General features: G+C 37.5%; 1 protein-coding gene across 1 annotated transcript; it reads left to right on the top strand.

Annotated features, from left to right (window-relative positions):
* The first annotated feature begins 105486 nt into the window (after window positions 1-105486).
* STXBP6 (syntaxin binding protein 6) lies at window positions 105487-227441 on the top strand. The gene is made up of 6 exons (XM_037395239.1): window positions 105487-105611; window positions 140948-141133; window positions 192377-192507; window positions 194287-194452; window positions 219455-219612; window positions 224299-227441. Exons 2-6 carry the CDS (start codon window positions 140980-140982, stop codon window positions 224320-224322), a joined length of 633 nt encoding a protein of 210 aa, XP_037251136.1. The 5' UTR covers window positions 105487-105611; window positions 140948-140979; the 3' UTR covers window positions 224323-227441.
* The last annotated feature ends 60917 nt before the right edge of the window (window positions 227442-288358 follow it).

The following is a 288358-nucleotide window of genomic DNA, read 5'->3' as shown; positions in this document are numbered from 1 at the left end:
GTAGCCCACAGTTCCTGAGCCCACCTATGAGGGTGTTACAGGAGACAGTGTCAAAAGCCTTGCTGAGGTCAAGGTAGACAACATCCACTGCACTCCCTTCATCCACCCAGCCAGCCATTCCATCACAGAAGGCTATTAGATTGGTCAGGCATGATTTCCCCTTGGGAGATCCATGTTGACTGTCCCTGATGACACATCTCATGGAGTTATAATCACCCATTCTCTCTCTCTCTGTGCTATTGTCTCATTATTCACTTGAAATTTGAGCTCGTCTTGTTGAAGGTATCCTCCTGAACTTGGATTAGATTTTGATGCAACCAGAGATGGGTTTATGTGTCTGAACCACACCAGCCTGTAGTTCTGGCTATATTTTTCTTTGGTCTTGTTTTAATCCAAAATATGATTTACAATTTTCCTCTAAACAAGAGAAATCTGAGAACTCAAATACTGTAGCTCTTATGTCATGTGCCTATAACTTCTAGTATCATTACAGAGGAGTAATGCCAATATACTAAGTATTTATAACTGTGTACAGTATTTAAACAGAACTTGATTAGATGGGATTAAGAATGCATGCTTCCAAATTGATATGGTCCAGTTGCAAGGACAGGGAGCACTTCCTGGCCTCTATCGTGTTTCTTGTTCATTGCAGCTAACAGTTTGGCCTTCTGCCGCTGTGCTGTATCTTAATCCATGCTGGAACTTCACTTCTTGTTGTACATACGTAATTCACTTTCTTTAGCAACCTTCTGTAAGAAAGTCTTTACCAAAGTCTTATTTTAAAAGCCAACTAATAAAATCCAATTTGCCTTTACAAGCTTCAATTTGTCCATATGCTCTAAACTTTTTCTTAAAATGCAGAAGCTTCAGGTATTTTTTTGTTGTTTTCTCTATCATGCTCTATGTACTTACATCTGCAATACTCTTCAGTTATTGTTTTAAGCAATTCTGTTTTACTGCAAGGTTTACTGAACTGTTCTGCTGAGGATCTAGCATTTCCCTTAATCTAAATTATGTACTCACCACCTTCCAGTTTTCCTGTATAAATTAGGAATATACAGAAATATAGAACATTACAGCATTTTGCAACCTGTTAACCAATTTTATTGTTTCATTTATTAAGAAAGCTTCAATATATGCGGCTGGGTACTGGTACTATCTCCCTCTCTGTCTTTCTGAAATGTCCTTTTAAGCCCTTATCTTGGAATAAAGAGGCAATAAGTTCCTTGAGCATCTCTGGAATTACCATGAGTTCTCTTTTACTCAATGGTAAACCAACAGGTACTGGAATACATGGTGAACAGACTTGCTCCTAAAAGACCTAATTAATCATCAAATTAATTATCAATCATCTACAGGACATGTTTGTTTTAAAGTAAGATGACAATTTTGTAGATTGCATTTGAGAAAAATTACAGCAGTTGATTGAACAAGGGTGGGCACTGTCATGAAGAACAAAATGCTCTTGTATGTGGGCAGGAAATGAACTAGATTGAAAAAATGGTGTTATTATGCTTCTTAGTGATTCATATCCTTCTTTATAATAAGAAATAAATAAAGTAGAAGATAGCATAATATGATCAACAGGCAAATAAAAATAAAAACTTTAATAAATGCTCCTACCCTTTTTTGCTTCACCACAAGCTTGTGATGACTAAGTACATGTACTTTTTTTTATTTCTCCATAAACTTGTTATGATCTAAACCCCACCATTTCCATAAATATGAGCACATACTTGCAAACTGCCTTGCTAGTTTCCAAAAATCATCGTTTTGAGACAGCAGTTTTTCACTTACAAATAACGGAGGCACAATTGTGTGTTGCTGTAATTTATTGTTTTCCAAGTGAGCCCAAGGATTTGGTATTTAGTCCAGGGGGTCACACATACTCACAGACAGCTCAAAGCCCTTTCTTAGTTTGATATGTTGCAGGAGTCCTAAAGTCAATTACAATTTTATTTTCTGTCTGCCCACTAGCTTTTATAATTATTGTTTGTGGGTTTAGTGCATATTGTTTCAGTGGTTCTCTACTATGATATAAAGCATATAGTTAAGCAGCTTTATGGACTCTGATGTCCCAAATAAAAATATAGATGCAGTGCCCCATGCCAACTAAAAAGCAGTAAAGTGTTTTCTAAGTTCTAAAATCTAAAATTGCATACACAACTTAGAGAAAAAATTTTAAATATGCACCACTTGTCATGTATCCATATGACATTTTCTATTAAAGATGCCACTTCCGCTATTTTTTATTTTAACTGAGTGGTGATCTTCAGTTCAAGTACCCTGTCTCTGATTATAATGGATGGTATTACTTTAAGTGAAAATTTGCTCCTGTCATACAGAAATCTACTATTATTACATTGAATTGAAATAATTTATTAACATCAAATATATTAAATGAAGACACAGTGGGTATGGGAAACCTTTTTTTTATTAGAGTAATTTTTTTTTTTCTCTCGTTATTCAGAAGTGTCACTACTATGCTGGAAAACAGTTTGCTGCTCAAAGCTTCCATAAAAACCCAAAAAGAAACTATTTTATATCTATGTGAATGCTTCACTAAGGCTTCTTTCAAATTTGTTTTATTTTGGATTGCTATTGACTTCTTAGAAATGAAAATTAGATGTTCCAAATTGTTAACAAACTGAGCACTCCCTAGACACTAAAACTACCGACAAATCAGCAAAGATTTACAGTGCAATAGTTTAGTAAACAATTTTCTATGCATTATGTTAGACAAACCATACGGTACAAGTTCATTGGTTTCACATTAGGATTCTCCTAATGGAAGTAAATTCTGCATAAATCCAGCCTCCTGCTCAGTCTCATCCTCAGATGTTTTGGCAAGCTGCTCAGGTCCATCCCAAGCCACTTTTCCAGCTAAGCAAGCCCAGTTTCCTCAGCCTCTCCTCACAGGGTAAGTGTTTCAGAGCCCAATGACATTGGTGGTCCTCTGGAGCTTAGGAGTTTACCAGTGTTTTTTTCCTGTAAACAGTAGCCAAATTTTCTTGTAAACTGAGACCCAAACTGCACACAGTACCCAAGTGTGGGCTAAGGAATGCTATGGATAGGGGGATAATAACTTTTTCCAACTCACTAGCTCTGCTCCAGTGAATAGTCTCAGATGCTGATGACCTCTGTTGCCAGGAAACACTGTTGGCTTGTGTTCAGGTCACTTGCCTTCCTAAAGGCCCCAAGATCTTTGCCACAGAGCTGTGCCCCAACTAGTCAGTTCCTTGTCTCTGTTATTTCAAGGGGATCTTCTTTCCTAAGTACAGGACTCTACATTTGCCCTCATTAAATTTCATAAGTTTGCTGTCAGCCCATTAGTCCACCCTGAGGTCCCTCTGAACAGCAGCCCTGCACTGGTCCCTGTCCCCCCACAAGCCTGGTGTCACTTGCAGACTTAATACATTAACTTCATGACACTCCAAATGTAGATGGGTTATAACCCATAAAAAAAAGTTTCATTCCTCTTCTAAATAGTATGGAGTTTTCCTATGTGAGCAAAGCATGTATTGTGGATTATGGATGCATTAGCCTATCCTGAGGATGTTCCATAAGCTCTGCTCCCAGCATTTATGTTCTTTTGTTCATCTTGTAGCTTTTATAGTCCCATATCATTTGAGGAAGCAAGTACAATTTTGTTTTTTGACATTTCCACACAGAAGCGGAGCCTTTGGTTGTTAAACTAAGCTCTTCCAGAAAAATTTGCTACTGATTGAAAACAGCCAAGTAAAAAGAAAAGTTACTGACACCTTTATTTAAGAACTAAAGCATTCATCAGAATTCAACCACTCCAGGAGAATGGCTCATACAAGAATCTGCTCCAGAATGAACAGTCATGGGAGCCTATAAAGAACTTTGATTTTCTACTTGAAAATTCAGAAGACAAAATATAACAAATTTCAGATCAATATTTACAGTTAATTTCTATGCTATCCTTGCTGAATTGTGCAAGGAAAATGAATGTGACTAAGTATCATTTCTATTAATGTAAATTAGAAGTAACTCCACAGAAATCTAGTTATGACAATGTTGAAAAAGTGCTCCTGAGTCTAATTCCTCACAGTTATAAGTTTTCACAGCTGATGTGTTACGTTCAGAATTCAGTGTAAAGCAGAGCTAAGCAGTGTACCTAATAACATTTAGCAGTAATAACAAACAGATCTCTTATAAAATATTTATGGATTTTAATAATTACTATGTATCAAACTATAATGTTGATTTCAAAGTAGAGAAAGAAATGTAATAAACGATCTTGAAGTAAAATCATATCAAATGAGAAACTGTTAGTTCTTCATATCAAGTTACACAGCAGAGGAGGAAAAAAAATCTCATTACGCAGCCACTGTTAAACAAAACATATTTCTTGTCTCAGACTATATCTACATGAAAAATCATTATCCTCATAGTGCCCTGCAGAAATAAGAACTTGAAAAAAGTAAAATCGCTACCAATAAAAAATTTGTCCTTCAGCAGTCAATTTGAAAATTCCAGGAGGACTAAACTGAGTTTACATAATAACCTAATGAAACTTCCCTGTATTTTTAAACAAAAAAAACAGGGTTTTTTTCTGTAGGCAAGCTCTGGTATCATAGTCAATTTCTTAAACTTCATTTTTTAAGCAGGGGTGGGAGGAAGGAGAAACTGGTGACATTACGATATTTAAAAATATATATAAATTTCTACTGCTCTGTAAGAAGCAGGAAATAAAAATCTGTATTCACTGTATGCAATATTTTTCATTCGTTTCTCTTAAACTGGGCTCATTTTTTATCATGAATAAAAGAAAAACATAACAATTAGAGTAGAACATCTGCTCTCAGGAATTAGGAAAGATACCAGACAGAGGAATCTTGAATCCTTAAAAGAAAGACTTTTGACTGAGACACCAAATAAAATCAAATGGAAGTTTTCAAATCAGTCATCCTCATTCTTTCCCAGTTCCTAATAACCTCTTCAGCTTACAGGTTTGTAACACCACAACCAATCTTCCAGTGTCTTACATTTTCTCAGCAAGAAACAAAAATACTGTTTTCTGCCTTTTTTAAAAAACAAACTTGATAGCTGAAACCAATCTAATATCACAATAAACTTCCAGCTGGGGAGAGCACAACACCTGAGCTGGGATGTTTTCAAAGTATCCTTTCATTGTGTTTTTCTTTCCAAAATCCCAGGACCATAGTTTCATTTCAACTAACAGAGATGTATGTATGATATTGATTAAAAAATACTTCTCTGGTACATGTTCAGCTTCATCCTAAATCAGGACTTGCGGACATGTATAATGCCATATCTATCAACCAGCAGATAGTTTTGAGATTAAATACTGTGGATTTTTTTTTTTTTTTTCCTTTTTCCTCACTGCTAATTGAAGTCCTTTTTTGTTGGGAAGTCTGTTTCTTAACTATAGCATCGGTGAAAAAGAAGGTTCCCTAGAATCTCACTAGTGACAAAAGTTTTTGTGATACAACCACATACTGCAAAGTTATGCAGACAGGCTGAATATCTTACAAGAGGTTGCAAAGGACAATTAAAAAGCATGACATTCCATGAGTTTAATGATTATTAACAATAAACCCTAGAGGCCTGCATATCACATCTGAGTTCCAGGTCAACAGCATGATATGGACCAATATCAATAACAATAAAGTTACATTAGTCAGATTTTTTTTGGCTACTCTAATAACATTCTTTTGTTCCTCTTCTATTTCATTCTAAATTTTGACCTTCCATATTAAAAAAAATTCAAATGTACAGTGCTAGACAATTCTCCAAAATAAGACATGAAAGTTTTGTTGTTATTGATACAAATGGTTTCATTCCAAATTTAATGGAACACCAAATTAATCAGAGATGAACAAAAGATGGGCAAGGTATGATGGCGTTGTTTTAATTTAAGTTGGGGTGATGGGAAAAATGTTTCTTTAATTATATGTGTACAATTTTTAATCTTTTACACATAGCTAGTTTGTTCCTTTTTCCACACAAGTCCTTGGGGAAAAAAAACAAAACACAACACAACTTGACAGGGAAGACCAGATTAGATACTGGGTTTTGTTACTCTTGTTGGGAAAAGTACTCAGAATTTTGAGTGTGAAAGGAAATGTCAGCTAATTTCACCTAAAATTACCTCTATTTTCTACAGGCTAATGAAAAAATAAATTTGTCTCCCTAAGGCTGGAATTTTTTGCAGTACTGTGGTCAATAAAATAAGTATATTATTCCCCAAACTCATTTGCCACAGATTACTGATTTGCAGCATCAAGCTTTTTTTGAGGTTGATAATGAACTATATTAGAAGAAAGGTATGAACTGAAAGTGCTCAGCAAAGTTCCTCCCATAATCTTTGCCACAGGAATTCTCTTGAGAAAAAAGAAAATCACCCAGAAAGTAAACACTGGATAATGTAAAATACTAAACAGCAGCATCATTTGGCAATTACATGACCAAACTTCTAATTCCTCCTCTGTTTGAGTCTGACAATGCATGCAGTTATGTTGTATTTTTCACAACAGAGGTAAACTAGTTGACTTGAACCCAGTCAGGATAGTTCCTATGTCAACCACTTTGCATTATGGGGATAGCATTGACCATTGCAACTAGGGAAATGAAGGGAAATTCTTTTTGTTTAGGTAACTCAACTAGCTCACAGCTCCTTTAATCAGATTTCAAGTTAAGGTTTGCATCCTTTACTGCAATGCAGTGTGGAGCTAGATACCACTGACACTGAAAATGTGCCAGCTTGAGTGCTGGAGCAATTTAGCTGCTGTACACTCCACAGCATTTAATTGACCCTTCTGAAAAGCAAAATGTCTCATCCGAAGCTTCACTACACTGCAGTTATACTGTTCCTAGCACTTAGAGCCAGTCATTCAGGATCAATTCAGAGATTTCTCCTCAATCTCTGCATTCAGCAGAGACACACAGTGCCCAGATTTACAGTAGTTCAAGGGCTTCCTGAAAATCTACTCTTTGATATTTTCCAATATATTCATTAATAGCAAGAATATGTAAGAATGAGAAATAATCTGCCTTATGTACCCCACATAAGCTTTTTTGGGGAAAAAGACAGAAAAAAGCCTTTAAAAACACAGACTGCACTGGTACAAACAAACAAGAGACCTCTACAGTTTAAAGCAATTTTTTAAACTGGCTTCTAGAATTTTATTGTTTTGATTTTTTTATTTCTACATCCTACTCAGTATTAATCAAGACCTTTTCCCCTTTCATGAAGTGCAGATACATAATTCATCTGCTATGTATATTACTCTTCAATATCAAACAGACTTACCTAAGCAAGTGAGAAAGTGGAGTGAAGCAATGGCACCTTATCTTCTCGTAATGGAATGGAGATTGCTTGGAGTATCCTCATTACTTTGCCTATCCTGTTTCCACATCAGGATGCAGCCACTTAAATCCTCAATAGATAAGATCCTGGATTCTGTTCATTTTATCAAAAATAGGTTTCAGTATTAGGTGAGAAATAATAGATGCCACATGGTTTAATTTCACTAGATAGAGCAATATTAAAAAAACATATAGTAAGCACACTGTCAACATAGGCATTTCCTGGTGGTGGTCCAGTTCAGCAGGCCTTGATTGTTACAACAGAAGACATTCAAATTAAAACTGAATTAAGTATTCAAAGCTTTTCATTTTAATATATTATGATACCTTGTAACTTCATAGTCCTTTCTCATTTTCTTCATTAATATTATCCTATTTACTATTTCAGTTTGTCAATTCATCTTATCTCATAATAGTGATCTGAATTCCTGTGTAAAAATTAGTATACTTGAGTTATTGTGAGAGTTCATCCCACTCCTCAGATACATTAGTCTACATTGCCACTTGCCTTTTGTCATCTGCTACTGCATTTGACATAACATGCATGAGATCCACAGTGCAGTGTGCTTGTGCCTTCAAAGCCAAGAGCAGGTTCTCAGACTACACCAGTATGTCAAAGAGATTATCAGAAGCTTATTTAGGCAGGACTGGACAGGAGTAGAAGATGAAACATCTTAAACTTTTTCTCCTTCCATCTTGCTTTCTCTATTAATTTGCAATAATTGAAAAGAGCATGTTTTTTTAAAACTTATTTTAGAAATGATTAAAACTGCTAGAATGCTTTGCAATATTCAAAAGCTGATTGCCTCAGTTCTTCACTTTATGAAGAAGGTGCTGCTGACTCCCTCATATCACATATTAAGTTCAGATTAACTGAAAGTAGATCATGTTTTATGCTGAAATGGTGCATCAAGCCCTAGCAGCTAGCACACAGCTATGTGAATTCCTTTTTGTTTGCTTAGGACTTCAAGCTGAAGCAAGTGAACTTAATTCATACACAAAAATGAAAATCACTGTTTTCTGAGACACTGAATCATATCTATGGTATTGTACAATAGTAGAGAAAAAACCCAACAAGTTCTCTCAGCAGCAGGAATATTATTTTTACCAAGTAACAGAAGTTAGTCCTATTGTGTAGTAATTTCCTGGAAGATACTAAGTCCAATATTGCTAAGTGTAAAAAAACCTAATCTGAATAGAAAATTCATGTAAAAACTTGTCACAGCACTCTCAAAACTAGCCAGCTACAACAAGGTCTTTTTCCATCACATGCAAAGTTAACTTCAATAAGTAGTTAGCACACCTTGCCCCAGCACAGCCACCAATCCCCCACAAGGCCTTAAGGTCCATCTGTTTTTCATGTCATTTCTTCATACTCTTCTGGCCAGTCCCTCTGCTGTCTTTTCCTTGTCTCTCCTCATCCAGTACACTCACTCTCTCTTTCCCAATCTCCCTTCATTGGTTGCTCCTCTTCTATACCACTTAGAGCTATTTAACCACTTAGCAGGAACCAGCCACACCTGCACCTTATCTACATCAGCCAACCCAAGGCCCCTGAAGTCAGCCCACAGCTGTATATTGTCAATGATAATTAACCTGCCTTCATGCCTGTACAAAAGCTCATACTTCATTGACTTGTAAAGAAAGCTCTTTTCTGGGCCCATCTTTCATGGTATAATAAGGTTTCACCAAGAAGGACTGGACTGTAATATCATTTTGCTTTTCCTATCAAAATTCCTGGATAATCTGTTTAGGAAGGACTAGTTGAAGCTAATTGTAGCCCTGAAGGATTTGGAGTGTTAGTAGTCAGCTCTAATATTGATATCAATGATTTAAAATGAGATTGAATGATTCACTCTACTTCTTTATCTGACCTAGATAAAAACACTCCGAAAACTCCTATAGAGACACCAGTCCCGCTTCCAGCAGACTGACTCAAGTAAATGGTAAGACATTATAAAGAGCATACTGTCTTTCCTTTCAGTTAGCTCAGGCTTTTTGAAGGATAAACTTGTTCTGCAAACAGAATGGAAATTTTGGTAAGTGGTGTCAATATCTTGTCAGATTCACAGATTGGTGAAAGTGATAATGTGTTGGTCATCTTCAGGTATTTAGCAAGCCATATCTTCTTATGAATATGTTTAGTAATAAACATATTTTAAAACTCAGAAAAAAACTGGATGAGTTTAAGACATTGTCATGGGATGGTTGTAGCTTCTTGTTGAAAAAAACATACAAGCAGAGATGCCAAACACCTAATGAAAGTAAATGCTGAAGCTGAAACGTTGCTCCAAAGAGTGTTCTACTGCTGGGATTTCATTTCTGTTGCATCAAATAACGCATGTAGATTTAATAGTTTTCTCTAATGGATCTTTGTTCGGTAGAAATGAATTGCTTATTGTAACAGCGTTAAAAAACCAGCATTCAGTTTTGTTAAGGAAACAATCTTCTTGTATTGTCCAATCAATTGGATTGTATCGTCCAACCAATCGGAGAATAAGCTCATAGGAAAGGATATGTCATTGCTGATCAAAGAAATACTGTTATCAATAAGTAAAATGCAGTTCCTGTTGAGTCAATACCTGATTTAAATTTAATTCTTATCTGCTTTTAATCTGAACAGCTCTCATCACACAAGGCTCACGCTGAAATTTCATTTCTGCATCAGTGCCTCATAGATGCTGTCTTGATACTTCACATGTGTAGTTGTCCAAGGCATATAAGACTCCAGACCACAAAAGAAGTCATGTTCAATCCACCAGTCATTAAAACTATGTTAAACTCAAACTATCAGCTATAAAGACTTCTGAATTTACAGTTTAGACCTTTTTTTCTTTTTATTCCATACCCATTTTAACCTATTTTTTAAAATAATTGCATGCAAACTCCTGTAGAAAGTTTATATGTAACCTAGGTATTAAAATATGAAATCAAACCAGTCTGGGCCAACCATGTTCTGCCAGTTGGTTGGTTGATTGTTGAATTTTACTTGATTTAAAAATTACATAAATAACGCAGGTAAAATGCGTTACTTCCATTTAAAAAAAAAAGACACATGGAACAAAAGGAAATTCACTTTTCAAAAGATTCAGTAAGTTGTTTACAATTTGTATTGGGGTTTTTTTGTTTGTTTGTTTACTTTTAATTGCCTAAACATGTTTTAATCTTGGCTTTGATAACACTTTAGTATGTGTACTCTTCTATCCTTCTACCAAGGAGTAGAGAGCTGTTGAGGTAGATTAAATGAGCACAGACCATAAAGAAACTTCTTTTTAGTATTGACAATTACTTACTGAAAAAGCAGGTCCTTTGTTCTGATACGGATAAGAAAGATCATTACTGAAAGGGAATGGGGAAGGAAAAGTCTCCTGCGTACTTTTGGTTGAAAGTTTGACAGCATGATGACTATGGTCATTTTCATGTTTCAAAGTATAAGTGGCTAGAGCCTGAGCCGAGACTAGAAATTATATTTTGATAGTGAAAGGGCAGGGGTGAATTAGAAATAGAAAAATTATGTCTATTTGCATCAGTTATTTAAATGAGAGCAGAAAATCACAAAATAAAAATCACTAAGCCCCAGCATAAGATTTGATTTTTCCCTTGGAATAAGGCTTTATCATTCCTGCTAAAGCTGAATGAACTCGTCAAAGACCTCAGTGAACTAACAGAAAAACCTTTTACATTCTCCTGGAATACGGTGGGTACTTCTTTTGGATTTTTTGGAAGACTAGGTAACCACACTTTCCCTAGCTGACCTGTAGATCCCTATAGCACTTTACACCTGCTGACAGAACAAGAAATCAGAGAATTCTAATATGCTTCTCTTACAGATATGAAAGGCCATGTGTCTGGATCAATGAGCCTTCTATGCAGTGTCAGACCTTGATAGAATGAAGACATGGGTAGGAGCAAAGGAACTCTACCTTCATCACCCTGCCACCAAGAGCACAGAGATGCTATTTTAAAGCTGGGAAACCAAGACACCGATTTGGCCTAAAGGACGGGGGAGAGGTTAGAGAGAAAAAGGCCTGGAGGACTCCTCATTTCTTTCTACATTTTATATCACTATTGTCATTATCCCTTTTCCCCACATTTCTTAACAAACCCCTTTCATCCTATGCTTCCTCAGTCTCTCCGTGCTGCAGCTGTAAGGATTCACACCACCACCCAACCTCTGCACATCATCTAGTCAGCTTGTACCCATCACATCTGTGCTTCAGGTATTTCCCACATTTCTCCCAAGACAGTAGCTCTGTTCACCAGCTCTTGAGGCCCTTTACAGACACCATGGGGAAAGACCTCATGGAAGAAAAGTAGATTTTCTTCACAGCATTTTTCAGTTCTTCAGAAAGCTTGTGAAAAGTAACTCATGAAGCTGCATAAAACTCAGGCTACAACTAAACATTAACACCTAAAGCATGCAGAATTATACAGGCAATAACAATAACTGACAGTAACAGCAGCATACAAATATTTTAGGTAATTAATGTGATTAACAAGAATTATACAAACTGCAAATAACAACTGAGTATTCCATTACAGTATCTGTGCACATACAGATTTCCCTTATATATTTCACACGTGAAAAGGAGAGTATTTTGTTTTAGTTCTTTCTCTTTCTGTTCTTTCTTCCTTTATTTTTTCCTTTCTTCTTTTCTTCCTATCTCTCTTTCTAGAGACTTCTGAAACTAGCAAGATTTTATGACTGCACCTGAGCTTTGCACAGTACAGTATCATAAATCAGTTTATGTGTGCTCTCCATCATAGATAGCAGGGGGTTTCGTTGCATTTACAACTTACTGCAGTGATTATTACGGTGAAAGAAAAAAAGGAAAGAAGAAAAATATTACATCCGTGACTAGAGCAGGTCTAACAACGGATATCTCATCATTTATTTAATGTGTTTTGCAATACCTTTCAAAATATAATCTGATATATATCTTTGCCATTTTTTACTGAGATCTCAATATTTGAGAACTGTTGGAGAACTAACAATTACTTCAGTTTCTGGAGAAGTTGTGGAACAAACTCAGCCCAGCAAATAATTCTAGCCAAATATATCGACACCTGGGAGTGAAAAAGGAAGCAAATATGATAGTGACAGACTTCACTGCAGGAAGCAACAGTAACAGTGATTCTGGCTCAAGCCAGAGGTGTTTTACTGTAATTGCTGCTAGATCATCTAACATACACTCTTTTTCTATAATACAGCCTTGGGTAAAGCCCGGCTACCAGCTGGTTGGCTTTAACACCTGAATGCCAAAAAGTGCAATTTCAGAAGTGACATTGCTGATCTATTTGCAGAACACATCACCTGCCACTTGCAACATTGCTTGGGAGGGGGATCTATTAGAAAAAGAAGCTTCAGAACAGACATAAGAAGCTTTTCTTTCTGCTCGCTGGCCTCTTTTCATCTTCTCTTCTTATGTTTCAGTAGGTATTTTTCCCACTTCTAGGCTTTACGCTGTGGCAGTGGTGCTGAATGCTGATGAGGCTCTGCTTAATGCAACTTCGGGCAATGCGGTACTCCTGATAGCAGCCTAAGCCCTCTATTGTCAGAGAGTATTCACCACAGCTTTGAAAGAACCTCCAATTAGCGAGCATCTAGACGTAAAAGATAATGGAAGAAAATAGTTAATAAGCACTTAAAAAGAGACCTGATGAGGGTAACAAGGCAAAAATACTAACAAAGAATGATCATTCATATATTTGAGGCATATGTACAGTCTGAAAACTGTCTCTAATGCTAATGTTTATTTTCCTTCAATTACAAAATCTGTTTCAATATCACTAACCTTACCTTTCTTCTCTCTAAACAATTGTGCCTCATCTATCCTGTGTTTACCTGGAACCTGTTACAGTAAGTCTGTATATTTTAGATGGAAGAATTCAAATTGAATTACCTACTTATCTGGCAGTCCCAAAGCAAATTGTGTGTTCCAATGCTATATAGCTCTAAAAACAATTATAGCATCATGCAGACCTTGACAAGCACAAGTGATATTTCAATTATGGATGGGCAGAGCAGGCTGAAGTAAAAATCAAACCTGCTTGAAAAGTCATTTATTAAATATATATCATATTGTCAGGATCACCATTTTGGAAGTTCTTTCTTTCTTAAACATTTATAAATATTGATTACTGCACACAGTACACTTCCAAAATACAGAATTGATTCTTTGCACTATAAATAATATGGAACCAAAATCCAAATGACCTCTGAAATCTTTCAAATTGAAACGATCCAAAGCAACCAAATATTTTCACATTGGAATACAAATACAGAGATAAATTTTAAAACTCAGGTTCAGGCATCTTCAGAATGAAATATATCTCTTCGTAAGTAAAGAAGTTTTTAGGGAGAACTGTTATCAATCCAATAAAGAAGTAAAGTTTGGCCTATATAAGACAAATTGAACACAGATCAGAAGGTCACATGCACAGTATTATGTACATAATTTTCTAAATTATACTCAGAAATAAATGAAAACTAAAAATGGGACTGTTCAACCAGTGTTTCCAAATAAACTTGAACTATAAACTTTTCTCTCTATTCAAATCCAGGCTTCCCCAAACCCAAAATGGGAAAAATCCTTCCTCAGTGGTATCTATAGGTATCGTTTGAAGAAGAATCAGAATTTCAGATTTTTCACCCCCAGTGGTCTCCGTGTAATTACAGCCCTACATGAAGACCCCCCAGATGATGCCATTATAGCAGGTGAATCTTCTTTTGATTGAATAGGTCAAAGCTACATACTTCTTGCAGAGACTGTAATCAAGTTTCATTCCCATCTGTTTTAGTATGAAGTAATGCAGACGAGGAATAATGCACTGTTCAGGGTTCTGGGCCTTAGCCACACTTGTCCTCTCTGACAATCAGAACGGTGCTTGGATTCGGAAAAATTGTTAAAACTAATCTAGGATTACAAAACTCATTTCAATAGGATTAAAGAAAGATTTAGAAATTAGATCTCAAGGGAAATTTATTTATTCAGCCCTGATTGTCTGAAGACTTGTACAGATGCTTGTTTTTACTTGTGCAAATAAACCAGCTGTAATCAACAAAATATTTTACAAAAACAATATTTTAAACATACACACCACAGTTGTCAGGACAAAAACTTCTGTAAAATAGTGCCAGACAATTCACTTGTTGCATAGTTATTACTGCAGGGGAAAAGACATTCTATTCAACTGAATAGATTATTTATGAAAAAAATGAGGTGATGGATAGCTGAGTACTCTGCCTGAATCTATTTCATAGAATAAATCTTACCTGACTTGTTAATGTGGTGACAGCTATGAATCTCATTATTTTAAGTTCTGTCTGCTGGACACAAGTTTTATCGCAATGACTGCCATGAGAAACATAGTACTAAAATCAGAAACCCCTACCTTGAGGCAAGCAGTCCTATCCGTTCTTGGTAGAGTTGCTGCCAATAGCTACTGTGGGTTTAGAGCACCTCTTTGTGGTATATTAGTGAGATGTTACTTATAAAAAGAAATCATAGGAAAATTTATTTCTCGCGTAATTGCAGATAGCAATCTAAAAAAGGGAAAGAAAGAAGAAAAATAGCTAGAAAAAATATTAGTATTAATTGTGTTATAAGTGATAGATGAGTAGTAATATGCAGAAAAAAGGGACAGCTCTTCCATCCTTCCTGCATTCTTCTTCTGTAGTTTCTTTTGGCACTCTGTAGAGTTATACTAGCGCACGAAAATTAATGTACAATATGTATTTAATATCTCTTTTAAGTATAAAATAATTGCAATAACATTTTAGATATAATAATAATAATGATAAAGGATATTACCAGCTCAAGAGTATTTACTAAAAACTGTCTCAAAAGCTATGGCAAATTACATATGCTCTGACCAGGATGAAACTTTGTCTAAACATTATTGCATTAAAATTTTCCTAAATGCAACTCAATATGCAAGTATGGCAACGTAAAATCCACATTTGCTTAAGTTCATTTCTATCACCGACTCAGTGATACTTACTCTCAGAGAAAGGCAAAGGCAAGTAAGGATGGTGCTGGGAGGAGGGAGTACACACCTTGCTTACTCACAGGGATCATGAATTTCCCAGAGCTTCTCAGCTGACTTCAGGTCAGCTTCAAGGCAGCAGAATACTGGGATTTAGGGGGAAGATGTTAAGGTAGAGATGTCTGTTTGGAGAATACCTCAAGGAGCTGTATTTGCTTGCACTGTATAAAAGCAGCAGTTCTTTATGAAACAGTGACACATATATTCTGTCATGGAAATTAGCATGGGAATCAGATGAAGTTCAACTGAACTTTTATAATCGATATTTTAAGAGTGTGGTTGTCTAAAGGAGAAATTTCCTAACCTGAATCACTTTCAAATGTTTCCTTGCGAATTAATTATATATTATCTTAGAAAAATAAAATTCTATTTTAAAGTATTAGTGTTTATATGTGGAATCAAATCTAATTCAGGTAATAGGAAGAAAAAAAGGCTAGAGTTTAATCACAGTTTGTAAGCCATCACACCTATAGCCAAACTATAATCAGTATGAAATATCTCCCTAGTACTGCATTCAGACAATTGCCACTGGCTATTTCTCCGACAAGACAAAATTTGGAAGGAGAATCAACCTGTCCAGAGTTATGCACCCATCAATTATAGGTTTTACCATAAAACCAGTATCTAATATAAAAAACACTACAAAAATATTTTTGGACACAGGAACTGTGTCCTTGCCCTTGCCCTGGTAGTACCCGGGGGGACTTTCTTCTTCACATATGCTAGAGAATAAATCAGTCCTCAGAAGTAGGACTTTTATGTGTCATGAAACATTCCCAGTGGAAATTCATGTACATTTTAATATAAATGAGCGTTTATCATTTCTAAAGCTTAAAAACCCCATAATTGTTCCCTAACCAGCATTTATGTATAATGCCTTTGTTAGTCTGTCAAGCCAATCTTAAGAATTTTTTTCCTATTATTGCGGGGGACACTCTTGCAAGGATTATAACACATGACAAATATGGAAAGATAAGAGATTCTGGTATTTACTCTAAAGCTTAACTCAGCTTTCCTGCTCTTTGAAGCATAAGCCTCTTTTTGAATTGTATCCAAATAGCCAGACATCTTGTATGAAAAATGTCTTACTATGCAAAGGTCTGTGAGATGACCATGGAATTCAAAGGGGATTCTGTCCATTGGGAACATTTAAAAAGAAAAGGGGTCTTCAGCTTAGTGTGGTTGTTTGAAATTGGTCAGTAAGCCTTTTGCTAATTTCACTGAAAGTAATTTCATTTAGAACAATACGGCAGTCATGATAGACCTTTTTAACCCGACTAGCAAACTGAAGCTGCTGAAAGACAGTCTGCTACAGTGAGATGAGACAGTGGGCTAGATCCTGAACTTTCTGTCATACAGACCAGATCATTGTCTTGTTTCCTTGCCAGTGTAGGTAAAGAAGACACAGAAAAGTTAAGCAATTATCTTCACACCATGCCAAGGACCACTGTTTTTTGTGCTGTATTAAATCCTCCAGCAGTGTAGGATATGAATGTTCAATGCAACCATTGCTAAAGATACCTCCCGAATACTGGATGCAGTCTTTACTGTAGATGTAGATGTATCTGAATGTTGCATAATAGCACTCAATAACAGATTTCAGATGTGTTAGAAAGAGGGGAAAGTAATCATAACAAATTGGTTCACTGATTTGTTTCGGTTCTTTTTCCATTCAGGAATTATATGTGATTTGACTGCAATTTTCTAGAATTTATCATTATCTGTGGAATAAGGTTTGTGAATTATTCTTGATCTGTAACTCATTCACGAGCAATTAGCTGGAAGAATTATACATTTAAATTCCTTGGTTAAAGATGTGTCTGCTCCCTATGTGGGTGAGAAAATTGCTAAAATTCAAATAGAGCCAAGAGATTCTCAAACGGACTCCAGACCAGTTGTATAGCAACACATACAGCAGAAGACTTACATTTGACTCTGAAGTGTCTGTGCATGTATACGTGTGGCTTGAGAGTCTGTAAGTTTTTTGCAGTACATACACAAATCTTGATGTTTCAATGTATTCTTGCTAGTAAAATGATTTCTAGGAAAAAAAATGTAAAAAAGAATAGAAAGAACAGAAAGAAATGCAAGTGCATGCAAAAAAAAAAATATTATCTGAGGAATAAAATAACTATTTCTTCTCAGTATTTTTCCAACCTCACTTAGTCCAAAACATTCAGTATCTGCTGCCTGGTAAGACTAAAGCAGATAAGCCTGAGGTTTGCACTGTCAACAGATGTCTTTTCAGAATGATTCAAAATGAAAAAAGAAACCCACAGCACGGAAAACCATATAAAATTGTCTATTCCATGTCTTATCACTGAATTAACTGTTCTCTGGAGTACCCGAAATGATGACCAAGAATGGGGATATCATCTATCATATGCCAGGAAAAAAAATCTGTATTATTTTAGGAGTGGTATATGCAAACCTGACCTGTTCAGCATCACCTTGACATCTTTGAAAGCACATTAAGTCAAATGGGACTGCACAATGTGCTGACAATCCTTTCAGAAAAGGTGAGACATGACAGAAAGGAGAAACATGGGTACCTAGTGTCAGCAGAGACAAGGCATTGATGTCTTACGCATTAACTTAGAAGCAGGAGAAGTTCTCTGGCAGTCATCATCCAAGCTAGACTATGTACGCTCTTACAAGCAGTCATATAAAAGCTGAAGGACAAGTAAAAGCTCTAGCTTTCATAAAAGGCAGAAGTTTCAGTGAGCTCTGTAACCTTGGATGAGGAACCAGGAGACTGCCCGGGCCAAACAAATGCTCAAAATGAGAGCAAAACAAACGCTTTCAAAATTGTGGCCAAATTCCAAATGCCATCACAATGACTTTAGTATTGGGTCTAGAGAGAATGTGTCTCTAAGGAAGATAAGTTTTCAAGCTTTATTCACTCCATTTTGTATAGTGCCTTCAGCAGTCCATAGAACTGCAATTAATGTGAACAGATAGGCACAGAAACATTTAATTAAAAAAAAAAAAAAATACAGCCATATAGGATTCTAGCTCCAGGCAGATTCCAGCACCTTTACTCTCTCCCGTTGAGCAGTACCAGTCAATTTTTAAACCTACAGAAGCATCTTCATTTTCATGCTCCTTTTTCATTACTGTTTGTGCTACTGAGAATCACATTCCCATCTAAAATGCATGCTATGTAGCTAATTTATCATCATTGTGATGCTGTCTTTACCTTTTGATTGTCCTAACACAGATTATGAGCAAATTATTCATATGACCTTTTCATTATGTATGTTAAAACTCTTTGGTAATTACAAATTCATTGTCAAGACATTTATAACAATATTGTTCAACATTGAAAGCTAAAGATATTTATGGTTCAGCTGATGATTTTGAATGCTAACAGTTGGTAGGAGCAGAGTCATGGGGATTTGATTGCTACCCTGCTTTTAAAAAGTGATTTCTGCCAACACCTACTGGAAAACTAACTTTGCTAATATTTGGGCAGCAGTTAGGAGGTTTTGTTTGGATTGTTATTACCTGGTAAGATAAATGCAGAAGGTAATCAGAATTTTTTCCATAATTTTTTATCTTCATAATTAATTAAATTTGTCTCAGCTATACATGGCTTGGCATTCAGATGGTTCTCAAAATTGTTAGTTCTGTTTATTCCCTGATAATTCTGGTTAGGTCTCAACCCAGAAAAGTTATCTTTTGTGAGTGAAGTATAAAAAGGGTCAAAGGGAAGAACAGTAACACAACAATAATGAATCTCAGGTGGCATCGGAATCTGTAACTCTCTGTAAACACCACCTCTCACACAAAGAGGGGTCTTGAATACATGTTATTTTGCAGCCTGTTTTTTCCAGATACTTGTTATGTATCCAACCAGTTGTACCAAGGCTGTTAATACAAACACGGCCTCAGAGGATGGAAAAGGGCAATGGAGTCTTTGCATGCTAACAGCTTTCCATAGGTACAGCTGTCATTAACTTTTGTGTTACTCTACAGAACTGCTGGCTATTCCCAGTGAGAGTCAGCACTCTCTTTGGCTCTCACCATTTTGATTCATGACGTTTCACAATTTAAGAAAGCTCATCTTTTTGGAGCTTTTATAACTTCTTAGAGATCTGCACAGCTGGATAAAATAATTGCCTTTATAGGGGAATGCTTAAAACAATTCCGACCCATTTCTGCAACACAAAAAGCAGATACACAATACATGATATATCCTGGGAAATGGCATAGATAAGAAAATTATGTCAAATATGCAATTATTTGTTGATACGTTCCCAAGACATGTGAAGAAGGAAGTTTCTCAAACACCACCACAGTACTTCTTAAAACTTCTAAGGAAATAATACCTTTATTTCTTTAATTTCTCCATGAATACTGCTAAAATTTAAATAATGTTTACAGCTCCGTAGGTACATTTTTTGTCCATTTGAAATCAATTTCAGTTTGGTAGACTTGAATATTTCATACCAGTAAGGCAATAGTCAAGTATAATCTGCTTATTTCAAGGAGTATGTTTTACAACCTCAAAATGGTATTTTCGAGTCCTACCTAATGGAATGACTGACAATGACATATTTTTGGCACTGTGTAATTACATTCTGAGAAAAATTTTGGCTTTTCCAATATAAGCTTTTTCTATATTGCCTGAGAACTTTAATTTTCCCTTTAGACAAGTCTCTATTTATGGTATGCATGTGCTGTCTGCTGCCTGTCTGTGGAGGGAAATCAATTTTTGAACGTTCTGAAACTACTTAGGGTGCCATATCCTGCTTTGTCTGCATATTTTAATTTCATTGAAAGAAGTAATTACAAGTGTGTTTCTAGATCTAAATATCTAAAAATAAAGGCATAGTTTTAATTCTGCGCTCAAGAAAAAAATTCAAAATAAATCAATATTGTTCTTCATTTTTGTAAGAAGAACAATAAAGAACATAAAAAGAACAGCTCATAAAGAACATTGCTAAAGTTTCAGTAGTAATTTTATTTAACAACAAATTGTCAAGAGGGATTGTACAGGTGTGTGTATGTTGAAAGATTGCTTTATCAAAACTATACTCTTAATTTTGGGGAAGAATAGAAGTCCTTTAAAATTATATTTCAAATCAGAATGTATATGTAAATTCATAGCCATTTTCTTTTGAATGCTCCTCTTTTTAGTTTTTTAGTGGAAGGGAAAAGTAGTCATACACCTATGTTTGTATTTTGTCATCAAAATGAAAACTCTTTTCCTTATATTTATTGTAATTAAGTATAATGAGTTATATATTTATGTTGATATGCAGCATGCTTTGGGAGACCCTTACTATGCACCGTATAGTTATTTTGAATGGTCTTTCATGTGCATGTTTTTTTTCCTGTGGTTGAGATCTTTGATTGTTTTGGGGAATCTAGTCATTTTGATTGAATAGTCTTTGATGACTTCAGTTAATTTTAGTTGTATTGGTGTATACACATTTATTAATGGGCTAATGGGAAAGTATGATCTATCTGTATAACTTAGCTGTCAGCTAAATTTCAAACACTTCTATGAGTGCACAAACATTTCTCCCTCATCTTTTCTCTCTACATGCCTTTGCTATACTCCCTCAAGGTCACGATACTCTCTATTTACATCCCTTGCTGTATTTATTGTTCAGATGGCCACTCCACTGCACTTGTTATGATCCTTCGAGGAGCAAGATAGCTGCAGCTGTAATCAGTGTATTTTTTTTTTGTCAGGTTACTGCCTGCAGCCTTGTTTATCGCTTTTTTTTTTTTTCCTCTCCCCTCCGCTTCATCCCCCTCCCTTGTCCCCAACCCCCTCCTGTGCACGCCTGTAATCATTCCTGACAGGGGTTTGTCCTTATAAAAGGCAAGTTTCCATAAATGTAATTACAAGGTTAAAACTGAGGCAATAAGAGAGCTCTCATAGTAGTAAGGAGTAAGAATTACTATCCCTTCAACATCCATGAAAATCATAACCTGTAGCCCACTGCTTTCCCCTATAGGCACTAGATGGCAGCGTCTGTCAGTACTGCATTGTATCAGGCGCACACCGTGTTGGGAGTAAAACCACACTGAGACTTTCAGTGAAGATTTTAATTGAGAAGAAAAAAATCTTCGTTATGGATTAACACTTCCATTAAATCTAGTTTCAAAACTTTCATTGTCTTTACAGAGAAAGGATAACCCCCAACTCTGAATATCAAGCCCACTCCGCCACTGAGACAATCACATCTATAATGCTATGCCACCTTAAAACTAGATAGGTACTTTTTTTTTCTTCCATGACTGCTCATGAAAGGTTATTCCATACTGTCTCTTGTATGTCCCTAATGTCTCTTGTATGTGATGAACTTGTATCTGAAAAAATCACTTAAATGCTTTTTTATTGCTAATTGAATGAAAATTATAGTCACAATGAACAAATGTCATAATGAACAAAGTGCCTCAAGGACAGGGAACAGTAAGGTACAGAGACAAACATGGGCAATACATAGAAGTGGAATGATCTAGAGGTGAGTTATCTGTCTGGTCAGATTCTTTTCTGTACCATTTCAGTGTTCTTATTTAGAACAGACAACAAACAGTGTTGGAAGCTGCTCTCTTGTACCAAAGACACTTCCTTTGCTTCAAGGGATTATTCCTGCATGTGTTCATGTTCAGAAATGAAAATCGGTTCTCACAAGGGAAGACTGCAGGAGAAGGTAGCAGATGATTCTGTTATAACATGTAGAATCATGCAGGGACATGACACGTTTCATTTCATCCAAGAGAAAACACATCTCAGACATAAGAAACACAGAATAATTTAGCTTGGAAGGAGTGTCTGGAGGTCATCAAGTCCAGCTCTGTTCAAAGCAGGACTAACTTTGATATGAGACTAGTTTGCTCAGAGCCTCGTCAAGATAAGGTCTGAAAACCTTCAGAATAGTTATTCCACAGTCTCTGTGTGAAGAAGAAGATGGCAGATGAAGATAAGAAATAGAGAATGAGGGAAATGTATCTCAGACTGGCAAGCTGCAAGTCTTATTGACAGTGGGTACATGTGTGCATGTGTGCGCACACCTGAGTATGGAGCTAGGTGGGCATCGGGGAGGATCTACAGTCATCCAACATCATTGTCTCTCTGGAGAACTCTCTCCAAAAAAAGAAAACTCACAACAGGGTACCTCTCTTCCCTTGCAGAGTTAGAAAGGGCATGTCTTTTATCTCTTCCTGTAGAAGAAACCTGGTTTCACAGAAAACAAACTTCTGCTTCCTGAAAAACTTCAGAACAAAACTCAGCTTTTTTCCATATTTTTCTCCCTCCACTAGATCTTCCTATGAAAAAGATCAGTCCCAAGACCTTCACCCACTAGTAATGGTCTCCCTTTCTGTGCTACAAGGCTCTAAGGTGGCCACACTCCTCAACTTCTCTGTTGCTTTCTTCATCTGACCTATGAACAACTGTACTAAAAAGATCTCTAATATATTAGTCAAAGTGTTATTTCTTTTTCAGCCTCCAAATATTAGCTGGATGAGAACTTCTGGTCCTAGGTAGGTAATTAAGAAAACAGAATAAATGAAGGGGAACTACACTCATTTGAAAAAAAAGAACAAATACAAAAATTGCTTAATAATCAGCAAGGTGGAAAAAAAGATACTAAAAGATAAGTCTCTGCTATGTAAGTCTCTGTCCTTTCCCTGATATTGCAATGAGTAACAGCTCTCTGAAATGTTAAATGCAAGATAAACTACATTTTTAGTGGTTGAAAATGAATATTTTTTTAGTTTCCCAACAGGGACATTGCTTTCTTCTTGATAAGTTCCAAAACTTTCACCACCAATTTAAAAAAGAGCTCATATCTTAAAATAAATTATCTCAGCTTTGAAAAAGTGAGTACAATGATCCCACTGTACTTAGCAGAAACCCTGCCACTGAATTTAAGTAATCAGCTGATAAAACACATAAAAGACCTTGGCTGGTACAAATCAACACAACTAACAGATTTAACTACAGCTAAGCAAGCATATATTAAATACAATGCAAGGTAAAAGTTTCTGTCCTTTAACTGCTTAAACGCCATTGTAAATGGAGTGCAATTCATTAATACAGTGAAATGAAATGGAAATCTGGTATTTTTCAGGAATAATTTTATTAATGACAGTTTTTGACAGTTTGCTTTACTGCTATACCATGCAGAAACTATTTCAACCTCACAAGCACAGCTGATCTCCAGTTTTGATTCCAAAACATATTTGTTTCATTTAAAACATAGTTTAAATGTAGATGAGTGCTGAGATGTTATGGCAGGTATGAGAATGAAAGCAAAGAATTTGCCAGAGAAATATGGTGCAAGCTATTTGATTTTTCTTCTTTAAATTACTTAAAGAATTTAGAAGAGGAATCAGTACAGTGAAGCCAAGTGTCTCTGAAAGGAATAGAAAAAATATTGAGATAAATGTGATTGTTTTACTAAATAAGAATTGCATGTGTGTATATTTATTGAGAGAGAACAGGATCATTCTGAAGAACTGACAGACCTTAGCTGATAGAATTAGGATTCAGACAGAGGAATGTGAGTTTCAAATAGATATAAATCCAGGATAATTTAAAAACGTGATGAGTCTGAAAAGCAGCTTCCAGAATTTGTGTTTTAAAGGTACACTAGGGCAATGTATAGGTGAAAACACTCTAGGGAATATGGCAGGACTGTGACAACTGCTGAATGCTGCTACTGAGCTGAAATAATAGCAGGTAAAATGTTGAACAACATCAGAATGTAAAAAAAGTCATGAATTCCTGAAACTCTGCAAGAGTAACTCTAGCCTTACAAGGCTTTGCAAAGTAACAAAGAGAACAGAAGATTGTAAGAAGGGTGGAAAAGCTTGAAAAGTCTGGGTAAAATCCCACTCTGCTGGTCCTGAGCGTGCTCCCTGTGAGCCAGGTCCTTTGGAAACCCAGGGCAGGGATGACCAGGGGAGTGCCGTATGGCTGGGAGTGCAATGGGCACTCTTTCTAAGCAACAGCCCCGACCAGAGCAACTTTGTGAGTGCTCACAATTCATACTGAAGGCAACACTGAGCAAATTACCATTGCTTTTCAGTGGCTAAATCCCTTCTCAGTCAAAATATCCTCTCAACCTATATGCACTTGAGACCTAGATTTTGAAGCTTTAGATGTTCTGCTAGTATTTTTACCTACAGTATAAGTGAGAAATCTATAGACATTCTAGAGTGGCTGTTGGTGGCTGAAGTAAAATGTTAAGTCCTGTAATGTTAAATGTCTTAATCCTGTAGCAGAAAATTGTGTGAGATGGATGTTCTTGAAAGCTGGAAAGTAATTAGTTTCTCAAGTGAAATGTACACAAACTATTGTATATGAAAAAGCTTTCTCTTTTGTTTTCTTAAATTTAGGCTACGTCGGACCATGCTTTTAAACTGAAATAATCCAAAAATTCATAAAATCCCAACATCTAGAATTCATAGACCTATTATTCTGCATATTCTCACAAATCCTTGTTTTCATTTGGGTATGCTTATAAAATTAGCATCAGAAATGTGCAAATGTTAATTGGTAGGGAAACAAGTATTTCAAGAACTGTCATTTCAAGGAGACTGAAAACATCAGCTAATAATTTTACTTTCTCTGATGCCCAGTGACGTACATTGGATCAGCAGTATTGGACAGTAACAGCATGCTTTTGTATACATAGCAATCTAAGTCCTTTATGGTAACTTTTTGAGACACAGTCAATCTGCTGCCTGTATTTTCCCTCTCTCAAAGCATGCTATAATCTTTTGGTGTCTATCTAATTTACGAGGAGGAGACAGCCATTCTGTCAGCACCCTTGTAGTGAGATAAAGCAAATGAGTTCTGCTGTTTCTGACACACTTTTTGCTAAGATGGTTCTTTAACAGCATGCAACAGATAAAATACGGAGACAAGAGCAGGGTCAAACCAAAGGTTCTTCTTGTCCTGCATCTTTTTTCAGCACTGTTCAGTAACAGATGCTTTAGGAAAAAACATATAGGAAACCAGGAATATACAGATCTTCCTAGTATACCCTCCCAGACTCTTGCAAACAGTGCTGTAGATGTTTCTTGACCTGGAGGCTGAATTTGGACCATCCTGTTTAATAAATACTGACTGAGAAATGATTCCATTTCAAAATAAGGAAATAAATCTGTTTTCTAACTCAGCAATATTTTTGAGTTCATCCACTAGCAATCAGTGTGTTTTATATACATATATACATTATATATATAATTAAAGTATAAATAGTGTAAACTTTTACTAATATGTGATAAATCCATTTATTCTGTTCAGTAGGATGACCTCTACTTCTTGTAAAGCAAGAGATAGGTAATAACCTTTTACATCTTCTCTGTGCCATTCTTAAGACATACCCGTGTAATCCATTGGACTGCAGAAGGCCACGTCTTCATTACAGAAAAAAATTACGAACAGTCTGCATGTGTTACAAAAGATATTCAGTTATTTATTGCAAACAGTATAACCTACATTATACCATGTCTCACAGCAATAGGACAGGTTGCAATTCACATTCCCCTCTCTGACATTGGCTGGATTGTCATTCAAATCAATTTTCCCAGCTGGAAACCAGTCCATTGAGGAGTGATTATTGGTTCACAATTCAATTGCTCAGGATCCTGGCATAGAAAATACTACAATAATGTTTTCTTGGATGTCCTTCAGGATGCTTACCAAGGGGGGAAAATACAACATATTTGAAGACTGCTAGGTAAGGAAAGAATATTTTTCCCTAAAATTTTCCAATTCACCTTGTTTGCAAATGAAACTTTTTGCATTCTTCTTATTTTTACATCCTATTTGTTTTTATGTCTCAAAGATTTATTTATTTGAATAACTTAGAAGCTCTGCCAAAAAACAAAATGCCAAGGAATACAACAGATTTGTTTGGCTGCATTTACTGTTTGGGGAAAACAGAATTACAGGCAAGAGACCAGAAAGCAATGATTTTGGGTAAACTGCAGTGGCTGATAACAGCTTTGAGATACTGAATAATCATAATGCATAATCATATGGGTAGCTGTCAGAATACAATGAAAGTAAATATCATACCTTCAGATATACACAAATTATCTACCTGTGTGGAAGACTTTGGAGTAGTTCTGTAATATTGCTGTCATATAAGGTAACTCCAAACAATAACAGTGGGCAAGAGTGCTTGAAATTACTGGTTTAAAGTTGTAATTTTCAGTTATGCAACATTTTACCTATTTCTTCTATTTGTCTAGTAACCTCCAGAGGGAATCCCTGTTCCGTTCTTGGAAACAGTATCATGGCTCTTCAAAATCTTTTTTTTATTTTATTTTTTATTTTTTTTTAATATATGTAACTAATCTAAACCAAAAATAGTATAATATTGTCTTCAGGCCCATATAGATATTCAAGGGAGGCAGAGTTTCACTGTTAATACTACATGCAAAGTTTCTCTCAAAAATTTAAAGGAAGGAGAGACATCAAAAATCATTGATATAGCTGTAGACTTGGTTTGGATTAATTACTACACATTTAACTAAAGATGTAGTAACTTTGTGAAAGCTTAGAAAATGTGAGAGGGGTTAAAAATGTGCCTAGAGTTACAAATAAATTTGATTTTTAGAAGACATTCTAAAGTGAAAGAAGAACAGAAATGAAACAAGAAATTGGATCTTTTCTTAAGACTACACATTTGGAGTTTATGGATTTTTTTTGTTTTCACTTAGTTTCACTTGGTTCGATAGTAAAACAGCACCACCATTGCAAGCATGACTACAGTAATCAGTTTCCCTGGCTGGAATCACTTTCACCTCTCTGCATGACAAATGTTTGAAAACATTTCATTCTTTGTGGAGAAATTCAATGAAAATGATAAAAGTAGTTTTCATCTCAGGTGTCAATGAAAAGTATAGACCTTGGCTGATAAACATACAGCTGAAAAGGTTTTTTACTGGAAAATTCTGTAGTTCAGGGTCGTATCTCTCCAGATCTTGTCAGTAGGAACCTTCTGTGTCACACAGTACTGCGCAGCGTCTCCACTTTAGCAAGTCCTTGACAATAAGAAACAGAGAAAAATGTGATCCTAAGACCACTATGGGCCTACAGCAACACCTTTTAAATATGCTAGGGGCTGGACACTTCAGGCTTTCTAGAAACCCCAAAATCTTCCACAGAAAAAGAGCTAACTTCAAAATAGTCAACATTTCAGTCTTCTTCAGAAATATAACTTCAGATGAAAAATTGGAGGTATCTGTAACTTATATGCAAAATATCATGTGCAACCAAAAAAGCACAGAGGAGAGTAACAGCACAGGATCACTGTACGGATCACAGTGGGTTCTTATCTGGGTTGATAAGAGCTTCATTTAACACCTGAATGTTTGGGTTTTGCTGTTTTGGAAAGATGGGGCCTTGTGGTTTTTTAATCTGGGTTTTGGTTTTATTTCTTTACACTCCGTGTTTGTTTTCAGTCAGTTTTTTCTAAGTTTCAAAATACAGTTATTTACAGTTATACCGTGTCTCCTGCTATAATTATCTTAAAATCATCAAATCTATAATGGCATTAAAGAACAATAATTCTTCAAAATTTTGGTCTGGGACAGATACCAAATGTGAAGCTGATGTCCTCATGTGATTTACGTGAGACATTGACTCTTGCCAGCAAAGTGCAAGAGGCCAAACATGCACATCCGGACAATTTCACTCCAAAATTTGTCAATATTTGTCAGTGATATGATATTATATCAGGATTAATTTTCACACTGATTCAAATTTAAAGGTGAATGGGAAAAGTACACCAGTATGTTTTACAGAAAACTGACTATGGAGACTTGCAGAAAAAACTTGTGATGCTGAGTATACCTATGATAAAATGGCGGGTGGAGTTCGATTTATATGTGTTATGCATGGGGAAAAAAATGACCTATTTGTATACTTGCAAAGATGAGCGCTGAACAAATTCTTGTCAGTCGGATAAGAGACCTTAGAATTATTATGGCTCTACAAGAACATCAGTTCAGTTCTCAGTGACAAGTCAAAAAAGCCATCTGAATATTAAGAAGATGAGAACAAAGCAGAAAATGTAATTATAGACTGATTGTGTAAGTCAGTACTGTGCCTATCAAGAGCTACTAAACATAAAGACACAATATATGTCTCAGTAAAGCACTAAACTGCAGATCAAGAGATGGTTTCAGTAGCCCTATTCTCTCAGTTCTTTCCTACTTATTTCCTATGAGCCAGTTGTAGACTTCAAAGAACTTTTTCCCAGACCATGACTGTCCTTAAGTTCTAAATCACAGCCTTACAACCAGGTTTGCATGGATGGACTATTGTGTCCAATAACATCAATTAGGTTCTGTATAAATTCTGTCTTGTGAAATGGAGCAGCTGCCATCCAGCAAATGACTAGATGGGCAAAAGCAGTTGTCTTTCACAGCTGGAGTCATAACTCTCAAAGAACATATTGGCAATGGTATCATTCAAACAACCCAAACACACTAGTTTTCTTGAGGATTCAGGGAATTTAAAAAAACAAAACCACTATTATTTAAGCTTTCTTCAGTAAAATGTTCTTGTTATGTGGAGTAAAAGCAGAGTAAGCAATAATATTTCTAGTATGCTTAACCGGAATATGTTTATTCTCTCTCTGGTTATTCTCTCTCAGAGTAAGGGGGGGTTTATACTGTCACAATTCTTCCCTAATCATGAAATGCTTGTTTATGAAAATAAATTGTGGATTTCCTATATTTAGATGAAGAGTAGTACTTTTTACTTTTTAATAATTCAAATACATAAAAATATTTCAAATTACCTGCTCAGCTTTGCTTACAGGTTTTTGTGGGTTTAGGAGTTTTGTTTATTTTTTGTGGAATTTCTTAGGAGAAATCCAGCAATGCTTTAGCAGCTTTACACTTTGCCCACTACAGGCAGTTTGTGGGAGCCTTTCTGCAGCTGGGGGTGAATGACACAGAAAATGCCTGATATGTTCTTCTGGATGTGGTTTTCTCTTTCCAGGATGTAGTTATGGAAATGAAGTTTACAAGTGTAGGAATACATAAAGAGGTGAATAACAATTTAAAAAAGTATCTAATCAATAGCTGTGCTTCCTAAGTGCTGGTCTTGCCAAAATAAATTAAGAAACCAGGTCTATGCACATTTATAGACACCATTTAACTCTGCAATTTCATTTACCTCACTTAATACTGCTAAGTATTTGCCTAAGTATTTTTTCTAGTATTGGGTTGGAAAAATGAAAAAGAAAAAAAAGCTGAAAGTCAATAGGGAAAAGAGACTTATGACACTTTGGAAATCTTATTCTATATGCGACAGAATGTATAGGTTGTTGCTAATATGTAATGGGAATGCATGTTTATGAAGGGGAAGTGTATTCATGCATGTACATACATCAAATTACTCCATGTTTACTATAAGCAAATATATTTTTTGACACACAATATGTTTGCAAACTGAAAATAAAAACCGAAATCCTCATCTTGTTACTGCTCTATCACATAATCCTTATCAGTCCTCCTTTGTAGTCTTGACTGGGCTACATTTCCTTTTCTGCTCTGCTTATGAAATGTCTCAGGTTCAATGGGGTTTTGCATGGGTATGTCTCAGAGGAACTTTTCTAATTGTGCAATATATAGTTCCATTGAAGTAAGACTCTGTATCTGTAATGTTAGCAATATAATTGGAATAATGAGACATCATAAGTAAAGTATGGAAAATAGAGATTAGCAGTTGAATGCTAAGTGTGGTAAGAAACTGAACCAAGAGAAATCAGAATAGATGATGCTATAAAGAAAGAGTCAATCACAGGGAAGTTATTTGTTTTGAAACAGATCTCAATACCTTTCTAAATTTGAATGAATTATGAGTTTTATTTGTGATAGTTTAGAAATGGGGACAAAAGGACAGAAATTTGCAGTGTGAACTGAAATACAAGGCTGTGTACTTGGGGATTAATAACAAAAAACCTTCCATAACCTTGAAACTTAGAAGAAGCATTATAAAGGAGAAAAGTCTGACTGCGCCAGCTGATCTCAGAACGGTGTGAGCTGTCAAGATGAAACCAGCATTACAAAGGCAAATATAATTTGCCAATCATGTCAGTCATATTATTTACAAAAGAACAGCAATGCACTTTATATGGATCCAGCAAAACTAAATTTAGCATAGAGTGCGTAAGTCTAATTGCTGATATATTGAATAGATTCACTGAACCTGAAAGAAACACAAAGAAAGGACCTCTGTAACGATCAACAAAATTATGACTTTAGCATGAAAAAAGAGGCTAAAAGAGATTTCAGCTCTCAAATTACTGAGCAGGGGTGTATTTCTTTAAATACACAAAAGAGAAAACATTCAGGTTAGGAGCTATTTAGGTTGATATATTTAACATAGGACCGTCCGTTGGACTGTGTTCTACATTGTGCTTTTTAATGAAATGTTCACTGCAGTTCAACTGAGTTTTGCAAGACTACGTGTCAGAGAAACATGACTAATTATGCAATGCAATCTATTAAAATTGGGCTCCTCCCAAAGTAATCTGTGATATTTCCAGTTAATATTCTTTAACTGTAAAATATGAAGTCCAGAACACTGTTTTTCAGTGTTTGAAATCCTTGCTACCTTATTATGTCAGATGTTTGTCAGACAGAGCACCACAAGCTGGATTTCCAAACACCTATCCAAAAAAGTGAACTTTTTAAAGGTCCTCTTAAATTGCTATGTCCTTGTTGGAATGAGCTGGCAATGGATTTTTTTGGCTTTGTTGATTTGGGCCAGACAAACTGCACTACATATTTAGGTGGACTCCTGTGAATCTTATATTAAATGCCATTACAATAAATGGTGCTACACAATGTATTTTAATGCAATAGTCTTTTTCATTAAAATAAATTTTATTTATTATAATTGACAGAAATGCCTTCAACTTCAGTTCCACCTAATCAGTAGATATTTTACTAAACAGAAAATAAACATCCTAATTATTTTAATAAAACATCATTCCCATTCATTTTTAATTTTTCAAACCATCTTTTCTAAAACCAGTCTTCTTTTCAAAAAAGCTCCGAAAGGATAATTACCACTGGTGGTCCCACCAGCTCTAGGCAGTCTGCAGCACAGCAGGATCTTTTTAAGGAAAGGACTGAAAAGAACACGACTGAAAAGCATTCCTGCTCATACACACAAGCAGAGATCAAGCATTAAATTAGCGTTAGTTGGTTATATATAACAATTGCTGACATACAGTCTTGTCAAACTATACTATGGGGTTTTTTTAATCTTTTTTTATAGATACTCCATTGACATCTGTGTAGTTTGGTATAATGTATACACCTTCAGTAACCTTCATCATATTAAAAGGTTGGAGAAACAAAGGCATTTTTCCACAAGAGGGGGCTAATACTCCTTACTAGGTCCTGAGTAGTAAGTTTTCTTCATCAGAAGTCTGAAGTTCAGGCATATGAAACTCCACGTTAAACTTTCTCATTTAACAATATTTTCTCGTTTAGCTGGTCCCTTTACAAGATACGAGAGAAATAGGAAGTCAGAGAAGTGACCAGCTCCTCCTCAGGTGAAAGCAGTGGGACATGACAGCATTGTGACTGAGAGTGCTTATCCAATTCAGTATATTCTTAATATTTTTTTTTTTTTAATGAGGACCTCTGGGCCTATCCTCATGTAATTGCCACATAATTTTAAAACACCCAGTACCAAAAATCTGCTAAGAAAACCTTACTTAACTCCTCTGAGCTTACACGGCTGTTGAGCACACGGCAAGGGGTGAAAACCCCAGCTGTTACCAAAAGCAGGTTTTATTCCCTCAAAAAATGAAGAAATTTCAAATCTTCTTTCAGAATTTCTGATCTTAATTAACCAAATAGCAAATAAATCAAAAATTCCCACAGAATTGTCTTTTTTTTTTTTTTTAATGTTTCATCAAGGTAAAAATGAATGTAAGCAATGTTTTATCAGTGTAAAAATTAAAGCACAACACTTCAACTCTTTCAGAGATGACCTGTATAAAAAGGGACTAGAGACACATGTTCCCCTGACTGTGATACAGAATTAGAAATTGTTAGACATGATAAATTCCTTCCATTATTATTTTAGTGTTTCTTTTATTACTACTCATGTTATTTTTTCACTGAAGTGTTATGTATTCTTTCTACTAAGTCAGTAATATACTGGTGTGAAAGCCCTTTGATCTCACTAAAACTGAAATTCATACCATTTTATACTTGAAGCTGTTGGCAGGGTCCTTATCATCAACCAATTTAAGGACACTAGGGTGTCTGAGTTAACGTGCATTCAGAAAAAAATGCTAAATAAGCACTTATTACCGAAGATTCTAGTTCTTGAAAAGTTAGCGAATACTCAAATCAATGTATGCTTCCCCCGCCCCCCAACAGATAGACAGATGGACAGGTGGTCATCTGTAACTTAACAATCAGTCAACAGACTTTGCCTTATAGGTATTACCAAATAAAGGTAAATTATATAGAAAACTTTTTCTTAAATAAATGACACATAAAATATAAGTATACAACCCTTAGAGCTACAGCGTTCCATGGTGCAGAGAGATATTAGAATGCGAGTGGTAAAAGGAAATTTCTGATGACTGCTGGTTAGAAAAAAACTGAAGTGCTTTAGAAGGATGAGAATGAAAGCTCAGAGTTCAGGGGGCGCTGAAGAAGGCAAAGCAGAATAGAGTGACAAGTTACTGCAACACTGCAATTAGCAGAAGCTGAGGCCTTGGAAAATAATACAAAATTTTAGAACAGAATAAATACTTACAAAATATATCTGCAATCTTTCTAAGTACACCCGTGGTTTTAAGTTAAACAACTGCTGAAAAGTTCTGGCAAGGTACCAGCTAAATTCATGTACCTAGGTAAATATTTGCATTAAAAGTTACAACAGAGCTGCTCATTCTCCATGTTACCTTGCACAGGCTGTACTTGCATATGATTGTTTTTCCACTGAACAGTTACCATTACAAACTGTGCTAATAACATGCAAATTGGTAGTATTAATGAAATGGTGGTAAAACGCCAGGTTCATCCTCAAAATCCTATTGTGCTAGTTTTCATTGCATGGTTAAATATAGAATGGCATGCTAGACGGTCGTGACTCATTTCTTCCCATACTTGTATAAATACTGACTTTGGCCTTGAACTTCATAATCCGTTAAGAATTCTCCAACAGTTTTATTTTTAACATAAATCATCATTTTTACTTTTTTAATATTGAAAACTACTGAATATTAGAAGGAAATGGGTTTTGGCTGGTTTTACTGAATATTGTAATACAATGTCAAGACTTCCCTATTGTCAGCCATTCAGGTAATGGCTTTTATTTATAATATATACATTATATTTTATATGTATATATATATGAGATAGATATATATATTATATATATATATAAATACATGCCTGCATTATGGCTAAATTTTTCAGAATGCTTTTAATATGAAGCAGCCTCAGCCAGCAGGTCGAGGAAGGTGATTCTGCCCCTCTACTCAGCTCTGGTGAGACCCCACGTGGAGTGCTGTGCTCAGCTCTGGAGTTCTCAGCACAGGGAAGACATGGACCTGTTGGAGTAGATCTAGAGGAGGCCACAAAAATGATCACAGATGGAGCACCTCTCCTATGAGGAAAGGCTGAGAGAGTTGGGATCATTTGGTCTGGAGAAGAGAAGGCTCTGGAAAGACCTCATTGCAGCCTTTTAAATACTTAAAGGAGGGTTATAAGGAAGATGAGGATGGACTTTTTACTAGGACCTTTACCAATAGGACAAGGGGTAATGTTTTAAACTAAAAGAGGGTAGATTTAGACTAGATATAAGGAAGAAATTTTTTACAGTGAGGGTGGTGAAACACTGGAACAGGTTGCCCAGAGAGGTGGTAGACGCCGCATCCCTGGAAAAATTCAGGGTCAGGTTGGACGGGGCTCTGATCAATCTGATCTAGTTGAAGATGTCCCTGCTCATTGAACGGGAGGGGGTTGGACTAGATGACCTTTAAATGTTCATTCCAACCCAGACTATTCTATGATTCTATGATCCCCAACTTCGACAGACTTCAGGTCTGATAATTACTTCTATAAGGGACACTGCAGGAACCAAGTCATTTGTAATATCTGTATATTAAAACTACATTCAATGGGCTCTTAACAACCTATGGTATCTGCATTTTCACATAGCTAAGGATATACAGCAGCAAAGCTCACTGTGCTCAGAATCCTGCTTTCTGCACAATAGCTTTGTTTTCAGTTTCCACTGTCTAATCTACACTTTATCTCTGAAGTAACTCAAGACTATTGCGGTTTGGTCATGCCCCAAGCCTGTCAGTGTTTAAGAGGCATTTGGACAATGCCCTTAATAACACGCTTTAACTTTTGGTCAGCCTTGAAATTGTCAGGCAGATGGACTACATGATCATTGTAGGTCCCTTCCAACTGAAATGATTCCTATTCTAGTCTAGTCTAGTCTAGTCTAGTCTAGTCTAGTCTAGTCTGTTCTACTCTATTCTAGTCTATTCTAGTCTATTCTAGTCTACTCATATGCTCAAAGATTTTTACATGACTAACTTCCACTGACACCCTATGGGCCTTTGACAATCTAAGCTTGAATGTCTGGGAGTAATTATGTTAATTGTGCAGGAATTAGAATGTGTTCTTTGTGCAGTTAAGCCAAAAAATAAAAATCTAGCAAGAAATCATTGACTCTTCTGAAACTATATTAATCTGCTTACTCAAAAATAACCTCCAGCCTGGTCTAATCAGTGTTCAATAGTTTTCTGTTGCAAGGTTATAGAAAGCTGATTTATAAAACTAGTTCCACCATGTAATAAATTCACTTTCATGATGTGACCTTGTGTTTTAAGTCTGTTGCACATTTTTATGACCAGGTATAAACACTTGAATGTGGTGATTTCTAATGGAAATGCTGAGAAACAGTTAGTTACGGTTTGTAAATGGCTCCCCATAATGTTCAGGTGAAGTTACCATAAAATTGAACGCCTCCTGATTATTTATCCAACATCATTTTATTATCCTGCAAATAGTGTTCTGTGAACATACTTTTAAAGCAGGTGTTGCACCTCACATACTTAACCTTGGCCTAGCTCTGCATAATTCAGTACAAGTTCTGTTATAAAAAACACTGCAGAATGGCAAAGTACAGACATTGAATACAGTTATCTACAGCAAAAAACTAGGAAGCTTGAAAAGGTACCACACCTACTGATCCACGCCTAATGTGTTGTTAAAAACTTCGGTTTATATAGTCATTGAGGCTTGGCAAAAAAATTAGTTTATCCAAGACTTGTTACTGCTTTGTACTGAATTTCTTGCTTCCATGTGCACATGAAATCACTGAACAAAGAAGAGTTGCTAAAAACTAACAAATATTGGTCAACAGCACATTTAAGCAAACACTTGCCCTTGGATAAGATGGTCTTAACTAAATACAAAGTGAGATAACACACCTCCCTCAAAAGACTATCTGTTTGCAAGGCACTAAAAATATGATTATTGTGCTGTCAGTCTAATGAAGCACTGGACAATACAGAGCTGACTGAACCTGCTCAGAACCGCTCCTTGAGTACAAAGCAAATACCAGCAAAATGCACAGTAATGGAAGAGATGTGACTCCTCTGAAACAATTTCTGTGGAAGGGAAGAAAGGAAGAGCAGCTCCTGATGCTTTGATACAAGATTCTTTCATTATTGGCACCAAGGTCTGCATGGCCCAAACTACATTATTTTGATTTACCCTGAACATTCTTTGCTCCAAGGAATTTTGACTTATTTCTCACAACAACATCATAATGCACACAGCCATATTTATTACGAAGGAAGCTACCCCCGAAAAGACGACAAATAATCTAGAGCCCTGGTACCTTAAAAACTCATGCCTTATTTAAACATTGGATATTATAGTTAAACTCTTATGGTATGAGAATTATATGTACATCATTTCTATGCAGCATAAACTTGCATCAAAATATTAAATACTCTGATTACCTGGAAAAAAGGTGGAAGGAAAGCAGGAAGATGGCAAGGCAGGAAGGCAGGCAAGAAAGAACAAAAGAACAAAGGAAGGAAGGAAGGGAGGAAGGGAGGAAGGAAAGAGGGAGAGAGGGAAGGAAGGAGGGAAGGAAGGAATTTGAGGGGATTAGAGTTATATTTCTATTATGAAATTCCTGGGCAATCCATCTGTCACAGCTGAGGAGTGTTATTTTAACCTTGAAGAGGTTCTAGTCAATGCCAGATCAACAAAATTTTGTTGGCAGTGAGTCTCTCTTAAAGCAAAGACTACATGGATATGGTCCATATTATGATTTTTCTGCCAAGGAACTCAAATTACTGAGTTATAGTCTGAAATGAGTGAATAACTAGCCAAAGCTATTACTAGGAGCAGGGAGTAAAGAGCTGATGACAAAAAAAGAGCTGATCAGTCCTTGCTCACTTTCAGAGCCAGTAAGAAGTTTCTTAACCACAGTCCCATCTGAAACTGGTGGTAAAGCGCTCAGACTTGATTTATCTAAACACCCAGAAAAAAGAAAGTATCATTTATAAAACCAAAATTTATACAATATAGAGCAAGAAGGTAGAAACCAAGTTAAATAAGCAGAAACACATAGAAAAAGGACTCCAAATATTAGTAATATACTTTAGCAAAGGTGGAGAAGGAATAATAGGGAATTGAATATTTTCAGTTCTTTGTCTTGTATAGTTCTTCCCATTAGGTAAAATCTTCATTTATTTGCAAACTATTGGGAAATTTTCTTTTAATTTTTCCTCTTTTGTTTTGAAAAATGGAAATATCTGTTTGTCTCATGTACAACACATAAATACCACCACAGATGTCATTGAGAAGTGTGTAAAGAACAATACACTACAGAAACACAGTGATGTGGTACATACCTGATTTTTTCATTAGAGTATGTGAACACTTGAAATTAATAAAACATTGTAAAGAAGTAATAAAAACACCACAAAAGCAAGCAATTTTAGCAGTTTCCAGAGATGTTTTCATCTGCATCCATGAAAAAAACTACTTGATTTTTTTATTGCTATTCATTTTAAACTAACATAAGAAGAAACATGTCCAGTGAATTATACTGCAGCAGCTCTTTGTACTAGTTGAAATACAGCAATGCACTGTTTAGCGGGACAGAAGGAAGTGCTGCTTCTTTCACACCCAGGAGACAAGTGCCTGAAGGAATCTGTCTGTGGAGGACAGAGACAGGCAGAAGATGAACAGAGTTATTCAGAAAGCTCATTTAAAGGCAATTGCCACTCCTTTTTAAATTATGTAAGGACATTCTTTGCCAACATCAGCTGTGAGGAAAGAAAAAGAAAAGCCAGGGTATTTTTATTCAGTACTGAACAAAGGAAACACTAGAGTAAGAAAGACACTTGTAAAGTTTTTTTTAATGGTTGTGTATCACTTAAGGAAGGCTAAACCCCTCAAGGCAGTTGTTGCCTATATGAATACAGAAATTTTCATTTTAAAAAGTGTCTCTAGCTTCTGCAGCTGCCAAAATAAGCTAGAATACATGACCTCAGTAAACCTGAAAGTTTCCCAGGCAGGGGGCTAATTAAAATTCCATCCACTTCTACAAACTGCTTGTCTGTATCTAATTATTTTATACCTTCTCATGATTTTTATGCAGCCTTAGTCATGACTCTTGAATGCTTAAGATGAGCAGTACCAGAGCAATTCTATTCCTAGTGCTACATAACTTCCCTGCACCACTGCCCAGCTCCTGCTGAGAGCCTTCCCCAGCTTCCAGAGTTACTTCTGGCAAAAAATGATGCCACCTACTTATGGCTGTAGTGAGGCATGAAGTACATCTATCCCCACTCTTGTTACTGTAATGCAAATTTGGAATAGGATGAACGATGACCTTATGCCCATTCCCTGATGCATGCTCTGACTGAAATGTTATACTAACACGTATAATGGGTCCACCAGAATGGAGTCACATGTGTCGCTCTTGCGTTCCTAGAATACATTCTTTCAGTGTAACAGATTTGTCAGCTTTCTGGTTTGAAGCGCTTGCTATTAGTGTAAGCCTGGCCAACGGTGAGGGTTCGCACAGATTTTCTCCATGATAATTTTTTCTCATTTATTTTTATAGTAATCACTCTCTTTACAAGTTCTGACACAGGAACCTCTCAAGCTACTGCCTAAGAGTGCTGCTACACTCTCTCTATTGGCTAAAGAAGCTGTTAACACAAACTTTAATGTTTAACTTATCTGAAGCTAATTGGATTGCTTCTCTGTCTTCCATTTGCAATCAGTGATTGCTTGATGACTCTGTGCAGTTACAGCTCATTCATACAGTCCATCACTCATGTCATTGATTGCAGAAGAGTCAATTTCCAGAACACAAGATTTCTGTGTTGTTTTAATAGGAGTTGGATAGATGGAAAAGATATCTTTTGTGTCATAGTGCAATATTCTGAGCTGAAATTTCCCAGGGGAACTTTACATTGTGTGAAATTATGAACTCAATCGGATACTGCAATTTTCAGATCCTTCATTTGTTTTAAGAGGTTCTTTTTTTTTTTCTTTCTTCAGCTGATGAGATGCATTGATTAAGGCTTATGATGAAAAGCAGATCTGCTAACAATCACAAATTTTCAAGAGATTGAAACAAATGTGGAATGTTGCTCATGGAAATCAGCTATTGTGAAATAGTCAAATCTTCAGAAAGTAAGTTAGACAAAAGTATTTCATTGACTTTGAAGGACAGCAGTCCTTTTCACAACAACGTGAAACAGTCCAAACGTGAATCTTAGTTGCAAGAGGAAATAATTCAACCATGTTTAGATATGCATTTCAGAGCAATGTAAACTCACTAACTAACCAACCAGTTAGTTAAATCGATTAACAGTTCCAATTTTTAAGTTTGGAAAAGACAACTTCAATAGTCCATGAGGTGTAATACCTCATTTTTGGAATTAGCCAGTCCCTGTTCCTGGTTACAAATCAAAACAAAAAGTATGTAGTAAAAAATGCACCAATAACCAGAAACATGAATGGAGTTTTTTGTACCCAAAGACCTACCTTTGCAAAATATAGTTTATTTTAGCAGTCAAAATCTCTTATATTTCCTGAACTCTTACATACCTCAATAATTTTCTTTGTTGATGTCAAATGTTAAAATTATCTGATTTTTCAGGCAGATTAAAGCACAATTATAGTAATTAACTTGAATAAAATATAACAACTCATATTCATCATATTTTTTCCTTCAGTCTAAAGTTCCAAAACTATCCTTTTATTAGACCAAAATGAACTTTGTCAACACTGTTATTTCAAAGCATTTGGTAATGAACTCTTGATTTAGTGGTAAAACTTGGCAAAAGGCTTGCTTTACTCCGTTCTGCCTTACAATCTGGCAATTTTATCATGAATAAGTTTCTCACATTGAACAAGAAGACCATCCTATTTTCTTCTTTTTGTTTTTTTGTTTGTTTTTTTGTTTGTTTGTTTGTTTGTTTTAAATGCTAGACACAAGAACTCAGGGACAAAACTTCAGTTTTAGAAATAGATCTGATATACTTACACTTCTACATATATACACATCTACAGATGCTGCAGTAGATATTGGCTTTGGATCAAGTTGGGAATATGGCTCAGGAGTCCATTAAAATTTCATGTCCTGATCTTAGCCAAAACCACAGTTCAGAGGAATAGTAATCGCTTTTTTTTATTTTTTACTTTTTTTTTTTTATTTTAAGAAAAGTACAGCAGCCTTCATTTATTTTCAAGGGTCTGATTTGAACAATATCCAAAGTGCAAGTAAGCACCAATTTTTATCTTATCTGTATCTACTCACCTACATATCCACTTATCTACATCAGAAGACTTAAAAGCTAATTCTGTCATGTTGTTGCTCTTCTATACAAGCTGGGTGGTATTTAAATCTGAAGAAGAGCAGAAAATATCTTTAGTATAGAGCTGATACGCAAGAAGTCTACCACACATTGCTCAGATCCTCTCAGATACAGGAAAAGCCAAATACATGGAGCTGGAAGATGAAGACAAAAGACATAGAAGAAGAACATATCACAGTGGTTGGTCTCTGTTCACTGTGATTCAAAGTAAACATGTCATATTAAAGCCAGATCAGGACCTGTTTTAATTTCTCTCTTAGGCTGTATAATATTCCCAGAGACTGAGGGGCCAATTTCATGAGCCTTAACAGAAACAAAAGAAAAAAAAATCATTGAACATTAAAAGATTATTAGGTTCCATGGCTTTTTCCTTTCTAAACTGAATCCAGATAGAGGATACATAGCCAGCACATCATCTGCTATTGTTGGAGTTTCTGCTGCAGTTCTTAGTTCTTCCCCTTTTTAAAGCTGCATTATTACTGACAGCTCCTCTCTCTTTACCCAGGATGGGGCTTATAGCTAAGAAGCTAAAATGGGATGAAAGGGAATGGAATAAGCTCCTGTAAATGAATAGGCAGGAGACAAGTTTTTCATCCTCCTTGTTCCAAAAGGTTTTCAGTCTGAACTAAATACATGAGAGAAGGAAATTAAATACTGTAACTATACTGTCATGTTCCTCAAAGACACCGTTCTCTGGTAATTCTCCTGTACGGATAAAGCCTTCCTGTCCCACCACAGAGCAGGATGCCATTTTAGAGCCTGGCCAACAATGGCGTATTATTGATTGCAATGAAAGCCTGTTGAGGTCTATTGTTTGAAGGGTCACTTGCAGTAGGTTATGAAGAAGAGAGACCATGAGGTGAGCACAGGAAGGTGAACAGGGGGTTCGTTTCAATTCTTACACCATGACCTTTGTGCAGTGTTGCAACAGTGCTTGCAGGAGGTCAAACGGCCTTGCATCTCACAGTAGATCTATTTGATGTGTCTCAAAGGCTCTCACTATTTTCAGCAAGAGGTGCACCAAGATGCACGTAGATACAGGAACTCAGTAGCTAAAGAGGATCTCCTTTGGCTCTGGAATCCTTCATGTTTATCTTCCTTTGAACACTATCCCTTCACTACTTCTTTCTCTGTGTCCATAGGATGTGGTGACCCCTCGGTATACTTGACCTTTCAGAGCAAGAAATAGGGCAGGGGGATCACTCCTTAGAAGATTCAGCTCTCTGATTCTAGACCTGGCACTGTCGTTTCCATATGCCATTTTATTCACTACCACCTGCAGACTTTATTGGTTAAACATAACATAAAACATAACACTGTTTATAGTGATTAGATGTTTATGGTCATTAGACTATGAGCACCTGAGCTGTTTCCATCCATCCCCCTTTTCAGAATAAATCTGGTTAGCTCTTACCCTTTCAAATAAGTAGCTATATTCAATACTATAATTTTATAACAGGTCCCCTTCTCTACCAACAAGACAAATACCCATGCCTTGCCTCCAAGGAAGTTCAATATAAAAACCTTCTTGATAGTCATTAAGAAAAAAAGAGTTCATCAACATGAAGATTACATATAGAATTTAGGAAAAACAGCTAAAGAATGTACATATTGATTACAGAAAAATAAAAGTGTGAGATTCAAACATTTCAACCCAATGTAGAAGCAAAATATTTCAAAAGGAAAGCCAGTCTAATGGAATGACTTATTATAAGAGTGTTCAGAATTGTATTATACATTATAATCTTTATTCCAAATTAAATATATAAGCTTAAGTTTTTTTAAGTAAATCATTTGAACTTGAAAACCATAGGCTGGTAATAATTTGCTTTCAAAACATTTTGGTGGGGTTATATTTTTGTTTTTAGAAAAAAAAAATTAACAAGAGCTTTATGAAACACGGGAAAAACCTGTCAGGTAATCTCAGGTCTTTGGGTAACAGCAACTTGATTGGCAAGTATCTTTCAAAATGTACAATGATAGTTCTTACAAAAGTAGAATTTCCTGATGCAACACTGTCTATAAAAGCTATTGAAAATATGAATGAGGAGGAAGAAATGGTTTGATGCCGAATGCTTTGGGATTCATTTTCTTTTGAGATGTTAAAAAAAATTCCAAATATTTTTAAAACAAGGCTACCACCTTTACTTAAACAAACAGACAAAATGATAATATAAGTTTCAGCTGAAAAGCAAAATAAGTCCTTGGAAGCTGCAAAGACACAGTTCTAATTATCTATGTAATTTTGAATCAGAAATTCCTTTCTTGCGCGGTGCACTTGAGCATAAGTGATGATTGTGATTCTGCATGTGAGTAAACATAGGAAAGAGACATCCATGCTTCTGAAGGCTAATGATTTTTAAAATCTCCTTTCAAATTAGGAGGGTTTTTTGGTGTAATTAAATCTCACAAGGTATACACAAGAACTTCTAGTGCATTTTTCAAGTCCTGCAACCGAAATTACATTAATTCTAAAATTAATTTCTCCATCATTTAAAACATGTCAATATTCCATCTCAACTTCCTCTGACAGTACAGAAATAAATAATTCATAGAGGCTTTTTACTTAAGGGTCAATCCTTTGTGAAAAAAGCCCAAAATTAATAGACATACAGATTGTGCGCAACTAATGCCTTGAAACATTTTTGGCAACACAAATGATTTATTGGCTGAGAGTACCACCTTTCTCTTCAAAAATTCTGGTAAAAAATTCACAGCAGCTGTGGGGGATAAAGGCAGAGGCATTGCAGCAGAAAGCACATACACATAGGGGCACTAAGGTGATGAGGGGACTGGAGCAGCTGTCATATAAGGAGAGGCTGAAAGAACTGAGATTTTTTTAACTTTGTGAGAAGACACCTCAGGGAAGGGAGAGGCACTTATCAATGTGTGTAAGTACCTGAAGGGACGGAGAAAAAAATGATGCAGCCAGATTCTTATCAGTGGTACACAGTGAAAGGACAAGAGGTAATGGGTACAAACTGAAACACAGGAAATTCCATTTAAAAATAAGAAAAAGTACTGTAAGGGTTGCCAAACACTGGAACAGGTTACCCAGAGAGGCTGTGGACTCTCCATCCTTGGACTTGTTCAATACTCAGCTGGATACAATCCTGGGCGTAGCTGACACTAGTTGAGCTGACTGGGTTGGACTACAGGATCTCCAGGTGCTCCTTTCACTCTCAGCCATTCTGTGATTATACGTGGAAACTACTGGGAATAAATATCTTGTCTTAGTTAACACACAGTTTGTCAAGAACTTATTTCTGCTCTCCAGACTTAAAGGTTGAAGAAATGTAGTCATATCTGTCCTGTATTGACCACTGAAACACGCCAGAAACTTCCTTGTATCAATCATAAAAAGGGGGCTTCGGAGCCTTGGCAAAGGTTATGCGCTTGGAGTCTTGCAGCTGAGAGAAATAAAATTTGCTTGTTCTTAATTGATGCTTATAACAGCTGTACAGAAAAACTTGGCTAGTAAACAAGTTACCAAGTCCCTGATTGAAATAAATGAGGCAGTTCACATTTCTAAATTGAACTGTTTAAGTGTCTTCAGAGCGTGCCAGTTGATGTTCATAATATCAAGTCTAATTTCACAATATAAGATGTAAAATCAAAGAAGTACAGTCCAGGAGTCAAGCACATAGCTGGCATTAAGTTGTACGTTGGTGTTACAGTCTGTTTCACTGTTCAGTTGACAGTAGCAGCCATCACTGGAAGCAGTCTGACACTTTTCTCTGATTGGCACCAGTCAATCAGGCTGTCTGCGGTGCTGCCAAAGCATTCGATATTCCCTCCACTAGAGTGCACAAGAGTTTCAAAAGTAGGAGTCAGGAGTCTAAGCACTGCACGTAGAAAATTTACTTCCTTATTTCTAGAAGGAAATCTAGTTTTAATTAAAGCCAGCAAGTAATGAAAAACGTGTCTGTGCCAGTGATTAATTACCCTCACTGGCTTACAGACACTAACAATTCTGAAAACAAATCATAAATTATTTAATATAATGGTGACTGCAGTGCTAAAATACATCATACCAGTTGGGGGGGGGGGGGGGGGGGCAGTGATGGTGGTATCACTAGCAACTTATTTATTACTAAGACAACTTGAATTGCTGAGGAAAAATTATGCCAATATCTTGGATATAGGCACTCCAAAGTGTACCTACACAACAGTTGATTAGCAGAAGGAAGGTGCTATACGTAGAGTATACTTTGAAAACTACCTACTTTCTACCTTTTTGAGTATTAGTCTTTCATGTATACGGAGCCCCATTTACTCCAAAAAAAGTAGCCTCCATCCATGCCTGGGACTATTCTTATAGATTTATCATCTATAGGGCATGTGATCCTGATGACTGCCTTAGTGAAGCCCTTAAGCTGCAGTGCAGATGTACCCACTTTCTCCTATTAATTTAGGCACTTACTTGTCATCATATCCAGAATAAAGGGTTATATCCTATAGAACATAGCTAGTATGAAGACCGCAGACACTGAACCTGAACACAGCCATGATGGTGAATGTGTACATCCCTGCTCTTTCCAAGATCTCAGAGCTATGACCCACAACAATAAAGTGCTCTTAAGTAGCAATTTATTCCTTGTTTTCACCCTATCATGTGAAAACAATGTGACTCCTAATCAAGCTACAGCTGTTGTCATACTCTTCTACTTAATGCACCTTCACTAGGAAGAATAAAACTCTGGCTGGTTCCCATTCTCATAGAGCAAGTTTTGGTTCCCAATGGACAGATCCTTCAAGACAAGTTTTTTTAGCAACAACTTCTTTCTTTTCTGCTAGTCCTTTATGACTGGGTTTTGGGTGGGGTTTTTTCTTTGTTTTCATCAGGGTCCATTACAACCACCACCTGATTTAGGAATTATGATGATAATAAATGAATTTAGGGTAAATACCCAGACAAATATTGCCATACTTTGAATGAAGTCCATAATAAACAGGGATATAAAATGATAATGGTTGATCCTGCAGTATTTGGAGAGGATTTTGGATCCTTTGTGCCATGTGGTACAACTCATATAGCTTCCAAGTATTCACCCTGTGTCAGTTACCTGCTGGTTTTGATGAATATGTTTTGCATTTGTTCTGTGCCTGAACACAATGACAACATTGGTATGTTAAGAAGCATGCAGTCCTTTTTACAGGTTGTATTTCAAGGGCATATTCTTACATACAACTAATGGTACAGCAAAACAATGAAATATTGCTCCTTAAGATGGCTTTTGGCTGAAATACTATTAGTAATGATATATTTCTATTTTCAGTATATTATTAAAATAATATGACCTCTCTTTTCTCATGTCATAATTATCCTCTTCAGAATGCCATTATTTAATAGTGCCTTTTTTATTACACGGTTTCTCTTCTCTTCTGAAAAACTCTGCTCAGTTATTCTTTTCATCCTATGTGCTGATTATTACAGTCCCAATATTCAGAAGCTGAAAAGCATATATTGAGGTGGAATTATCAAAGCTTTTGCATCAGAAGAACGGACTTTCCACTCTGCTTTAAGATCTTTGATGAAGTAAGCCACTATTTCTTTTGCATTAGGTGAATTTATTCATTTCCTAAGCAAACTTGTACCACCAAACCAATAGGTTGTTTTAAACCACAGAAAGCAAAGAAACTGAGTGAAGTTTTGTTTCCTGTATCAGTGAACACATATAATAGCCTCCAAGGGCATAATTAATATGATATGTTTCAATAACTACATAGGCACTGTTACTGTTCTTATGAGGAAGAACAAAAAGGAGAGATCCCAAAGTACACTAGTGGGCACTTAATAAAAATTATTTGCATTTGAAGCCTGTGAAAGGAAGCACATGGTGGGTGACCACAGGAATAGTTGCAGGTACAGCCATGAGCCTCTTAAAAAGCATAGCGGGACCTGGAAAATTATCTACTGATTTTCCCTTATTTGTGCAAAGCACTACTGGGCTCCTACTTGACCAGATGAGGTAACTCGACAAGGTGGATAAAATGTCCCATGGAGAAGAATGATTTTCATTTGATGCCTTCTTTCCCTAAAGAAAAAAAAAAATAATTAAAAAACATTTAATGATTTTGAAGATTAGCATGAAGAATAAGATCAAAGGTTAATGCTTTGAGAAAGCTTTATGGAGTGATTTGGGAAATGAACAAGTAAAAGGACCTCATCATTATGGATATTGTCACCAGGATTAATTGGAAATTTACCACCTGGGTTCATACTTTGAATAGAAGTTGACACAACTGATAGCAATAAATCTGGAAAAGGGGAGGAAGAGATATTTCTATAATTTCCACACTGGTTTTAAGAAAATTAAAACACGCAGATCTAGTGAGGAGCAAATAGGTATAAAGACAACATAATAAGTAGGGTTGTTGAGAGAAGCAATAAGGTAGAAAACTGACCGAGTGGGTCAGGTTAGAATGTCAGGTGAGGCCCAGGGAAATAGCTGAAAGGTTTGTATGCTCATGCAAGGCTATTGGTAGCAGGATGAAAGTAGCAGATATACTGCTGAAAATGTGAAACCAGGCAGAATCAACAAATAATACAGAAAAATAGAAATCATGTTTAAAGTACAGTTTCTGTTGGATGTGTGATTTTGGAAAAAGAGCAATGAATGTACAGGTGTGAAGATAGCAGTATACATCAAGGGTCCAACCTCAGCAGTCCCTTAGGCTCAGCTCTGGATTTTACATTTCCATTATCCTCAGAAGTTCCCCCTGTATTTCTGCATCATCTTTGCCCCTGTGTAAGCTGAAAATAACTTTCTCCTCCTTATTAGGTGTGTACAACTACAATGTTTTATGCAGTGTAGGAGATGAATGCTCCATTATTAATTATATATTATCTGATTTTATCCCCTGTAAAAGAAAAAAAAAAATAATCATTGAATCCACCATTACACTTGTAATTAAACTTAAGTGAGACTGAGTTTCCATTTGTGGGAAACATTCATATTCTGAAATAGCTTGCTTCCAAATTTGTGTCCAACATGATAACTTCTGAAAAAATATTTTGACCTGTTCTGTGACATCTGCCCTTCATCTTTTGAAATAAGTGGACACAAAAGAAACTGCAATATTTAACTTCTTTTATGTTGTTATCACATGATCTATCATAAGGTATAATGTGACATGATATTTACTATAGGCATTTGCAACTAAGATGTCATAAAAAAACCAGGAAAATAGTAATGTAAAATAACAAAACACCTATTCAAAGAATATAATTTTCAAGTAGAGGTTTTCTTTTCTCTGGAGCAAAAGTTTCCTAGAGGGGTTTCTAGATATCCTTTGCAGTAGACTTATTACAAAGATTACATCTTTTTTAAAATAAGTTTTGCCAGAAATAATAATGGATCGATGAAAATTCTGCAGACTTTTCCACTTCTTAAATTACTTTAATGGTTGCTCCTAATGCTTGCTACTCAATAGACTGATAATCTCTGCATGGCCAGTATGCAGCTGAAAGCTGTTTGCACTAAAATGAGAAGACAGTGATAAACTGGTCAAATCCAATAAACACTGAATGCAAAAATACATAGAATCTCATTTCAGCAGAAAAGAGACTGAATACTAAGTATTAAGACTACTGAGAAAATATATGCTGACTATTAAGAATATGTATTTCCTCCAGTGGAAAGGAATGTGTGTATTTTACAAAATGACTCTTCAAAAACACAAAACTCCAGATCGGGCTTATTTAGAGATAACATCGATTTCAGAACCATTTTAGTGAAATACTTGATATTGAGAATTAAAAGCTTGGTTGAAAAGAAACACAATCTCTCTTCCAATACTCTTTTTCTTTTTTTTTTTTTTCACTTAGTAAACTGATATGAAGCAAAACAAAAAAAAAAAATCAAACCCAAAATATACAAAGAAACAAAATACCTTCATTTTAGCACTTTCATTATATGAATAGGACACATTTCTGGGGAAAATACATAAGTTTGTTAGCTGCAATATCTAGTCCAAACAATGGAAATATACTGTTACATTGTCATTTTTTTATAGCTTTTAAGTGTGTCAAGCTAGACTAACTAAAGCATGATGAGGTAACCTGGCATTCTACTCCCAAGTCAGGTAATGTCCTTTAGATCCCATCAGAGTAAAATCTCACAGACATCAACAATGATCAATACAGATTTTGGTAGAAAGCATGCCTAGAAGCATTTCATCAATTTATTTCTGTCCTTTTAAATCTTCTTTGGGTTTTTTTTTTCAGTCTTTCATCAGCATAATTTAATTCAACATGCTTTACATGAAAGAAATGCAAAAGTTTACGTTCATTTCTTTCTGTTACTTGTTTGAGATAATTGCCTTTACTATTTGTGACAAAGCAATCTATTAATTACATTCATAGCAAAAGAACACTTTTATATTACTACATCAGACTGAAATTCTCCTCCTCGACTTTTTGTAACAATCAGGAATTTTGAAGTATAGCATTATGATACAATAACAGCAGCCAAAATTTGGAAGAACTTTCTATACTCTACGTATGTTAAATTTTCCCCCTTAGAGCCCCAGTCCTCTGAAAAGTCCCAATTAAAATATCATGGGAAAAGAATGAGGTCAGATTTTCTCCTCAAGCTAAAAAATTATTTCTGAATCCTGAAATCCTCAAGTACTTGCATCACCTGTTTAATCTTACTAAAGAAACTGTTATTCCTCCTAAAGATGGAGTGAGATGTTCTCCTTCAGTGTTCTGTGAAAGAATTTGAATTCTAGACTGTAGTTCCTCAGGTTTTTACCTGTTTCATCAGAAAAGTTTGGGATTTTTTTTCTGTGGGGCATTTGTGCTTATAAACAAAGCATTAATTGAAATATTAATTCTATGAAGCTTGTACAAGCTGAAACACTGCTATTTTTCAATTAAATTTAAATCTAAGCCTTTTCTAACAGGACTCATCAAAGCTCTTTTGCTTTATTTAGAATGTCCAGGAAAGTCAATATTTAAAGTTAAATATTTTTTTCCAATCTATCTAGGTACTTAGATGCATTTTTAAAAAATTATTAAATACTTTTTTCCAAGATAGGTGCCAGAATATTTTTTTTCTCATGTTTATACCACAACCTGATTTTCCATACCACAGCCTTGTTTTATACTGTTCTCTTTGGTATTACATTCTTGGATCTCTATAATCAAATTATTTTTCTTATTCTTTTCCATAAGTGAAGTACCTGTAACTTTCTCAGGGTCTTTTGGAATTTCTTCAAGAGGAAGGAGGGTGCTGCCTGAATCTATTCTATGTTCTACAGAATTACTAGATTTTTAAACTTCCTAAATATCTGAGGTCTAACCATGTTGTCATTTTAAGTGAAATGTAGTGAGGAAAAGATTTGGACTATATCATGGTGTTACAGTTTTTGATCTACTAGGAAAGGGATGAAGTAGATTGTATATTTTTTATAGACAAGTTTCAAAGTCAAAACATGCAGTGCTTCTCCAAACACCAGTAACCTACCAAAGTGTCTGTCTTCACACACAAGATTTAGAGCACTAATATGTTATATAAAAGTTTATTGCATATCTTCATAACTGTAGAGAGCTTATTACTCAATTTGTGGCTAGCATATATTTAAATAATTCTACAAAGTCAACCACATAATAACTAATAACCAACTTTGTGGAATTCAGAGCAAGCCTAAGAACAGTCAGAGAAAAGGTACAAATTTGACCGATCATGTTTCTCTCTTCTTTTTGTCATGGAAGAAGACACTCATGTAACCATTCTACAATGAGCTTCCTGATTCACAGCTTTTTCCCTGTATAACTCCACATATATATAATATAATGTATAACAACAAGACACGCCACCATAGTGAGTCTGGAAACCACAGCTTTATTTAAGCATCATTGCTAAGGTTAACTCTCTTTTATTTAGATAAGTATAGATACTGGGAACCATACATAGGGGGAGGGCAGGTGGGACATTTGATTTTTAATTGTAAATCATTGCAGCAGAACAATAATAATACCAAAAGCAACTATTTGATACTTAATGTTCTCTGCAAGCATAAGTAATGGTTTATTAATATTAATTCAACAAAAACAATGCCCTAAAATTATCATTAATGGAAATCTGTGTCATAACCATGTCAACCATTATTAGTGCTCAAATTGCATTTCTAAATACAGTAATGAAAACTGTATTCAGATGTATTTACTCTCCTAGTCTACAGCTGAAATTTATTTAATTAGACTTTTGTTCCAGCTGCCAGCCAAAGCAGCATAGCCAGGGGTGTCCGAGTCTTTTTCAGACTATTGCTAAGGTTTAAAACAAGCTGAAGCCTGATGTATATTCTAAACTAATTCCTTGTGATAGATGTACACTGTAGAGTTAAAGAACCAAACAGTGTTCTATATATGTATACACGTTTCTTGAAGAAGGTTGAAATGTACACTAACTTAGCAGAGTGCGGTGTCATCTAAAGACACTGCAAATGCCACTGAATGAGCCAGTCTGTGTAACATACTTGGAATTATTAGTATATTATCAGTCAATACCCATGGCTTTTAATATTTGTAAAACTTTCTACTTTTATACTTAGATGTTTTATAGTCTGCTACAGTTTTCTATAATGTGCTTAATAGATCTCAGTCATTCAGTACTCTTTTATTCATAAACCTTCAATAAGACACATTTTGTCAGATGTTTTCCTATCACTTGAACAGCAAATGGTGTTGATAAACAAAAATCTTTCCAATGGAGTCAAGGGTGACAATAATAGATTAACCAGCAATGCTACCGGGCAAAATCATTTATGGAGCAGCATGCCGTAAGTGAAAAATAGATTTAATCTGCAGAAAAACAATGTAACCTCCAGTATTTTATTTAGAAATGTGCACACAGCATATGGGTAGGTGTCTTGTGCATTACTCACTACCTCCTGAAAGCACTCATTTGAGATAACATGTCACAGAATCCCTTCCTGCTTCTTCATTTTGCCAATCCTTTTACAGCAAATCTCATTTTCAATTGCCTAGGAAAGAAAGTCTTCCAAAGGTCCCAGAAGGTCATGAGATGTGATCAGAAATAATCCTTTATATAGCAACTTGGATGAATAAAACTTTTTTTAATTCTGTAAACGTGAATTTGACATAAAATATTATTTTCTACCTGACAAATGGTTATTTTCTTTGACAGAGGAGAATATTACAGCTTGGAGCTGTAGGAAAATAGTACTTACAGAAATTATTGAAAGTGTCTACCACATCATACAACAATTTCATACACAGTTTTTAATTTTCTGGAACATATTTTTCATTAAAAGTCAAAACACATGTAAACTTGCTTTTGATTTAAATACAGAGTATGTTTTACCCCATACAAACAATTTTTAGTCTATAGTTCCAGAACTTTACAGAAGAAGATAAAATGTTAGTATTACTAAGCAGAAGTGTAGAAAAAAAATGCAATTCTTTCACAAAGATAAAATGACAGGGATAAAAATAAGCTATTCGGTGAAAAGTTGTCTAGAACTTTGTCAAAGCGCTCCCAAAGACTCATTTTTAGGTAGTCAATCATTGTAGTATTTCAGTTCCATCCAATGGACTTCATCTGCTCTCAGCTTTCCTGCCTTTCACAAAGCCCAGCCTCCGCTGTGCTCTGACTTTCTTGGCCTATGATGCCAGAAGATCCTTTCTAACACTGTTGGCTGTGAGCTATCCGTGTCAAGCAGGTATAGGGCCTTTGGTTTGCACATCAGACTCACCTAGCCATTCTCAAGTCTGCACGTGTTTACTTAATTGAGTGCTAGTCTAGATAGCCAATATTTTAAAGTTCTACAAGTGGAGGCCAAAATCGTAATATGAAAGTATGGTTGGAGTGTTCTTTCTTACAAGTACACGATACAGATGTAGGTGAAGCCAACAATAATATATGTACAAATTCTTGAGTGTTTTCTAAGAGACTGTCAGTCTTTTATGACTGCAAAACACCTGATCATCAGCTCAACATAAGACCATGTCACACAAAGTACAGAGAGGATCTTTTCTACAGCCCTTGACCCTCAATCTCATCTAAGATATCAAAAGATTTTTCTTTTTCTTCTTCAAAACCCTTTCCTTTTTCATTCTTTCCTATGTCAAGATTCATTTGTCTGCCCTACCAGCCTTCTTTGTTCAAGAGTGTTGTGATATCACCTGATTTCCAATGCCTTCAGGAAATATGTTTCTAAGATTCTGCTCCACCTCTGGTCTGTTAGAGCACCAGTTATCTGGGTTCCAAAAATCTCATTGACTCACCTTTAAAGCAGATACCAGATTTCACCTTTTACAGTTTTCAAAACTTATTTAGGACAAAACTGAAATATAAAACACAAGGATGAAGACTGATAGTACATTTTACTACAGATTTCAACCAAAATCTTCATAATACTGTTGTTCATACGCAGTCAGTAACACAATTAAACTTCAAGGATTGTCAGAAGTTTCACTTTGATAAATTCATTAGTAACTGACATGAAGTCTTTAAGCCTGGTTATCGGAATTAGCATCAATGTAGTCATTTCTTCTTTAGAGTTCACAGAAGGCTCAAGTTCCAAAATAATTGTGTTACCTATTGCTTTCTTCATGCAACATAAAGACAAAAAAAAGCTTGATAGATTACAGATGTCCTTGCATTTCATTAGCATTCTGCTTTTTAAAAAAATAAATAAATAAATCTTTTTTTAGGGTATGTCACAGAGGATTTTTCAATTCAGTGAAGATGATGTGGCAATTTTCTGGTTAAAATGGCCAACAATGAGGAATGAGACTTTAGTCCTTTGTTACTGTCAAGTTGTGTCGTCAATGAGCAGTTGGCAGAAAGAAACTCTCCAGGTGGTATAAAGCTGTCATAGTAGCCAGTCCATAAAATAGCTCTGACCTAGCTGTTCACCCACACATGAGCATCAGCAGTATTGCCAGCTCTAAATGTCCAGAAATACCAAGTCAATTTTCAAGGAGTTTTTGGTCTTCTGTTTTTCAGTGTTTCTCATAGGATCCCATATTGTTCAGTTAAGCTTAACTTTTCTAAAGCCATGAGAACTGAGAAAATATTTTTTTTAAATAAAGGAAATTTGAGAGTCTGTTAAATGAATACAGGGGTGTTTTAAGACTCACAAGACAGGTAATAATAATATGAGTTAACAATACAAGGTCAGAAGTGAAGAGTTGTGTTGCAGTCAAATCCTATGACAGAATATTTCTGCTATAAGGTTGCAGAAGTGTGGGGGCATTTTTACAGAAAAGCTGGTTTAATAAATCCTGATTTCCTCTGTTTTCCTGGAACCATTTGTAACTCCTCAGGGTAAACAAAAGGAAAATTTTCTATTATTTTTTTCCTTACCAGTTTTTTTTTCCAAACAGAAAAGTTCCCTGATCTTTCCCCATGCAGATGTAAAAACTGGTGTGTCAGCACAATGAAATGGGTGATGCAAGTAACGCTTGGCAGGAGCTTAATCAGTTCTGCTTTGAATATGTAGCTGGTCTAAATCATTATAGGCCAGTTTAAAATTTTATGAGTCTATTACTTATGCAACAATTTAATGCTGTAATCTCTTTAATAGTCAGTGATGAACTTTGGTCTCACTATTTCTACCTCCATTTAGTAAGTAACTGTACGTTTAAACACTGCAGAACTGTATAGAACTATTAACTGCTAAATTGTATAGCAGCTTTACATAACACAGATTGCTTTACAGGGCATACATTAAACCAAGCTGAATAACACATTTCAAACCTCTTGTCTTTCTGCTCCACTTTTTCTCTTTTCTTGTTTATATTCTCTACAACTTCATACCATCTGTAATGTATGTTTTACCTGCCAGCAGTAAACTTTTTAAAAAACAAGAGAGGACAAACACTGGATTCTGGCTGCATAGAGAATTTTCAATGTTAACTAATGTTTTGGCTCAAGAACATTACGGTTCTTGTTTAGATCTCTAAAACTTAGCATCAGAAACCAGAGTGGGAGGTAACTTTCAGTCAAAAATTTTTGCTGTCAAATTTAAAGAAAAATTGATGCCAAAAAATCAAAACCTATTAAAAAGTTATCTTTACTGAAGAGCAGAGCTTTTTCACAGTTTCATTAATGTGAGTTTATAGATCTATTTAATGGGGACCAATAACAGTTGAAATAGTATTAAGAAAAGAAGTATTCCTTTCAATGGGAAATTAAAAAAAAAAATGGTAGGACACTTCTGGAATAATCAGTGGGAAAATAGAAATCCTCTAAACAGTTTCACTACCCACATTTAGTATATGCTGTCTGATGTTAAGAAAAGCCACCTGCAATAGTGAAATGAGCTCAGGCCACTATAAAAATAAAATAATGCATAATTTATGAAAGGTTGTTATTGACATTAGAACTAACCAGAAATCAAAACAAGTTACCAACAGACAATCAGCTTAATATACTTCTGACTTTATCTGAACTGACATGTTCCCTTAAGATGTTACTGTTTAATAAATCAGCAATTTCTAATGAAAACCTTTCCAATGTAACGTTTTCAGCCAGCTCTCACCAGCATTGTGTGGGTTTTGTTTATTTTTGTGACATCATAATTCTACATTATTTTAATTAGATTATAGATACTGTTAATGAAGAAAAAAAATGTAAGAAAAGAAAGATAAGAAACGTCTAGATCACAATCTGCTTTCTAGAATATGGAACAGAAATTGCAGTACAGTACTTCTAGCTGGGTAGGGCACACATCTAGACACATATTTACTAAAAATACAGAAGTTCATTTTGTGATGTTCAAGCTGAAGCTAGCAGTGATGCAATGGCTTCGAGTTTCATACTGCAAAAGCCTGGTCCAGTGGCTGTTCCCTGGGTGCCCTTGGTAGTTCCCTGGGAAGCGTGCTCACTGCCACATACCTGGTGGGGTTCCTTTGTGGTCTTAGCTGCCAGTTCAAGCAAAGACATAAGTAAAGCAGTGACTTCATATTTTTACCAGTTTAACTGTTAACTTCCTGATATAATTTGAACGTAAGCAGGGGACATGAGCATGCATGGCCTTGTTTTTATTTTTAAATGGCCTTGTTTTTACTTAGAAGTGCAGTAAGAGGTCCTCATGCAAATATCCTTTATGAATAGAATTGGTTTCTTGCGTGGAAATGGTATAACAGCTTAAATGACCAAAAAGGAGGAGCCTCTCTTCGTGGAGAGGTTCTGTACAGCCTGTTGCAGGAAAGCCATCCAGGATCCATCTGATGCTACATGAACACAGGTTTCCCAGCAAGGTAAGATTTACTCGCTATCTGTATTTGCATTCTTATTAAAACAGTTGGTTTATTACACCATTTGTTGTTGAATGTTTCTTCTTGAGTTAAAGAGAGAACCCTGCATCGTCTCTTTCTCCCTTTCTCACCCCGCACCGCAGTACGGAGCACATGGATTAACTTTGTATCTTCCAAACTTTTAAATCTCTTCCTGTGCTTTGGATGTTGTGGTAACACATAAAAATATGAGGAAGGGCACATTTTCTTCATCCTTCAAGTGGCCAAAACTTGCAAGTAGGAGTAGTTATCAATTAATAATTATTTCTTTTTGCTAATACAGCCTCATGTATTGAACAGCCCAAGATTTTCCTCAGCTTGGCATGTTAACAGAGTTGTGGAGGAATTTCTTATAATGGGGAAAATACTGCAATGTAAATCACTCTAGAAAACTGAAAGAAATATGATTCACCATAATTAGGGAGAAATTACATGTATTCTGTTTGGCGTCAGTCCAGTTTCTTCAACCAAAGGCAGTTGAACCACACAAAAAAAATATTTACTGTAGACTTGCTTAAAATATTTGAAACTATTTGCATTAATTCCTACACAAACAGCACCCCTGGAGTTAGACAGCAAATGATGTCTCTGGCAATAGATAACCAGTAATTACTTTTTTCCTGAAACCACATTAATGTTCTAAATAATGCAGCCACTTCTGTGTTAAAATTTCATGAGCTTGACTGTAATTATTCTGCAGTTTGTGGTAGTCTCGGCTCTATAGTATACTCTGTAAGGCCGCTCCAGATCTAAAAATAACATCAGCTGTGCCTGCTTTGTCCTTTTTTGACACTAGAAGAGTGTAAATATGGATGGAAAATCCACTTAGCATGTTATTAAAAGGTTGCCAGCTATGCACAATAACCACATTTGATTTAAAGATGTTCTCTACTTATTTTTTCCCTCAAATGTACTAAGTGAACAAGTGAACAAAACCCCCTAGACAGTCTGTTAATAAGAAAAGACAACCTTTAAGAATTACCTGGGGGCAGGGGAGGACAAGTATTGGCCTCAGCACAGTATTACAAGTTCACAGCAGAACCCCATGGGGAATAGGCATGTCATTACTTTATTGCCAGCTGGAGAAGGAACTGATTTCTAGTCCTTCATGTAACTGGTACAAGTGTGGAAGCCCAGGCTGTCCCTTCCTGTGGCATTTGTCACAGTTTCCTTGACTAGAAAAGTTACAGTAGGCTGTAAGAATCTCTGCTGGCTGAGTTAGCTTCTTACAAGAACAGCCCAAACCCTGGAGATTCCTTGGTATTTCACAGTACTTACGCAGGAAGACATGAAATACAGCCAGGTCTTATCACATAGCTTTCTCCTTGCATTTGTGGAGATACACCTTACACATTTGAGTAACTCATGTGTCTTGAGGCTTGAATCAATTAGTATTTCTATAGGAGTCGTCTGGGATCTCTTTTTTCCTTACTGTCTTACTACTTTTTAGAAGTAAGCACTTTTTTGATAAGATTTTTAATCTCTCTCCTAACTTTCCCCTTAAGTGATTTCTTGAAAGTTGGTAGACTCTAACTATGTTTATCTTTAAAATAATTGTTTCTTGTTTAATCCTCCAAGGTAATTTGGGAAAAAGAGCAAATAGAATTATTGTCTTACAGGGTATTCTGCAACAGGTGCTGGTCCACGACTGTACCCATAAACAACGCACTCAGATTCTGTAAGATATCATTTTAAATGCCATTTGTCAGAGCTACAATCATAAGAGAATAGCACAGATAATCTTACACCCCCTTAGCTGCTTGAAACCCATGTGCAGCTTGCAATGCAGACCCTGTCCATAGAAGAGATTCTCTTCTTCTGGTCATTTGTGCTATTGTTGGATTTTCTTACAAGGAAATGACTCAATCTATCATCTCTACAATCAAACAGAAGTGATGTTCACATGAGAACTCCTTGCTGCACTTTCAGATAAAGGCAAGGCCATGCAGGCAGTGTCACCAGCACCCGGTGCGAGCTGGCTGAGGTCCTGCTGCCGCCAGGGGATTTGTGCCGCACCACAGTCCTGACGGACGTGCTGGATGTGCAGCACAGCACAGGCCTGGACATTCCCAGGGTAACTTTTCTGTGGATCACTAACTTCTCAATATGCAATGGTCTTCCAGTCAGGACCAATACACAGGGCAAGATGGAGCATCTGCTGAAAAGCCAAAGCCAATGATAGAAGTAGGAATACAGAAGAATGTCTAAAATGCTGGAAAAGGAAGTTTCCTGAGCATCTATCCGGGGGAACAATGGATACTTAATTTTCAAAATATCACTTTTACAGATACTCTTTTGCAAAATAGGAACAATATCAAACTTCTTTTAACTTGCACAGCTTTTGAATTGCGGACTTTTCATTTTATTCCCAGACTATTGAATCGAAACTGCCACACTACAGAAAATCAAGCTATTTCACATGGAACAATCTCCCTTTAATTTCCCTTAAGGCTGATATAACCATCAGGTTCAATTCAACAAAAGTTTAAGTATGTGTCTACCTTTAAATACAGGTCAAATAATCTACTAAACATTTCCACTGCTGGCTTTCTGCATTTATTTCACCTGATACACAGCTAAGTCAATTGACATGTCGTTCCAATCACTGAAACTTCAAATGCATTTTGCTAGTCATACAGGTAAGAACTTTGTTGACTGGGAGATCAGGTGTGGGAGATACTGTAAAGGAACAAGTGAAGGTAATGATTTCAAATCCAGGAAGGTCAGTGTTAAAAGACAGAAGAGTAGTCCATGCTAAGCAACTTTGGACCTGTAAATCCGTTCTAAGCACAAAGAGCTTCTCTATATATGCTCAAAATAAGTTAAATATTCCCTTATCTTTCAATGCATTGGCCAGAGCTTATCCTCTGTGCTATTACTAATGTAGCTGTACAGGTTTAAATGATCTGATATTACTATTGTTTTTGAAGATTTTGACAAAACATTACACCTTATTTTGCTGTATGCATAGAATAAGGGTGAAGAAACAGCTCAGACCAAGAGGAGTTTGACAGGACAGTGCCCGTCAGAAAGAACAAGCAATAAAAACTATTGGTCATCTTTCAAAATCTCAGTAATTCAGAAGTCAGAATATTTCTTCAGCTATTGAAGGACAACATCATAAAAGCAGATAATTTGCTGAACTGCAATATCTGCAATGCCTTACAGATTATTAAAGTCACAGGATGTAGGCATACCAACCATTGGTTATTTTGCCCTTGTGAGTAGAACACTGAAGAAGAAATTACTCTAGTTGTCTGAAGAATTAATCAACTCCATCAAAATTTCATTCAAAAATAAATTACATTCATAGCCTATTACAAAACTTTAATATGTGTCCAAAGTGTGTGGATGTACTTTAGATTATTTTTAAAAAGTCAGGTCATTTGTTAAAATGTTTGACTGGAAAAGCAAAAAAGCTAATACAATCTTTTTCAAACTAGCAAAAGGCTGGTTCAACTTCTCTTACTGTTCTATAGTGAGCACCTGGTGAGAAAAAATCAGCATTTTTAAGTAGCTTGTCTTACAGAAATTGTTGAGTTTACACTACAATTTAACACAGAAAGGTAGTTTTTTCAGGGTAGCACAACACGTTCTGTTTGCTCAGAGCTAAAAATAGTGCCACTCTGCAGAGAACACTGTATTACCTGGATTTTTAATCTCTTGTCCATAGCACAAAAATCACAATGCACCCACTGTACATATATAGAATATACTGCACAAGCAGAGCACTTAGGAGTTCATTGTGATAGCCTTCCTGATACTGAATATTTTTCATTATGAGTAGTCCTGTTGAAGGCAATTTATGAAGTCAGGAAATTAAAATCCAGCTCTGTATTAATTCCTTACACCAGTAATTTATAACAGCTAATTCCCTTAAGCAGTCATCTTTCTCAAGTTTAATGTACTACGAATTACAGGGGAAAAAGACAATCTCACAAGGATCTTGGTAATATTCTGAGGCTTCAGAAAAGTGAAGTACTTAAGTTGACATAATAACATGAAGATAACTGTTTTCCATGTTTTCTCAAATTTCAATTCAAATGAGAATTTAGAAACAATTGTTAGCTACATAATAAAAATCTCAGTGATTTGTGAAATCACTCAAAAAAATCTGCATTCAAGAAACAAATAATGCTGCTGTCCTCCCAATGTCATTATATCTCATGTTTTATAACACTTTCCTTTATAAGTGTTCCCAAATGACTTGAAACAGTCAAGTTTTATAAAACAAGCTCTGTTTTGAAAAAAAAAAAAGGTGGCAGAAGTACCAATTGCACCTTTCTCCTCTTACATGAGATATGTGTTTGTTGCATTTTGTAGCCTTCATTAAAATTTGATGTCTGGAATGAACTGGAATTCAGTGTTTACACTGAGTGTTTTTGATCCACGCTGCAATCAGCCAGAATGTGTAGTGCAGTTACCTGTGTAACTACAGAACAAGCGAACATTAACAAAGGACTGTGCTGTTAATGAGAGCAAAAAGGAACAGAGTGAAGCTGCTGAAGCAAATTACATCCACTATCTTCCTAATCAAAAAAGCAGGCATGATTGTGATCTGCAGGATGCACTGGATTATAAGACGACACATGTCTGTGAGTATCATTATTTACATGAATAATTTTATTTATAATGAATAATTTAAAACAATTCACATGTGCTTGGATGCAGAAATAAGATTTTCCTGCACTGCCCATGAAGGTCCATGGAAGCTGCTCTGGTAGGAGTGTAGGGCAGTGCCCAGAGCCAGGTCCATAAGAGTGTTGGGGCATTCCCTATATGTGACTACAACAGCTCTGGAAGCAAGCTCTAGCAGCATTCCTGGAGGACAGAAGTGAACAAAGTCATCTTCCTTGGCTTGTGAAAGACTAGATGAGAAATATTGAAGAGAATTTGTGGTTTCTCTCCCTTAAACCTCCTGCCATAATTTCCCTGTGCATATACATACGATTTATCCCACTCTTACCAGACCCATTTTGACTGGTACTATTATATAAATAGTATATTTATATTATTATATAAATAGTGGTTTTGACTGACGTTATTATATAAAAGTTCTTCCTCATCTAAATTAGAATATAAAGGAGCATAGGAAAGCACAAAAGGTTTTCACGGCATTCTGTCATGGTAGATATAAGAAATTTTTAAATATGCATTAGAATGTTCCTATATTTGGAGGGAATAAAGATAAAAACCCTACAGCTGGAGATAAGATTTGTGTTCATATCTGAACAGTCTTATAAGTGCTGATGTTTTTTACGTTGCTAAATTGATTTTAAGTGTGACATACATTCACTACTTCCAAATAGGCACCATGTTAGAAGACAACTCAAGCTTGATATTTGTGATTCCATCTCTTGAAAAACAGACTGTGTGAGACTAAAATCTCCCTTGCTGCCCTTTGGCACTTTTTTGGTTTAAACTAGGAGTACTAGGAAAAATTCCATTTTGCTACACTGTTTTATGTGCTGTCACATTGTGAGAACAAAATCCATAGTCGCAAGCTAGCTGTGAATTGAAAGATAGGATTTTGAATTTACCTCTTTCTGTGTGTTTTACAAAAACTTATTAGGCCCCAGGATGGGTCTCTGAGGTAAGAACTATTACTAGGTCTGCCTTTTAGAGCTCTGATAAAACAATAGCAAGGAAAACTTTTCTTTCACTTCTTAGAAGGTCAGGGTTAAGCTTCACAAGGCAAAATTATCCTGCTGTTAAATTGCTAGAGCAAGACAAGCTGTTGGAAGCATGGATGTCAGTAATTAAGTGAGGTCAGCAAAAGAATTCCTGCTTGCAGATGAGCCTGCCTATATTCTTATGAACATAGCCATATGTCTTACATCATATAGCCATTGAGTTGTCTGTTAAGACAAGCCCTGACTGTACCACCCTTTCTAACACACAGCTTTCTACAGACCATCCTGTTACTGCCCTTATAGTTTTTTCCAAATCTAAGCTGCTTATTTCTGCCAGCTGAGTATCTTCCCACCTAGGGTCCTACATTTCCTTCCACTTCTAAATAATTCGAACGCATTCTCCATTATTATTTTCATGTTCATACCTCTGCATTACGTTAAAGAATAACAACTACAAAGATATAAATTGCCTAACTATACTGTATTATTTTGGATTTCTCCTTGCAACTTTGTCTCATTGTTCTCTTTCACGATTTTTATCTTTGCTTAAATTGAAAGATTTGAGTATTCAATAGCTTTTAAAGGCATAAAGGGTACTTTTAATTACTTAATCTGATCTGAAAAATACAGGCTATCAAATTTTACCCCAGTGACTTCTCCACCTTGCTCAACAGTTCTTTTTAAGTTGAAGCTTCTATTTTAGGAAGAGGTAGACTGGTGATTGAGTTCAAATTATACACCTTTTACAGCAGCCTTGTCAATTGTGTTCTGTTAATAATTCTAATTTTCTTTCTAGTTCAGCTTTCAGGAATTTAACTTTCAGCCATTAGATCTGTAAATGTTTCCAACCAGTACAAAAAAGCTTTATAAGACTAGATACTTTCTACTTTCAAAGTAATTATAAACTAATTAAGTCACCTTGACCTTGCCTTTGAGCTAAATAAGCTGATTTTTTTTTTTTTTACTGTGTAATTAAAAATTGAGAGCTAGATCACAGACCAAACTTCTGGTTCTGCAATGTAAAGAGAAAAGTCTCTTACTGTATACAAATAATATAAACCTTTTTTTTTTTCCTAACATAACAGTTGAATACTTTGTGTTGCTTAAGACTGCACATCAGATAACTGGAACTGAATCCTGACTACAAACAAAAATACAAAGTGATCATTAAATCACTAATCCTTAAGAAACAGTTATTTTAGGCACACTACAGAGATTGAACAAAATGCCAATATCTATTAATGTTAAATGTCTTCTCATTCTTCTCAGTTCACAGACATACAATCTAATATATATGGACTTGATAAACACATGAAATCATTACCTTTGGCAATGGTTGTCATCTGATCTTTCTGCCAATTACTAGCACTGCTACCAGATTCTTAAAAGACCTGTGTTATGTGTTTCTATTCTCACAATCTTAATTTGAGAAGTGTAGATTTTAAAAGTAGGAATTGAATGCTAAGACTATCTCAATGTTCATTTCAAGCATGTTAATTACAGTGCATTTTACAAAAATCTATATTCATAAAAATAACTGCAGGAATCCTTTTTTTCTCAGGCAGTGAACTTTCAATGAGTTAAGTAGATACTTTCTGCAGAAACCCAATATCTGGCATCATGGCTTGCTTCCTTGGCATCAAGGTGCTTTGAGTCATCTCTGTAGATCCAGTTTTGGGAAAACCTGTGGGATCCATTTCTTTAGCACCTGGCCTGGGGTCTCTGTAGACACCCTCAATTGCATTGGGACATTTTAAGCAAAAGCTGATTTTTGCATTTTTTTAACATCTTCATAAGTTGGGAACTCGACTTCAGTCACACAGGGCCCGAGCAGTCTTCAGGGGAAACTATGAAGGGGTAAATGAAAGTCTTGGAGTTTATACAGCAATGTACAATGAGATGAGTTGCGGCAGTGTAGGTGGCGTTTTCCTTGAAGCGATTGCTGCAGTTCTTTCACCTTTAACTCATTAGCACTCAATCCACTGAAATGAAAATTCAGTGCCAGTTTACCCCATGGTAATTCTACAGATCTGTCAGCATGTACTTATCTCAAAGCTACACCATGGTGCATAAAGGTGTTACAGAATTCCAGTATGTTTGGGGTTTGGGTCTTGTCCATTGACGAACACATAAAGATAGTTTTGTTGTTTCACCATTAATTTCGGACACTAGTCCAAATGCAGATAAGCTATCTTCACACTTACACACCTGGATGAATCACAGCTGACAGGAGATGATGAATTGTCTGATAACTTCTTCAATAATACTTTAACCACAATTGTTAATTACAGCCATGTTTCTTGAAATTTAAAGGTTAGTCGATCTGACCTAAATTAAAAAGGAAACATTTTATATGAGAGGTTTCAGAGTGAAAGCAAATGGTTTACTACTATCCTTTACAATGGCAAAATAGCCTAAAAGCTGTAATGCCATTTATGAAACGTTGAATAATACACGGCAGCATGTGCATTATTAATAACTGCCTATCTATGAATAGAAACTCAGATAGCCTTCCCCAAAGGTATACTTCAAGGACTGTTTCTTAATGTTACATCTGAGGAACTAGTTTGTGAAGATTAACGTGACATTTATTATTCATTTAAGCACTGACTGTAGGGAAAGACTTATGCTTTTTAAATATAATTACCCTTGTGTAAAGGGTAGTATAGATCCTTCAAAATCTGAAAGACTGTCCTTGTGACCAAAGCCCTCAGATAGCAAGCTGCCCTGACAATTTCAGTTACATCAGCTGTAGAAGTTATGTTTAAGTTCTTGTACTCTGAGGAATTGCCTCAGGAGTTCAAAGGAACAATGTCTTCTGTGTAGCTCAACATATTCACAAAGTATTTGGAAATAGTGAAGTGATATTTTTTGCTGTTGATATTAAATTATTTGAGCTAATCAGTTGTAAGTTGACAGTGAAGCGTTGTACAGATAACACTTAAAAACTGACAATAAAATGACAGGTAAGATGATATGATGTCAAATACAAAGGCCTACTGCTTCCCAGTGGTGCAGACATTATATGTAGAGAGTCATTTGATCAAATGTAGAAACTTCCATGCAAACTTCCTAATTTAGTTTCCTGTTCCCCATCAAAGGTGTTACCCATGTTATCCTAAAGCAGCTCTGAAAACTCACATTTTTCTCTGTTTAAAACAAAAAGAAATTAGGGTAAAAGTGTGCACCCCAAGACTTCTTCAGAAAACACTGCCTGCATTAACAAAATTTTCTAGCATCCCCCTGGGCCAGAGATAATGGAGATTACTGATGTATATAGCTACACTGCAGTGCAAACACATTACACCATAAACACTTAAAACTCATACTGACTAAAACATGCTTTTTACTGAATATTTTAATCTTTAATTTTCATAAAAAGGATTGTATTTGCCTGAAGACTTTCTCCACTGCAATACTAAGTATTGCTAAGGAAGGTGCCAAACACTTTTCAGCATCTATTAAAGCATTAAAGAAGTTTACTTTGATCCAGAAATTGCTATAGATCAGTAAAGTGTTTCTTTAGGAAACAAAGGACTACAGATTCGCATCATCATTTTCTTTTCTTCTTTTATTTTTGTTTTTGTAAGAGCCCAGTGAGTGTTCTTTACCTATGTAATGCCCTTGCTAATGAAAACTGACTGTAGGTCTAACAGACCAATCATGATGAATGTTTTTCCAGATTCAGAGACTTCTCATAGGTCTTGAATTTCTGTAGCCACCCATATCAGGTTGTTGTCTGGCTGGTTTCTTCAAAATATGAGGAAAATCCAGGACAATGAAGAATATTGGGCCACTCAGTTGCCATTAACAGGACTCAGGACAAGTCTCCTCTCAGCTCTTAGGCAGCTGTCTGCCTATCAGCCAGGTACTGTTCTCAAAAGCTGGTAAAATCTCTGGCTACAAAGAAGGACATCTCTGCAGATATGGAAAAGAAATCAGTAATGACTGGATTGGCAGCACAAATCTCCAGTGCATGCAGTTCTGACCCATGTTATTTCTGTGGATTGATTGAATTTTTCTACTCTTCCAGGCAAGAAGATAGATATTTTCAATATTATAAAGCACTATATATATGTTAATTATTAGAGAGGTGAAACTGGTAACAGCAACTGGCTGGGAGGAAAAGAAAGTAAAAAGAACAAAAGGAAATGTAAGTATGAGTCAAAGATGAATGCTGAAAAGGACAAGGGAAAAAAATGCATCATGAAGTACAAAGAAGGGAAAATGAAAAGGAAAGAATGAAAGAATTGTGATGAACCATATATAGCACAGAAACAATGGGAGAGGAAAGAAATGCACAAGACTGTAAAAGAAGGTAAGAGATTAAAAAGATGGAATTTCTAAATGAGTGAACTTGTTGCATTTACTTATCAGGCATGACTGATACATGAAGTTTAGCAAAGACACTGTCTCAGCCCCTTAAAGCTAATACTGCTGCTAGTTTCTAGGTTATCTATATATTATAGACAACAATGTCCAAAATAGTTTGTGAGGATTTTGTAATTTTATATTGTTTTCTCACAGCTCACTCTTTGTTCCTCTAAAGAAAAAATGTTCCCTGATCTTTCCCCTGCTCCATAAATCCCTGGTGCTCCATACGAATTTTTCATTTCCATTAAGTTTTCTGAAACAGGAAGAGATTTTTACACTTGTTGAGCAGGGACTAGCACATTCTGCTAGTGCTGGCCTGCAATATGAAAAGATGTTGGCAACATGGACTTGTTTGGACCCTTCTTGTTAGTCTCTCTGCCTGTTTAGCCTCTGTCTTCACTGATAAGAGTTTTCAGAGGTATCACTTCATTGATTATCAAAGTAAATTTCGAGTCCATTTAAGCAGGTCTGAAGGAGAACTTTTTGTTCAAGATGTAAAGACTAATTTGTTTTTACAGATCCCAACTAATAGCCTGGGAGTCCCTTACTTTGACAACCTGGGTCAGTTTTGATTTTGTATGTAACCAGGGAAAATTCCTAATTCCCCTTCCTTTATCAACGTATTGCTTACTGCCAATTTAAGAAGGTATATGACATTTACAAAAAGAGTGCACCAGGGGTCTTTAAAGGGCAACTATGGGAACACTCCAAGCAAATGAAAGGAAGTGGTTCTTCATACAATATGTAATTAAGTTGCCACAAGCAACTGGAGATGCTAAAAGTTTACAAAAGGCAACAAAGCCAAAGGCTGCATTCATGGAAGAAAAAATAATTTTAATGACTACTAAATATAAAGGATCTGCTTCTGACTTTGAAATGTCTTAGCTGTAAAACGGAGAAATGCCGGAGAATTTTCTGGGGAGCTGTTACTCGCAATTACTGTGTTCTTACCCTTTCTCTATGCTTTTCAGGCTATGCACTAAGCAAGTAAGCAATGAAACCACTGTCATCATTCCTGACAACTAATTAATCCTAAAGATGACAGAAATAGCTGAACATTCTTAATAGTACTGGAGTTCAGCTGGTAATCAACAGCAAAACTGGAAGGTGATTATAAAATGTTTTGATCGCTAAGATGTACAAAATTGTATAGGAAATCAGTTTATAGGCTTTGACACAAGTTCTGTAATGCAGCTGGTTAAAATACTTCATATAAAGATTTTTCAATTTTTCCATTGTAAACTGTTCAGTTAACAATATCTAAATCTTCCAGGTGGAAATAACTGCTTTTGTGAACATACTAGTACATTTATCAAAATTATTCTGTTTAGCCAGTTTGAAATCCACTGCGACTATATTGTTCAACATTTATGTAATTTTTGCTCAGTGAACAAAAATGGTTGGACTTCATCATAGGTAGAATTAACATGAAGCAAAGAAGTTACAATAGAAATAACATTAATAACTCATGACCTTCACTCTGTGGCATTGTATCATCATCTGACCTGACATTATACTTACTAGTAGTCAACCCATACATGAAACTCAGTTGTCACATAATATCAAGTTATAAACTCATTCTGGCAGCATCTTTGGATTTTGTTTTACTATAACCAAATAGATGGTGTTTTTTTCTCCTGAAAAAAGCTTCTGTTTCTTTTTGGGGTGGGGCAGGGGGGAAAGTGTATCTGCACGCCTGTTGTGTGTGGCTATATGGAAAGGAACAATGCTGGGAATAAAAAAAGTGGATTCCCCAAACCAGGGAACCAGCTGCAGCTCTGAAAATCCCAGGAGCCAGCTGCTTTATTCTGTAGTCACGCCCAAGAGCCTATCCTTCCATAATTACCCCTTCAGTTCAAATGCAAGCTTAAATTAATAAGCATAGAATAAGGAGAACTTTATGCATTATTTGAATATCCAAGACAGAAATTTGAGCCCATATTTTTTGTGTTTACTTTTCAGCAGTGCAGAGCAGAACAAAATCATAGCTTCATAAGTTATCTGCTAAGAGGAATACTTCGTTGTAGCTCATGTTGAACTCTCATCTTGAAATTCTTGTCCCACTGAAAAGTAACATCACATCCACCTGAATAATGTTACACACCACATTTTATTCAATATCACCTCTGAGAGCAAATAAGACACACAGCATTCTGCAAACTTGTTCATTGGAAGAATAAACTGGAAAAATGGAAAAAGAAATCCACCTGAAACTCAACAAACTGAGATTCCCATATTTAAACAGAAGAGGGAAGTAGAGGGCCAATGTCAGCACAACTTCAACCATCAGGCCTCAGCCGAATTACTTTCAGATTACACTGATTCAAAATATCTGGAAATTAATGTTGGGTTTTGTGCAGCAAAGGTGGTCCAAGCAAGACTGAAATGAACTTGAGTTAGCTAGGTGACAGGGGAGAACAGAACAAATGCTTTAAAAGACCATAGTGGTATCCCCTGCTTGTCCAGCAGGTACCTGAGAGAACAGTCCAGAATGATTGCTTGTTTAAAGCAACGCTGTGGTTGCCATCAACCAGCTGTAAGGCATTCAGCAAGTGTTAATGTAGCACTTAGGTTACATACTATCTAGGATATGATGGAGGTCTTAAGACAGCATCTGTAGGGGTTTTAAGAAAGACCAATATCTGAGAATTCATCACCTCATAACCAACGTAGAGGACAAATCACTTGGTGTCATCATCACATCATCATGTCAATACAGAGTGTGCCAGGTACTGCACAACTATGTAATCAACAGTGGTTCCTTCCAGATCGTGTTTTCAATCTTGAGTATAAGATGAGGCAAATGGGAACAGCAAGAGTGAGAATGACAATTGCCATGTCAGCATGATGGGCGTTACTTTAAGCTGGCTAATAGTTGTCAAGTTTTGAAAAGTGTCTATGAGCTATTTACAGGCTACCAATTTATGTGGTACTCTGAGTGCTGTACACTGGCTACAGAAATATCAATGAGAGCCTGTCTTTGAAAATGAGAACAGCAGATCGATGCTCATGGTAACACAGTTCCTAGGTTGATTCTTTCAGAGACGATAGTAGAAATCACAGGGAATGATGTACCTTTCCCTCTTGTTAGGGATCTCCAAGCCACAGAGCAGCGTTTCAAAGGGGAAAGCAGAGAGCAGTTCATTAAAGTGTTTTAAGGTCTTTTTTTTTTTTAGTTACTGCCAGAAGTCTTGCTTTGTTATTAAAGGTGATTAAATGGCAAAAATTATTTTTACAGATTTTTGTAGAGTCTTCTGTGTTTGTCTTTCTGTTTACTTGTCATCAGTGACTTTTCTGGAGTGTGGAAATAGAACTGACATTCCATTTTGTTCCTGTTTTTAAGACCAAATACTTACAGATAACTATTGACCCATTGCACGGGCAGTACAATTTTGGACCATTTTACCGAGCTTCTCAGCATGGAAAGATGTAGACTGTGGAAACTGAGCTGTCAGCCTAATTTGAGAAACAGCAACAGCAGCAGAAAAATAACAAGAGACAGCCAGCCCTTTAGTCAAAGGAGCTAAACTCTAGTGGCCGCCAATGCAGACCCTGCTGTGAGGGAAGCATTCTTGTCTAGAGTTTTCTTGACTTTCTTTTCTGGAACTGATTTGTTATACAGTGATTTTTTTTCCCTATTTCATTTACAAAGAAAATAAAGTCAATAAAACTGAACCAGGAGCCTAAAATTATATCACTAGGTTTCCTTATTTTTTAAAAAAACACCTTATTTAATCACTTCTCCATACCCACGCTGACTATCTGACTTAACATGCAGGTTTGGGAATTTCAGCCTTGAGTTTATTCCTGCTTCTTTTGAAATTATCCTTCTGATTTCTGGACCACAATAACTCCTAATGAAGTGCCACTGCCAGTATAAAATTGAGGGAGGGAATAATAAATTTCATTATCCTGAGAATGTAAAGACCAATCAATCTCCCATTCCTGAATATGGAAGTGCAAAACACTGCCCTTTCTCACTCACAGAAAGTGATCACTACTTATGTGATACTGAATCAAATAAATATCTTGCCTGTTGGTCCTTGTATACTTCTAATGTCTCTAATACTTCTGCATACATCTATCCATAAGCCTTTGAAGCAGAAAACAATTGAGCTGAAATAAAGGTTGATTGCATCTTATCTGTTCTTTCCAGGGATTCTTTGAGGTCCTTTATAGAGTCTTCACTTTAATTCTTTGAAAGGAACAGTAGTCACTCTAAAAGTAACATTTCATATGAAGACAACTGGACCTTCTCAATTCATAAAATACATGATAGCAGTACATCTCTTGCTATTACTGGTGAAAATAAAACTGCTTTTCTTTCCATACCTCTGTTTAATCTTTCTACAGCACCACAGAATTATTTTCCCATGAAGTACCATAAATTCATCATGATAGCTCAATACTCTTAGATCTTTTGGGCAAGGGGGTTGAGTGACCCAAACCCATGTAATCTCAGGGGAACCAGGTTCACAGGAGTCCAGGAGTGTCCCGTTGTTCTGCACAGCACATCATAGAGTCATAGAATCACAGAATGGTTTGGGTTGGAAGGGAACTTAAAGATCATCCAGTTCCAAGCCCCCTGCCATGGGCAGGGACACCTTCCACTAGACCAGGTTGTTCAGAGCCCCATCCAGCCTGGCCTTGAGCACTTCCAGGGATGAGGCATCCACAGCTGCTCTGGGCAACCTGTGCCAGTGCCTCACCAGCTTCACGGTGAAGATGTTGCTCACCAACATTTGTTTTGCTTTACTGTGAACACAGGCACCTGCCCTCATGGCAGGGGCACCTCCTGCTCTGGAGAGTGGAGGCCATCCACACTGGAACTCCCTTAATCTTTCCTTGTGAGCTCAGTGACCAGCAGTGAATACAACGCAATGGAAGTAGCAGGTAATAACATATTATGTAACAAGTGTGATTCCTGTTTTTTAAACTGACTCTTCAATTCCTTACAGGGTTACTGCACACACATGCACTTGCTCAGTACCCCTCAGAGGGGATTTTGCTGGGTCTTCCTAAACATGTGGAAAACAACATGTGGTGTTTTCATGCTCAGACTGAGCATGAAACAAGATCTGCAGGAGATTGTTAAAAGGTCCTTCACAAAATAATGGCTAGTGGTGTTTGCTTTGTTTTGTTTTCTAATTGATAGCAGCTATATATTATCTTGTTACTGTTTACTTTGATGATGAATAACCCGTACTGTTCTTGTTTTGTATATTCTTCTCTTAAACCCCTGTTGCATAATACACACAAATATGAATACATGCATCTGCCACAAAATTTTCTGTTGAGCTCACCATCAGCAAAAAAAAAGCTGTAGAGCCACCAGTGTTGAACTGTGGTAATAATACTGCTGTCACAAGGAGTACAGGATCTATACCCTTTAAAGAGCCTGAGTCTGTAAAGAGAAGAATATATTTTATCAAATCAACTATCAAAAATGGGAAACACCAGACATTTCTGGATGCATAAACCTCCTACAGGTCCCTGCAAAACTCCCTAAAGAGGGCTTGTCTTCCCCAAACTATTTTTGTTTTCCAAAATTATACATTACAGACTAATTACCTTTTCCACATCCCTTGTCTGACTTAACAGTCTTAACTTGCATCATCACAGGCACAGCAACATTGCTATCCTTATGACAAGTTAAGTAAGCAGACTGCTGTACTGTTCAGAATTCAGCCTATTTATAGCAGTATAAATACCTATTTATACCAGTTGTTAATTTGCTGTAGTATCTTACTTGCCTTTCTGTAAATGTGATCAGAAAGCTGTCTGGGGAAACTTTGATGGGGATTCCCAATGCATCAAGGTAAGACACCGCGGTGAGAGAGCTTTCCTGTTCTAGTCAAATGGTGGGAGGAAACTGTGGGAGGACATTGGATGATTATCAACAATTAAGTAAGAAAACCTGTGTCTTCACTGTAAAGATGATCTGTTAATGTGAGCAAACAAGAACACTAAGGTCAAACATACACTTCCAGGCTTGTCAGCTAGGCTGAATGAGCAGCCAGACAGAGCGCCCTTTTCTCTGAACCTGAGCGAGGACTGAAGCAACACTTCATCTAACAGCCGCAGAAACAGACTGAACAAAACACAGAATCCCATAGCAGATTAATCCTTCTTTAAGTAAAATGCTATCGTATTAATGAGTCTGAAATTCTATTTGCTCGTCTCTGTAGGAAACTTCACATGAAATAGGTGACACTGATGGGACTGATAATTGATGTGCTGACTAAAGAGTGGGTCATGAGAAAGCCAAAGTCAAGGGCAGAACATTTGGGAAATGTTCTTTTTTTACATATACTTGTATTACTCTCCATCTGCACATGTTCCTCTTGCGCTGTTTTTTCCAAGAACACAAGATAGCCATTGGGATTAAGAAACTATTCTCAAACTGAGTAGTGGTTTTGCTGCTGATATGCTAATAATTACTTCCTTGAAGCTGTTCAGTGAATTGTAATTTCTGCTGTGTGCCACTGCAAGAGTATGTACCTTTAATGCTATTTTATTATTTGCTACTACTTTATTTCTTTACGCTTCAGGAGACTTCAAACAACATCAAGCTGTATCTTAACTAGGTACCACCTGGGAAAGTGATACTGGGCTTTCATGTAATGATGAGACTTAATCACCCTGAACTGACACTATCTCCCTATATTTGCAAGTATTTAATTGCTTTTGAAAGAATTAATTTCTCTAACTGATCAGCAAAACAATACACAATTAAGTAATTTCTCAACTTTCATTCTAATAATGAAGGAGTAGCAGTTTTGGACAAGCTTTCTACCCCTACACCTAATGTATATCTTTTCATATGCAAAATCTAGACCAGTGTTCAAGCTACTGTTCTGATCCATGAGCAAGACTTTTCCGCTTCAGAATGGTAGGGAATTTGCCTGCCAAATCCTCTGTTTATCAGGAAGAATCTGAATCAGGAAAGTGTGATTTCCCAGCTATTGAGGCCCAAGAGATTCAAAATTTTATCTAAATATTAAATAGTAATTACAATTTTTTATTTTCACTGAAGTCAAAGAATATGTTTTGCAACCTATTTGAAAGGGGGAAAGTTCAGGCTCAAGAAAAGATGAATTTGTAAAAAAATTAATCTTAAGCTTTATTATAAAATTGTATTTTCTTATGTAATTTAAATTCATTTATTTGATTATGTATTCCCATTAAGTATGAAAGAACATCTCTGCAGGTTAGTGAGGATTTTAATCCTTACATTCCTAGAGTTTTTTTAAGACAATGCAAGAGTCCATTTTGGTCAACTTTTGGGTTCTGACAAACTTTCTTAGTTGTGAACTCGTACAATTGATTTGAGTTTCAATTGTTTTGTAATAAGAAAACCTGAAATAAAGCAATGAGAAAACTTATCAGAATCCCAGCTAATAATCCAGACTATAATTTATGTCACATGCCATGTGAAGGGGTGTATCAGAAAATGTCAGCAACGTGCCATATATTTTTCTGTTCCAATTAACAGAAAATACCTTACCATTCTGCAATCACTACAGTGAAATTTATTACAATTCAAAGGCACACATGATTCTCCACACCACTTAAATTTTCTTGCACCAGTGTTATATAGGGTAAAATATGTCTCCCTCCTCCTAAATATAAAAGTATGTGCAAACACTTTTAAGATCAGAGGTGTAAATTCATAGTTCTGGAGATCATTCATTCAATGTCATTACTATTTTTAAATATGACCAAAAGAATGTATATCCTTAAATAATTCAGAAACAAAGCCCACAATTTTTGCAGACCTTGGGCAGGCACTGCAGCGTGCCTATAAACTGCAATCTTACCACATCTGACATGAAAAACACTTCTGGGTTTTTTTGGGTTTTGGGTTTTTTGGTAACATGGCAGCACATTGTCAAGCATAACAGGAACATGTGGACAGTCAGACCTTATGAAAGCACTAATGCTACAAATGTTGTTAAACATCTGTTTCAATTTAAACCTTTACACATGTGGATTCACTGGATGTTTCTTCTCCACAGTTAATGTTCGTACCAGGCAGCAATCTTACTGTTTCTGAGAAGGCACTTTGTACTCATGTGAGCAAAACACTAAGGGAGGATAAAGAAAACAGAAGTAGGTAATATTTATCAGCTGTCTGAATGTTTTTTTCAAGCTAGTAGGCATATCATGTTCGTTCAAACACTTATGCAGTATTTGTACTACCTTAACTTGAACATGCTTCAAGAAAAAACTTGCTTCTTTTCAATTTTCAAAAGTCTAACTCACTGAAATATAAGCCAAGGTTGACTCAAAACCTGGTCAATCTTTGTTTCCAGAATGGCCATATCCTGAAAATTTGATTTTCTGTATTTCTATACTCTGGAAAGTATATTCTGCAAATTATATTTGGTTCTAAGGCTAAGAGAACTACTTGTACCTGTTCCATGTAAATTTGCAGTAGAAAGATTTGTAGCTTCATATATTTTTGTTATTTAAAAGGTCTGTGTAACACTCCTCCTTAAAATCAGCATTGCATCCTGCAAGTGCTTAAATATCCAATTCAGTTTCGTAGGTGTACCATTATTCCTCAGTAAAATCAGAGTAGTAAAAGCTTTGAACTCCTTAAACTTCTTGATAATTGCTAGACCTAATTTCAAATAATTAACAGGATCGCTTTGCTAAAGTTTTACACAAGAGTTGAAAAAAAAAAAGCCATTCTGTTAGATAAAAAATAATGACAAGTAAACTTCAGGGTGAGGGACAGTGAGGAAAATATGAGGGACTGGTGATTTTGCAGGTGTCTGGAGTTATAATTTGGTGTAAATAAGTGGAGAAAAATTTCTGTGAGTCAGCTGTATATAAGAGCCACAAGGTTTTTGCTTTGCTGTGAGTCTTTCTCAGCTCCAAGGTAAGTAGAGGCATTTTTTTCTTTTATTCTGAAGTGTTTTGTAGTGAAAAACTTATCCTTGGCGTCTGTGGACAATTACATGTATGATAGGAGCTTGGATGGTTAAACAGTTAAACTTTTAAATGTCACCTTAGATACATTCTGAGCATTGGCTTATTATTTACTTCTTAGAAACCCCAGAGAGAAGCCACCGCCCTATTTTGCTGGCAATGTATGTAAACCTGCCACAATGACAGTCCTCACTTTGGAAATCTACTGTCCTCAGCGTGACCTGATTGCTTGTCAAGTTCTCAGTCATACATGTTTAAGGACCAGATCGCTATCTGATTAAATCAACTTAGTGCTTTGGAAATAAATATGTTATTTTCATTTATATCAGAAGAAAGGATTTCTGAGGACAAAGGGAACTAGAGAAGGGTGGGAGAAAAGAGTCTAATTTAAGGAATTGCAAATGTGGTTACAGTTGCAGATTTCTTTGCAATGTTTCTCAAGGATTTGAAAGGCATCTGTGAATATTACATTTTGGAAAAATGAGAGAGGCAATCAACTGGAAACACAAAGCATAACTTCACACTATTCTTAGTCAGAAAAATATAGACTTGATCTCTTTCTGAAGATCTTGTATTGAGAAGCTGCAGCATTAGCAAAAGTCCCATGCTCAGCAGTAGCAATTGTAAGTAGCAATTTGGACAACAGATTTTCTTTCCATTCCTTGGACATTTCAAGTAGAGTTTTATCTAAAAGCCGCTTTTGGACATTGCCCAGGAGCACAATTATACAGGCTTCCTAATTTCCATTTGAAAAATAGTATCAATAACTTCAGTATGCATCTCGTATTTTAAACACATTCAGCATTCCCCAAATATTAACAGTGATTAGTGGAACTAACGATCACAAATGGATTTCCTTCACTTGATTGCAGAAGCTGTTAATATTAGAGGTTGAGAACATTAGTCTCTTACTTCAACAAGCATTTAAAATTGTGGAACATAATGACTTTTCTGTGCATTGCTTTATATTGCTAAATATTAAAAAATATTTTTATTGGATAATAACATGTCTCTGCTACCAAGAAAAGTCACCCAGAGTGGAGATGTTTTTTTTATCTGACAGAATAGATTTTCCACAGTAAGACTTTCTTCAAAAGTAATCACCAAAGGAGTGGTATTTCTCATACCAGACTATTTCCAGCATATTACTGAACCAGACCTGCAGGAAATGAAGCATAAGTCTCTTCTAGGTAAATAAGCAGGACTAACTGGTACAGATTAAATTGTTTCTTTTAGAGACCTACCCTGTGGACAAGAATAATTTAAGTTACATTTTAAATTACTCTAACTTCCTTGAGCTGTTTCCTAATCAGTTACTGAAACTACAGTTAGAACTCACATCAAGGAACCACCCAGTTTGGCATTAGCCTTTACATCTACTTTTAACAGACAAGAATGCAGCAATATTTTAAAATTTAAAGTGCTGCAGCTGGGCCCCAGAGAAGGATACCTGTATACTTACACAGTTCATGCAGAATTCTGTGAGTTTCTCATTTTCATAAGGTCTAAGAACCAATAGCATTAATTAAATCAAGATGATCTAAGCAGCAGGATAAATATTTTAGAGGACCTAAAGAAGTCTTTGGACTTTGGTGAAACCTTTATCATCTTAATGCTTTCTATTACTTGGAGCTGCTACAGCTGTGTCACCAGATTCTCATGTAGCAATTTCCCTCATGTGTGCTAGCTTGTGATTACACTTCAGCTGTAATTATGTGTGTAAAATGTGATCAGCAGCTTCCAGGCCTTGTGTCCTGTCACTAATTCCCCCCTGTATCCAGTTTGTGTGAAGCAGTAGCTGTAAAGGTGAAGGGCTGAACGGAACTGTCCCCAGAGCCCATAATTAATAGCTGAAGGACCCCACTGCAATGTGTGCATAAGGTATCCCAGTGCCTGGAATTGCTGTTGCAAATCTCTAAGCGCTGCATCTGGTTTTAAGCGCTGCATCTGGTTTTCCTTTGATCTTTTTACTCACCAGCTAATTTATTGGTTCATTGTTAGGTAATTGCTCTGGACAATTAAACAGTCAGATATCTCACCCTAAGTAGGAGACTTGGATAAGGAGAATTGATCACTCAGTATAATTTCCATCATGCTGAAGAAAAGTTTTCCTTGATGTATTGATTTTTCTAGGTATCTCCCTTGCCTTGTTTAAATAATGTAAATAAACAGGAATTTTGTTCAAGAACAAGATAGCTCTTTAATTTCAGTATCACCTGTCACTAATACCTTTTATGTGAAAATTAAATTGTGTAAGTTTTTAATAACAGCAACTAGTTCATATAAGTGTTTTTGGAAATAAATGTCAAAATGCCTTTTATCCCACTACGTAGTTGAGCACAGACAGGCAGGGTGACTTGGCCAGTGTCATGCAACAGATATACCTAGTGCTACCTTATGTAATATGCTTTCCTGTGCCAAGTAAAAAAGAAAGAGAAATCCAACTACTTCTATTTCTAGATAAATGAATTTTCTCTATAAATTTAAATACCATTTCTCTTCTTCACTTCTCATTCTAAAACAAAACTCAGTTCTTCCGTTACTGGTCATAGATATCTGTATATAATAAATTGCTTTTTTAAAAGGCAGGACCTTTTAACTGATAACTGATTCCAAGTACAACCTTATTTTGTTTACATGAACAAACCAGACTTTCAACCTATGTGATCAAGCAGTAAATAAACAATCATTTTCCTCTGATATCTCAAATCAGCTTCAATGTTCAATATCCACAGAAAAATTCTTTCTTAAGAATTGTCTGTGCTCAGAAACCAAAGCAGAATATAAGCCTTCTTTCACTCAGCTTCCTCTTCAAGCAGTTTCTGCACAGCCCTGAACATATTTCTCTAAAGTAAAACGTTTTTTTGTGTATGCAGGAGAAATGCATTAAAAGTATGTGCAGTAATATTGCATGTGGATTCTCACCATATATCAATCAGCATTAGCTCAATGCATAAACCTAGCTCTCCATTGTCTCTACAACAGAAATTCTCTAAGGAAGGATACAGTGAGGAAAAATTTATTATATCAATCTTTGGATCTTTATTTCTAGTTGTAACTGCAGTTTATTAATCAACATGTTTAGTATGCCAATAAATACTCCAGGGAAAATTGTAATGAAGCTGTGCAACAACCTGGAGTTTTATTTCTAATGCTCTGATACATTTGTTCAAAAGTTTTTTAAGGAATTGTGATGAGCCAGATGGTCTGCACAAGCAGAATTGTTAGAAAAGTTGAAAACTGTATGTTTAATTGGGTTTACTGTGGTGGGTCTTGGCTAAGGGTCAGACTTCCACTTAGCTGCTCGTTCGCTGTCCCTACTGAGTAGGACCAGGGGAGAAAAATAGTGTAAGAAAGATTGTGATTTAAGATAAAGACAGGGACATCACTTATCAATGACCGACTTGGGGGAAAATAATTTATTTATTAATTTATTGTCCACTAAAACAGATCTAGGTAGCAAGAAACAAACACAAATATTAAAACAACACCTTTCCTCACACTTTCCCATGTTCAACTTTACTCTTTCACTCTTGAATATGAGCTGTGGAAAATTTAAAGCAGCTCAGTTCAATGAAAGAATCCTCCTTCTGTTATGCTAATAACTCATCTTGTGTTTCTTACGTATCTTCCAGTGATTTGTTCCCTATTACATGACCTTCATCTTAGGAATACTTTTATTTTTCCCCATTCCAGGATGGTATATTTCCACACTTGATCAAACTTTAAGGAGTTTCAGAAATTAAAGTGAACTTTGAAATTCAAGTGTATAACTGTAACTTGCAGTAAATGGACACTGTTTGCAGCACTGTAAATAGAGTTACTGAGAGAGCAGAACTGTTAAGCTACAGACCAGATGATATCTGAAATTCCATGTTCATTGTGCTGGTTACCAGCACTTTTATAGTGTTTTTCCAGATACAATGATAGAAACATATTAGTAAAATTATAGCTTTGTGATTTACCTTGACACCTACATTATCTAGCAGGCTTTGGGGTTTTTAAAACTCTCTAGGACTTAGCATCTATGTTAACTTGGAACCTCAGGTTTGATGGCTTAAAAACTAGGATTATTGTTCTCGTTACTTCAGTGAAAAACTTCAGAGCTCAACCCCATAAAAGTTAAATAAAAAAAGAAAGATAAAACCCCATGAGAAAACAAAACTAATTTGTAAGCCGAGTAAATTTAGAAAGCTTTGAGATTGGCAATACTAGATTCAAGCTTCCACAGTACAGCTGTTGTTCTGCCTTTTTTTTTCTTGCTTTTTTTGAGGGACAAGTTATGACTTTGCCTGAATTAAGACGTGTTACACAGAAAAGAGCACTTCTGAAACTTAAATAGCCATCCACAGCTTCAGGTGAAATAATGGTGCTGACAGCAGTAATTGAGAAGGGTGAATGCTTGAAAAGATGAGCAAGAGATGTATCTCTGGAACGGTTATTCTCTGAGGAGGTTCAGCAGGTAACATCAGGTAGAAAAGTAAGATATATTTTTTTTCAAAGAAGAGAACAAAAGCCCTAGAAGTAGGAAGAAATTGGTTGCTATTGGAAAATAGGGCAAATTATAGGTCATGTATTTTCTCTGAATTCAACTGTATATTAAAATATATGCTGTACATTTAGTTACAGTATATCAGGAATATTTAATCAATTTGATAACTTTTATAACTTGTAAGTCTTTTGACCAAAATATCCCTGAAAATAAGCACGAAGTCAAAGCACTAATTTTAGATCAAACTTATTAGTCAGCTAGGTTGTTGATCTGGCACTTTCAGTAAGCATAAACTGGCACAGATACTGGAGAAAGCATTCCTGGTCACCACTAAAGACATGCTCCTGCCTTTGTTCCTCCCATCCCTTATAGCAGCACAAATGATTGTCTGTGTTTATATGGTGAACTGGGTCAGAGAGCTGAGCAGATGAAAATGGAAGGCAGGTATCATTTTCTGTCAGAGCAGATCCTGCATCTGATTCACTGCTTTGACACATGAACAATTTTCTGACACAACTGAGCCTTGCGAGCGGGCAGCACACAGGTGAGGAGCGAGCAGGGCTTCTGTAGGGGGAAGCGGGGACCCGTAGCTGCCGAAACGGATGCTGAGGAATTCCCATCTGAGAAGCGCCAGATTCAGACTGTGATATGAGCTTATTCTGCTGGTTCACATATTTTCGAGAATAATTGTCAGGTTAGTTTTTTATCAGGAGTATTTATTTGTAGCAGGATTCTCTCAGCAAGTAAAACAGACAGGCATCCAGTAAGGATCAGAAAGGATAAGCTACAATAAACCTATTTCTGTCTCACTGTTAGATTTTTTTTCTGCTATATTACATGTTTCTCTCTTGCACTTTAGCCTGAATTGTACCATTTTTCACCTATTTAGTGAAACTTTAGTATTTAAGATCTTCTTTTAACCTCCTCAGCTATATGCAGGTTACCCAGCCCTGGTCAGCTGACAAACCCAGGCATCCTGTTGGTCATGACATTTATTTACCTTGTATATCCATTCAGCATCCAGTGTTGTGAGTAATGAGCTACAGTGAAACTTCTTCCACAGAAATGTATGAAATGAAAACTGATGTTTGTTCTCTAGTAACATCTCCTAGAATGTAGACCAGGAAACCATCTATGTCAATTTTTTGGCTTGACTTATTTGTGGCAGTTGAAGAAGGCAGAAACGCGTATCAGAAGGCCAATTTGCACTCTGTGTAGCTGCCAAATGCAGGTCGCTGTTTCTGTCTAGGGAGAAATAGCTTGTGTTTTCCTTTTCCTCTGTTCTTTCATTATAATGGTTTCTGTAGGAGATTCTTCTGTCAGTGCCAGCTCCAACAGCAAAATACAATTCCTACAGCCCAATGCACAATCTATAAAAGTATTTAACTGAAACTTTCATTTTTTTTTTCCTCTGCTACTTTAGTGTGGCATAGAATTTCCTTTAGGAAGGGAAATATTTTCTCTTCAGACAACAATTTCATACTGTTGATAGTCTCCTTTATTGACTAAAACTTTGTATGAAGAAATGAAACCAAGTGTATCTTGATTCTTATGTGCCAGTAACTGATCACAATAAAACATAACCTATTACAAATATCTGCTTAGATTTTCTGTGGCATTGAAGAGGCAGAAAGATACTGTTGAGCTTCACCATAGCTGGATCTTGTCTTTTCTACATGAAAACAGAACTGGTAACTGGATACTTCATTCCACACTAAAACTGGTTTGGGATCCTTGCTGCTGTGTGGGCTGGAAAACGAGGTACAGAGTAGAACTTCACAGGCCAGAAAATGGCATATGAACATTTGGTACACATCACAGTTCTCCAAATATCATCACATTTATTTTTGGAAAAGTGGGAAAAATACGCAATGGAGCATGTCAGGTCTCCTCTGCAGTCTTTTGCCCTCTGCCACACATAATTATAAGACAGTTTGATTCTGTGGGGCCTCTGTGGTCCCAGGTTAGGGACCTGATCATACAGAGAAAAGCAGTAAGTGAAGTGTTATCTTAGGCCTCCTGTACTGGGATGTGGGTCAGCCGAGGCTAAGCACATTACAGTTCATTCTGCTACATGAAGAATGCTGCCATTTGCTGTGGGGCTTCCTGGAGCTGAAGTGCTGCTTTAAGTCTGGTTTTCCTACTTATAGAATAGCTGTGGCTCTTCAGGAGATTTTAAAAGGGGATTTCAAATAAAAACTTAGTTTCAGTTTCCTGTTCTTAAGAAGTCACACAGGACATACTATTCTGCTGTTTAAAGAAGCTGTGCTTTTAGAGTGTGTTTTGACAGAAATGAAACTATTTTCAAAATACTTCAAAATATTAAACAGTGCTTCCATACTGTTGGAGCCTCTTTTCAACATCTTTCAGGCTTAGGCTAAAAATCAAAATATCTTCTAACTGAACTAAGTACAAGGCCTCCCCATATAAAATAATGGCCATGCACATATTAAGAGGAAAATAACCTAGCATAGTCCTTTATAATGAGCAGCGTGCTCCTCCCTGTACAGCTTGTTCTCTGGTAATGTATGAAGCTGAGAGAAAGAATGGTATCTGCTCTCTGGCAGTAGAGCACAATGTTTTAACACTCGTCTTTCAAGTCTATAATGCCTGAGACTGAGTCTGCATAGTATGAAGGTCTGCAAGTACATAGTGTTTTTTGTGTCCTTTGCTGTTCTCCGTTAACATCTATACAAGGACAGCTGTAGCCTGGCTCCCCAGGACTCCTGGAGATTAAATATCTGCTGGTCTTACAGGCAGCCATATCATCTGCAGCATAGATTTTACTGGTTTGAAGCTTAAATAGAGAATAAAAGTGCTGGGATATACTGTGGTAAAGCAGAGCCGGAGTAATTTTCAACATAGGATACAGACAATTTGGTGTTTGCAATTAAAAAAAACAAACACACACACACCCCAAAAAAAACCCAAAAAACAAACAACAGGTACAAGTATCTAAAGCTTGCAAAAAAAAAAATATTCCAGTCTATCACAGGAGTTGTCTTTCATATTGTGAAAAATTAAAACCTTGATAATTTCTCATTGATCGCATTTTATTAGAAAGAAATAATTATAACTTCATAAAAGTGTCTGATTCATACATATTTTAGTTCTTCCAGGGCTTATAAATGCTTATACTTACTATGAGCAGTGGGTAGCTGCTGGAATAGGCAGTGACTCTCTGGTACCAGAACAACTGACCTGATCATCCAGATGTTTCCTTGCCAGCCAGGGAAGCACCCCTTCACCCTGTTCTGACTGCTGTCATTTGGCCATTTCTCACATTGAATCACAGAATAATTTAGGTTGAAAAGCACTTCCGTTAGCATCTATCCCAACCCCCTGCTCAGAGCAGGTCTAACTTTACCAAGTTTCCCCAAGCCAAGTGCAGTCAAGCCCTGAACACCTTGAAGGCTTGGGAGTCCACAGCCTCTGGGACCCACCTGCTCCTCTTGGTAGAAAGGTTTCTTCATATCTGATTGGAGTTCTCCTTGTTCCACTCTGTGCATGTCACCTCTTATCCCATTGCTATGTACCTCCAAGAAGAGCCTGACTATATCTTCTCTCCATACTCCCATCAGGGATTTGTAGGCAGCAGTACGGTCTCCCTGGAGGCTTTCTCTTCTCCAGGCTGAACTAACACAGTTCTTCCCATTCCTCCTAGTGGATTGTATCCTGCAGCCACCCAGCCAGCCCCTTGAGAGCCAGTCTTTACCGCACGTCTTGCCAGCAGTGCCTGTCCTGCATCTGACTTGATCAGATGAAAAGGTGGTTGAATGCATAGGAAGGAGAGCAAGCTGAGTATATGGCCCTTTGCTAATTCACCCTGCTTTCACAAAAAAAAAAAAAAAAACAAACCCCAAACAAACAAAAAAAAAACAAAACCCACAATTGTTTTGAAATTTTATATCAAAACTGGCATTTATTTTTGGTTGAGAACAATGAAAACTTGTTCCCTTAGCAGTTAGGCAAAACTAAATGAAATTACAGCATTCCCTGAAGTAACTAAAACTAAAATTTTTCTGATTAAAGAAAAAAAAAGTAGGGCCAGAATGGAACAATTGTGCATATTTTAAGCTTTGCTGAATTCTAAGCATTTGTCCAAGGATTTTGCTAAATACAGATAAATTTGGGTTGAATTTACATTGATAGATGAGCTGCAACTAGAGAAAATAAGGCTTGACTTTTTTTAATAATAATAAAAAAAACCTGTATAGGAAAGCTATTTTAAAATTAAGAATTTTGAATGAGATTTATATTACACTTGAAGCAGGGCATTTCTGTATATACAGGAAAGGAAGATTAGTTATGAAACTATTTTTAATATTGTGCAGACTACATTTAAATTTATAATGTCTCTTGGAATGGAAGTATAAATATTTATGAATTAATATTATTAATTTCTGTAGCAAATTGGATTTTTATTTAAATCTTTATGAAGTAAAGCTATTTCCTTGGACAATAGAATCTAAATGATTAAATAAATAATAATAATTTATAATAAATATCTAATATGATAGTTCACAGATAGTTGTTTCTTCTGCTTTTTGTCTTTTGCTATCCCCTGTCCTAATAAGATGTGAGCTGAAAAAAGTAATTTGTAGTATGACGAAGCTGTTCAACTGATGAACTAAACCTTTTAAATTATACGGAATATTCAAATAATTTCTTGTCTGAATAAACCAAGTTTGATCCCCCAAGGAGGCTGGCTTTAGAACATGATTTAGTGTATTAGTCTATTGTTGCCTTCCACAAGTGTTAATTGCCATGGGACCAAAAAAGGGAGTAGCACTTCTACTGAAACTAATGGCAAATAAGTTCTTAAAATGTCCTTTTTAGGAATTATTTTTTCTGTGTAATAGGCTATATGCTATGGAAGAAATCTTCAGAGAAGTAACAGCAGGTATCAGCAATTTACAACTGATTAATTACTAGATTACTAGTTAATGATTATTAGAAGTTGGCTAATATATTAATCCTTGTTCATGGAAGATAATACTGAAATTTGTATAACTGAAAGATGTTTATATCCACTGTTACAGGAATTTCATACAATACTAGCAGATAACATGCAATAGGAGTCTTGCCAGTTCACATACCTGTGATGCATACATTATGTATTATTGACAAAGTTAAACATATAAAGCAGCAGTTTTAGACACTAGCCAAAGCTTCCAAATTTTCTGTTTCAGGTCTCTCCTCTCCTGTAAACAAAATAGGCTTAAAAATCAAACTTTACAGGCAATATTTTTGTAGGGGTTTTTTAATAAATAAAAAAAAAGCATGCAAGGTTGTCAATATACACATATACAGAAGTGTTCCCCAGAAGAAAGAGGAATAAAAAAATAGATAATGAAAAAATCTTCCAGTACTGGAAAAGAATATGTTGAGAATTAAATTTTTTCTATTTTACCTGGGGTTTTTTGTTTGTTTGGTGTTTTTTGCCCATTTTCCTAAGGCGGAAAAACCTTGTTCTCTGTATGAATAATTTTTATTAGGAATGTTTATATTTAGCAACTTGAAGTAGAAAATCTTCCATTTTACACCCAAATCTAGTAATTTAGATGGCAGACCATGAAAAAGAATGACATTCCTTTTTTTTTTCTTTTTTTTTTTTTCTTTTTTAAGAAAACACCCAATATGAGAGGAGACACAGGCTCTGAAAGAGAGCATGGGGGTTCAGAAGGTGGCACTGTTCCCCCTGTTGAATTTAAATGTTGGTGTGGTGTACAGGGACAGAGCACAGCTGTCACTTAATGATGTTGTATAAATTCCTTCCACATCCATTAATACGTATGACAAAGAAATGGAAAAATAAAACGTGTGTTAATGCTTTGGTTATTACTTACTGATATAAGTCAAGTAATACCCTATTACAATTCCAGTTATGTCTCTTACTTTTTTCTCTGGACTCATAGTATGTAAAATCACTTCTGTTCACATTATGGAAATATAGGCTATAGAATTTCATTATTAATATCTTTTTATTATTATTATTGTGGTCTTTGTCGTGGTCAGACATTTGTGATATGGTCCATTACATTCATTCTGCCCACAAATACAGACCAAACACAGTAAAGAGACTATCTCCTAATTACCTCTTATCTCACCTCTGTAATCTATTTTGCTATTGTTTTCTCTAATGAGTAAAAGAATATTTACAGTTTTCAGTAGTTTTCAGAAAGGAAAAATAATCCACTTGCTAGCTGTAATGCATTAAATGAAAAACTTTAAAATAACAGATGTCAGTGCAGATTGGATTTATTTTTCCAATATGCTTTTAAATGAATGAAAGTGAAACTGTTAGTACTTGTTGTAGCTCACAAAGTTGGTTATATTTACATGATTTTAATGTCTGTTTTTTAATGTTAGAACTGCAGTCATGTATGTGGGAGGTAACTGATGTTTGGCAGTTTCCCAAAAGAGCCTAGCTGCTATGAGCTTGTCATTTAGGATGACAGCCATCTTTTCTTTACGATTTATTTTGTGATTTCATAAATCAGATCTTTTTCTCACAGTTGAATACTGAATGTAGTATTGCTACTTACGGTAGAGCTCAATAGTCAGATAAATGTTCCAACAATGCTAATGGACACATGAAGAAGGGTATTTTTCCTGGAAGACATTCTGGTCTCCTAAAGCAGTCTTGTGTTGTTGAAGCTGTACATTTTCTTCTTCACACAGATAAAGAAATACATGCTGGTTCATTACCTGTAGGCATCTTGAAAATCTGATAAAATGAGATCCACTAATAAACCAGCCTGCAGAGGTTATGGTCAGGAAAGTAACACTGTAAAGAGTGATGTCCTATCGCTCTGATTCTACATCCTTGAATGCTGTGGAGTCACATATATTTACTTTAATGCCAAAGACTTTTTTTTTTTCTGCTCCTGTGTTACAGTATCAATACAGTAAATGGAAGAATGAGCTGGACTGCAGCTTTTCTTCTACATCATCCAAATTGTCAGCTTAGCTCTGCCTGCAGAGTCCTCATTAGAAATGGGAGTGGAAGGAATGAACAGCTTGCTTTTTTCAGATTCCAGATGGAGTTTGTAAATCTGACAGGTGGGGAAGAGAAATAAGTGGGAAAGAAAATTTTTCCTACTTGTGAAATGACAAAAATCTGTCTTAAGAAAATGAATATTGGACAAACCAGGGTTGTATATTATATCTTTTCTGAGTATAACAGCATTTGAGGGGTTAATAATGCAAAAATAGTTGTAACTAACACCCAGATAATCTGTAATTGGAAATACATTAGATGAATGCCAGCTGAGAACCTTGACCATGAATAGATTACTTTGCATAAAGACTTGTGCTATTAGGTGTTTCATTTGAACCTCATTCTCCTGTATCCTCTGTGTATGGAATGCTTCTCCGCTATAGAGATATGAATCCTACAGATACAGCTTGCTGGCTTGTTTTTAAAATTCAATCATCTAACTGTCTTCAGGTATCAAATAACTGTACAAGGGCCATACTGAACACACATTTTACTTTGCTTCACATAAATTTTTAAGACTTCACATAACTTTTAGTATGCTGGAGTGGGTTTTTTTTCTGTTTGCAAGCATGAGGCTGTGACTTTCCAGATACGGGTATTAAACTGCACTGCACAGATGTCTAACTAGGTAGCTCTCTAGCTTCAGGTCAATACTTATCTGCTTGCTTGCTTCACACCTGACTGTACCACAAACCTGAAATGCACCAGACTTAAATACAGCAGTTAGTTTATATAGATCATGCTTTCTATTTTGCACATTTGCAGATACTGGAGACGATGGAAAGGAAGACAGGCTGAAAGCTAAGAAGCTAAGCTTTATACTACAAGGCACTGAGTTTCTTATTTCCTAAATGTATTTGAAAAGCAAAAGGTAAGGCAAGAGCACAGGAAAAATAATTGATTGTGTGATAAAGAAATATATAAGACTGAAAACTGAATTTCCTTTAACAGTTTGTGAATGCATATGGGGATATATCTGATTGCTCTCTGCAGTCCAAGCTAAGCAGCTATGCAGCACTATTGGCAGCAGCAGGTAAAGATGAGGTGTATGGAAGCATATGGGATTTTTTTTGGAGCAGGTTTGTGGAGCAGTCGCAGAGCTCTGAACTAAAATTTTGCTGCCTGGCTGGCTATCACTGTAGGAAGATGAACTAGGCTACATGCATGGTTCCTTTTAGTCCTGTTTGGGAACAATTGAAATGAAATCCCTGACCATGCTGAGGTATTTCCATTTGTTTGAATATACCTGGATTTAATTTTAATTTACTTTAATTTTCTAGGCAGTCTGTTGTGTTCCCATCTCTGAATTTGCCTATATATTTATATACACATATATGCACACTGTATCTATAAATATAATATACACTGTATATAGATATATATATACTATATGCACAGATATATTTACTATATGCACAAATATATATACTTGCAGATTACAGTGTGTCATGATACAGCCTTTAGCTGGCTTGTAAGCTTCTCCAGAGCATTAAATAGGTAAAAAAAAAATAGCTGTATGTCACTGTGTTGAGCTCTTCAGTACTTTATGACATTTGAAGATTCACAGTACAAGTAACTGTGAACAAGTAAATAAAAAGAAATTATTTCATATCACTTATGATCCAGACCCTGACCTTCATAAGAAGTGGCATACAAAAAATATTTTAATTTGATCAGAAGGAAATGAAATAAGATTGTCTTGAAACTAAACACACTAATCCTGCACAAGAATATATGCTTTTACAAAATTGTTTCAAAATATTAAGAAAGAAAACACACTGTAAGCCTGTTGCTTTTGTATTACACCATTAAAATGGAATTAGAAAAAATAAAAAAAATCTATTTTCCTTTTCAATTTTTTCATCATTTTTCCAGTTTTGTATACCATTCATGTGGAAAAAAACTTATTAGATTTATCTTTTCTTATTGTGCGTTTCACTTTTTACGCAGGAGCTGAAAATTCAAATATAAGAAATGTTACATAGGGTCAGTGCTAAAGTCTGTCTAATCCTTGCAGTGGCTGATAGTGCATGCATAGGAGTACGAGAATCAGGGTATTTATACAATCCTTCCCCTTCTGGATTGTGGCAGATCAGTTAAGCTGGAGGTTTAAAAGAAAAAAATTATGTTTAATAGCTATCAGTGGAACCATCTTCCAAAAATTAACATCTATTATTTTTCAATATATGAAAAAGATTTGTGTTTGTTTGGTTGTTTTTTTTTTACTTACTGTGCTTTACCCTTAAGCCTTTATATTAGAGACTGAATCAAGATGACTGTATTTTTCCCTAAAAGAAGGGTCCCAGAAGCTGTGAATCTATCAAATGATGTCAAAGCACCAGAAAAACTGATACATAAAAAGCTATTTCTATAGTCCGAAATGGGCTCTTGGCAAGGCTTCAAAATCCAGATATAAATTTCTTCGGACCTCAGAAGGCCTGCTGCAGGTTCACAGAAGAGCAGGTGCTTTCAAGGAATACCAGATCCATGATTTTGCTCTCAGTGGAGTGTGAACTGCTAAAGGCTGTACACCTGCAGCCTGTATTCAGGAAGAACTCTGGCTCCTTAGTATTCACAGAGGAATATCAAACTCCTAGATATCCTTTGGGGGGAAAAAAAAATATAAAGGCACTGTCTATGCTGCGGGAAAGTGTTACACTGATGTTTTCAGAAATTGTGGAAGGATATTTGTGACTGCTATTCTGTGTTGTACACCATAAATTCTTCAGGTTTTTGTTACAAGATGTTACTTTTACTTCAGTTGGATTTATAAAGAAAAATACCTTTTAAGCTAGTGTTTCACAACTCAGTATCTGCAAAGTGTGCAAAAGGAAAAAGATTGCTTACCGGCTGACTTAAAGAATTCTAATTTCTCTCCACATTTTGCATCTTTATGACTCAATTTAAGCTCTTTAGGTAACAGCTATGCTATTTATTCTCACAGAGGCTCTAGGTAGAGATGTATTAGCAACATGCTTCTGAATTTTTCAGATTAATATACGACTAAAATGCAAAGTGCCCTTACTGATTGTAGAAATTGCAGCCTATATAGCCAAGATAAAGCATTTTTCATAAACTAGAAACAAGTGCCACTGCATTAGCATCCAGAGTTTGTATTAGAGGTAGGTAGTAAGAACTGCCAGAATTTAATTATTATTTTTTTTGCAACCAAAAAAACGTGTATTCTAAAAATATATTTAAAATATTACTTGGGCAGCCTGTAAGAGTGCTCAGTTTCGAATTAGTCATCAAGTACTGAGGGATAATTATAGCACCGTAGCAGAGTGTCTGTGAGGAATTGTGGTTCTCCTTGCTGAAGCGGAGACAATCGCTGTGAACAGGCTCTCCATCCCTGCCGTTCTGCAAACACCCAGCTTGGGAGAGTGGTGAAGAGACTGCTTTGCAGAATCACGTCCATGCGTTGTTAGTCTGGAACATTAAGAGGAAATAAATTTATTTTAGTCAAATTAGTGGTAACTTTGCTGTCTTCCTCAACAGCCATGTATTACTCTACCACACTATCAGAGGTCCCAATGTGCTTATCAGCCTGTTTCCCTGGTGTCAGTAGCACCCATCCAACAGCAATACCTGCTTTCTGCAGAAGTACCCCCAAAGCCTCATTACCTCCTCGTGACCCTCCCCGCTCTTTCCATTTTGGTCCCAGCTACCCTTACACGCACCAAAATAGCCACACAGGAGCAGGATGAAAAACCACCCTCTCCTGTCTGAGGCAAAACCTGTGTTTCAGGTATCCAGCAACTGATTGATATGCACTGCTCTTTTTTACTTGGCCTATGAATGCCTGCATCATGCACCTATATGGGAATATCTGGCATATAAAAATTTCTAAGGCAATCCCCACAGATGCCTTGATCACCACCATACTTCCCAGCTTTCACCAAAACCTGAACTGTACAGAGCAGCAATCTGCTGTATGCAGAGACTGCAGATAGAAAATGCCATCCAAGGACTCCAATGTTTGATGAAGAAGTTGTATATGCTGGTGCCAGAACACGCTCTAGAGAACTTGGTTTTGTTTCTCTGTCCCCTTGTCAATCCCACATGCCTTTTCACGTTTTTCTCCAAATGTCTCTTTTCTCTGTCCCGCTTCCAGAATGGCCAAGACACATCTCCAAATTTGCCAGCAAATTCCCCAGGGGAAAAATTCACCTATATTTTTCTCCAAAAGTAGCATGATGTGGTGGGGACATGTTGAGGAGCCCTACTTCAGAAATCTCTCTCATGGCTTCTCCATGCTGCTGGCCCGCAGTGGAACTCCTGCCACATGGAGAGCGATTTAATATGCAGAAGCAACTCTGGGTAGCATGGAAGACTGGAAAAATATATAAAAATTGAAAAATTCCCAGGTAGTAAGTCATACCTGTGATGCCTCAGTCTGCCTAAGGAAAAGAAGCGTGCAAAGCACCTCTGTGGCAGGTATGGACACCGAAGATGTCCATGCTAGTTTCCAAGATGGCAAGAGTCAGCAAGGAGCTTGTGCAGAGCTCACTGTTCTCTTTTGCTAGGAAAGACACAACAGATTAGCAGATGGTCTTGGACCAAGAAAAGAAAATACAGACCTTTCCTCTTTCCCTTTGCTTACATTTCTTAGCCTTTTCTTCTTCTCTAGAGGAATAGCTAGCCAGAAACCTCATTCTGCAGTGTGGAGTTCGGCTACCTAGAAGACAAGCATCTGATCTTTCTCACTGGGAATAAAACTACAGCCCCACAGTCCCCCATCATCATCTAAGGCAATGCAAGAAATGCCTTTGAAGTATGACCGCATAGAGAAATTACTTTTGTGCCTGACACAATAGCCGGTGAATACATTTAAAAAACCAGTTCTGATTTAAAAGGCTCTTCATTTATCTGAGTATGGAATTTTAGCTTTTCATTCCATGATTTTAAATTCATGTAAAATATTTTATTGACACACTAGTCTACCACTGAATATTGAGAGTCTGATTTCCTGTCCCATCCTTCATTTGTTTGGGAAAGTTATGTTCTTTATTGTAAACACAGTGTGATTTTAAAGCAACTGCATTTTATTTGCAGTTTATACATTTCTGAAACAAAGCGAAACACACTAGTTCTGTTGCATGCACATTAACAAAATCATAATTTTAACATTTGAGAAGGGGTTTTCATATATAATTTAAAGTCAACAAGTATTTTCTCAGCCCAGTGAGCAAAACTGGGTTCTAATGGAATTAATTCTTCCTCACAGGAGATCAAATGCTGTCAATGTGGCTTCTTAATAAGCAGAAGCATAATTTTGAACATGATTTTGATATGCTTGTTAAAATAAAAATCACATTATATAATAATATTTATGCAATCTACACAATTTTTCTTCCTAGCTGACTTGTCATAACACAAAATGTCAATTCCCAACTGTTAAAAACATGACTGCTTTGTTTATATTTTAAATATTTCCCCCCCTGCAATGACATTACTAAACACATAATTTTGGGAGTAATTTTCAGTGTTGTTCAATATCATGTGTTCCTTGTGTGGAATTTTTACCTAAAAGTAAGTACCTACCTTGATATCACAGTCTTCACCTTACTGATTTTTTAAAATATTTTGTGCACACTACAAAGTGGCAGTACATTTTTTAGGAAATATACCTATTGTCCTCTGTCACTACATCTTGCCCGCAAAATCCTGTAAATAAAAATTACATAAAAATCAATAGTGCGGTGGGTTGTGGTTTTTTTTCTTATTTCTTCTACTGATTATTCAAAAGCACTGGCATCTGCATCAATACCATTATATAAAAGACTTCAATAATTTTAACTTAGGGAACATACTTGTTCTAATATTTAACAGCTCATATACCAGTTCAATATAAGCTCTTTGGAAACTGAAAGCAAACTGAACAACAATTTTCTTCATTGATCAGTTGTAGGTTTTGCAAAATCTAATTACAGTCCCAGAGCTGTTGTGACAGACAGCTTGCTTTTTTTTAACCATTCCTTATGTATTGAAAATCTCCTTTCTTATCACTGAAATCTGAATAAGCATTAAATAAAAAATTGTGCTTGTTTATATGGTCATATGAAAATTCTGTGATTTCTCTTAACTAACATCACGAAAATTGAAAACCCTATATATATTGAGTGATTTTAATGTTGCTTTGCTTCGGGCTGTCAGGATAAGGAGCTGCTCAAGAAACTTGGAAGACATAGCAAACACCAGAACATGTGTGTTAGGCCAACTATTGTCCGAGTAAGTTGTTAGTTTCTGAGCGATTCCCCTTTTCTTGGTGCTGATGGGTGAAGAATTGAGAATTAAGAAGAACAGATACGGGTGCTTAACCAAGATTTTACTGAGGCAAAAGTATGTAAGGGATGAGCTCTTCTGTATCCACCGCTCATGGGGATGATGGGCAGGAGCCTTCAAACTAGTGAGCTATTTTGTCAAATGACAAATATTTTGAGCCTCCTGAACTATTTTGTCAAATGACAGACAACAGCAGGCCTACTGGCTGCCAGAAATGCCAGTTGCCTACTCCAGCAGCTAACAGGGGAACTCAGCGCAGACCTGAGTGTGTGGGCACCGACTCTGCCATCTGGAAGCTGTCCCTTCGCTGGTGGCCACCCTACAGTGTCTTCCTTGGGGTCCCGGTGCAAGCCGGTGTAGGCGCGAGGGTGTTTGTGAGACAGACTTCTGCAGTCAGATGGACCAGCCAGCTCTACTCCCTGCCTGCCACCCTGGGGGCTGGGAGAGCAGGAACCCTTCGGTGGCTGCACAGCTCCATTTCTAATGTCTGTCTGCCATCAGGTTGCAGACCAGAAAGGCTATGAAGAATCACTCTGGAAATGACTGGGCTGAAAGGTAATGGTGTCCTGGTAGTGATGAGGATCCTTATTGGGAGCTTTTTTGCAGGGCTGAGCTCAGAAACGGGAGAGCCTAGGAACCAGCTGCCAACAGCCTACTCGATGTGCCATGCAGATAAGCAGAGGAAAAACACCTGGCGATCTGGAATAGCAGGTCCATCTCCACAGAACACACAGATGTAAATGCCATCGTATGTGCTCTCTCTTCATACCTGGTCCTACTCAAATCTGCACTACTTAGTGATCTGAGGGCATACGGATCCCCTTTGAATGAAGAGTGATGCAAGGCCTTAGGTACAAACAGGACATTTTTTCTCCTGAAAGCTTTTCCCTAATTTAACTTAGCTTTTTGTTATGTTAAACACTCATTCTAGCTATAATTCCCTGACTCAGAGTTCTCATTGTTAACACCTGAGAACAACATCACAGATCACTGAGTATTTTGAAATCAATCGTGTTCTGAAAAATATACAGAAATCTATGAAGTTTTCAGTTAACTTCATTTAAACTGCCTTAACCTCCTAAAGGACACAGTGTGGTTATCTGTATATCATACTATGTATTCTTGCAGTGTACTCTCTGTCATCTTGGGCAGAAGGCTTTACCATCGTAAGTACTTGCATTGGCACTGTTGCACAGAAGAGTACTAAAGATGGTCCAGATATAAGATGCCAGCTGAAAAAAAAAAAAAAAAAAAAGTATTTTGGATTTGGTCTACAGGCTGTAAGCAGTAGGGGAGTGTTTGGGTTTTTTATTAAATCCTGTATGTGTATGAAAAACTTCAGCTGAACAAAAAATTGGTTTTCCAGTCTAAGATTTTTTTTTTCTGGTACACAACAAAAACATTTACTTTATTGAAAGGAAAATGAATTGAAAATTTTAGAAAGGTTAACAGATGAAAAGAGAAGTAACCTCATTGAAATTAAGCAGCTACAAGAACACAGCGCAGTCAAAGTGCACATTTCAGAGCAAGGGCAGCACACCCTGCAGAATCTTTATCATTAACATTGATCATGCAATGGAAAAATACAAGTCAGCTGCAGTAATATTCTCACTCACGGAACACTAACTTTTAAACCCAGCATTTGTATATCAACAAGAGCGTATCATTTCATGATTTTCAATTCCTCGGCTGTCTTTTTAATATTTGGAATTTTTGGCCTGACTACTTTCTTCTGCTTCCCCTTATAGGAAATCTAGTCTTCAGAGACAGAATTGGCATAACGTAGATATTTTCTTTCTTTTTTCCCTAACTTAAGGAGAAAAAACCCAAACAAATCATGTTTACCTTTAGACACAAAAGAAGCAAATACAATAAATATCCAAAACTTTTTTCACTCAGACAAGGTGGTGTCAACAAAAGCTGATTTTAGTACTGCTTATCTGAACACTAAAGTGCTTATAAAGGAGGGAATTTATCCTGTTTGCCAGAGAGATGCAGGTTAAAAATAGCATGGTAGTGAAACAAAAGACTTGATGACAATGTGCCAGATGACAACTAAATGGTCTAGCAAAGGAATAGAAATTAATTCTATGTACAATATCTTCTAACATGCTCTCTTTTTGTACAGAAATTTTTATTTTCTCAGTTACCCTGTACTATAGCATAAGCCTCAAAAATAGAATAGTTAGCAGAATGCAGTGCCAACCAAGTTAGAGATATGCTACTAGATCTGGGGTTTGTATTTGGGCAGGTGGGAGTCATTTTGTTGGAAACAAATTCTGGATTTTACTCATAAGCTATATTCATCATTATTTCTCTTAGATTAGCAACAGAAGGCAACTCTAATATTTTGTGTATTGTTAGTTTAAATACGTCACAGAAGAAGACTCTTTTACTTACAGTACTGAATGTACTTTGGGAACAAATTTTATTCAAGAGGTTGGTTGGTTTTCATATTTCATTTTCTTTTTCATAGACAATGTTTTTTCTTCCCTTAGTTTGCAAAGTAAAATGTAGCTAAGAGAAACCAATCCATTTTTTAATTTTAGATCATTATCAGAAGTGTTAAGAATAAAGCCTAATGAAAACAACGCTTAAATTGCAGAGGGTCTGCCTAATTTATCCTTAGGAATGTTTATAAGGAACATTAATAATGGCATGAAAGGAAGTTAGTTTGACTACTGTTGCTATTATACAGAGAATGAAAGCTTTTCAGAATGAACCACACTTTAAAATTAATTCCTTAGTATTCAGAAAAGCAAACTTCAAGTACCTGGGAAGTTTATAATCCCTCTTGGGAAGTTAACACTACTGGGCATATATAGGTGTGCAGTGAAATTAATTTTCTAACATGAAGGAAAAGTCACTCATTCTTTTTTAAATCCTGACCAATATAAATTTTTAATACACTATTCCATTACATATGCTCAAATGCTTCCAATGCTTTATTGTAAATACATTAACTTACACACACACCCCCAATTTATTATGTCTTTGTATATTGACTACAGCTATTGAATCAGCATTTTTCATATTTAAAGAAACCTGATGGTGCTATCAACTGTATAATTTGGTAAGTGATTTCAGGTCAAAACCCACAGTATTGATTAAACTCCAGTTTTGAAAGAAATAAACAAACTGAACATCTATTGCTTTATCTTTCTGTGCGTGTGTGTGTGCATAGCTGTTTATTTTGACAAACCTGGTTTGACTAGCTCCCCCAGGGAATGGTGCCATTAATCACCTAATCATGAATGCAAAATTGTCCATTGGGCATTTAAATCATTGTCAGAATACACAGTCATTTCACCCAACTGTTTTTTTAAATTATTGAAGAGGCTGGCTACTATGCCATGCATGGATTGAAAACTGATTTTCTTAAATACAAAATGAAATTGAAAAGTTATGAAGCATGCATGCTTGTTGTTGTCCTTTGCTGTATGTAGTGAAACCTTTTTTAAAGTTTGAGATGTCCACAGTGCTGGAGCTGACTGGACTCCAAGGCTTTTCACTCTGAAGTAAGGATTGGGAGACCTATTGCTCCTGGCAGTGCTGGTGGGCAATGGATAGCACGTGCCATGAGTAAATACACAGTTTAGGATTATTTAAGCCTCACTGCACAAGGCTGTTTCGCCTCTATCGCAGAAAGTCTCAGGGCACTTGCACTGAGTCGTTGAGGACTGTGACTGTTTCAGTAAGGTGATAACGTTGAACAGTATCTCCAAGAAACACACATATGCATATGCATATGTAGGCTATAAATACATGTAAACATTACAAAAAATAAATGTTCATTAAATAACTTATTGATTTATTTCTTAAGACCACTGATTTGGTTCTTTTTGCCTCTGAAGACAACATTTAATCTATTGTCATTTATGTAGGCAACGTATCTTAAAGCTTTCAGGTCGTAACTGGACTTCTACCTAATAATCCTTACTATTCTAAAAAAGTAGGTTCTCCCACATACATACATTCCTCTCCAAGCAACCTGTTCATATAAGTTGTGTCTAATATAATTTCATTACAACCTCTAGCATTGGCAACCAGAGAGCCTTATCAGTGTAAATGCCCTAACAGAGCCTGTGGCTGATTTTACTAGAAGCAGACTCAAATCCAGCCCTGAATTTAACACTATTTCAGATATTAAGTCTATGATACAAAGAAATTTGAAATTATTTTCAATTTGATGTGTCCTCAGAAAAGGCAGACAGATGGTCAGTGGCAGAAAAATAAAAAAGAAAAAAATTGACAGATCTATTTTAATGTTATTATAAATTAATATTAGGAAAAAATATTAAAACAATTTAAGGAGCAATGCTTCACATTTCTAGGACAAGTTTTTGTATCTGCCTTCTTGTATTTTTCTCAAGACTGCTTGCAGAAACAGAGGTAAACAATCATTAGAACAATAAATGTGAGTTCCAGAGAATAAAGTTTGGCAAGATCTTGAAGCTTCTCTAAGATTTATGTTCTTCCAATTTCTGACCAATGTTGAATCAACTGCTCTGCAGATTCAGATTTTTTATGGTTTTATTTGATGATTCTTATAAAATAAAAATATATAAGCAGCAACGTTGGTGAGTGAAATTTTTTTATAATTCAATTTGTACTTCAAAAGCATGCCTTATCATTGCGTACTGCTTATATGAGTTCTTATAAGCAGAGGTTTTTACAATAAAACACCTTTTTGCAATTTTTCTTACTCCTTATTCCCACTTTGAAGAGTCAGCTATACACAAATTAGTTAGAAAAGAAAGTACAGTAGTGGTTCCTTGAAGATTTTTATTTGGGAGGTTACAAGAAACATAAGAAACATTCTCCGTCTTGCCAGACATCTGACCACCCCGAGGACAGAGGAGAGCTTTGTAGAGCTTGCCACAGACGTGGTACACCTCCCCATCTACCCCCCTTTGCCATGTCAGGATAAAAACTTCTCAGGCAGGTTTTGAATGTCTGTGCTGGCTTCAGACAAAGCGTCCTCCCAGTTCTTCAGGATGACAACTGAATCTAACTCAGCTGTGGAATCACAAGAAAATTTAATTAGGTTGGGACCTTTGGAGGTCATTTTGTCCAAACTCAAAGCGTGGCTAACTTCAAAGACAGATCTGTCCTTCCCAGGGATGGCTATTCTGCTGCCCCTCTGAGCAACCTCTCCCTGTGTATCATCATTCTCATCACCAAGAATTTCTTTCCAGTTTTATTTACATACAATACTGTAGTTGAGACAAAATTATTATAGTTACATCAGTAAAACCTGTTAAGAAAAGAAGCCCCTCTAAAAAAAAGCACAAAGTTACAGACCATTCTCCTGTTCCAAACCCACCGTCTGTTGTGCAATCATGGTCACACTTTTAGAATTACTTCTAATTTTACATTTCTTTATCATGTATATTTTTCTGGGCATTTTAAATGGTTCTTCAAGTCTGAAACAACAAAAAGTTTTGAGATTACTTTTGAAGATGCAGCTTTTGCTATCTCTGGGCTTCACTTCTTCACTTGAAAAGTCAGAATATACTTCATAGAGTATTATACGTTAATTATGAAAAATTGGAATATTTCTATTTATTGGTTTAGAATATTGCATTTAAACTGTCATTACCTGTAGATTTCTACTAAAAGCACTCTTTTCATCTTCAAAAGTGCCCGTCACTACTCCAGAACACACATTATCCACAGCTGTTATCCAGAGCTCCACTTAAATCAGTAAAACTTACTCTCTCAGCTTTAGGAAGTACAAGGTACTGTCCTATTTTGGAGTTGTAATCAGACATGAAATAATTCAGTTACAATGGGTTATCAAATATGGATTCTATTGAATGGCCAATTTTCTGTAAGGATTTCTGTTCACAGCCTTGACTCTCACAGGATTACTCTTTTCTTCAAATTGAATGTAAGACACTGGCTAACTTCTTTTTTAGAAAATTAGAATTTAGAGAGTGTGTATATGTATGTACATATGTGTGCACTTGTAATTAGTCATGAATCCAGACAACTGGTGAACCTACTAGGAGGGGGTTGGGCCAGGTGTTCTCCAAAGTTTCCTTCCAACCCTAATCATTCTGTGATTCTGTGTGATTCTGTGATTCTGTGAATTGCACACATAAGTGACAGCATTCAGCTATCTTTCACAGCCAACTGAAAGGCAAGGTTGTTTGACCTTAATTTTGTCATTTTCATATGCAAAAATAGAAGTCAGATTGAGAACCTTTTGAAAACTTTGCATCTTCATAAACAATTGTGAAGCCAACATCATAATATTGATAAAATTCCTAGTTTTCAAAAAATCTGTTTTCAATGCTTGCTCCAGCACATAGTGCATCTTCAGTTATCTATCTATATAGTCTTTAAACACACTCCTCATTATTATCAAGCTGTTTCAAATATAATATTTAATTTGAGGAAAATACATTTCATGTACATTTTATAATTTCAAATATAAACCCACATAATAGTTTACACCCTAAACAAAATTGGGGTCTATAATCACTGCAACAATGAAAAATAAATTGAATGGTTTTCTAGGAGAACAAAACTTTTCCCCAAACAATCAGATTTTTCTTTTTTTTTTCATTCACAGCTGCAAGCTGAATAGGAAAAGAAACTTATTTCTAAGAAAGGAACATATTTGTATTATCTAATCTGGGACATGATTTAGGAAAGAATACTACAGAACCGATAAAAGATTACATGAGGGCTTTGTAAAGGCATCACAGTAAATTATCTAGTACTGTCTGCTTTTCCTCCACTTTACCATGAAGGGCGTTTTTCAAATTGCTATAAACTTTCTAAGTACTCTTGACTCCAAATCAAAAAAGTTCTCAGTTGTAAAGAATTTTAAATTAACTGTTATGAAAGCATGTTTCTAATCTTTATGAAAGCATGTTTCTAACCCTTCTAAAGCCCTTGAATTTCATAATCAGCCCCATGATCTTTAACACTAGTCTCCACATGGCTATGATACTAACCATTTAGTGATGATAAATAGCAAGGCACGCCGTGGAAATGATATATAATTTTATGTTCCGTTCCCCATACCACATTACAATTCACACCAGAATTTCTGTGGTCAAGTCATACACTTTGTTAGGCCAGGCAGCATGTGATGTCACTCCCCTGGTAATCATAAACATTATGCATAGATTTTATCTGCTGTTTAAGAGAAACCTGTAATTAGTGACTAAGCCACCCAGATCTAATAAAATGCTAGGGTCTTCCAAGCCCTATAAGCACCCCACTAATCAAGCTCCCACTGCTGCCTAACTCACTGCATGTCTTTTCTTAAAAGTGCATCTTTTCAAAAAATGTAGGAAAATGTCACAAACATTTCCAAGACCTCTGAGACTCACTTGTGCTCGCCACTGCCTTGCTGCGTGTCTGAAAGCTTTTTGAGATACCACTGGTCATGGAAGACAATTCTTCACGTTACGGGGCTATTTTTAAACTGGTCCGTACATGTTCTGTGACAAGGTCCAGCAGCTTCTTTTTAGGAAGATGGACAGTTCTAATACATCCTGGTAATTTGGGATTTGCATTTTCCACACATAGACAAAAATACACATACATAGCTTGATGTTATCTTAATTATATTTGAATTAAGGGATATTTCTTTTGGACAGTGATTATACTTAATTAAGCATTTTAATTTTCAATTGGAGATGAGACTTAGAGGAGACCTGAGTTTGCAGTTAGGGATATTATTTTTAATGTAAACAGGAAATGAATAAAGATCATATCAGTGAAGGAACAGTGAACAGAAAAATGATGATGAAATATTCAATGTTTTGTGGTACTTCATTATGTCTGTCTTAAAGAAAAATAAAACAATTGTGTAGAACAGCATCTTCCACATACTGGCCTTTTACTGATATTTTGAAGTATTGAAACTTCATGCTGTTGTTCTATGGTTCTGTCAGATGAGAGTCCCTCAATGAAATACTTGCTTTGATTTACATGTCCTATAGATCATGCGTGTGGAATATCCCTTACCCAGGCTGTTTATTTCTATAAAGAGTTGTTTGTTCAGTCTCATTTGCTTCCCAGCCTCAATCTTTTGGTTGTTCTTTCAGCCTCATGAAAGGAATACTTTCAAGAAGGTATTCAGGAGGTTCATTGCTCTGCAGGAAAATCAGAGTCCAAAAGTTTGGAGAGAAGGAACGCCTCCTTTGTGTCCTGCCTATACTTTCTACTGCTGAAAAAGTGTAGAACTCCCGAACGCTCCCTCCTTGGGTAACAAAGGGGTGGGAGCAATTTGTTAAATGATCTTATTATCACCAAGAAGCCTGTATGTATTAATACAGACTTACCAGTTTTGCAGTGCGTAGACACATACTACTTTTCTTGCAAACATTAGTAAATCATGTTAATTCTGTGGACCAGATTGTACCAAATTGCTATTTGTTAAGCAGCACTTGCTAATACTGAGTACTTCCAGAAGAAAATATGACTCGGCAAGGGCAACGGGAAGTATACCTTTATGTTAAAAAATTATTTGTACCTTTTAAAAAAATATGAATGCAATTCTGTCCATTTACTTTCTTACATATGGATGCATTCTTTCATCATTAGAAAAAGCAATACTGCTTATTTCATTCTGAAGCAAAAAAACCCACAGACTTATGGTCCTTCAGATGACACATTGCAGATATGCCATCGTTTTGCGGTGTACATGCTGTTCATGACAGATGACTAGTTTCTACTTTTACCTACATTGAACAAGGTTCTACCCCTCCTACTGTCAGCTCTCCTCAGCTCCCCACCTCTGCACTCTTTGAGGCTGGCTGCCTTCCCACTAGGCGACAGGAACACGGGCTGCCATAGAGCCTGCCCCTGCCATCCACCGAGTCCCCTGACTCACCCAATTACTTGTAATCAGAGACCTGGATTTGCCATGAGGCATTTCCTGATCTGAGGGCTTGAACAATTAGCAAGAGGAGCACCATATGCAGGTGGCAGCAGAACACAATTCTGTCTCCCATAGCACTGCAGCCTGAGAAATCTCAAAGTCCAGGATACAGCTCCCTTTTTTTCTATAGTTCACCAATACATTGCATCATGCACTTTCTTATGAGTTATTACCTCTGTCTTGCATCTGTAAAGCATTTAATGCATTTAATTGATTAATGACTTTAGCTATTCACTAAGCCTGAACACCAGCACTTGTCATTAGCAGCCTCATACATTCAGTTTATGCTACATAGCTTTAAATATTATGTTTTAACGTTATTTCCCATATAATACTTCACGTGTCCTGCATAATTAGCACTGCAATGGGACTGCAGACATCCTCGCTCATTAGTTCTTTATCAAGCTGCTTATCAGTGACATTCCTGGGCACTCCAGTGGTTCAGCTGCATAGCTATAATAGTTAGATTTCCCACTCTCCAGGCCTGCATGACATTTCTTTAGCCTAAATTCTGAGGTCATATTTGTCAGAAGCAGTTTATTATCTGAAATGTAATTTTAAGTCTCTTGCACAAAAGCCATTTCCACAGTCTCATGTGCTCCTGCAGCAAAGGCTAAGTTTTGCTTTTGAATACTCAGATGAGTCTTAGACCTAGATAACCATCAGTATCTCTATTTCACCTCTCTTCTTGTGGAACTGATGGAAAGTGAACCTTTCCAAATCTGAACATCCCTCCTGATCCCACAGGATTACAGAACATACAGGCAAGCTCAGAGTTTGTTTCCTGGATCTCAGCCCTGTGAACAGTATGGCTCTCAGAGCCGTGCTTTGTCAGAATTAGTTAAAATGGTTTAAGACAGTATCGCTTCCCAGGTTTAAGCTCTACCTCCTGACCTGACATTGCTGCAAGAAATGTTCAGGTCAGAGGTGAGGTTACTTTGCACAGAGGTAACAGACTATGGATTGGGGTAGAAGAGACACAAACACATGTCCTGGTAAGCTCTGTGAAGGAGTCTGGCATACCACTGTGGGCATTATTCTTTCAAATTTATTCATTTAAATCCATCAAGTATTACTTGTCAGAACCCTTAGGCACTCAAATAATTTAACATGGTTGACTGACTGATCTTTTTTGTGTTGTTTTAGGGCCACTTACATGTGTAAACCCACTTGCTTGCCTAGACCTGTTTGGTATGGAGGCTGTAGTCTGCTGGACAGTTTTGGTGTGCTAAATCTAATAAATGTATCCAGTCATAGGAGGAGAACAATGGCTGAGCACAAGCATGTCACTCAGCCTGATAAGCCCAAGGACACTGAAGAAGATGCTTTACAAAAACAGTACAAGTCACTGTGAATGACAGGCTATATGTTTAAGTTTTAACAAAAGTCCATCAATATAATTTTGCATTTCTAGCAGCAACAATCAACTCACCAAAATGAAATACTATCCATTCAAAAGACGATGGAAGCAAACATGAGACACGTTGGAAAAGTCTGAGTAGCTACAAACATAAAAGCTGTACTTCAGGTTCTGCTCTTATCTGAAATATATTGCCTACAGAGAACCTACAGGGGGAAAAAAGGAGGACACCCCCCCCCCCCCCAAAACAACAACAAAAAAAGAACCCCCACCAAAATACACTAGTACTAAAAGAAGAAAAAGGGATAAAAGGCTGAAGTGCTGAAGTGTCATTTTTTAGTGTTTCCAAATGCATATTCAGCTTTTTTCTTCTTGGTTTCTAGAATCAGGCAATTAAATGACCACTTCAGCTTCGGTGTTTCTAGTCTGTATGGTTGCAAAGAATTTAGAAAATGACATTTTAAAAGACTTGGTATTTAAGTAGCAGATAAAAATGGATCACATATCTGGAAGTTCCCAAGTTTATCTTTCTAAAAAAGGTAGTGATGAATGCTTTCAAGGTCTCATCACTGAAATTCATCACAAAAAAAGTAACCTTGTTTCCAACTTTGCCTTTTAGAACTGGAACTTCATTTCTTCAGGGGTCTGTACTGGGAACTTTGTGTTCAACATCTTTGTCGGCAACATGGACAGTTAGATCAAGCGCACCCTCAGCAAATTTGCTGATGACGCAAAGCTGTGTGGTGCTGTCGACATCCTGGAGGGAAGGGATGCCATTGAGAGGAACTTTGACAGGCTTGAGAGGTCGACTCATACAAACCTCATGAACTTCAACAAGGCCAAGTGAAAGATCCTGCACCTGGGCTGGGGCAACTCACAGTACCAATACAGGCTGGGCAGAGACTAGATTGAAAGCAGCCCTGAGGAGAAGGACTTGGGGGTGTTGGTTGGCAAGAAGCTCAACATGGCCCAGAAATGTGCTCTTGCTGCCCAGAAAGCCAACCGAATCCTGGGCTGCATCAGAAGAAGTGTGAGAGACTACTGCTCTCATAAGAACCCACCTGCAGTACTGTGTTCAGCTCTAGGCCCCCAGCATAAGAAGGACATGGGCCATGGAGATGATCAGAGAGCTGGACCACCTCTGCTGTGAAGACAGGCTGAGAGCATTGGGGTTGTTCAGCATGGAAAAGGCTTCAGGGAGACCATAGAGCGGCTTTCCAGTACCTAAAGGGGGCCTGCAAGAAAGCTGGAAAGGGACTTTTTAAAGGGCATGTAGTGATAGGACAAGGGGTATTGGCTTTAAGCTGAAGGTGGATAGATTTAGATTAGATATTAGGAAAAAATTCTTTACTATGAGCGTGGTGAGATGCTGAAAGAGGTTGCCCAGAGAAGCTGTGGATGCCTCACCCCTGGAAGTGTTCAAGGCCAGGTTGGTTGGGAGTTTGAGCAGCCTGGTCTAGTGGAAGGTGTCCCTACCCATGGCAGGGGGACTGGAACTAGATGGTCTTTAAGGTCCCTTCCAACCTAAACCTTCTATGATATGATTCTATGAACTGTGGCCTGCTTTCCCCATTTTCTTTTCATGGCTGTGCATCTGGTCAGAAGTCCACGGATGCTGGAGACATGGGTAACCAGACTCACACAAAAAAGAAACCCATCTTTTGGAAATTTATTTTCAATATACAGGGAAAACTGAAGGCCACTGGCGGATGAACTTCTTTATATAGAGGCAGTAAGGCATTTGTGGGAGGCAGTTGCCTACAACCAAAGTAGATTGGCCTGTTTCCACGACACCCATGCAAAACATATTGAAATTAATATGAGTCATTGAACGGATTTCAGAGCATTTTTAAGAGATCTAAACGTGCAGCAATGAGGTGGAGTGTCATGAACTGAAAAACTGAGGCGGTAGTGAACAGCCGCCACTGTGTAACATCAATAACCATTAGATTAAATGATGGGATCAAAACACATGCAGACTGAGCAAACAACCTGCTTACATGTTCGTTAACCAACGGAAACTGCAAGAACGATTCACACCGACAATCCTACAAAAACGCAGTGTTACAAATTAAACATTGTAAAATAAAGTACATAAATATTTGGCTATGTTAGGAATGTTTGTTTTGTTAGGAACCAGCTTATTGTTTTCAAGCATTACACTCCCGGTATCGCCACAGCGGAGGCAGCAATTCCAGCAACGCGGATCGCGGGCACCTCACCGGCACCCGAGGTGCAAAGTGCGGGAGCAGGGCTCGTTCCCAGCCTCGCCCAGGCTGACAGCCCGGGGACACGCTGCTGATGCGCGGTGCTTCAGCAGAGAGCAATGCCCCTTGGGAAACTCCCTGGGGCCCGGGCGGCCGCCCCGCACCTGACCCACCAGCTGCTGCTCCCCCTTCGGGCTCCGGCGGCCCGCCGGGAGCGGGGTCTGACCCCTCGGCACAGCCCGCGCTGCGCAGCTCCCCGGGCAGCGCGAAGGGTGATTTATACGTTCGTGTTGGCGGTTTGCCCGGCTAAACTCTCCTCACCCCGGCGCCGGGCACCTCGGCCCGCCCAGCGACCGTTCCCGCGGCGCGGCGGAACCCAGCCCCGCGGGGCCCGCCCGGCCGCTCCCCCGGTGCGCTCCCCCGGCCACTCCGGCTGCGCGGCGGCCCCGCGGGCGCGGAAGCGGCGCCCAGCCCGCGGCCGGCAGCGCTTGGGGTTTCTTTGTTCCCTCCCCTCCAGCGATCCCAAACCCCCGTCCCGCCGCGCTCCCGTCCGCCGCCTCCCACACCAGCTTCCTGCCGCCGCTCCCGCGGGCGCCCGGCCCGCCGCCGCTTCGCGGGCGCCCCGGGACGGTGCCGGGGTGGGGGCGGGGGGCGGCCCGCGGGCGGCCCCGATTGGCGCAGCCAGCGCACGTGGGGCCGCCCTCACGCCTCGGCGCTGGCAGCGCGGCGGCTGCCGCCGCGGGGCACGGCACGGCACGGTACGGCACGGCACTCCGCGCGGGGCGCCGCGCACCGCTGCGGCGAGGAGAGGAGCCGGGCCAGGCCGGCGGGAAGGTAGGAGTGGGGCGGCACGGCACCCTGTGCTGCGGGTCGCGGTCGCTGGGGGGCTGGGGGGGGTCCGTGCCCACCGGCTCCCTCGGTGGTGGCGCCGCGCCCGCCCCGTTGGGGCTGCCGGCTGCCGCGGCGCCCGCGGGAGGAGCTCTCTGAGGAAGCGGGGCAGCGAGTTAACGATGAACTCCACGGTGGCGTTTCCCCGCCTGCACCCCGGCGCCGGGAGCGCCGGTCCGAGGCAGCCGGGGCTGCGCCCTCGAGGGGAGGCGGCTGCTCGCGGGCGGCGCTGCGGGGCGGGGGTGGCCGCTGCCGGAGCCCGCGGAGCTCCGGCCGCAGGGGAGCGGCGGCCGCCGGGCGGCGGGGCTGAGGCGAGCGGCGCGTCTGGCAGCGCAGCACTCCGTCCCCCGCCGTCGGAGCGGGGCGGCGGGGCGGGGGCCGGCCCTGCAGGCACCCCCGCAGCGGGAGGCTTCGCTCTGCCACCGGCCGAAAGCCTGCGGGCTGCCCGGAGCCGCGGGTGCAGGCCGGCAGCGCTCGGTGCTCCCCCGCCGTTCCCCCGGGGGGAGGCTGCCCGTGTGGTGAGGAGCAGCACAGAAGCGGCCGGCAAACGTTAAGCGGGTCTGCTGGTCTCCTTCCAGCACAGTGTTTTAGGAATAACCTTGACAGTTCAGTGAGTCGGCCACCGCTGCATCCCTGCCTTCTGTTCCAACTAGCTTGCTAAAGGAAAAGTAAAACTTACATCTGCCTTCTTCACCCTCCTGTGTTGCTCTGATGCTGCCGAAGCCTGAAGTTCAAGGAAATATTTACCATTACTTAGAGAAATGTGTTATTCTTTTTTCATCTCATTTTGCCTTCTGTCAAACAGAGGAGTTCGTGTTTTAGGAATTACATCACTCTGCAAATCCCCCTATCTTCCTCTAAATATAAGCTGCCTGTTAGGATATCTTTAGCTTAGCTGTTTTCCTTTTGTGAGTCTGAACTAGTGTTACTGCTTTTCACTGCTTGAACGGGCGCCTCGGGCCCATGACACCTCTCTTAGGAGCTTTAGGAGTTGCTGATGTGGTCGGGCTCATCTGGCATTGCTTTGTGCTTAACGTTACTGAGGCGGGCAGGACCTTTTCCATCCTGAAATACTGGAAGGTGGCAATATGGTATCTTGATTCTCTTTTGATTATGACATCTAAGCAGAGCTGCAGGATCTAACTGTAAAGGTGGTCTCTGACCTGCCGTCTCTTCTATGAGATGAACAAGCAGAGGGCAGGGAAGTTGGACCTTGCTGGTGGTGCATGGAGTTAGCAAGTCATAGGTTTCTTTTGCACGTCTGTAGTTTCCAAGCTCCCTTTAAGTCCTGAATTTTTCTGTAAGCATAGTTAGCTGTTTTAATGAGGCCTTCAAAAAACACCGCATTTGGAGTTTTTAAGTAATGAACACAAAAGAAATACTTGTAGTTTATGAGTGTGAATAATGATGACAGTGATTTGGGATTCCTCTGTTCCATGAAATATAATTTTACAGTTGCTTTTCCCTAGGAAGAATGATCCCCCATGGGGCTGATGGTAGTTTGCTTGATAAATTACTTGAAAAGGGTCTCTCTTCCAGTGAGATGTTTTAGGGTCTTTCTGCCTGGGGGAATGCAGTTACGGTGTAGTCATGCCATGCTGATCTCCCTTGTGTATATTCTTGATCTTTGAAAATATGTCTTAAAATTTGGATGGCACCTTTAACGATGTGCTAAGATAAATCAATGAAAATAGAAAAAAATACTGTGGTGTTTTTAGAGTGGAGTGAAAGCACCATTCTGGAATTTTGTCCAATCATCATTTTGTGATAGCTTCCCCAGGTGAAGGAATTTCCAGGTGGGAAAAGGTCTGTGAAGGACTGTGCTATGGAAAGTAAGGAGTGTTTTAGCCCTGAGCAAGAGTGTTTGCTGTGGGGACTGAGGTTGCTTTTAACTTGCGCATGATTTCTCATCTCAGTTTCATTTACCTTCTAAGTGAGTGTCCCTCTGGATGTGGTCCGGATCTGAACATCTAGAGTCAGGGAACTGTGATGATAACACAATAACATGTGCTACAGTAGGCTCAAGGAGGAGTATTTTGTATTTTTTCTTTCAGGTGTATATTCACATCACCTCCCTCCTCTGTGCATGTAGAAACAGTGAGGATAATACAAAAAATAAGTTATTTATAAAATACTCAGTATGAAGGGTTTGGGGTGTGTGTGGTGGTTTTTTTTGTGGTTATTTTTTTGTTTGTTTTGTCTTGTTTTTTATTTCTTTTCCCCTCCTAGTTGAATATCTTTTCATTATACACTACTTCAGGGTACTTGTACTGGAAGTTCACTTCTTAAATAAGATGTGTTTGTCAGTAGATAGTTCTTGTGTTTGTATTGTTGGTAGATTAAAGAGTACATTTTAGAGAACTTAAAAATATCTTTTAAAAAACCCCAGTTTTTAAAACTATATGGGATAAGATGACTTCTATTTTTGTTATGAATAAAATTATGTGAAATGCTGACTCTGGAAAATAATAGCTGTTGATCTGTTTTGGGGGGAGATATGCTGTCTAAATAATAGTGCATTTGTTTGTTCTTTATTTTCTTCCTTTGTAACTTAATGTTGCTTTCCAGTGCACGGCTGGGAAGTTAACATTGCCAAGGTTGTACGAAAGTGTTTTAATCAGTTTTGGAAGCTTGTGTTTGGATAACGTGATGGTAAGACAAATTGATTCCTTCTGTTTTTAACCAAACAGGAATGCTTTAGCGAATATGTGTACAGAGACAAATCAAGTCCTTCAAGAGAACACTTAATTTGCTTCGTCCTTGATTGGCAGTGTCTAGTGATGTTGGGGATTTGAGAAACGGATGAACTAAAAAGCCTTGGCATTAATTTGTATTGTAGCCAGATACACTGGTGAATTCATTAATACACTTTTGCACATGACTGCAGCAAGCAGTGCTGTGTTAACTGTATAAAAATGTGTTTAAATTTAGGCTTTTGGTTTGACCGTTTCTTGTCCCGAGTCAGGACACAGAAACTAGAGTAAAACTAGTATCTTACCAGTGCTAATAAACATAACCTGACTGTTTCTGGTTGCTTTTCATGTAGTATTCCTTGGTTATACAAATCTTTAATAGGGAATAACTAAAGCAGTTCTTGGTGTTTTGGGGTTTTTTTGTGTGTCCCAGACAAATTTCTTAAACTTGGATAGAAGGAGAGCAAAACAGTAACAAAATTCAAAACAAGAAATATCTTAACAAGAGAAGGGACTGTTGGTTTTCCTGCCCAAATGATGTCATTGAACATTTAGAATTGTAATGTGAAGGGGGGGAACTCTGGTTTTAGTGGGGTGGGGTGAAGGACATTGCCTCTTACTGCTGGTGCGCCCCCCTCCCCCAAGTAAGCTGCTCTCAGAGAAATAAAAGGTGGTTTCTCAGGAAACAAATGCATTTCTGAGGCTATATATATCAGAAATTTGTGAAATGTACTCACTGGGTAATTGGGGGGAGAAAAAAGACCAGACCATTTTACAAAATGATTGTATTCAAACTCTTTCAAAATTGCCACTACCCTCCCCTCCATCTCAAAAATATCTTTTTCTGGTAGTCCATTCTCTTTCCCCAGTATGCATTTACTGGAGGCCCAGTTAACTTTTGGCATGAGTCGTTAATTGTGGCTCTTTAGAGCTCATAGTTGAACATTAAGTTGTGTTTTTTCCATCTTAAGCTTAGGCAGACATCCTCTGCACCTGAGGTCTTGATACAGATGATGCTGTTGGGCTTCTTTGTCATAAGTGTAAATGATACTAATTCCTTTGCAAATGGAATTGCATGACTGTAGGTTAGCTTAATAATATTATGTGTTTCTACTTTCCCTTTCATAATTTCTCTTTGTCAGGTAATGATGGGAAAGGTTTTCCAACCGTGCTGTAGGTCAGGGAGCAGTTTGGACCGTAATGTTCCTGGAAGGACGGGTTGTGTTCTTTACAAGATAGCATTTGTATTGCATTTCTGATGCTTGGAAGACCTAGGTTTGTGTGTGTGTGTGTATTGAACATTGTGAGCTTCTGACTTTTATGTGTAGTGGTAATGCAGTGACAGTAGCCCCAAGGGAAGAAATCTAGGCATTTCTGATCTGTAACATTTTGATTTCCTTAATAAACCAGGAGCCTAAACTTTTTCTTTCTTGCCTTTTAAACTTGGTTCTAGCAGTACCAGCTCCAGGAGACCTGTCCAGCTGCCAGCCCCCCCCCCCCTCCCCCCAACTATGTTTTGTAGTAACTGTAGATGTTTTCCCTTCTTTATTTTTTCTTACAGGTTGCATGTTATTTTTGTATCTGTGAAGTTCCCAAGTAGCATGAAATTCATGTGGTACAATTACAACCAGATCTGTTAATAATAAGGGACCCCCCCAAATTATATATGTGTATATATTATGTGCATGTATTATATATAGATAAAAGTATCAAATGCTTTGGATGGAGCCTTTGCAAAACAGGTTTGTGGGTAGGTTCAGTTTGTCTTGTTTCTGCATAAACCAGTTCAGTTAAACCTGTATCAGTAATAAATAATAAACTTGTTTTGGATTAGATTTCAGTGTAAGAAGTTAACCTGTTCCAGTTAAACTGATCCAAAATAAACCTGGTTAAATCATTAATAAAATCTTGCTGCTGTGGAAACAATTCCTTTTGTGTGAAGCATCAACCATAAGGTAAAATCAGAAATGTAACTTTTATAAAACTCGGTGCTTGCCTGCAATTTACCTGCAAAAAAGATCTAGTAAATACTTATAATTTTTTCTTTCAAACTGTGCTAGCCAACGTATTTGTTACTTATACATTTTGGTTTTGGGTCTGCTTTTCACAGACAATTCTGTGCTATGCTTGTAGGCTGTTCTAGAAGACACTTTTTTTGTATTTTTGCAATTACTTGCTTACAGAAACAAAACAGTAATTCCCTAAGTTTGCAGTTTTTTTCAGGATTGTTGAAGTGCAAAATTGTTGTGTGTTTTAATTCTGTTTCTACCTTTCCACTTGCTACTGTGTTTTAGAGGAGGGGAAAAGCAAACACTTGGACATAGGTGATCCACACTTGGAAACTCCCTCTTGGTAAATTAGTAGAAGTTCTAGGATGTTCACAAGCTTCCTCTTGCATTGTTTGCCTTTGTGGGTCATTATCTGAGCAGATCAACTTTCTGTCTTTGTTTAAAGAGACACAGTGCTCAGGTCATTATTGTTAGTCATATATAGGAAGAAAGATTGTGACCAGTTATTGACAGAGTAGTATTACTCTGTTAAAGTGAGTTTCTGTTATTTATTTTCATGAGCTGGCCTGGCAGGGTCCTGACACTGTAATAAAAAGTGTCCAAATGTTTGATATGCCCAGAGGTTAGTGACTAGTCTGTTAGCACCTTTGTGACTTCAATAGAAACACTTGCAATTAGTTTTGTGGAGTGGGAATTCATTCACTGTAGGTTAGTAATCTGCTCTACCCTCTAATGGTGTACACCTGGTTGCTCTGTAGACGTCCATGTTGGGGCCTTCGTCTTTCAGGCAGCATGCAGCCGGGAAGGGATGGATGCTCAGAGATGGGCTCCACTGGTGCCTGGCAATGCAAAGGGACTTCTTACTTGCTTCCTGGTGGCTGTCAGTTCCTAGCTGATAGGCAGCCACTGCAGATGGGGTCTGTAGCTCTGGCCTTTGCCACTTCACTGGATGCAAGTTATGAGATTCAAAGAGGCAAAAAGTGTCTGGCATCTTTGCGCGGGGAAAGACCAACAGAAGAACTTTTATTCAGCTGCCCTTGGTCTCTTAAGGACAGATTTAAAGGTAGGTGTTGAAACTCAGAATTCATAGCTTAATTTTGTCATTTTTAAAATCTGTATCTACACCAAAGTGATTGCCTGAACAAAGCAATCTGACTTTAAAATACAAAACCCCCAGAAGATCGCAGAATTACAGAACAGCTGAGGTTGGATGGGACCTGCGGAGGTCCCTTTTTTCAGTTCTGTCACACCTTTCTCTTTAGGAAGCTTTTTTGTTTATTTTAGGAGATGTAGAAAGGAAATTGCTGTTTGGAAACTTAAATGTTCACTAGTTAAGAGTGAATACCAAACATAGAAAGTTTTGTTTTGTTCTTTTCCCTTTGTTTTGTAAGCAGTCGGCTGAGTGAGGTCAGAGAGGCATTCACAGATGGAATGAAATTCTTGGTTACTAGACCTGAAATGTTCCCAACTTAATGTTTGTGAGCCGTCTTAAATGGGGGCCTTTTCTGAGCCATCTTAAATTGTGCTCAAACAACTTCTCTACAGATCAAGACAAAAATAAATTCAGTTTCAATATAAACACACTTCCAGTATGTTGTTTGGGGAAGGATTATTCTTAACTGTTAGTAAAACTCCAGCTTAAGAGAATTGAAATCATGTGTCAATTGTTCATTTACATTTTTAAAACATCAGTTTTACTGTAGCCTGTATGCATTTGCAGCTGTTCAGAAGTGATTGTCAGGCAGAGAATGATTCAATGGCATATGAAGTGCTGGGTACCTCCCACATCGCTGGTCATGTAGCATGATCTGTATTTGAAAAATGCAACCAAGAATGAGTATTTACATGTTTTTTAAAAAAATTCTGGATGACAAACTAGTTTGGCTATGTTATGGTTGCTTTGAGGTAGGCTATTCAGATCACTTTCAATTTACCAGGGCCTGAAATGTATGCATACAGAAATTCATGATTGAAGTGTGTTTTTTGAAGATTCTGACTTAATTTGAGAAAAGGCTATAGTTGACTTCATTGGGACTTGGAACAGCACAGCTAGGTGTGCTTTGCCCCATGGAGTTGCTTTACTTTTCTATCTCCTATGTATTTAGGTAGGTTTCAGACATCACTTTAATATGTAACTATGGGACTAGATGACATATGCTTCTCAGATGCCAAAACTCTAGTTACAGTATATAATCAATTCCTGAAATGTCAAAATCTCAGATTAAGGATTTTTCTTATGGTGATTGGTTGCATCTTACAAATCTGTTAATTAACCTGCAGTTAGACACAAATTGCTTTTGTGGTTCAGTCTGGGCTTCAAAGTAGAGTCTTTTATGTGAGGCCTTGCATTGACCCTTGTGAGCTGATGCTGTCTACTTCAGGCACCTGATTATCCCCTGACCTCAGGTGTCTGCGTTCCTGTCTACTCAGTGGAAGGAGTTTGAAGCCCTGAGGGCATGAATTGGAGCATTGTAGTGTTTCACAAAATAGTGATGGCATTACTTCGCTAAGCAGTATTAAGATGCCTGAACAGAAATAGTTATGTGAGCTGGGAATAAGGCAATGCAATTTTGTGACTGTACCACATCAGGTGTTGCTAGCTATGTCTGTTGAGTTACATCCCGTTTACACATCTTAGCACACCACCATTCCTGTATGCCCCAACTTGCCAAGGTAATACTCAACAGTGGATGGTTCTTGACTCCAGCCCAGGGGATCAGTTGCATAGGGGTGCCTCTTGAGAAGACTTTGTAAGGGTAAGAGAATTCATTATCTGTGAAATTTCTCAGGACGAAGTTGAGATCTGTAACTTACTTTTAATACCTTGATGTGATCTCAGATAGGACATTTAACATCTTAAGAGTAAAACCTGCATATCTAATGTGCTATTTTAATTCAAAGCCCTTATCTGACAGAATATTAATACACCAGCCCTTAAAGGAGTAAGAAACCAATATGCCTATACCTTGATTAAGGAGTCTAGTAGATCTGAGCTATGTATAGGGCATCTTCAGGTTCTCAGAAGAATTACATCAAAGACTACTAGTTTCAGGTTCTGTTCAGTTGCTAAAGTATTTCAGATTCTGATAGCTTTTAATTTTCTTTCAAGAAAACTTCAAAGATAACCTGTCATCTAAGAAATGTCTTGATTCTATTTACTTTTTTAATAAAAGAAAAAAGTGTGTGTATTTATACTATATATAATGTGTGTGTACACACACATGCCTATTTGACAGTAAAATAAACCTGCTTTTTTATTTTTTTGGTGGTTACTCTTGTGAAAGAGACAGTAATGTTTTGGAGTGGGAGAATCAGTGCTAATGATATGAAGTCCTTTATCATGGTTCCAGTTATCTGTGGGTCCAATTCTACTTATAGTTGTGTATGAATCTTCAAATTCATTCTTCTTACAGGAACGGCTACTTACGTATGTGAGTGTGCAGGTCTGGGGCTGAGGTGAGGCTTGATTCTGTTGTTCCTAGAGCACAGTAACAGTGCTTCTGCATTGCGGCTGAGGGGTTGGTAAGAATATGTTTGCAACTAATTCCCCTTCCCCACCACTGGTTTATTGGGGAGCTGACTCTAGTTTTCTGGATGTTTGGGTAAATAAAACTGGGAATTCTGCAGTGGTACTGGACACTTGTTTATGTCATGTTTAATCCCTGTGGAAGCTTGTGAAGCAGTGTATAGTCAAGATGCTGAAATAGCTTGTGATTAGGTGCTAGTTTCAATCACTAATAGCTGATGTCTTCAAATTATTTATCTGAAACCTTGGAGTAACTTTAAATATTGACTATTTTTTGTGTGTGAAAATAGTGTTGTATTAATTTAAAAGCTGACTGTGTACAGTTTGGGATTTGTTCTTTGTATTCCATTTAGTTAATGGGAAAAGTGCAGGAATGGGTTGTCTTTGCCAGTAACCCAGGTACCACTTTGAGTGCTAAGTGAAGCTTCCTTACAGCCCCATCTCAGAGAAGACTGGGCTGAGGAATGCAGCTGTGCAACCCTGTATCACTGACCCGGTGTTCAGCAGCACCTAACACCTGAGGTTCCACAAGTGCTTACCAGATGCTGAGCTCTAGGTGGGGTGAGCCCTCATTTGCTGCCAATATAAATGACCTTAAATGAGTTGTTTCAGGTCATGTTATAGTTCAGTGGTAAAATTGTGATAATAATGCATCTTTCTATTTTCATTTTTATGGATTGCCAGTGTCTCGGCCTTTATTTTTATCTTTTAAGCAATTCAGTAAAAGACTTGACATTGATTTGGTGTGCATATGAGGTCCCTTGGTATTTGAATTTATGGATATTACGCCATGGAGAGTCTTGCCCAGTTGGTAACACAAACTTCTTCCCCTTTCCAGTTTATAACAAACCAGTTACTTAGGTTTCTAGAGTAAAATAGGCAACGATGTATGTGGACATTTTTTTTGTGCATCTATTATTGTCTTGCTCTGTAGTCTCATGTTTGTGCACGTACCCTGTCTCTCCACCAGAAGGAAATGAAATTTCACAGGTGGAGCAATAAAAGCCACCCGTGAAGTGTATGAGTGTTTTGCAGGGACCTGGTTTGGTGGCCAGTTCCACAAGTGCATTTGCTCACTTCCTGCTGGTGACGAAGCAGGGTTAGTTTTCTGTATGCTCCCTCCACTATGTGCATTTATTTCATGTCCTTACAACATAGGCTTGTCTGAATTTCAGGAAGTGCCCAGCTTTGACATGGGTGCTCATATTCATTTTTGCCTTATTTCAGCATTCCTCTGCCCCTTCCAAAAGGGTGGTATGATACAGAGGTGACTGTTTATTATGGCTTTTAGAGGGACCCTTGCTCTTCGGAAAGCGGGGTAAATGCATAATTTTGCTAGCACTAAGAGAAAAATCCTTTTTATTTCATTCATTGAGCTATCCTGGGGTGGAGTAGTAGGGACCAGAAAAGTGGCACCGAAACTGTGATACAGTGTATTGCAGTAAGCTATTCTGAATAAACTCTTCTGAAAATGGAAAAGAGGTATTACAGGACTTATGGAAAGTCCAGCAGTCCCTCACAAACATTTCTGACATGGGAGCAAGTGAGACTTCGGTACTACTGAAACACAGAGGGGTGCAATGAGTAGCCTTCTTGACCCCGAGGTGCGGAAGCTCTTGGAGGTGTTTATCTGATTAATGAACCAGTAGCACTGGTTCAGCTGTCCTCAGACATGTCCCATTATTCCCGTGACCTGGTCTCAGCTGTGTGTTGCTCTGTCTAATCTCACTCTGTATTTTTTGTCTTTATAATTGTCTATTTTTTCAGCATTTCTCATCTTGTATTCCTTTGTATGTGTCTTTAATCATCAGGCTGCTCTCTTTCAAACCTCATTTAGCAGTCCCCTGGGACTTCTTAAGGGGCTTAGGTGTGTATTTCCCTGTCATGCCTCTCCTTAAACATTAACTTCTGCATCTTTGGACAAAAAAAATTGACTAGAGATTTATTTCCTCCATTGACAGGTTAGTTTTCCCCTTTCCTCGTTTTGTGTTCTTATCTAAATAATCAGACTTTTCCAGCTTATCTTGAAAACAAGGTATCCTTTGGGTAGAGATGTTTCCCTTCAAGCTTCTGTTTTTTTCTACTTTCCGCACTTTTCTTCCCTTTCACTAAATTTCTTCTAGTGTTCTTGTGAGAGTTGCATATTTTTAAATGAAACAATGAAGTTACTGATGACAAGGGATAAAAGGTAAGTGTTCTCCAAATGCCACTGTTACGTTTTGAGTCTTTCCAGATAAGTTATTACTCTCTGACAGGAGAATGTGAAATATTTCACCCACGTTGAGTAAATAATAGCTGTTAGGAGTAAACACTTTTAAATCAGCAGAGCTGGATAACTTGTTTCAGCAAATCCTGAAACGAAAAGCTGGAAGAAGTGTGGACTTAAATCAAATATGAATTGTCTTAAATTCAGGTATCTGTAAAAATCCTCTCATGTTTAGGGTATGAAGCTGAATAAAACCAGCGGTCTGTTTGAAGAGTTTCATTTTATTGCCAGTGCACAGAAGACCTGAGAATGAAAGTGCTCAGAGCACTGTTGCGTTTTTGTGTTGATAACATAAATCTTAGTAGATGATTTATTGGCTGGTCTGCTGTGTTGATAGAATAAATACTTTTTTTTAATCTTTGGACTGAATGGACAACTGAGGCAAAAAAACATTTCTAGATTTTTGGAAGGCTTTTCAACAGTAGATCCTTGCTTGATTCCAGATGGAAATCTTTCAGTTCTCTTTGGAGTTCCTGTGCAATTATTCTTTCCTACAGTAAACATATAGTCTCTCTCAAGTATATAAATGATGTCAAGCTGAGTGAGCAACTAAAAATAATGAGTTGCAAAGATTCAAAGTATGCATCTGGTTATTAGGGCTATACCCACATTTTTCTGATATCATCCTTATTTGAAAAACATGCCTCGCTTTCTTCACTTGCTGTGCAGATGGCCATATAAAAGATTGCTCTTTGAAGAAAGAATGAAGCATCTCTAGGCATAGTAACTAAAAGCACAGAATGCTCTTAACTCTGTCCTCAATTGCAGAATCTCTCATGTGGATTTAGAAGCAGCTCTCATAACGATGTACCTTTTGACAAATTGGTATCCTTGTACAAATGAAATTAAAGCCTATTAAGAAGTTGAGAACAGTGTTTGTATGATGCTATGTGCCTGCGCTCATGGCTCTTGCCTTATAGATGCTGATTTTACCAGAGTTGCCTGTCTGTTCTTGCAATACTTCCTGTATAAAATTTACTTCTCAAATAGTAATAGATTCAGTAGCCATTGAGACAGGTATACTTTGCAAATGAAACACTTGTTTCTTCAGGCAAATGGAGTAACATGTAGGGTTTCTGGTTGGTTGGTTGGGTTTTCTGGTTTGTTTCGTTTGTTGCATGTGGATGTTCATTTATTTAGTGGGTTTTTCCCCCTTTGTTTTGTTCTTAAGAAAAAAAACCCCTAAGCTGATTTTTTTTTTTTTTTTTCCCCTCTACAGAGCATTTTGGGACATTAACTTTGAAAATTTAGTTGACTCCTGTTTTTATTCTTTGAAACCTTTCTAACATATAAATGGGAATAATAAAGATTTTTTAAGTACAGCAACCCTGATAGTATCCCAATTTTTAAAAAGCTTTCAGTGCTATTGGAATCTTGATGAAAACATCTGAACTTGTGGAAAACTAGGTTCAGCTACCATAGCGGAGAATGACCAGAAGAAAGCATACATAGATATGTGCATGTACCTGCTATGTCATCAAACTTGAATGGGCCTGATATTCAGTAGTTCTCTTTGTTTGAAACTTCTTTGCCTGTATGTATGTGTTGAGATTCATCAGTGGCCTCACTGTACCTTTTATGCTGGATTTAGTCTCTTAGTTTATATTTTCGCTCAGCATCACTCCTCAAATACATACTGTGTATCTGCATTGCATATAGACACTCTCCTTAAAAAAATAATTAAAAAAAATTTAACATTTCTCATGTCTGCCAAGGCTTTAGTTCAGACCTTTTAAGTTTCTAGGGTGTTTTTGCTATGGCTTGGGAATCAGTTGTTAAACTGCAGTGAGGAATGTAGGTCTGGCTTTGACCTGAGGTGCTGATGAACATGGAAGAATTCTGTAAGCCAGGTGGTCTGCTTTAAAGACTAAAACTTGCCATATTCAAATATCAGAAAGTTAATGCACTGATGGTAGCATAATAACTGACCCTTACCAGACTAGGTGTGAAAATGTTATTTGCAAAGCAAATATGTGCCTTATGATCTCTATGGTGTATGGATAATTTTTTTTGTTTGAATTTCTTTGCTTTTGTCTTTTGTTTATACTGTTTATATTAGTAGTAATGTCTATGATAAAATGCATGGCAGAATCCTCCTTGCATAATATGAGAGCTGCTGGAAGAGCTGTTAAATATAAAGAATTATCGATGATGCTTTTACTACCTGTCTTGAAGATCTCTCTCAGGGATTTCTCCAGTTATTGAATGTAACAGGCACAGAGCATCATTAACTAAAGATACTTAGGTGTAGAACAGGATCCTGGCTCTCCGTTGAATGCATGACACTTAGGGATTTTGTTCCTCTTGGAGGAAGAATTTTCTCCTTTATTTTGAGTGTGTCCTGTCCCTGTTGCACACTTGTCTTCATAGGAAAAATAATAGGACTTCCTTGATTTCCTTCTCTTCTTTCCTTCTCCTCATCCTGGTGTTGCACACTTGGATTGCCTTTCTCTTATATCCTGTCCCCTCCTTTTGCCAAATTTCACTTGGATACAGTGGTGAAAAACACTGTAGTTGCAGCAGGATGCCTACTCAGGTTACAGCATGATTGGTATGAACGTTTAATACTAAAAGGAGACTTTAAGAAAAAAGCGTTAAGCTACTAGCAAAATTCTTGATGTTAAACAAGGTGTGGAATGCCATGCACATTGCATTGAAGAGTCTGATCACAAAAGAATATTAGCAACAGTAATCTGAATAAGATTGTAACAATTTTAGGGCAGGCTTCTAGTTGATGAAAAATTGTTTAAAAATACTTTCCTTTTGACTTCAGCGTACATTCTCACAGGGCTCTGCCCTTCCCACTGTATAGTAACAGGGCTCTAAACCCCTGAGTTAAGCCATTTTTCTTTCCTTTCAGAAATGAACAGAGGAGAGAATTGTGTTTCTAGTGAAGACTGCTCTAAAGCTGCATATGAGGAAATACTAGATCTGAATTGTTCTTACTGCAGTTGTGAAAAGGCATCAGAGCAGTAAATAATTCTATTGTGTAGCAGCAAAGACTACTAAAGGACAGTAAGCATTTGAGTTTGATCTTGAATCTGATTTACATAGCTTATTTAACCAGGCCACCTGCTTTTTGAGTAGAAGAGCAGGAACTTGTGGCAGTTAGGTGAGCAGCAATTTCAGTTTCCACATGTGCCTTCTTCAGGTGTTTGTACCTTGGGCTGACTGGGTGTCAAATACCTTGAAGCAGTTAACATATTTGCAAAAGCTGGAATACCACACACATTTGAATGCTCTGCAAACATTTGACCCATATTTCAGGCAAGCTCACAGGTGTTGAAGTAAACATAAGGCACCAAATGTGCTGGTATACAGGCAACACAGTTCCTCTTTGAACACAGCTGTGTGAGCTGGCTTCTTTACTACTGGGAAATAAAATCCTGAGAAGAGTGAGTCTTCCTGACAGAGAAAGCCTGTTGGTGGTTGAAGGACCTAGTTCTTTCTCTCTGTATGTGAAACACAGCTGGTATTGTCCTTGCAGTACAAGGGAGGAGAGAGTCGGGCAACCTTCCTGTGAGAGCTTCACAGTCCATGCTGACTGGGTTTGAGAGGGCTGTATGAAAAGATCCAGTAATCTGCTGACGGAGTATAGCCAAGGAGTAGGGCTGAAGTCTATTCTGAATCTTGTTGTCTGAAAAGCAGATTCATGGCCTGGTATGCAATATGTCAATCTTCACATGCTCAGGGAGACGTTACTTATTTATTTCAGGTTCGCATGGAGCTAGAGGCAAGGTAGTATTCCACAAAGTAAGCCCAATCAAATGTGACTTTCCATGATACATCTATACAGAGTTAGTAATTTTTCAAACCTATCCTCTTTACACTGATTGGTTAGTAATTTACATACAGTTATAATACAGTTACACAACTATTTCTATGATCATGCATGCTCAGGGGAGGGGTCTTCACCTGGGCAAGGGTTTTTTTGACCTATGGGTCTGATTCTTCTGCATTACAATGAGGGTAGTTCAGTTAAGGATACATGAGCCTTGAGTCTTCTTGCCAAGTTGGCAATGTGTCCTCAAAGTATCCTTATTAACAGTTTCTTCAAAGCCTAATTGTTGCAGAGTGTTCATGCTCAAAGAATGGCTGTGTACTTTTCTGATCATAGCCTAAACTTGTCAATGTAACATATACAAAGTGTATCTTGCACAAAACAACTGGACTGTTCTAAATTTTGAGTTACATTTCAACAGTCTGAGTCTACTCTTAATCTGTTTGGGGTATTGACAAATAAGAGAATGAAAGCCAAATTACACGGGCTTGAAGGGAAGATGAAATTTATCTGATCTCCTTATCACTGAGGACAGCAGTAGTAGCCAGAATAGTCTGTTGATTTCAACTAAACTGTGCAGTGTTGCTTTAAAAGCCCAGGAAGAGGCAGAACCTTGTAAATTTTTTTTATTAGGCTCAAGTAACTTGAAGAGGTTGTGGGTGTTTATTTCACATGGGGCCTTTGTTCTCCCTTTCCATTTGTATTTTGAAGTTATACTACGATTGTACCACCAGCTTCAATCATGTGTGATTGCAGTGTTGTAGGTTTCCCCTGCCCCCTCTCTTTAAATAAAGGTAAGGGAAATAAGGTAATTAACATTCTTGTTAAAAGTGTGTTGTTGGGTAATAGCAATGGGGGCATTTTATTTAAACTCTCCTGAATTGCACTCTCATCAAAACACTGTTCTTCAAACAGAATGCTTTTATGGTTCTTGTTTTATGAAGTATTCAAAAATGTAGTCTGCTAATATATTTGAATTGGAAGAAATGGGCTCAAAGATCTGGTTAGTTTAAGCATTTATTTTGGAACTGAAGTTGCAGTTGGTCACTTTTCTCTAACTTCTGCTCCTTCAGGGAGCACACCCAAAAAGCCAATAAATGCAGACTTGTGTGGATCGGAGTGGGTAATGTTCCAAGGTTCTGGTACTGAGACCCAATGCTTTGCTCCTAAATCCTTTTCTTCTATGCCAACTGCATACTGCTGCCCCCTTCCACCAAAAAAAAAAAGTTACATACTGAAGATCCATATATTAGGGAATTTGATAAATGATTTAATCTCCTATATGAAGTAAGATCACTGTTTCTTCTGTGTATTGAGGTTGTGGAATGAAATTTGGGGATTTGAATTGCTGAGAACTTTCCTTCAAAGTGTATCCAAACAGTAAGCAAAGGGCAGGAGTTACAGCTCAACTGACTTGTAGTAGAGGTGATGAACAGAATGCAGCACTGTGGTGAAAAAAGCAGTATTTCTGTTGTGTCTGGATTATCATCATAATGTTAAAAGATAAAGGATGTTGGTACTGATTTAGCATAGAGACAAACTTTTTTTCTCAAACTGCATAATAAAAAGAAACATTGAAGTAACTTCTAAGAGACGGTTCCTGGCAAATACTAGAGTCATGACTGTATTGATAGTCAATCACGTGATTCCCGCCCCTTGTCTGACGGTGATGCGGGTGGTGGTGGTTCCTCTCATAAAAGGTTTCCGTAATCTTCTGTTAGTGTGTGCAACAGACTGCCAGGAATGGTTCTCTAAAAACGCAGTCTCTTAAGGCAACCAAACGCTTCATTGCAAGTGGGTTTTTTTTGTTTTATTTTTTTTTTAATCTACAAGTCATTAGGCATCAATCCTGTTTAGTGATTTGAGCTCATGATTGTTTAAGTTTTAAAAGAAGAGCATTGATGTTATATTGAAGCTTGAATAATGCCAGTGCTGGTTGCCTAATGCAGATTATTTCAGTGACCTACTCTGAATTCTAGACTTCATTGGTAGCACAGATACTTTACATCATCTTCTGGATACAGAAAGGATCCTTTTCTGTGTTACTTTTCCATATCCTAGCCTCAGAGCAACCAAAGAAAGTCCATTTGCCTACCATTTTCCACCAGTGGCCACAGCAGTGTTGCTAGATATTTCCAATTTGGCAAAACAAGTTTATGAATGTAATCAAAGTAAGGCCATATTGAAATAGAGCAGGAGGAGAAAGGGAATCTTCCCCTATGGACACTGTCACTATGCCCAAGTGAAAACAGCTTGGAAGTGTGACCTTTGCATATGGGTTTTCTTTTTTCCCTTTTTTTCGTTTTCTTGCTGGTTTAATAGTGTGAGTATACTAGGGACAAACCATATAACCCCTCTGTTATCATATGTAGAAATGCTGCCTCAGAAGAAAAATGGAAAGAGGGAAACTTACATGGGACAGAAGAAAGGTACTATGAATGTGAACTTCCAAATCTAGTGTTTTATTTCAGTATGTTTTCAGTTTGCATCTGTTTATATGCTTGGAACGTAATTGCCACTAATTACATAAAGATTAACCTTTTCATTTTTATCTTTTTTGTTTGTTTGTTTGATTTGGAGTGATTTGTGTTATTAAACTACTTCTTAGCCTAAAATGTTACCGTATGCCAGTGAAGCTAATAATATCTTTTGCTTCTTTGTATTAAAGACATGTGCTCTCTGCCCACAGATGACCTTTCTGTTTTGTGTGATTGCACTAAAAGGTGGTAATTGGCACCTTGCTTTTTCATACAATATAAGGTTGCTTTTAAAAATTTTCTTTGCTGTTCTTCAAGGTAAAAAAATTCACATGTTCAGTAATTCATGGGAAACTGAAAAGAAATTACATGAAATATTACGTAGCTGTGTCTCTTCTGGAAGTGCGTAGTAAGCATGTGTCATCATCCCAGAAATACTGTTCAGTCTTGGGGCAGAAACTTTGTAACTCTAGGAATGCATGTAATTTTGTTTGAAGAAATTAACAACCATAAGGAAAATTTAATACGAGTTGGAGTCTTAGGTTTTTAATTTGATTTCAGCTGTCACTAGAGAATGACCGGATTCATGTAGTGCTTCACCTAACCTCTCTTTGAGTATGCTCTATCAATGTCTCTGGTATCCTTCTCCTTTTTGGTGCTTGATGGCTCTCTGTGGATTTTTAGTTAAGTAAAAGTGGCAACTTTAGTATAAATGACTGTTTTCAAATCCACTTCTAAATAGACACAAATTTTGTCCAGTTGCTTGTAGGTTGCATGAATCCCCTTGTACTGCTTTTAATGGGTTTGTGAGATCTCTTTTGCAGCTGGAAAGGAGTCTATCTTGTAACACTTCTCAGCACCACCATTTATAGTTGGTACAGCGTACCATCTACTGCTTGCTCCTAAAGTGCTGAGCTATTCTAGCATGGATGCATGTGACCTGTGAGTCTGTGTGTGCCTTTGTCCTGTGCATAAGCACTGCAATTACCTCATGTTAATGTGTCACAAGCATGGGCATGAACCCGGGATGTAATCCAGAATGCTCATGTAATAGAGGAATGCTTGGTGAAGCAATGTAATTAAGTGTGGTGCAAACAGGACGTGTGTATCTGTCAAACATGAGCTGTATGTTCTGAAGCTAGTATAAGTAAATGGTTGTCTTTTGGAGGGACAGATGTCTAGTCTTTTGATCTGTCAAATACTAGATTAAAAGATTATCAAGTACTAACTAGAGATATCTTAATTTTTTTCTGCTTTAAATTTGGGTTTATGAGATCTATATTTGTAATGCTGTTCAAATTATTTTTTTACATAAATACATGAAAAGTAGTGTCTTAAAAAAAAGACATATTACTAGTTTTACTGTGCTTTTCAAGACACTTATGTACTTCGGCAGTGTTCGTGACTTTAAACTATTACACAGAAGCAGTGGAGGCTTGAGTGGTGTAAATGACAGTAGTAAGTACGATTAAAGGATATTAAAACAAGCTAAGGAATAGCTTGTTCCCTTTGTTTGTTTTATCTTGTATGCATGAAGTCATGAGTTTCCTCTGGTTTATACTGATGTAGGAATGTTTCCTGGTTTCATCTCCTGGGGGCAAAAATACCTCTAGAAGGAGGCTACCTTGGGATGGTTTACAAACTGCTTAGAGAAGCACCAGTTGTAAATGTGTGCTGAAGCTGTCCCCAGGAGGGACAGGATCTTTCCAGGTTTGTTCTTCAAGTTTCAATATGAATTGAACTTCTTCCAGAACAAAATCTACCCCACTTTCTACTCCTGTCCCCAGAAATAAGTTGGTTTGTTATTTTGGTGTTCCCCTACTATCAGTAATTCTTCACTGGTAGTTGGCCTGGCAAAGTTGCTTGTTTATTTACATTTTATTGCTATTTTCTGTTTCAAATCTCAAAACTTTGACTCCTTATGCAACAGAGAAGGCTGAGAAGCAGCAGCATTTGTTTTGTCAATGAGTATAACAGTGCTTGCTTACAATGGGTAGTTAGGCTCTCCATTTCATTACATTGACTGACTAAAAGTGGTTAAAACCTATGGACATAATGAAAACTTCGACATTCACCATGGATTATTACGAAATATGACCTCAAAATTTCTAATAACTGTTCAGGGAGAAGTTGCAGTCGCTTATATATAGCCAGCATTTTGAGAGGTAGAATTAAGCAAGCTATTAAGGTTTGTAGTCAGTATCTTATTGATAATTACATATACTAGTGATCTGTGAAAGTTTTAGCTTTCTGAACAATGGCACAAATTGCTCAAAAATCTGATTGAAAATGTTGATTTCAGTTTCACCTGTACAATGACAATGCTATTTGAACTTTTTTTTTTCTTTCTGTTCAGACATACAATTTTAAGGATTGATCTCTCTTTTAATTTCTTCATGTTTATGGACCAGAGTCTCCCTGATATTCAGAAGACTGCTCATTGCTGACCATATGGGTACCATATGGAACTGTGGAGCAAGACCATTTAATATAGAATTCTCCTTTCTGGTCTGCTCGTTTTTATCTTCTCACTGGAATGGGATTATGCCTCCAGGATGCTGACAAACATTGATAAGGATCAGTTGCAGTCTGAGCAGTTACTTCTATTATGTATGAACTATTGTGTTTGAGTAAGAAGGAATTTTTATTGACACCGGTCTGATGTGTTGGGCTCTCTAATTACTGTGCTGCTGTTAAAGTGGTTAGCTCATAATCTTGATTTAGAGTGGGAGAACTGGCAAGGCTCTGCCAAGGGCCTTTGCCTCCTATCTAATTTGGATTTCTTGCCAATGTCACAGACCACATTAAAAATTGGTTTGTGTTAGACTAGAATTGCGCATACCATTTTTCTTTCCCACTAAATCTCAGCTCAGGGTTTGTCAGAAGGACTTAGTATGTTCTTGCGATGCTGGGGCTTCTAAGAATGTCATTACTCACTTTGGCTCTGTGCACTGAGGCTTGCCTGCAGGAGCATGGTGACTAAGGGACATGGTGCAACCTTTCTAGGTCAAAGTCAAATCAGGCTGCTGCTGTCATTTTGCAGAAGTTTCACAGCTCTCCATCTGAAGATCTCCATCTGCAGCTCTGAAGTACTTGCTGCCTTTGCTAACCACAAATAAGCACAAAGTTTTTGATTCAGTGGTACAGCTTTTAGATGTGTTCTGTCTTCCTTCCCACTGCTGTGCTGGGCAGGCTGTTACGTAATTACTTTTGCTTTGATACAGGCAGAGTTCAGGCTGGCTACTGCTGCTTAATTGGAGATGTTACTCTGTGCAAGCAACCGTTTGGTGGTCCTGACTGTTTCTATCCTTTTGCTTCTTTGCTCTTGCAGGTTGGCTGTCCTTCACTGGTAGCTTCCACAGCAGTGTGTTTTGTGATCTGCAGTCCGTTTATTTCAAACCTTAAGAAAGCAAGTAGAAATCAACTTCCTTTGCTCGATTCCTTTGTTCTTCCCTTTCCCTGTCACAATGAGACTTGGAATAACTGTGTGATAGCAAAAAACTTGAGCCGGTACAGGCTTTGGATCCTGCTGGCTGCTTAGTATGTTTACTCAGGCTGTTGATGTTCTTTGTGGAAACAGCCGCTGGTGGTTCTGAGTCACTCTTGTTTCTTGAGTTGGTTAAACCTTCCCTGGTGCCCTGTTGGCTGGTGGCTGCCTGTGGCTGGGCCATTGGGAGCGGTGGGGGCTCCGCTGGGGCTTGCAGCCATGGCCGGGGGGCAGCCCCAGCCCAGGGCATTGGGCATGTCCCTGGGGGTGAGGCGAGGCCAGGCCAGGCCATCAGCTCATGGGCAGGTGGAGGAGAGGACCCGGCCTGCTGAGGGGAACCATGGCCAGGCAGGGCTGTAGGAACAGGCTGAGGCCAGGCTGGGCTGTGGGCCCACAGGTGGGCCTGGCTCTGTGAGGGTCTGTGGGGGGCTGGAGACTGGCCCTACTGAGGCTGATGGCCCCGGGGGCTGACATGGGGTCCTGGGCCATGGGCAGGGTGGGGGGAGGCCTAGGGGCACGAGGCAGGGCCAGTAAGGCCTGTCAGGGTCCTGGCAAAACCTGTGCAAGGCTTTAGCTGCAAAATTAAAATACCTAACATAATTGCTTAAAGTGTCTGTTTCAATATGAGGATTTTCAGCAACAAAAGAGTAAAACATAGCAGAAGCAGTGGTGGTTGTCCAGTGTGGAGAAGGCTGGACTGAGGATATTTTCTAGCACAAAAGATTGTGAACATTTGCAAGCTTTTTTGACACCATAAACCGTAGCTTTTTAAAAACTTGACTATCCATTTCTTTGAAATGCTTCTTGTAAATTTGTTCTCTGTTGCAGAGAGAGGTGCTGTACAATTTTAATATTTCTATTCCTGTAACCCTGCTGATACTTTCAACATACAATTTTCTTTTTTGGTCAGATCGAATATTATGAAAATAATAGCTTGTCATTGCTTGTTTGCAGATGTCTTCTTGCAGAATTGTAGTCTGCATTTAAACTGTGGCTGAGAAGAGATGATTCCTTCCACTATTCCCATCTCCATTCATGTATTTTCTTTTTCCTTTATGTTAAGTAAGAATTAGTATGTGAAGAACGTTGTTCATCTAATTGATGTGCCAAAGATCATATGGTTTACAGCAAGAACAAAAAGTCTGAGTTTTTTCCATGCTAATTTTACTTTGTGGCATAATAAGACCTGTTTTTTGCTGTTGGGTGTAGATAATATATAGCACTACTAATTTTGTTTATTTTTCTTATATATATTGTTATGGGCGCTAATTAAAGCAAATGGTTTTGTGAGAGTATTTTCACTGATATACCAGAGCCACCTGTTCCATTTGGGAGAAATTTGCTTGGTGATTTACATTATTTAAGGTAGACAAAAAGGGGGGATAATTCTAATACTGTTTTTCATTGCTCTGAAACCAGATTAATCTCAAACCTACTGGGAAGAATGCAATGGGAATGGGACAGAGTCACTTCTCTAAACCTAGCGGTTCTCTAGTTATCAGGCAGTAACCAGCTAGGGGATGTGTTGGTGGGTTGAACTTGTTATAACTGTACTTTCTATCTTTGTCAGATAGCTGACGATGCCCTTAATAGACCTGAATTTAACAGTTGCATGTTGATTGCTTTGTTGTGAAAGTACATAACAAGGATGGTAGGGAGGTGGTGATTATGGGTGTGGGGGTTTTTATTTTTCATATCAAAACAAGCAGACAATGTACTAAGGAACTAATTATATTCATCATACAGTAGTGCTAAACTCTTGCATCACCAGCTCAAGTTACATCTGTTTCTGAGAGTTATTAGTCTTAGTTTGGGCTACATCTGTAGCTCAGGTGAGTAAAGGTGTACATTTGTTGGTTAATTGCCATAGGGTTTTTTTCCAGATTGTTAACATTTCAGCTGCATGGGTGCATGTCTCTTCTTGTATTTGGCATGAATGCTGTGAGAAAGATATTTCTTCTGCAGTATTGCATGAACACCAGAGATCCCCTTAAATGCAAGAGAAATGTAGTATATTTGAGCATAAATAAAATAATTTGAAGTAAGGAGTTTCTGACAGTGTGTCTGACCAGTCTGACAAGGTTTCCCGTTCCATGGATTTTACTAAGGTTTGGGTATGTAGCTTCCATTAACGTTTTGAAGTGCTGGTTTTCCTCACTGGGATGCAAATTAGATACACCTTAAGAGCAGCATTGCAAAAGAAACCGGATAGGAAGAAGGAAGTACTATGTTAGAAAACAATGAGCCATGTGCAAAGGAGGATACAGAGATGACACAGGGTGGGAGAGAACACAAGTGTGCATCATAATAAACGTATCTGTTGAACTGTTTGATACTGGGATTCTGTGTGTTTTAGGGGTAGATGAAAATGGATACAAAGGGAAGAGGCAAGCATCATGTACCGGTTACTTCTCTTAAGTTACTGTAACTCCACTGATGTCACTCAAGCGTGTAGTGAGAAAGACTTCAAAAAAACAGTTAACTAACAAAACTATGTGAATGAAAATGCTTAATTGTTTTGAGGTTTGATGTCAAACTAAACAATGCTGAAAGTTATTTATTTCAATTTCATTATCTGTTAATAAACTGTACTTGGGCCTTGGTTTACTTTTATGTTACAGAAAACAAATAGTAATATTTTTTTTTTCTCTGCATAAGACCCATGGAAGTAAACTTTAAAGCCAGAAACCTGAATATTTAGAGGTTATACATTTTTACAGATTATAACTGGGAAGTTAAATCTTTATTGGCAAGACAGTTTTTTTGTTTTCCTAAATAAGTTGTTCAAGTGTCAGCAGCATCCACTGCTGTTTCAGTTTTATCACAATAGTATTTAGAAAAGAGTAAGGCAGGAGTATGACTGTCATGCTTTATCTGCTGGATACAAAGTGAAGTCTGCCATTTTTTGAGCAAGACATGCTGAAGGAATTAAGTAGTCATAAACAAAACATCTGTCTCCCCAGCAATTTTTTTGCTGGTATCGGAATGAGTCATGGGTTTGGGAACTGTGCTGGTCTCAGCGCAATGAGATCACCAGAATTCTTAAGGGTTTTCACTGTGTTTTCCGAAAAGAAAAAATATGTTGTGAAGTCATGAAAACTTACCTTCTTTTTAGGCTTGCACATGGCCTTTTGCTCTCTTCTAGGAGAGCAGTTTCCTTTTCTTCCCCATTAAACGGGTTTAAGGGACTTGGAGAAAATTTTCTATACTTTTAAAAGTAATGAAGTGCATTGAGAGGGAATGAAGCATATGGCAAGAGTGGTGAGGAACAGTATGTTGTTGCCAGTTCAGTTTTGGCCCAAATTTATTTATGAGTAAATACTGTCATTGAGGGAAAAACTCTGAGTGGCTGGCAAAAAGTAGCACAGAAACGTTTCAAAGAGAATCAGATTTTAAACACAAGCTACTTGAAAAGCAGTATTTTGGCACTAGTAGATGGAAAATGGTTGTTGAAAATTAAGCTGTTCTCTTCTGCACTTGCTTTTTTTCTGAGGTTTTATTTGTGAGTTTTAGTTGAGTTAGGACTTTCTTAGAAGAAATTGAGGTGACTTTCAATACTTCATTCTTTCTAACTACTGTAGATGTAGTAGGTTTTGAAATACTGTCTAGCAAGGATATCATGTAACCATATTCTCCAGATTTGGTGCTGTAGCTCACAAGGTGAGAACGGTAACTATTTTGCTGGCAGAAATGTATGCGGTTGGGTTAGCATCATCATCTTCCACTTGAGCTTTCCTTTCTGACACTTAATAGAAATATTTGATTTATATGGAAACTTGATACAGTTTCAGTCCCTTTAAAAGAACCTTAATTTGTTTTGTACCTCAGCTGCTGGATCCCACACACTTCCTGAGGTCTTTTGTTACCATGGTGGTCAGCAGCCCGATCTCTGGGTTTCTTGCATATATTCCCACATTCATACTCTCTAACTGGCAATCTCATTAAGCAGTGGGATCCTATATTCCAGCTGTTAGTCATAGGGCCTCCCATGGTCTTTATTTCCTCTTTAGGGTCTGCTTTTCTGTGGGAGTTCTGATTTTCAAAGTTTCTCTTATTTATGTTAATATGACTTAGAGCTGCACATAAATTGAGGAAGAAGGTTTATCCTAAGACTCTTAAAGCATGAAGAAATTACTTTTGCACTTGGCAAGACCATTAGGGCACGAATGTCTTACCACTGAACCACTTCCCATGTCTGTGGCGTACAAAGGCACAGACTCAGGCTGTGGTTCAACCAGAGGCATGTCATTGTACAGAGAAGCTTGTATTTATATCTCTGAGCCCGGATACAAATTCCAGCTGTATGTACCACCGGGCTCAGGGCAGAAACCATTCATGCAGCTACATAGCTATGTATCACTACAAGCGTGCAGACACCTTTTTGCTACTAGATAACCATGTTTATCTTCCTTACTTTCCTTCACAATACCCAGCTGTTCTCTCATCTCCTGCGAGGTCAGACATTCTCCATCCTCCTCTCATACATCTCTCTTCAGACATTCTCTGACCTCCTGTCCCACACATGTTTGAGTCAGCCCCTTGTCTAGCCAGATCCTGTGATAGCTGTAGTGACTTCTCCACACCCAAACTGCACTCCATAATATGACCTTTGTGGAGCACCTTCAGTGCTTCTGAGTGGAGGCCTGGCCTGCACTAGCACCTAGGATTCTTTAGTAAAAGAAACAAGCAATTTAGTTCCTGAAGCAATAGCTTGTTTATATCTGGACACTGCAGTTTTAAAAACTAACATAATTCTTAGGCTCTGAAAGTCGAGGTTTGACATTTTGTAAGTTAACTTCATTGTTGGAGAGGCAACAGCTTTTTGCCACGTATCCTTTCAGATATCTGAAACCCAGTCAGGGATGGTGCCACCTTGTTCCACAACCTTGTTTCGTATCTGTTGCCGCAGGAGAATGAAGCATCTATTGTTCCTGGCTGGGCTGCGATCTTTTGCAACTGGTGTGTTTTGCTCAAGTCCTTAGGAGTCGTCATCTTTTCCTGACTCTTAAACATGTATAATCGCACTTGTACCTCTTCACATTGTCTTATCCTAGGGGTCAGTTCGAAGGAGACGAAAAAAAGAGACTCATTCTTGGATGGAAAGCAAGGAGGTGGGGACACCTCTCTCTTATCCCTGAAAGAGACATTTTGGGGTAGAAACCATTTGAAGTCAGTAGCCTTGAAGCAGTGGGTTTACTTTTTCACTGAGAAGTCACTGAATGGGGATAACCCTCAGTGAAGTTCTCTACTTTGGAGCCACTGTTGCATGGAAATGGCACATTACTATTTATGGAAAAAAAAAATGTAATAACTGTACAGAGACTTACTCCCTGAGCTGTCACCACCATTACCTGTTTCACCTCTTTCTCACAGAATAAACTCTGAGGATAAATGCCAATTGCAGGAATTGCAACATACTGTATCTGTGTCTGACAGAAGTAGAGTCCCAGAAGTGTTTTGTGGAAAGTCTTCTCATTTTAAAATGCAATTAAAAAGTACAGACAAAAGTCTGTTATGCTTACCTCCCATGTATGTATTTGACCATATCTGCAGGGCTGCAGCAAGTAGTTCTGATCTTGCTCATCTCCACTGGGTAAGTTTTAAAGATCCAGCATTCTTAACTGGTATGTTTGCCACCCTTTTTCCGTTGTTTGGGCTCAGTGTCTCTGCCCACAATCTGTGCTTGGTACAGCAGTCAAACATCAGCATCTAAAGAACCTAAGTCACCAGTGAGGTGCTGGAAGAGCATGCAGAGGATCACAGCTGAGAAATGGTGTGAAGGCAATGAAGTGATGTGAAAGATAGAACACCTGCCCTGTATTCCCCCTCTACCTCCTTTTTGTTGTTGGAAGTCATAGCAGGTCTTGTGTTTTGTCAGTGGAAGCTGTTTCCAGGCACATGAAGGACAAGAAGGTGAGTAGGAAGAGCGAAGATGGTAAATCATGCTTGACCAATCTGCCTTTTGTGATGAAATGACTTCCTCAGTGTGTGAGGGGAGAGCCGTGGTAGGTCAACAAAATGAGGAGCTACATATTCCCACTGCAATTTATTTATTATTCTTCTGATGTCATCATAGTGCTTTGCCCCTCCCCTTTTTTATAGGTCATACTCAGTTTATTTCTTCTTCTGGTAGACTGTGGGTTCTGTCTGCTGTCCTGCTAGGAGATGTTATATGGGTTGAAGAAACAAGTTTGATCTTTTCATCTGGAACGTGAAGAACTTAATGTCTCTTGTGGCAAAATATTTTATAACTATGCCACCTGCGAAGAGCTTCTAAATCAAGGGCCTCTTGCACTTGGAGTTAATGTACTTGCTTAAATTTTTACTGGTATTTCAACGAATGTTCTCAATGTCTCCCTTCACTGGAAGCTGGGTTTGCTTGCTTCTGTAAGGTTTTTGATTGTACCCATACTGTTTTGACAAACATACATTTGTTTCACCTGTATCTTTTCTTCTGTGAGCAGGGTAACTGCTGGTTACTGTCTAGATTGCAAATCTAAAGCAGATGTAGTGAGGTTTTTCTTTATTATTCATTTAATGTTGCCAAAGTACTTTTTTGATTTATATGAACCAGGCACAGAAAATGAGCCTTAATGTCATTTGATTAAAAGTTCTTGAGTATGTTGTCTTGACAAGTCATTAGATAAATTCTTCTGTCGTTATATGTATTATAGATCATCTTAAACATGCATATCCTTAGGTGGTAGAAATTGTAAATGTGTATTGTGAATTTAGGCTACCTGTGTAAGTTCTCAAGCTTCTTTCTAAATCTTACTAGCCACTATGAAATGAATATGTTTGAAGTAAATTGTTATATTGGTTTAGTCTAATGAATGGACAAGCATCAGGTTCTGAAGCCATGTTTATTTATGTACTGACTAAGAAATAAAAAGTAAAGTAAAAGGTAAAGTGAAGTTTGATGTGGACCATTAATATTATTAAATTAATCTTTTCCTTTTAATGTAGCTTATTTTGTAGGTGGGTGGTTTTCGGGAGTTACGGGTCAGGAGATAATGCTACTGATACCTTTATAAGTCTTTTGGCTTGTATTGTTCTTCTATGTCCACAAAATATATGGACTGAAAAGCCTATAGCAAAGAGATCACTTGGTCTAATGTAAGGTATACTTACAGAGTTTTCTTGGGGGACGTTGCAATTCTTAGTTCATTTGAAAATGTGTATTTCTAAATTTGGTGTACTTTTGGTGCTGTAATTGTCTCTGTGTAAGCCTGTGAAGATATATTGAGAGACAATGTTATTTCAGGTTCTTTGGCTGTGCCCACTGTTTAGAGACAACATAAACTATTAACAGTAAAGTTGTGGTTGAGATTAAGATTGGAAGGATTTCTGATACATTGATTTGAGCTGGTATCATCTGGCAGTCTAATGTACACTGGATGTTTTGTTGTTTTTTGGTTTTTTTTTAAAAAGCCCTCCTACTTTGACATATGAAAAGGATAGATACCTAAGGGTTATAAATGTAAGTTATGTGTGCAAGAAGCATAGAATTACCCCTAAATTTATGAATGAATGTTGCAGAGGTTTTGTGTTGCATTGTCCTGTCCTGCCGCGCCTCCTTGGATTGGATGCTTCTTGCACAAATTCAGATGTCACTATTTGGCCCAACTTCTCAAATCTCCATGTTATATCGTTTCAGTTCAGGCATGCAAAACATACGTAACAGTTGGAAGTGAAAATATTAAGAGATGGGTGTTCCACTATTTCCCTTTTGTGAAAATGTAAAAACACTTAATAGAAAGAACTAGAGAAGGATCATTTTGTTTTAGCTATCTAGGTTCCCTTCTTTCATCACTCTCTCACACTCTTGATCTCAGAGTTCATTGTAGAACTGTAAAACGTTACTGTGTGTTCTACAGGTATCCCATACAATCATTAATACCATACTTATCTGTAAGAGGTCTGAATCTAAAAATTACTGTTTTGTCCAGATTCATAAACCTGATGAGAGCTTTCACATCCTCAAGAATTCAGTACTTGGACCCTGAAAGCATGCAGAGGGGGAAGCAGTTGTCATCTTTGTTTTTTTTTTTTTTACTTTAAAGGAAGAATATCTCGTTCCCAACAGGCTATTACTTGACAAAATAATTTCTCCCCACCAGCTCCATGTTTAATGGAAATTTTCTGGTTGCTAAAATAGAATACTTCTACCACTGATCACTGATTGCAAATTACTATGAAAACATCAAGGGAGAGGAAGAAGCCAGTAGTTTCCCTTCTGGCTTTTCTCACATTTCTGTGAGACTAAACAACAAAACATTCATTTTGGGGGGGGGAAAAAAAAAAAAGTTCTCAAACATGCAAGTTCTCTTTGCAGTGTTGGTTTTTTTGGTTTGTTGTTTTTTTCTTTCTTTCTTTTCCTGAATTCTATCACGATTGCAGAGCTAAGCAATCAATCGCAGCAGGGGGATTAAAGCCATGGATAGCATTTTTAATAATTCTTGAGGTTAACACCCTTTGAACAAAACACTGGAGCAGACCAGTTTTTTGTAATTACTTCAGTTTTCAAGACTCCACAGTTTTACAAGCTTTACTGGGCTCACCCATTTTGAAGTGGATGATGCTTGTAACTGTTGGAGGATTCCTGGAAAGAAGTACGCGGCATGTCAGAAACGCGTTGAGCTTGTGTTTTTTGCCAGAAAGAAAATTATTTAACTGCTAGAAAATATCAGGACACTGCCAACAGATGGTTTACTACTTTTACACAGTTCTTGTTTTCCCTCAAGTAAACTGTTGGTGTAAGACTTCACAGAGGTCTTTCTGCCCCTACAGAAATTCTGATATCCCAAGAACCTGATATATTCCATTCTTAAAAGAATTATGCGTTTTGCCAGTAACTTATTTTGCTCATGAATTTGGAGTGATTGAATAAAATATTTATACTTACTAGGGAAAGTTCATTCATCTTTGATGGATGAAATATAGAATGCTTTAATACCTTATTGTTATGTCTTATCCCATTGTATTACTCTGCTTTTGTACTCTTTCCTAGCATTAAAGTAATAAAAAGGAAAATAATTATAATTTCCTTCCTTCCTTTTTTTTTCTTTTTTTTTTTTTCTTCCCAGATGTGGTTGTTGCCGGTTACAGTTCAGAAAATGCAAAATACTTAGCCTGAGACACCCAACTCTGTTCCCTCCTTCTCTTTTGGAATATTCCATTTAATAGATGACTGTAATATGCAGAGATTTGCAGTTTGTAGCAATAGCAGTTACATGAGGAGGAATGAAAATGGAACTGTGAGGATTTGGAAAACATGATTTTAAGAGCATACTGAGGTATCCTAGTTGGAGTAAGCCAGTGGCAAGAGTACTGTGTGCTAGCTGAAACTGGTTTGGTTTGGGTTGGTTTTTGGTTTTCTTTTTTCTTTAAAATACCTTCAGGTAATACTGTACTAATATCTTACATCTCTGACAACCTGTCCACTGAATTATTAATCCATTTAACATCTGGGTTTTTTAGTGATCAGTACTTGGTACTTGCAGAGTTTGTCCTTACTGAGCATCTGTGGTTATTCGTGCCAATGAGGCAAAATCAGATTCCTGTGTGATGTCTTGCCAGAGTAGTTGCCATGACTTACTGTGTTAGTTATGTAGGATGTACTACAGTTAATAACATTGCATGATATTAGTGTGTATTCCTATACGCAGCAGGTTCTGATTTAGTGCAAAAATCACATTGCAATCTATCAGAGCTTAACTTCCAAACTGCCTTTTTGCTATGCCTCTGTTTAACCCAACCACTTAGATCTCCAAAGTCTGCTTATGTTTAGTTCAACTTCACTGGGCAGGCGGTTTACTTTGTAGTTACATATGTAAGTAAAATTGATTATATTTTAAATTTCTACAAATGCACTTTAACTGTAATTTTCATATTTTATAATTAATATTTTATTGAGATGAATCAGTTACACTGAAAGCTTATTTGACAAAAATGAATTGGAAATGTGACTGCCTACAAAGAACTCTGGAAAGTGATTTTCTTTTTTTTTCTCCTTTCCCCAGAAAGTAAATACTTTGAAAAGTTGTGAACACATTAGTAGGTTGTAGTAGATTTTTTCTGGCCTGTGCAGTGGCTGCTGCTATTGTCCTAATTTAAATAAAAATCTATCAAGCAGAGTTAGATTTGCAGATAGAAAGATGACAGAAGTTATATGCTGATCATATTGTTATGTTCAAGCCTTTTAAAGATTGTACCTCAGTTCTTTTAGACTAAGGTTGATCTACTGGTTTAATCCTTGTTTGCAGAGTTTGGTGTTACTCTTTTAGTATAATAAATCTATTGCAAAGCAACTTTAAGAATTGTATGTTCCAATACTTGTTCTTTAAGGATTTATAAATTATTTTTTGCTTCTCCAAAGCTGTACTAGCTATTTGTTTGAAATGGTGACAGATACAGATTTTTGATGAATGGTAATGATCAAATATGTAGTCTCAACACTTCCAGCAAGTGAATAGGAGACAATTATCATGATAGCAGAAGCTGGGCTTTTAATAATGGTGTCTTGCAATGATTTCTTTAAGTACATGTCCTCTGGCAGGATGGTAGCTTTATTTGCTACAGCTACCAGTGCAGCCCAACAGCAGTTGGTTGCTCAGATGATTTCACGTTGCAGGCAGCATTTCAGTGCTTTGCCTGTCCTGTGAGCCCATCCCTGTTGTGATTAAGCTAAAGATCCTTGAAAACAGCAAGACTTAACATACTGAAGTTTTTATTTTTTTTAACATTTCTTACTTTTCCTTTTCTTATTTAATTTCTCTTTGATAACTTACCACTATTAAAATTGTGCATGCTGAGAGTTAGTTTCCCCAGTTCCTTCTATATGCTAATACCTCAAAAAAGATACTGTAAATCTCCTTTTTTCCAAAAACATCTGGATGTAAAGATGAGTTAGATGCTTGCTGGTTGTCTGCCCAAAAACAGTCTGCAATTCCAGCTGACCAGAAAATGGTCCAAGTTTTTTGTTACTTGAACATGTGGGATCTGTGAAGGCACCAGCTTAAGGATTTTGGGCCTATTTAATTTTATTTCTTTTTTTTTTTTTTTTTTTTTTAGAAAGTACCTTTAATTGCTGTCCTTTCACACACTTATGGAGGAATGGTCAGCTGTTCCTAGGAGGTGTTTTTAATTATAGAGGTATCATGGAGAAGAATTGCAGTAGAGAAAGATTTGAGGACATGGAAATGGATAGTGCATTGCAGCCACTGGTTCTAATCCACACAGGAATCCTCCCCCTGGGGTGTTTCTCTTGGGCACTGGGGGCACAGTGAGAATGCTCACATCCTCTTTCATAGTGCTGTGATGTCTAGAGTGAAAAACTCCAGTAGGAAAATGGAATTTTCTTTGTTCAGCCAAAAGTGTCATTATAATAATTTAAGTGGAATTAAATATGTGAAACAAAGAAAGCATGTGAGGCAGGAAATGTGGGCTCTCTTTAAAGACTCTTACATTTGCTGAAACATTTAAATCTGCCTTGCCTCAGAGGGTAAACGTGAACAGTAATGCATTGTCTCAGTGCTCGGAGATCCTCCAATAAAAGTTTCTTCTTTTAAAGCATTTTGTATTTGAGCATGGAGGAAGCTGTTTGCATTGGAGTGTGTGAGTCCACATGGGCCAGGAATGGAAACTGCTGATGGTTTGAATTTGTCCTGGAATGTACGCCAAGAACAAGCATTACTACATGAAGTTGTGCATGTACAGCCAGCATCTTTTTTTTCCTTTTTTCTTTTTTTTTTTTAATGAGAATAGGTGAGTTTGTGGAAGAATAGAAAAAAATTGAGACTTACTCATGTTCCTTGAGCAAGTGTTCCATATTAATATTTTTTTTTAGTAAAACTAACAAAAAGATTGTATTATGTCTGCTTTTTCAAAAGAGGAGCACTGGAATGTTTTACTTAAGCAAAGGGCTTTTGCATAGATCCACCAGTAAATACGGTGAAGGCTGCTTATTTAAATCTGCTGATTTTTTGACCTATGAAAAACAACTTTTTCTAGACTATACTGACAGCTCAATCTCAGAAGTCTGTCTGCACACAGGCACAGTTAGTTGTTTTATTTTATAAATAAATTGGCGTTTGTGGTAGTGTCAGTTTCCACATTAGATTCAGCAGTCATCAAGTAAGCTGCATTAGGTGAATTACTTTATTCTGGCATCTGAGGCTGTTGTGAACCTATTGTGAACTATGGGGAACAGAAGGGTCACAGCTTCCTAGGCAGTGAGTGCATGCTTTATTTGGGCGTTCCATTTACAATGTTTGGTGTCTACTGTGTCTCTCTGTACAACTTCTGGTGCATATATATAAAACTATCTTAATCACAAAACAACAGCATGCAGCGATAGATGCAGTATTTGATTGTTCCGTGTTATGTCTTCTGTATTGAGCTAGCCTTTATTTAAAGCTGGATTTCTGTGTTGATTGTGCATAAAAGCACTTGTATTGAGAGAGGTGTGTGTATACATAAAGAGATATGTTAATTAAATACATGTCTTTATTTTGGGTTACTGTGTATGTGGTAGTCATTCTAGTTTCATGCTGCAACTTGCAGTGCACGTATGAAGCAAAAGGATTTGGGAGATCTATGAATCAGGATTTGGATGGTGTCTCTCTTTGTTTCGTTTGCTTCCTGTTCAGCCGTTTTATCAAATGCAGCAAGGTACAGTGAGACTTAGTGCTTGTAATATCCTTACAGTAAGTCTTGAAGTACTGTATGGAAGTTTTGAAGCTATACACAATAACATTTTCTGTTACAGTCAACTATAGGTAAGGAAAATTTACATCCTCTCTTAATCCCGGAAGCTCACGCCACTGAGTGTATCTTTGAAATCACGCTTTATTTTTCAGTGTGTGAATCTTAAGGAAATTTCTGAGAACATCTATTCAACTCCTCAGTTCCAGAATTAACAGCATCAGATTGTTGCAAGCTGGAGAATGCTTTTTCAGTTGGATTAACTTTGTGTATATTTTTACCTGACAGCATTTGTGTGTTTTTCCAATAAGCTATTTATTGAAAATTCTTTGCATGTGAATGTCTGGGGCTGAATTATTTTTGCAAAAATTACCAGTCTGTAAGTTAGTCAGGAGGAGGTTTGTGTGAATAAACCCATAGTCATTGACAGTGGCCTTGAATTAAAAATGAGCAAATAAAGTCAAACCAAAAAGTGGTTGTAATGTACCAATAGCTTACATGCTGTTGTAAGATATACTGCAAATATTTTTAATACAGAAGAGGAGAAGATTGTGGTATAATGAATGTGAAAACAACCTTTTTGAAGTAATTAGCAGATGAAATTATTGTTTTGAGTCCGTTTCCCTGTTGATATATTGGTTGTTAAAGGATAGGTAACTTAGTAGGACTTATGAAATCACATCTTTTCAGGTGCTGCACATTCATTGTTTGAAATTGGTCTTGATTTTTCTTTTGATGGGGCCATTTTTTAAATGCAGTTGATTCTTGTAAAGATGCGTGAAAAATGACCTAATGCTAAAACTTGTCAGGATTTGCATACCTCTGTATTGGTTAACTGAGGTATACTAGTACAGATTATTTTGGCAAAAGTTTCTGTTTGCACCCCAAAATGAGTAGGTGGTGAATTTGATTTGGACTAAGTTGTGCTCTCTCTCACGCCTCCATGAATACAGCTCTTTTTCTTTTTTTTTTTTTCTTTCTTTCTTTCTTTCTTTTTTTAAGATAAGGGAATTTTATAAATAAGTGCCAACAAAATGTTGAGGTTGAAACTGTTAAGACAGTTACTTAGCTAGCAGTATGCACACTAAAAATAATGGATCTGTGACTTTTGGCTTCATAATCTAATTTGACTGGAATTTATATATGTTTTCTAGTAGTTAAATTGTGGCAAATATCAAATGAACATACAGGCAGAATTTCTGGCTTCAGGAATGAGACCTGACAATGATGTTACTCATACTAAGAAAGCTAAGGATCTCAAAAAAGATCTGTGGGCTTGAAAGTCTTAATAATTGGAGAAGTGGCATTTAATATATGTGTATTGGAGTGTCATCATATTTGAACAATTAAAAAGGACATTCGACAGTCTCTTTATCAGTGGGACCTATGTACTTATTAACAGATTTCAGTGCAGAACTAATTGGAGCTAAAACTGTGGTGCTGTCTGCATAAAGAGCTTGTTAATGTCCCCTGTGTAACTCAGCTTTCCCTTCTTTAATTAGGCTGCTCTGTAAGCCCTGGTCAGATCGACCTTCCTTTTGCTGGACATGCCTAAATAAGCAGCTTCTCTCTTTTGCCCTCCCTGTTCTTTAGAATATGTTTTTTCTCTCCAAATATTTCCCCAAAGGTGACTGTTCTGTTTTATTCTGAAGCATATTGAAGAACGGACCTGGGTCAAATTACTTAGCAGAAAAGGGGAGGTGTGGTTTGGTCTGCATTAACCCAGATGGTTTCTCTGACACTGTCTCCTGTGCAGTTGCCCAGTTAGCAGTTACAGAGGAGTTGGGAGGATGAGGTGGTAATCTGCAAGAGGTACAGGAGCTGCTTAGGCAAGTACTGTTACGAAGAGCAGTGCTTCTGCAAGAACAGTTGTACATAGTCTGAAGCTTTCAGTGTCTTCTGTGAACACCACTTGTTTTCTGCCGGCACGACTACAGTGTTCCTTCTGTATGCCCTTGCAATGCTTTTCCTGTTACGTAGGACAGATGAGTTTCCCTTCACTTCCCAGAGACGGAATTAATGAAGCTTTTATGCAGCATGAAGTTACAGGGTGTGTCTCTGAGGAGATTTTGCATCGTTCTGAAGTGCTAGTGTGCACAGCTTCTGCCCAAAAGAAGCTAAGCTAGTCTGAGGGCATTTGGGAAGCATGAACAGCTTCAGTGTGAAGACTCTTAGATTCTTCGAAAATTCTGCCTCTAAGTGCATGAAATTATCTTCCAAGTTATTTGAGTCATTAAAAACTTTTTTTGAAGGTTGGAGCTGCTAATGCCCATGTTAACTGGATTTTCACATAACTTAGGAGTTTCTAATATTTTTTTATTTGTAATTTTATTTTTAGAGAGCAGCAGTCTGCTATATCGGTGATCTACAATGAATGCCAAATCTGCAATCAACAAAGAAATTTTTGCCCCACACGATGAAAGGATGCTGGGAGCCGTCCAAGTGAAAAGAAGAACAAAAAAAAAGATTCCCTTCCTAGCTACTGGGGGTCAGGGTGAATATTTAACATACATCTGCTTGTCAGGTAAGATTAGCGATTTTGACATCGTTATCTGTTTAGGTTTATCATTAACTGATTAGATGTAAACTGTAGCCATGAGGAGCTGGGTGACTTGAATCTGACTAATGTAACCAAAGAACTATAGTGCTTGTATCTTTTAATCTTGAGGAAAGCACACACTCAACACCATTAATATTTACACCTTGTAATAAATTGAACAGGTTATTTCATTGTTTGAAAAAAAACAAGGTGTTCTCTCACAGCATAGCTGCAGAATACAAACAAATAGAATATTTGGTAACAGTACTTGCTTATTGAGGTAAAGATCTTTTTTGGAAGGATGAACTTTACATAGTATTTCATTTTAATGCCCTGAAAATTTTTGTTTGAAAAAAATGGGGTTTTTTGTTTGAAAAAAAGGCGTTTTCCGCTTTCCATATTTACCTCTGTGTGTTACCAGCTGGGTACTTAGATGTGCAGCTTTCAGCCAGAATATTTTAACTGAACTGAACCTTAAATGGGATGAAGATGGAAGTACATGGATTGAAGAAGAAGATGTATAGAGACACATTTTGTGAGAGGTCGGGGGGAACAGGGAGAAATTAACTTTTTGTTGTTAATGTGTTAAGAAAAAATTTATTTGAGTTTCTCCAAGGTGAAAACCAGCACTCATGAGAGTCTGGATTTCAGGAACAGGGTACATAGTAGCTGTACAATAGTTTGCTTTGTATTTTTACCCTTTCTAATAAAAGTGAAGGTCCAATTATTATGTTTAAGTATAAAAATGAAACCCATTGATTGGGTAACTTGTGGTTAATCATGGTATTACATATTTTTGGCTGTTTTTTTAATGATTTGAATACTTTCTGGTTATTGTAGTGAAATTTACCTTAATTTAACATTTGTCATTCTGATTTGCCTGTAGTTTATACCTGTTTTCAGACTTAGAGTGGTATTCAGTTGCACGGAGGTAGGCAGTCAGTGCAGCTTTAGGTTTCTAGCCCTTCTTCTAGGTAGCTCCCTAGAAAGGAGGGTATCCCTTCTTGTTCTATGTCTGCCAACTGAGTGTGTGTGAGTATCTTTGGTGTTCTGGGGAGATCTAGTAACTTAGGTTTTTAGGCCTATCAGTTGCTCCCTTTTGAGGCCGTGCGTCTTACTGGAGGTACAACTTAAGTGGTCAGAGGAAGAAGTGCTTTATGAATCAGAAGACAGCATTTATTTTTTGACTGAATGGAAGAAGTGTTTCATGAACTCCTTAAAATTTTTCTCCACTGAAAACTGTTAAAACTTCAAAAACATAAGGAGTAAAACCCAGTGACTACTACTGGTATAAGCCATCATACACCTGCACACAAAATTCACATTTATTGAATGTTGTTGAATGAAGTGTTATTTGCATGCATATGTACAAAAATTTATGTTCAAATATAAGCTGCAGAGTATATGCAGACACATACTGAGGACAGTGAGACAAACCTGAAGACTCATTTCCAGCAGAGTGATCTGCTTGTCATTTGCTGATATACAGAGCTTCAAGGAAGGATTTAAAAATTGGTTCACCTAGGCTGTTCCCTAGACTTGTAGTTGGGATACTCTTTTGCGATGAAAGGATTGTAAGTTTCAATCCTCTTGGACTGCAGAGGAAACTGAATCTAGGTCTCACATTTCTTAAATAAATGTTCAGATAACTAACCTTTTGAAACAAAGCTAAACTCTTCTTCCTTTGGCCATCAAATTTTTCAAATGTCAGTCCAACTTTTTGGTTTTTTCCAAGTCGTCATGTTAAAAAGCAATCCTGTTCTAGGGCTGTGCATGCAGTTTTGGAATACCCAGGTGTTTGATACCCATATTAATGAGGTAAGGTTAGAGGTGTGATGTGTGCTTATAATCTTCTATAGGCTAACTCAATTCAAGAGATGGATTTTATTTTATTTTAATTGCCATTCTCGGGAACTTAGCCCTCCTTCAACTCCCCCACGTTGATGTGCAGCAGACAGCATGGATTTTAAGAGAATGAGTGATCTTAGATGCATCTAATGTCTTTCTGCAGCAGGAAAGCATGTTATGAGTAGAGAAGAAACAACAGATGTTCTGACTTCAGCAGAGTTTCTCACTGATGACGAAGAGAAGCATTCAGGATCTAAATAAAATTACTGTATGGAGGGCACTGAAAATGTACATGATTGTATTTGGAAAGTCCTCATGTGTGGCTCACTATTAGTGTGGTTTTGCAGGGATTTGAGACCAGTTGCTTTATAGACATTTATAGCTTATATTATGGAATATGTAGTATGATTGCTAATTTCAGTAGACAATGAAGTGACTAAGCAGAAGACTGCCTGACTGACTGTGTTTGAGGGCAATATTAGAGTTCCAAACAGTGATCAGAAAAATGATGCAATTCAGTAGGGTCAAGTGCGATTAGTTATTCAGTCAGGAATAATCAATGGCACAAAACTTAGAGGCAGGCAGGGAACAACTGTTTCTGCCACTGTGGTTAAAAGCAATTGTGACAAGGATAAACTGTGGGTTTTGCTGTTCCTGAGGGCTGTGAAACAGTAATGGTCTTAGTTGCAGCAAGAAGTTGTGTTTCAAATTAAGAAAAGGTTGTCCTTTAGTAAGGATAAATTAATGTGGTGATGGCAGCTTAGCAGTGTCCCCAAACAGTCTAAGAAGAACTATATCTTGGGATAACAGAATATACTTGGTGACCTTCCATTTTTCTGTGATTTGGTACAATGAATGAGACACAATGGTGGCAAGCTCTGGATTTTAGTTTCCATTTCAAGTGACGTACGCTTTAATGCTGACTGTTGCATCATCTATCTTGGAAACACCTTTATCAGCCTTTGACTCTTGACCCATTTTTCCCAGGTTTGCTATTATTTTGCCGATTGATGAGTTTGATAGATAGCACACAGACACCAATAAAGAAAATAATCATAATTTACTGTTTGTTTCAAATTAATACAGAAAATAAGGCAATATGCACATACAAAAGGATTAGTTTAGGATACCCTGATTCGAGCAATAAAACAGATAAGCAAGGTAATGTACCTAATCATTACTACTTAAAGGTCAGCTGTAGTAAGAAAGATACATCACAAATTGCCTTAATACTTTACCATCATCCAGATCTGCAGTCGCTGGGGAGCCCCGGCTGCAGCAAGGATTTGGAGAGCCTGTCCTGGCAACTGGGAGGGCCTATGCGGGGTGTCCCCTTGTAGGGGAGGTCTCCAAAGTTGCTGCAGGAGGGTCCAGTTTTTATACTGTTGAATAAACAAGCACATAATAATAATAAAAATCATAAAAAAAATTTCAAATGTAGAAACCTCTGGCTTCAGGTCTCACCAGAGCCTGGCCAGGGCTCAGAGAGGAACCAAGGGAGTTTCCTTTATCTACTGGGTTTTGACTACCAGTTTCCAAACAAGGCCATGTATCTGGTTTCACGGCCTTGACCACCTGTCTGTAACCAAGGAAGGATGCACCTTATCATCACTAATTATTATATTTTATCTAAGCCACATCTTTCACTGATGATCATACATTGTTCGCTAATGATCATGTATATTTTGCTAATGATCAGATACTAAATATAAATAATGTTTGGTTGGCAGGTTTATTTAGAGGTTACCTTTGGCTCAGGGCCTGTGGCTCAGGCCTCAGTACTTCAGCTGCGTATTAGGTAAACATAGTGACTGGAATATTTTTGCATTCTTAGTTTCCTTGGACTAATTCAGTTTGGCCTTCACTAAAAGGAATTTGATAATTTACTGTTTAGAACTGAATTTGTCAGCTGAAAGAATACACATAGAAACTGACTTGCTAAGGGATTTATAAATATTTGGGAATATAAAATATCCTGTCTAGTTGTGTTCAGGATACTGTATAGAAAATGGAACAGCAGGCATTGTGATAGCTACTTTTATTTACTGCTTGGTTTGTAACTGACAAATTGCATGAGTTGTTATAATCAGAGTTAAATGTGTTCCTTTCTGTTTCAAATTGAAAATAAACTATATCATAATGGTTGTCTATCTGCATCTTTATAAGCATGGAGAGAGATGATAAGCAGGGAGAATGCCCTTAGGCCTCAGAGGTGGGATAGTGAAGCATGAAAAAAATCAAATATTGAACAGAGCAAGATGGGAGAATAAGCAAGATTCTTCCTTAAAATTTGTATTTGAAATATGTACTGGATATTTTTTTATTTGAAAATACTGAATAGTGAATTGGTTGGAAGGAAATACTCATTAATTCTCCAAAAAGGTGTACCTAAAGCCTGTCATCCGAAATTGGAGACAGGTTGAAATAAGAAAGCTGTAGCAAGGCTGCTTGCCATACTGGTAGAAACCTAGCAGCTGCGTTACCTGCCATCTTCTAGCCCACTGTAGTAGTGGGCCAAGTCAGACTGGCAAGCAGAACCTAGAGAGATCTTTTGGGAGTTCTTTAGTTGAAGAACAGCAAGAAAGGAGTAGACAGATGGGAAACACAGAGGTGGGGTGGCTGTAGGCAGAACAGAGAAGATAAAAACTGGGATTTATTTTTTTTTTTCTAAATGTAGATGAGGATTTAACACAGAGAATAAGACAAGAAATTCAGAGCTGAAAGTGGATATTTCTCACCTCCTCCACACTAGCAGACCTAGTGACAGTTATTGGATCAGATCTTAGTTTTAATTTTGTCACCATTGTCTTATATAATTGAAACAATTGTTTAAAATAGTTCTTAGCCTTATTTAGAATTCAGAATTAAGTAAAAAATACTTAAAAGGTCACTTCAGAAATATAGGACATTGGTGATCTCTCCTACTTGCTTGTGCACAGTTCTGTATGTGTTATTTTCTTTGACACTCTATCATTACATTTTTAAAGTAACTTCTAATATTTAAAATGGGTTTTAATTTGTTATAGCGGATTGGCAGTGTTCCAGTTTGTACATATGGATGTGGTGTTGACCTTTCAGGACTAAAAATCTATTGCAGTGGCAGTGAACTGAATGAAACAGATGGTTCCTTTTGAACCTGAATTCCTATGTGTCATGGTGCTCTCAGCTGAGCTGTACCACTTTCTACTCCTTCAACTGAAAAGCTTGGGATTTGACTGTGAAGCTGAAGTTCTTTAAAACTGGGTGTAGAACTTTTTTCTCCCCATGGTTACAACTTTAATAGTGTTCTTTCTTTGCCACCTCCAGATGAAAGTTAACATATTGTCAGTTTGAGGTGAGTTTTTTTGTTGTTTGGGGGTTTTTTTGGGGTTGGGGGGCGGAGGTGGCTTTTCAATAGCACAATCTATCAAGAATGGTGCTAGAAAAGCCAAAAGGAAATGCAAAGAAATCAGAAGAAATAATATACAAAAATGAGATGTATGTGCAGGGGGAGAGCGTGTTGGGGTTTTCTTCCTCCTTTTAAATTTAGCCTTATTGACCATGCCACAGACTTCTGAAAAAGACAGGGAGTAAATTGCTTAGAAAGCTATTTGCAGTTACCACAGTAGGTTTTTTGGGTTTTCTTCGTGGGTGTTTCTCTTTTTTTTACTTCTGTTTCTAAGTGTACAGAGAGACAGAGGCTTGGCTTATTAGCTTAAATAGTTCTGTGTCTATCCTTGTTTGTGCTATTACAGCACATTTCCTTCAGCAGATACCGAATGACACAACTCAGTTACACATCCAACGTAAGCTTTTGTATTCTGTGTTTTGCCTGTAGAGCCCATGGTGCTGTGAAATTTTTATCAAAATATGAGTGTGTTGTCCCTCCCATACTGGCTGCTCATGGAATACAGTATTACCCAGGAATGACCCATATTTCTTGCTCCTTTGAAGGTCACTTGACATGGCTGCCAGAAATTTGCCATAGTTTTATGGGGAGTTCAAGGGCAGATTAAGTGCAATTGAGTGTTCAGCATGGTAGCAGACTTGAAAATTGGAAAGTAGTGAGAAAGAACTTCATATCAAAAGAATTCAGTTTTCTCCTAATGTATTCTCATTTTTTCGTTTGAGTCTTGCTACTGTACTGAAGTGACAATCTCCCAGTTTGTTTTCTGTATTTTCTTGTTGAAGAAAACATCTAATTTTCAGGAGCTTCTAGTGCAGAGGATGGTTCCTTCTTAGAACACAAGAAACCAAAGTAAACTTCTGTTTCCACTGACATTCTAGGAAAATGCTGTAATCTCCTTCCAATAGGGTTGAGGTATTACTGCGTATTTGGGGGCTGGGGGTGAGGGGCATTTCCCCTCTGTTTAAATGTTGTATTAAGTAGTAAGAATGATACTTGTTTGTGGTCAGATACAGGGCAACCACTTTGATTCTGACCCACTTAGATGTCACACTTTCCATTGAAGGTTTAATTGTTTATGCAAAATAGAACATGATTGACTTGAGAGATTCAGTCAGCCCAGAAGAACACGCATACCGAATGGTGTTCCAGTCTTCAAATGGCTGCCCAGGTCAGAGCATGCAGAAGACAACCACAGGCCAGTTGCGGTGCTTTCCCTAGCCCCATGGACCCAGATTGGCACAGCAGGCTGAACATCTGGGCATAGATAGGTACGTTCAATCAGGGATCGGGGAGATATTACTGGTACCTGTACTTAATGCATGGGCTGCCTGTTGCAGATGGTGTCTTTAATGTAGACTCATATTCCACCCCTCAGAGGAGATGAAAGTGAAGTATTCCGATGTCTGAGGTGAATGCCTTGAATACAAACCATCAGTATAAAAACTGTGGGTGCCATCACCAATTCCCCGCCTAATGCTTTTGCATTTTATCTGAAAATGCCTGATAACTTTGTGATGGCCAATGGAGAAACTATTCCAGAATTCAACAGACAGGACTCTGCAATGCAGAAAATGTAGAGAATAAATGTATGGTTCCTTCTTTATTGGCTTTTTTTAACGTCGAAGTACAGACACGTTGAAGATTTTCTTTGGTTACTGATCCCTCTAAAACCTTCTCTTTGTGCAGAGTCTGGCTGCTTTTGCTTCCAGTTACTCAGATCTAACCTACACAAATTTTGTGCAAAATTTGTATTCATGCTGACTAAGTCAAAGTCACACAACTAGCTAGTGTGGGTGGAGTTAAATTGATATAACATTTTGTGGCTTCCACACACGTGTGGTTAGGTTCCAGTTCAATGGCAAATTCTTCCTGTTTATTCCTGGACTTCTGTGGACTGGTGCCTCTGACTGCCTTCCTAGTGCCTCCGCTGATGTTCATGTGTCTGTAGTGAGCTGACCATAGCAGCTCACTGAAGCTTTTTACCATTGCTTGTGCAGCTGAGCTGGTGCAAATATGCAAGCAAGAATCTCTGGCCATGAGAAACATGAACAACTTCAGTTGACTTTTACTTGTATGAAATCATTAAGACTAACATTGTTGTTGTAAAAAAAAATAAAAAAAAATATGGGGATGAAGATGTTATGAGGACTTTTTTTTTGTGCATGTAACAGAATAGTAAGTCATTGGCATAGCTAGCAATGAGAAGTTACATAGTTATCATTGGAGACCTTTGGGACGAAGCTGTGGAAGTGTGTCAGGAATGGCATGAAAGGTGACTGATTTTGTCTTTAGGATAAGATCGTGCTTGAGAGATCACTTGAGTTTACTTCATAGACTGTTTTTTGTTTTTTTAATACATTATTACATGGTCGTGGTCATTAATTTTTTCAGAGTAGCTTTACAACAGCAGAAAAAATAGGTACTGTTACTATTTTTTGATGAATAAGCTACAGATTATTCCACCCCCCCATTTTACTGCTGAATACGTTTTGATATGCTAGATAAGTGTGTTTGGCTTATACCTGTCTAAACTGTAATTGTACTAAATCTTCTTTTTTAAAAATTTGGTCTTAATACAGTAATTGTTTTACCATCATAAAATAAATATACACAAGTGTTGTCAGCCATTATATGCAGTTTCATATATGCTGTATCTTATTTCCAGATTTCCATTTTTTTGTTTGTACTTTTAGATTGAAAAATCTGGGAAAGTGTTTTCTGAGTGTGTACAACACACCATCTGTATAATACTGTGGAGCTTGTAGAAGACATTTAAATAGTCAGTTTTAGTCCTAGCCATGGTTCAGTCTTGAAAAAGTAGCTTTTCTCATCTGGGGAAATACTTCATTCGCTGAAGAAGCTTTCCAGGAAACCTTCTGAAAGCCATAAGCTCTTCAGTGAAATTTAAAGGCATGTGTGAGGATTCCTAAGAGAGTCAGGAGGCTGTGGCAAACATTGAAAAGGGTCAAGAACTGTGTCCTTATCAATACGTATGTTTTTGCCTAGAAACTTTCGGTGTCTGGAGGGTGGAATAGACTCGGTGAACTTTCTTCTTTGCTTTGTTCTGTTGATGTAGAAAAAAAAATATTTGATCATTCCATTGCTTATCTGTTCTACTTCTGAATAAGATAATGCCTTCTTGGGATCGTATATGTGGCCGATTATTTTGTTTACCACAGAGTGTGTTTTAGGGTGGCACTCCTATTTGTTGCTTAGCAAATTTGTTTCCAGTAATGATACCATATTCAAAGATTTCACTAAACGCTATGCAAAAAAATTCCCCATACTTACTGACTGTAAGGAGTAGTATAAAGGCAATTTCTGCATAACATAAATTCTCAATTGGAAAATGTGTTTACATCATCAAATATGCAAGAATGATAATGTATCCATCCATGAAAGGCCATATTTCTCCTTATTAGCATTGCTTCAGAAGTCAAGTCTGAGTCAAGTCAAAATCCTTTCTAAAAGCAATAGGACTGAAGCAAATCAGTCTCTTCTTCAGCATCCTTGCTTTGTATTTACTAGGGTTTCTTTTAACCTTGATTAACCATCACAGAAGTTTGGAGGGATTTGCTGATACTTACTCAGGCATTTGCTCAGACTTTACTTACCTGTTTGAAATAGCTACCTAAAAAATCATCAAAAGCTTTTGGTTAAAACTTTAAAAATTAATTAAATTTTATTATTTTTTTTAAAAAAAGGAAATAGAAGTTTATGTATGCAGAGGCATAATATTACCATTAGCCTTCCTGTGGAGGGAACTAAGGCCCATGACAACCTTGATGTTTTCTGTTCTGAGGGAAATAATAAATAAATAAAAGTCCAAGACCTGTTTCAGACCTTGTCCTCTCTACTGTGAGCCTCTAACCATGCATGTGTGTTGCTCTGGATTCAGGTGTTAGCTGGGTTTTGTTTTTCTGTTTTGTTTTAATCAACAATAACAACATAATTTTTTTTATTGTGTTTTGTGGTGAAAATGGATATCCTTTTTTTTTTTTCCTTTTTTATAAGCCAGAACAGGCTAAAACCCAAACAAGCTTCTCTTCCTTCCACTTCTTCCAAGGGTGAAGTTTGTAACCCTCACTATCTCATCTTGGTAATGACTTTCAGGTGAAGTTTTAATCATTCAGGTGCCTGTAAGGTAAATAACTGTCCAGCTCCTCTTGCTGTGTGCTCAATGGCCTATACTCACCGTTCTGAACTGACCATTCAGTTGGGTAAAGGAGAGCACTGGTATTTTTTGAACTGTTGCTAGCATGGTCACATTCATGTAGTGTACTGTGTGTATCTGAATAAACATATATGGAATGTATACATATGTATGAAGTTTCCATCAACTCTTAGCTGCTAGCCTCAGGGCTTGTAGAAACTGTGGAAGCAGTTGTTTCCAGTAATGCTGTTTGATAGTAGCTGACTGTGCTCAGATGTGTCTCATGTCGTGGCTTGGAAGACTGGCAGCACAGGCAAGGGTAATGCTTCTCTCAGTGATTTTGCCACGATGTTGGTATTTTGGGTGCAGTATTCGCATTAAAATGTCAAAATATAATTGCCTTCATCTACTTATAATAAGTGATTGTGATATTGAATACAGTTTTTAAGTCTTTTTTTTGCCTTCTTTATCAGGACATGTTTTGTCTTTGTTAGGTATGATATTTTAACCTCATGGTTCCCAAAAGAAGTTTTAGAATCCAAATATCACTTGCTTTTAATGATAATAAATGCCAAATTGCATTGTAAAAAAGGAGTTTAAAACTGACGTTATGTTAAGGGTCTCTGAAAATCTTCACCAGTGATCAAATCACAGAAATGAAAAAAATGGTGGCTTTGGGGTGGGAGCCAGATTATCTTTCTGTTCTTCATTATTGATGTTTTTGTATTTATTGACATAGAGGGGAAATTAAGATCTTTTTTGGCAGGTAAGCTACATTTATTGATTGTATTCAGAATAGCCTTAATGTAAATTGATGCTCTGATCCCTCCTGAGTTGTTAAACTTAGTGTAACCGGTCCTTTTTCACAAGAATTTTGTGTAGGAGAGAATCTTATTATAACAAAGCTACAGAATGGCATATTTGAAAGCTGTCTAGTCTAAGATTAGGGTGGTGGTGGTGGGGTTCTTAAAGTGGAGAAAGAATGTATGTGTGCTCCTGTGCATCCTCCCAACACGCTACTTGATGCAATTTGCATGCAGGAAATAGTTTCTAAATCGCAAGCTGAAGGTGTGCAGTTAAGTGTCTGCTGTTCAGTGCCTTTTTTTTTTTTCTTCCTTAGACTAGAATTGTAGCAGATTGATAAAGGTTGACAGCTAACTGTTGTGCATCACTTTCAGTTTTATATTACAAGATCCAGGGAACTTGTGTTATTAATGTTGCCTTGACATTTTGTTCAGAATTGAGCTTTTGGAATTGCTTTTCCCTCCACCTCAAACACACATGGACTCCTTGGAAAGATGTCCAAAATCCCAAATTAGATTATCTTGGAAAAATAAGAAAGGAAAAATATGAGCAAAACAAAACTATAGAAAAAACTTGATGGGAAAAGTGAGGCATCAGATCTATTTATTTAGCCATATGTAATTTTTCAGTAATTAAAAGGGATAGGTTTAATATTCATAAATATGAAGCCTGTATTGATGCCATAAGTCTTCATGCATAAAACAAGTTTGTTGCAAAGTTGGATTTTGGCAGTTGTACACTGGGAGCTCTATGTTGCCCTATTAATCATAAAAGAAGGTTGATAAAGTTGGTTTTAGTTGGCATATGTAGCCTTTTCCATGGAGGTATCAAAAATTACTGTGCAGGCTTACTCAAAGTAGTTAGGTTGCAGATTCCCTATCCCCCCTCCATGTTCAGACTAGGACGGTGGCTCTGTAGTGCTTTATCCATTTGTTGGAGTTACTTGTGCTGTGTAGGTTCCTATTCCTCAAGAGCTGGCAGTAGCTTCCTTCAGCGAGTACGGTATGTTTCACTGCAGTGTTTTGCCCAGAACATGGCAGATGCTTGCATCAAGTTTAATGCCAGTTAAAAATGTTTGAATGGTGTGCTGTCTTTGGAAGCAGTTTGTTCATTCTTTGTCCAAGTGAGGCTTTTGGCAGGGCTTGGTGCCATCTCATGTGTGATAAAAATGCAGAGCTAGAAGTAAGGATATACTAAACAATATTGCATGGTTACTGTTCCTTCAAGTTGAACTACAGAACTAAAGCAACTGTGTACGTAAGACTTGCATGAGTATCCTCTAATTGCTGGCTTTCATGGAAACTGTTCTTATTGTACCGTAACAGTTAAAACTGGTATGTTTTGCTTTGAGGTAGGATTCATTTTGAAAGTTTTCTTAGTCTTCAGTGGTACCGAAGAATGGTATTTATAATACACTGACTCACTGCATTCTGATTCTTGAACTTGAATCATACTGGGCAGAAAAATTCTGGAGTGTTCCCTTGCCATGGCACTTCAGAAAACATTTCTGTCAATTGCTGTGTAGCTCTGCTCTTAGTAGTTGTATCCGCTTGTGAAGAAAACCAGAAGTTCTCTTTCTGCCTGACCAGTGGTTGGTGTATTGCAGATTCTTTTTGTAGATAAACATCAGATTAAAATCATATCCTTTTATAGTACTGCAAGCCATAGGAGTCAAAACCTGTAAGTTTTTATCATACTTCTGACCTTTGAAGACTGTAGCATCAAATAGTACAGTCTACAATTCAGTGCAGAGCAGCATGTAAGAAGTACTTAACAAAGGAATTGCTAAGCAGATTAGAATGTTGGATCAAGCTTCTCTGTCATTAGGTAGGTTTTATTGTTGCCTTGACAAAGAAAAGGATGAATAATGCAGTCTTTGATCTCTAAATATTTTCTGTTTGTAACTTTAATCTATAAATAATCTTTTTAAAGCAAGTTAAGTAGAAAAAGAGGAGATCAGAACTGATGCCTGATCTTCTGCTGTGATTTGCCTGTATCCCCCAGTTAGTCCAGGCTGCTGCCAAAGATGATCACGTATCAATCAAGTAACATGCCACCATAAAATACAGTAGGGAGGGAATTTTGAACTAATTCTGTGCAGTTCTTCCTCTTTGGTATGATATCTGAATGTTTCAGACTGTAGCAATAAAACAAGCTCATGGTCTCATGTGTGTATGTGTGTATATATATATATGCTACTTCAAACAATTGTTCTGCATTCACAGCAGGAAGTGTTTTTCCTCCAGCCTACTTACATTAAGATTTTTACATAACCTGGTTTTTATAGTCTGATTATGCATATCCTAACAAGAAGGAAAAAACAACATATGAAGGGTGGGGAGGCTGAGAGAATATAAACTATGCAAAGTTTTGTTGGCCTTGTTTCAGGGAGGAGTCTACCCGTTTGTCCAAGTTAAAACAATCTCTAGTAACTGTTTAGCTGGAACAACTTCATAGAAACAGTCTGGCACACCCTGTCAGCTGCTCTGCTGTGTTCGTTAGAGCCCCGGCAGCAGACGAGTAACTTTCAGTAGCCTCAGGGGTTGATGGAGTTAAAACAATACTGCAGCTCAAATTCTCTGACATGAGTGTTTTGGAAATAAACCCTACATTTAGGTGCAGTTTTTAGGGGGGGAGTGTCTGAATAGCTTTATAATATTGTGGAACATGTGCATCAGGCAGTGAAGTTTCTTAGGCAATTTTATCCCCTATATCTAGATGGCTATTGGAAAATCGCTTTAGGTGTCAGATTGTACTTCTGTATTGTCTCCTCAGACATGTCTTCACAGGACAGGCTCAGCTGGAAGGGAAGCTGCAACATAAACTTCTTGCTGAATGAAATAACTAATAAATACTTTTCACAGATAATACAATACCAGCCCCTGCTGTGTTAGTTTTCTTAAATCTTCTGCCTCTTGCCACTGTTTGTGGGACACAGTAGTAATGGCAAGAGCAGTTTTCTGTGATTGGATCAATGACTTGGAAGAGAATAAAAATTTTAAAAGAATATTCTCTTACCTTTAGCAAAAGAAGCATTTACACAAAGCATTTAAAGCATTTACACAAAGTATGCTTTTTCTGAGTGAGGTGGAAATAGAAAGCTTAAATAAACAGAAGCTATTAACCTCTAGTCATTAAGTTCCTTCATCTGCATTAATGGCAGATTCCTGAAGAAATCTTGATTGTTCAGTTGTCTGAGAATATCTAAAGTTGTCTAAAACAATATCTGATAATATTTTTGGCAGCTGAAATTTGTTAAATTTAATAAAAAGAAAACAATCAAGAGCTAGGTAGAGAACTTTTTTTAAAGAAACTTGAATAATTTGTGTTCTGTTTTATTCTTGTATTCAGATATCATGGTTTCTTTTAAGAATAGCTTGCTTCAGTTTGGCCCACATAAATTTGCCATGCAAATATACTCAAACATTCTTCAGCTGTACCATCTGAGGAAATGCCAGTTGTTTACCCAGTGTTCATTCTATAGTGGAAAGTAGTTGGGAAACAAAAGAACAAAAATCAGGCCCAATTATGGAGAACATAAAATCGGGAGCCACTTGAAAAGTTGTTTCAAAATTTGTCAGGAATTGATAAAAGGGCTGGTTTCTATTGTGGCATTTAAAGATTCTAAACTGATAGACCTCTGTGTGTGTTGACTGATAAAGCCATAAAGTATCCATGTTTTATTCAGCTGGACTCCCAAATGATTTTTCATTATTTTATTGTAAATTCAAATTTTAAAAATTTTCCTGTTACGTCCTGTCCTTCCCCTCAAAAAAAAAAAAAAAAAAGGCAAGTTTGCCTTTGGATGTGTCAACTTGTTTGAAGTATTGATCTGTGTTCATAGCAGATTATATGAAATAATATGTGTAATTTTTAGCCAGAGGTGAGGCTTATCTGTTTCCTAGCTAGAAACTGATGTAGCCTGATAAAACATTCTTGTGCTAATGTTAAATAGCGCTTTTTTTTTTCTTGGCCAGGGGGAAGGGTCAGGAGGGGAAGAGCAGAATGGAAAGCATCAGTATGTGCAACTACACAAACTGGTAGAACTACAGACTTCTCTTGACTCTAATGTTGTATCGGAGCATGATGTTGGCATTTTGCAAGATAGGTGTTTCAATTCATACCGAGAAACTGTGAGGACTAGAGCACTTTGTCATTAAGTTCCAGTGGTAATGGGTCTTTTGTGATCCAGATGGTGAGATATAACACAGATTTCATTAAAGGCTCTAACTTTAAATATGAACAAAAATGTCTCTTTGTTTAGACATACTTCAGTCTTTATGTTACACTAATGATAGAATAGCAGAGCAGCCCAGGTTAGAAGGGGCCTTGGAAGATCATTTGGTCCAAATTTTATTCATTCAATAATGTATTTTAAAAAAAGTGTGTAGTGGGACAGCAGTGTCATTCAGGCAGCCTGCTATAGTTATTCAGAGCAGCAGTCTAAACAGTAGAATTGTTAAGAATTGTATTAGCTATTCATTTAGATAGATAGCACAGTCTCAAAGACTTGAGTAATGAGAGGTATACTATTGCTTTGGACTCTAAATTTAATGAGGTGGAGAAAATCTTGTAAGAGTTACTTGTATTTGTGACTTTCTACAGCTCTGCTTTTTCCTATTGTATTTACCCCATACCTCTGGTTTCAGACTGTTTCAGCTTAGTCTTGGTCTCTTTCTTAATGGATTTCATAAAGACTGTTCTCACCTCTTTGCTTACTGTGGACCTGTTCAAACATTAATTCTTTCCATTTTCTCTTTGCTTTCTGTCTTCAAAAAATCTACGTGATTTAGGGGAATCAGCTTTGTTTCATGTTGTCTTTCCCATTTTAGCTTATCTGAAATGCCTTGAAAGGCTGGAAAAAATGTTCGAAATGCCCTTTTTCTGTAAGTAGACCCTATTTTAAAACAAGCCTGTTGTGGACAGCTTTTAGTTTTATTTGTGGGATTTTTACTTTGGCAAGGTCTCCGTTTATTCTACTTTTAAAATATTCCTTTTTGTTTATGGTTAATTAATTGGATCTTTTCTGCAGCTATTGGTATTGCTTCCTGCCATATCAGCTGTTCTCTGTCAACTGATTGTGGTTCTCTTAGGCTACAACACCTTCTTGGAGAAATTTCAGTCACTAAACACAGTTCTTTCACTTCAGGTTAATTCTTGTTTTTATTTTGCACACTTCCTTTCTGAATGTGAATACTTACTAGTAACAAGCCATTGTCAACTTGCCGCTATTTCTGCTTAACTCACCTTCCAGCTGTCCAGCTCTACGCAAGAATCTACGCTTTTTTTAAAAACAAATAAACCCCAACACTATTCCTTTGTCAGCCATTGCTTATGCCAACTTTTTACATTCCTAATGCTGACTAGTAATGTTGCTGATTGTCTGTTTATCATGCGATTATCACATGCCTTTTACCTTCTTGCTCTTTTTAAGCATTTCACTCTTCTGACTTTTCCATCTTACAGTCAAGCTCTTTATTTCTCAGTGCCTCATCTGCTCTGTTGTACCGTTTGTGGGGTTTTTGTTTTTCTCTTCACTTTTGTTTCTAGAATCCTGCTCCAGATGTAAACCCAGGCTTCCGCTATGCCATTTCCGTAAAAAACTGATGTCCTATCACTTGGCTGTGTTCCCTGCTCAGGAGGAATCATTTGCAGTGCATAATGCCTATTTCTTATTCTCCCTGCACGCTTTGCCTCCAGCCTAACTGGATGTTTGCTGTTTGTGTTGGGTTTTGTGAAATCCATGATTTGCTAGTGTCTGTCTATTGGGAGATCAAAAGGTGTCATTCTGCTGGTTTGTGCAGTATTTGATTAAAGCAGTTGCCAGCTCGGTACAGGGGGTCACATAGCAGAAGGGCAGAGAAATGGTTCCTGAAAAATGGTTTGTGTTGGTTTTTTGCCCAGAGCCTGGTTTTAAAACAATTTGAAAACTTAAGAAGCACATAAAATAGCAAAGAAACAATGAGTATTAGAGCAGCCTTGTACATCTGTATTTCTGGCTCCGAAGGAGTGGTCATTTGTGGGGATAGATCACTGGGAACAGCTGCATGGGATTCAGCTGTAAACTTCTATGTCTGGTTCTGCTCTGGCTTCCTTTTCACCTGTTGAAGCATGTTACTTCTCTCTAGGAGAGCTTTTTGGCTTTAACGCTGTTCATGCTTCATTCTCTTTTGCACATTAATCTCAACAGAAGGAGAATTTACAGCTTCTTCCCCTCTTATGTAGTGTTCTCCATAAAGACTACCATGTATGAATAATATATTACATTGTCCATGTCTTGAGGCTTTAGTGAACGTTACAGGAGAGAGGAATAAAAGTTGATCTCTCTTTCAAAACATCATTCTCACATGTTTTCAAATTAGCTTTAGACCTCATTTCTGTCTTTGTTATAACCTGTCTCACAGCATTTCTTGCAAAAGAGTACGGATAAAAAGTAAGTAATATGGTGACTTCATTTTTTCGTTTACATAAAATGCTTTATCTCTGATAGTGTGGCATGTTGATAACACAGTTTCTCAAACATCTGTGTGTATATAGAAAATAGAATAAAAGAAACGCAAATTCCTTAGGCCTTAAAGTGCTGCCTAAGCAGACAATTTCTCTTAAATTGTGACGGGAATGCTTCACTTTGAGGGCTGATTTTAAAATTATTTTTCCTAAGTATAGAAATGCTTTTAAAGAATTGATTTTGTTTCATTTTGAATATAATAAAAATATCTCAAGAACTGGATGGAATTGATATTCAATAAATTCTGGAAACTTAATATAATATATGCACATGCAACTTGTCAAACTGTGTCTTGACTATGTGCTTTATCTGTCAAAGCAATCTGACTCAGAGTACACATAGAATTTCCTAGAATAGGAATAACTTGACTGACATGTCCTTTATTTTAAAATGTTATTTTTACTCAACCAATAGTTTCATCATCTAGTTATCGATATACTCGAAACAAAGGTGATTACCACCAAGTTGCTAAGTGACTATAAGCTTGCACAGGGGGTATCTAGTACTGTAAAGAAAAGGGGTAGACTGCCCACATCTAATCTTTCTAGTATAAAACTAAGAATTCTTGCTTTTCTGGTTCATTCTTTGACACTGATGTGGCTGCAGCTTGTATAGAAATTAGTTTTATCTTAGTGGATAGTGAGTACCAAAAGATATATTAGAAGAACCTTTGAATCATAATGTAGCTGATTGCCGGATTACGTTTCCACAAGGAATGCTGTTTCCTTATTACCTGAAACGTTGGCAAGTGCTTTGTTTCATTTTTTTTTAAAGCAAATAGAAGCAGAATCTTAATGAGCTACAGATGACAGGGAGTCTCAGGGGACAACTGATGCTGTACTGTGCAAGCTGTGCACAGTATGGTGTGCAACCTCCATCATAAGGGTGCGGTTGTGCAACTGCTCTGCTCACATCCACTCTGTGGCCAGATCTTTGTGTGGTATCATCAGCTACAGGAGAGTGAAGCTCAGAACCTCTGGGGAACGTGTATTTTAGCTAATGGTATTCATACTTTATTGAAATTGAACCTGGATTAAGGGTGTAGCATGCGTAGATTAAAATGTGAGCAAAGAAAATCATTCACTGGAAATGATGATGGCTGCAGAACATCCAAAATGTGATTAAGCAAGGTTTCAAGATACTACTTCTGGGTATTTCAAATACCATGAGGCTCTGCAGGACTTCCTTCATCACTATAACACAGTATGAAAAATAAAAACAATTGAAGTTTTGAATTAGCTTGCATCCTCTTTGGTGTTGACTGTAATGAATTGAACAAGCAGACTGAGGCAGCTGAAGGGAGGTTGGTTTACTGAACTGATGTGTGTCAGAACATGCAAACCCTGTGTTGGTCGGATCTAGCATCTGGAAGAAGTTGTCATATTTGAACAGTAAAAGGTGATTCTTATGGACATCTGTAAAAAATTGGGTGTACTTTGAAAGCAGATGCTGGGTGATGTAATGTGCTATGCCTTTCCACCTGTGCACCTGTAGGATTATTTTTTTTTTGCTATGAAATGCAGAGAATGCTTTAAAGTGACTTTGTAGTCTTCCCCCTATCTTCTGTGTTGTACCAGTAAGTTCTTCATGTACAGTTGAAAATGGTGTTGATAACTTCTAAAGAATTTTAATGTAGTTGTCTTCCAGGTTCAGTGTGTTAGTGTTTGAGATGCATTGCCCAAGGGATTTGGTGAGGTGTCAGGAAGTATAACCCGGGAAAGAGAAGGCAGAGAGAGAAAAGAGCTGTGGTTCTATCTGTAGCCAGTGTATCCTGCTTGACAGTACAGCTGATCTATAAAATTAGGTGAATACTGCCATATCCAATGCAATAAAGTGTTATTTTATATCTTATATACAGTGTCTGCATTTGTTCAGAATGTTACTGAAGTTCTTTCACAGTTCGTTAGGTGTCTGTTGTGCCTGACCTTCTGTTGGATTATGTTTGAACTTGGTATTAATGTTCCACAGGAGTGCTAAAAGGGATGATCACAAACTTAGGTGGGCATTTTTTTAGAAAGGACATTTGTACTTACTGTTATAGGGAACTTTGACCCCACAGAATGGTGAGGAGTTGGAACAGACCTCTGGAGATCATCTAATACAACCCCCTGCTAAAGCAGGTTCACCTAGAGCAGGTTCCAGAGTCACATTCAGGCGGGTTTTGAATGTCCCCAGAGCAGGAGACCCCACAGCCTCTCTGGCCAGCCAGTTCCAGCTCTCTGTCACCCTCAAAGTAAAGAAGTTTTTCCTCACATTCAGGTGGAAGTTCCTGTGTGGCAGTTTGTGCCCATCGCCCCTTGTCCTGTCACTGGGCACCACCGAAAAGAGCCTGGCCCTGTCCTCCTTGCACTTGCCCTCAAGGTATTTGTAGCTATTGATAAGATCCCCTCTCAGTCTTCTCCAGGCTACACAGGCCCAGCTCTCTCAGCCTTCCCTCATCAGGGAAATGCTCCAGTCCCCTCAGCATCTTCATAGCCCTCTGCTGGACACTCCCTCCCTGTCCCTCTTGAACTGGGAGCCCAGCACTCCAGATGTGGCCTCCCCAGGGCAGAGCAGAGGGGCAGGATCACCTCCCTTGACCTGCTGGCCATGCTGCCCCTAATGCCCCCCAGGGTCCCACTGGCCGCCTTAGCCACCAGGCCACACTGCTGGGTCGTGGGCAACTTGCTGCCCACCAGAGCTCCCAGGTCCTTCTCCACAGAGCTGCCCCCCAGCAGGTCCCCCCCAGCCCGTACTGGTGCACGGGGCTGTCCCTCCCCAGGGGCAGGACCCTGCACTGGCCTTTGTTGAACTCCATCAGGTTCCCCTCTGCCCAACTCTCCAGCCTGTCCCGGTCTCACTGAATGGAAAGACAGCCTTCTGGTGTATAATTCCTATAAATGTTTTGATGCACTCCAGGAGAATAGAAGTTTGCGCTTTCCCAGCAGTAATTTCTAGTCCCAAGAATACCGGACCACTACTGCCCCCAAATACTTGGTTATTCAGTGTAATTTGACATCCTGTCTGGAAAATTTTCCTTTGAAGACTGGAAAGTGGTTATCCTGTAAGGTCCTACTATTCTGATTCATATTTGACTATAATTTTAGAACTATTTACTTCCGGTTGTAGATCGTATATAAACACCGAAAAAAAGCAAATGCCAAGCCTTAAATCCTGTTAGCCAGAACCACCATCTGTGATAACAATATCTGCGGGCCCATAATGGTAAATCATTCATCACCAAGATCTTTTATGTAATCTGTAACTTCAGCCTACAGCTTAGTATTGTTTATCATAATGCAGTATTAAAAAACAATGGTTTCTTACTCATATATTGCTGTATTTTTTAACTGTACAGGGTCATCCACACAATAATCGCTCTTGGCTGTGTCTCATTTGTATTCTGTATTCCACAGGCTCTCTGCTGGTAACATTTCTGTAAGCTTTCAAGACGCAGCTGCTTCTTATATTATTAAATCCTTTTCATTATTACTTCTTTATAGAAGGATAAATACAAATAGGTTAAATAACAGTGGCAGGAGAACTTAACTGCAGTCTGGGCTGTACAACTGCAATTGTGCAGTATGCTAGGTTCAGTTTTGAAGTTCAGCATTGTTAATATACCAAGAATCCACTATGAATTTGCTGTGTAATTTTTAAAATTAAACTTAAGGCTGAGCTTCATAGGATGGTGGAACAAATTGGTAAAAGGCTGGGATTCCTATTAAAGCTAGCAGATTTGTATACTGTATTGGCAAAAGAAAACCCTCAGAGTGATATTAATCTGAGGACAATTGTTGCAGGTACAGTATGAAATTATGATTTGAAAATCATCTATTTAAAAAATCAAAGTATCTTTGGTACTGGCTATTAGGATTTCTTGTTTGTTCATGGAAAATGTTACAAACAAAAGGCCCTACACCCGGCCCTATACCCCTGCAAAACCCTATCTATAATACTGTGCATTCTCTAATCTCACAAGATATGACCCTTTCTGACAACTCTTCAGCACAAGAATTGGTCTGCACTGCATATGTGGAAAGCTAAGGAATTAGAGGAACTTTTAAGTAGATACTGAGATGGTTGATTTTTCTCCAGTGCTTATTAACAGCAGGGCGGGGGGAAAGTAACTCAGCCAAGGATCGGTTTGTTTCTGTTCCAGGTGCTTGACCTAGCTGTCATTCCAGGCCATGGGCGTTTGAATCCATGTTTGTTTGCTCCATTGAGAGAAGTATGTGCAACTGTGAGAGCTCTTTCCCTTTCTCACTGAAGAAGTACTTGAGTGAGGTTTTTGTGGTACTGAAAAGGACTTCATGCAATCTTAAGCAGAATTCCTGTGTTTCTACATGGGATTGTCAGACAAATACGTATGAAAGTGCACACATTGCAAGTCCTGAAATGTGTTAGATTGAACTTAAGTGCACAGTCAGTGTACACAGTGTACAGGTGCCTTTCAGGCTCCTGGTATGTTGTTCGGTCTTGTAGTCTCACCTGAACAACAGATTATGTGGAAAACCTCATGCAAGTATTCAAAATCTTCAGTTTATGTTTATGGAAGACTTCCAGATGGGAAAGAGAGGATGTGTCTGAGGAAATCTGAACATAGGGCATGTCTGTTTCTTAAGTTTCTTTTATTTTCAGCTTTCTGGAAATTGGCATGTTTTTGAAATGAAATGCTGAAATAATAGCCTTGTTTGATAATGTTAAAATAATTGATCTGCAATAGATGACAGATACTTACTTAGAATTTTTTAAAAGCTTACTGTACTCATATATTATGTATTGGGATTTGGGGACCAAGTGCAAATTGGGCCGGATTACTGATGTTTTAATGTGATTTTCCAGATCAGAACACTTTATTTTCTTACCCCATTTTTTTATCATATGCATCTAGTGGATCCTCTTTCTGCATATGTGAAACACTGTATCTTAGGTGACTTCATAAAGCTTTGGTTTCCCTTCCCTGTCTGAACAGCAATAACCCTAAATGAACCAGAGGACTAGCCACACCACTGAACTGTTTACACTTTTCTAATTGTAATGATTTGGAAGAGTTTAGTAATATATCCAGTGGTACTTATTGTTCTGATGGTTATAAGGCTTTAATTATCTATTTCATTTTGTCATTGTTTGTAACAGTTATGACCAAGTCATAACTGACAGTGCTGCTATTGGAAGGGGTGCTTTAATGCTGTATTGTCAGTGCTTTTTTGTTAAGGAGAGTAGTTTCTCGCTAACATAGCAGTAAAAGATAGCTTGGATGTTACACCCAAACAAAAATCATATGCTGTTTATTTTAGTGATAGCACACTGTTGTTATATCGGTGGGTGAATTGGAAAGTAGATAGGGTCCTAAGGCAGTAAGGGCTATTCAGCAATTGCATTTATAAAGGAATCGGGTTCTTGTAGGAAATGTGCTTGACAATAGCTCCAAACTCTGCTATTTGCTGAAATGAATAGTCCCCTCTTTCAATCTCGTGTTTTATGCTGTTGTAATTTCAGATAAAGTCATTGGGTGAAATACTGAAACAAATGCTGTAAGATACAATTCTAGTTAAATATACTAGTTTGAAATGTATAATAAGAAACATAAATCAAGAAACTCTTTTCAAGTAGTCAGTAGGGTCTGTTTCCTTCATGCAAATGGATTGCTGTGGTTTAATCTTTGACGGTTTCATGGCTGTTTTCTCAAGCTGCAGAATTGCGGTTGGTATTACTTTTTCTTTCTTGAAATAGTTTGAACCAAACATTAAATCATCAGGAAGGCCATGCCTTGAACTGAGTTTACAAAACATAGGATTAGAAGAAACCCAATCCTTAATCTGTCTAGTCTCACCTCTCCTGTAGCATAGGTCACAGAATACTGCCCAGCAAATCGAGTTTGAATTGGTATTTAGTCAGATCAGCTCTTATCCAGTGTAATGGGGGACGGATACAGTCCAGATCACGGAAAACAAGGAATTACCTCAATAATGTACTGGGAGTTGTGTCAGGATGCAAACATCCCAAATCAAAACAAAACTAACAAAAAAACAAACAAAAGACAAACAAAACCCCGCAACACACACACAACCCCAAAAACAAAACACGAAAGACCCCAACAAACAAACAAAAACCCACAAAAATCCAAACCCCACAGATCTGAAAGGAATCTTCAAAGCAAATCTTTCAGCATAAGTCTTCACTCTTAATATTCTGGTGGCTGTTTAGGGCCATTCTCTCCCTCTGCAATGGTGCTGTGGTTTCTGCAGTTGTATACTGACCCAGGTCAGGAACTGATTCAACTGAAAAATATTTTTCTTTTCCTGTGTTCTTTTTCAGCCTGCTACTTTGCAGTTTGGTTCTTTCTGTGACTATGAAAGCCACAGCATGGGACATAATGAAAGCCAAGGCAATGGGAGGAGGTAGCTGGCAGCAGTACCTGATTTAAGCCATAGAGGTACCAAGGTTCTACCCATAAGTCTTTGCACTGCAGCTCTTGTTTGGTGCTGGTACAAATCCTGAACAAACCCATTCCATGCATTTATGCAAAGCTGTATTTGAGCTTTGTGAGGTCTTCATGAACAAGTTACACATTTATTAAAATAAAAATAAAAATATTGTGTGTAAATAATCAAAACAGGAACAGAGTGAAATTCACAAGGCTGAGGTATTGTGCAAGGGTTTTCCTAAGCCGTAGCTTTTAGTGTTACCTTAATGCTTATTGTTGCTTTTCTCAAAGACTACAACAGTAGTCTGCATAAACTCCCCTTGATTGATTGGTCATATATACTAGGATATGTGTCAGAAGAAGCTAAGGGGCACAGCAGACCATTCCATAAAGGAGATGTTAGCAAGCTGCTCAGCATTCTCAGCCACAGAATGGCAGCTCAAAACACAAGTGTTCCAGCTCAGTCACCCAAGCCTCTCAAATGTGGCTGGTATGTCCCATTGTAAAGATGATACCTGTCTTACAGGCATTTATCCCTACCAGATTTATGTGAATTGTGATTTAGTTCCTTGGACTATTGTTGTTTATTTGCCATTGATTGATGTCTTAGTATGTATCAACATAGTAGATGGTCTCAAATCTTCAGTTTTATATTTATTGCAGTGAATTAACTACTTTAATATTACATTTATTGAAGAACTAGCTGTATAATATCTCCATCCTCATCTTTCTCAGCAGAAATGCTGTTTCTGGTTGTCAGTATCAGGTGAGTTGAGGAGAATGTATGGCATTATTATTTTTCCTGTCACATTCTAATCCTTGTGAATAGCTCATGGTAGGCTGTAAGTAAAGAACTGCTTCCTTCATAAGCAAAAGTATAGTATCAGGTAACATTCTTTTTCCTGGGTTTTTATGTAAGTGTGATGCTAATGTGTGTATGCTCCATGGGTAGAAAAAAAAGGTGGGTAGCTTGAAGGACTGTTACTACTGCATGGATGACTTTTCTGCATGGTCTGCTTAAAATGCAATTATGTCTCTTATGTCTGGATAATTTGACAAACATAGAAGGGTGGAAAAGTTTCTGCCCTTTTTAGGGGGCAGAATGCCTAATGTGTGTGGGTGACGTAGCTATGAAACATCACTTGGTTGATGGTGCATTTCAGCTCTTTTTAAGAAAAATTGATGTGGTTCAATTATTTGCTTGAAAATAATCTGATCCTAGTTATTGTCTTACAGTCTTGCTGGTAATATTTAATACCTGTTAATCTGGGAATAGTCTGGTTTAACTCGGCACACAAAATACTGCTGAATCAGATGTCCCTTTAAAATATAATTAAAACTGAGAGGCCTGGCTATTCCCGTGGTATTGTGAAGTAATCTTTGAGCATTTGTAAACTCTTGGGATGCTTCTTTAACCAGTCTGTTATCAGTACTGTGCTTGTCGTTATGCTTTATGCTATTGAGTTTGACTAGGGAGAGTGAGCCGTTAAGATAAAACCCTTCAAATGGAATAGGGCTGCTCGGCTCCCTTCCCCTGTAATTTTAGTCCTTGCATGCTTTCAGTCTGAATGCCTTTGCTTTCCCTGGTGGTGTTATTTCTATAGCTATTCCGGATCACATTCAACTTCATTTGTTTGCAGTCTTTGCAATTATACCACATTCAGTAAATCTCTGACAAGGCTAAAATGACTTCTGAAGAGCCTTTTGAAGGCCTCATTTCCATCAGTTTCTGTCCTGACATGCTGATAGGGATACATCCCTGCACTTACAGCAGTGTCAAAAAAACTAAGTGCTTGAATACCTGTCCCTGTGCAGTATAAATTTTCTAGGGTAGTGCTCGTTGCTTTTAGTTTTAAATGGCATATTCCTTACAGCTGTGAAAGTCTGTGGAAACCTGAACTGGGGTGCAGATGTGTCTGCTTAAGGACTGTTAAACCAGCTGATGTAGCAACATACTGCTCTCTCTAGCTGGCAGAAACTTCTTTAGGTTCATAGGTAATCTTGTGGATTTAAGATTCTAGTTCAAGAGCAAACCGTTTCACTATTCTCAGGTTTGGAAGAAGAGCAGGAGGGTTCAGTGATTGCCTCTCACCAGTGCCGTGGGAGACTTTGGCAGCAAATGTTACGAAAAGCTGTTGGCAGTAGTTAGGCAGGTCAGATGATTGCCCAGTTGTTCCTAGATATCCTGATGTCCCATTTATCATTTCGTGAACAGGGACTGAGTTTTGAAAGAGAAGTTTTTGCTTCTTGAAAAGCTGGTGACAGAAAAAGTGCCAGGCAGGGGAGAACAACAGGAATGCTGCAGTAGTTTTAATGCAAAATTGTCATATTAACTGTTTTGATTTCTCAGATGGTTGTATGAAAAAAAATGGAAGGGGGCATTAAACACCTTAAAGCAAGGGGTCCTATTTCTTGGGCTTTCATTTATATATTTCAGAGGGGAAGTAAAATAACTTTGGTTTTAGTAAAGGAGCTGGCCTAGATGCAGAATGCTGTTCAGAGAGAACATAAACTGAAATGGCAGTATCTGCAACAGGTCACTAACTAGGAATAATTACTAGATGGGGAAAGTAATGGAAATGGACATCTGTGAAACAATGAAACATTTCTTATTAAGAGAATTAGCCTGTAGGGTGGCTTTCTCCCTCTCTCAGGCCCATCCCCCTGTGTGTCCATCCCCCCCATCCTCCCGTTGCTCTGTCAAACTGCTATTTTTAATGTGTACTTATTTAATTAAGTGATTGAATACTGGTAAATTTTTAAAAGTTGTGCTCCTAGGAGATATCTGTGATGTTTTTTTCTCTTAAATTTCACTCTGAAGCAGCTTACTGAAATAGCTTTATTACCACTCCTTTCCATTTTCATTTTTTACAAAGGCTTGGAACTCTGAGATTTTCAACTGATTTTCCAGCTTAGTTTCAGTGGGAGGCAGGGTCAGACCTTCAAGAATTCTGGTAAGCTGTTGACAATATACTGTTAGCGTAAATTTTTCAAAGCTGTGAAAGTGATTATGATGTAAAGCAAACCCTGCATGGTGGGGTTTTTTTGTCTTTTTTAAAATATGAAATGGAAAACTGAACTTAAATGCTCAGAGAACTTCTTTAAGTACCTAGAGTTTTGCATTTTCACTTCAAACAATTTTTATATTTCAGTTCTGTTTCCAGCTTGTAATACTGTTCTGAAATTTAAATTTATTTAATCAAAAAAGTTCTGTTATGTAAAATAAAGGTTGTTTGAATAGGGTTTGTGTTTGCAAGCACTGATCTGTAAAAATTAAAAATATTAATTTTTTTTTACTGCTTCTGTGGAAAAATAGTGACATTTTTTTCTTCATGGAAATTCTTTAGCAACAATTATGTCTAACTTTTTTCATTTCAAAAGAATTTAATAAAAAATATGTCTGACTTTTCTAGAAGGAAAAGGTATGGAAGCGTACCGTACTTCCTTGGTGGGTAGAGGAGGACAGAGATAGAAGCTAGCTATAGATGTAACATGTTTGACTTGCTTTGAATTACTTCTGTCTCCCCAAAATGTTTATCTGAAGGAAACAAAGCATTGAAGTGATTCATTGGTTAGAGCTTTTTTTGTACAAAAATTGACTCCTGGCATTAGAGAACCAGCCATAAATTGTAAACCACAATAAAAAAAATGGGTCTTAGTACAGTGCAGTGAGTTCTTTCAGGCTGAGCGAGTCAAAGCAGTTACTTATTACTGAAGCAGGACACAGTTCAACACTGCATAGTTGAAATCTTCCTCAATTTATACAAACTAACAAAAAATACTAGCCTTAGGCCACATGCATAATAAGACAGTGGCTTGGAACAGTTTTCCCCTTCAAATGTCAGTCAGGGACATGGACCTCTGATACAGTTTATCTCTTGATGGCTGGGGATGGCTGGCTGTGAAATGTTGTGGAAGAGTACTGTTAAGGGAAAACAGATTGTGCCAGTTTCTTGTCACATTCTCCTTTTATCTTGAGTTAAGAAGGTTGTCATACCGTTGTTGCAGGGCTCTGATAGGAAAGAGAAGCGTTAGAAGTCTGAACTCTGCAGACAGTAGTGGCATGTAATATAAATGTGTGGTTCAGTTAAGCACTGAGAATCAGTGATATAAGGGCTGCCATCCTGAATTTCCCAGCCCCACTTCCTGAAACTGTGTGGAGCTGAGCCCAATAAAATAAATAACCTTTGATTCAAAATGAAAGAGACTTTCACTTGTTTATACTAGTGTGCTTTAGACTTCTACAGTGTTCTTTTCACTGGTCAGCATCTTGCTTTAGCCATTTTGAGTCCTTTAAGGCCTTCACGCAAAAGCAGCTGAGAAATAATTCTCATGGTATTTTGTTTGTTTTCACTGAAAGTCAACCAAGCATTTGCTAACTTTCAAAGAAACATATTTTTCAACAGGTTTGGTTTGTATTCTATAGTGAGTTTTGATTGAGTAGCTTAGGCAGTGCTTGTCTCTAAGGAAGAGTTAAGTCTGTCACTGGTTTGCCTGTACAGTGATACTGAGGAAGATCCATCTAGCCTAAATTTCTTTGATACTGGCTAATGGTGCTTGGAGAGCAAAGATAAGAGAAGGGTGAACACATGTCAGTATAGTTGCTGATATATTTTCTAGGTGCTTCCTAAATCTTAGACTTACTGAACTTGATGTTGGAACTTTATACTTAATCTTTTTTATGATCCTTTTTTGGAAGCTTGTCTAAGCAATGTTTAAACTCATCTTGGTTTTCTCGTGTTTTATAATAATAGATGTTTTCATTTTGAGTTTTATGTGTTTCCTTTTTTGATTGACTTAATTTGATGCCTTGAAGAAATTGTGAGAAAAACTGAATCGTTATTCCCTATAATCATGTTCATGCCATCCTTGAAGTTCCTGAAGACGACTCCTCTGCCTTTGCATTTCCTAACATTTAGCTCTCTTTTTCTAGATTACAAATGATACTTTTATTTTCTTACTGCAAAATTTCCCTGCTCAATCTTTGATTATTCTTCTTACGTTACTATGGGTTGTTTCTAGGCTTACTTTATCTTGTAAGAGATGGAAGTACACCTACAGTATGGTACTACTGAGCACATACGTGGGCATCATAATTACGTTGTAAATATCTTAAGTAAAATAAGTTATATAATATGGAATATAGAAATGCATTATAATAAAGTATGTGTAATTAGGAAAATAGTATTACTCTTGTGAGTTGGAATTTAACCATGTTGTAATAAAGAACTATTTAAGGTAAAGTCTTTGTCAGATGATGGTTATTTAATCTTTTCTCCATTTTGTATTTCTTTCCCTTTTACTAGCAGATAATATATTTTGTTAAAATGGTCAGTGATTCCTTTTAAAATTAATGATAGCAGTCTTTACAAACCTTTTATTTCATTTAGTGGGCTTAGTATTTCTGGCTTTGCTTCTAAAAAACTTTTTGAGTGAAGTTACACTAATTCATTGATGTGGTACTAATAATACCTTGTCCAGAAAAGATGCACTGGTATAGCTGGCTTCCAAGCTTGAAAAAGCACTCTTGAGTCTGTAAAATTGTCTCTGCATGATAAAAAGCTATTATACAAGAGTATTAGCCAAAACAAAGGTGGTGTGTTTTTTTAATCTAGATGAGAGTGGTCTTAATACAGTTGCACAGAGAAAAGAAGCCTCCAGTTGAGTTTGAGAAGGCCTAATAAATTCTTTAACCATAGTGGGAGAAAAGTACAAATATTTTTTTTAATTGTCTATATTCCGTAAGAACTTAAAATTGTTATACTGAGAATATAGGAGATGATGTGTTTCAAGAAGATATAAGATGCATTTATTTAGAAAACATGTATCCTGGCTAAAAATGAAAACAAAACAAACAAAAAAACCCCACAAAAACAAAAATCCCACAAGAAACCAACCAAACAAAACTCCCATCTAAATAGAAATAGTTGCGGTAAGGGGGAGAATAGTCTAAAATCTACTGATTAGAAAAAGCCATTCTGTGGTTTTCATATGAAGTAGCTATTCTCTGAAATAAATCCTGGTTCAATTCTCTAAGTGGTATTTTAAGCATTAAAAAACCCCTACAAATAGATTCTTAGAGAAAATGTTTTGTGCTTGGAATGCTTACATTTATTTCCTAAGTGTCTTGGTACAGTGTTCTCCAGGTTTGTTGGGTTTTGGTGTTTGGGGTTTTTTGGGTTTTTTTTTTTTTTTTTAGAATATGAGAATTCTTAATAAATAAAGGAAACCACCAGCTGGAGCTGCTAGTGATACTGAAGCTTCTTTTCTTCTTGCTTTGGCAGAACTTTGTCCTCTTGCTCATCAAACCTGTAAAACATCTGATCTTAAGTCCTTAATCTAGACTGTCATCAAAGGATTTGTATTGATTTGCATCAGCTGATGAGTGGACTTTAAAGTCCATGTGTTTAAATTGAGGTTGGACTGGGTTTTATACCCCCCTGACAGCCTGTTGACCAACTGGGCAGAGTTCATAATATAGCACAGTTCATGGAGAGGGGCTTCATGTCTTTTTGTCTTCACTAAGTGATAAAGTTCTCAGTAAAATTGGGTATCTTTTGGTAAAGTCACTTTTGCTTTTAATAGATGGATAGTGATATACCAAAAACTTATAATTTCTCAGTATTTTGATTTTATTTAATAAATACGTAGTGTTACTAATAGGAGGTGAAGGAAGTAGTGACAATTTACTTTGATGCTGTTGAAAAGGGTATTTGTAGGCTGTTGGAAGAGTAAAAAAAACCTGAGAGAGTAATTATACATTCGTACCCTTGCAAGTATGTCTCAAATACAGAGATTTGCAACAGAGAAGCATAGCATGTGGTAAAATCTGTAAGTATCTTCTAAAATATATTCTTAATTTATGTAGCATAAACAGAAATACTTCAGGGACTATCTTAGTGAGGTGTGATCAGTGTTCAGAATTTACTGTTCTGTATTGCCAAAGCTGAGTGCAAGTACATACATGTGGTGCAGTGATACTGATTTGCTTTGTGAATGCATCATTCGGGACACAGTCCCACTTTTTTGATTTGTCTACAGCTATTAATAATTTAAGAAATGCAACTGCAAATTTCTTTCTTTTATAAAATAATTTTATATTGGACTCTATTTTAAAAAGGCAAACTCCTCTTTTGAGGAGAACAAGGCTAATTTTGGTGTCTCTAGCTACTGCTGTAAGAGTTTAATATATTAAAAAGACTTTCAGCAAGCTTTGAAAGAATTTTGCTTTGCATAGGCTTTAGGAAACTGAAAAAAGCTGTGGAGTTTTTACTACCATTACTGTAGTTAAAGTTCAAGGCCATTCTGTGAATTTTATTGTGAAATAACAAATTTCAGTGTAATTTCAAGCCATTTAGAAACACATTTATAATTTAAACTATGCAATTTACAGTAAGGACAGCAGATATATTTTTCTTTACTGCACCATTTAACTGGTTTTATCAATGAGTATTTATAGATGACTCTTACCAGGGTAATTACAGGATAGCCTTCATAGACTAGACAGCAGACAAGCCAATGCTCATGGTGATTTTAAGCTCTAAACTACACAGTGGGAATAAGCTATTAACAGCAAATTTACAAGCAATGAGGCTTAGAATAATAGAATATATTAATACAGTGTATCAGCAGGAAAATCAAGAAAATCTTCCACTCTACATCCAATATCAGATTAGACATAGGAGCTTTCCTTTCAGGATGTGAATTTTCTGGTTTAGGGGTATGTAAAGCAGAGAATAAGAAAGAAACTCCAATAAGTTATAACCAAGCCAAAAAAATGCAAATAAAGGCAAATAAAAATAAGAAAATAAATGTGCTTACATAGGAATAAGTTCTGTAGAATAGGGATTGGCTATATGTTGACATTCCAGTTGTTAGTCCTGGTGTTCAGAGAGTCGGTTCTTCTGCTTCTTGATATTAATTTAAATACAAATTCAAATTTAAAGAAAAAAAATTAAAAAGTGGAGAAATAGGTAATTTGGTAGAAATATTGTGGGTTTTTTTTCTTCTACTTCATCCCCTCACTTTAAAGTGCTTGCAGTTTTTGCAGAGTAGTCAGCACACTAAAAATGACTGCAACAAACGTTAAGAATATAGAATTTGATCAGAAGAAAATGCTGACACCAAGTAAGAGAGCAGTTAAGTTGGATAATACATACCTATTACTCAGAAATAATTCTGATTTCTGGGTATATTTAGAGTCCATCCAAGCTTTCACTATAAGCTTATGTAAACATTACTTAAATTGAAATTTGCAAATGAAATTTCATTTGCAAATCTGCGCGGTGCTAGGCCCTTAGATGCTATGTTTGGCATTATATAATTGATCAGATTTTAAGTGCTAGGCTCTGAGCCTTCAATAATTAAGTAATGCTAAAGTAGAATATTGGTAATAGTAACAATTATGTATTATATAAAACTGACATCAAAAGATAGAAGATCTATAGCTCAGTGTTTTGCACTATAACAGTAAATCAATGTATTGATGCTTGTAATGGCATTCATAAATCCTGAAGTAAATCTAGTATCACTCAGTTACCGTATGGGAATGTAGCCATGTAGAAGTCGTGTAGAAGATGCACAGCTTTCAATGCTCTGGCTTTCTGTCCTTGCAGGCAGAGAGGGTAATTTGGATTGGAGAGATGGACTGCGAGGTGAGGGGAAGAGCTGGGAGGACTGTAGGGCTCAGAGGTGTGGTTCTGTGTCTTCTCAGTAGTTCTAACTGGCCAGCTACTGGTGGCATGGTGCAGAGGCTGATCCTGGAGCCAATCCTCGTTCGTGTCCTTGTCTATGACCAGGACAACAGGATGGGCTGTGCTTCCCTCTGGTTTGTGAGTGATACCAGTTTGAAGGGGAGTAATTGATATGCAAGGGAGGTGGGGAGGACTTTTTAGTAAGCTGACTCCTAAGTGGGGGAATGGGGCAACAAGAACTTCGTGATGTTCAACTAAGACAAATATGAAATCCTGCACCTGGGCTGGAATAATCCACTGCTGGGGCTGGGAGCTCGCTGCTTGAGTCGGGAGCAGCCTGATGGGAAACACACAGGCTGAACAGGGCTCAGTGGACCGCCCATGCAGCCGTGAAGATGGACTGCATGTTGAGCTCCATTAGCAGGAGCATAGCCTGCAGATCAGCAGAAGTGATTATTCTCCTCTGCTGGGCATATGGGACTGCATCTGGAAACCTGTTTTCAGCACCTTAGTGTAAGGCACATACTGTTAAACTTCAGAGTCTAGCACAAGTCAGCTAAGGTATTTAGGAAACGGTAGCATATGACAGGAGGAGAGACTGAGGATGCTGGTTTTATTTAGAAAAGATAAAAGAGAAGACAGGGCTGAGAGGGATAATTGCAGCCTTCCACCCTAAATGTTCTACGGTTCTAGAGAAGGTAGAACTAGGTTTTTCTTAGATGTGTGCAGTAGAAAACTGGGTGGCAAAGGCAGCAAGTCACAATCAGGCAAATCCCATTCAGTTGAAAGGGAAAAAGAGGAAATAAAAAATAAAAAATCACTATGGTAAAGCAAAGTTATGCACTTAGTTTTACTATGTTTTGCAGTTAAGCAACCTCACTGAACATCAGTGTTTGAGCAGGGGTTTGACTAGATGACCTTCAGAGGTCTGTTTTAATTCTGTGATTCTGAATTGTATAAATGAGTATGTGGCAGTGGAGGAACTTCAGGGTGTTTAGATGAAGTAATTCCAGCATGTTATGAAATAAAAGTTTTGGGAATCTCAGTACTGTGTACAACAGGATCTTTAAAGCTTTGTAATGGAATTGGGACAAGCAAAAGAACTTCCTTGGAGGAAAAAGAAAATACTAAGTTAGGTTAAATCTTTAAGTGTACTGGGTGTTTCCTAAGGCTGTCACAGGTATCAGATTTTTTTAATTTTTTTTTTCCCCTGAAGATTTGGATTTGGAAGTACCTGTTAGTCCTGAATTAACTTTGCTTTTAATGGGAAGTACATTACATAAGAACTAGTATGCTAGTAAATGCAATACGTTTAGAGAAAGAGGGGAAGCTGCTATCAAGATTAAACTAAACTGATTTTAGCCTTGCTTCTGCTAAGTATTACCAAAAGTATCAGTGCTTGATCATAAGTTTTTGATTATATTTTCCAAAATTAAGTGAAGTGTGGTGAGATTGTAAGTGTCATGCTGTGAGGGAAATTGTGTTTGATTTTTAACTTCCCAGATAAATCTCCCTCATTGAGGAAATTCCACAGTAGAGTCTTACTTATTAAAGTTGATATTTGAATTTTTCTTTGCTTTTCAATTATGGCTGTTATGTATTTGTTCTGTAACTGTCAGGTGGACGTGGCTTTATTTGGTGTGTTACTGTACCTCAGTATAGAGTGGATGGACCTAATGTTTTGCTTTAGGTTAAGTGTTGGAATAGATGTATGGGAGTACACACAAATTACACATTTTCTCATGACTTCTGCAGCAAGCATGCTGAGCTTTCTTGCTACGTTACTGTAGATACAAGAAGCAAGTAGTATCATTTAGGGATTCCATTTTAAAGAAGTCAGAATAACTGTTTTCATCTGGTCTTGTCTCATTCTTCTAGTGTCTGACTGTAAGAAACCAAATGCATGTTTCTGGAGAGTTTCTTGTAAAACACGTACCGTGCTCTAAGTTATCCACACTTTTATCCACTCCAGTGCTCTGCAAAGGACTGAAGAAATCAGTCATGAGATGAGAAATCTGCACTGTCAGTTTTAGTTTGCAGGTTGTGCATCTCTTTAGAGGTGGTTGTGTTTAGAGATTGTAACTCCAAATACATACTTTTAGAAAACTTGCTGGAATTCGCATGTTTTTCACATCTTAATTCTTGCCAGATGCCAAATTTGCGTGATCGTATGCTGGTCTGTGCCTGATGTCATACCAAGGAGAAGCTAAAAATCAGCCAGAAGAATTAAGTACGAGGAGATGTAATGAGCAAATCAGCCATTTTAAAATAAAACCCTCTTATTGCATTGTGCAGTGAATACATAGTGGCAACAGTAGGAACAAATCTACGGGGTGTTACCGTGGTGCTTGTAGTATCAGTTCTCTTTAAGTTCAGACACTGTTGTTGTATAAGGAGACATGCAGTGAAATGCAGATTGGGATGGTGGTGGAGATTTTTCTTAGCTCCCCCTCCTCCCCATTTTAAAGTGGTCTTCCTGTATTTCTCCTGGGTTTGGGAATTATTTGTTCTCCAGAAACTATTGTGGATTAAGGGCTTTTTTGCACTGTGTAGCATTATAGTTTTCCCTCTCCTTATATGTGACTGTTTGTGGGAATAATTTTTGTTTAATTTGGTAGCAGTACTAGTAATACCTTCTGTATGACCACCCACCAGGACAGCAGGTAGCTCCACTTCATTATAGCTCTTGCACCACGAGTCACAGCATGACTGTAAGCTAAGGGGGCACACCTGCTGGCGCCGGTTCAAACTACTGAGTGTCCTAGTTGTAGAACTTTCACTAGATAGTGGAAGTACTTTAAATATTTAAGATTCTTGATTTGTGATCTGTACTTTCTTTGCGTGTTGTGCCTGTTCTTTATGTTTAGGTTTTTGATGGAGAGGGTTTTTTTGTGTGGTTTTTGTTTGGGTTTTTTTGCGGGGGGTGTTCTCTTTCAAGGTCTTTCAAGCTGTTGCATTTATCTGCTTCAAAATATCTGTAGCTTTACTCTTTCAAGGTAGAAGAAATCTGAGAGAGAATTTTTTTTTCCTTACAACTGATTTTAATTTGGCAATAATTGTAACTGTTACTCATGCACACAAATTGCAAAAGAAAATAATTGGCTTTCCCTGTAGTGTACTGTGTTGAGGAACACTGTGGATAATGCTTTAAAGAAAATACTCTTTCCTCTGTGTGTGTTTCCTTTACCTTATCCTTTGTGTACTGTTAATTAATTTATATTTTTCACTGGCTGTCTTCTGATAGGAAATTGATCCAAATCAGTCATGCAAAACACGCTTCCAGCCAAGTAATTCATAGTTATCTACTTGGACAGATAAAATTCTATTGTTCAGATGGTTAAAAAAAAAAAAAAAAAAAAGCAGTAGTGCTTTTAACAGACATGGGTTTATTTCTGATTTTCTGGTTTGTTGGGGTTTTGTGTTGTTTTGCAAAGCAGGTGCATGGGCTAGAAATGTTACAAGTTTGGTGTGTTTTATACTTTTTTGAGAAGAGGGTTTGTATTTTTCTGTTTGTCCATGAAGTGTGCCACAGCAGACCAAGCTTAAATGAGATAATATTCAAATGCTAATCTGCTGATCTGTTTCAAACCAGGCATTAGTAGGCATTCCCTGTCCATAGAGCTTTACTGAGAGGACCTGAGTCATTAGCTCAGTTGGCCGGCCCTGTGTAGGGATGATTAATAACCCTTCAAAAGGCCAACTCAGTTCATAAAATATGGATGGTAATGTCTTCTTTTGCAGATCTTGAGGTGTAGTCTTAACTAATTATCTCCCAGTTCCTTCATCCAACCTCTAAAAAACCCAAGGTCTTGTATTTTAGTTTATACATTGGACGTGTTGAAAATAGTGGCTTATTTGTTGTCCTGTGAAAGAGGAGAAGAACTTCTATGATTGCATCTTACTGGAGGAGGGAGAAAGTCACTGTTTTTAATCTTTCAGAAAAAAATGATGTATCAGTAAAATCTGCTAACTATATAAAATTGTCTTTTGCAATTGAAAGAAGTGCATGCTATAGCACTTGGGTGTTTCCTATTTCTCTTAAATTGAATAGTGACCACTAATGTATAGTATAAAACTAACTTTTTGAAAGTTCTGGCTTCATTTTTAATCCGTTCTTTGTATTTTTATTTAACTTAATGGTGTTAATGAGATGTTTGCTTTTGGGGATCCGTATATTTTAATCTGTTTTGGAGTTCTTTTGTCTTGTTTTTTGGAGGCTTTGTGACTTGATGGTAGTTAGTACTTGGTAGAGGGAAATTGGAACGTGTCTGTAGTACCTTCTACTGTTGGAGCTTACAGATGATGGACAAAATTCGCGCAGTATATACAGACTTGTTAAATAACACATCAGTATTGACCTGAGACCCAAAATCAAACTTCAGAATGTTTCCAAATTGAAATCCCTTGCTTCTGTTGGCTTCACATTTCAGCTACAACTTCAGGTTTGTTCTCTTTACATATCACTTAATGTTTCAAAAATTCATTTCATGGCCTTTAGGGTCTGTCAGTTTTCCTTCTCTGCTCTGTATCCATGCTGGTAATGTCACAGTGCTTAAAAGGCTTTAGGGAGTGTCTGTTAACCTGAAAAGTATTTCCATTGCAAGCTAGACTAAAGAGGAAATAATTGTGGGTTGTTATTTGGTTAGGTGTTTGCTGTTTGGTCTTTTTGTTTGGTTGGTTTGGGTTTTGGGGGTTTGTTTTTCTATATATTTTTTGCAGAAAGGGAAGCAACATAGTAACTATAGTATGTAAAATAACAAAAGTATATGACTATTTTATATAAAAGTATTTGCCAGTGGGCTATTTCCTATATTACGTTTTTCTTTGGAAACTGTTGTCTCCTCAGGCAGGTCAAACATAAGCTACATTCCAAATGAACAACTATTGGCAAACTGTTAATCTGCTGAGGAGCAAACAGTGAATCATGTCAGATGTAGAATGTGAAAATATTACTGTGAAACATACTCACATTACATGGATTCTAACAATCCTGTGTGATTAAAATGTAAAGAAAATTATGGTCTTAATGTTCAGTAAAGACAATGCTAGTGATCAATGCAATTACTGGAAACATGGGGTTTTTTCATTATAACTAATAACATGTCTCTAAGGTGGTAATAAGTTTCTTTTTTGGGTGTATGGTGTGGAATATTAACAGTTGGTTTCGTTTGGGTTTATGGAATGTAATGAAAGGGATGTTGTAGCTCATAATAGTGTAGTACAATGTGTACAGTACAGCAGAAAAATAAGGTCAGTTGCAAAGGCCTCTTGCTATCAGGATCTATAGTGTGCAAAGTAATAAGGCTGAGTTGCTCATATTGGATGCTCTAAAATAAACTCAGAAAGAAATCTCCTTTTATAACATTGGCAGTATAGATTATTTTTCGGAATAATTTTCAAAGGATAAGTTTTCGCAAAGGAAAAGCTACTATAATCAGTAAAATGTTACTGCAAATTAAAAATTAATGCTACATTAGCATAGTAAACTATTAAAAGGGGTTTTTTAAGGTACCATTTTCTATTTAAGATGTTTAAGAGCTATTTCTAGGGGTTTTTTTGAGACATTTCTATGTCTTTAGGGTATCTATTTTTCCTCATTAAGCCTGAGTCATCAAATGTAACTTAAACCTGTTTCCAGGTTTTTCTGTGGTTTGAAATTTCATGTGTGAAGTAATAGCCAGGGGTGCATTCAAGTTAGATTTTCATAGTTTCACAGCTAAGAGATTAAATCTGAAGCCAAATTTCATTTAATTGCTTCACAAATAAAAAGAGCATAGTCTTCCACGTTACTGGGCAGAAAGTTTGGGGCCTGTAAGGACAACCTGGCATGTATTTCTGTAAGAAGCATGCCCATGAAATAGCAGTAATTAATCCTGTAGCATAAGGAGCTATGCATTGTAAAATACACAAATCATTGGGTCTTTCTCAAATGGAAAAGAATGCAAACTGTAGAAAGAGCTAGGGGGAAAAAAAAGCTGGTGGATATGCTAGAGATGTTTAGTTTTACCTTTGTATGCATGCCCACACACAAATGTGATAAAGAAGGTAGTTCAGTTAGGTGTACCCAAATGTTGCATGGTAAATAAGAAGGTAAACTGTATCCTTTGATATCTTCTTAGTTGTGTACTTCTGCCTGGAAATTACCTATTTCAGTGAAGACTTTAGGAAATGGAAATAGCAGATTGACTGAATACCACTTCGGTCACCATCCATTTATTATACTACACCATATTAAATAGCATAGATTGGATCTACTAGATTAAATCTACACCTAATCACTTTACATCTAGTGGTTTCAATGAACCTGCTGAAAATCTCTGAAATGAGTAAAATCCTTGATGAAGAGAACTGCAAACAGTTTATCTGAGGTTTTTTATAATTGGTTATGGGGAGGCACAGATATGGACACTTCAAAAATGTACATTGTAACTGACTTGCTAAGAGTTCATGGAAGAAAGCTGCAGAAAGCCTTGCATCAGCCACAGCAGCTTTTAGCTTTTCTGACAACATACTGGATATTTTCATATAATACATTTTACCATGTTGTCTTGTATCTATGATTTTAGGTATTCAGCTTTTGTCCAGTTGAGCAGTCTGAGAATTCACCTTTTCAAAATATATTTGCAAAGTACTGAATTGTGTATGTACACACAAATCACTTCTCCATGTGAGAAGTGAACAGGCTCCAAGTAAGTCTTTTATATAAAGTTTTGAAGACATGAGTTAGGGAATTTCAATTTGTAGAGGTGATCTATGCCATAAGCTTGTGCTAGTTATATATAGGCTATATTCTGGGTTATGGAAGCTTTTGGGGAAGTCCTTCAGCTGTCCCCTAATTGTTTATGTAAGTGAGACCTACCTGTGCACAATTCTCTGAATCTCTTCCCTGTTGGACCTTTCTTTGGTGGAGTACCTCTTAAAATTACTGTTCAAGGCAGTGTATGTCATTCCTTGATTGCTGTGGCCTCATTTAAGTAGAGTGATTAAGTTTGTAAAATAAAAACTGTTAAAATTCTTTGCTAACTGCATATGCTTTCCTTTCTCTTCTACGGTTAAACCTGTTAGATGTCTTACTACAAAAAGTTTTTACCAGTTTCTGGCTTTTTTTCTTCCTTAGAAGCTAGAAAAGCTTCATGGTTGAAAATGGTGGACTTATCCTTGGTATTTACTTCTCAGTTTCTGCTTCAGTCCCTTACAGTGAAATCTTTCATGTTAATAAAGGAACTGTATGTCGTATTTCCTATGTCAGGTGACTTGAGATACTATGTACAGTAACTGAACACTGTCTGCACAGAGCACCTCCAAATAAGATCTAGTCCACTGCAGGTGTGAAATTTGTCATGTAGAATATAGAATGAAAACTTTGCTTGCAGTTCAAACATGCGTTTACAAAGTCTAATGAGGGATATATTCTTACGAGGTATGTTTGATCTGTGAACATACCTAGGGTCCAAGTATTAAGAAAAATGAGTAGCTGTTCATAACATAGGTAATGAAATCTGTGAGCCTAAGATAATCAGATTTGAGTGTCTGTTCAAAACTTGAGAGATTATGTATTTTTACACAGTTGCAGAAAATATATTGGGTATGTACTTCATTGGTTTTGTTTTTCTGATGATACTGACCCAATTAATCAGCAGCTAATACTGGCTGTGTTTGAAAAATAGTAAAAAAATAAAAAATGCAAGCTATTCAAATGGTCCAATTGAAATACATTCAGATGCAATGGTGCTGTGCTGTAATTCAGGAGTTCTGAAAATTATTTCTTCAAAACATGGAGTACACATTCACTTTGCTGTTAATTTCAGTAATGTTATGAAGTAACCATTTCAAATTGGTCTTGAATATCTGTTTAATATAGATTGTGTATTAACAAATACACAAGAGTTCTAGAGTTTGTTGGGGGGTAGGGTGGGTGGGTTGTTGATTTCCGTATCAGTAGTAGAAGGCTGCCTTTCCTCAGTTCATACCGCAAATAATCTTTTACTTTGTTCTTCTTTGCAACTTTTTGGTGTGACAACAGAAGATAATGGTATCATCAGATTCACTGACCTACTCATGTAGGCTTTGAACAGCTAATGATTTCTTTCCCGCAAAAATCACACCACCTTAATGCATGTACCATCAGTGAGTTCAGGATCATACTGATAATTTTGGAGTGTGCAGCAGGGGAGTCAGGGAAACGAGAATTGAATTAGACTTCTTATCCTATTTTTGCTGCCTAAAGAGAAAGGGAACCAAAATACAACTGTTTGTGGCTTTAAATGGTCTACTGTGGTTTTCTTTCTTCCTGTTTCTTTTTCCGGTTTTTTTGTTGTAACCAATTGTGCAGTGTTTGTCACTCTCACTCATCTGGTGTTCTTTGGCTGTTTGTTCTTTCTTTACTGTGGGTAGGGCCTTTCAATGTGACAGTCTGTAAGTAAGCATTGGTGTAGTAAAAGTAGCAAAGTGCACATATACTATAGTTTCTAGACAGTTTAATTACCTGCATCTTGTTCATGGTGTGAAACAAGCTCAGTAGGTAGCTGCAATAAATCAATAGTTGAACGAAAAAAAGGCAGTTTGAGAAATGCCATCATTGTACAAATTTAAAATGGAGCAGGAGAATAAAGCATAGTGGAAAAGGATGGATGGTAAATACACAACCTAAGTGTTGGGTCCCAGTTCAGCAAGGCACTTATTTCTGTAACATGGATTTATTTTTTTTTTTACAACTTTTTAAATTAGCCTTTTTAGAGCCTCAGTTTCACTTTGGTTTTCAAATCACTATTCACATGCTTAAAGATTTCAGAACTGTAAATATTTCTCACATGTTGCCTTCCATCTCATGGTCTCAAAGTGCTTTACAAACTGAATGGGATACAAGTAAGTGGACGTCATGGTTTTAGTTGCCTGGCTGGCAACTAAGCCCCACACAGCTGCTCGCTCATTCCCCCTTGCTGCGAGATGGGAGAGAGAATCAGAAGAGTGAGACAACTCCTGAGCTGAGATTAAGACAATTTAATAGGGAAAGCAAAAGCCACACACGCAAGCAAAGCAAAGCAAGGAATTCATTCAGGTGCTCGGCCATCCCCAGGAGAGCCAGGCTCCATCACACGTAATGGTTACTTGGGAAGACAAACACCATCACTCCGAATGTCTCACTTTCCTCCTTCTCCCCGCAGTTTTATATGCTGGGCATGACATCACGTGGCCTGGGATACCCCTCTGGTCAGTTGGGGCCAGCTGTCCCGGCTGTGCCCCATCCCAGCTCCTTGTGCCCCCCCAGCCCCTGGCTGGTGGGGTGGGGTGAGGAGCAGAAGAGCCCCTGGCTCTGTGTGAGCGCTGCTCAGCAATAACGAAAACATCCCTGTGTTATCAACACTGTTTCCAGCACAAATCCAAAACACAGCCCCATACTAGCTGCTGTGAAGAAAATTAACACTATCCCTGTCAAAACCAGCACAGTGGAGGTAACTTCTGACTCTGAAATGCTGTTGTTGAACAGTGCACGGAAATAGTAGTGAACATCTTGGCAAGAGACTGACCGTACTGTGTCTCTTCAGGTAATAGAAGCCGTAGGGAAGATTTGTGAAGGTATGAAAGCGTGTTTGTTTTGTGGGTTCTGTCAGGAATTCTTGTGGGTTGATGCCATTGAAAAAGAGAACCATTGAACTGGTGTGCAAGGGGAGGCACTGAAAACAGTTGCAGATGGGCAGAGAACTGATTTTCAGAAGCACGATGGGCATTCGAAGTATGAAAAAGATGTTGTCTACTCAACTGTCCATAAAATACCGCACAGAATTCTGACCCATGGACGTTTTTGGTCTTACCTCTAAACTGATAGTGCTTAATAGGTACATTTATGAAAATTGGCATCTAAAGTTAAGTTGTTATAGTCACACTTTTTTGAGCAGCTAAAAGATTGGAGGGGGTAAGATTGCATTTCAAAAATCTGTTTGTTCATATACATATATATATACACACTAAATACAAAAAATACTCTCTACTACTACTATATGCACATGATAGAGATGGAACCTGTTGACATGTAAAATATCTTTTGTATTTGTGTAAGACACCCATAGCATGGCCAGTCTCCCAGAGTAATAGTAATATTGGTAGTCTTACTTGTATGAACTTAAATCAAATTCAAAATAATCAGAATACACATACTTTAAAGATAGGTGTTTTCTGCTTTTACATCTCAGGCTAAGTGCTACCTGAAATGTGTGCATTGCTTGCTGTATTTCATTTTATTTGTCTGCAGAAAATAATTCAGGCAGCAAAAAAAAGTCAGCATGTGAAAATGTCCCTTCATAGTAATTATTGCAATTCCAGTGATAAGATGCAAGAAAAGCTGGATATGTGGCTTCTGCTGAATAAATGTGTTGTGGGTTATGTACTGCAGGTTGAGTACTTCATAGGTCTGGATACTGGTGGTTGTTGTTGAATGAATGGGATTTAAATAACTTTAAAATAATGTATGATGATAATTTGGGATTGCAGCTGTTGGCTCACTTGTTTTTCTTCCTGCTTTGTCTCTCCTTTAGTCACCCCCTGTACTTCCCCACAGATGTTTCTGGGTTTTTTTGTTTTATTTTGGTTTGTGTGGTTTTTTTTAATTTCTTCCTAATCTGAAGTGGTCAAAGTCTACCAGCCTTTTTTAGTTGTTTATATTGAGACTTGGATGTTACCATGCCACATTTGTACATGAAGGTTTTTAAGAATTCTGTCCATCTGAAAGTTTGAGTCATAAGAATATGGAATAATTTGCCCACTGCTGTTCTAACTTAGGCGGCTGTGTAGCAAAAGCTAGGGGTTCTTTATTGAACAGATGTGAGAGTACTTTCTTGCATCTGCTCTGCACAAAGCATTTTTTTTAGTAGTAGTCTTGTCTACTATACTTTAGGTCATTGATTCAGTAGAAAATCTAGAAAGCAGTACAGTTTTATAAGTCACTTTAAAAGCTCCAGTAAACACTCTACCCTGTTACAGCAGGGTCCTCTTAGACTGTAGGATGTTAAAAGTCATTGGCCAGTTTGTTCCAGAACTTGAAGCCTGTCAAGTTATCTAAGCAAACTTAGACATGGAGAACTATTTTTTTAACACCATACTTTTTGTGTGAGTTACTGAGTAATGAATTCAAACTTTAATTTTCCAGAGCCTCTTCCTGCCCCTCAGGACACTTGCTGTGAAGTTCAAACATTGTTTTCAGGCTGGTGAGGTAATTCCTAGTGTACTCTCTGCATGCGGATGCACATCTGTTAACTTGTACAGGAATTATGCCAAATTCCACTTATTAAGTTTAGAAATACTTTTGTGGTATTGACTTTAACTGGTTCTCCATAGTTGCAGGTGCTGAAGTGACCAGAACGTGATAAGAGGAGTATCTCAAGTCACCCACACAAATATTCACACAAATATTCACTGTGTTCTGTATCTTGAGCTTTGGTTTCTAAACTAGATTGAAGTGCTATTTTCTGAAGTGTGTGTAAATGCTTAAAAGGCTATTTAAAGTATCCTGGTCAGCAGTCTGTGCAGGATGCTGCCGCCTTTTTAAGGGAAAGAGAGCAAAGAAGATTGAAGCTGTGGATGATCCAGACTAATACAGAAGGGCACATGCTGTGCTGGGCTGAAATTCTTGGTCACCAAATACCTTCTAGTTAAAAGGTGGAGCTCTACCATCCCAGGACAAGATGAACTAGTAATGTGAAATGCGTTAGGCCAGGATCACCAGGAGCTCTGTGCTGGCTGAGAGGTCCCTGATGAAGACTGATCCCTGAGTTGTCAGGACTCCCTCTTCCCTTGCACCTGACTGGAATTCCTTTTGTCTTCCTTTTGAGTAACAGTGCCATGGTAGATCTGTCAAAGCACTATCCTGTCCTTCAAACTAGGTTTTAATGAAAAACATATACACAACTCAAATTTGAGCTGACTGTATGCGGGGAAAAAGGTGGGAAAAGTTTGGAAGTTGGCTGCTTTGCAATATGGAATAGTAAAAAGCAATTAGAACAAAACCTGGAAGTTTAGTCGTCACTCTGGGAGTGAATATGTGTTTAATAAGATTACGTTCCAAATATTTACAGTTAAGCAGAAACTTTGGCTATAAAATGAAGTCTGGCATTCCTTCCCATTAACTGCATTTGTCTATACGACTGTGCCAATATGAGAAGCAGTTGTTGTGGTATCAATACTTTAAACTATATTGCTGTAGTACATGAAGAATAATTCAAGCAAGCTATTAATTTATAACTGCAATACATCTGTCTTTCTAGGTTTAAAAATTTGCTAGGAATGAAGGATTAGTCTGTCAGGAAACTGTAAGGACTGTAATGTGTATGGTATGATGGGGACTTGAAGTGTTTGAATAGGCATAAAAACTGTTTTTAAGTACGTGTATTTACATGGGTCTGTTAAAAGTAAGTATAATGGAAGACTAGGTGCAACACTGAAAGGCAAGGCACTCTGTAAGAAACAGTTTGTTACTAATGCAGTCAGTGGTATGTTTGGAGAACATACAGGCTCCCACTTCAGGCATGTAGCACTTCATGGTGTCTTACACATGACAAAAATTTTGTCATTGCAAACCAAAGGTGTTTTGGGATTGGTTGGGGTTTTCTTTTTCTTTGGGGGGTGGGTTATTTGAAGACACCAGAAAAATAGTTTGTCTTGTGTTTCATCTTGGGAAGGTACCACATACCTTAATCTGAATTTCCAGGGTAACTTATTTTTGTAGTATTGGATTTTTTATATACTGTTCAGCAGATGAAGATATCTTACATGTAGAAAGAAAAAATACTGCTTAAACAAAACTATATTTTGAACAATATATGAATAGTCCATAAAATCTATGAAATATGAATCTCAATTATCTGGAAAGGAGTGAGAGTGAGGCTGGCAACTTATGGACAGTGATGCAGTAGATGCTGATTTAAGGAGACAGGTGATGCAAATTGTTATTTGAACTATTGGCAATGGCTCTGGGAAAAACTGTACATGTTTAGATCTATGAGTAGTTTGCCTCTGTACCTGAAAGCTTCTTTTTTTTCTTCACATTTTCCAATTTGATGTCAAAATATTATGCTGTGCCTAAAAAAACAGAAGGATTTATCGTTGTTTAAATTCTTGTGTATTTAGGGCCACTGACATCCTCTTGTCCTATTTGGCAAATTGAGAAGGTGGGAACTGTGCAGCTTGTCCCTGCTTTCAGCTTCTTGGATCCCAGATGGTGAGAAAGCAGCGTTGTCAAAGGAAGGAAAGAGGAAATATGGCCAAAAGTAGGAAATGCAATTCTGAAAAGTCAAACCTCAACCTATCAGACTTTTTGACACCTGACAAGCATCGAGCAGCAAGTGGGAATTTAAACCTGCCCCAGTTTCAGCTGCTTTTGTTTCTTTGCAGTGAGGCTAGCTGTCTTCTACTGCAAACATATTCTTTTTTTTTTTTTTGTCTGTATCTAAAATTAATCCTGGAGGTGGCAATGTAAGTCTGAGTTCTTACTAGCACTGTCTTCTCAAAGCATCTCTTTGTATTATAGATAGCTGAGGTCTAAGAACCGTGACAGGTACGAAGGTTGCAGGAGGCAATAGTTGGACAGCCGCAGTGGGAAGGCTCAAAATTCTACACTTAATTTCTGGAATTAATTTAGACTCCTCATTAAATCAGTGTTTAATTAAAACTTCTGTAAAAAAACCCATTAAATACTACAAGTTTTGGTATTCAAACTTAAGGCTAGAGTTGATAGAAAAGCTCACAACCATTATGTGAAGCAGACTGGAAACAGTTTTCCTGAAATCCAGATAGTATTCTAAGACACTTTCATGTATCTGGTCCTTATTCTTTAGTACCTAAATAAGTCAGAGTGTACCCATTTGCTCCATCTTACTTAATGCTCCGCTTCATTTGTCTGATTGTTGAAAAGTTGTTTTGGGAAATTCTGGAAGTTGCTTGCCAGGACCATAGTTTTCTTATAGGACCACCGTGTGGCCTGAACTGTAGTAGTTCAAACTACCTTCCAGAATCACAGAACAGCAATAATACAAGTTTCTACTATTGTGAGGGTTGGTGGATGTGACACTTAGTGGCCTTTCCCCTGCCTAGTCCTGATTTCCTCACTCTGGGAAGAAAAGATTTTGAAGTGTGTGGGGAAAATAATTGTAAAGTTGTTGTGACAGAAGGAAGAACCCTTCACGTTAGAGGAATAGAGAAAAATCTTCTTTACTTTTGCTTTGGAATCCTGTAGGTGAGAATAACAAATGAGGGTCAGTCTTTCTAGATGCCTTGTTGATGTTGTCTTTTCTTTGAGCCTTTGTACTTTATGACATTTGCAAGAAAGAAACCTGTCTTGGGCTTCCTCAGACTTCTGAGGCCTTTCCACAGGTTACTCATGCTTTGTCCTCTGAGTACTCAGGTGTTGCAGAATTGAGTAGCAACTGGACAAAGGAACAAAAAAAAAAGTCACTGTTTTTTTCAACAATCAGAAATTGCAGATCGTCAGCCAATCTGGTAGCCATAGCTTACTGGGATTGTGTACAGGACTGTCAGAATTTTAGTCATGAGCTTTTTGCAAGTTTAAGAAATAGTTGTTTCTTTGGTGAACTGGAAAGTATAGAGGAGTAATTAGCTCTGTCAAAGTGTGTTTATAACCTGCTTTTGTCCCTTAAGAACCGGCTTGGAAAAACAATGCATTTCTACCACAAATACTAATACATAACTTCATTTCTAATAAAATCAGTATCAAAGATTTGCTGGTTTTATTCTGACTGAATCAAAAGCTGTTTAGTAAACTCCTGGGTTTTTTTAGACTTAGTCTCACTGTGAAGAGTTTTTCTTTAGAGCAACATTTCCACAGGAAGGTAGGATAATATTCTAGATAGAGTGACCATGAAATCACATCACACTGCCATGGTATTGAGTTCAACTTTTTCTTCATCAAAGATACCTTTTTTAAAAAGTCTTTAGGCTGTCTTGAGTGCATTCTAAAGATTTTTTCCTTCATTAAATATTAACAGCCAGTTTGACAAACTTGGCATCATTGGTTATTTGTGAGTTGGGGGATGAGTATCCACTGTACAAGATTTGGCATACAGATAAGCGATGCTGGTCTAACATTAAAGTGATGAATAGTTTTGAACCACACAGATAGCCAATGCCTTCAGCAGACTCCTGCAGGCCCAGTCAGGAGTGAGTCTGTCTGTCACTTTCACAAATGAAATAATTTCATAGATGAAAGTAATTTTCTGAGTGATCTTACTTAGCACTACCACACTTTTTTTCCCTCAAGAGCTAGTGACACAACCGCAGTGAAAGTTAAGGCTGCTTAATTTATTAATCTGCACAGTGCCCAGATAAAAAAGGGGTTTGTTATAATGTGAACAGTTGCAGCAGTCACTGCCTGCTTTCAAGACTTCATATTTTTTAATTTCTTCCTTTCAGTCATTCGATACTTAGAAATATAACGTGATATGACTAGAAATTTTGTGAGGCAATCAAACCATTTGTCATAAGATTCCTAATTGCCTAGAGTTTAAGTTATTAAATACTTAATACCAGTTCCAAATTTAAAGAACATCCAAAACAAATACAGATACACAGAGTCAAGACTTCAGGGACTGACACTGTTTTTTAAATATGCATTTCAAATGTGATAACATAAATAAAAAATTATAGTCCAGTGGTTTAGGGCTTTCAGACAGTTTCTCAAGGCCGTGTGTTTTGGGGTAGATATTTAGGGAATTGGCCATTTTTCATTTTTCTATCTTTTCTATTCAAGTAAAGATACTTTAGGAGACTGAAAAAGTAAAGACAACACATTCTGGACTGCAGATGAGATGAAGTTGGACTGGGAATTCAGTCTTCCTTAGCTTTCTGTGTGAAGAGCTGTATTGAACTGCTGCTTAAGATGCTAGACACTCACGTGGTACTGGATTCTAGTCTGGAATATGAATATCTTTGTTTCCATGTATTCCAAATGATGAGAACAGTGACCACCTTGACTCTGTCACAGCATTCTTTAAAGCTAATTCTGATCTGACTATTTCAGCCTTCTATTCTCTGATCTCCTTTTGAAACAGTATTTCACTTAAATGTGTGCCTTTCAAGCTTTAACAACTTCTTTGAAACTTAATTTTATTTATGATGCAGAATGGTTAATAATGTCTTCAATCACAGAAGACAGAGTGCTGTTTCTGACTTGGTGACTTTTGATTGTATGTTAATATAGTGGGTTTTTTTTTAAAAAAAAAGGCAAACAAAAAACAAACCCTAAACAGACAAAAAAACCCCAGGAGAACAAATAGAAATATGAAAAAGCCCTCACAATCTCTTCCATCATAAATTGCTGTAGCTGACTTCTCACATATTCTTTCTTACTTTACCAATAACTATGTTCTTTAAAAAAAAAACCAAAACCAAAACCAAAAAAGGTTATTTATTTGCATCTCATGACACACAGAAATACCATATGGACCTATCACCTACCATCTACTTACAGGTTCCAAGTAAGTGTGCTTTGTCCACACTGCTACAGCTTCGTATTTTGAAAACATAATGTTAAGTTCTGTTAAACAATAAAAGAAGCAAAGCAAACAAAAAATCCGAGTAAAATTGAAGTATAACTTAAATATTGTCTTTTATTTTATTATGATATATTATGATTGTGGAAGATTTTAGCGAATGCATTTGTTGTCAGCGTTGTCAGAGAGGGAATGTGGCTTGGAGCATGCGATTGCTTCCAGTTTTTTTCAGGTTTAAGAGAAGACTTTGTACATGTTTGCAAGGTAACACCCACTCAGTGGCTTTTGTGGAAGTGCTCTAGTTTGTAAAGCAACATAATGAGCAGCTAGTGAGGATGGTATTCCCAGCTGCCAACGGGTTTCGCAGAGTTGTAATGACTGTCAAGCTGTCATGGACTGAACTGAAGGTTCTAAAGCATCTTTGGTGGGTTTGTGGGTAGCTGGTTGGTTTTGAATGTTCTAGAAATGCTAGCTTTTTCCTGCAATACCAAGATTTAAAAGGTGAAATACAGTTTGGTCTGTTTGGCTGTGTGCAGTAATTATGAGTGTGAGACCTAAAGGGAGACCAGCGTGTTTTCTAAGAGGATCTCGTCAGCTAACTTGGGACTGAATTTCTACCTAAGATAGCTGAGATACCCAAGAACCTTATAATCTCTTCTGTAGAATATAAGTGTGTGTGTGTATATATATATATATATATATATATATATATATATGAAAAAGCATAGATAGGATGACTGACACTTCTGCTTATCGTTAGGCTTGGGTGCATAGGCCATTGAGCAATCAATGAATCTCTTATATATTCTCACTTCTTAGTAATACCTAGTCATTGCATTTCAGTAGTTGTTCTAATATTATTTTGCTGCTGCCTTTCTGATACTACATTGATTTTCTCTGTTCTGTACTATTTGACATGCGATTCTGAATCACATACTGTCCAATTTGCTTCTCAGTGCATCAGCTGCTGATTAAGAGACTTCTGGCAATATGTTTATTATGTACTTATCCATAGTCTGGTCAATATATTGAGTCCAACTATGCTTTCTGTTCCAAAGTAACTTTTAAAAACAAATATCTGCCATGTGGAATGATTTTTTAATTTTATTTTTTTACCTACTAAAATTTCCTTGGAAATGAATTTTTTGTTTATCAGATTAGGTTCTTCTAAGGGCGCTTGGACTTCCATGTGCACAGACACACACTGAACTGATAAAGTGTAAATCTGAGACAGTGAAAAGAACTTTTCATATTAATCTGCATTGGCTGATCTATCCCAAAGTACATTTATCATCAAGACAGTGGTCTGTGCATTGGTAAATTTTGATCCTAAGTGTTTCTTAGGATCAGAATTATCAATATTGACTTTTTAACTTTACGGAATTATATGTTCCACCATTATCTTGTATAACTGTGCCCCTGAGGGCAGAAGTGCATGCAGCATGTATCTTCAGAATGAGAAGCCTGTTAGTTTTCCTAATTATTTGGGTAAAGATAAAGGGCGTGCACAAAAATAAGCAATCTTATTATTCAAGTCTTGATTATTTTAAAAGCTGCCTTTAATTGCCAGTATCTAAAAGCAGAGGAAAGTGTCTTTTCCAGGAATACTCTTTCTGGAGGACCATATAGATAGAAGGATTTTTGGAAATAAAAAGTTCAAGGAGAGAAATAAATACTGTACTAGCTTTGGTAGATAGTGCAGTACAATGAATTCTACAAAATATTTCTTCGCACAAAGTGGAAATGTGTTTGGGAGTGACAACATACAGCAGCAGATAAATGAAATGCAAAGTACAATAGAAAGTGTCTAAAACTGCTTACAGAACTTTAATGGAGGTTAAAAGTTATACTGATGAAAAGAAAATCTGTTTGTTTAGAGAAAGAGTCTAATACAGGAAGCCAGTTTTCCTGCTGGTGAAAAGTTAGCTTTAATGTTTAAGTACTCTTTGAAAATCTGATGCTGAGTTAAGGGTACACTAATTGGAGTGGTTTATATTGAGGGTTTACTTTGAAAAGCAGAGCAGTCTTGCATATCTTAGTTTGTGGGTTTTAACATATATTTTGTTTATAACAAGTAAAATCATCAAAGATTTATGATCTTTCTTTGTGGTACCTAGTATTTTTGGGGGGAGGCACCGAGCAAACTTTAATTCCTTAATTTTTATATTTTTCATACTGTTGTCTCATTTAGTGCGTTTACTTTCTTAGTGCGGTAAGTGCATATACTTAAGTCTGTTGGCTGGAAACTAGAAATTTGGAATTGAATGTCATAGATGCTGGTGGTTATACAAATGTGATCTACATGTGACATGTTGAGAGAAGACCGGAGAAACCTGTATTTTTTTCAATCAATCACCAACATGAAAGTCAGTCTAAAGTAACAGTTTGGGGTTTTTAGTTTCGTGTTTGGTTTTTTGTTTGTTTTTAATTAATAAAAGGTACATAAGTGGACTTATACTTACATGGAGATGGGGTGTGTGGTTTTTTTGTCTTGTCTAAAATGATAAGAAGAAATGAGTAAGAGGCTGGGAATGAGAAACCTCAGCTAATTAGCATGGGAAAAAGAGAACAGTAAGGTAAGTGTAAAAATGCAGTTGGAAAGACCTTTGTTTTAGTTCTGTTTTTTACACAGTGTTGGCAACTTAAGCTGATAATGGCTAAAATATATCTTAATTTTAAGTTGTATAATGCTTATTTGGCATCGTACCATCATTCTGACAATAAGAAATGTGCATTTCAGTACGTTATCCAGGAAGACTAATGTGTTCTACTGTTGGAATCGGTGACATGTATGTCAGTGACAGTGACTTAGTGGAACATTGTATAAAATACACCAGCAAAGCAGCTACTGCTACAGTAAACTAAACAGCACATTCCTGAAACATTAAGCCTGTTTCAGTTATATGTTTTTCTTCTTTTATATGTTCAGTGACAAACAAGAAACCAGCGCAAGCATCTATTACAAAAGTGAAGCAATTTGAAGGCTCTACGTCTTTTGTCAGGAGAACGCAGTGGATGCTGGAGCAGCTTCGCCAGGTCAACGGTATAGACCCTAATCGGGTGAGTCTGAACAGCTCTAGAAAATTAAAATTGAGCTTATTTTTGTAATTGATTTGGGAATCGGGCATTCTTTTACTATTCAAAAGGCATCTGGAAAAATAAGATACAGGTTTAAGTGCAGATTCTCAAAAAAGAAATAACTCAATGGAATATGTCAAATAGATTTTTAATAGGAGAGATGGAGGAGGCCAAAGCTTGTAGTCATGTGGGGTTTTTTCTTCCTGTCTTCCCCTACTTTTTTTCCTACTCTCCCTCCTTTGTAAGGAGAAAAACAAGAGCCTTGTTTGCCTTGTCTTCAGCTATAAGCCTCTTGGGGTCCATTTTGGCATGCAGCTGTGTTATAAGATAGAGCAGCAAGTGGAAGCAAGGACAGGAGAGGTTACTGAGGTTTGAGTTTCTGAAATATTATGAACTTTGCATTTTTTTTCTAGGACAATCCTCAGATCCTTCTGCATTTCTTATCTTTCTACAAAGGATGGTGGTATGGTTTAGTTGCCAATGGCATGTAAATGATGATTTAAACAAACAAACAAAAAAAAGCAACACCCCCACACACCTAAACAGTTCTGGATTTATTCCTTTAATGTGGAATATACAGCCTGCCTTGAGCTGTCTCAAGGCAAAGTCGTACTAAAATGTAATAAGCTTATGAATACAAACCTTCAGTAGTAAAACAGCAGAATTAGAAGTTAGGAATGTGGCTCATATTGTGTGATCACAAAGTGTTTTACTGTGTTCATTTTACAGCAAAATATGTGACTAACCCCCTTGGTTTGTTCAGAGCTATGCTCTGATCAGCCACCTAAGCATCTTAATAATGGTCCACCAAAATCTCTTGCTACCCACTACAGTCTTTCGTACAAAAAAGAAGCCCTTTGACACTTGCCTTTTGAAATGCAAGGGATGGAATTATATTTTCTCTGGGTAAAGGGACAATGAAAATGAGAGCAATGACAGATAGGTAAGCGATATGAACTTTAGGCCCTTTCCCAGCATCTGCTATGCAGCTATATAAATAACATACTGGTGATACTCTCCGACTGAAAGTCCTGTGAAGTTCTTAAGCTTAGATATGTTCCTTTCAGAATTGTCTTCATGTGAATTCCTAGTGGTATCAATTCATACAAGCATTTACTAGATTACAAAATGGTGTTTAGCAAATATTGCTAAATACTTAGCAATACATGCATAAAATCCATTCATTTTGCCAGTTGAAGCATGGGATACAGATGGGAGTTTATTTGTTCTGGGAATGCTCTTTTGTTCATGTTACTCTGAGACATGCAAAACTTTATGATGATACATTACAATAACTGGGACTTGCTGTTTGGTTTTTTCTTCAGTTGAGCATTGAGAGCAGAACTGCATCTTCTATAATATAATGTGAAAGTAGATTTTGTGCTGAGAGGTGCAAATCCTTGCCACATGTAGAAGACACAAGTAAATATGTATCTGTAGATAGCAATGATTTCTTATGAGATTCCAACTTTTAATTTTTTGATCTTAAGTATTTTTGTTTTCAGGAATTTTTGTCATAGCTGAATATTCCTCATTAAAAATACCTGCAAGAAAAAAACCTCCTGCTTGGTTTGGTTTTTTTGGTGGTTGGTTTTTTTTCCATCTAAAAATGTGCAAAGGAAAATAATCCCAGGATAGTCTTGGGTTGCATGGACATTCTGCTTTTTCCAACATATCTTTCTGAAAATAATAGCTCTGTATCTTTCTCCAATCATTTATAAACGTGCGGTAATAGTAGTGTGGTTTTTTTTTTCCTTCTAGGATTCCCCAGAATTTGATTTACTATTTGAAAATGCTTTTGACCAATGGGTAGCAAGCACAGCTTCAGAAAAATGCACATTCTTTCAGGTTCTACATCACACTTGCCAACGATACCTTACAGACAAGAAGCCAGAATTTATCAACTGCCAGTCTAAAATTATGGGAGGTAAGTCAATCGAAGGTGGAGTACTTTGTGCAGTTGGACGTGAGATGATTTGTACATGAGTTATTCTGTACTCAAATGAGCTGGCAGCCTAATTACTTCTTGAAATCATGGGGTTTAATATGTTGATTTCACAGTAATAAACTTCTAGGCTTCAGCATTTCTCCATCAAGCGCCACTTCACGTTCTTCCACTATCTTTGCTTCCCTAGTCTTCTGTTCTAGAGGCAGCATCCCCTACCCACCTACTAAGAAGTCATTCTCCTCCTTAGCAACCTTGATTTTGATTTGTATCTCTACTTTTATCCATCTAGAAAAGTTTGAGTGGCATGAAATATTTCCTGCTGAGAGCCTGTTTTATATTACCATTTCCTCACGTCTGAAAAAGTGCCTATTAGTAAACTTCAATGGTTTTTTTGGAATTTACTTTGACCTTTACAGAAATCTGTTAGTTCAAAGCTTTGTTACGTTTTTGTAAGTCATGTATCTCAAGGTGAATTTCCAGGATAGACTAAAAACCATCCAGTTAGGTCAAAAAAAGTGTGGTCAACATGTGAAACTAGCGTTTATCATCCACTTTCACAGCCACAAAAACTGTCTTTTTGTGGAGGAATTTCACATGTTTCATGAAGTATTGTTAAGGAAAATAAACTAGTTTATCTGCTCCCTTAGACTGAAATTTCTGAAAATGTAGTCTTTTTGTTTGCTCTAAACCAGAAAACTTTTAGAAACTCTTACATCTCCCGTGTTCTTCACAGCTAAAAAAAAAAAGATTAGTTTTCTCTTTCTCAGTGAGACTCCAGTCTCTAGAAGAGAAGTACAAGCTGACTAGGGGTTTTGTTTAGTTGTTATTTCTTCCCCCTAATAAACATCAACTATAAATATGGAGAGCCTTATTCATTTCTTTCTGGTAATTCACCTCTCATACATCTAGAATATGTTTCTGTATGCTATTGACAGAACTACATTTTGTGCAGCCACCTTTATATGTTCTTTTTTTCTGGCTGTTACTTTGTCTTGCATCTTTTTCCTCTAAAACACCAAAGGTAAACTTGAGGAAGGGGAAAATAATCTCTAGCTTGGTGCTTACATTTTAGCTACTGATACTGAGGTTACCACTAACTTTGTGGTTACAAGTCAGAACTGTTCATCAATCATACTTTTCTTTTAGTGTCTGCTCATACTAAAAAAAGCATAAAATTTCTTGTAAACTTCCTCTTTGTTTTTTCACTTTCCACTTTTCCCTTTCCTTTTCCAGATGCCTTCTGTTTTCTTTTTGATGTGGTGAGGGAGCGGTTTCTGCACTGATAGGAGAAGATATCCTCTACTATTTTTTGCATTTCATATGGAAGAAATCTCATATCAAGCCCTTTTGTTATTTCTTTGCTAATGATTCTCACTTCTGTCATTCTTGCTAATAAGTCAGTATTAATAAACCACCATACGTTTCAGCCTCTGAAACTATTTTATTTGCATAAGTTTGAGTTGTCCAGAATTGAGTTCCTGATTCAACTGACCCAAGTATTTACCCTAAATGAGCATCATCACAGTGGGGGGGGGGGGGAAGGAATTGCCAGTGAGGTTCTTTAAGTTCTGCTTGACTTCTGCTATTGTTTTTTTTAACACACACTAGACTCTACCATGTCCCATGAAGCATACCTGCATCCTCTGCGTTACAACTTCTGTACTAAGATTGGCTTATTCAGCCAACCTCAGGTACCAGATGGTGCCTATTTCCATATTCCTTGCCTGTCATTCTGACTGTGCACAGACATGGCCTCAGTGATGTGGTACAGAGCCAAGGACTAATAAATCTCCTCATGGATGCAATGCTTCTGCTGTTCTTCACACTGTCAACTTTTTCCTCACGCTGGTTTACGGACCCCCTGTGGATAAGTCTAAATTGACAGAAACTATACTAGCTGTAAACTAAGTAATAGTTCACCCAAAATTCCAGTGACCTTCTGTGTTGCAGCCTCACTAAGCAAGTCTACCAAAAATAATAAAAAAAAGTCCTCATTTAGCAAATAACCAGTATCAATAATTATAAAAGGCAATGCAGACATATTATTGGTAATTGCCTTGTAATATGTAAGGTGCAGTAGTCTGTTTAAATGTCTGCTGTTCCTTTGCATATTCAGATTGGTATTCTTAATGCAATGCTAAGTTTTCTGCCGCTACACTGTAATTACAAGATTTATTGGTGTGTTCATGCAGTTAAATTCTTATTCAATTCACAAAGCATTGTTCTAGCGCTCATGCTGGTATGTCTTAATAATATAGATAATTAAGTATGAAAAAATAGGTTACATTAGCCTTTCAAACTAAATTTTTCAGAACTATGTAAATTTTTTCTGCAGTATTGTTTAGCATTTTTCCTAATAGTCTAGTATACGGGGGAACACGTTTCACTAATCCTTCAGTCATCTTCAAAAGCTTTTGCATTATTTTAAATGTGTTTATCTAGTGGACCCGTGCTTCTTCCAACAACTGTCATAAAAGCTTTGAAATGTCATAGAATCACAGAGTGGTTTGAGTTGAAAGGGGGCTTAAAGAACATCTGTTTCCAACCACCCCTGCCACAGGCTTCCACCAGACCAGGTTGCTCAGAGGCACATCCAACCTGGCCTGGAACACTGCCAGGGATGGGGCATCTACAGCTGCTCTGGGCAACCTGTGCCATAGCCTCATCATGCTCACAGAAAACAATTTTTCCTAATATCTAATCTAAATCTACCCTCTTTCAGTTTAAAGCCATTGCCCCTTGACCTGTCACTACATGCCCTTATAAAAAGCCCTCCAGCTTCTTGTTGCCCTCAATTAAAGGCAGGTCTCCTTGGTAATATGTGATACGGTGAAGTTAGTTCAGTCACTGGCTTATGTTGGTTAGTCTGTTATTTTGAGGCAAAAGGAGTCAGTAATTGGCCAGAAGCAGCACCATTCATGGACTGTAGAAGCTGTTCTGCGAGCTGGTGGTTAGCAGGCGCGGACACTGGGGAGACACCCGCAGTCCTGCTGGCCCTCATTAGAAGCCCAGGGCGGGCCTGCTGTGGGTAAAATCCAGTTTAGTCTGAAACCTGAAGTATCAGAGGGGGGCGCTGTGGCAAATACAGTGAAATATGGTGTCAATCTCAAATTCATCCTGACTGGAAAAATTAAGGTCCTACTGTAGCTGAGCAAACCAAAGAACACATACATGAGGATATAGCTTGAAGTTAATTAAATTTGGTTCAGAATTTGCAGCTTGGGTTTTTTGTTTTACTGTTTTGTTGGGGTGTTTTGCTCATTAACCAAAGTGGTGTATTCAAATCATCCTTAAACCCTAGTGCAGTCAAATTTCAAATGGACCATGTCACTCCATCTGCTCTACCAAGGTAGCATTCATGTTTTAAGTTATATTATTTTGAACTTTCTGGGTTGTGTTAAAAGTAATATTATTTTTAAATGTTAGTTTAACTTCGAATACCCTACAATTATTTTTTTAAATAGATTACTAGAATATATGTATGCATACAGTCACATACTTACGTATGTGATGATGTACATCATGTATGTCATGCGTATCTTGTAGCTAATGCATATTTTCAAAAATAAAATAATGCCACCAAAGAATACTTCTTCCTAAGTGGAACTGAAGGTAAAAGAACTTGAAGGGCTTGTTTACAAGCTTACTTGTCTTATTGAGCCTCATTCCTTCCCAAGGGGTAAGAGTGAAGAAAGTGAAATTCATGCTGCTCCTGTTTCTGCAGGAAGTGCTTAGGAGCTTAGCTGTAAATAAATATGGGTGTTCCTGTGGAATGCAGACCCTCTTCATTGCCATCCTCCTTCACCTTCTCCCTGCCACACACACTTCCCCCTATGGTCCAGAGCCCTGCCCCTGCTTCTTCTTGACCCACACCATTTTTTGCTTTATTTTCATTTGAGTATCATGTAAGCATATAGTCTGTAGAGCTGAATAGGTAGACTGTTTTCTGTAGCTTGATTAGCATTACAGCCATAATGAGAACTGATTAAAGGTGTGGGTGCTAATTATGAGAACTAAGAACAAATTAAAATTTAGGGAGACCGTAGTAAGATTCTTCCCACTGGTATCTTGTAATAAATATTTCAGGTCTGTCTTTTCTTTACAACTTAGAGCACTCCCCATAGCTTACATGCATTCTGAATGTTATTTTGAGAGGAAAGAAAAGGCAGGCATTTAGGGGTAGAGGATTTTTAGTCTGAGGTAGGAAATATTTTCCACTTTTGTGTCCTTCTAACATACGAGTTCTGGTATTTGAATATGTCTAATTTGGAGTGGGTTTGTGTTATGTTAATTGTTGTTCAGTGGCCAAGTGAATCGGGTCATACTGCTTTTATGTCACTGATGTAAAAAACAAAGTTGGAGATGAGTGGTGTGCAGAAATTTTGTCATCTACAGGTTATGTTTATTAGAACAACCTGGTTCTTGTCATAACGTTAGGCTGACACTGAGGATTAATTTGACTCTTCTGGGTAGAATGCTGTGATACAGCATTTTAAGTTCTTCAAAGATCAGTTCTGGGCCTATAAGAACAAACAGTTGCTGCCACCTTTAGATACATATTAGAAATGCATAATCCTTGGAAAAGAGTAAGACCTCAGTTTGAAGGAAGATGATCTTGTTATTTTTTTGTTGTTTTTTAAGCTTTGTCCTATTTATATGCTTTAACATATGGTTTTAACAGTCATTCTGCTGAAATAATTAAAATATTCTTAGAAGCACAAAGTAATGGCATCTTTGCCTCTATAACCTTTTCTTTGCAACAGCTGGCAGGAGTTATTAATGGATCGTTATTTTTGTCCTCCAAGAATATATTGCCAGTGTGAGAATAGTAATGAGTACTTCTTTTTTCATACACTTTTCATACACATTGACTCAGCTTATTACATTTGAGACCTGGTAAGCATATAGTGGTGTTTACCATACTGTAAAATATTAATGACTGACTAAAGGAGGTGAATGAAAACTTCCCATTAGGAATTAGGATGGGAAGACAGATGGTTGCTCCCCTCTCTCCTGTCAAGTAGTTGTTGGTTTCAATTCTTACTTGATAGCCATTGAAAAAAGTGTGTAAATGAACATATTATTCTTGCAGACTTTCACTTGTAAATTAATTCTGATGCAAATGAATTTGACCAAAAAAAAAAAAAAAAAAGTATCTCCATGTTATTTTGGCAGTGGTTTGCTGTTTTGAAATTACCGATCAGATGAATCTTAGCAGTGTTCATGTACAGACAACAAATTTTTTTGGTATTCGATTAAGACATTTCTTGCCAATTTATACCAAATACTCATTTGTTTGCTTTAGAGAAAAAAAAGGCCATGTCAGTCTAGAAACAGAAACACAAAAAAAATATATTTTCTGCTGCCAAAGACCACTTCATGTGCTTGCTTTTATGCCCTGCATATTCATGTCAAGATTAACTCTGCTTTCCTTTTTTTATTTAACTCAGTGGATTTTAGTTGTCTTAAGCATAAAAGCAGTGTTGAGATCAGAATGGATAGGAATAGTTGAGTGCTTGTTCCACAGAAATACTGCATTTAATCAGAACTCTAATTTTCTAAAACGAGAATCTTGGGCAAAAAAATTACATTATGTTCTTGTAAAATTTGTAGGGGTACATAAAATGAGAAGGGACATTTGTTAGAAAGGTTGTTCCCTTTTTGATCTGTGTAACTCTGAGACAAGATAATATAGAAAAAATTAAGCAATATTTTTTTTTTCCCATTTCCAAAGAATGAAGGTCTAAGTGAGATGTTATCTTAAAGATGCAGAACATTAATGTTTGTCAGAAAAATGGGGAATTTTTTTATATCAAATTATAAGATTTTGTTCTTTGCAGAGCCAGAATTGAGTTCTGCACTATACATAGTAATTGCAGATTTTGAAGGTTCCTGATTGGTTACACTTTAAGTATAAATATTAGTATTGAAAATATTACTAACTTTGATTAGTATTGATTTTTATAAATGTATCAAGTGTAGTGTTTAAAGTTCTCAAGTTTGAATACATTTCTCAGTTTGGAAGAGGGTAGAGGTTGTGGTAATACAAAATTGATCCTATATGGGTATTTCCTTAACTTATAGCCAATCTGCAATATGCAATAACATCCCATCCTTGCATCAATGCCAGGATTTAAAAACATCAACAAGAGAAGTACACTTGAAATAGGGAAGATAAAGGTTTTTTGAAAGACATCTGTGACCTGGCAATTTGGCTCTTAATCTTTGTGCTATGTATTCTCCAGACTTTGATTATTAATTTCTGATTTCTGTAATTTTGACTGAAGTTTAAACGTCAGTAGTATATTTTGGAGGCAGGAAGGCAGGGATGTCAAAACTATATGGTGATGTTGAACACTAGAAGAAATCAAAGTGTGTAAATGTAATTGGCTTGAAAAATGGTAGATAATATCTTTTCTTTTTAGTGGAACATTTATTATCACTAAAACCAGACCAAGACAAAAAGATCAAAGCTAGAAAGAAAATAAGAACACTTAGTTTATGGAAAATCCTTGCTTTAATGTGCTGCCTATGTAAAAAATATTTAAAAGATTAGCTATCAAAAGATACAAATATAATCATGACTTTTTTTAATAAGCAGAGATTGGAAGTAATCTATTATTCTCTTGTTCTGATCATCAAGCAAACTAGTAATTACTGAGGCTTGGGAGACAACTTGTATAGTTACTCCAGTTTGCCTATTGCAGTATTACATCCCTGAGAAGACGGTAATGCATACAGCTCGACAGACCACTAGTCTGATCCACTGTGGCAGTTCTATTTACTTCTCTCCCCTATAAATAAAATACAATTGGTTTATAATATAGTTCTACTGAACTGCTATCCTATATGTAGTGCCTTCCAGCACCTTTGAGCCATATGCTTGTGTGTATTTTGTTTCACTGTCTGTGCTTTGGTAAATATCTTCATAGGAAATTGTGTTTAAACTGAATGTATTGTTTGTTATGGTTTGCAAGTTACTGCACTGTCAGTTTTGGTGCATTGGAGTTCTGCTTGAAAAAGTGCTTTAGTGGAAGAAAGTGAACAGCCTGTAAAAATAAACTTTCTAGAGAAGTTAGTTTCTGCACACATCAGTCATGCCATGAATCTGATTCCAGGAGAAAGCACAGTGTCACAGTGCTACCTTTGAGAAGAAAAAGCTGGCGAGTCCTGTGTTGCATTGCAGTGAAGACTAGAAATCACATCTTCCAGTTATAGAGAAAGTTCCTACATTTCAGATGGAATGCAACTGCCTAGACTCATAAACTAATGATGACGTTGAAGATAATAAGTTTGCAACATCTTCAAAATGCTCACTGCAGGTAGCTAATATTTGCTGTGCTTCCTTAAAGAAAATAGCTGATAAGTAAGCTGAGGAAAAGTTAAATGTTTTTCTTCTTTATTGATTGATTGGTCTTAGCCCACCTGAGTTATTACATACTCAGTTTGTCAGTCCTATAAGCCCACCTCAGGGCCTTCTTTGAGATGCTTTTTACGCCAGAAGTGGAATTCATCTTTAATGTAATTTGTGATAATAGTGGCAAAGCTATTCACTGGAAGTTTGACCCTGATTTGTTTTACTGAGGTCTTTCACTGTTTCACCTTGCATAGTTTCATTAGTTTAGTGTTTTCAATGGATTTTGAAAGTACAAGTCTGACTTATACATAGTATATTTATAATTATATAGATATATTTTTTGTAGATGAAACATGTTTGGTTTTTTCTGTGTATGTTTTTGCATTTTAGAATTCATCAGTACTTGCTTAAAATGAGCTGGATGCTGGGTTCTGTTTTGATGCTGCTGCGCATTTACTGATCAGTGAAAGCTGGCTTCTGGTCTCCTTTGTGTGTAACCATGCGAGACCAGCCAGTTTCTCCATCTGTAACAATTTTTTTTTTTCTTTTATCTAGCTGTATGGAAAGGATATTGTCTGTGTTCATAGTGACTTCAAAACTATTAGAAACGGAAAAGAGTTGCTTCTGTTGTTATTTATTAAAAGAAAAACAGCAGCTTTGTTGGTGGCTGCATGAAATCTTTAAAAGGGAAAACTGCGCCACCTGAATGCTCAGCTGTTTCAAAAAATCTTCCTTTTCTGTTCCTGCAACCCAGTATTTCTTATATTGCTTCTTTAGTTCATTGTTACTTCATTTAATGCAGCCATTTTTCCTATTCTGGAAAGTGAATGCAAGAGGTGCACTGATGGTAAGAACTGAACATAAACTACTCAATATACCTTTATGGGACTCATTTTTGGGTGAATCCAAATCCATTTCTTAATATTTGTGAGCCTCTTAAGTCCTTGACAATGAATTTTGCATAAATTCTTAGGTTTCTTGAGACAAGAAAACTCAAATGAAGCATTAAATAAGTTTTTCTTAAAATGACAATCCTCTAACCATTTGACCTCATCTTTTTTGTAAACCAGCCACTATCTCATTTGAAATGCCTTGCTCAGAACCATCTGGTGCTTAAGAATTGATACTTTTTTTTTTTCAGAGTATCTTTTTATCTTTTTGAATTTTGATGCCAATTTCCATCAGAAAGAATAGGACCTGATCTGTCTCTAGAATCACTTCTTGATATTCTGGTTAAAATCCCGTATGCCATATTTTCCAGAAACAGTCCCTTTCAAATATGGGAGGCAATGACATTACCATATATCTGAATGAGGTAAATAGGGTACTTGTTGTCCAGCATTGTTTCCATTCTAAAAATAATTCTAAATTTAGTACAGTGTAGTCCTCCATAATTAGCAGGAATTCATTGTGTTTACGTTTTCAGTCTGCTGTACTTGTGTTGATACAGATAGGAACAGTTCAGTGTATATATATCCTCATTGTATGGTTTCACAGCAATGGCTCTCTCTAATTTGGTAGCATAGGTCATTTCTGAAGGATTTTAGCATCTTCATCTTTCGCAGTTCCCATATTGACATAAGAATGCATAGAAGACCTTGTTTGGATAGTCCTCTATTTATTAACATTTATTTTTTTCTTTCTGATTTTTCAGATGCAATGTTAATTTGATAGCTGCATTTTAATTTGTAATATCTGTGGTATATCAGCTGCGTATTTTGTTGTTCATTTGTTTGTGTGTTGGGGGAGGGGTATTGTTTTCTTGTTTGGTTTTTGCCTTCTTGTAAACCTGGTATTTGGGGGAAAAAAAATCGGGATTCTTTTCCCTCTGATTTAAGTTCTTGTAGTTCAAACTACCTTTGAAAATGGCTGACCTTCCCAGTTTCAGGGCTTCCAAAAAATGAATTGGAAAATAATATTTCAATGCTGAAGAAGTCCATATTAAAACTATGTGAAGATGAGGCAAATGACGCCAGTTAAACTACATTCTGTATCTCTAGACTTCCTGGGAATTGAGGGGAAGGAGGATAAAAAAAAAGTTATTCGGCAGCTGAGATGTTGGAACGTGATCCCTTTGTTCCACATAGTAATAGAACAATCTTTTCCAGGTCACCTGGAGTAGAACTTCCAGATTCAGGAGGCTGACTAGAGGAATAAAGGAATAAAAAAACTAAAATAGCTTCTTTATTTGTTAATACATAGTTAATTTTGTGTCCAGCAAAACATGATCTACAACAAAGAAATACTATTAAGTATTTTATTGCTGAACAATGTTCCTCTATGGTTACATCTCTTTCCTCTATTTCAATTCTGTGTACATAAGAGTTGGGTTTTTTTAAAAGTCTGATGGCAATGCTGTTGAACAAAACAGCCCATTCTAGTTCTGTCTGATTCTGTTTTCCACCCCCTGTTTTTAACAGCCATTCCATCCTAGCTTAATTATATATATCCATTGTCCAAATTTGAATAGAGTACCAGTCCCTGTTCTTCTTTGGCTTAGAATAAAAAGCTAGTTACTGGGTGTCTAGCATCTTTCACCTATTCTCCAAATGAACTTATATATGAAAATTTCCTCCTAACCCAGGTTTCTAAACTGTTTAGATTTCTAACCTGGAATGGGTAAATTTAAAATACAAAGTCATAGACTATTAATCTAGGTAGCAGATAAATAGGATAATGTCTTTCAGGCTACTCAAGCTATTCTAAAAAAAACCCATAATATTTTGTTGCAATGACATATTTTTTATGATTCCTTTTAATGAATTAGCATTATTGTTTAATATAAAACATTAAGAAATAGAACACTGTATGTAGTCTTGATGATGTCTTAGACCAAAGCTGGCTTTTTGGCTGTTCAGAATTAGTTACAAAAGGATTGTTTCAGAATGCCTGCTGTGGCATGATGGTAGTTTTCTAAGTACATAATTTATTGATTTTCTGTCTTTCTCTTCACAGTATTTAAATTCACTCATAAAATGCAAAACAGATTGGATCGTCACCTTCACTCACTGTAGACTATAATGCATTGCATTACATCTGTGCAGCTGTAGAACATTTTGAGAGAAGAGTCTTGGTATGGATGCCACTGTTTTGATTCCCAGAGGTGGAATCAATTCTGAAATAACAATCACTAAAAGCACTTACCTTTCCCATTACTGAAGGTTAGAAGCTGACCCAGGCTACTGAAAGACCAGTTATACTAGCTGATTGTGGTAGATCCTGTGCTGCTATCAGGCTACAAACAAATTCTGTAAAGCCATTGTTAGAAATTTTTCTTTATTGAAGTAATACATAGTTGATGGATCTATGTAATATTTTCTGTTCTCTCTCCACTAACAAGATGAAACATTAAATTATTTTTTCCTCTCTTTGCTTTTATTTATAATTGACAAAATATAATAGTACCTTGGCTGGTTGCTGTTTCTGCTTACCAGTACACATCCTCAGTTTGCACACCTATATAAACAATACTCTTTCTCCTCTTTCCTTCTCCCCTCTTTCCCCCCTCTAAAGGGCTAGTGCTGAACTGATTCATTAAAGGCAGTTATGGATTTGGACAGGAAAGTACAGAAGGTAAGGTTCTCTCAAGTGTTCATTTAAGCTTGCAGTTAGAAAAGTCATTGCTGTCCTGACCTGGACAGGTTTTTAGTATCATATCCTTCTGCTCCTGCCAAATTAAAGTCAGTAGTATCTTTCAGACTTCCTTTATCCCCCTTCAGGAACCATAGCAGACTCTTCTTCATTCACTGTGCACTTCAGCTTTAAGTTATTTAGCTTTTGAGCATCTGGATACTGCGATTATTTTGCATAGTTCATGCTTGATAGGTTTGCAAAAGTGAAGAAACTTTATTCCATCAATGTCTCATTTAGAACATATCTACAAAGCAGTGATAAAAAAGCCCATGCATACAACTTGAGCCTAATTATACTGGTTAGTAGAGTACTGTCAGTAGTCTAGTTATAACAGTCTTGAAATCAGAGTGTTTACTCAGGTCCTCAGGTAGACTTTGTAGCCTCTTCTGAGCTTGTGCAGCTGTGACAATATTACTTGCAAGACCCTGGATTAGCTAGTAGTCTGGGCATGGAATGGCTACGTAGTTGGCAGTCATTGCAGGAATCTGAAATCTAGACACATTCTTCATTCAGTCAGTCAATCCAGAAGGAGTATGTAGCTTTCTTTTTTGTCTTTCTTTTCAGTAACTAGGTTAAACCCAGGGCTAAAACAAGGAGTGGGATATTATGCTCTAGACTGACAGCTGAACAGTTAAGCCTATCATTTTGCCTCCTACATTCTTTATCATCAGTAGGACCTTTGTACCTTTTTAAAACTACAACATTATGATTCACAAGTTATTGTTTTGTTATTGTTAGAAATAACTTGAAAGCATCTGTTTAACTCTCAGGCTATAGATATTACTTAACTAGTAGCAGGAAGAAAATATGCTGTTTCCTCATGTGAGAACTGAGATATGTTAAACTTGGCTTGTTTTGGCCTTAAAAGTACCAGGTTACAGATATGTTAAGAGAAATGGTATGCAGATGTAAATAACTGATTCAAAAGCAATGAATTAACAAATGGGTTATATTAGAAAATGTTTTTAAAGTATAGAATATTCCAAATTACTAGAATTAATGTTACAGGCTTTTTTTCAGGTGTTGCAAATCAGGAAGACTGAGAAGTATGGGGTCATTTTAAGAAATTTCTAAAGGGTTAAAGAGTAATCCTCTGGTTTGGTTTGTTTTTTTCTGTCTTATGTGCTTTGGACAAAATGTGAAATTAGATGGATTTTTTTAATCTAAAAGTCTTTCTGCTTGAAAATAATATGCAATATTTTCCTGCATTTTTCTATTCATAGCCCTTCTTGGCCACTTGGCATTAATGGGTATTGAAAGATTCATTTGTGTCAGAAGAAATTGCCTACCCCACATCAAAACAAGGGAAACTAGTGTAATCAGTCTTAATTTCAGATCACTTCTTATTCTGAAACCTGTGTTACTTTCCTGGGTGGAATCAGATTTTTGCAAAGATGGAACATTGATCTGTGGCTTGAGAGTACAGTGATTCTTAATGTTGCATGATTGGTAAAAGCTAAATTAAGTGCAGAATATGTACCACTCAGCTACCAGACTTTGGTAACTAATGGTTCTTTGAAAGGTCATAAACTTTGCAGATTCAGGTGCAAAGACCTACAGAAGTGTTTTCCATGGACTTTCACCTTCTTTGAAAGTAAACAAATCCTCCTGTCTAGGCTGAGCTAGGAGACTTCTAAATTTTAAGGCTCAAATTTAAGCTGTGAAGTATATTTTCCTTGAAAGATAAGTTGAGAAATTGATGTTCAGATTTAAGTTCAAGTTCAAGTATTTCAAAATTAAATTAAATTAATGAATCCAGTAAAGAAAGTACTTTCTATCACTGTTCTGTCTTTCACATCACTTAGTCATCCTTTTTGGCTGATAATTTAAATATTGAAATTATCTAGAGAGCATTCCATTCCTTTGATATGGGAATTCATTAAGTTGTAAGAGGGAGTTGTCTTACAGGGTTACAGTCACAGAAATATGGTTACTGTAATCTTTTACTTAATAACTTAGGCTGTTTAATAAGGCTTTTGCATAGCTGTTTAAGAGAGGTCAGAAACCTTTTATCTGTTTTCTTCTCTTTAGCAGTAGTTTCCTCTTTTATTCAAAAGAGCTCCTGAAGGAGGCTGTCAATACAGCACCGATACACGTGAAAGGATGTGTTAACTGTCACTTGGCAGGGAGGTGAGAGGGATGAAAGACGAGAACACCTTCCATTTGTCCTGTCACCCTTTATGATCATCTGTTAGGTCACAGCAGTGATGGAAAGCCTTGGGCTAATGGTAGTCTAGGAACTGTGACTCTCTGGTAATGATGGTTTTAACTGAACAAATACACTTAGTAAGGAGAGGCAGCTTATGGAAGTGTGAAGTGCCATCATCAGCTGGAACTTTATCAGCCTAAATATTTTGGTTTTGAAATACCTACTTAGTCCTTTATTACTATAAGGGAACTATAGATTTGCCTTAGTCCTTTATTACTGTTGTGGCATTTCTGGTGGGTCATTCTGGACACAGTTGTTCCTCGAGAACAGCTTCCATGACAATTTCAGTGGAGAAGGAGATTTGCTTTCATGTCTTCAGTGCTTTGTCACAGTAATGAACAACTGTTGGGTTTCTTTTTATGACATAATTCTTTCTCCTAACTGCTGAATTAGCGAATTGCTAAATTATCCAGATTGCTGAATGTGACTAATATGTGGGAGTCACTTGAGTCTTGACAGCCTAGGGGAAACTTTCAGATTAGAGAAGCTTGCAAATTCCTTTTTCCCTTTTTCCTTGCGAAAAAAAATCCCTTTCCTAGGCAGTTGAAATGTCATCTGAACAAATGCCAGGTAAAGAACTGGAGCTTCTGTAGTCACTTTCTTCTTTCTGAAGTGTTGTTTTCAGTAGCTAAGTATAATTGGGAGAGTGGAGAAGGAGGTAGCTTTTGCAGAGTGCTCTCTGCAAGAGTAACTGAACATATAAAGGCTACATTCAAGCTGATTTTTATTATTGAAAATGGTTGATTGAAACAGGTGGGAGAAACGTGCGCAATTAGCAGAGAAAACATTCAGACATAGACATTGTCATACCAGTCCTGGCTGACTGGGATGTTGCTAAAAGATTACCCTTAAATGCATAGCTCCTGGGTTAAAAGACCATGTTCTCCCTGAGGGCAGCTGCTCTTGCACCGCCGGTGAGTCTCAAGCCAGACACTGTGTTTTCGTTTGATGCATTCAAACCATTGCTCTTGACTGACTCCATCCTCACCTTGACCAGTTCTCACTCAGTCTTCTTCATTCTCACTCATGAACTACAACCTTATTTCAGCCTATGTGATAAAAGAAGTTGGTGATTTTTTGAATTTGTTACTTAAATGACCTTTTTGTAAATACACAGATTGAGTTTGCGGTAAACACAGAGTTTTCAGAACCCTTTAGATTGTCTTGACAGGAAAAAGATTAATTAGGCGTTGTGTTGGTTTAGGCTGGGACAGAGCTCATTTTGTTCATTGCAGCCAGTATAGTGCTGCATTTTAGATTTGTGACCAAAACTGTGTTGAGAACACACTAGTGTTATAGGTGAGCAGTGCTTACACAGTGTCAAGGCCTTTTTTGGTTTCTTGTTCTGCCAGCCCCCTGTGAGTAGGCTGGGGGAGGGGACACAGCCAGGGAAGCTGACCCAAACTGACCAAGGATACTCCATGCCATGTAACAGCATGCTCAGCAGTAACAACTGGGCAGGTAGCAGGGGGCACTTTTCCCAAGGTATCCATTGCTCAGGGACCGGCTGGGCTTTGGGCAGCTGGTGGTGAGTGACTGTATTTGCGTCATCTGTTTTGTGTTGTCTCTGCCCCCCCACATGCTCCTTCACTACTTAAACTATGAATTTTCTTGCTTTTGCTCTTCTGATTCTCTTCCCCCATCCCACTGGGTGGGAGTAAGCAGATATCTGGGTTGGAGGTTACCTGCCAGCCAGGGTCAACCCACCACAGGCTTTTATTCAAATAGATATTTTTTTTTCCATACTAAATATAATTTTTTTATAGTAGTCACTGTCTTTTTGTCCTATATGAAATATGTTTCCTCTTTCTGAATAGTCCTTACAGAAAAATATTCTTATTTTGAATATAACTTGATTGGATATTTCAGCTTGTGGTCATGAAGAAACATAGGAAGTACAGGATTTTGCCTACTGGTATAGATGGCTGAAAGGTTTCAACTAAAACCCCCATGCTTTTCTTTTGTAGGATGACATCAATAAAAATCCACATGGATGTTATTCCATTTCCAGTTACTTTACCAGTTAGCTGATAAAAAGCAGCAAAGCTTGCAAGCTTCTTTAGCATTCACAACTTTCACAGCTCTCCACTTGTGGCCCCAGTGGAAGTGCATTTAAGATAAATGTTTAAATTTGGCATCTCATTCTCAAACAGAAGCTTGTCGTCATGCATAGCTGCTGTTCTTCGTTTTCATTGCACATTCTGCTTCTTGAGAGGTTGGCTATAATAGTGGCATTGCTTGAGATCTTGTAGAAATCCAGTACTTTTCCAGAGTACACCCCTTTAACTCGTAATTGTCAATAATGGGCAAATATCACTGCTCAGTAAGATTTTTAGACTTTATTGATTTTATAATCCCTAAGAAAATTACTGGTTCTAGACCTGTAATTTTTTTGAAGTTATTACATAAAAAGTCTTTTCCAGCTTGGATGTTTAGATAGGAAGTTTTTTCCCCAAAGGTGTGAATTTCTGTGTATTTGGCCTGTATTTGATATACTCAGTTAATAATCTAGACTGTAACTATTTATCATTATATGAGCCCTAATATTAACTGTCATCATTAAATGTTATTTAATACTGATTTTAATTTGTCAGCATTTACCTGTAAGAAGATACTTGCTATAAATGTAGTAAAAGTAACAGCATAATCTGCATGTACCCCTCACCCCAGATTAACAATTTTTTGAGCGAAGTAAGGATAAGAGACAGATGCCTACAATAAATTGAAGCAAAGATATGTTAAATTATTTTTTTTTAATTTTACTGTTTGAAATTTGAGTCAGTAATTTGATCAGAACAGTCTCTTCATGCCTAGTGCAGGCATTCTTAAGAAGCACTCCTTATATGCAAAGTTTTTCTTCCTGTTTTTGGTCTTTGCCAGATTTTCTGTGGAGAAAATCTTCTTTGATCCTTTTTTTCCACCTTTGAATCTGGTCTTACTTAGGTGACCCAACAGAGTAATACTTGTAAAGCTTTAGATAGCATACTATTTCACATATCATCTATGCAATAGCTTTCTTTTAGTATCTGGAAGGACACTTATCTTTTCAGTCAATAAAAATAATCTGTGCATATAAAAGCATTTATATTAGTTTAACTACTCAAAAGTATCAGTAATTTACTTGATGCCATTGCTATGGAGTACTGAGTAAAACAGAACAGAATCTCAGTAGATCAAGAGGTATTCTCATCGTCAAGAGATCTCATCAATTATTTTTTTTTTTTATTCTAAATGGCCCCTGTGTTGTTTGCTGTCACTATTTAAAATAACAGGGTACTAGCATCAGTGATAATACTTTCATTTTCTTCCAACTGTGGCAAGAAAGCTTATCCTACTCAACTGTCTGTGGAAGGGATTTTTATAGTCCCTTACAGAACTGTGAAAAGGGTTGGTTTTTTGTAACACAGCTCTTTCTAAATCTAATATTTTGCAGTCCACATTGAGAGATGCGGATACACCTTGCTTGTTAGCAATAAAAATATTGAACTTTTGAACTTTTAAGTTAAGTTGGTGGGGTTTTTTGTTTTGTTTTTTTAAGACCTCATCTTCTCCATTTAATTAAATTTTATTCCTTGTGGTCTGCAGAAGTCATTCTGTTTGTGTGCAGCTTTCAGGTTTTGATCTGTTAACGGTCTGCTGTGTTTCGTACTACTTGATTTTCTTGTTTGTGTGGTTCTAGTTGGGTTATGTTGAAATAGGAGAGTTACATGCATCTGGATGATCGCTGTTTATTTGGTGTGTTTGGAGGTAATATCATTTGGCCAGCTAAAAGTCGCATCACCTCTTTTCATAGAGAAGTTTATGAAAAGAATTCAGTCAAGATGATACATGCGAAGATACTTTGTCTCATAAGATCCCCAAAGCTACAAATAGTTGGAGGCTTGGAAAATATATTAGATAAGTATCACTATATATTTACCTTACTCTAAGACTTTTTTGAAAACATCTGTTGATTTTTGTAATTTTCTTAAACGTCCATCAAATCTTGTTAAACAGCATCTTCAGGAGTTTTCTTGGAATGTAATGAACATTGAAAACAGATCAGACCACAATCTACTTAGCCTACTATTTTGTCTTTGATAGCAGTGATCACCTTAATTCATTATTTGCCAAACAAAATTACCAGTTCCAATGCTTTTGGGAAGAGGAATACACATCCTAAAGGGAAGGTTTACAGCATTTAAGTAGGTTAAAGTATGGTTCTCTGAAGGAGACCAAACAGCTGGCTTCAGTACAGCTCCTACCTGTAACTAGATTGGATAAAGTGGAAGTAAAATTAAATAATAATACGGGCATAAGTTGTGTTACTGTTGGCAAACAATAGTAACTGTAACTTGGGATTGAGACCTTCTGTTACTTGTTCTAGCTGTTGTGAGTCCGAAGTAATGCTGTAGGAATCACCCATTTTCTGCTTTGCTCAGAAACACTTCAGTGTTCCTGTGGGGCAAATCCCCACATAATCAAGGTCTCATACTTGAATGTGGAGAGAAGTTTTGCAGTGGAACTGCTCGTACTCTAGTAGATCTAGGGGAGGTTTAGGGAAGCCTTACATCAGGGGTGTTCATTGCAGACTGCAGAGCCTGGGTACTCACAAGATGTTGCTCAGCACTGCGGGTGGAGATAATTAGCTGAAACAAGTACAAATTCCTGTGCAGCAACCCACACTAGAGGGTTTCATCCCCCTCAATTTCCTTCTGTTTGAGTCACAGTGCCTTCAGATTTAGGATAACAAACATTATCTCTGCCAGAGAGATAACCTGCCAGAAACAGAATGCTAAAATATTAGCCTTTCACTCACAGACAGAAAAGGACATTAGGTAAAAGTCTCACTGTGACTGATATGAGCTGCTGTACTGGTAGATTTGATTTATTTTTTTCTCTAGACTATTAACTCTTTTTAAAGAAGTAGTAAATGAGTTTAGTATCAAGGAAATACTGTGGATCTTTGTTGTGCAGTGGTTATGGGTAGGTGTTTTTAAAAACCTTTTATCAAAACCAAGATGGAGGCAGATAAAAAATGATTGACAATTCAAAAACAAAATAACAAAAAAAAAACCACCAAAAAAACCTAAATAAAATAAATAAAAAATCCCCCCCCCTAAAAATCCCAAACCACTTCTATGTTGAGACATGCAAATGACTGTCCTAAGTTTTATTGAGTCTGGAATTTGATTGACAACTAAGACAACATCTAGCATGAATAGCTATATTATGTGTAGGACTGAAGGTTAAATGAGGTTTTCATGAGTCTGAGTTCTATTTGCATCCATACAGAAGCTTTGTTATTTAGTAATTTTTTGAACCAGGTAATTATTCTGTGATGAAAACTTCAGTTGCTAGTTGAAATACATTTTTTACCTTTCTGAGACTATTGGGCAAATCCTTGTGAAAAGTTTTTCTAGACACACAGAGGGCAAGGAGTGCTGGCACCAGAGACTTGTTAAAAGCAAATTGTTCCCGACCAGCTTGTCTTCTGTGATAAAGTGACTGGCTTGGTGGATGAAAGGAGAGCAGCAGATGTCCTTTTCCTTGACTTCAACAAGGCATTCAACACTGACTCCTCTAGCATCATCATAGTAAAGCTGGGGAAACACAAACTAGATAGGTGGACAGCAAGGTGGGTGGACATCAGGGGTAATGGTCAGCAGGTCCAAGTCCAAATGGTAGCCAGTTATTATTGGTACTCATTTTAAGTCAGCACCAAAGTCCATGCCATTTAACAGCCTGGATGAGAGGATGAGGTGCTAAGAGAGACCTAAGGAATTAACTGTGGTTCTTTAAGGGAAAAATGTAACTTTATTATATTTCTGAAGTTCATTTAAAAATAGACGTATTATCTTTAAAAATCACAGAAGTACTTGAGCTGAAATTACTATTTATCTTGAGCATATTTGCTATGCTTAGGTGACTTGCTGGTAAGATTTGGAACCTGCGAACACAAGATCAAAATATTAGCAAACTGGAGGGAGAGGTGTTGTAACTTTATTTATAATTTAATCAAATTGTATGTGTGTACATAGAATCTAATAATCATTGGTATGAGGGGTTAGAAAACTGCTATAACTTAAAAGAATTTAAATCTGGTCTGTTACAAAAGTCAAAAGGATCATCGTTAATTAAAAAGATTATTTATTTTTAAAGATTCCCCCTTGAAGTTACATTCTGCCTTTGTCACCTCCATTTTTGAGGAGTGATGAGGTAAACTGATGAAGTAAACTGGAAAGTAATCTTAATTTCTAGCTATAATTAGAAATACAGTCTTAAGTTCTCTTTCACCATTCTTTGTCAGGAAACCAAAATCTCTTCCCCTCTTAGTGTATGTTTTTCATTTTTTAGTATTTGACTTTTGTCAATTTAAACTGCATTTTCAGGAAGTGTTTTGAAGTAACTGGGAAAGAGAGATGGTGCTATACTCTGTAGCCTCTTCCCTTCTTCAGACCACTTTCGTGCTTACAAAAAGCATCTCTGTGATGCTTCCTTCTGTCATAAGGATATGTTCATTCTATATTGTTCAGCACCTTTCTCTTCTCCCTAGAGTCCTATAATTTTGTATTGATATTTTAATTGTTCAATGATTTTGATTAAGTGATGAGTGTACAGACAGTTAACAAAACACAAAATAATGAAGGAGAAAGAAGTCATTCTTTGTGTTTACAATCAGTGTTTCCAAACTTATGTTGAACTTTTAGTGGCACCAGTACATCTGAGTGTAAATAGTATGTGTAGGCATATAGAATAATTGTGTTGTGATGAGGTGGTCTTGTAAATGAGCTTGAACTGATTGTCATTATGCTTTTAATGTTTATTCAGTGACACAGGTCCGGTTTTATGCAATTCAGTGGGAACTATAAATACCTGTTTTCTTTCAATGAAAAAAAAAGTTTTTATGTCATAGATGGAACTTCTTAATTATCATAACTAATTGCATTTATTTCCTTTTCAGAAGTTCGTAGATAAATGCTGTATTAATGCATATGTAATTAAAGAGTGAATGCTTGCATTTAAGAATCAGTCACTGTAGAGTCTTATCACTAAGGTACAGATAAATCCCTGCAATGAACTAAAATACATTTGATATAGCTAATAGAGAATGTGGTGAACCTTTTGTGAATGTGTGATAAAACAAATCATGCAAACTAAATAATTGTGTCTCTAGAGGCCAGTTAGTTTCTTCAACAAATAGAGCAGTTCCTATGCTGATTAATGGGTAGTATCTCTACGTCTTTCAGGTACTGCATATGGTGGTTTAAGGATGTAGTTTTCTCTTTTGCATGATAAAGGCCTAAAGCAATGTCACCTGATTTCATGGGCTGCAAGACCCTCTGATACAGCTTGTAATCATAAGACAAAAATTTAAAAATTAGTCTGAAAGAGAGTTGCGGTGCTTCCTGCAAAGTGTATTTCTTCAGTTTTTATGTCCATAAGAAAGAAACACTGCTGGGGTCACTGGTATAAAGCATTCACACAGGGGTCGATGCCCTTCTGCTATTTTGGCGCTTTGGGACCCCAATAAAGTTATGTATAATTAGACAGGTCACTAATTTTTTTTTTTTTTTTTTGGGGGGGGAGCTTAATTCCAACAGTTTGTATTTCACTACAGCAAATTCAAAACCAAATGTGTAATTTGCGTAGAAAATTGGATTACCAAGCTGTGTAGCTATTGATTGATTTGGAAATTTGCATTTTCCTTTCCTCTGGGTAGACAGCTTCAGACCATAAGACAAAAAGTATTACAGAATTTAAAAGCTGTATTAGAAGTGACCTTATTGAGCCACTTGTTTGAGTAACTGAAAATAAATCAGGAGTATGTTTCTGTGCTTTTATATATAGTAAAATTAGACTAAAGAAACCCACTGAATTAAGCTTGATTTTTTTAGTTTCAGACTTGAAGTTGGCCTAAATGTATGTGTTTTGTTGGTACTAGAAAGTAATATTAACCTAGTACTTTATATTAAGCTCGGTATAAATACACATTTCCCCCATGTTATCTGCTAATATTTGCTCCACTTAGTGAGTCTGCACATACTGTTAGATAGCGAAAAGCTGTGTGCTTGCCCTTAATAGAGACTTCAGAAAAAGCTGTTTAATAAAATGACAGAGTATGTAAACTTTTCTATTATCCCTTCATGTTTACTTGGAAGAGAAAAGTCTGTAGTCTTAACTGCTGGGGTATGTTCTACAGAGCTACAAAAGATATGTGTGCTCTAAAAATGGATCTCCATGTACCTTAGAAAAAGCAGCAATGCTTTTTCTCTCTGCTCACAATGAATACTAGCCATGCAAAATTTGAGACTGCAGGCTCTTGAAGTTGAGTATCTTGGGAACAATGTGAGTTCTTTCTTACTAAATCAAACTCAGAACAGTAGCTGATCCATACCCATATTTTGGTGGTGATTTTCTCATCTTGTAAGTGTTACAGAATCTCTTTCCTGAGAAGATATATGTGAAAAGCTGTTGAAAGTCTTCCATTGCGAAACTTGTGTCTCTAACCTCGTAGATGAGAAGTCCTGAAATCCTTCAGACTCTTCATAGAGGGGAAAAAAAATTAAAAAAAGTGGTTAACAGCAGTTGTCTCATCTTTGGCGAAAATAGGCAAAGATGAAAACAGTCTTTCCAGACTCCAGGAAAGAGATGTTAACAGTCATGTTTCTTTAGGTTTTTCTTCAGTGGCTCAGTGCAACTCACTGGCATAAGTTCACACCAAAGTGGGTACAGTTCAGGCAGGTTTTCTTTCTCAGTCACAGAACAAACTTCTCTGGAGAGCTTGATTCACAGTAGTTCCCTCCTGAAGAACAGCTTAAATGTTTTGCACGTTGTAGGTGATTGTTCACAGAAATGATTCTTTAATACCTCCAGTACAAGTGTTGCTATTCTTGCAGTGATACTAATATGGGGACGAGGCATAGTCAGTCATACCAGCAACCACCTACACATGCTCTAGAAATACACTGATGAAATTCAGTAAACTACTGACACATGGGTTTCTGTGTTGCTCATAGATTAGGGTGGATTTTTTAATTGTTTTACTGACATTCCATTGGAAAAGATTATCCAAAAGTAGTTCTCCAAAACACTCTCAGAACACTGGCTTCTGCAAGTCACTGCCCATAGAAAAATACAGCAGATCTTACAGATCTTACTTGGAGAGAACACAGCATTGTATCAGCTAGAGAGAAAAATAATTACTATTGGGCCAAACTTCCAATTTTGTTCTTCTCTGCTGAAAACAATGTGGAGAAAGATATCAATCTTTTCTCACAAACCCTGATGTTTTCAGGGATATAGAAAATGCAGAATATTTTCATTCTTCAGTTTCCTGTTGCCATTGACAGAAAGTCAGCAACATGTTAACTTCTACTCCCCAGCACATTTTAAGACTTCAGAAGATGCTTAGTTTTATGAAGCTATCCAGGTACCCTGCCTCTGTTGAATTCAGCAGAAGCTTTGTGATCTTATAAAGCAGCAACAGACTTAATACAGTGTTGACAGCTTTTAAAAATCTTATCCTAGAAAACTAGCACTGATCTATGCAAGAGGTTAAATAAAGCCTTTAGATCACACCACCAAAAAAGGGAAACTATTTCCAGTCCAGTGTTGCCCAGTGCATGTGTGTGTTGGAAAAGCTACCTGAACAGAAGCCAAAATAAATTCCTAAGAACTGGCTTTAAATGAGCAAATTATGAACAAAATAACAATTGACTGAAAAATCTTGAAGTAAGGAAGTGTACAATAAAGTTGTTTGGGTTTAATATTGTACTCGTCAGTGTCTGAAGAGAGACAATGTTTTTTCAAGTTTTATTTCTGTCTTTGTAAATTCTAGCTCACAGTATTTGCAAATAATCATCTCTTGAATATTAATGCCAATCGTTATTTTCCTTTTCTAAGTGCAGCCTATTTGTTCCATGCAACAATAGAAAAAAAACCAAACCTGTAGCTATTCCACATCCTATACATCCATTATTTTTAATTACTGATGTGAAAAATTTAACAGCATTGGTATACAGGAGGCCAGGTTGCTCTTTGATACTTCTCATATTGACTCATGGTATGTGAGTCATTGTGTGTAGGTTCTTGGGTCCCTCCCTCAGCTCCATAGTTTGATACTAGTTGTGTTTTGTTTTAATAAAATTTTAAGGCAATTTCTTATCTCCAGAGTTCCTGCATGCGCAGCTTGTGCTGTTGTTCTGGAGGCCACCTGGGGCAACCTTCAGTTCCACTCTTCATTGTTTGTTTGCTGTTTCTAAGGAAAGTACTATCTCTAAAATAAGTCTGAGTGGGTCTTTTGTTCCTCTTTTTCCATATGAAACTACTAGCAAAATAACCCTTCAAATTAATGTTTGCCTTTTATTTTTTAACCTGGCAATATTTTTGAAGTAGATGTGCTTTTCAGATTAAGGACAAAAACAGTAGGTTTGTGTTTATTTTCACTTGTCTTTCTTTGTCTGTAAGAACAGCAGACTTTGTTACAACAGGAGATACACTGTAATACTTGGTTCGGCCTCCTGCGTTGAACTAGTTTTGTACCTTAAACAGCGTAATTAATTTTAAAATGTTACATATTGGCTTTAATGCTGTGAAAAAAGGCTCTGTGTGATTACAGTAATTGGGGCAGTTCAGAAAACAGGCAGCAACAGCATGCCTGGAGGTTAGTGCTCTATCTCTGTTGGTTTTCTTGCTCTTACAGTGCCTTTGTATATATCTGGACAACAAATTCCCTGTAAGGTAGATGAAGTTTTAAACCTTGTGGAAGATACCAAGGGACTACTGCATTGTGAAAAGCTGAATTTGTACTAGTCCTTTTGCTGAAAAGGTTAAAGGAGATACCAAAATTTCTTTTTGTCCCACACGTGTTTTAGTGTGTACCAATTCATACTGACAATGTGTTAATTTATCTGAAGAGATTTCAGTTTGTACTGTGGTTCATATTACACAACTCATCAGCAGTTCATTCCAGAAGGAGCATAATCGCTTCTGTTCAGAAGCACTAGAGAAAGGAGTACTGAAAAGAGTGAGCATTTAAAAGGGATAAATGTAGAGGAGGAATGCAGTTCTGTTGAACACTTGAAGAAACTACTACATTGTGTGCCAGAGAAGAAACGGAGAAACTGATAAGTTGACTTGGATGGTAAAGTGAAAGATTTAGAAGATACTGAGCCATGCTGGGACTTTAAATACTGAGGTTTAAATAGAGTATGCTGTCACATGAAATACAGCTGGTGCACCGCATGGAGAAGGGAGATAGACCAGAGCAGCATAAAATAACTGTAGCAATAGTGTTTGGGGTGCATTTGTAAAAGAAATATTGTTGCAATAATTATAATATGGAAAAAAATGGTGAATTCATGCAGATGTGTCCTGCAGTGTCAATCATTTATTCTCTAGGGAAACAGCGTAACTTCTGAAGCCAGTTAATCTATATTAATTTGAGTGCTGTGAAGAAGCTGTGTGCGCTTGTGAACAATTTAACTGATTTAGTAGAACAGCTTTCTGAAATGCTGTATGAGCGTGAAGCTTAAACAGTACTGCATAGCTAAGTTATGTCCACTGCTTCCTTATGTTCCCCAAGTAGTACATTGCCATATGGTACTTGTTTATAATTTGCTAATAATACAGTTTGTGTGAGAAAAAGGTAACTTGGCCCGTTAACCAAAATGGAACTACATGGTAAACCAGCACATAACACATCGGCTCTAGAAGATTATAAAATAAAATAATTGTATTTTATACCAGGTGTAAATATATATGTATGTGGGCATTCTAATAGTTTCTTTTGATATTGCAGGTAACAGTATACTCCATTCAGCAGCAGACAGTGTGACAAGTGCAGTACAGAAGGCAAGTCAGGCTTTGAATGAGCGTGGTGAAAGGCTAGGTCGAGCAGAAGAAAAAACGGAGGAGTTGAAAAACAGCGCTCAGCAGTTTGCAGAAACTGCACACAAGGTAAGGCTTTGGTGGGTTCAGGCTCTCAGTAGGTTAAAGTCACACATTCCTTTGTTTTGAGAGGAGGAAGCTCTAGAAAGAATTGCAGTCAGTCACCATTTACAAACAGCTTGCTGTTTTCCTTGATACTGTTCCTCACCTGACAGATTTCCGATTTATAACATCTGCGCATAGATGTGAGGTTTGCTGCATTTCCATTTGAATTAAAGCTACCTTCCTGAAGCATACTTCAAATCTATCTTCCCACTGTTTGATACTGTTCCTTATACTTTGTGCAGCAGTATAGTGAAATTGTTGTTAGTCCCCTTTGATAAGCTGTCATAGGTCTGTGACTGTTTCTGAAGACATGTCTTTTTGTCTGGAAATGTCATTTATGGGGACCTTGAGGAACTGTTCCATTTCAGGAATGTGTGGACATTTCCTGGAAGGTATTGATCATACTATGCCTGTTACTTCTGCATGTGTGTAATGGTGCTGATTGTCACTGCTGTGACAGACGTTCTAGGCATCCACAGCATTCAGTTTGAAGGCTAACACATCCACAGCAGAAATATTCTTTAAAAAAAAAAAAAAAAAGGTAGACATTTTCTAAAATGGTTGCTCATGTTCTGCATGCGAGTTTGTTAGTTTTGCTGCTTAGCGCACTTATTAGTCTTTATCATGCTTATGCCAAAAAAATTCCTGGCTAATGTATTAACACTAGAAATCCTAGATTGATACTTTGTGGTTTTATACAAACCTCTGTCTTTAGTGTTTAAAATGTCACAGAACAACTTTAATATTTACTGGGATAATCCTTTACTTTGTTGTTCATTTAGATTAGTATGGTTCAGCTTAGTGGCCTGAGTATGGTACAAGCCTGCTCTTGGGTTCTTTGACCTAATACACCACCCACACCACCCCTAGTGATAACTGTGCCAACTTAGATAACCAACCATAAACAGCAGCTACCACTGCTGCTAGGGTAGGGGGCAAAAGGTTTGCTGCTTTAGAGTAAACCACAGAGTGCTGCTTGGTAGGGAGTTAAAAAATGAAAAATGCCTCTGATAATTGGGCTGCTATGAATCTCGATTAAGATTTGAATAGGTTTCGTTAGTGTGTCTTGCCCTTTCGTCGTCCACATGTGCAGAACAGAAGTTCCACAGATGAAGTCATGCTGTGAACAGAAACAAATCTTTTCAACAGATTCTATTTGGAAAGTCTTATTTTAAAATTCTCAGGATTAGAAGATGCAGTATTATAAGAAAAATGCCATCTTTGATAGACTGTGCTGTACCATATTTAGAACAAAAGCTTTACAAAGTCCTGATATAATAATCCAAAAGAAAAACTCTAGGGTAACATAGCAGGAATGGTGGGTAAGATAAAAACATCCACAATAGAAGGATTTATTTTTGTTTTTATCAAATAAAAGGTGTGGGAAAATTCTCAATTGGGATTTTGTACATAGTCATTTCAGTTTACGTGTCTCTGTGGCAGTAAGAACAGTTTCTGCAGGAAGTGTCTTAAGTGGTGCAGAATAGGAAAGGATGATTTCCATTTGGGCTGTGTGCTGGGCTGAGATTTATGAAATCTTTCTGCCACTCCAGTTCTACAGATTACCAGTCTTCCTCAGGTGAGTGTGAGGCCACGTGCTATTGAAGCTATCCCTATTACCAACTGCCTTTCAGTGGATGATAGTTAAGGATTTGTAATAAATACTTGGGGTATGTCTTTTTAACAAGAAAATCACATCTTTGTATTGGAAGAAAACAAACTGTAGTTTAGTTCTTAGAGGACTGCAGATTAGTACTTGTCATCTTAATGATCATAAAGATAACAGTAAAATGCGGACTACAACACTTGTTTTCTTGCAATTTTATTTGGATTGGTGTCCCACATCTTGAATTGTGTCTTAAAGGTGCAGTAGTCCTCCTGTTTCTCAACAGTTATCTCCCAAAAATGCATAGGGCAGCCGCCCAGGAATGTATTAGGTTACAGAGACTGTTATTTTGTGGTGGCATGCTTTGCTTTGAAAGAGCATCTTGCTGGGGTTTTGTGGAGCATTTAGGAAGTACAATGTTGTTCATTGTTAAATGTTCCTCTGGGTAGGTCTTTGAGGGGCACCTGCTACTCAGACCTTAGATGTTTGTACACAAAAGCAAGCATATTAATCCCATGAAACCAGTAAAGCAAGGTCTACCTGAGTGTTGCTTAAATGGCAAAATTGTTACTTTCTAGCAAAACAGTAACAGTGAAGAGCTTTTAAAGAGGGGGGTTGGCAGAACTGCTACCTTGGATTTCTGGAGGGCAGACTATGTCCTGTTTAGCAGCCTGGTTGATAACATCCCTCGGTAGGCAGTCCTGAAGGGCCAGGGGCTCCAGGAAGGCTGGGCATTCCTCAGGAAGGAAATTCTAAAGGTGCAGGAGCAGACTGTCCCCGTGTGCCAGAAGACGAGTTGGTGGGGAAGAAGGCTGGGCTGGCTGAACAGAGCTTCAGCTGGGACTCCGGGGAAAAAAGGAGAGTTTATGACTTTTGGAAGAATGGGAAGGCAACTCAGGAGGACTACAAGGATGGCATGAGGTTATGCAAGGAGAGAGTTGGAAGGGCCAACACCCAACTAGAACTTCATCTGGCTACTGCCGTAAGAGACAAGACAATGAAAGATGTTTCTATAAATACCTTGTAACAAAGGAGGGCTAAGGAGAATCTCCATCCTTTGTTGGATGCCGGGGGAAACATACTGATGAAGGCTGAGGAAAAGGCTCAGGTACTTAATGCTTCTTTGCCTCAGTCTTTAATAGTAAGACAGTAAAAAGTAAGACCAGTTATTCCGGGGGTACCCAGCCCCTTGAGCTGAAAGACAGCGGCAGGGAGCAGAATGAAGACCCCATAACACAATGGGAACTGGTCAGTGACGTGCTGCACCACTAAGACACACACAGGACCATGGAGCCAGGAGGGATGCACCCAGGGGTACTGAGGGAGCTGGCAAAGTCCTCACTGAGCTGTTCTCAATCATGTATCAGCAGTCCTGGCTCAGCAGGGAGGTCCTGACTGACTGGAGGTCAGCAAATGTGACAGCAGATGACAAGGAGGGCGGGGAGGATCTGGGGAGCTTCAGGCCTGTCAGCCTGACCTCGGTGCCGGGGAAGGTTACGGGGCAGATCATCCCGAGTGCCATCACGGGGCACATGCAGGACAACCCAGGTATCAGGCCCAGACAGCATGGGTTTATGAAAGGCAGGTCTTGCTCCTAACCTGGTCTCCTTCTATGACAAGGTGACCTCCCTAGGGGATGAGAGAAAGGCTGTGGTTATTGTCTACATGGACGTTAGTAAAACTTTTCACATCATCTCCCACAGCATTCTCCTGGAAACATTGGCTGCTCGTGGCTTGGACAGGTGTACTCTTTGGTGGGTGAAAAGCTGGCTGGATGGCTGAGCCCAAGGAATGGTGGGGAATGGAGTTACATCCATTGGTGGCCGGTCACAAGTGGTGTTCCCCAGGGCTCAGTATTGGGGCCAGCTCTGTTTAATACATTTACCAATGATCTGTACGAGGGGATCGAGTGCACCCTCAGTAAGTTTGCAGATGACACCAAGTTGGGCAGGAGTGTTGATCTGCTTGAGGGCAGGAAGGCTCTGCAGAGGGATCTGGGCAGGCCACATTGATGGGCCGAGGCCAATTGTGTGAGTCTTGGGAAGGCTAAGCACTGGGTCCTGCACTTGGGTCACAACAGCCCCACACAGTGCTGCAGGCTGGGGGAGCAGTGGCTGGAAAGCTTCCCCAGTGTTTTTTTTCTGAAAAACAAATCTTGTTTGAGGGGAGGAAGTGTCGGTTGGAGTTCTTTCACGCTGAGATGGCTTTGCAGTATATCTCTACAAATAATAATTTTCTTAAAAAGGTGTATGACCAGGTCCTTGTGTATCAAAGGCTTAGGTCAATTAAATTTGAGTCATTTATTGGTTAGCATTTCACTGGCAGAAAATGAGGAAATGTTAAGTTCCCCTACGAGTTGTGGTTTCTAGGTAACTGCCTAGAGCGTTCGCTTATCTCTGCTTTTTTAGTGTGCGATTATCTACAGATACCAGTTTATTAGACACACCCTAAACCCAGGTTGTCCTCTTGGTTTGCCAAAGTCAGTTTGTCTGCTCTTTTTATGCAGGATTTAACTTACTTTAGCTCTTTCTTCTCCCTCTCATTCCCACTTTCAAGTCCACTTTGGGATTATTTGAAATTGAAATTATCGGTAATCACAGAGGTAGAAAGGCAATCAGTCCTTAATTTTTCATCATTATGTAGTGGCAGAGCTGCTGAACAGGTGTTTTAAATTACTTGTCTATAATTTCTGATTGTATTTAACAATCCAAATCACTAGGCTGAAATTACTGGGTTTAAGCATGTCTTTGTTTCTAGCATCTTGCTCTAGTCCTCCTCACAGATAGCAAAATAATGGAACAGTGGGAAAGAGAGCTGTGAAAGCAGATAAATCCTGCTGCCTCAGCACAGCAAAGGGAGACTTTGCCTATCCGTCACAGCAAAGGAGCAACTACATATCTCTGTGCAGAGAAGTTACGGATTTCAGGCATCTTTTAGAGAATGGTCTACTAACTCTTCTGATCCAGACTAACCACATAAAGCTTCATATAGCTATCATTACATGTGATGACTTTTTAATTCATTTTTTTTTCTTTCTTTTTCAGCTTGCCATGAAGCACAAATGCTGAGATACTGCTCAAAGTTGAAATCTTCCCAAGAGAAACTGAAAAGGCTACATTCAGCAACTTTTACAGGAGATCCAGACTTCTGTGTGCTTTTTCCTTCAAGTTCAGTGGAGATGCATTATTTCAGTTTCTGTGCAGGAAAAAGTGTTGCATTTCTACCTTTTTGACTTACTTTTGTTCCTCTTTTGTAATACTGCTACACAGTCCTGCAGTACTTTCTACCTGTACTTCAGTTGTTACAGGAGTGAAAGCAAGCAGGGGAACTGGACCAAATGACAAGCTGATCAGGATTAAAATAGTAGTATTCTTCCCCAGTTGTACAGAAAAATATTTAACTGGTTGTGGACGTATGTGTGGAAATAACATCCAAAGAAAGGGTACACTTTTCTTCATTTTATGTAGCATCAGCGGAATGTGAATGTTGGAATTAAACACCTGGGGTTGTATCTATAGGGGAGAATAGACTGATTTGTCCTGGGAAACAGAAAAACTTGTTTCTTCTACCCAGTGTAGGAAGTTTTCATATGCCATCACCAGCATTCAGAAGCACATATCTGAATTGCATTCATATTTGCATTTTGCATATTCTGTTTTCCCCTCTGGACTGATTATTTGAATAGTATAATGAAACCTACAGAATGTATGCTTGAGGTTTCAAAATTGAGGAAAAAAAGTAATGTTTACATCTACAAACCCATAGCTATGCCTCAAATACAATCTAGAATTTGGCAATCTGGTATGAAATAACATTTCATTTTCTTTTTAACCTGTGATTGCGTGGTGAAAGGCCTATATGAATGAGAATGCAGAGGCCTGGGAAAATGAGAATGCACTGTTTTCCAAGGCATTTGGTTTTCATAAATTCTACAGTAAGAATTTTTGGGAACACTTCAAATATTTGCCTGATTGGAATGACTTTTGTGTTAGCTAGTTGTCTGAGTTTTAGTATAGTGGCTTTCAAAAAGCATGTCTTGGTACATTAGAATTTTAAGTTCTAGTTTGGGTCTCAGTTTTCAATATATATTATCACTGGAAGGGTGACTCCCTACTTCATTCTGTATTCACTATATGCAATATATGCATTGTATTCTTTTGCTAAAGTAGGTTACCCTTTTCCTTCACAACTGTTCTCTTAACATTTTTTAAGATGTTCTGATATGCTTCTAGAATGAAGAAAAAAAGAAAAAAGATGCTGCACTGTTTTGTTTTTTTTTTTTTAATGGTAAGCTAGAAACAGAAATCCTAGCAGAAGTTTCAACCTTCATCCTCTGATGATGCCTGCTCTTCATGTTTGTCCTCATCTTAACAGACGGTCAGGAAGCTGGCATTATATGAATGTACTGTAGTTTTCATTTTCAATGTAGAATAAGATTTTTGCATTATTAAAGACACTTTAAAATTCTCAGAGCACTGCTTGTAAGAGAGATAAAATCTTCTGTAGTAATTGAGAATATTTTTGTTACTGCAAGCTGGAGTAACTGAAAATCTCTTGAAAATACCCATTTTGTACAAAGATGCTTGGCTTTAGGAAAACATTCTCACAGAACTAAAGACACCGACTAGTTAACTGATTGCATTCAAACTTTAAATCTTTTTTTCCTGTCATTTGAACTGTTTTGTATGAAGCTTTTTATTTAATTTCACACTGGGAATTGCAAGAAGGGGTAAATATGTCATCTGTGTAGTACCCTACTATCATTTAGATTTATTTAGCATCAACTTGTAACAGTGACTACACCCAGCACCATCAATTGAAAAGGAATTTGACCACATGTGTTATAAATCAGAACAGGCTCATTAACAACATGAGTTCTCAGCACTCTTGCACTACAGACAATTAATGCTTGCCCTGGAAATGTCAGTAGCTTTGAGTGCTATCATTATAACTATGGGTATTTCTGAAAATTAACCACAAAAACAGCCCCTCGTTAGAAATTAAACTTCTGCTAGAGAAAAAACGCTACGCTATCTTTTTAAAATCGGCTGCATTAGAAATCGGTCAGGGAGTACATTTTTGAGCACTTAGCTCTTTTTTGTCATCATCTTTTCCACCCTTAGTTTTTTAACTATATATTCTGCTGCTAACCTCACAAGCCTTTCTCTTGAGAGAAAGAAGGCATAGGTTTTGAACTGCTGCCATCTAGTTGGTCTTCTAAGCTTGTCAGTAATGTAGAATAAATGTGTAAGACCCAGATCAGATAAACCTGAAAAGAATTAGTTGTCTAAATTCACATAAAAAGGCATAGGTTTTCAAGTGTTTACAGGAATATCAGCTGGGCAGGACAAGGTCACAGTTGCACTGCTAAGTTCCAGACCTTTTGTGAGCTGAACTGTTATAAAACATTACTTTAGTCCCACTGACAGGTTTTCGGCATATTTTTTTATATATCCTCCAGTTAATTGTTTTGTCTTATGTATCATAACTCAGGACTTTTATCCAACCATCAAAAGCCATTTACTATGGGAATCCTAAGTAGCCTAGTGTTATTAAATGAAGGAAAAGCGATTTGTCTGTGTGTTTACTTTGTTCTTGCTGTGCATTAAACTACAAGATTTGGTAGTTTTTAGGAAAAAAAAAACAACCCAGAGGTGTATAAATGTCTATCCAAAGGTAAATCTTACAGCATTGCAATTTCCTTCTGGAACTTCGCTTGTAGCGTATACAACCTAGTGGTATTAGATAGTTATGTACATAACATACACTATAATTCAGGTTAATGTTTCCTATGAAAGAATGTATTTGTAAATTGTAACAACATCAATAGTTTCTTTATCTTTTTAAAGTTCTGCAAAGAATAACAATGTATTGTTAGACTTTACTGTACTGCAAACTCTGTCTTAAAAGGCTACTTTTGTGTCTAGCAAAAGTTGTGCATTATGTGAAATATTAACAAAAATGTGCTCTCTAAAAAGTGATCTAAAAGGTAGATAGGTTTTGCTATGATACGTCAGAATTGTAATACTTGCTGGTATCTCTTGTAATCAATTCCTTGGAAGTTCTCAAAGATGTAGAAATTATTTCATGCCATGCTGGGGAAAAAAAAAGTGGGACCTGCTCTATTGAGTCATTACTGGAAACCCTGATTTTGTCATTAAATACTTTAACTGTGATGAAAAGAAAACTGTCTTTTGATTATTCGTCTGTTCAAAATGCAAATTATTTTCAAATAACATTTTTATATTTAACTCTAGCAGAATTGTGCTTCACTCTAGCAAAACTGAATAAAAATTCATTTCCACTCTACTGATGAAAACTTTCTCTAGGTGGAATACTGTAATTAAAGTAATGGGAACTCGGTTGAAGGATTTCATGTCAAAGCAGATTCCAGACAATGGGTAACACAGATTCAAGTTAGCATCCTACCTAAAGGTTGTACAGGTTAAAAAACTGTTAATTTGTTTTCAATTTGCTATGAAATGCTTATTCTGAAATTGTTACTGTTTTCTTTTGACAGTCTAATTTTATTGATAATTTTTATCCAAACAAAAGCAATTTTAATTCCCTGTGGTAGCAAAACTATAAAGGTAAAATTCTTCTACACACAGGGAAGCAGTCCCATACATTTGCATGAGGGCTGCTTGCAGAAAAATCTTAGCAAATATGCACTGACTGCCACCATCTCTTTTTCAGGCTTAAACATGGTCCCTAAGATCCTAATCTCAAAAATGTCCTGTTGACAAACGCTGTCAACTAGTTAAATTCCTTTAGTCACAAGGTGAATTTTGCTAGAATGCATGTCATCCGTCCAATGCTGTATCCTATACGTGCCCAATGCCCAAACTTTTAGTAAAAGAAACAGATTTTTGGTGGATCAGCAACAAACTTGATCAGAGCAGCATTTTGCTGTAGTTTACTCATAACCACAGAAAAAACTACCAAACTTATTGTACATTTATCCTGTAAAAACAGGAAAAAGAAAATGTTTTGTTCATGTTCTTAGATCAGTTTCCCCATGGTAGCATTTTTTGCTTGATCTTACGATTGTCATAAATCATCAGCATAATCTGCTGCTGTGTATAATTTATGATAAAGATGATGGGGTTTTGTTTGTTATCTTTGAGTCATAGAAGAGGCTCAAGTATGAATGTTTACTGATGCAATACGTTAGGGTTTCTAAGTAAAAGATATGCTAATACGTTGAGTGTGTTGGAGAATATTGTTGCTGCCATACTCCTGAAGGCATAATATTTGACTGAGAAAAACTAAGACGCCTGTCACCCTTAGCTGCAAGTCACAATTTCAATGAAGATATGCACTGCTTCATGTGGTGAGCAGATCGTTAGACCTGTCCAGTACTTGCTGAGGATTGCAATGTCTCAGATTAAAATTTGCTTTATTTTTTTTTTTCAAAATTAGTTTCTCATGGAAGTGGCCAGCTGCAAGTGGGGTAAGGACATGAACTTACGTAAACACTAATTTTTCTAGTGATTCTGAAATCTCTATCTACTTCAAGACACATCATTTCAACTTGTTTTATACATCGTCTGGAAGCACTGTATGGTATGTATATGTTTCAATTACACATTTTTATTTATTATTTGACTTGTTGTTACCTTTCTGTCTACTGTCACCACATGCAATGCAAATTGTGGTAAATTTTTTTAATAGATAATTAATATGATGGCAGCTAGACTTGACAGGGATTGACTGGGGATTACAGGCACAAAAAGTAATTTACTGTTTATTTTCACAATGACTGAGCAACTCTGTAAGGACAATGTTACATGGAGGCATACTAGTATGGCAGATCTTCAGTGTTAAGGCCAGGTATTCAGGGTGTGAAAGGGTATAAAAGCTTGTTAGCTAGCGAAGTCTGATGGATTTGAAAGTGTAGAAAATAGGCATCTAATAAAATTCTGACTTACTTTAAACAGTTTCACGGGTCTCTGGTAGCTACAATGGTGATAACTTTTGCTGAGGAGCTAAAGTTCGAGCCTGTATTGTGTTGAAATTCTGTTGCTGCTAAAGGTGGGAGGACAAAGAGTTTTACTCTGTCTTAAGTATTCTCTTCTGGATGAAACGGAAAGGAAATGTGGCAAAAATGTACCAGAAAATGTTGATAGTGTTTCACATCAAAAAGGAAGTCTTCAACATATGCAACATGAATCAACATGCTGGTTTGCAGCCAAATGGGTGAGTTGGGGGTTTCTCCCATTCCAGAAAGAAAAGCTACAGTAAAGCTTTCTTTGGACTAGCATAATCAAAAAAATAAGGATTTCTACAAAAAGTACATTTCCTTGTGGGAAGTATAAAGATTTTAATGAGAATCCTTCTTTCCAAAACCTTTACCAGATTTATTAAATACAATATCTGGAAACATTTGTGACAGCTGTGAGATCCTTAGTATTGCAGATAGAGTTGGCAATCTGATAAGTGGCATTTAGCTGTAGTAATAGATTGCTACGTTCCTTTGAGGCTTGCAAAAGAGTTTAGCTCAGTCGGAAGCATCCCAGTATTGGTCTTTAGGTATAGGGAAGCATAAGCACTGTTCACGCTGCAAATCAACAGCAGCTATATAAATCCTGAGGGTGAGGATGTGCAAGGTGAGGGAAGGGTTAGAGATGTCTGGGTCGCCCCGTAAGCAAGTCAGATGAGGATGAAATAACCAGCAAGACAGCCCTGTGATGGTGCAGCTCCCAGGGCAGAGGACAGCAGTGGCGGAGGGCTTCCCAGTTGTTAAGGTTTAACACTGGCCGGCAGCGAAGCTCCACATGGCTGCTCGCTTGCTCCCCCCAGGTAGTACGGGCAGGGAATCCGAAAAGATGAGACAACTCGTGGGTTGAGATAAAGATAGTTTAATAGGGAAAGCAAAAGCTGTGCATGTAAGCAAAGCAAAACAGGAATTCACTCACCACTTCCCACCGGCAGGCAGGTGCTCAGCCATCCCCAGGAGAGCCGGGCTCCATCAAACATAATGGTACATGGGAAGAAAAATGCCATCACTCCAAACGCCCACCCCCCTTCTTTCTCCTCCCAGCTTTATATGCCGGGCATGACATCACGTGGCCTGGGATACCCCTCTGGTCAGTTGGGGCCAGCTGTCCTGGCTGTGCCCCCTCCCAGCTCCTTGTGCCCCCCCAGCCCCTCGCTGGTGCGGTGGGGTGAGGAGCAGAAGAGCCCCTGGCTCTGTGTGAGCGCTGCTCAGCAATATCAAAAACATCCCTGTGTTATCAACACTGTTTCCAGCACAAATCCAAAACACAGCCCCATACTAGCTACTAAGACAAGAAACTATCAAAGCACCACTAGTGTGTTTTCTCACAAGTGGGTAGAGAATAATCTGCTATTTTAGCAGTAAGTTCTAGCAAAATTTATTCAGGACAGTCCCGAGGGCTTTAAAACCTGCTTTTAGAGAAACGTGAGTACCCTTGGGTTTTTTCTTTACCTGTGCTTTTCTGGTGCTTCCCCATGTGCAGTAGTTCAGCGTTTCAGACAAGCCGAACACAGGTCTGTTAACAGTCTGAGCACTCCAACTGCAGGACAGGCGGTATTCTTCACTGAGGCCGTGAACAATTGCAGAGGTGCCAGTGTCTGACCGAAATAATAGCAGTACGTATCGGATCATTTGTAAGACAGACAGCTGGGAAAGGTACCATTTGTCTGCCAGGCAAGGTTTCATAACTCTTGGCATCCGCTCATGAGGAAAGCATCATTACCTATTGCTAATTACCTGAACTTAGGATTTTAATCTAACACCTACTTTTTTCTTTATTCTGTATGGCAATCTCTGCAATGGCATTGAAAGAGGAAAAGTAGTGGGAAGGAAGAGGTTATGTGTTCATATTCATTGGCTGGGTATGCTTCACAGAACCCATCCCGCGGTGCTGGGCGCAGTTAATGTGCAAGGTTATTTATGGCTTCCCTTACTGCCCTGACTGTCTTTACGAATTCCCCCTTTTGCACAGTCTTTCCATATTCAGCATTATGTTTTTCTCTTACTACTCACAAGTCCCTCATCCTAAAAGATGTCTCCACAGCTAAACTCTTGGCATTTTTAAGGCTGACATGAACTACGATGTTTAGCCCTTGCCATTTGGGGTTTGAACAGCTCGTGTTCTGTTCTGTTATTTATTGACTGCAGTTTGTTACTGTTTGTAGATGAAGATGTAGACATGCACTGCATGTAAAATAAGGATACTTCACATCGCAAGGGCAAAGTTCTGGTGAAGGTGTTGAGCATATCTGAAAAGATTTAGAACAAGATTTCATAGTCAGAAATTCAGAGTGCTAGATCACCAACCTGGGTGTTTCTTCCTTAATCTTGCTAAAGGTTTTTCTCCAAAGTCTCTGCTGAAGCTGTAATAATACAAGGTATTTATCTTGAATGTAGTATTTTTCACCCTTCTGTAACAGGATTTCAAAATTAAGTACCAAATTTCTTTCATACAGCTATAAACTAAGGCACAGAAGTCATTTACAGTAAATTAATGGGCAGGAATAGAACAGAGATCTAAGAATATAAAACCCCGATCTCTCTATTCCTAGTAGAAAATGTCAGGATTGCAATGGAAATATTTTTAATTTCTTGTTTTGTTAAAAGCATCAGAAACAAAAGTAGGCTTCTGTCAAAGACTCTTTTTTTCCTTCCTGCTCTAGCAATATAATATCTTTCATGGTGTACACTGCCTGCGAAGCCTAATCTGTTCTTGCAAAATGCTTCTAGAGAAGAGGGACACCAGAGAAAGCTGGGCAAAGGCAGCAATAAAATCTCATTGCTTTTCTACTTGGATTTTACAAGCACTGTGCAAGAAGCTGTCAGCTTTCAGGCTGAATGCATTTGTATCAATGCAATGAAAGGATGCAGTTTAAGGTATTTGGGAGAATGCTGTGTATGCATGGCTTTTGTCACAGGCTTCAGCAACTGTGAGGAAAAAGTCTGTTGCCTTTTGCTCAGTTTTCTGACATTCTTTGGTTTAGTGTAAGGAACAAAGCATCTCTGTGTCAGAGCCACACAGGGTGCCTTGGTGTCAGCTGTCATTAAACTGTCGTTTTGAAACACACAAACCCTCCCTCCTAAAAGCATGGAATAAGTAATTCAAGGAAAAGAAGATAAATCCTAATAAAGCATCAGAAATGCTTGTATTCTGCAATGGTATTGGCTATAGGAATTCATACTGCAAACAGCATTTCAGGCAGCCTAAGCTGAGCTGTTTTCTTAACTCAGCTGAATGAAATTAAAGAGCTGTTCAGAGCCTTTCCTGTCCCTGCTTTTGGAATTCAGGAATCAAGCATTGGGATTGTCATTTGAATTGAAAAGAACAACACGGAATAGGATGAGGAGTATGTTTTAGAAATAAGGCTTAACCACTACTCATGGGTGACACCCAGTAGAGAAGTCATGCAGTGAGCCCAGGAGGCACGGAGAGACCAAGGAGTCACAGTGAAGAAATGAGGATAGGTCAGACCACTCTGACCCTCAAAGGGCAAGAGAACCTGGCGCTTCAGGGGAGAAGTGATAGCCTGTGAAAAGCATGTGATTTGTGGTTATTATGCAAGAAATAAGCAAGGCATTCAGGTCGTGTGAAATTTCACAAGATTATGAATAGAGAATAATTTATAAATAGCAAGGTAAATGGACTTCGGTTTTAACATCAAATATTTCAGCTGTCTCTAATGAACAGCATAGGGTTTTATTTTAAAGTATGCTTGTAACAACTTTAACTCAACCATTTTAAAGTTTCATGCCCTATGCTGTAAGCAACTTTTCCATTCCTAATCATGCTAATGTAATGTCAGAAGGCTTAAGTTTAAGCCAAATGAAAGGTAAACAGATGTCCTAATTTTCATTCTAATTGGTCAAAAAATAAAAGAAACTGTTCTTTGTGACCAGCAGGTTGAGGAAGGTGATTCTCCCCCTCTGCTCTCATAAGACCCCACCTGTAGTACTGCGTTCAGCCCTGGGACCCCCAACATAAGAAGGACATGGACCTGTTGGAGTGAGTCCGGAGGAGGGCCATGAAGATGAGCATAAAGCTTGAGCACCTCTTATGAAGACAGGCTGAGAGAGCTGGGGTGGTTCATCCTGAAGAAGAGAAGGCTCCAGGGAGACCTTGGAGCAGCCTCCCAGTACCTAAAGGGGGCCTACAAGAAAGCTGGAGAGGGACTTTTTACAAGGGCATGTAGTGACAGGTCAAGGGGTAATGGCTTTAAACTGAAAGAGGGTAGATTTAGATTAGATATTAGGAAAAATTGTTTTCTGTGAGCATGATGAGGCTATGGCACAGGTTGCCCAGAGCAGCTGTGGATGCCCCATCCCTGGCAGTGTTCCAGGCCAGGCTGGATGGGGCTCTGAGCAACCTGGTCTGGTGGAAGGTGTCCCTGCCCATGGCAAGGGGCTGGAACTGGATGATCTTTAAGTTCCGTTCGAACCTAAATCGTTCTATGATTCTTTGGCCATCCCTTCCATAAAAAAAAAAAAATAAAAAAAATCTTTGCAGTGTTGGTAATTAATATTTCACCAGCTCTGCTAATATTCCTTGTCCTGTAGCGAGATATTTCAGTATCTGCTGTCTTCAAATCAGGAATTTTTCAGTTCAGAGATTTGCTTCTATTAAATATGATATTTCTATATTGCATATATAAATATGACTATTAAAATGACACGAAGCTTTTATTTCTTTTTTTTTTATTTTACAGCATAGTTTCTATCTGAAATGGATCATAGCAGGATTAGTGGCTGACAGCACACGCTATGAACTACAATGACTTGTCAAACCATTCTAGCTGTACCAAGTTCCAATCAAATTCTTTATCTCTGTAAATATTAATACCTATCTTACTAGAAATTGTATTAAAATCTGTCATACTGTTGACATTCCAAGGATTGGAATGCAACGGAGTATCATTTTGCCAGACACACTGAATCCCCAAGTCAGACTGCAAGTGCAGCTACTTGTGTCAGGGGAATCTAGAGATCTCTCCAAATAAAATAGCTTCAGAATTTTTCTTGCTAATAAAGTCAATGTAAAACCATGATGGAAAGGCTGAGGGAATGGTAGTAATAAGGGATCTTATTTTTTTTAATTGCAGGGAATGAAGAGAAGGGCTGGCTGGAATCCCTAGAGAACACAGAGCTAGAGGGTTTCTAGGAAGTGGTGATAGTAAAGGGTGGTTTTGTTTAAACCAACATGTGGGCTTATTTGTATAACCATAGACTCCTTCATCTCTGAGGTTTTCATGAGTTTCAGTACAGTGCATTAAGGCATTTCTGAATGGGACGTATAAAAACCAGAACAGTGTCCAGGAAAACCTTCAAAGATTTGAAATAATATGTCTAAAACAAAACAAAAAAAAAAAACCCCACATGCAAGTACACTGTCTTTTCATGAAGAACAGAACATATGTGAATTATTAAAAGCACATAATGGAGCAAGTTAGCAAAATCACATTAGTATATGAAAATACTTATCTGCCAGGCATACCCAGGGCATAACTACTCAATAACGTAATCGTATGTTCAAATGAAACAGAAGAACATCTTGCAGTAGGAAGATGCAAGTCCAATAGATTTCATCCTACCAGCTGTAGCTGGTCCCTGGAAAACTGTTACAGGCACACTATCAGAAGCAATTCCGATACAGGGTTTAATGAGTTCCTCAGTCACATTCTGACAGCTAACTGGGTTCAGGGTTAGCCAATTAAACTTGTTTAAACTACTTTTGTGGATACCCAACCTTTGTGTTTTAAGCAAGCATGGTTTATTTTGCAAATGGAAAGCCTACAGGAATCCGCATGACCAGTTTTTATAGCTTGACTAGTGAGTTAAGCTTGCTTGACACTGCACGGCAGAAGTCACATAGCCATAACTTAATGCTTGTTATTTTAGTTATTGCAATTTAAGTAGTTTTTATTATCATTCTTTGTCTCCCTTTTCTGAATTTCCTCACAATACATCATTTCTCTTCTCTGTAAGTGCAGATAACGGATCTCCTGAGTTATGTGTATTCTTTCTAGACGCTAACATACAAAATATAATCAAAATAAATACTTAGCTGTTTTTGCTGCAGTAGACTCCATTTGTCCATGTAAGCCCAGTATTTCTGTAGAATTTTCAAGACCCTCTTGGGAAGGTTTTGAAGCATAACGTGAACAACACTCTGTGCAGGAATTTTGATGAACTGAAAAAGAAAAAATAATAATGCAAGGAGAAACCATTTCTACTGTCAAATGGCACTTACTGACTTAATTAGTCTATTTATAAAAGTTAAGAGGAAAATACAATTTCTTACAATTCTTATTAATTCTGTCATGGTGAATAATTTGAATGATAGGGATGATGCACCTTGAGTCTATTGTGTAGGCAATGGGATCCTAGAGGAGATTCAGAACAGATTTTGTATCTCTTGAAAAGGTAGAGCATGCTGCCACAGTGTCTTTTAATGTGCTGTATGAACTGTTGTGTACATAAAAAAAATTAATCCTTCACTTACTGGTATTGAAAGAAGCGTGGGAGAGATGTTTTAGAAGTTTATAATTTATCAGAGGTTGAAAGTTTTTTTTAGCCAGCTGCATGCTAGGATAAAATTCTTTCATGTGAGAATTGCTAAAGAAACTGATTATTTCCTTTATGAAGTATCAGGGAAAGGGAAAAACTTTGCAGTATTAACAAATTGTGTGTGTAGTTTTCTATGGTTTTTTACTTGCATTAAGATAAGAGTCTTACTCTTTTGCATGGTACTAACTTATCATCCCAATATTTGTTATTGTGTAACAACATACGCCATCAAGCATACATGTGTCAAAATTAGTATAAGTTGTCTTCCTTGTCAACAAACATTTACAATTTTTCAAGTATTTTCAAACTCTTTGAAAAGAGTATTCTAATCTCATTGCCACTTCTGCTGCAGAGATGCACGTTCAGCAGTTACACTGTTTTTGAAAGAAATATTTTCATTTATTACAGTATGTGCTTAATTGCTTTTTTGCTGCTGTCCTCTGTGTATTAGGCATATATTGTCAATCTTCTGTGCATGTCTTAATCATTAAGACATAAGTGGTGAATTCCACACTAAGTCTGCTTTGAAGAACTGTTTTGCCAAAGCACGTAGAATTTTGTGGTCGTCCTTTACGTAATGCTGCACGTTACATTCAACGATATAGAAACTAACTTTCAATTTATAAATTTGACCTCTTAAATGTAAATTACAAATACAGTACAGATTCCCTGGTGAAGTTTATTATTGTTGTAGGTGTTTTTAGACTGATAGTAAAAATTTACTTATGGTCAAGGATACCTTGGCCATCTCTGGTTCTAAGATTTCAGTTTCTAGAGTGAAACATTAGCTTGAATATATGCCTTGTGTTAGATTAACAAGTTTCCATTCTCCTCTTTTGCTTTCCCTTTGTTTCCCTTTGAAAGAACAAAACCTGGCCATGTAGGATGGAAGTGAGCCACACACTTTGAAACCCTTTTGTGATGACTGGGGAAAAAATAGAAGGTGGGATGTGTGGCACGGCACATTTTCCTTTAGTTTTGACAGACCAAAGAGATCGACTCCCCTGCCCAACATGATAAATTGAGTCATTTAGAGCTCCTTTGAAAAGGTTGAAAAGCTAATATTCTTTATGTCTCAAAGTGTGAATTACAGGAAGTAGGAGCTGAGAAATAGGTTACTTCTGTGAGCACCATAGAATGGTTTACCAGTTGTGGGCAAGGAATGGAAGAAGGAATAAAATAATAGGTCTTTCTGCATCTAGAATTAAGATTTGAAAGATGAGGGATTACCTCAGTGTATTTGTTGTAAGAGGAAAAAAGGGGACTTCCCAGGCTTTCTGGAGCATCTGAGGAAGACACATGAAGAAACATACTTTCCTAACTGTAATGGTTCTTAAAACCAAAATTCTAATATCAACTTAAAACCAGGGGAATTAAAAATTCAATTTGTTCACCAATGTAGCTTTGGGCCGCAATGCACTGGGTCAGTTTTTCATGATCATTAATCCCTGCAGTCACTGGAGGAAGTTTCAGTTTACAATTAATTACATCTTTGTTGATTTGCAAACAAAACAATGCTGCAATGATATTGGCAAGAGGGAGCCTTTGTAGTGGGAGTTAGTTTTGGTTTAGAAAGGTTTTTATCCCCATCTCCTTGGTCGTGTATTCACAGTTTTCTATGAAAATAACTGGGGTTTATGTAAACATTTATCTCTCAAGCACTGTCCCTGGAGTTTGGAATTGGCTACGAACTTGTTCAAGTCCTATTCACACCCAGCTAGTACCTGTTCATGGCTTTGTATGGAAATGAAAACAATTCACAGGTGCACAAAATGAATATGTAGAAATTCTATTGCATTTACACATGCAACACCCAAAACCTACCCCAATACATCATATTTTTAATTTATAATATGGCTTTACAATGTGACTTGTTTCTCAAATAAAAATCCTCCATTTTCTGACCAGTTTTGTATCCCATACCCCAGTTTTTTATTTGTATCTCAGTAAGATGAAAGATGAGGCTACCTGAACTAGACAACTATAAAAAGAAAATTGTAAAATTGTAAAATTTTCTTAGAACCTTATTTCTGAAACAGTAGGGTATTTGTCTACTTGATAATAAATCCTTAACTATAATGCACTGAACCATTCGTTCAGGTTTCACAGTTCCCTGACTCAAGACGTAAAGAACACGCTACCACAACTGGTGGTAGAAAATGTATTTTTTTCCCCTACTTAGAAGAGAGTGATGATGTCAGTTTGAATGGGTGCATTTTTTCCTTCTGTAGTTTTCCAACCATATTAGTCTAGCTTTGTTGTGGGTTTTTTTGTTTGTTTGTTTTTTTTAATTTATCAGGGGAAAGAGTTTCTAGACGTTTTTAGCTGTAAATATCAGTAATTAAGTAGTTAAGTTAGTCTGAGAAATGGTGACTTGAAGAAGAGCAAAGAGGACTTTGTCAAAAAATTCTTGTTCCTGCACAGCACCAATTATATCTGGTGCTGTGGGGTAGAGGTCGTGATACTATAGTCTTTGAAATATATTTTTAGTAGTATTGTAATTATACTGAATTTGCAGAAAAGGAAAAAAAGTGTCATTGCATTTTTCTTCATAGAGCTTTTCTGTCATGAATTCAAGCACAACTGTTTGCTCGGAAGGAAACCAGTGTCCTCATCAATCATCCGGGTCAAAAAGCAAAAGTAATACAGATTAAGTATCCTTTTTTATTTTTTCTTTATCAGTATATAGGTGAATTTGGACATATAGTTCTTAGAGCATTACAGTTGTCGCTTGAAGCAATTAAAACTGATAAACAGCTACACTGTGCTAGCAGTGATAATTATCTGGGCCTTTTAAAAATCACAAAAACTATATTAAACAGTTGTATTACCCATTATACATTTCTGAAAAAACAGTTTCTCTCCTGAGTCCCATATTTAATGTGCAAACTATTAGGAAAGTCACTTGTAGTAAAAAAGGAGGAAAATTAAAACAGGATTCAATTTTAATGGCCCTACCAGCTAATTTTGTTATTGTAACTTATCACCTTTTATTTCATGGTTGTTCTGCTTCAAATAAAATTCTTTATATTATCACTTATGTTTTAGCTTATGTTCTGCCATCTCCTCCGTCTAACAGGGATTGTTTTCCACAGTTCTGATAACATTCTCCAGGTTATACTAGGACTGTTCTTGGTGGGTTTTTTTCTCTATTACAATGGTTTCTGTTTTTTATCAAGAAACATGAGGTATGTGCAGCTTTTCTTGATTAGATCTCAAACAGTGAGCTGTGCTATTGATGTACTCTAGTAATTTTTTTTCCTATCATAGTGATATAAAGATTAATTGAAAAAAGCTCTAAAATCCTTAAATGCTTTTGAATAAATCATCTTACAGTTTAACTACAATACAGTTAATGCATTGCTAATAATAATAAAAAAAGGGTAGTTAAAATAAAATAGTTTCTTCATGAGAATTTAATTTCCTCTTTCAGATATATTCCTGAACTGCAATGTTGTATTAATTGTTCTTTATACTGAGGTAGCTGGTCAGGCTATATAGGAGATAATTTACTGTTTTTCCCTAAACATCCTTCACAAATGATGTGTCTTCTCACCTTGCTACAGTACACAACTACTATCGATTGCCTGCTCTCTGTTAAATTCTGCTTCTGTTCAGCACTGAAGGGCGCACACAGGAGCTCTGACAGATTGATCAGGATGTGCCGAATGCAGTTTAAGGAGCGGATAGCTCTGACCTTCAGCTGAGAAGCCAGTCCGAGCTGCTATGTGAAGTATGTTCTTTAATTAGCCAAGTTATTGCATTGATATTTTCTCTAGCTTTAGGAATACCTAAGTTTCTATAGATACATGCTAAGCAAAGTTACACAAAGGAGTGTTCATTATGCCTGGCCATAAGAAAAAAAAAAAAAAAAAAAAGAGAAAAAGAAAAGAGGGAAAAAAACCAACTGAGTTTTAAAACTTTGAATTTTAACTTTTTCTGAGAAATCCTAGAAATAATGTAGGAATATGTTGCTAGAAATAATATAGGAATACAAAGCAAAGGATCAACAAAGTTATAATGAACTTGATTTGACAGTATTGCACTTCTGGTGAACCAGGCACCTGACCTACTCAAAGTGGCAAAGAGGAGAATATTGTCTCTTGGAAGAATGTTCACTATAACAAATCTCAAAATAAAAAAAAAAACTCTTGGATTCAAAACCACAAATTTCAAGATTGTATTTGGGAGTGAAATTGGTTAAAAAACCACCAACAACACAAAGATGTTATTTAGAAGGTGTTGTTAATATAAAGGCAGAACTTGAATAACGTAACAGAAAAAACACTCAAGGCAAGTGTGTAGCATTTATTGAGCTCAATGATCACCTGAATATCTCACAAAAGAAAACTAGAATATATACAGAGATACTTAACTTCACAGTTATCAGCCAACCTTTATGTGCCATGACAATGTGGTTGTTGAGAAAGAGCAATAATAAGTGATTGGAAGTGGTTTAGTTACCTGCATCCTGAAAATATCTTCGAAGTATCTTGGTTCTGTATGTTAGACTAAGGAAGAAAACCTTGAAGAGGATTGTCTGCACTGTCCTTTAGAAAGCATCATGGTATAAGTGTTGTTACATGCATCACGAGACAACACACCATGGTAATGGTTGGACACCTGAGGCTTCTATATGGAAGAAAAAAGAAAAAAGAAAAAAAAAAGCGAACTCCTCTCAGATATGGTGGTATGTTCTAATCTGGGTCTGTAACTTCGAAGATAACAGGTGCTTATAGCACCCTACCAAGAGATATAAGAAAGGAAAAATAAAAAGTAAGAACTCTGCTCTAGTCAAAACCAGACCAAGATAAATTTATTACCATTTCTATCCATTTATTGTATGTTTTGCTAGACTTGCTATTCTTGAAATAATGCAAGATTCATAGAGAAGGACAAACACAAGAATTTAGCCGGAATTCCTTGAGCTATTTTTGTGCTTACAATATGATTTGATTGTATCTTAGACATCTAAAGGTTTCAAAATGTTGGGGCTGGTATGCTCAGAATTTCTATTTTGACATTGGAAGTTCAGAGAGGTTCTGAGATTTTTTTTATCATTTTGATATGGTAGTAGTGTTTAACTTCCAGCAAATGCTAACATAGCAAACAATAGAAAAAAATTCAGGCACTGTTTCTGTGATTACTGAGACCTAGTTGTGAGCAAAAGACAGGATATTGGCAAGCAAGACCTCAACATCGGCTTACTGTGTCCTTAGGTTGTGATGGCTCTTCTTGTTATATATAAATTTAAGCATGCCGGTCACTTAAATCTATTTAGGTGGCAATATTAGATGCTGGTTTTACATCAGTGCTAATTATTGTTGCTTTTGATGTTGTGGACTACAGAATACATGGTGTTATGAGGAGAAACCTACCATAGGTTTTCTTCCTGTCCTTTGCAAGGGAGCAGTGTCTAACACTCAGCAGCACATCATGACTCTGAGCCAAAAGTGACTCCAGCTTAGGTCTCATTCTCAACTATAGCTCCCCAACTTGCTTTAAGGGAAGAAAAGATGTTGTCTGTTGTTTTGTTGTTTGGTATTTTTTCCTGTCCTGTGCTGTCCATATAGACCTGTAAGAATATTCGGATAATTTTTCTATGCTAGATCACTACACTAGTCACAAGAGAAAGAAAGATCTGCAGGTAAGAATGTTATCTTTCTTCTATTCTAGTGCTTCTCCTCCTTGAGGACATCTGGCATCATTTTAAAGCTGAAAGAATTCATTAAAGAACTCTTGGTGATGCCAGGAAAGAACTACTTGTGGTCCTTTTACTGCATGTGACTAGTAAATACTGGATAGCTTTAGCATTGGTGTCTACAAGAGAAATGTAGGTATCCTCAGATGGGTATCTACATCACACAGGCTCAAAAGTGAAGCTTGGAGGATGCTGTTCAGTTGGGAAGAGACAACTAGAAAAGACTACAGGTAACAATGTAGGAAAGTAAAAGTGGGGACCCTTCTTTGTTGATAAGCAAAAAATAAAATAAAGTCTCCTTACTTCTCTGATGTCTTGAAGCGTGTTCTACACTAGCTGATACATGCCTCATGTTTAGAGATCTTTGTATTTCAGTTGTGATTCCAGGAAATGTGTGTACTGGAACTGAAGTCCTTCACATAAATCTTTACATTGTTTCACTGGCTTTTTAGAAATGAATCTAAGTTGTATGCTGCAGAAAACACATCTGAGTAAAGTAACCAAGCTGCAAACTGGAAAATGCTGCATGGGCTCATTGCAGCGCTATTTATCCCTTGGCATCATCTTCATAGTGTGATTGCAGAAACCCCAGCACTATGTTAGTGTAGACAATCACACTCATGGCCTGCGCTATTTTTTTAAAACTCTTACCCCTTTTACAGTGCTTTTCAGGAGGCTAACTTTGTGCTGTCACCTGTTAAAGCACAGCAAAGCAGCAGGAAACCTCTGTAATTTGTTCTGTTTTTAGAAGCCAATTACTGCCTGGAGATGTACTGTTGGGTAAGGTTATTCTTCTATGTCAGCAAACACAAAGCACAGCAGCTTGGTGAATGTACGGAGGAGGCAGGAATAGTGCTGCGGTAACTATTGTCTTGGTCCAAGAAGTGGTCATATGTGTGCAGGTTTTCCAGGAAGCCAAAAAGAACAGAGTGGCTAGTTGAGGTTGTTTGTATTTTTCCATTTTTGATAGTAGCCCTATGGAAGAACCTGGGACACTGAACAGTAAATTTTGCTCAAGATACTGGAAGCATACCAACTCTTCAAAATAACACCTTTCTAATGCTCATCCAAACAGCCACCATTTCTTCACCAAATGTTTTTTTCTTGAGCTTGCCATGAATGTTTTTTTAATGAAGCAAAGCTGAGCTTTATGCTTTAAAAAAACTGCCATAAATATTTGACCAGCAGAAGAAAACCTTTTTGGAAAGCACCGTAGCTAAAGCCTCACCATGACAACAAATCCGAAATAAAAAACATTTGGAGTATTTCTTGCATTTGAACAAAAATAGACTTTTCCTGCACAAAGTGACAAATTTGTTCAGATAGATACCTTTTTCTCTCAAACTAGTTCTTATGGCTACTTTTTGACCTGCTTGACTTGTTCCATTTTCTAATATCTTAGTTGACCAACTTCCTCTCTGCCAACAATTCAGTATTTCTGGGTCAGTTTCTTACACCCAAATGTATGCAACATTCAAACCATCAATGAAAGTGTGCTGCTACCTTATCCTTGTTCCCATCTCTTTTGATTAATACAGTTTTGACATCCTTCTTTCCCCAGCACTCTCCTATCCATCATTTCCCTTTCACTTCAAAGCAAACTGTAAAGTTCCTATGATTGCTTTTTTCTATGTTTTGCCTTTCCAGACAAGAAAATGTTATACACAAAGTCCCAAATCGGTTTTACTACTTCTCTTATGGGCAAGTAACAAATTTCAGTGTTGACTCTTCCACAGAGAGAGGTCTGGCGTGAGAGTAGCCTGAAACTGCAAGGTAACAAAAAGATTTGCGAAGTTTAAGTAATGGGGAAAGTCTGAACACATTCAAGTTGTCTAATGTAGCAAAGAGAAACAGAGAGTACATGATGATGACTTTCAAATATATGAAAAGATAATATGAAGAGCAAAGGATTAAAGAGGATTAAAGTGTTTCATAATAGATAGCTTAAGAAGCAATGGTATTACAATTGCAGGAAAGCAGAATTAAGTTAGACAATAGAAAATATTTCTTAATGGTGTAAGTATGGTTGAATGGGCATCGCTGAGAGTTCTGAAAACCAGAAATGATTGATCTATGATTTAACTTCTCTTGGGGCAGGTAACCTCAATATCCTTTTCATCCATATCATTAATGATACTGTGACTTCTGATCTCTTTTCTATTAGCTGTTCACTTAAATAGACTCAATCAAACTGGATTTCACATCATCATTATCCTTGTACTAGCTCCCCAAATGTACTCATTACATCAGGAATTAGATTGCAAGTGACCTTTCCTTGAGGACTGCTTTAAAGTGTCAGTTCAGTACATGGCACAGTAGAAAAATCTATTGAGGTTACTCTGAAACACATCTCTCTCTCTGTGGAGAAATTCTAAGAGTCCTTGGAAATTGGGAGGAATGAAAAGTATAAAGATCAAAGATGAGGAAAAAAAAGTAAAACTGACTGGCTTGTCACACTTCTGAAAAATCTTGGACTATGTCACTGAACATTGTAAATAGGGTCTGAAGTTCACAGTTGCTTCTAATCAAAAATTAACTTGTGAAGATCTTTGCAAGTGTAACTGAACAGCCATGTCACAAAAGTACAAGACCAGTAGCATCACATAGCTACACAGAAACCAAAAATTCCATGGATATGACTTCATGGCCAGCAGCGTTACTATGTTATTTTTCTCTGGTTTCCATTCTTATTTTGTCCACACGTGATGTGTATGTATGTAAAAATGTCAAATGTAAAAATTCCCAGAAAGGAAATATTTGACTGTTTTGTTCTACACCGCATAGAGAAGGTTTTGATAAATTAGTATTTTGGATTCTACCTCCAAATACCAACAGCAACAGAGATAAGACTGAAGCTTATACATTTATATTAAGTACCTTTAACTATGTGCAATGGAATACATCCCATAGCTCTAGGACTCTGCTTTGAATTAGAAGTTTCACATGTGATTTGTGTGAATCAGTGCCCAGTGTTGCCTAGTTGGCTGAAAGCGGTGAGCTAGCCGGTTTGGCCCATCGCTTTTTCTGATACCAAGTTTTTCAGAAGCCAGCGATGGTAAGGAATATCTCAGCACCTTGTCCAGGAGCAGTCCCACTCCCAGTCATATGTTATCCTGTCAGTATGAGATCACATTGTTTCAACTAACTCAGGTAAGGTGAGGATCTTGATATCCTTGACAGACCTTCAGGAGCTGAAGCACAGGACAGATCAGAAAATCTTCCAGCACTATTGCTTATCCTGTATCTGCTCTTTAGCCAAAGCAGCTAACTTCTTTCTAAACGTCTGATACCCTACAATCATCCCTAGTCACTTTTTAAAGTAAATATACAAAAGAAACTGCAAGTTTTACAGGCATTTGAGGCATTTATACCGTAGTTTCTGTGAAGTGTGTGAAATGGTAATTTAAAATTACTTATTTACATTCTAATCAATACCAGGAGTATTTCCTTTTTTAAAATATTGTTCAGACCTCTTAATTCACATATATAATTTTTACTAATTGTTGATTATTTTAATTTACTCCTACAGCCATCAATCTAAATCTTGTACATTTACTTCCTACAGTGTTTTCCATCAAGTTTTAAATCTAGTTGATGATCCAATGTATACCTCCAGTTATATTTCTGTTTAAAACAAATCAATACTGCAATGACACATGTGGCTCTAACCAGTGATCAAATACACCATTTCTTTAACTCCCATGATTGGAAGTAAGGAGGTGTTAGTGAATGTTAAAAGATTAAACTCAAAACATTTATCCAATTGCTGTTAGCTTTATTTAAAAAAAAAGAAAAAGTGTTCAGAAATGCGTGATTTATTGATTGTGATTTTTTTTTTTTCACTTACCCAGTGAAACTTTATTAGTTGCCTGATAAAACATTGCACTAAACAATTATTCTTAAGGTGAAATGTTTGAACTCTGTGGTTTTATTTTCTGCATTTTACTTAGATGTATTTTAACCTCATTATATTTTACAGTTTTAAATAGAAGGTCATGCTTGGTAAAGGTCTACTTTAAATCACATCCATTAAAATAACTCCTGCTGTTTTGCAAGTGATTGGAACAGTGGGTACATTTGCTGAAATCTGTTTTTCCTCTTTCCCTTAGAATGTATCAGAGAGAAACAAGAGTAAAAAAATGTTCCTTCTACCAATGGGGTTCAAATTTAACAGGGTAACACTTTAAAGCTATTTTTGGATATATGCTTAAGGGGTTACATTTCTACCTGATACAGCTCGGTAGCTGATGCTGGGTGATTTTTGTCAAATAGTACTTAGTGAGTTCATGGATTCTGGATTTTTACTTATCAGTGGTAACCTGCTGTTTTCAGAAAGCAGATCCTGCTTTTCAGGAGAAGGTGCTAATTCAAATCGGAAGGCATAGATCACCTCTGTATTTATAAGACTAAGTGCACGTTTTTTATTTAAATATGTTCAGCATTAAAAGCACTTCCATATCATCTTTAGTGATGGAGTGACTTTGTTTGCACTAATGTACATGAAGGGAGCATCTGGCTTAAGATACCTTGATTAACCAAACTTCATCCTCCTAGTCGACTGTCTGAGTGTGCAGAACCAGAAGAAAACTCTATAGTTGTATATTATATAACATTACAATTCATATGTCATATACCAGGAAGCAAATTCTGACAGAAACGAAGGAATACATCCCCTTAAGATACAGTTAAAATGTTGTGCATAATCAATATGACAATTTATCTTGCTCAGTTTCTGTTATGATTTTCCCATTAAATTATTTAATTCTTATTAACTAATAATTAATTAATAATAATTAATTTATAAATTCACTGTAATCCTATATATCAATGGTGAGATATGTAGCATTTAGTAAGGAGGGTCAAGCTAGATTCTGACCACTTTTGTTCATTTGGGATCCCAGAGTGCATTTTGTAAAAGCAAGACTGTCATCTTCAACAGGCTTGATCGTAATCCACGGTCATATCTTTTTGTTGAAATTCTCTTTGCAATTTTAATTGGATTTGATATTCTTCATAATCTACCTTGAACTATATAAAAGATGTTTATACCAGTAAAAGAATGGTAATTATGTTAAAAACTTTGTGTCTGTATTTTTAAGTTTGAGATACTTTCATGGATCTGCCAGTTTGATGTAAATATGTAGATAATGCATATAGCAAACATAGGTACATATGCAAGATCAGACATTTGAGAGTTAGGAAGGGCTAGTCTGTTTGTGTACTATCAACTTGAAACTGACTTTCTTAGGTTTATGGTTCAGTAATTTGCCATTATATCTTTTTTTTTTTTTCACAGAGTTCTGGCTTAGTTCCATAGATTAATTGCAGAGATAAGAGCTCTGTGAAACTTACTTTCATCTTTTTGGCCTTTTAGATATAGTGGCTAGAGAATGAGAGGAGATGGCTGTTAGCCTCAGGCAGGTAAATGTTTCCTTGTGGAGTGGGATTCTGTCTGTATTTCATCTGATGTTTTCCTTTCTGATGCCCTGAGTAGCATTTTTCCAAGTACGTACAGATACAGCTGTGCTTCAACAACAGCAGGTGTTAGAAAACGTTTGGCTGCTCAGAAGTCCAGCTCCAACAAATGTTCCAATTTGTGAACATAAAACTACTAATTTTATTTTTTTTTTAGTCTACCTCTAAAGTGGGAAAAAATATTTTACACCATAGTAAGTATTGTGAAAATCAATACTAACTGTTTGTGAAGGACTTGAACTTCATACATGGATAAACACTGCAGAGAACTTGTAGCTAAGCTCATCAGTCACTGCTCAGAGTACTGTTTGTATGATGGATCACATACAACGTACGGACTGGCAGCCTAAACACTGAGTTGAAAACAAAAATAAAATTGCTGCGTTATTGCTTCCTTACCTGAAATTAAATGCCAAATAGTAAAAGTGCATTATGAAAAGTACAGAATACCAATGATCTGCAAGGAAATCCTTCTTGCGGTAATATGTGGGTTCTGACAGTTTCATAGTGTTGTGATTTAACCCCGGCTGGCAACTAAGCTCCACACGGCTGTTCACTCACTCCCCACCAGTGTGATGGGGAGAGAATCAGAATGGTAAAAGTGAGCAAACTATTAGGTTGAGATGACAATTTAGTTGGGAACGCAAAAGCCGTGCACACAAGCAAAACAAACGAAGGAATTCATTCACCACTTCCCATCGCAGGCAGGTGCTCAGCCATCCCCAGGAGAGCCGGGCTCCAGCACACGTAACGGTTACTTGGGAAGACAAATGCCGTAACTCTGATCACCCCTCTTCCTTCTTCTTCCCCCAGTTTATATACTAAGCATGATACTCCATGGTATGGAATATCCCTTCGGCTGGTTTGGGTCACCTGCCCTGGGTCTGCTCCCTCCCGGCTTCTGGTGCACCGGCTCACTGGCAGGGCACGGGGAACTGAAAAGTCCTTAATTTTAGGGTAGGCATTACTTAGCAACAATTAAAACACCAGTGCGCTATCAACATTATTCTCACACCAAATCGAATACACAGCACTGTACCAGCTACTGAGAGGAAAAATAACACTATCCCAGCCAAAAACAGGACGCATAGCAAAAAGTATAAAGAATTTTAATCTTCATCCCGATGAGTGACAAGAAGTTAGTTCTTCTCAGGAGATACATTCTTCTTTTCTTCCTTTTTTTTTTTTTTTTTCCTTCTTACTCTTTTTTTGTTTCATTTTGTTGTTTAGATTTCTAGAAGGTACTGAATATCCCATGTGGCAGGGCAGAATAAGTGACTGAGCTGCTGAAGATGGATATGATGAACCCCCAGTACCAGCCCATAAGACAGGTAACCGAACTATCACTCCATTTAAGAATAACAGAGTATTGTGGGAAAAGAGGAGTTAAAATATTATCTCTATTTTTTTCATTGTACTATTAATAAGATTAAGGGTTTCTGGTTACCACACTGCTTAATGATACCAAGTGTCTGAAATTAAATTAAAGACAATAATTTGAAAGTTTAGCTTAAAATTGTCAAGGTGTTAAAAATATTTGATTTCTTTTTTTTCGCTGGTTGTGAGCTGTCAGCATACAATCAGACCATAGATACAAGCTTTTCTTCAACCATGGGTGGTGTTAAGATAAGCATGTTTCTCAAAGAAAGCCCAAAGCCTTTCATAATCACAGGTCTCCGGCAACCGGAATTTGAAGACATGCATGAAATATCTTGAAACCAATAGTGTTATTGCAAGAATTCACAACGCTATTTTCTTCTTCAAATTAATAGAATTCTATTACGTGTTGTAAGGGAAATTGGTGTTGTCAGACCTGGACCACACAGCTGGATTCTGAAAAACACATGTATACATGTGCAACTTCTGTGACTTTTGTGTAGATCAGCTTGTAGGACCTACAAAGCATTTCTGTGTACAAGCTAATACTTGTATCGTTATTGTTTTATTAGTTAGCAGACCGACTAAGATAGGTCTGTGACAATAAGCATTAAAAATGGTATGTTTTGTGTTAATTTTGCTTTTATAAGTAATTCCAGAAGTTCTCACAGTAGCCAAAGTTAAATAAAAGAATATTCAGAATAATTCTAATTCTTTTAGATTTATTTATGTTTACATGTAACTATATTGTTTTGGTCTCAGCATTCTGAAAACATTTAATAACTTGGTTTTCAGTCTTGATAACCTGTTTTAAAAAGAAATAAAAGTGTGTTTTAAAAGAAATCAGAGCTCAGAAATAAAAAAGAAAAAGTGGTGACCTTAGAAGTCCAACATTATAATAGGAAAGGCAGATTTTGCCTCTCGCTGAAGTTGGTGGGAGACACATCAGAGATTTTTCTGTTCTGCTTTGGAGCTATAGCTCAGAAACTCTTGAGATACTGCTCTGTCTTTTTAATACTTAATCCAAATATAATGAGTAAAGCAAAAGGCTAGCTGAATAGGGCTATTAATCTTTTTTCTGTATGAAGAAAGAGTCAACTTCTAACTGTACTTTTTATTATAAAATACAGTCATAAGTCCTGAAAATTCTGAAATAAAGTCTACTTTGACATCCTGCTAATAGCTGTTCAAATTGAAGATTTTCTTGCACTAGCACACTGCAGCCCAGCTGGTGCAAACGATAGATGCTTCCTATTCTCTTAAATTGGTTTCCAGCCTCTGGGTTATTTGCTGTGCAAAGGCTGCTGTCCTAGATGGGTTCATGGAATCCTTTTAGAGACTGGATACACTTGCATTAATTTCCTCCATGCCTTTTTTTGTGAATTAAGCCTGGCACAATTGTGACTGTTCCCTTTTGATCAAACATACCAGACAAGGACTGCAGTTCATTTACTACCTCTCAAGCAACCATGTCAAAGTGCATTATAGAGCGTGATGTCTGAGGAGGTGTCGCTACTATCTGCACTAAGCAGGCACATTTGCAAATTCATGAGCTCTTTTTGAAATTCATGAGCCATCCTCTGCCCAGTTTTTCATTTTGTTTTCAGTATGAATATTCAGAAGATTTAATTGTCTTTTTCTTCTCCTGAAAGCACATTACTGCATCTTTTAAAATAAAGCCAACAATAAAAATAAAATATGTATATAAATACAAGGTAAAACAAAACATACATGAATTATGGTCTTCCTCCTTAGCCACAATTCTTTCTTCATTCAATGTGTTCCTGGCTGAAATCATGGGGCATACACAATTTCCATTCATTTAATCAGCTTTCAGTTACCTGATTATTTTTTTTTTATAGCAAATTATCCTTCTCAGTGATAAGTTCCTGTGACAAAGTATTTGTCTGTGCTCATATGCTAGGCGCAGGAATCGCACCTAATTATGAATATATGATGTTGAATAAAGGTGTACATTTTTGTTTAGTCCCATTCCTAGTGTCTGAGCATCTCTTCTGATATATCCCATCTAGTTTTCAAACTGGAAAGTTTTCCTGGACTCAGGAGAAGGATGTATGGACAGCAATAATCACCCAGATAATTTATTGGACCCTTCTAACCACAAGACTGAGTTTTACATGGACATTTTGTGGATGCCACCAAAATGCTTTTTATCCTATGCAAAGCCTATGCTATTCGCATTGTTAGGAGACAAAATCAGAAAAAGCAATTATTCCTTTCACCTGTGCAGGGCAATGGGAATAACAGAATATACTTTAGGGGCTAGATGGAATTAATTGTACATTGACATATGATTTTTTCATTTTTGACAAAACTGTATGTATTGTATGGTAGATAATGTGATTAGAGTAAGAGTTCTAACTACCTCTTGGTCAAATGAATATCCTAGAAAAAAATTAATTAATATAACCAAGTTTGGAAATGTTTGCAAATCAACAGCATGCAATTAATTAATTAGAAGCACATAGGAATGAAAATATTATGTTTAATTTAAAATGCCTCAGCATTACTTGGGTTGTGTTTCATCTAATGGTTGAGCTATATTTCTAAGCATTCAGAGACTGATTCCATTCATATAGCTTAAATGTTTTTTCAGCCCAGGTTAGAAATTTCCCACCCCTGGGAATGAAGTAGGAAATTTAAGAGCATAGCTTTTCAGGTTCTTGGTACCTAAGAATGCAAGCTAATTCTCATTTTAAGCATGTCCGTTTGGTGGATGGTTTATTCTTTGTTTTGCAGGATGCTGTGATATCAAATGAACAATATTTGAGCGACTGCATGTAACAAAATTACCAGTGTGAAGGATTTAGCCTCTGGAAAGGACTGTATGTCAAGGAAGATTGTAATGCTAATGATTGTTCCTGCTGAAGAACATATTTTCAAATATGTTTTCTAACATATTTTCAAATTGGTGTTCCACAAGATACCTTTACCGAGGTTACTGAGGATGTCTGGTGGCTGTACTGCCTCCAGTCTGTTTTTGAAAGAGGGATTATAGTCTCAAATGGCTGAGACACAGCAGAACACATATGAACTTTGCTTTTCCTTGCCTTTCCTTCTTGCACTTCTCTCTACTGAAAGTCTGGGGACAATATTCTCTTGCCAAGAGAAACCTTGAACAGAAGAGTACAAAATAACAAATGGCTTGCACAACAGTAAAAGCATTATTTTTCTCAGGATTCCACATGCAATGAAGTGAGAAGCTTGGGGAAAAAGGTACTTTACAAGTAAATTTGTGACATTCCATAGGGTATTCTTTGTGATTTTTTCCCCAGGATGTCAATACTCTGCACTTCTATAGTATTGGTTCCTTTAAAAGTTTTCTAATATAAAGCACTGGCTGCTCATTCACTTTGTACACATATTCCGTTATTTTTAAGTCAGGTGTAAGTTCTGTGTACACTGCATATACTGGTGTGAGCCAGACATTTGGGGAAGATACTATACAGGCTTTCTCTCACTCTTGTTTTAATGCACCTGTATGTTGACCCAGCCACTGGCCTCAGTAGAATAGACTTCCAGAGTGATGGGGAACGGTGATGTACTTCGCTGGTTTATGCTGCGGCAAAACTGTTTACAAGGGGCTTTAAAATAATGAACCCTGACAGCATTTGAATATCGCTCTCCAGACCTGCAACACAAACACGCTCATTGTGAGTCTTATCTCTTTTATATCATAAAAGTAGACTTATTAAAATGTCGTTGCCATACCACAGAGGTGTTCACAGTATGTAAACCAGAACACTGCATAGACTACATGGTGATAATTGCATGGTTTGGTGTCTTAGGAGGCTTAAAAATGTAGCAAAGCCTAAATTAAGTTGTCGTATTGCATTGCAGGCACAATGCAAATTTATGTCATGGTCAGGTAAGTTAAAATACTCTATCTGAATATTCATCACAAATCTTTCTTACGTCTTCTGAAATTACACAGGAGAAAAAACTTAATTCCTGATTCCTTAGGGTGGTGAAACACCAGCTTTTGGAAGTTGTCTGCTGCTACTGGAAGGTGACCTTGAAGTACCGGAGCCAGCCCTCGCTGCCGAGTCAGTTGCTGCCATTATCACACTCTGGTTGCAGCTTGCAGCAATGTTGTAATACTGTCAATCCTGGCAGAATGCCCTATATGCATTAGTATGAAATAGTATATACAAAGCCTGTATAGTCAATAAGAATGTAAAGGCTGGAAAAACGTGGGAAAACATGTTTAATTTGCTCAGTTCCCTGGGCTCATTAAATTGGCTCAATGACTAGATTTAAAATAACTGAGCTGATGTATCAGCCCCAAATGATTTTCATGCCAGCAACAGCAGCAGTGTAGGTTATAACGGCAAGGCTGTATTTTCCTGTGGCACACTGCCCTCTTGTGCATCAGTAGCTTTGTTATAATCTCAAAGCGAGAAGCCCATTTACAGTCTCCCAAACGCAGGTCTGATGTTGGTACCAATACATTCCCCAGAGCATGAGGGACAGAACGAATATGTAATAAACACAAGTTCTTAGAATGCCTCTTGATCGCTTTTGATATTTCCTATTTTTATCCAGAATGAATTTCTTCCTAAAATTCCTCCTAAAATGAAGACATAAAATAATACAGTCTTCTTTGTAGGTAATACCAAACCAATGGACAGCTGTGATAGAATGGTGGGTAGGGCCATTCAGAGGTCTATCGAGAGAATGAAGAAATGAGCTGGCAGAAAACTCATGAAGTTCAGCAGACAAATGCAAACTCCTGTGGGGAGTGAATCAGCCATGCAGCAGTGGTGGCTGAAGGACGGCCAGCTGGTACGCAGCTTTGCAGAGAAGAACCTGGGGTCCTGAAAGATGGCAAGGTGAACACCAGTCAACAATCTAACACTGCAGAAACACCTTGCCTATCAGGCATGAGTGTAGCCAGCAGGTCTGGGGAAGTGTTCCTTTGCTTCCGTTTGACACGATGAGATTGCAGCAGAAGTGCTGTGTCCAGTTTGGGGCTTCCCAGGACAAATACAGATACAGATATGCTGGAGCCGGTACAGCAGGTTGGTACCAAGGTGGTGGGAGCTGGAGCATGTGATGGGCAGGTGACAGGAACTAGGTTTTTCCAACCTTGAGAAGTAAAGGCCAAGAGGTCTTACTGCTACTGGAAGGAGCAGGGAGCAGACTGGACAGAGCTGAGGCAGGAGGAACTCCCTCTGGGACTGGCAAGGACCGTATGGAGTTTCCTGGCACCTGGCAAACCAGTGAGCTGTCTGGGATCAAGTCTGGATGTTTTTTAAATTGCTCTCCTAGTCATCTTGCATTTCTCTGTTTAAATTGTCAAAACCTCTAATTTATGTTCTATGATAGCATGAAAATTTTGCATTTTTGATCCCTTTTCGTTATCTGTGGAGAAAGAGCTAGAATGAGGCTCTAGTAACCTTAGAGCTCCAGCAGACTGGTATCAGTTTCATAGCTGGGTTTCAATTCTGTGTCAGTGATATTCGTTTTTGTAAAAAAATGGAAATTCTTCAACCAAGAGAGACTGTATTCATTTAGATGTTTGGTTTGGTTTTTTTTTTAGCTGGGCAGAAAAGTCACTTTTCTACTTGTAAGTAAATGTGGAATCAAGTGTCCCCAAGCAAAAGAAAAAAAAAAAAATAAGCTGGAATTTTCACATCCCAGCGCATTAGCTGACCATTAAGCTCTGGGTAAGAGAGTGTCCTTTTCTTTCACATTTATTGGACAGATGATTCTCAGGAATGCGAACTACTTCAAGTACCACAAATGAAATGAACTATACATCTCACTAGTGAATGCCATAATACATTAAATGAGAGTTATAGCTGCAGTTATTAATGTTTGGCAAGGATTACTATAACTGAGACAAGCCCTGTGGCAGAAATAAGAGGACGTGAAAATTTCTGCATCTCCATTTAGTATGTCAGGTTTGGCAGTAAGCATTTAGGCAGCCATCTTAGATACCTACATCTTTTTTATTGTTATATCCCCACTGTAACAGTAACTTCTGGAAAGGACACTGGGGCTTTAGTGCTTCTGAAAGAAATGTTACACTTCCTTTGGATTTAAATTAGAAAACTATGTGGGAATTTAAAAATAAATCATAGTTCCCTTCTAGCAATGTTTGGCCCTTTTACCTTTATGAGAATGGAAAAAACAGTAATACAGGTATTCTACCATCAGTCATGTACCACATCCCTATGAAAGTACTAGGTAATGTATCGGAGCTTTCAGAAACATGACAGTATAGATTTCTTACATAATAATAATAATTCTACTTTAAAGAAAATCTTCCTTGCCAATAGAATAAATGGTGATTTGGAGGGGAAAGAAAAAAATTCCTATATAAACAGTAATTGTTCAGAATACACAGAGGAAAACTTTCTCCTACACATTGTATACTATGTAGTACATACTATAAATAGTCATCAGAAACTTAGCAATGACAATTAACAAGGGGCTCTGTTTTTACAGCCTTATAAGTGATTTAATAGCTCTGGATGATTTCACTGTTACGCTAATATTCTGCATCTATAACAGCACAAGTCCTGTGAAATTAACATACAATTCATTCCTTCCTTTCCACCTCTTGGGAAAAATGTCATTAAGGCAACAGTGCATACCACTGACAACGGTGGTCTTCCAAACGTTTACCATCTTTGCTAGCCAATGCCATCACACTTTAGAGCAAATTCAACTGGTGGAGAAGCTTTTTTGGCTGCAAGGGGCTGCATCCATTTCATGAACCTGCCAAGTACAAAAGAAATGTATTAAAAAAGGTGGAAAACAGGTGTTTGTCAGGGTGCTTGTGAGATCACCATCCCTGAACAGGAACCAGAGGTTATGTGAAACCAGCGGGAGGATTCTCTAGCTCAGGTTAAAATGTGTGACAGAGCCATGTCTGGAATCCGTGGAGAGGGAATCTAAAAGCTAAGGGACTGGCCTCCACCTGTCCCACAGTGTGCCTGTAGCAAAAAAAAGGCTCTGGATCCTCCAGAAGATAATTCAGAGCAGAAGTCTTGGTTTCTACTGTCTTTAAAAGAACCCGAGCGAGACAACAGCTTTCTAATGTAAAGATCTTTTTTAGGTACCTAATATTTTACAAGTTGAACTTCACCAGTGTCTTAGCAAAATGAACTGTGAAAGTTCATGCAACATCCCCCAGCCCCTGGTTTATTCCAATGTAATATCATTAGCATTCATCAAGAGGGATTGGTGGTAAATTAAGTCCATTAATACAATTCTGTCCAAAAGATTTAAATCAGTGAATGTTATTTTCCAAAGCCACTTTAGCCATGATTTTGTTATTAGAAATAAACTCAGACATCTCCAGGGTACTGCTCTTTTACATGTTTAGCAGGAGATTTGTCACAAGTAATGCTATTTAATTTTAATCCATTTCAAGCTGTGCTTGGGGGAGAGCCAATGTGAAACAAAATAAAGATCGTAAGCCCAGGGGTAATAATATAAATCTCTGAAGTTAGTGTCAAATTCTGACATCGAAGTTGATATATCTCCAGTAGAGCTGGAAACCACTGGGGATGAAATACTGAATATAATAAAAGATGCTCTAGTATCTTCATTAAAAAAAAAAAAAAAAAGCAACCAAAACCCTCAAAACTTGTGTATTTGCTTGAATTAATCAGCAGCTCCGTTATGCTACTATAAAATAGTGAAACCAAAGCTGACACTATTGTAGCTATTTTTAGTAAGTTACATTATTACACAAATATTGTCTTTATGTACAACATTTGGCTCAGCTCTGCAAAAGAAAATATGGCAGTGTTAAACCTTCTCTTGTGTGTAAATCATACTGACTATTCTTGAGAATCAGAGCCGTTGCAAACATTAGAATTTGGCGCTCTCATGAAACTTTTCTGGGTAAAACTTGGCATCATCTACTGATCTATGACTGCATTTGATCTGCAAAGATAGTATCTGGCCTGTGGAGTGATATCTATTCAATAAGACTGAAGTAGTTGTTAAAATCACATTTTCTTCCCACAGCACATATGGTGTTTCCAATTACAGAGTCTATTTACTGCCTGCTTTCTAAGCTACTTATTCTATTAGTAATGTTGTGGTAGGTGCACATTTCAGTTATGCTAGGTTCCAAAAAAGTAGCTTTTATTAAAGCCTACTCTAGCTGCCACGTTACGTTGGGTGTTTACAGATCATTAAATCAATGACCTGTTGCCTTGGTCCAGATGTACAAAAAGAAGCAGCAGTGAAGCTCAGAGAGCTAATAACATGAAGAATTCCTGGGTATAAGAGGTCTACAACCCACTACGACAGTATTTGTATTTAGTATTATGGCAGATGGGCACCTCAGTGCCCCTTAACAGAAAATCACCCCCTACGAGCACTCTTCTTTTTGTGGTATCCACTGTTAGTTGTATTCTATATTCTGTAAACACACTAACTTTTTTAGTTTGATAATCATTTGAAATAATTCATGTTTTCAAACTTGTATTATAACTCCAAAATATTATTAAGAATGAGACAGCTCCTAAATTATATTTCTAAACCTGGCATATGACCTGTACGGAGCATATCTGCCGAGGCAGGGGGCAGCCATAGTTCTAGACCAAATAGGCAGTTGCCTGAGGCAGCAGCAGAGACATGAAAATCACAGTAGTAGCAGACCAGCTCCCGCCAGCACTGCCTGGTGTGCTGAGATAAACTATCTTCTCAGTCTCAACAACGAGAGAACTTATCCCGCTCCCTGGCCCTGGTTTTCCCTCATCCTCCTGGTGGTTGACAAAGGAGGTCTGGAAACATACCAGCATGGAGCTAGAGAAGGACCACTCCTCCTTTCACCTCCCTTCTCTCAGGCAGTCATGCTATGTTGGGTCAGAAAGTCCAAGCAGGTGTTTGTTGTTTTATCCTCATTAATTTTGACTGACTGCTCTGAAACCTGGAATCTGCCCACGACAAATTCATTATATTGATTTCTGTACCGCTGTAGTGGTTTTGACTAGGAGAGTTAATATTCTTCATAGGATGGAACTGAGTTTCTGGTTTGTGATGAAAATAGTGTTGATAACGCAGGGATGCTTTAGCTATTGCTGAGCAGCACTTGCACAGCATCAGGATCTCTTCTGCTCCTCACCCCATCCCACCAGCAAGGGGCTGGGGGGGCACGAGAAGTGGGGAGGGGACACAGCTGGGACAGCTGGCCCCAACTGACCAGAGGGACATTCCACATCACACAACATCATGCTCAACAATAAAACCTGGGGGAAAGGAGGAGTAAGCAGGGGATGTTCAGAGTGATGGCGTTTGTCTTCCCAAGTAACTGTTACACACGATGGTGCCCAGCTTTCCTGGAGATGGCTGAGCACCAGCCTGCCGATGGGAAGTGGTGAATGAACTCTTATTTTGCTCTGCTTGCATGCCCAACTTTTGCTTTCCCTCTTAAACTGTCTTGATCGCAATGAACAAGTTTTCCCACTTTCACCCTTGCGATTTTCTCCCCCTCCCCCTGGGAAGGAGTGAGCAAGCAGCTGTGTGGGGCTGAGCTGCCTGCTGGGATGAACCCACAGCAATCACACAGCATTTAGGACCATAACTCCTGAACAGCGGTGGGTTTGGTCATTCTGCCCCTTCATTTGCTTATTGCTAGTGATCCTCATACCTTCCCACTTTTACTGATATAAACACGGCTTCAAATCAGTTTGACAGATTTTAATCCAATATGTCTCAGGTATCAGCACGACATGCATGTGCAAATAGACCTTCACTCACAACAATTCCCCCTCTAAGACAGCCATTTTTCAATTTTATTGTAAAGTTGCTAATCCCAGAAATAGCATTACTTATGTGTGAAAGTTTAGCTGACTGTTTAAGCACTGAAAGTAGAATAGTCTGTAAATTGCAGCACATATGCCATACTAAAAAAACTGAATTGAGTTCCTAGTTGTTAATAGATGTTCTCAACACCATCGACAGGGTTTCCTGATATCATCCATCAATTCATTATCTGTTTATTTAATGTTTATATTTAATTAGCACTTGATGGGATCTAGCTACTGGGTTGAGGCTTTTATGCTTAATACTGAATGGATATAGTAGATACAGTCTGTCATGTTCTGCTGCAAGAGCTGTTGGTTTTTTTTTCCCTAGAGAATATGAAAGCTCCTTTTTAAGATGTGAAGTGTACAGACAGGAGGAGATGGAGAAGATGAAAGAGAACTTTCACCTGGATGCACATGAAAGAGATGAAAGGTAGTAAACAGTCTAGTCTATTTTCACAAGACTGTTAATGTTCTCAAAAAATTTAGATTACTTCCCCAAAATGACATCAAGATTGCAAAGCTTTGCCATCCATTAAAATCTTTACTAAAAAACCCAGCAGTCACTAGATCACTCACCTGTGTGTGACTTGTGGTTGCTTTGACCAAACTCATGTAGTGGAATGTGTCCCTTCGCATGGCAGGGAGGTTGGACTAGATGATCTTTAAAGGTCTCTTTCAACCCAAACCACTCTGTGATTTTATATGTCAAATTCCATTGAAGCTGGGTAAAGCATTGAAATTGCAAGGAAATGACAGAGAGTATCTGGTTGTTTTTTGAAAGCTACGTTAAAGCTGAGCCTCTTTGAAGAAATTTAAGATCTAATTACTATGACAAGACAAAACAGTGTTTGAATAGACAGGAATGTAAGGGAATAGTTGGTTAACCTTATATTGACTCAAACGTAACCTGTATAATGTAGACAAATGAATGAGAAGAAGTTGACAGCTATTTCAGGTAAGAATAACAACAACTAAACTTTGCTAACTTAGAGTCAATCCCAGAAGAAAAGAGCGCTTTGGCCATACTGGTTGAAACTGGACTGAACTGGCAGTTACTTGTAGCAACTTCAGCTGTCTCTTCAGGATGGGCAAATGGGCAAAGATCAATACTTAGCCTGTGCTATAAGTGTGTATGGGGATGGTAGATGCAGAGAGAACTTGCGAACGAGAAAAAACTTTTTTAAAAAAATCTAAGCAGGGACTCATATGTTTCACTTCAGCAACAAAAAGAAAAAAATCTAATTAAACAAAACCTTGTCTTGAGAAAATGCTGATGTCTCATTGTTAGTGCAATTAGAATTTCTTTTGCAGTTTTGCAACAGCTTTTGTAGTACCATTTATATCTTAGCTTCTACCACAACCCTCACAATTTAAATGACCAGTTATCAGATAATGGAGGTGAAGATACATTAATATATATCTGTGCAAAGAAACTAGGCTTTTTTCCTATTAGTTGGTGAAAGGCTTTTACATGTCTGCTTTAGATGAAAATACATTTGGAGCAAAGAAATGTTTTGTAAGACAAAGCTTTTCTCAGAAGCATTATCTCAAGGCATCGGTTTGCTTATATTTTGCCATTTGTTAATTAAAAACTTTAATGTGAGCTGAGAAATAATTTCTGTTTCCTACTCTTTTACAATAGTCACGTTTAGCTACTTCTTACTGGTTGGATTTTCATTATACCTGCTGTCCTGGTATTTCTGGTAAGTATTGAAGGAATGAAGAATTTGGTATACCACATCACAAAAGAAAAAAATGTGATGTACTTAGAGGTAACTAAAAATAATACTAAATTGGTATTTTTGAGAAAGGAGAGTATGATTTTTAAAGTCCTAATTTTGAACTTTTATGTTCAAGTCTTCAGGAGGGAAGTTACTTTTTTGCAAGCATAATCCAGCTGCATATGTAGCCTACATGTGAAAATGAAAATGATTGAACACAGTTCTGAGTATTAATTAAACAGAAGATAATTTCTGAAAATGTTTTGTATAACTAGGTTGTAAATACTGTCTCTTGCTGATAAAAACAGGAACTAGCTGTTAAATATAGGGTTTTTTTCCCTTTTTTTTAATCTAGAAATGATGTTAGAAAGGCCTCTGAATATTCTTGGGCATTTTCAAAGCTCTGTTATACATACCTTAAAGACATAAATTAATGACAGTTCTTGTTCTTTTTCTTCTTTGCTAAAAATATACACTGTCTACAGTACATTATTTGGGTCTTTCAGAATCTAGCTTGGAAAAATTCATGTCTGGACACAGGCAGCAGAGCTTACAGCTAGGAGACAGCCTTGTCTCTCGTTAGATATTTACAGTCCTGAGTGAGACTGATGCTAACTACAGAAGCATGAAGTTCTCATGTTCCTTTCCCTTTCAAAGTCAAAGAGGTCAGCCATCTGCTTGGCATAGAGGACAAAGGAAAAAAAGCTCCCTCTCTCTGCTGGGATGCCTGTCTGCCTCTGCAGGCACTTTCTCAGTCTGGCTTCTCTTGTAGCAAGTAAGCTTCTACCCCTTGGTAAAACTGAGCGAAGAACAAATGCATTCATAGGCAGGGTGCACCCTGTCCAAGGAGGCTGAGCTGTTTGGTGTTACCTTCTTAATGAAGACGGTGTCAGCTATGAGAAGCCAGTTTCTCCTCTTTCCTAGTTTATATGAGCCATATATGACCTACACCTGCCTAACTTTCTTCTGCTCTGTCCTAGAGCTCACTACTGCATCTGTTGATGGCTCATAAAACTGATACTGCTCATGCACAGGGAAGCTGACAGTATGCTGTCTCTCATAACAAGTTCTCACCCTTCAGGTGCCCAAACTCCTACTTACCATAGAGTAGACATCTTCTATTTTGAGTCCAGAGACATACAGAAGCAACCTGAATTCTAGGTAAGGGGGGGGTATCTATTAGACCTCAACTGAATGACTGTAAGATTAGCTAAGACTGGAATCAATGCTCCCACCAGGCTAAATGTCCAACGTCAGAATATTGGTGTTATTTTTTTAAGGAGTATCACACCAACACATGCAAAATAAGTGGTAAATGTAGGAGCTTTCATTTGTACATTAGTTTATACCTGTATAAAGACAGCTAACTTCTGTTAACAGTAGTTATTTCCTCTTTTCAGTAGATGGGAAAATGCAATATGTTTATGAGTTAATAAATATCAATCTTTCTATTGGCGACAACGTACATTTTTCACTGAGAACACAATATGAAATGTTGCTTTTGTAATGAAAAGGTAGGAAAAGCAAACATTTACCTGCCACAGAAAGTCTTGATACCACGGAGAATTCAGTGGATGTTCTGTTTGTAAGGGAGAGTCACTGGAGGATGACAGCTATGGTAACAAATCAACTTTTTCTGGTCTTTACTGAAGTTTTTGCACACAAAGTCATGCTTCTTGGATTTAATCCCACTCATGTTGGTAAATTCCACTGTTCCCATTTGGTGGGAGAAGACTCTACTGTTTAGCATTAAGAGATGGTGGCATTAGATAACTGCATGCCCCTTGGTTGTCAAAGTCCAGTATTCAATTGCAGTTTGCATCCAGCAGGGACCTGCTCAGCTGCTGTCTAAATTGACTTTCTCCTGCTTGCCCTGCCTGTAGTGTCAGCATAACTGATAGCTGAAAGGAGTTGCTAATAGTTGCCTGGTCTGAACGCCCAGATTGCACTGGCTGCTTTTAGAGATATTTTCATGCTGATGACCTATATTCTAACTATTTTAACTACTGACTCTTCAGGAAAAAAAAGGCAGAAGAACAATTTCCTTTTTTTTTTTTTTTTCCTTTTCATCCATTTTTGGCGAGGATGAAAGGATATGTTGCTATGGCAATGACATCCATAAAGGGGGTTCATGGCTGTGAATATTGAATTGGAGAAATAACTAACTTTAGAGAACATGGCCTACTTTTTTTCCTTTTGGCATTTCACACTGGCTAGTCCCTAGTAGTCTCCTTCTATCTCTCTCCCCACCCTTCTCTCTCAATCATAAGATCATTGTGAATTGCACTAAGCAGCAGGACAGACAAAAAGAAGCTAAGCACTGCAGTGGTCACCATCCGGTACTCATATGAGCCTTGTGCATGCAGCCCCCAGACTCACAGTCTAACAACTGAGAAAACTACGTGTTTCTGTAAATTCATTGACCACTATCTTTACATGATGTTTTCACAGCTGATTTTTAAATGCTTAAGCAGAATTCATGTAGGGAACCATCATGAATTGTTATCAGGATTTGTAAGTATCATATCGAGTAGCTTAGTAAACAGTTTCTAGTAAGGATTCTTGGCACTTTCTCCAGAGGAGTAAGGAGAATTCTAGTAGGACTGAATACGTGCAAGAATTACACTGGCTTTCATTCGGAAAGTTCAATTGCTTAACAGTCTTTGCGCTGTGGTCTGATTTTCACTCCTGTTGTTTCACATGGGGAGATTTTATGTTCATATCCTTCTAAAACTGTTTTTTCATAAAGACTTCCAAGACCTGTGCTTCATACGTTTTGCCACATCTGGATTTGTTTCAACTTTCTTTGCAATTGGCTCTTTGGTAAAGTCATGAGTATTTGTTGCTGGCAGAGAGATGCCTGTTTCCAACCCATCTGCATGACCATCTGTGGTGTTCGCAGACCACTGAAATTTATCTGCTCCTATCCAGGGAATTTCTAGATGTTTCTGAATCAGATCGTTGCTGTGTGTCAACTTTCATTACTATGGCCTTTCCTAAGTTGAATCTGATGTAGAAACAATCCCAGCATCAGATTTTTAGGTTCAAGGTGCTTTAAATAAGGATTGACTCACTACTAGGTGGCTAATTTTTGAGAAAGATTTTCCATACAATTATTTTTCTTTTTATTTATTACTGTGCCATGGAAACATCATATTGCTATTTAGTGATGAGAAAGTTATCTTAATAAGAGATCAAATTTAGAAATATTTATAAATCAATAAGAAAGGAGTTATCTGGCCAGAGTGCCGTTTCATAATATCTTCATAACATAGGAATTCTAAAGAAAAATAATTGTAGGGTGATTCCATTTGGAGACAACTGTAAATTATAACAGACTGTAAACCTGAGAGAAGGCAGAAAGAAATTACTCCTTTTTTATCAAAAAAACAAAGATTGTAAAACCCTGCTATTTCAAGTGTGACTGTTGAATCCACATACTGCACTCCACTCAGTTAAGGAGATGTATCATCTCCACAGCATGGGACAAAGTAAAGATATCTCCAAATTAGCAATCTCCAAGCCAGCCAGCAGCAGTACAGCAATGTGAGTGTGGCACATCACACAAACTTGATTGGCTTTTCTGAGAGATTAACCATTTCTAACCTGAAGGTAACTTGCTCCAAAGTACAGGCAGCGCGTGAGACTGGGACTGTCTGCACAAGGCCATGTACACATGCAGCAGAAACACAGAGGGAACTTTGCTTAACTCCTCACAGGTATAAGCAATCGATATTTTTGTTACTGAAAGGAATTTTAATCTTAATCTATCACTGTGTCGGTTAGCATGAACTACCCTTCCAAAACCAAGCTTCTATAAGGTTCCTTCTTATGCAGGTTGCTTTTCACCATTCTAGTAGAGTTTCTGGGAGTTATATAGTCGCTATACAGCTTTTAAAAAATTCTGCTTGCAGACTTTTCATAGATTTGAAGACTTTGGAGGGGTTGATAATTGTTTAGGATTAGGCATAACCTCATTCTTTTAAGTACCTTCTCTTAAACGCCACAAATGGACCAGAAAAGTGATAGAATAGTGAGCAATAGCACATTTTCTTTCTAAAGATTTTGAAAAGGTTCACAGACTTAATGCAACCTACAGCAGAAAACAATGTTTCATCCATGAAGCCAGTTAAAAGGGGGGATTTTGCAATGACAATGATCTATGGCAGATCTTCATTACATAGCTTGAAGAATTTATTGTAACCTCACCTACTGTACAAACGCATTCTTGCTTTTGTGCATCTTGTTCTGCATAATACAGAAAGGCAATCTTATCAGTCCTAAAAAAGTGCAGTGTTTTGTAGGAAAAACAGTAATCTAGCTTGTGTTAAATATATATTTGTATGAAGATAGTAAACCACAGCATTATTGTATAGTACTGCACTTCCTACCTGAGAAGAGAGGTGAGACTGTGGAAAGGCTGACATAGGAAATGCAGCAATATAACTTAATGATTTTTAGAAGTACGCGAAGAACTGAGTGACTGAGGACAGATCTACAGATCTATCTGTTTGGGGAAGATCTCAAAAGACCACTTCCTTTTTTAAAGAAAGCTAGTCCCACCCTAAATTATTAATCTCATTTCCAAAGGTGGGAGGTCTGAAGAGAAGTAGGGGAAGAGCTATAACCCAGAAACCAATAGCACATAAAATGTCCTCTGTAATACATTTTGTTAGACAGTCAGCGTACACTGCAGCAGAAATCAAAGAGTTCAACATCAAATAAGAATCTGGAAAGTAATTTTTTTGGCTTTGCCATTTATTTGGATTTGGGATTTCGCTTCAAAGACAAACGTTGCATTTTGGTCGAATTCACCTTTGTTCAGATATCGAGACTAGAGTATCAGAATTTGAAATCATGATAGATTCTTATATTATGGTCTTATTTAAAAGCTTCTGAAAGATTGCTCTGACTTTTCATCAGTGATGATACCTTCGTGCCAGATTTGACTAAAAAAAATCAAAGTTTCACTACTTAGGAATTCCATACCTAACTCAGACATCCCTAAAAACTGTGATTATATGTAAAGATGGTCTCGCAATCTGAGTAAAGTTTTATGAGTCCACTAGATGGTGCCACATGTATTGTTATATGCCTCAGAAAACAAAGATCTGGGGGGAAACCACCAAACAAACAATACTGCTTCAGGAGATAGCAAGGATGTTTTAAAGTATTATTTTGCATCTTCTCCATATGGCCTTTCACTCTACTAACTCGAACTGTACTGTTCTTTCTTCTGTGTGCTGCATAAGAGTACACACTTCAGACGGCTCGGTCATCACAATGCCAGTTCAGTTTAGCATATCAGATCAATAGCCTTCTATTTCTCATTGTAAATTTCTGAGAGCTAATTTCTTTAATATCTTCATATATTTTGATAAAGGAACCAAGTTTGTAAAATTGCTTAATATATATCATTACTGCATAGTTAGTGTGGCTTACCTAGAATTGAATTTTCCCCGATCAAGTCAGCCGGCGCTGGCTCCTGCACAGCACTGAATTGTGTAAGGCAGCAAGTCTCCTGGGGGCCTGATTCTCTTGGGTTTTGCACCGGTCTAAGCTGAACTATTCTATGAGTTTTGTAGTGAGTGTTTTTGAGAAAATAACCCCAGTGGACTTTTTCCTGCCCTTGTAGGCAATTGTGTGCAAGTACAGAAGAGCTAGACATTTGAATGACACTTTACGTGCTCATATGATGCAGCAATCATACTACAAAGTGGTGAGTTTTATTGTCATATGTGTTCTTTTCACATCGATCAGTTTTAACTCAGATCATGATTACATTTAAAGAAAGGGGTTACACTTGTGCATAGTGCTCAAGACGGCCCACAGTTCATTGTCATCATCTATTAAGACAGAGATGAGATTTGCGTGTGGTGGCAATATTCAGTTGAAGATAAATTTCTAGCTGTTTAATTAATTTTTGAAGTTTACATTTCACTGCTTATTGTTAGGGTCCACGAGACCTTCTAACACATGACATCCAGAATTTGCTGGAGACTACCTGAGAAGAAATTATACACTTACATTTCTGATTTACTTTTCATTTTGAAAGTTTTGTTTATTTTTTCCTATGCAAATTCTATTTTTATATGGTTACTTTGGATGATGACCAGGGAAGTCAGTGAAGCTATAAACAAAGGAAAGAAAAAGTGATCCGTCAGGTAAATTGCTGAATATTGAAAAGGCCAAAGTAATAAAGTGTAGCACTATAATTCATAGAGTACATGAGACATTAAAAGTCCTGCAGGTTCAGCTTTTGATCAAGATTTGTTGGAGACAAAGATCAACTAGAACTTGATTATTTTTTCATGACAAATGTGGTAGAGAAGGTAATAAAATAACAAATTTATTGTGTTCTAAAAGACTTCATAAGATCAGGCTGTTTGCTTGCTGCTCTCCATCAGACTCAATCAAGGTTGACGTTTAACGGAAGACCTTCTCTGTGCTATAGGAAAGTGATGAAGTGGTTCACCTAGTACCATTATTTGTAGCCTCACCCCAATACATTTACATGATGTTGCCATAAGAAGTGCTTTTTTGGTGGATTATATTGACTGAGGATTAAAGCCAGGTGCATTTCCTCACAATATCTCAGCAATCCCCAACTTTAGCAACTGCATCATGTAGTTTGTATATGGAATCAATTAGGCATATTGAAGTCATGGAACATAACTGTATTTCACTTAGTGATGTACAAATAGGTAGCACAAGACAGTCCTTAGCTGGAAGGCCTTGCTGTCTAATTTAAGACAAGACAGTCAACTCCTTCCATCAGGAACAGTAGAGTTTTACTGTGGAAAATAAGCCACACCACTGGATGATATTTTCCTAGCAGATATAGCTAGGTTCAAATTTAGATATTGTGTCTTAGGGATGAGAAAGCATAGTGAAAAAATGAAGTGAGAGGACATTTGCAGGAGATAAATGCACTCATAGCCCTCATCTAGATGAAATATATGGAAGCTGCACCTTTGCCATTGAATTATAGTGCTGTAGACATGTAAGTCACACCAGGAGACCAGAATTTCAATTCTCTGCTTTATAAATGTATGGCTTGGCATTTTCATTAAATGTAGGTGATAATAAGTTGGAGTTTAAACGTATAGACAAAGAAGATGTATTTGCCTAAGCAGAGAAAAAGTTGTCAGCTGAAAACTGTGAAGAATTGTATCAACAGTAATTCAGAGACTGTTAGTAACGAAAGGCAAAACTGAAATGGTCCTACACACAGCAGCTAGAGGGCCAGAACAATAAAACTGTATGAGCAGACATAAAACCAATGTATAGACATTTAAGTCATCAGACAGAGCTATTCCTGTTCCTTAACTCCAGATCTGTCATTAATGGCAGTGCAGCACTGGTCATACTCCCCAGACTTTGAGGTGACTACTGATGCAAATAGGTTTGTCCAAACATTCCGAATCTGTCACATCTGATCAGGAATGTAAGATAAATGGGCAAGTGTCAGCCATTTAGAAAGGGCCTTCCACCTTTGGTGCCTGACTGCTGTTGATTCATTAGCAGTGCTACTTACTAAGTCTGAAGAGTATGAAGAAGGCAATCCTCTATTATTATTATTATATATATATATATGCGCAAAATGTTTGTATTTGTTTATACTTCCAAAATTTGGGGAAACACAGAAAGGAAGTACCAATTCTTTTCCTAATAACCCAAAAACCAGGTTTGGTTTCGGTAGCAGAATATCTACAACCCCCCTTTAGGAAGACTGCAGCTGCTCCTCTCAGCCATTTCCCTGAAGAAAATCCAGTTCCTTCAGCTCCTGTCAAAAAGCATGCATTGCAGCATCTCTTATCATCTCAGTGGCCCTCCAAGTATCTTTTTGCCCTTTGCTTATATCTTTTCTTCTGAGGTCTCAGCCTGGACTGGGTACAACAGAAGTGGCCTCCTGGGTACCAGGCAAGCATCAGGGAGCAGCCACTTCCCTGGTCCCCTTGGTTGTGGTCCCTCTCTGTGTCTGGCACACAGTTAGCCGTGTTGCCACAAGAGCGCACTGCTGACTCGCGTTCAACAGAAATCAGCAAAGTGATCCACTGAAATCCCCTTGGTTTGATCAGAGGTATAACTTCAGATAAGTAGAAAAGTTTCCAGGGAAATGCTTGTATTTTGGCCAGACTTTTCTTGACTGCAGCTTCTGATGCAGCTGTGCATCCCAACGGGTATCGGCTACCTGTTTGCCTGCCGGTGGCTATTTAGAGTCCATGCACACAACAGGAGCTGTAAGTAAGACCTGATGAGTAGCGTGTGGGAGAGAGCCCCTGCAGCAGCCGTATTTTAATATTGGCAGACCACATATATTTTTAGGAGTCAAACTTTTTCAAAGTGATTTTAGGGTGTCTGAAGATTTCCTGTGGTATTTTGCATGTAGGGACTGAAAGCTGATTTTCTCTCTAGCTTTAGAATATACAGTAGCTTAATATATATACTGGTATTTTAGCATTAGGCCAACGTCCAAGATGAACATCCTATGGCCGAAGCCTGAGCCAGCTCTCTTTGCCAGAAACTATAAAGTTCCCCATTTTCTCAGGGTTTTCTGCTTGTGGTCTCACAAAGTGGGGTTCTTTTACAAATCACTGCCTTTTTAGAAAGTCAACCACCAAGAGAGACAGAAAATTTAGCTGAACAGATTTTCACTTCACCAGAGGTTATGATGATGATAAAAACAGCTCTTAAATTCAAAAACGATGAATCCAGAAAGTGAAGGTCCACATTAAACTCCCAGCCTACTGAAATGTTTGGAATACTTGGATTTGCTACCAGTATTCTCATTACAAAGTGGCTGATAGCTGCAGGATACTGTCCCATGGGAGGTGACCTCTGAGCGAGGGTTAAAATTCTAAGCCTGGATAGGGCTACCAAGATTCAGCCATGTGTGACATACTTAAAAAGGTCTGCACAAACAAAACCTCTTACCCAAACAAAACATCCAGCTTGCTCTTCTACTTGTACCACCAGTCATATCTGTGATTTTTTTTCTTTCTTTTTTTTTTTTTCTTTTCCAGAGGATACAAGCATGTTTCATAAATTTTCATCCTGCTGGCAATAATGTGCCAGCTATGTTTAGGACAAATATGTTATTTTGATTAGCCTGATAACAATTCTAGAATCGTTGCTTTCTCCTGAGGGCATAATGTAGTCTTGTTTATCTCAAGTGTTAAAAATGCCTGAGTGGCCTTTGGCCCCTCCAAAGCCCTTGCTTTATGGCATCTTACTGAAAATCATTAGAAAATTTAAAGAGTAAGGAAAGCATGTCTCAGGCTGCTATCTTCACACTTGTTACTCCCCTCTCTGAGCTGTCTGTCCTACATCTGGTCTTAGGTGTTCTTCATCAGCTGAGAAGAAAAATATGCATTTTTTCTTTGCTATCATATAAAACTATTCAACTCTTAGATTATTATGGATAATTTGTCAAGTATCTGTCCATATGTGCATTCTCTTCCTGATCATTATCACACAATCAGCTAGACCAAAAATCATCTCTTTTTTATTTCTAGATAGTTTCCAGAACTGAAACCAATTTAAAATTACTGCTTCCCAGATTACCACCTATTAACTCTGTAATGAATGATGCAAAAGGATTTCTGCATCTTGATACTATGGTTTAGCTAAAATTCTGATAAGAGTAAACAGATTGTTTTGATGTCCAAGACCTCATAACACTGATTATATAACGGTATGCAAATGGTCTTGATGAGCAAGCTCATTTTGAACTCTCCCTAATTACCCTTTCCAATGCAGAACACCTTCCTAGTCGTTTCTTTCCAACATCACTCATGTATGATCTCTTATATACACCACAGCCTTCTCTAACCTGAAAATTTCATTTGTCTTGTGATTGTGACTTTATTATCAAAACAAAAAAGTTCTCTCCTCAGTTCTTACTAATGAGAAGTATATGCAAAATAGCTGCCATAGGTGCTTGAAGAAAACTTAAAAATATAAAAGCCTACAAACTCTAATCTAGTTATATGGGACAGCCATCCTAGTTCTATGCATCCCCCCATTCCCAGCCGTGGTTGGGACAGAGGAGATGACACAGGAAGATCCAGGAAGCAAAATCTGACACCAGCAGTTAGTAGCTCAGCAGCCGAGCAGTGGGAGTTGGTGCAAGAGCAGATATGTTGCCTCTTACCATTGGTATCCTGGGGGTAAGTCTAGAATTTATGGGGTGTTCACTGAGTCCTTCTTTACTGCTGATATTATAGATGTGTGAGTAGCAGTTTTAGGATTTTGATGAAAAACAAAAAGCAGCACAAATATTCAGCACATGCATTCAGCAAAATTTATTAGGGATGGGAGAAAGATATGTGGGAGTAAGCAGGTTTGGAATTACTGTAGTTAAGCAGGATAAAACCACTGGAGTAAATTAAATCAATAGCTGAGATGATAGACTGCTCAAAACAGAGTAAGAGTAGCACCGTCTCAAAGTGAGGAACATCTACAGTTTGAATGGGCCTTGGAAGGCAATTGCTGGGTGCTGAATCAATTCAGTCATATGCACACACTCCCAGCAATGTCATACAACCATCATAATGCAGCGTCAACCTTCTAATTTACCGATATTTTGATAGCTGATGTCAGTGCAGCAGCTTGCATGAGTGAAGATCTTGATTAAAAAATAATTTAAAAAATGCTTGCCATTTAGATGATGGTTAAACAGTTCATTTTAAACCTTCATGCATTTTTTTATCTGAGGCATCTCAGGTTTTAGTTGCCATCATTTGTGTGAACTCATACTGAATCGTGATTTTAATATTTAAATGACAGATCAACCTTTTAAAACTTCACTTGTGCTTTAAACAGATATATTAAACCACAGAACACACTTGATGCCTTCTCTGATGAACATTCAAAGAGAAGGTTTGTTTCTACTTCCAGATCTGTTTCCGAATAGTACTTTGATTTTAGGCGAATGACTACTTAGTTCCTGTATGGCTGAAAATTGGGTGTGATTGCTAGTAACGCGATTTATAATTCTTGGATGGAATGCTTTTTATTAGTGTTAATATTATTAGGAAAATATTTTGACATCTATGGTCATTGAAATTTTTGCTTAGGCAGATTTCTGTTGCATTTAGGATAGAGATTTTGGATGGAAAATGGAGATTTCGACTCTTAAAGTTTCACTATTCAAGAAATTTGTCTCTTGTTTCTTCCTGCAGAAGCAAAGTAAGCAGCCAAAGCCTCAAGTGTCCATCTTGGAGGCGTTTTGCTGACATCAGATGTCTGCCATACCTACTTTCCTGATGCCTAAAGCTGGCATTCACCATAACTATGGAATAAAAAGAGTAGAAAAACATTCCTATTAGGAAAAAGTTATAGGAAATATCTCTTCACTCCAAAAAACGTTAGGGAATGATCTGATCATAGTGTCTAAACAGCTAGATGGTACAGAAAGTGTTCTCAGACTAGCCTAAAAAGTGTGTAATTTCACAGTAGGTTTATTTGCATTTTTAGAAGTGTGAATAACTAGCTACAGAAATGACATGTCAAGATGAATTCTCCATAATTATATTAATAAATATATTTCTTTTTATCTCTGAAAAATATGCTCTTCTAAGGTTAGAAATTAATTCAGGGAGATTCTGTACTGTTCTATCAAGTTCAATCCTATCTAGATTCAGATCTAGACCTAGTTCTGCCATATGATCCTAAAGGAGGGAGCATAAAACATTTTACAAGTCTATTCCCAAGCTTCTATGTGGCTTATGTAAGGTTTATTTTATACAATTGGCTCCTGACAGTCATTCATAAAACCTGCAGCATTGCTATCCTAATAGCTTCCAGCCACTGGCATTACATCCTCCAGCATATCTGCTTACATTCTACTGTTGTCCTACTTCCAGATACCATTCATCTTCGAGTGCACAGTCTCGCTAGATGCATCATTGCTTGCTCTGCTGGTATCTTCATTGAAAACATTCAGATACTCAAAACAGCAGGTGCCATTTAAACAAAATATCCATGTGATTTGGTCAGTTAAAACCCTGCAGGTCTTTTCTAGAGCTGCTAATCTTAAACATATGCATAAGATTTGCATAAGATTGTTTACTTACTGGCTGTTCATATTGCTTTTACCAGATTATTGTAAAACTATTTAAATATCAGTTAGCTTGAAGGAAAATTAACCAACAGCACTAAACATACCCGTATTAACCGTTTTACAATTCTACAGTTCAGGTGCCTGAGATGATCTTTTCACACAGATTAAATCCACATAAAACAGCATAGTTAAATATGGGAGCGGTCCCAGCTGTTCATTCCTGTTTCTGTGCCTCTCCATCCCATTTTATCTCCCTTCCCCACCCTTATGTCCTATGCCACATTAATAAGACTATGGCTTTAAAACTGGGAAGGGGGAACTGACCTGGGTTAAAACTAGTTCAGCACAATACATAGATAATTGTATGGTTATTGCAGTCTGTAGTTGCTCTGTACATTCACTATGCAGTTCCACAAACAATTATTCTGGTATTTAGGAATAATAGTAGCATAGAGATGAAAACAAGTATGAAGAGCAGCCAGTGTCTCCTTTGGGCAACTGTTCAGGGTCAAGGCATTTGTTAAACTCCTTGTTTTGTGCTACCTTAGACATCATTTCCAGGTGCGGCCTCAGCTTAGGGTTTAGGAACAATGCAGCTGAAGTATTAGACATCTTCTTACCAAGTTACCACATGAATCAGCATTTTCTACATGCAGACTGTACGACATAATAAACTTGATTCCCTGAAAACTTCAACAGGAAATAATTCCTTTTGATATAGGAAAAGGAGATATGCAGCAGGAATTTTTTATAAAGCATATACAAATCACTTTCAAGATACTATTTCACATTGATTTTTTAACAATTGATGAGCAAATAAAGTTAGTATAATACATCACTGAAATAATTTTGTTATCGACTTCACTGGCAGTAGTGTGAACATCACTATCTTGGAAAAAGAAATGTATGTGTTGTTACATTACATTCAATATAAAATATTACTTGTATAAAGCCCAAATAGGCTGTAAAGTAGGAGAAAATTATGCTTATATCTCCCTTAAGGCTTGTTTCTTTTTGAGTAGTATATAAAGTAAATCGGAATTTTGCCAAGAGGGATCCTGAATCACTGTGTTCTTTCTTGGAGGTCCTTATAACTTTTGTATATTTAGCACTGTTATATTATAAATTTTTTTGGCAAGCCTTGTGCTATTTTTTTTTTTAAGTAGGTTAAGTATGAGTCATATTGTTATAACACAATTGTAGCACTTTCCAGGTTAAGATGTTGAGCTTGCAGAACATAAATGAAATCTAGCTGGAAAGAAACAGTGAGTTACTTATCTAACAAATATCTTTGTTTAAGTGCTAGAAAAAAATATCTCTCTCCAACACATTAAAAGCATCTACAGAAAGGGTATTTTTCAGTGGATAAATCACAAAGCTGGATAATTTGAGACCAGAGGAGTTCTGCCTTTGTTGCACGTAATTGTAATGTGACCTTAAAGTCCATCTGCATGGCACTTTGATTACCTATAACTGAATAAATCATCTCACTGAACCTCAGCTGTCAGGGAGTTAGGTATCTGTTTTAACGTACTCATCTGGATTGCATCTAACTCTTGTCAATACAGACATAAATACATCATTCAAATGGGATGAACATTCCCTGGGAGCTCTTTTCATTGTCAGTAGAAAGAATGCGCCTTGAACTGGATGCATCCATTTAAGCTAGGTAAAGTTAGGTGAGCTAAAGGGTACACTAGTAGCTCCCTGATTACTATACAGTTTCTTTCCGGATGGTTCCTCTAAGAATTTCAGATGCCATTGAATTAGGAGCATGAAGTAGCACAGGAATTTAGGTTGAATACTTAGTCTTTAGGAACCTTTAACATCTCTCTTTTTTATCTCTCCTGGTTGCAAAGTAGGAATGATACCCGCCTACTTTTGTAAAAGTTTTTTTCATGCCTTTTTTTGCAATATAAACAAAAAACTCTAAAAAAATTAAAAGCTAACATGATTAAACTGACATGGAATTCCTTGACCATCAATTCTGCACTCTTACTGATCTGTATATTGACACTGACAAACAGTAATTACAGACACACGTTTTGTTGCTGTAAAGCCACATAAGCCACATACTGCATTCTTAAAAGTAGGCTGCGTTCCTATTCAGTTTAACTGAGATTCTGGCTAAGGCTGCAGGGCAGAATAGGTCCCCAGGTCTACATGCTTAGAATTGGTATGAATATTTGTCTTAAAAAAATGAAAAAAAAAAGAAATGCACATGTGCTGAAAAACAAAAACCCTGCTTCTAACTGAAATAAATCTGTTGCTTTACCAGCTCATCCCTTTGGGTTACCTAAAGGCAGTAGTTCATATTATGGACTAATGGGCTGCAAAATTTCAGTGTAATGACAGAATTTTGTTTCTGGCAGATTGACAGAACTTTGTTATTTTGGGGAAGGCTGTAGGGGTAACCATAGCATAAAAGTAAGGTCAACTCCAGTCAGAAAATGTTTAGTAACTGGAAGAGTGTGGTGGTTGCCTGGTAACTACAGCAGATATAAACTAGCATTCCAGGTGATTTGTGAGACTTACGGCTTTTTCTCTTGGTGTATTGAGATTGCCTTTTAATAGGGTCTGGCATGGCTGGCCCATGGTAGAGACAGAGACTAGCTGTGAGTTCTTCCCAGCACTTTTTTCCTACGTTTCCATGAAGTGTTAGTATATCATCTAACTTGAACAGATGCAAGCTTGATCCCTTTGCTGCATTTGGATAAACTAAGATATGTGGGTTCAAGACATATCCCTGTCTTTCCATATTATCCCCTAAGCATTTCCCTTAGCCTGCAGAGAACACTCAAGGTTCTAGGAGGGACCCACCCCATGCAGAACTCTGCCTTTATGCTATTTGTTATGCATCAATAGGAAATTACTACAGAAAGCAAAGCCTTCTCTTCTCACCAAGGAAGGATCATTATAAGTGGTTTAAATTATAAAACTGCTCTGCTTTGCTGGGTCATTCCCACTCTCTGGGACATTTCTCAATGCTTTACTTACCTTTGTTTCATTAAAGAAGCAATTCACCCTTCAGATTGGCGAATCGCATTATTTTTTGTTTAGCAAAAGTTGGCTTCTGTATTGTCCCAACCATAGGCATAGCACATATTTTAGCAGGATTCTCCATACGAAGATCTTGCTGGATAAGCTCTAAAAGTGCGCAGAAGGTATTGACAGACCTCATTTTCTGTACCTAGTCACAGCTGGTATTACTTTCTCTTCTGGGTTCCTTTTCTACATCTACAAAGCAACTTTTTCAATTGTGATTTGCTATTGAGTGTTCTTGTGGCCGTCTCGGCTACTTTGGTAGGTTCAGATTGGCCATAAGGTAGTCATGCATAAGGATTTTAGATTTTTCAAGACTGATTCCCATAACTTATCCTCCACATGTGAATGACAACATTTATCTGGGGGGATTAAATGCATTCACTTTCAACAGAGTACAGTAGACAAGCTGTTGCCTATCTTGCTTTATAGTCAGAGAAAGACTGCTGCTTTTAGCCTCCTGAGATATTTGTGATCCAATGGGTATTCTGTTGATTGGTTTAAACTAACTAATTTCAGAAAGCTATGGCTAGGTGTAATGTATTCCATACTTGATGTTGCAAGCCCCAGTGTCCTGACAGTCTCACAGGCACCATAATCCTTTGGCAAGGACAAATTGCTACAGGGCATCTGGTAACAATTTCACAGATGATGCAGAAATGGGTCTATGGTAAGGAATGTTACTGCTTAATACCTGCTTTGTTTCTTTTATCTTCTGCCTGTTGTTCAGTATCTCAGCCCTGGCTTTCCCATGCATATGATCCTTTCTCTACCCTGTTAGTCTAACCTGGATATCACCTTGTGCTGGTTTTCGCTGGTGTGGAGTTAATTTTCTGCATGGTAGCTAGTATGGGGCTATGGTTTGGACTGGTGCTGGAACCAGTGTTGATAATAGCAGGGCTCACACAGAGCCAAGGTCTTTTCTGCTCCTCACCCCACCGCACCAGCGAGGGGCTGGAGGGCACAAGGAGCTGGGAGGGGGCACAGCCGGGACAGCTGGCCCCAACTGACCAGAGGGGTATCCCAGGCCACGTGATGTCATGCCCGGCATATAAAGCTGGAGGAAGAAGGAGGAAAGTGAGACATTTGGAGTTTTGGTGTTTGTCTGCCCAAGTAACTGTTTTGTGTGCTGGAGCCCAGCTTTCCTGGGGATGGCTGAGCACCTGCCTGTGATGGGAAGTGGTGAATGAATTTTCCTCTGCTTTGCTTGTGTGCGCGGCTTTTGCTTTACTTGTTAAGCTGTCTTTATCTCAACCCACGAGATTTCTGGTTTTTACTCTTCTGATTCTCTCCCCCATCCCAATGTGGGAGGAGTGAGCAGCTGTGTGGTGTTTGGTTGGCAGCTGGGGTTAAACCAAGACACAGCTTTTCTGAAAAATATTCCTTCCAGCCTTGTTTTCTGACAACAGTGTGTATCATTGAAAAAGAGGATATTTCATCATACCGTGGTTGTGGCTGATATTTTGTACATCTGAACACTTCCTCATACGTAACTGTACTATATAATTTCTGAGATACTATTTATATTTTTAATAGTGCTCCAAACTGTTAGATGCTTAACTGCTCACAACTGTATGGTGTAAATTCCATAAATCCATAAACCTGTTGGACGTGGTGCATCTATTTCTTTAGGAAAGTAGTCAAAAAAGGTACTTTTTTTTTTTTTCCTTTTGAAAATCCCCATCAGTTTATTTTGTTCTTCTGTTTGATCATTGCATTGGATTCCCTGCACCATGCTCCACAATCTGGTTACAGTATTACAAATTTTATAGCAGCATTTTGTATAACATTTTTTAGTAACCCTTGATCAATTATAAATTTCTTATTAAAAATGAGAGTTTCATTACACATCACTTTTTGCAGGCTCAGTGTGGAATATTTAATTGAAAAACAATTACCATAAAATAGTTTACCTTCAGTATAAATGAAATTCATGGATTTTGTTGAGGATTTTCTTCATACCTTTTAATCATAGAATCACAGAATTATTTCAATGGGAAAAGATCATTAAGATCAATGAGCCCAACCATCAACCTAGCACTGCTAAGTCCACCACTAAACCATGTCCCTAGACTGCCACATCTGCATGACTTTTAAATACCTCAAAGGATGGTGACTCAACCACTTTCTTGGGCAGCCTGTTCCAATGCTTGACAACCCTTTTGGTGAAGAAATTTTTCCTAACAACCAGCCTGAACCTCCCCTGGCACAATTTGATGCTGTTGCCTCTTGTCCTATCACTTGCTATTTGGAAGAAGAGACTGACACCCCTCTTGCTACAACCCCCTCTCAGGTAGTTGCAGAGAGCAATAAGGTCCCCCTTGAGCCTCCTCTTCTCCAGGCTTAACAACCTCAGTTCCCTCAGCTGCTCGTCATAAGGCTTGCGCTCTAGACCCTTCACCGGCTTCGTTGCCCGTCTCTGGACACGCTCCAGCACCTCAATGTCTTTCTTGTAGTGAGGGGCCCAACACTGAACACAAGATTCAAGGCTCAGCCTCACCAGTGAAAAGAACAGGGGGATAATCACTTCCCTAGTCCTGCTGGCCATGCTATTTCTGATACAAGCCAGGGTGCTGTTGGCCTTCTTGGCCACCTGGGCACACTGTTGGCTCATGTTCAGCCAACTGTGGACCAATATCCCCAGGTTCTTTTCAGCCAGGCAGGTTTCCAGCCACTGCTCCCCCCAGCCTGCAGCGCTGTGTGGGGCTGTTGTGACCCAAGTGCAGGACCCAGTGCTTAGCCTTCCTAAGTCTCATACAATCAGCCTTGGCCTACTGATGCTGCCTGCCCAGATCCCTCTGCAGAGCCTTCCTGCCCTCAAGCAGATCAACATTCCCCACCAGCTTAGTGTCATCTCCAAACTTACTGAGGGTGCACTTGATCCCCTCATCCAGATCGCTGGTAAATGTATTAAACAGAACTGGCCCCAATACTGAGCCCTGGGGAACACCACTTGTGACCGGCCACCAGCTGGGTGTAACTCCATCCACCATCCAGCCAGCTTTTTACCCAGCACAGATTACACACGTCCAAGCCACGAGCAGCCAGTGTTTCCAGGAGAATGCTGTGGGAAATGGGTGTGAAAGGATTTACTAACATCTTTCCCTCATCCACTATGCAGGTCATCTTGTCACAGGAGATCAGGTTAGGCAAGCAATGCCTGCCTTTCATAAACCCATGCTGTCTGGGCCTGATCCCTGGGTTGTCCTACACACTCAGGCTGATCTGCCCCGTAACCTTCCCCGGCACCGAGGTCAGGCTGACAGGCCTGAAGCTCCCCAGATCCTCCCCGCCCCCCTTGTCATCTGCTGTCACATTTGCTGACCTCCAGTCAGTCAGGACCTCCCTGCTGAGCCAGGACTGCTGATACATGATTGAGAACAGCTCAGTGAGGACTTTGCCAGCTCCCTCAGTACCCCTGGGTGCATCCCTCCTGGCTCCATGGTCCTGTGTGTGTCTTGGTGGTGCAGCACGTCACTGACCATTTCCCATTGTGTTATGGGGTCTTCATTCTGCTCCCTGCCGCTGTCTTTCAGCTCAAGGGGCTGGGTACCCCCAGAATAACTGGTCTTACTTTTTACCGTCTTACTATTAAAGACTGAGGCAAAGAAGCATTAAGTACCTGAGCCTTTTCCTCAGCCTTCATCAGTATGTTTCCCCCGGCATCCAACAAAGGATGGAGATTCTCCTTAGCCCTCCTTTGTTACAAGGTATTTATAGAAACATCTTTCATTGTCTCTTACGGCAGTAGCCAGATGAAGTTCTAGTTGGGTGTTGGCCCTTCCAACTCTCTCCTTGCATAACCTCATGCCATCCTTGTAGTCCTCCTGAGTTGCCTTCCCATTCTTCCAAAAGTCATAAACTCTCCTTTTTTCCCCGGAGTCCCAGCTGAAGCTCTGTTCAGCCAGCCCAGCCTTCTTCCCCACCAACTCGTCTTCTGGCACACGGGGACAGTCTGCTCCTGCACCTTTAGAATTTCCTTCCTGAGGAATGCCCAGCCTTCCTGGAGCCCCTGGCCCTTCAGGACTGCCTACCGAGGGATGTTATCAACCAGGCTGCTAAACAGGACATAGTCTGCCCTCCAGAAATCCAAGGTAGCAGTTCTGCCAACCCCCCTCCTTACTTCTCTGGGAATGGAAAACTATCGTTTCATGATTTGTATGCCCCAGACGGCCTCCAACCATCACACCACCCACAAGTCCTTCTCTTTTCACAAAAGACACGGTCCAGCAGAGCACCTTTCCTGGCTGGCTCACCAACCAGCTGTGTCAGTGAGTTATCTTCCATGTGCTCCAGGAACCTCCTAGACTGTTTCCTCTCTGCTGTGTTGTATTTCCAGCAGGCATCTGCTAAGTCCTCTATGAGAACAAGGGCTAGCAATTGTGAGACTTCTTCCAGCTGCTGATAGAATATTTCTTCTGCCTCTTCATCTCAGTTGGGTGGTCTATAAGAGGCTCCCACCATGATATCTGCCATGCTGGCCTTTCCCCCTGATCCTCACCCATAAACACTCAACCCTGTCATCACCATCATTCAGCTCTAGTCAATCAAAACTCTCCCTGACATACAGGGATACCCCACCACCTCTCCTTCCTTGCCTATCCCTTCTGAAGAGTTTATAGCCCCATATGATAAATGCGTGTAGAACAAATAATATTTCCAAAGCAATAAACAATCAATTAATCTCCATACTAGACTATTACTCCTTGTACAGGGTTTTCCTTCATGAATGAGATGCTGTGTCTTTTATAATTTCCCGTCCATTTTACTTTAGCAGTTATATTATCAAATTTGAAAATCATTTATACCTCATTGGTGAAGGACGATAAGTAAAGTAACATCTATTCAAAGGCCCATGTGTTGTTTCACTTTTCAGTGCATGTAATTTTTTCAGCAGAAGCATTTAGGATTTCCACAAGGCTTTTCATTCATGCTTCTCTCATTTTGCACTAGAAATTGTCCACTTACATACATCTTCCGAGTATTGTCCTGAATATAGTTTGTGTTAAGTGTGTTGCACTAATCCATCACCTATTTTGAAGGTAAGATATTTGGACACCTCCTAACAGTCACAGTACCTACTATAATGGAATGTTATTCTCTTTAGTATCACCAGCTGCTATTGTTAAATAACTGATGTGTAAAAATAAAAGATTAGTGAATCGTATGTACCATGTTCAAAGCTTGGCAAGCATTTTTTACCAGTCATGTCTGTGTTGAGCAGACAAATATGCAAAAATGTATCACTGGTCACAAGAGTGTTTGCTATCTCTCATATACAAGAGAATAAATTCTAACGTATGAGGTTTAGCAATTTAATGGGAAGTTCATGGGAAGAAATCTCAGAGATAGTTTCATCCAGTGTCAGTTTTATTTCTCTGATACTTTAGCGTTAAACATTAAGCATATTTTTAGCTCAGTAATGTCTCATAATAAATTACTTTTCTCATACCAGTTTACTTCAAGAACCTATAAATATTTTTTGCATTAAACTGGAAGGCTCAATTTTTTTTCTCCCCTGATTTTTTTTCTTCTCATTAACTTACAGCTATATTTAGGCCATGTTTTTTCAGTATCAGACGCTAACACATTTAGTCATATATTATGCCATAGCAAAATGTTAAGTAGATGATGCTCATTTAGAATTCTGATTATGTCAGAAATTGTCTGTTAATGATTTACACAGCACCATTTGAGAAAAAAAACCCAAGAGGTAGAAGAAAATGAAGCAGAGGAAAAGTTTAGGTGCTGTAATGTACTTTAGTTTGGAAAAAGTACAGAAATGTTTCAGTATAGAAAAGTTAAAAACAGATTATTTTAAGAAAACTTTAGGCAATGTAGGAAAAAATCTGCCTTCCTACACTGACTTGTTCATGTAATGAATGTGCAGATGATCAAGGCAGAAAAAATGTCAAGCATAAAGGAAAAAAAAAAAAAAAGAAATATCAAAAAGATCCTGTGTAGGCACATTTTTTGTGTTAACTGTGTGGTAAAATTAAGAAGTCCTGCTGATAAAGTAGCACAAGATGAACATCCATCCTATGCATTCATAAAACTATAAAGGGCACAGTGGACAGGGTTGTTCTTGAGTCTCCCATTCATTGCATGACTGACCACATGGTGTAGCAGCCTATGATACTTGACTGACAGCTCGCACCTAGGTTTTCTTCTGTCTATGTGATTCTTTGTTGCAGGAGCATGAAGATATGGTGATTCTTGTCAGAATTAGCTGCTCCAGAAATGTTTACTTACAGCTAATCGTTACTGAGAAGGGTCATGGTATGCGATGCTGCATACAAAACATTCACACTGCAATCTGCATTCAAAAACATTCATATGAAATACTTTCTACATATTCATCAAAAGAAGCCCAAGCACAAAACAGACAGAATTGGCACTTCGGTACTTGTACCTGGAATCCAGCTACACTGATCTTGAGACAACACCTGTTCTTTCTTTTCCAGTCTTCCATTCAGTATCAAGCAGCTATCATTCAAAGTTCTTTTTCACAAATAATATCCCAGTCTGTCACACAGTTGATATTATCCGCCTCTGAGAAGACAGATCTTTTCTAGTAGCTTGACAATAAAAGAAAATGACATTTTCTTGCAAACTCTTTTGTTAGGCCACTTAAAAGTAATACAGTATTCCTGCATTAGAGGCCCTGCCTTTTTCCCAATCTAATGTTCACTGGTACAATCTGTTAAAAAAAATATTTAAATAATTTCAGCTTTCTATCTGTAAGCCTCTGTACACAGACTATGGCTTCTCAAACACAATTATTCAAATAATTTGCCAGTTATTTCGCGCTTCTGTATTTTTTCTCTCTGTGGTTAAATAACACTGTAGAGTGTGCCAGTGTGCACATTAAGCTTCCTCCTCCATCTACAAAATAACTCTTCTAGGACAAGGTAAATACATAAAAATTTATATCAAATGGTAACTCTGAATGACTTCTTACAAACACTTCTCTTTAAGGGGCAAAATGAGCGATACAATGAGCCATTAATCAAAGCTTTTCTATGAAAAATACTTACCTAAAACCAAGCACACTCTGTAGTGTGCTTACTTAAACCAGTTGACCTAACCTTATTTAACATGGTCCTAGATATAAATTCAGTCACTTTTTGTTAACTTCAAACCTCTGGCTACTCCCTCAGATTGTCTCATGACTATCTGAGAGCCTCAAGCCAGAGCCATGGAACTGACAAACATTGCTAGCGCTGAGTGTCAAAGGATGCCTTTCGTCTATGTACAGGGGCGAGCACCAAGGCTGCTGCAGATTTAGACTGAAAAATATGTATCTTGAGTAGTAATTTGTAATCCAGACAAAATCTTCTGTGCTAAGGACATAGATATTCTTGTGCGGAGGTGTTAAAAGATTTATGAAGGCTTCTAAGGAGATAAGTTGATTTTCCAAATTCTTTTGAAAGTAAGTGTTATTAGGATGCATTAATAGGTTTTGTCTGTTTCTAGTTTAGGAAACATACTGTGCTTTTCACCCCAGATCACCTTGCAATTCTCACATTCATCCCTATGTGACATAATGCAGCTGAAACCAGCCCTGGAGCTATTATGCAATGCTGATGCCTTCTCTGTTTATAGTGGAAATCAGCCATTTTCTGTGCAGCCTGGATGTTACCATTCTGAAGTGTCCTGCAAAATGGCATAGATGTTTCCTCTGTTCGTTCTAACAACCTTACTAATCCAGCTTTATAGAAACTCAAAAAGAAGGGTTTATCCTAGTTAATGATGCTGATTTTTTTAAATGAATTATAATTAATAACTTGTTCTGTTATGTTTAAGGTTATAGCTTCTGTACATGGAGATAGCAATAAGAATGATATACAGACCATTTTGTTTGAATATGTGTTTACTACTGGTAAAAAAGTAGCTATTTTAAAAACATTAAAAATGTTACAGTGATGCCAGAAAACCTATGGTAAGAAGAAACTACAACTAGACTTTACAGTTCTTTGCTTCCACAGAAAATCAAGGGGACTTTTACCCTTCACTGCAGCAGAAAGGCAGGTAGGCCACCAACAAAATGCTTTTGAAAATCTCCATCACATGTTTCAGGGAAACCTACAAGGAAGGTAAACCTAACAGCACTCTGCAGGTGAATGAGCAAATAAATTATTTGCCTTAAAATGGAAAAAGCTATTTTTAAAACATTAATCATCAATGTTCCCTTTCTAAGGGTAGTTGCAGTGATATTGCTGAACATCTTTAAGTGGTGCATGTCTGCTTCACTGCAGCGGGCCAGCGAGAAACTGTTATCATAGTGGGCTTTTTTCTTCAATAAGAAGTAAGCTTGCTGAGAATATACTGGGAACAATAAAAATGCCTGCTGTTGTGCTGAGTTGTTCTCCTTTCATGCTAAAATACTTCTTTTGTATTCATTTTCCCAAACTAGTCTGAGTTACTGGGCTCCATCTGCTGTGTAAGTGACATATTACTTTAGGCATGATGTGGTACTGCATCTGTCTTTACGCTAAACTGGTGATCCTCCATTCAGAGTATGGGGAGAGTGCAGATAAAAAGTCTTTCCCGACAACAAAGCATTACAGAGAAGGGTATAGACAGAGAATTTCTTTCTTTGTTGTTGTCAATTATACAAGAATTCGATTCAGTCAATAATCAGCTGTTTGGATTCTCTGAAGAGGGCTTATTTTATGCAAATTATGTACATCTTTGCTCCACTGAATCTATAACTACATTCATTTAGCTAAATAATTTATTTTAAAATGTTTTCATTGTGATGTGATTTTTTTTCATTATTTTGAACTTTGGTTTTCATATGTATACAATTTTCAGTAGAAATATCTAAGTTTAATACTTGTATATGTAGTTTGAGAATTTTGCAAGGAATGTATCAATTTGTCCTGTCCTTCATTCACGTTAGCCCATAGACACCGTACAGCACTGAACACTATTTTATTGTGATTTCATCATCTGTTAATTTGAAATGAATTTAAAAAAAAAAAACACCTTTAAGACAGGACAGGCAACAGCATCTAGATGGTAAACTTTACCACAAACATTTTCTGTTTTATCCACAAATATAATCTAATTCATAAAAACAGGTTTTCATTGTTGTCATTTCTAATTATCTGGGCAATTGTCCCCTCCTTTGGATAACACATAAACATTTTCATTTCCTGCAGAAGTCTGGGGCACTCTATCAATAAAATAGAAAACTGTATTTTTCAATTTGTTATTAATTAATCATGGAATCTAGAAACTTTCTGGTCACTTAAACTTGTTTTAATACAATAAGGTTACAATAAGTGATAGATGTTATCAAAGAATAAAGAGAGAAAAAAAAAAAGCCACAGGATGGTGAGGCCACAGGATATTAAGACATATGTGCACTCATTTCCATCTGCTTTTAATCACCTAGAATTAAACCAAGGAGCAAGAGTGGTCTTTCAGGCATGGGATTTGCTTATTCTGAAATATTGTACAAAGTAATTAAATGGTTCTTTACTGTGTTATTTATTGGAGCTGTTTGGGTCAACATTAACCTGTTTAATAGGTTAGCAATTCATGAAGACTGGTTATAAAATATGCTAAATTTACTGTTATGTCAGAAGCAACATATGAATTATTACAGTGACAGGTTCGTAGTTCTACTGATAACATCTAATGTATCAATTGCTATGCTAAGCATATTGTCTGTAGTTCCATATTAAATCAGGACATCTGAAAAGAGGAATGAGAGAACAGGGATGTTGTACAGTCTTCATGGTTATCTTAGTAGTGTGCAGTATTTGCCTGTCCTTATGTAGGTAGGAGAAATTATGTTCAGGTTCACATTATACTTTTTACAAAAGTACCTTGGCTGCATGTACTTAATAAATATGAAACTTATTTAAGTAAATTGAGTCACTCAGCGACATAACCATTGACCACAGATTTAAGCACATTAGAATAGGCAGTTCTGTGTAGAAGATAACATTACTATAAACCTTATTTAAGACTTGATCACTTGATAATTGGGCCAATTCTGCTTAATGTCTTCATCAACTATCTGGATGAGGGGATCGAGTGCACCCTCACTATGTTTGAAGACAACACCAAGCTGGGCAGGAGTGTTGATCTGCTTGAGGGCAGGAAGGCTCTGCAGAGGGATCTGGGCAGGCTGCGTCAATGGGCCAAGGCCGATTGTGTGAGGTTCAACAAGGACTTGGTCACAACAACCCTAAACAACGCTACAGGCTTGGGAACAGTGGCTGGAAACCTTCCCCAGCAGAAAAGGCCCTGGGGGTGCTGGCTGATGGCCAGCTGAACATGAGCCAGCAGTGTGCCCAGGTGGCCAAGAAGGCCAACAACATCCTGGCTTGTATCAGAAATAGCATGGCCAGCAGGACTAGAGAAGTGATTGCCCACCCTGTTCTTGTCACTGGCGAGGCTGCGCCTTGAATCCTGTGTTCAGTGTTGGGCCCCTCACTACAAGAAAGACATTGAGGTGCTGGAGCACCAGTAAAACTGGTGAAGGTTCTCGAACACAAGGCTTATGAGGAGCAACCGAGGGAACTGGGGTTTTTTAGCCTGGAGAAGAGGAGGCTCAGGGGGGACCTTATTGCTCTCTACAATTGCCTGAAAGGGGGTTGTAGCGTGGTGGGTGTCAGTCTCTTCTCCCAGGTAACAAGTGATAGGACAAGAGGAAACAGCATCATGTTGTGCAGGGGAGGTTTAGGCTGGTTGTTAGGAAAAATTTCTTCACCAAAAGGGTTGTCAAGCATTGGAACAGGCTGCCCAAGAAAGTGGTTGAGTCACCATCCTTTGAGAGATTTAAAAGGCATTTTGTTGTGGCACTTACGGACATGGTTTAGTGGTGGACTTGGCAGTGCTAGGATAACGGTTGGACTTGATGATCTTAAAGATCTTTTCTAACCTAAATGATTCTATGATTAAAATTAAGTGAAAGTTTTCTATGAAATCAAAGTGTCATTGCATCATTAGATACAGGTAAAGATCTTACTTTTTAGTCAAAAGGCTTTAGTCAAATTAATTGTGTAAGATATCTTCACCTTCATGCGTTTTATGCCTTGTATTTCCTTCAACAAAGATCTCAAAATAGCCTTACACGCTGATAAGGAAAAGTAAATCCTCTTCATCCAGGGCTAAGAGGGATCAGAGAAAACAATGGAAACACAAAAGAGTTTAGAAACTGCAGGTAGGGGACTGCTGGATTGATTTGTTTACATGAATGGTAAGGAAAAGAAGTGCTGTAGCAGAGTTTAGGGACAGATTACTGAGGAAAATGTGTTTTATATGGAATGGCCACAAATGTTACTGTCTGAGGAAGAAAATAAATTTGGCTTTTTTTCTCAGATGCTTTATAATTGTTATTATAATGCAAGGTCCCAGAATTCTGAATTTCTAATATATTTATGGTTTTATTATTTCTAATATGAAAAGAAATCTTGGCAGTTATCATATCTCCAGGTTTCTAAAATGTGCTTTTGTTCCTAGCCAGAAAATATCAGTAGTTCATGGCTGGGAGTGGGAGTGGGAGTGGTCAGGGAAGATGGAGCTGTTGCTTTTTTCCATTCCTGCTAACAGAGGGGAATGAAAACCCAGTGGCGATGTTATTGCAGAGTTGCGAATCATTTACAAGTGAATCAATTATTATTATCTGTAGGGAAATGAAATGGGGAAAAAAAGCACCCCACTTTGCAGTTGTATTTTGATCATAAGACAAAAATGAGAAGTCAGCTCAGGTCCTGGTGGTACAACAGAAAGAACCAGGAAGCATTAAGAAGGTGGGGAAAAAGGTAAGGCTTGTCATTAATTTTGTATCACTCATGATTCCTATTACTTAACTGGTTCAACATTCTAAAATGTATTGTCAGATGTTTTTTCAATAAAAGTAATTTTTTTTATTTAAAAAATTATTTCATAATATGCCATTTTTCACTGAAGAACTTTTACTCAGCAACTGTTTATAAATTGGTAAATTGATGTTTTTTTGTTACAAATCTTGTGCAGATTAGAGTAGCTGAAGCCTAAAGGGACTGTTGACAGGGATACAGCCCAATCTTTCCACTGAGGAAAGATAGCAGCTTTGCCTTGACTTTTCTGCATGGGCCATATGGAGGTGTTGCTGGGCCCTCTGTAGGAGGCATACATCCCCATCCATCCATCTCCCCGCCCACGTGGAGGAAGCTGTGGCAGCTCTTCTGAGGAAAAGGCAGCTGGCCAAGCAGAATCATCCCCTGGGCTACATCCAGCTTGCAGGATACTAGAGACCTTCCTGGCCAGAGCTGCTCATGGCGGCTTTAGTTTGTGCTCTGAGAATACCATGAACCTTGGCTGAGCAAAGGAACTTGCATTTTACAGAAGAATACTCTATTTCTGATACTTGCTTGGGAAAAAAAAATAAAATTGCACGTTAATTCTTCTGAATTTCTTATATTTGTTGTTTCAGACTGCACAGCTCCTGTGAAAAATTGAATGAGATCAGTGCATTTTGGAGGGATTTCCTTCTGCAATTATTACTAAGCATGTGTCTATTGCTTTTGGTTAATTGAGCAAACAATGCCCTTGATAGCCATTTCCTTTCACCATAGTCAAAGGCAAGGTAATTAGTTAATTGCCAGAAGGGGTTGTTAACTGCTGGTAATGAACCACTTTTGAGGAAATTACTACCACAGTACTATTAGATACTGCAAGTATGCGTGAAGGGGAGAAATACTGTTTCTGATATTTCTGTACCTTTTCCTGCAAGGGAGTTGTAGCACCTATATTGCTACCAAATTGAGGGGGGGGGGGGGGGGGGGGGGGCGGGGGAAGGGAGAAAACAATTCTCATTTAGAGAAGAAAAATTATCTGACTGTTAAGAATAATTCTTCATGTGGCTGGCTAGTCATTATATGAATTTTCAAGACAATAGTCCATATCCATTCTTAGCCTTTCATCTTATAACATTGATCATTTGATCCAGCAGTATATAGAAGAACACTACTTTGCTAACATTTACATGACGAAGTACAACATGATGTATTTCTATGCCATTTACACTGAAGAACTTTGAAAACCCCTCATTCTAATCTAAGTGTTATTTTGTAAGTAGATTTGGATCAGACCTAAAGGATGGATGTTCTCATCACAAACTTTATTACAGTTCTCACTAATTACTATTCTTTTTTGACACATTTAGCAATACCCTTGGTATGTATCTCAAAAGACAAAGGGTTAGGTTAGGCTTATATCAAATATATGGAGGTCAAAACAGTTTTTAGAAGGTTAAATTATAGTGTAACTGCAACAAAAATAGGAATTAAACACGCAATCAATTTTTCAGAATATTTTGAAATCCTGATAAAACACTAGAAGCACATTTCTTTTTAGCCTTC

The sequence above is a fragment of the Falco rusticolus genome, chromosome 7, assembly GCF_015220075.1.
Source record: "Falco rusticolus isolate bFalRus1 chromosome 7, bFalRus1.pri, whole genome shotgun sequence".
Taxonomy (NCBI): domain Eukaryota; kingdom Metazoa; phylum Chordata; class Aves; order Falconiformes; family Falconidae; genus Falco; species Falco rusticolus.
This window is presented reverse-complemented; position numbering and strand designations above follow the sequence as displayed.

Coding starts and splice junctions, on each gene's coding strand:
- STXBP6 (XM_037395239.1), top strand. CDS start 140,980: ATGAATGCCAAATCTGCAATCAACAAAGAAATTTTTGCCCCACACGAT. Junction 192,508..194,286: donor ACGGTATAGACCCTAATCGG/GTGAGTCTGAAC, acceptor TTTTCCTTCTAG/GATTCCCCAGAATTTGATTT. Junction 194,453..219,454: donor CCAGTCTAAAATTATGGGAG/GTAAGTCAATCG, acceptor TTGATATTGCAG/GTAACAGTATACTCCATTCA.